Genomic DNA, 288358 nt, shown 5'->3' on the forward strand with positions numbered 1-288358 from the left:
TGCATGGAGAAAGAGGAAAAGCTGTGCTAAAAAAAAAAAAAAAAAAGAAAAAAAAAAAGATTTAGGGAGTCTAGACCTCTGTGAAAATAAGACAATTGCCTTGGTCTTTTGTTAAAATTAAAAAAAAAAAAAAAGCAACACACTGAGTAAATGCTAAGAGGTGAGACCTTCTGCAAAATTAGGAGGGAGAAAAGTCCAGGTTATTTTATTAAATTTTTGATGAACTCCAGGCATACCAACTAATTACAGGACTTGTGACAGCCTTGTCAGTACAGTGCTGTGAAACCTCAAGTTAGCTGACCTATAAGTCAGGTGACAACACAAGTTATTTTAATGAATTTCAAAACAAACTAGCAAGAAACAAATTGCAGCAGAGAAAATCTGCATTAGAATTAATGGTATCTTAGTTCATTTCACTCCTGGCAGCCTGTGCTGCCTGGAGTCCATTTTATCCATTACCTGAACCCTGGCTCACCAATCCTGCACTGCAATGGTCTCAGCTGGGATCCTGCTGCCTCTTGGAAGAATTTTTTAAAGCGTACAACCATGCATGGGTAATGGAAAGGATCAGATCCTTAAAGAATTTTATGGGGAGATGTTGGGTGAAGGGAATGCTTTCAAACAGGAGGGGCTGACCAGCATGTTCAAAAAGGTTTTGAGGTACCACAGCTGGAAGCAAGGAGGCAATCTGGAGAGAGGTGGGTGAGATGATGACAAACAAGAGAAAAGCAGTGGACTAGAACCATTAGGCTAGAATTAACAGAGAAGCAGGTTGAGATCTAAGTAGAAGGAAGTCAGTCTGGTAGAAAGAAAGTCATCCCTGTAAAGCTGCTAGCCAGAGCTGCATGGCAACTCCAGAGCTTAATACAGAGGTCTTAGTACTCCAATGAGCAAATCCATTAGTGTTGTTGGTCTACATCTAAACAAGGATTACAAGATATGTCTGCTTACGTCATATGAACTGATCCCAAAACACCTGTGCTATAAATCTAACTTTATTCAAAGTTTACAACTTTTCATTATTTATTTTACCAAGATTGTAATTATTAAATTTCAAAACAAATTTCAAGCCTAGTATACATTCATGTCATCTAACCTCAAGCTTTAAATTAAGTACCCAAACTCTCTACATAGGATCAGAAGTATGAAATTCATGACTAATTAGCATTTTTATTACTGAATTCATACAAGAAAAGTTTGCCAATCACAAGGTATTCTAACAGGGCTCTATTTATTTCTATATAATTTTCCAGATTTCATATTATGTTTCTCATTTATAAGTAGACACCCCTAAAGTGTAATAAAATGAACGGGACTTTCACAGTGATTCAGTTAGTATAGTAAGAGTTTAGACAGTAAGTAGTCCCAAATTACTTGCTAAAGTATTTAAAATATTTCTGAAATTCCCCTGGCACTCACACTCATCCAGGATGGACATAGCTCTAAGATTTATAAAAAGTGATGCACAACATAAATAAATGCACACACCCTCAGAAAGATATCCTTGGGGAGTGATTCCCAAGACAAATTCCATGTACATGTATATATATATTCTTTTTGGTGAAAGCTTTCCTTGACAGAGTGCTGCTAAGAAAAATGTCTTTCAGAAAAACAGTCTGTGGGTTATACAGTTCTACGGAAAGCCCCTGATAATTTCATCTCCCAGAGTTAACAAAACAAGGCCCTCATAATTGCATGTCGTGCTCCAAGGATCCCAAAGGAGGTGAACTTAAGCCCTCATTACTCCATCCTAGTCAAATGATACAAAATCTCTATTGCCTTCAACCCACCTTTTCACCTAGTTCCTCCAGTTCATAGATAGCTATTTTGCCATGGAAGAACCTTACACTGTATGAACCTTTAATGCTTTGTTTCTCATTTTTTACTGAGAACAAGAAGGGGAAACACTGAAAACCAGTAAATCAGAATAACCCATGTCCTCAGAAAGAGTTCCTTGGTACTATAGCAACAGCAGGGAAAAAGACTCAAGCAGAAGAGAAGGGAGTATATACAGGACGTTCTTCAGGAGAAAATGGATTGGAGGTAAAGGAAACAGTCCATTGAGGAACAGAAAGATGTCCTCAGCTTGTCTTTGTCAGTGAAAAAATAAACTCCCCAGCAGTGATCTGTGGCTCTTGGATCGCATCTCACCATTTACTTACTGCATAATGAGGCTGGGAACGGACAGAAATACTCCTGGTACTGGTTCTACAGACTGTTGGGTGTATCAGACTCTCAAAGCAGCAGTGTTGTAGTGTCCAACCACAGTTTCCCCAGCGTGCTCCATCACACAGCAGCCCCATTCTAAAAGAGTTCATCAGATTCTGCAGTTCTGGGTACGATACATGGGTGGACATTTTCTTCCTCTAACTGAAGTTTTGTCGTTTAACCACATTCTGTTTAGTGTATAAATGTGCTGGGTTTTTACTGTTTTTTAATAAAAGCATTGATAGTGCAGCATCACTGTATGTTTTTTAATTTCTATACTGAGGATTAGAGGTTGGCCTTAGAAGGTTACAGTCAGTGACCTCGCAGGGCTTCTGTGGTGCATTGTTGTCCAAAGATCATCTGTCTTTTCAGACACAGAACTCAGATGTTGTGATACATGGCCTGTGTTTGATGTCAGCAAGAACATTGGTCTCAGTAATGACAAACAGCTCAGTCTGCATCTATCCTTCCATCCATCTGAGCAGCTTTCACATTAAGTAAATGAGCAGTTTTGTTTCATAGTTCTTCCCAGGATTACTTGAAGAGGTTTGCTTTACTGTGTTCAAAACTAATTAAACAAACACTCAGCTTTGTTCCTTGTTGCAAGTCCCAATTCAAGATATGCTTCAATGTACTCCAATAAGTATAGTTTTGTCTTTCTTAATTTGACTGATGTCATGTATCTGTATTTTAAAATGGGAGCTCATTATGTGATGCAACTAGAAGATACAAAGAAAAAAATATATTTTTTTTAATCTATGTGATGTACTGAAAAGAATGTCAGGAAGGAAAATTGTAACAAAGGACACAGATTTTATGTCTGCTTTTTTTGCTTCACATCCTAATCTAATTACGTATTCCTTCAAATGACAGTTCCCTTGTGATACTCAGTTAAGAAAAGTAATAACCAGTGCAATGATTAAAACCAACATCGTAGAACTACTCCATCATATCCAAGATCCAAATCCATCATAGAACTGTCTGATCAGATTTGGTGGTGCCTAGCCCCAGGGCATTAAATACCTTCCCCGGCTGATATAATTCTGTATACTTGCAGAATTTAAGCATCTGCATTAAAAAAAAAAAAAAAAAAAAAAAAAAAGTTTTTATTTGAAAAAAAATATTTCAACACAAATTAAAATTAAACCCAGCACAGTGCTTTTCTTCAAATGGCATCACTCCACAGCTATTTGTGCCAAGCCACTTGCAGGCAGCTGCAACTCCCTGCTCCATGGCTGCATGTTCCAGTCCCCTCCCTGTGAACTGGTGCTGACGCTTGGATGGCTGCTCAATGAGCCAGTTCAGGGACCTGATTCAGCTGAAAATGAACACCCTCCATAGCCCCCCCCCCCTCCAAAAGTGATTAATTTTCAGCCAGATGAAGTCTCTACACTAACACACCATATTGCCTTCCCCAGTTCTGCTGCTGACATTGGAAACAGAGGCATATTTATAATAAGCATGGTAATAAAGTTGGAAGACTTTAAGACAAAACAAAATAGAAAGTGGCAAAAAGAGAATGCTGTCTCAAGGCAGAACGCTGTCTCATGGTCTCAATGCAGTCTCATGGTAGAACTTTCCTTGCTGTGTAGGTAAGTGAAAGGAGTCTAAAGCTTTCCGTTGTTTACACCCTCCTCCCTCAAATAGTTTTCAAACTCATTGTTTATTCTCTGAGGAAGAAAAATTTAGCATTTACATTGCCAAATCCAGGCATATATGCCTGAAAACATTACTGAATTCACGTATCCTTTCAAATGAAAGCAAAGAGACTCCTATCTCCGATCTAAATCTGATTGTAACACAACTTAACAAAGGATCTGCAAGTATTTTGAATGTCATGCCAACATGCCTAAATTCTTGTAATTCTTAGTGTTCTTTTTAATTCTAATCTGAGAATTAGACTGATAACATACTGTATAGATAACATTTTAAATTTATTCATTATATTCTGATAATTTTGTCATATAAGTAATTACATTAATGAAGTTTGTATCATCCTTTGAAGTTATTTTAGAAAGTACCATGTTATCAGCATGTAATAAACCTCATGAATCTATCCTTCCTCTTTTACTATCATGTCTGGTGACTACTATTAAAAGTTGTTTGTTTTTTTTTAATACTCCTTTGCTCAGTTAATTTATTTATTTTTTTACTTTTTACAATATAATTACACGGTCTAATTGGGTGATTAGTTTGTATGCCACTTATAGATACAGGGTGAATAACTGGAACTATTGCAAGTTGCATAACAAAAAATGAGCTAAAGGAACAATAACGTTTTAAAGGATCACACAGAGCAGAGTGGTGAAACCCAGAGTTAAGAGTTAAGCACAGTTGGCAGAGTGAGATGATGTTGGCAGAGAGATGGCACAACCCATCTAGAAAACAGGTTTTATACCATGCCTTGCACTCTTCTCAATTTTGAGCAGGAAAAAAAAATCTTTCTGCTAGAGGATTTTTTGCATGCAGCCATTTTATTGTCAATTTTGTAATAACATCAGATTTGGTAGCTTTGTCCAACCATCATATGCTATATTTGTTGAGAGGACTAACTCAGCACCAAGATGGCCTTGAATACCCTACTTTCACAGTTTCATGGCCCCCTTTTTGAGCCTTATATGCTCTTAATATGATGAGGATGCCCGTATGTATGGATGAGAAGCTATAGGGGACAATTTTTTAACATACTTGCACAACACCAAGCATGTTACTGTCTGATGAAGTTGGTGTTTCTGATACTCCTAGAATGTGGGTCTTTGATAAAGACAACAGTGGCCATGTCTGACAAGTTCCCATGTGTTGATAGATTTGATTTTATAAACATGTTTTGTTTTTTCTTTTTTAATATGATTTTCCTCACAGATGGGAATGGCAGTTACAAACCAATTCTAATAAAAAGGAAAATTGGAAATGACCTTAGCATAATTTGCGTGTATGGATGGCATCTCCTCCCCTAGAGGCCTAGTCCACCTGATCCCACTGCCTCAAAAGAAATTCACTATATCAGCCTGCCTCGAGTTCTGGTCTCTTGTGGATTTACAGTACAGGTCTGAGCACTGTATGAAGTGTGTGTTTCAGCAGAAGCAGAAACTGATCAGAGCATGCACCTAGTCATGACATTTGCAGCCCAGAATAGATGTTTAATGTCTTTAAAAATATCTCCCTGAATGTTTTTATTCCGTGTTATTCACACTCCACCTACCAAATGTATAACAGCACACCAAGAAGTAAGAAATTATTCCTGATAAGGAACTTCTGAAAGTTCTTCTAATGCTGTTAATGAATAAAGAGGAAAAAGTACAAAGTGAAACCGAAATCTCCAAAAATAGTGAGATATTTTATTTTGGCTAAAACATCTGCTAAAACTCTTTGTTCCCATCCTGGGAGAGCTCCTCACATTTATTTTCTCTTCTGGCACTGGTCTCCACCGGTTCATCTCCTACGAGCTCAGGGATTTCCAGCATTGCCTGCAGCTGGCCTCACCACTGAGCTTCCTGCTCCCACGCGCTGTGCTTTTTAAGCGTCCCCAGAAGCAGGACCTCAAATGTCAAACCAACAGAGCACGTGGGAGCAGCACTGACTCCCAGTAATTTAAAAGCGATGTCAGCCTCTTTACGTGCTTTAGAAAAATGTAGTAGCAGCAGAGTTTACTGGATGTTAAACCCAACCACTCTTTGCTTCGGGTAGCTCTAAACTAGATTTCTGTACAGTGCTCTGCCTCTTTTCTCCCCATCTGTACATCAAATCACTTGATGAAATCAAACATATCCATACAATTTACATTGTCTAGATAGAGTACTATGAATCTCAAGACCATAAGTGATACAGAGGGGCAGGAAAAAAGAAGTAAGCTGCATGCTTTGTTATATAAAGTGCTGAAATATGCATGAGTAAATGTGGCTTAATTTTAAAAGAGGGCTCACATCACTGAGACATTCAGTTATGAAACATCATGCAAAAAGTTGACATGGAAGACCACAGCTTGTAGAAATTAATGGCATATGTATAAAGAGATGAAATTCTTGAACATACATGGCAGAAAATTCAAGTTTAGCACAACTGAAAGGATTACTTATGTCTTAAAATGTAAAAGCTGTAAAGATATCACGGTGCACCGTGGCAGGGTGGATTGTTGAAGACCTGAAGCAGACTTTGAGAATAAATGGAAGCGATCCTTGCAGCAGCAGGAAGGACTTCCAGGCTCTTAATGTTAGATAAACAAGCAAATAAATAGATGCAGCAACGGCCAAACAGGGAATGGAAAAGATGATGCAGGAAAAAAAGTAGAAGCTCCAGCAGATTATGAAGTGGTTTACGTTTTGCTTCCTGCTCCCAGGCACTGACTTCTGCTCCCTGACTTTGAAGACTTCTCACCAGTTAGTGTTATCCTAACATGCGTCGGCTAAGATTAACTCTGGATGTCTGCACACTGCAAGGGATCATCTCCAACTCTTAACACAAATAGCTTCAGACACGACAAGTAGGACGTAGCCTTGAAAATAAAAGAAATTCTCTCGTATCAGACCAATGGTACCTTTAGCCAGTATTCTCCTACATGTTAAGGAGACTGACTGCTGTGCTGACATCTGGATCTTTGCAAAAACTCCAGAAGACAATCACCCATGAGGTAAAGTCCGGTGACACAATTAAGACTGTGAAGTCTAAAATCAGTTAGCCCTCCTAATCCACAGCACCTGATCTCTGCTGCTGGGTATGGAAGAATGGGAATATTTCTTCAGCTCCACCAGGAGCACGCTCTGCTCTTGGTACCATGTCTGTGTGGAGGCATGAATGAGCCTTCTCTCCACCAGCTTGCCCCAAAATGCAGCCATGACAATATGATGCCATGCAAATGCTCACCTGCTTCTTGCTTGTAACTCCAAGGAAAGTAGCATAGCTGTACCAGCAACCGGCATGCACAAAATGAGCTGAAGCAGAGAGAAAGAAGTCTTTGTTATGCTGGCTCTCGCTGTGAGCTGGTCAAATAAAGCATCAAAGCACTTCACTAGTCTGTTGCAACAGTGTCAGTCCTGCCACAAAACTTTTTGTTTTGTTTTGTTTGTTTGCTTGCTTGTTTGTTTAATTCATTTCTTGCAAATAAAAATAATAAGGAAAGAGTCACAAATAGAATTGCTGTTTAAGAGACCACAGACTACAGACCATTCCCCTCATACTGTCCCTGATTCACACTTTTATTAACAGTCATAGGGTCTATCTACCTTTTAGCATTCCCATCACTAAAGAAGACTAGCTGTCCATGAGTTTGCATTTTTGAACCTGCTGATACTGTCTGTCTCCACCGCCCCATGACAGCTTGCTCCAGAAGTACTTGGTCTGTGTTAAATTGATCTCCTGCTTGTTTCACCATGGGTGTCCTGGTTCTGGTGATGTGAAATTGCAGTTCTGAGCTCACCTTATCCACAGCCTTGATTACTCTAAACCTCAATCACATCACTCTCTTCTGTTTTTTTCCCTCTGGTCTGAAGAGGTCCAGCTTTTTGGTCTCTCCTCATAAAGCAGAAAATTCCATGTAACAAAATGACACCCCATTGCCCCCTTCGTGATGCTCAGTAATCCAGTAGCTGCTATATGATTTCATAGCAATTTGAAATTCAGCAATTAGTGATATTTTTTTTTTTAGCTGCTATATGATTTCAGAGAATTGTCAGTAACGACTCATCTTTCTCTGGAGCTGCAGGTGCCAATTGCAATTTTGGCATGGTGTAGGCTTAGTCTTTTTCCTCAGTTGCATTACTTCACTTTTTTCTGCACTAAAGTCCATATGCCCACATACTCACTTTTGTGAGGTCTTTCCATGAACCGCTTCACCAATAGTCCAGCGTTATTGTCAGCAAACTTGGAGATCTGACTGCACACCCCCTTCTCTAGTTCACCAGGATGCTGAGTCCTAGCATCTATCCCTGTGGCTCACTCTTCTCCATTCTTAAAAATTATTTCCATCTTCGTTTTGACATACTTTTGGTTCGTGAAAGAACCTTTCCTCCAATTCTGAGTCAAGTTCATTTCTTCAGTAACCTCTGGTTAAAAGTTTTTTGTAACTCCAGCTGTGTCGTAGTCACTAGATTGATGTTATCTGTGCACTCACTGACACCCTCCTAGAACTCCAGCAGGTGAGAGAGGCAGGATTTCTCATTGTAAATGACATGCTAAATCTTTTCCATGCTGATCTAATCTATCCAGCACTTCACTGCTCTGAATTTACTCTGTAGATTAGTGGAACTTCAAGAACAAGCAGGAAGAAGACTGTAGCACTAAAGAAAACTTTGGTACATTTGAAATATAATATGTAAAATTGTCACCTTGCAGATTCCCACACCTTGAAAAGGTGTAAGCCCTGTTTTGCCAGGGCTGAGGACTTAAGAGGTCATTGGGTTATAAGAAATTAAGTGCCATATGGATAAAAGAGAAAAGTAAGGAAAAGAAGTAATGGGAGCCTTGAGCAACCTGGTCTAGTGAAACGCGTCCCTGCCCATGGCAGGAGGGTTGGAACTGGATGACCCTGAAGGGTCCTTTCCAACCCAAACCATTCCATGATTCGATGTAAGCTTGATGGCCTTTTTTCTTGAGGTCAAGTGTTGTGTGTGTGTGTGCTATACCTGAACTGCTGCTTGGGAAATTAGTAACTAGGGCTGGTCTGAGAACACCAAGTGCCTGACTCCATTTCAAGCCAGGTGACAGCCAGGGTGTAGGAAAGGTTGCCCTTGAGATGCAGGTCAGAGATACAGTTAGCTCAGGAACTGTGACAGAAACAGTGCTAAGAAAATCCACCTAAACCTGGGATAATTAAACATTTCCTAATCATTTTAGTTGTGTTTCCAGTTGACAGCTCCTTGCATAGACTGGGCTGAAGGTCAAAATTTAAAAAAAAAAAAAAAAAAAGGAAAAATATGTCTCTGGACAGGCTGCAAATAACTTTATCTTCATCCTGCATCTTACTTTATCATGTTAATACACACAGAGATTCAAGCTTACATGGTTCTCAAAGTGACTTTGCTTACTCCTACTCATTTGTCTGCCAAGCAAGCATTTGACTCAAAGTGACAGCTCAAAAACTCTGCCCTCTATTACTTTTTCATGTTGAGAAACAATTGCTTTGTCAGCAAGAGAAAAGCCACTCCAACATTTGATTTACAGTATATACCAATGGTCAAGCTACCCGGTCAGAAGACTGATAAACTTGTTAAACTGCTGAAACCCATTGGCGGTTTTCTCTAGGTCTAGACTTAGTTTCTGCCCCTCTTGCTTTGTGGAAGCTCACATAATACACCACTAAAGAGTTTCTTTGTAAACTGTTAAGATAGGTCAGGAAAGTTTGGCATTTTCAGCCACTCTTTCTATACACAGTAAGCCTGGTTGTTGATACAGCAAATAGATGTGAAAGTGCTTGATAAGGCAACTCAATAGAGCTGTGTATTTTGATACATAAGACCACCACTCTACCATTTTCCCACTTAGTGCTGTGATTTCCATTTTGCCCCCCCTTCACAGCCTTTCCCTTTCATGGAGAGTTTGGTCCATCCGCTGCTTGCATATTGCCCAGCCTTCACCACAACACTTTAACCTAAAGAAGTATGAAGAAACAGAGAGGAACAAAGACTTTTGTTCTCATTCTGGCATTTAATACCTGTTGTAAGGAACTCAGCATCAGAAGATAAAGCAGTAACTTTTTTTTTCTTTAATTACTAAAATGTGTTGGTGAGGACAAATGCACTTGAACTCGCACAAGCAGTGATACATGGCAAGAAGACCTAGACATGAAGATACCATGAAGCCGAAAAAAATGAAAGTGCTGGGTTTGGGAGCCAGCACACATTTCTAAGTGTTCAGTCATATGATCCTCTCATGCTGCATCCAAACCATTAATGATGCCACAAGAAAGACTGAATGCATTTCCCCAGCCAGAGCATAAACCACATGAAGACATTAAATAAATAAAGGTTCTATAGGTTTGGGATTTTGCTTGAAGGTATCACAAGCACAACCCTTCCTTTCAAGTTTTGGACAAAGCAGTATTTGGGGAGTGGTCTCAGCCGGTTCCGTGAAGTGTTACAATGCCAGCACAAATCTGGCTTCAGGAATATTCTGGAGCGAACCATACTTCAGTCCGGGAAATACTTTGACAAGTATTCCCTCCTCTCTCTCCTTCAAGTGGCTGTTATAGAACGAGGCCAACTCAACACATAAATCAGTCAATTGGCAACAAGTCTGGCACTGCTGTCTTTTGGAGAGATGAGAGCACGTATGTGCCTTCAACAGCCTCCACCCACACAGCCTCTGAGTCACGATTTGCAGCACAGGGCAGTCAGGGCTGCTTGCAGCCCCAAACCCAGAGCTGACCAAGCTCAGAGACAGGCAGGAAGAGTGTGCAACCACTGCCAACATCACTGTCTCCCAGCCACTGACTTCCTCACTCTCCCCAGTCATCTCCTCCTAAAGCTTCTTTTTTCCTTTATTATTTTCCTGTTTGGTTCCTGGCAGAAAGAAGAGGGGAAGAAAAGCATGCTAGCTAATTCCTGCACTCCTTCCAGGACAAACTGAAAATCTTGAGCACTGCATGTTCAGCAGCCCTTTTGTAGGCACCCTATAACCATAGGACGTGTCAACTCCTTGGATACTTACTTGGTATATTACTTGGTATAATAAGAAATAGCAATTTGGCACACATTATTTGAAAGGATAGGCAGCAATAACTATGTATGGAAGTCCAACACAATGAAGATACCATAATAAATAAATATCAGACAATTGACCATTTTTCAAAATGAGTTTCATATGCCTGTTTCATAATCAAATAAATAAATAGGCCATGGTGCAGAAAATAATTGGACTCATCATCAAGCCCAAGGTTTCAGAAGTGGCAAAAACTATCCTCCTGCACTAAAAAAAAAAAAAAAAAAAAAAGCTAAAATAGCAGACTTCAATCTACCAAAATTCTCTTTACATAAATAAATTACATCCATCAACATTAAATTTAACCCAAACTATTTGAGTTTTCAGGATGGGAAGTTCCATTCTGTTGAAAGATAAACACGTATTTAGACTTCTCAGTTTCTTAGTTGCTCTTCTTTTCAGACAGTAACACCTTCACTACTAAAACTAATGAGCAATAACCACTGAAAAAGTCTACAGAGGACAGAGAGAATAGAGCTTGAAGGAAAGGGAGGGAAGCCTGACAAAACCAGGTGATTAGCAGAGGTATTACAGCTTAGGCCATGCTGTTTCCTTATGTAGCTTCACTCTGTTTATACGTTGCATCCCTTTTAATTCTTTTGTTGAAGTATGAAGAAGGGGGAGCTCATTACTGAAAATGATAAATGCCTTTGTTCACCCACCTGGGAATCAAAGATATGTTGTTACTTCTTTTTACTGTATTTTTCCCAATTTCCTGTGGCTGCACTACAATACACAGACTAGCAACCTTGCTACTGATAAGCCAAATCCACTATTTCTGGAAAAGTAAGAAACGTTGATATACAAGAAAGCCCAGAGAAGGCTGCAATTAATATACTGAAATGAGGATATGTTCCATCCAATTAACTCCTCCAGTGAACACGCAAATATAGGTTAAATAATCTGAAGTCTGGGAATTGTTTGGGGATTTCTGCATCTTCTGAGCTGTAAGGCTGCTGCCCACAACGGTCTCACTAAATTGAACTTGAGTTGGTCTTGAACTGCATAAGCAAGATCATACATTGCTGGATGTCCAGCTTGACTTGTATGAATTATAGCCTACGCTGTGAAGTTAGAATATAACAACAGACAGGTTAAAATAAATTTGACCAATTTTTACTTTTTGATTCCCACAACCACCAGGTTCACATATTTGTAATTACATTCACTCAACCTTCTCTTTAAATGTAAAAGGCAACTATTCTCCACCCATTCCATATCCCCGAAGTATTTTGAGTCTTTTCTTAAGAAAGGTTTGCCCTCCTCCCCCTTTTGTTAGAACACATGACAGCCCGCCCTTCATATACTGTAGCAGGTGCTGAAGAAAAATGTGTTTCTATTAAGTCAGGAATGTCACTACTTGGATCAGGAGACAGCAGGCAGACCTTCATCATTTTTGCAGAAGTTCTCTCCAGGGAATACCATCAGCACGTTTTATTTCCACACTATCAACTCACTCTTATCACAGACCATCATTCTCCCAAGACAGCCCTTTGAGTAATACCTCAGACTCGAGAACAGCTGAGTTGAGAAAACATGAAATTAAAAAGTGCTAAATATGAGTTAAGAAAAAAAAGAAAAAAGAAAGAAAACTGCACCATTGTTTCATCAATGCTAATTCTACTACAGATCCAGGAACTGGAAGCCATATTTTTACATAAATTCCTGAGGAACTGTATATTCAGAGAGAAAAATACAGTGAAAAAAAAGTAAACACCGTACCGAAATCAGCAATAGAAGATAGTTACCAAAGCTGAAGTACAGGCAGGTTCTCTGACACTGGAAGAAATGGTAATTCACCTCTGTGCCCACAAACAAGATTTAATTCCCACCACACCTACATGCCATCACATTCTCATTCTTTTGTCAGAAAACAGTGAAAGCAAAACCACATTCTTTCCCTTCTCTAATTCATACTTCATCACTTCTTTTAAACCAAGTTAACATTGTAAAGACAAAATTAAACAGAACCAAATTAAGGATATTAAAGGATTTATTTTAAGAACATTGATAAAAATAACATGAATATATTTTATACTGTACAATACCGGATAATACACAGAGAGGTTATCTAAACCATACAAGATCCTTGCTTCTTGTATTACATTGGTAAGCTAGTAAAAACACCCAATGAAACACCTCTAGGAAGAGAGAAAGGAAATAAGTCGTATTATGGAAAAGATTAAAAGGTTAAAAAACAAATACTTTCTTACTATACAGGACTGGCTGAGATGCATTTAGCATTCTTCACAGTATGGCCTGCATGGCGCCATGCTTTGTAGTTGTGGCTAACATGAGTTGCTAACACACTACTTCTTTGGCCTTTGCTGAGCCATGCTTGTATAACATCAAGGTTCTCCCTCTTCTGCCCCCATCAGCAAATAGGCTGGGGCTGTGCAAGAAGCTGGGAGAAGACACAGCTGGGACAGCTGACCCAACCTGACCAAAGGGATTTGCCATGCCACACAACACTATACTCAGCAATAAAAAGGGAAGAGGGTGTTTTGGTGGGAGCTAGTCAGTGCACAGAAACCAGCTGGGCAGAGGTTTGCTTCAGGGAGGTAGTGATCACATCATTTGGTTTTGGCTTTTTTTTTTTCCTTCTCCTTTCCCTTCCTTCTCCCCTTTCCTTCACTTACTAAACCATCTTAGTCTTGACATACCATTTTTCTCACCTTTCCTGTTACATTCTCTCCCTCATTCACTTTAAACAAGCAAGTGGCTGGGTGGTGTTAGCTGCTGGCTGGGGTCAACCCACCATGCTTACTCTATTACAAACTGCAGAATCCTGGCAACATTTGGTTTTTATTTTTTTAAACACTAAAGTTATAAAAGAACATGTTCACAGGGTTCAAGTTAGGTGTATATTCATCTAGTCAGTCATCAGTTTCGGTACATTTTACCAAATGTAAATCTTGCCCATTTTACTGTGTAATTTCTTTTTCAAAATTATATAGCCAAAGTATACATTAGCACTTCTGTTACTGCATTTAAATACTCAAACACATATGAGCTCCCCTCACTCAACCCTTACACATTAGTCTTTCCTCTTTTTCCGGGGGGGGGGGGGGGGGGGGGGGGGGAAATAGAACACTTCTCATTCTATAACAACACTTAAGAATGTGCCCGTTGTAATTCCTCCTCAGTACAAACATGAGCTATTTCTGCTGTGTGAAGCTATGCTTCCTTGTTGCCTTTTATTTTTATAAAACATACAGTAAGGAAAAAAAAATCTTTATTTAGGAACACAGGAACAACTGTTTAAGTGGCAGTTAAGACTGAATTCAAATACATGATCATGACTGTAAACCATCTAAATAAGGTAACAAAAGACAGAGGAAGAAAGGTAACGTTTCACACAAATGTCAATATAGGCAGCAAACATTTCAACAAACAAAAGCATTTATAAAAAATCATCCTATATGGGTAAAAGAAATAAGTATTTCATGCAGTCCTCATCCACGCCTAGTTTTAAAACTGGGAGTGGGGGAGGTAAAAGGAGAACAATCTTTGGAAAAATAGATCTCACAGGGCAAATGATAACAAACAAAAAAATCTTCCTGTATTCTGGAGCTATACACTTAATGGAATGTGCTCAGCTTTATTCGTTCTCAAATCTGCTGTATGGATTATCAGAGTCCTGAAGAAGACCTGCAAAACAAGAATAAGATTAATGCATTTATCATTTTCTTACCAGTACTGCTTATAAGGCTCGAGTTACTGAGCCCACTGAAATAGGTACTCTATATAATAAAACTAGAAGACAATTCTTGTCTTGCAATAGATGATCTATCATCACCCAGACACTCAAATGAAATAATAAATTGAAACTGTTCTTAAACACTCTTATTTCTCAGTCTATTATCATGAATAGGTATTTCATGGTTTCTCCCTCCAAAATCATTTCTATGATAAGTTCTTAAGGAGAAAACATTTCTCATTTGTGAGGTATACTCCACAGAACAAGTTTGTGAGATACAAGTTTACAAAATCTTAGCAGGGATGGCTCAGAAAGAGCAGATTCAGACTGGCCAGTTTATAAATTAAAGCTATTTTAAGATCACCATCCTTTTAAATGTAAGGCACTGCTATTTTGACTTAGTACTGCTTTGAATACGCACAACCATTTGTCACTTTCAGCCATTTGCTGCATTTCCAGGACAGGACAACAATCTCTAAGAACAAATGAAGATGACCTCTGCATTCACCAAAAGCTCCAGGGATAGAACAAGTGCATCACTTCAAGCAGATTGCAGTGTATTTCCATCACAAAGATTCTTGATGTTTTAACCAGAATATCGTCGCAGAAAGCATTGCAAAGGCATCCAATTCTACTGAGTGACCAGATACGCACACCATCTTCTTTAAGCATTAGTTGAGCAATCACTGTTCCATACAGCAACTATTTCAAAGAGACTTTAAAACCACACACCAGATTTAGGCTAGGCAGAAGCGTGTACTGAAAATAAAGGAGCCCCATAAGAATCCAGAAGCTGACCTTTTGTTGTGAAAGAACAGCACAACTGCCAGTACCTTTTTGCCAGCCTTTTTATACTGATGACTGGCAAGCCTGGACTCTTCTCTAGCTCACTGATTTAGGACAGAGAAAGAATACAGCAAAGCCAAACAGCCCCAACTCTTAAGCATTCGGTTTCACAATAGCAGAAAAGACTACATTTGTCTCTACCAAATCTTTTAGAAACTCCCCTCAGATCTTCACACAGCATACTTCTTTTTCCACAGGCACCTGCATACAGGTGTTCAAAATTCACTGCTCTATCTGAAATTCAGAAACACCAAATGCAGACTGTAGTCTTGTCTACCTTGTTGCAGCTATGGTATTTCTTTCAAACTACCAGCAAGTTTTAAGATACCAAGGAAGAAGCATGGCTGATTATTGTATCAGCAACTGCAGACTACCTGATAGGGAACAGCAAATATTCAGGAATACACACAAAAATTCCTATAATTATTCAAGTTGTAAAGATTTCAAGCAGACAATTTGTAAGAAGTTAAAATCAAAACCAGCCCTCATGCCTAATGGCTGTTACTTGCCAAAGAATAAGTCAGTCACATTTATAAAGCTTCACCCACGTTAAAAGAAATACAATCTATTTACCTGATAGAGTACTTTGCATCAGAGGTACTAGCCTTTTTCTTTTTTTAATTGTTTAAAGAGAAGTCATCTTTTAAGTATTTGTGCAATAAGAATATGGCTAGATGACAGCATTGATGGGAACTCTCTACACTACTGAGATGAAGATTTTTGCATCTTTAAACCTGTAGGAAGCAGTTCCAGTCAGAACTCCAGGCACCAAATCTCAAAACAATCTTCCACAAAGCTGTAAGAGGGGGTGCCAGATCTCCTGACAAAATTAACTTTGGAATAAAAGGATAAAGGGGGTTCTCTCTAAATAAAAATTAAGTCTTGGTAAAAAAAAAAAAAATAATAAAAATAATAATCACTAAGATAATCAAGAAGGTGCCCCCACTGGTTGAGTTGCCTCAACCAGTAAATGTCTGTGACCTGTTAAAGCTACAAAACGTACACTAAAAAAGTCACCTTCTACCTGAAAAGGACACACACACACACACCTGTAACTCTCCTGATTTTAGATTGCATACGTCTCTATATACTCTAGCAAGTGTTTACTATGTCTCTCTTATAATTCATTCAAAATATGTACTTGACACTTCATACATCTGAAGGTAATGCAGTAAAACCCTCAGCATTGCTCTCTCACAACTTAAACTGCTGAGATTCAATGGAATTGGTGCCAATTTCAAATTATTCAGAGGAAGGTATGAAAATTCTATGGTGAAATCTTCATAATTCTGAAATCTTCAGAATGAAATATCATTCTGAAGAGGGCAAGTAGTCTTAATTGCCCTGCCTCTAACACATAACCAAAAAACATTTCAGACAGCTAGACCCAGTAGTTCAAGTGAATGTGCCATTTTTACACACTATTCTCAACAATATTTGCTTTAATTTTAATGAACTAACAGGTTTGATAGTGAGCAGATATTTTCCACCAATAAGGCATTAACATGCTTTAGGTTAACTTGAAGTTCTCTGATCTGTTTTACTGCACAATATTGGAACCAAACTGCTCAGGCATTAAGAATTGTGGGTGAATTCTGTGTGAGCATCATTGGTCGTGACTTCACACATTCTTTTCCCAGGAAAGAAGGTACTCCACGAAAAATGACAAGCCCTCCTCCTGAATGAAGATAGCCACAGAGGTTACATCAGATAACCTTTGCACTCAGTCTTGCTCTCAAATCTGCATCCAAGGTTTAAATTTCTTTTATCTTCAGCATTTTAAATAGATCATTAGATTATATTAAACGAGAAGGAGACAGCAGCTCATCACTTGCACCAATATTCTTACTGAAGAAGTTGTCTCAGGCTCTAGTAAGTGGACAAAAGCAATCTAGAGAGACAGATGAAAAAAGCAGCATGACAAAAAGCTACTGTCAGCTGCCACAGCTGCTCTTAGCCATGACACTTAAAGAGGGGCTGCAAGCCTATGCTAATTGGATTGCATGTCTGGTGCAACTAAAGCTCGCAGACTGCCTTGAACCAGACACGAAGGCTGTCTCTCCTAACTGTTTCCCATTTGACATGGGAGCAACTACCCAACTTGTAATTTACATGTACAGGTTCAAAGACATTAGCCGTTTGTAGGTTGAAGCGTCCTGTTTGCAATAAAGTCCATTTTAGGTTACTGTAAACTTAAAGATCAATATGCAGGACAATTACAAGAGCTTAAGAGCATCTTCTATTTAACTTCATTACAAGATTACTATTTGACCTACTTACTGGTATTAAACAGCACTGGAAATTTTGAAAGGCATGATAGTAAAGTACCATTCCTTAGCTTCTATGAAATAATGAGGCTTTCTAATATATATGAAATGACAAGGCAATTGTAGGAATCTAATGCCTCTTTCTAGCGTATTCATTTATGTACCATGCCAGCTATGCAGCTTCTCAGTCATCAAGACCTGAGTGACCCTCATCACATATCAGTACTGCCTAAAAATAGAGTTAACGAAATTTTTACAAGAGACTGTATATACTGCAAAAATTGAACTAGTTTGTGATATGCTGCGGATCTTCATCCCTTATTACATTTCTCCTCTTTATTTTTAACCCCCCAATTAACAGGTTTATTCTTAACATACAAACTAAACATCATTAAGTGCAGCAATACATGATCTCCCTGCTTAGGAGACCTAAAGAAGGTCAACATGAATAAGTATGCATCCTGACCAGAAGGAACATCTACTGAAACTCCTGAATATAAAAATCAGCATCATGCATAAAATAAAGGAGGTAGGATTATGTATCACTAAAGTAGCTATTAAAACCTTTGAAGAATTGAAGCAAGTGGTTTGGAAGCCCCAAAACCATGAGAGGCAATCATTTTGTAAAAATGGAGATACAGAAGCCTTCCACTAATACCAGGCAAAATCCTGAAATAAAGAATAAAGCAGCTTCTTACTAATGCTATACTGAACATACAATAGCAGCAAATGCAGCAGCAATTAAATTGTAGTTCCTTTGTATGCTATACAAGCTGCAAAGTACTCTGAATTCTCCTTTAAAATTTTCTAACAGTCAACATATAATTTGTGTAATCATATTGCATTCATATATGTGAGCAAATGAAAAATACTATCAAATTTTGCAACAAAGAAACAATTCAAAGTGTGTATTCCTGGTTGCTAAAGCTCTCTATGGCTTCCAGTGCTCCCAAAGGACTGTGGCTAGAGTGACACCTGCAATGCATTATAAATGTGTAATTACCATTTAAATGGGGTAAGGAAAGCTGGTGGATGAAATGGGAAAAGGCATTCCCTTAAAGCCAACCAAATACTGAAATTTCAGGCATGATCATCTTAATCTACAGAGTCAGGTTAACAAAGTCATTGTCATTCTGCCACTCATCCATGCCTGCTTAACTGAGAATCCTCTCTACCCTGCCTAAGAGTGCAAAATAATCTAGGGTCTCCATAATTATTTGCAGCAATTTTTATTAGATTATGTTTAATATGCTAACATACACATACACTATGCAGCAAAAAATTCAGACAAGATTAAAGGTTATAGCAGGACTTACCGCATTGTCCCACTAATTTATTTTGAGAGCCATTTGGCTGCATGTTATCAGACTATAAACTGTACAGATTAGCAATATTTAGGAATTCCATAATTTACATTTTGCCTCAGCTATACAGATCCTTTCAGTACATGCCAAATATTTATGTAAGAAGTTTTCTTCTATAGGGCAAACAATGAATTATGGGAATTCAGGCCTCAAACCTATTTGACAATATAAATTGATCTCTGACTATGCAGTGTCTATAACTAGCAAACAAGGCAACAAATAAACCTCTGAGATTTGCTATTGAAATTTATGTCTGATAGTGAAATTATGATCTTTCGTGGGTAAACTGCATTGCAAAGTGTAACTACTCAAAGGGAAGAATATGCCTGACTCCTTATGAGAAGGTGCTGCTCCTCCCACCAACACAATGAATGCAGGAACTTGTTCATAATTAAGTCACTGATGGACTAACATGCTTCAAGTGGGGGCAAAATGACACACTCGTTCAGCTGTGTACAGTATAGCTAGATTCTGAATTTGCTGCATCTATTCCAGAGGCACAGAATCACACTTAACAGTTGTCAGAAAACTCAAGTGCTCCAACAAGATCCAACCAAGCAGTCCTGATCTTAAGCACCGAAGAGAAGCGTGCCTTCATGAAGATGTAGGGCCATCCAGAGACAAGTGAATGAGTTTCATGAGCAGAATGCAGCCTTCTGAAATGTCACTTAACCCTTGCGCAGTGCTTTGATATACTGTTATAGCGAAGTCAGAACCTAGTGAGCTTGCTCCTCTTAGCTGCACTGCACTAAAGATACACAAAGTTACTTATCTATACAGCAACACATGGTTATTTTGGAGACATAGCCACTATCTTGAACATGCAGGTTCTTCACCAGATCTATCCCAATGCTTCAAATTTGTCAAGATTGACTCTATGGTCTCTTCTAAGGAGAAACAAGCACAAGAAGTGTGTTATTTTGTTTGTCACTTTATTTAATCTGGACTACTCTTGTCAACTGCTTAATTCAAAGAAACTTATTGAAACTGAATTGTGGCGGGGGAAAAGGGTCAACTATCCTATAAAACACCACAGGACTTTAACAAAAACTCTTCTTTCTACAACATTCCTCCTCTTGCAGCTCAAGCATAACACTACATTTTTCCTCCATTCCAGTAAAGAAGTGTATTTTTTGCAAATACTCCCCAGGCAGAGACTTCCCTGCAGAGACTGTCTGTGTTACTTTTGCATCAGCCAAAGGATACACTGCAGATTCATGAAGGCACTGCCAGACACTGCCAATCAGTTTAAGAGGAGGATGAAAATTATCAGTTTTGAGCGACTCTTCAGACCCCTCGAATCACCTTCTCTGACATTATTGTAATTTGCATAATAAGTGCAGCATAGTTTTAGCATATCTGTCTCTGAATACACAGTGCTATTAACCCTATGAACAAGTCAAATTGAAAACCGAAGGGACTGACAAGCCTAGATAATAAAAGCCTCCTATACAACACATCTGGTCTGACAGTCTCGTGATAGGCGTCTCCTACTGGACCACAGCTTCACTTAAAAACAAACAAAACCCAACAATCAGGCTGAATCCTCCATCTTTTTTTTTTTTTTTAATACAACTGATTTTAAAAGTTTGTTATCTGCTAGTCAGTCTGTCCTTCTTCAATAACCATGGGTCTGCTAGCCAATTTCAACCAGATTGTTTTCTCGAGTTCAAGAATAAAAATCCATGCTCTTACTTAGGAAGAGACAGAAAGAACAATTTATTATAATTCATACATTTAAATGCCCACCCCAAGCAAACAACTCATCCAGCACAGTCTCTTGCCAAGCAGGAGAGGCAGCAGAGGAAGAGACAGAGCATAACAGCAATGAGGTCAGGTGTTCAGGTGACAGAAAACACACATCAGTAGGAAACTGGGTTTGATTAGTTCTGCTGCTCATAAAGCAGCTTGATTCTTCGATGAATTTTTAAAATAATTAGGAAAAGGGGAAAAAGGAATAGATTTAGATACTGAATATCGAAACAAGATTACCACATACCATACTTCTTCCGTATTTCATCATGCTTCTGTTTTCTTTCATGTTTCCTGCAACAAATAAAAGCATTAGAACATTCAGACTGTTTTAAGCTGTGAGCAAAAATAATTATAGCTGAAAGACATTGTAACATTTTTAGTATACAATTACAAACTTCAAAAAAAATCACATTTATCCGTTATGTATTTTGTCTTTAATATTCTCTGTAACTTCTTACTAATCAATAGTATCACTAAATAAAATATATTTCCAAGCATAATGAAATGCATCATTTTTCCTATATAGAAGTAATGTGCCCATATGTATGCACATTAAAAACACACATGCATAAAAGGCAAGTAGCAATACTGGAGAATTCTCTGATGCTTTCCAGCTGGGAGTATAATTGTTAATATAGCTGTGAAAACAGTGTGCTTCAGAATCACTATTCAATATAATAGTTTTATGAAGATAAAAGCTACTGTATTAACTGCTTTGTTTAAGTAGTACAGCAAGTATAAGTGAAAACTATAAGTTTCTAAAATCCAGAATGGTAACCACGTAGGGAATGAATTAAAATATAGTGCTATTTAAAAAAGGATGCCTCCAGTTATTTCTTCTTTCAATACTGCGTTGCCAAATTTCGACCATTCTCATAAGTTAAGTGTCTGAGAAGTTGATTTCTTCTTCCCCTCTCTTTTGAAAAGGCAAAGGAATGAAGGAATTTTAAATGGGAAAGATTCATTTCTTGGATAAATTATCTTCATTTTAAGGGATCATATATTTTATTTAAAAAAAAAAAAACAAGCTCCTACATAACTGTTTCACTAGGATGATCCAGGTTCTTTTTATTTTGCAGAAAGGACAAGATTTGACAAAAGAATGTTGCTCTAACATAAAAAAAAAAAAAAATCAGCTGTTTGTTGTCCCTATAAAAAAATCCCAATTAGACAAGTTGCGACTTTCCCCGATTCTAATTTACACATATTCAGCAAAAAGCTGTTAGGCACTGACAGCTTAATTCACCAAAGATCCCATCTGCCCTATGCATATTCCACCTTCAAACAATTCCTACTGCTAATCAGATTCTGTGCGTCCTCAGAAGCAATTATCCTGTTTCCTGTGGATCTGAAGGGTTGAACTGGCCTTTCCCTGCAACTGCACTTCTGGAAGGCTTGCAGATAAAGCGCGATGAGAAAACCAAACAGAGGAGATTGACCCAAAACCTTCTGCTGCTGTTTCCCTGAGATACCTATCCTACTCCCTTCTATCCCACTCTGCTGTTTGGGCTCAGGCACCATGGCGCACAGAACAACCTGGCCAAACTGAATGAGGAAGAAAAGCAAGGGTGCTGAGAGGACAGAGTTTGAAGAGAACGGGAAGAAGAGAAGTTGGGTTTACCTGCTGATGGTAAGCTTCCTACTTAGGTAGGATTCCTACTTTCTGTGCTGCATTAAGACACAACCATGAGGCACAGGATCTCAGGAAGAGAACAGAAGAAATCTGCATAAAGCAGCCTTCTCTTATATAAAGCTGATCTTTATTTCTGTATGGTTTTCATGTGACATTACGTGACCTCAAACCAAGTTTTTTTTTCTGTTACTAATGTATTTGACCTTTTTGCATGCTTTAACTCCAATAATGGAGACTCACTGCTGCAGTTTCAATTGAAATCTCAGTGCTTCAGCAATCCACCTGAACCCCCAAACACAGAAAGCAGTAAGTATTTGCAGAAGAAGTGGGGTTGAAATCAGTCTGTGTAAGCCTTAAATCTCAAAATACTTTAGGATACCACCCTAAGACTATTAAAAAAATAAAAAAAGATCTAAAAGCCTTAAATTATTACATTGTTTAAGTCTGAAGGGTAAAACCATTAATATTTGGGGAACATTCAAACTTTGCCAGGCAGCCACTACCGTGTAATAGGATCCATGACTAAATCCACGCACACTAAGCCTTAGGTACACATCAACTGAGCAGAGCCAGACAATTCTGAAGAGTGACTGAATAAGTCACCCGAAGGAGCCTTACTGTTAACATCTTACACTGCGATCAACCAGTGTCATCATACAGTGTCCCCAACTTGGTTCTGTTTCTTAATACTACTGCTATTATTCCTTCTTCGGCATGCAAAATTCTTGGCTTTTACAATTTGCTCTCAGTGTCATAAGCAAAGAATGTATTTTTCCTGATAATAACAATTCATAGTTTTCCATAACTGGTTATTTGTAAATTAATTGCAATCCTTTATTTCCCCCCAAACACTGTTCTCCCTTACCACAACCCTACCAAATAATACTCAGCAGTTTCTCATTCAAGATATCGCTGCTGTTCTTTGGTTATCAGCTAGCAAATCATGATTTACAAGTTATACAAATCTAACAAGCATACCACATATTTGCAGCTGTAAAAGAAGAAAAAGATATACTACTTGATGCCATTTTAAATGATTTTTCTTGTAGATAAAAAGTCAAATAAAAGATTAAAGTTATGCAATAAGATAGCAATTTCTCTTCTATACTCATAGCTAAAAACTGAATCCAGATTTCCTTTGCCTCTTGCTCCTCATTAAGTACAAATTCTACATTACAGCAGTGATTTTCAATCTTCTTAAAGTATTTTTGTATAATTCCCATAAACAATGTCAAGGGGCTGAGAACATCAAGTGGGTTTTAAAGATTATCAGAACAACTACATTTTTAATTATTTCAAATAGCCTCTTAGAAAATTATCTAGATGTCTACGCAGCTGGCAGGAGGTAGGTTGGCCAAGAGCCACAAAGATGAAGGATAAAGTGGCAGAAAACAGTCTATTAGACACTGGTTGTCAAGCGTCCTTACTGACCACCAATGTGTAGTAGCAGCTATTTTAAGATATTTGCTTGTGTTTCTCTTCAACAATGTAATAATATATTTACAGATTCTACAGACTAACACATTCCTGGACAGTACATGACCACATTCCTTCAAGTTTTAAGTTCACAGAATCACTTTGGTTAAGTTTCAAAGGGACCTCTGGAGGTCATCTGTTCCATCCCGCTGCTCAAGCACCGCCACCTAGAGCAGGCCACCCAGGACTGTGTTCAGACAGCTTCTGAAACCTCTAAGGATGAAGACTGCCACAGCCTCTCTGTGCAACCTGTGCCAGTGCTCCGTCAAGTCTTCCAACAATACCAGACATCAGAAATACACTGAGAGAAAGAGGAGTTCCAGAGGGCAAACTGCTGGCAAAGAGCAGGTCCTTAGCAGCTAGAGAGGATAGACCACATAACACAATACAGCATTTCCTCTGTAGTTTAATGGTGAAAAAAGGCTTGCGAGACTATGCCCTGCAACCTGCTACAAGCGATTCCTCTCAGAAGGACATACAGGAAGAGAGCAGTGGGTAGGCTGAGGTGTTTGAGCCTGCGCCTTGTTTCCCCATGACCCTCCTAATCCATCCCTGGGCACATCGTAAGCATAAGTTCAGACCATGGGAAATACCCAGGGCTGCAGTTATGTTTCCTCCTGCAATTGGAGCAGTTTGTCTGCTTCAGACAGTCCTGACGCAAGCTAGGGAAGACAGCTACTGCTGCAAAGCTGCGGCAGTCGCTCTGGCAGGGCAGCCTGCTCCCAGAGATGCTTGTTCCTTAATTCAAGAATGGATTCAGCCTCAGCTCTGTGTTGCACATAGCCCAGCATGTGCACAGCAAACCCTACCCTCCAGAAGCATGGCATTTCCTACGGATTAACCGTATTAAGAATTTGAAGTTGATGTACACATCACAGTGGAAAGGTTATGGTACACAATTATCCCCTGTGCCCCTGGTCATGAGCCACTGCTTTAAAATGAATGCAGGTTAAGTGCTGATTTCGCTGAACATTACATGTTATTTAGGATGGACATTTCAGCACAAGGCACGTGGTTTTGACGTACAATGAAACGTTGATATTGCTCACAGAATTCCTTTTCTTTAGATTAAAGCTATTTTTTTTTCATTTGTTGTTCTTTATTTCACCCTCACCAATCCAGTTTTCAAAAAATCTAAGCTAGTCAGAATGACTCCTATCTAGGAAGGGTAAATAAATGCGGCTACACATCAGCTACATACTGCTGACATTGAAAATTATGCCTAGTTGAGGTATTTTGTAAAGGTCATCTCCTGACATTAGACAGAGTGACAAACATTGAACGAGGGACACAGCTTGTCAAGGTTCTTGAGGAAAAGCTAGTATCCATATTGGTACACCTGAAGAAACGTAGCCAATTAGTCTTGGCAATCTGTGTTGGGATAACAATGTTTAAAGAACATCTCATACCAACTCTGGAAGTATTCATAGTGTCAGAAAAGTTATCTTAGAGGATATTTTGCTATGACTTTTTAAAACCTTGCACGTAATAGTTAACGAAGCACAATAACCACCACACAACTACATGAGATTATCCCTGAAGATATTAAAACTAACAAAATCATAATGCAAGCACAGGTGTACAAAGCAAAGCGTAGGACTTGTATTGAAAAAAAAAATCTAAAGAACACCTACAAAGAATCAGTGCAAAAAAATGCAATTTTTTATTTTCAGTGAGCTTGAGAGACAGAGCAATCATACAACACACTACATTCTAAAATATCAATTGCTTGACTGTTCAAACAAATGCATAACTTGCCTTTTTATGTTAGTGTATTCAGGACATTTTGCTATCATGACTTGTTCCATCAAGCCAGGACATTCTTGCAGAGAAATTACATTAGATGCTGCATTCTAAGCATACAATATCACTTGCCTTTCTCTCTTCTCTCCCTTCATCTTTGAAATCAGTTAGTGAACTGCGAGCAGGCATTAAGCAATCCTATAGGATGGCTTGTTTTACTATAATCATTTACGTCTTCCCTACAAGACCCATTTGATTCTCTCTTTAAAAAAATTGAATAGAATTTAAGGTTTTAGATAAAAGTGCTGCAACAGCAGCATATCATGCCCAGCTGTTAGCTGCATAAGACACAACACTGAATTTTTCAGATGACTTGTCCAGAACACAGAATGATTCATTTCATAATACTCTGTACCCCTGCTAGGCTCTGGGAATTCCATATTTTTCCTCCTGGTGCCTTTGTGCACATCTTACCCAAAACCAATAGAATTCAAGACCGAGATCCAAGCAAAATCCTCTTTCTTTTCCTACCATCTTGTATTTTGTTGTATGACAGCACTATTATCAGATGTACAGGTGGAAGCTGCTCAACCACAGGATGTAGCACATTGCTAATAGACAAAGGCCGTCATAAATGTCTGCAGCAAGGCGGCCCTGGACACCTGTACTCTCACTGTCTCACATATATAAAGAGTGATATGAGCTAACAAGAAAACAAGAATAGAAGGCTACCTGTGAATTAACGCTTCCTGGAACGTTTCACTTGGTGAATGCCTTTTTTTGAGGGCAGGAAACTATCAATGACTAATAGGAAGGACTAGTGCTAAGAGAACTGTATGTGGCAGCATTTCAGGAGAACTACAACCACAGATTGACACATCTGTTTCAAAATGAGGCAAAAGAGGACACAACAGAAGGAAAGAAGGATATGAATATATGGAAAAAGGGCTTTTTCCATATATTTATGGAAAAGCATGTGACTAGCATCAAATGGGAGCCAGTCCCATGTTACAATAAATTGTTAAGCTAGTCATCGCTGCTAGATCAGCTGTGAGGGCTGGTCCCATGGACATACTCCCTGTTACAGCAGTGTCTCAGATGAGCTCGAGAATTCAGAATTTACTAGAGTAATCACACTGCTGTTGCAACATGCTCCACACTAAGGTGTCAAAGAAAGGAGTATTTCTGCATGAGAAACTTAATGCCTCCATGCAAAAATTCCCTGAGTGGAGTCACCTGGAAGCACACCTTTGCCCCTTGCAGTCCCTACTCATATTAAAAATGAATCTGAGTTCAGAAGAAAACAGCAACAGCAGCAAAGGAGACCACCTGCTATACCGCCACCAAGTATTTAGCAAACATAACCAGGAAGCAGCAACTTAGGATCAATTTCCTTTCCAAGTCTGTAAGGACTTAGACCCACACCTGACAGCTCCAAGCCTAGCATTAGTCCAGTTAGGACTCTCCTCTTAACTTGCTGAAGCTAATCCACTGTCAATCTCCAAAATAAAGACTTCAAAAGGAATTATGATTCAAAATGTACATACATGTAGGCTTGGTAGGTACCATGTATCACGATCTTACCTATAAGAACTGTTTCTCTAAAAAACAATGTAAAAACCATGAACAGTCACTTGAGAACTAAAGTAATAAAATCCTCCACCTGGAGAGATGCCGTTCTCACTGAGCAGCGCTGTACCAGGGCTGACTCTCTATAGTACCACTAGTCTTGTGGTTATTTCTACACTATGCTACAGCTTTAACAGAAATGGCAACATAGGACTAAGTCTAAAATGAGACCTGAGGCAAAGCTTTCCATTTCCTGAGCAAAATTCACGATATCTAACTCAGAGGCACCTGTTAAGCCATGGAAATGCAGTCTCCTAACCAGGTTTGCAAATCTCACACTGAGCCCAGTTCTGTAAAAACCCACTGTCGTGCCAAACTTCACAATAGCTATTGGACTTTTTGCTTAGTGCTCTGTGTATTCCTTAGAAGGGCAGAATACTCCTATATTACTAAGAAGGGGCTATATATCAAGCTGCCAAAACTTACCTCTGAAGAGACTGTAGTCTTCGCTCCTCTCTCTTTCTAGCTAACTGCTCCTCTTCATCATCTCGTCTACTAGAAGAATAACAAGAGAAGGAAAACGTAAGAGGAGATAAAAACAATTTTAGTGCTAGACAGTGTTGACACTTATTTTTGAAAAGTGTTTAGTCTGATCTGAGACTTCTTCACAGCGATGTATAATTTCATTACTGTATAATTGAAAAAAAAGTACAATTACCCTTTCACAATTTTATTACACCCAAACATTTTACCCACTGTACCATTTCCAATGTGCCATTCCGACTCCACAGGACAATTTAAAGCCTCTGAAGGACACGTCGCAGACTTCTCCTGCTTGCCATTTTCCCCACGTGTCACACCCCATTTAGAGTAAGCCTACTACACACACAGTTAAGTTCATTGTTGCACCTTCAAAGAAGATTGATGGTTCATAAGACTTCAGTGCCAGAACTATTTATCTTTCCCAACAACCATCACTATCCAATCTCAAGTTGGCCCCAGGAAAGCGGTCTGCATGAACTGTCTTGGCAGCTGCCTGCCTTGTTATGGAGTAAGCAAGAATTTACCTGAGTGCAACTGCTGCACGACTCTGGGAAATGCTGAATCTACATGGTAGAGCTGAGCTGTGCAGGTGCAGATATGCTCTACTGAATGCATGCTCTTAAGCAACATAGCACAGTAAGAGCTGCAACATACAGCCTTTGCCTGCCTTAAGGAAAGGTTTGTGACTTGCTTTTGAGAAAGCTCAGCTTCACTTATTCATCAGAGGTGCCACATGAGAGTTGCAGAACTCTAAAACACATGCCAAACAATACTTGTCTGCTATTTGTTTCTGACAGAATTAAATGTCAATTCCTCAGGATTTGTGAATGGACACCTGCCATGATTCTCCAGAAATTGTTAATTTTTCAGAACTAAATACACTCTCTGAAGATGTCTGATTTAAATATTTACACTATTAACACACCTGCTAATACACAGCTCTAGTACCACACATCTGCAACAACCAGCACACAAGTTAAGCAAGAGTGACATCCAGTGGTTAATTACAGCACATGTAATGTTTTAACAGATACAAAATTCACAGATTAGAACTGTAAACCGAACTCAATTTTTCCATCTGCTCAATCATGTATTTGAACATGTTAGCTGTTTAAATGCAAGCCAGAATGCACATAATGTTTCATGTACAAATGTTCTAGTCCCTTCATTTTTGTTTCCACTTGAAGAGTTAAAAACTCTGGGGGACAAGCAGGTATTAGCAGCGAGAAACAGATGCACCTTTACTAGAAAGGCATCCTTTTGTTTGACTAATTAATTCCCCATTTTTGCATGTCCTGGAAGACCAGCAGCTTTCATTCTTGGGCATCCTTCTGCAAAACTACTTCATTGGAGATGCTGGTTCTTTTAACTATGCAATTGTCTCACTTCATCTTAGTGTTGCAAAATACAAAACCAACAAATCAGCGAAACAGTGGTATAGGATTCAAAAGATGTATTCCTTTTCCATAACAAAAAAACGCATAAAATTACACTTGATTCTAGATACTGCAATGGAATTGAGTTTTTCCTCAAAGTCAGAAAGTCTGGAATTAACAACCACGTTTTTTTAATATCCTGAAGTCATCAAGAAGAGAGTCTGTTTATTATAGTTCTGCAATTAATTATATCTCAAGTACACGGAACCAGACTCAAAGTCCAAATGAAGGATAAAAAACAATGAACTGAAACAATGCATCAATAGTCCTAGGATATCTGTGGTAGGTGAACCAGGTGAGCCAACTACATCATTAATGTGGGCATTAATGCTTCTAAATATTCCTTGTTCAAGAAAAATGAATGAGTTTGTCATCTGAACGCTAATAAATTCTCACAGCTTGTAAATTCTCCGAAGGAACACTAATGCTTCTGCCAAACAAGGTTATACCTGAGAGATGAGAATATAGATCAAAAACAGCAAAGCAGATCTAATACTACCCTTTTACAAATTTTCCTTTTTCTAATTTTTAAAAATATAAAGTTGTTGGTGTTTTGTTTTGATTTTGTTCTGTTCTCCCAGACCTAAGGAATCAGAAAGCAAAAGAATTCCTGCTGGGAATGAGTGGGTTGAGAGCCAGTAATATCTCAGGTTTCAGCGTAATAATACATTCTGGGTCTTCCTGAAATAATCTGGACCCCACTTTGACAAGACCTTTAAAGCTTTTAAGTGTCAGAAGATTAAGCTTGACACCTCCGGAGCCCTGACATAAACCAACTCTCAACTACCCCTCTATATTTAGAATTAGATGTTACAGCAGTGATTGACGACTTAGCTAGTAACACTGAGGTCTGACACAAATCTCTTTTTGTGCAGGAATTAAGCTCTGTTTGTTGGCATGTCAGCCACTGGAACCAATACAGCTCTTCTGAGAGGAAGTTGGCAGATCTTACGAAAAATCTAAAACAGTCTTCGGGGCTTATCAGCACAGGGCTAAAGAGACACCAATTTTTGCACTAGGATGGATTTGCACTAAGATGAACCAATCTACCAGGAAAACAGGTACATGCATCTTCCTCACGGAAAAGAGAAGGGAATGACATTTTTTTTTTTCATTTTTTTGACATTTTTTTTCTCTTTTTCCTTGAAAGCCACAGTGTACCATTTTTCAGTGGCTTGAAAAAAGCCTCTGCATGACTGCATAAATTCTAAAAAAAAAAAAAAAAAGAATCCAACAAGAAAAATGAATTATAAGTACTTGAAATAGTGCCAAAATCATTTCAGACCAAGAAATAAGGTCCGCATTTTGTTCACATGAGAAGTGCTGAAGCATGAAGGGTACAGAGCTAGCTGAAACTACCCTGCCCAAAAACCTAGAACTTCACCAATGCAGAGGAGAACATTGTGCTGCAGCAATAAACACGGCTTTTCAGGTGTTGTTATGAAATAAGCACTGATAACTTCAGATGGCAGCACTGAGCCTGTGTTTAAGCTGCTCATCAACTGTTTCACGCCCACTTTGAGGGACATCAGCCAATCAAAGAAGTACACCAGTAGAAAAGTTTTACAAGTCCTCCCAGATCTAAAAGACATTTAATTTTTGCAGTATTACTTTACTTGAAAATAAGTCAGTCCTCCTTAGTATCTTAGAGCAAATAATTATCATTTTACATTTAGAATATTTCATTGACCAGGCAAACACACTTAGATACTGACAGCATGCTGACAGACCCTGGAGCGAACTTTGAAGCATGACCACCAAACACTAGGATGTTGCTCTGTTACATGTTCCGCACCTTTTTGCTGTACCATGAGCTTGCCTTAAAAGAAGTCATCCATTCTGTTATCACAAGAAGCAAGTATTTATTTGGCCATACAAATATTTCATGTCTGGTCTTAATAAGGAAACATAAAATATAGAATTGTAAAGTAATAGCTTATTTAAAAAACATGTCTGTAATTCTGCCCCTAACATACATCACTTCACCATCCTTCCAGCATCATTTTCAGAATCACTCATGTCACTAAACACCTCCTTTTTGTTGTCTTTTTCAAACACGAAGTTATCAAAACTAATTGCCAAATTAAAAGACTTTTAGTATGTTGGAAAGTAAAATTGTAGGTTGGTAGGTAGGGGAAACCAGCACCCAAAGTTAGTAAAGGAAACAAATAAATACACATTTACCTCTTGGAACGCTTTCTGCAGTAACAGCAGTAACAGCAACAGATGGCTATGGACACCAGAATGAGTCCAGCTATCACAGCTATGGCAATGATCAAAGCTTCAAAGTTTACTGAAAGATATGAATATATTCAACTTGTTAGACTCCAGCATTAACATTACCTTTCCAAAAGGAGTGAAGGAATTACACTCCTTCCCAAACCCCTCCCCTTTTTTTCTTAGCTTTATGTACAAAAAACCCAAGCCACAACTCTGTGTAATCACCCCAATTAAAACTCAGCATATCATATTAGAATTTAGGTACTATGCATGACCTGCAATGAGAAAACATTAAAACAAGTTGTTCTCTACATACAAAGAATTATTAAACATTCATTCTGTAACACTTTATATTACATAAATCTTCTGGTGCAGTTCCACAGTTTTGTCCCCCAGTTGCTACCTCAGCCTCTGTACAGGGTGAACAAAAAGTCATGTAGGTGCAGCATTAGTGTGTATACACTATGGGCAGCAAGGAGAGAAAGAGCAAAATCAAATGATATGACAGTATCAGTCAGGGGATTTCAAGGAGTCCAACAAAAAAACAAAAAACAAAAAGCAACACTCCACACTACCTAAGTCATCTCCTACATCCAAAGAGCAATTAACACATGGACAGGAGTTATTATTTTAACAGCATACATGTACGCTCTAACAACTATATCTGGTCTAAATTGAGACAGGACTGCATTCATAAAAGTCAGAAATCTGTAGTTCTGGAGAACACATCCAGAGAAGCAAACAAACACAGAAAACATAAGCAAAGCAATGGACACAGCTCTGGGGAGCTATTTAAAGGGCGTAAAATGAAGGAGAGCTAAGGGAGCTTCTAGCAACAGAGATTAAAAACAGAAATACCTCCACCCCACACTCTCTTGCTATTTCAAAGCATGATGGGGTGGCAGCAAAGCTTCACTTTTCCCCTCTGAATTCTGCCAAAATTCAGCAGCCTTGCGCTGCTATAAAAAGCAGCTGCACATGCTACTTCTAGCTTTTACTGCTTTGGGGTACTAGTGATGAGCAACTCAAACTCAGCAAATGACTTTCAGAAGGTCTGCCCTCTCTGACCACATGCATCAGCCAGAGCTGCTTCTGCTAAGTCTGTTACTTCTCCACTGACCTCACCAACTTGTGTCTAACTGACACGTATCTTTCACAGATCTTGTGAAAGATTAGATCCCAGCCTTGAAGATAGTACGATGGACAACCTACCAGTTTTCTAGTAGTTTCTTTTAACAGTCAAATCACGCTGAAGCACAGCATATGACTTGGAGAGTACTCCCCAGTTTGATCCTGCAGTCATTGAATTTGGTTCTGTATCTTCCTCCTGCATTCTAAAAACACCTTTAAGACCTACCTTTTCTCAGTAGTAATACATTAACCAAGTCTCCTCTCAAAATTCTTTTTTTTTTTTTTTTGTAGGGAGACTGATTACACCCTATAAGAAACTGTGAATCATTGTTCCAGCTTTTAAATCATCATTTGTCATCTTCACATGAACCCTCTCTTTCTCAACATCCTTTAAAAATACTGACAGAAGAACCACGCAAAGTTTTCAAGTATGATCATAACAGTGCCACACACAAATAAAAGATGAACTCCTATTCCTATTCATGAGCAGCAATCCGTAGTGTTAGCAACCTTTTTACTGCACTACATCAACAACTTCACTGTTTATTCCCCTAAACCACGATGGCTCATTCCACAAGCAAGAGACATTCAGATTTAGATACCCTGAATCCCGCTATAGCTTTATGAGCCCACAACTACTTTACGAGCCCTGCCAATAAGACCATCCTCGATAATAAAACTCAAGTCATTTTTATGTGATATATGACAACACGTAGCCAAATCAAGCAGCATGCAATTCTATTAACAATAAAGAATTATTGTATGTATACTCTAAACACTAAAACAGCTTTAAAATTTTATCTCATTTTCTTGTGTACTGCTTACATATAACGTACACAGTTTAAGATAGAAGCCTCAACACATTGAGGGCCCCAAACAATATGAATTTTGATTAAAGAAAAAAATGTCCTGCTAGTGTTTTACAAAGATCTTTCAAAATATTTCAATATAAAGAAATTAATCATGGGATGTAAGCATACAGAAAAGGTTGGATGCTCTAACTGTAAATTCCTTTACTTTACATATACAAAATTAAATGCAATCTTTATTTGTTTCATAATCCTTGCCTAGAATCAGTTACAATACTTTCCCAGTAGTTTGTTCTCTTCATTTACATTATGGATTCCTCAGAACAGGACACAATGTAATCATTATTTGTCTGGGGTGACAAACATGAACATGATAGAGTATATTTATAGTGTCCCAAACCTAATGAACAGCTTAAAGCAGATTAAAGCATCAAAGCAACTATAAAGATGCATAACCTCCAACTTACAACTTCAATTTTGTTCCACAGAAAAATGTTGTAAACATTTCATAGAATCACAGAATGCTTTGGGTTGGAAGGGACCTTAAGGATCATTGAGTTCCATCCTTCCCCCCACCATGGGCAGGGACACCCCTCACCAGAGCAGGTTGCTCAAAGCCTCATCCAACCTGGCCTGGAACCCAGGGGTGGGGTATCCACAGCTTCTCTGGGCAAATTTTTGCTTGTGCACTGTAATTTACTGGCTATGGTTTATAATACAGTTTAATATATAGTTCCTGAACCTACACATTTTCATATGAAAACATTCCACCACATGACTTCTCTCATTTTGTTACTCCTCTAAGTTATAAGCAACTAAATTTGTTCAGTGTTCTAAATATGGTTTCATCTCCATTAAGAAAATTAAGTATACTATTTATATTTTTAATTGCCTTTTAATTGAAGCTCTCTACTTTAGTTCTACATGGAAACAAAATATTTTCAAAAGATGAATGGAGTTGGAATGATTCTCTAAGAATGGCTGAACTTTAAGCCATGTCTGGACAAACAATACAAATTGGTTGCCAAATAACTAAAATAACTGAACCAAATTTTGATTGCTGGTACAATTTTACTTTCACCAAACCTATAATTGTGTACTGTCTTTGGGGCTACAGAGGCACAGAATTACTATTTGAATTCATGGTCAAAGGATAAGAAGCCTCTGCCCCTGCAGATACTTGAAAACAAACCGACTCAGTCTCCCATTGGTCTAACTCCTTCCATCTTCAACACAGGTCCTTACATAATTAAAAATATGGGACAACAACAAATTCTCTTTGACCCTAGTTGGTCCCTAAAAAAGGGCCACAGGATGCAACTGGGTTATTAGGGACAGGATTAGGTATATTAAATAGCATTGATGCTGAGGTCTTAATGAGTAGAGTAACTGCTACTACAGATGACCTAAGGAAATTGGAACAACCAATAAAATCATCCTTATTGGCTTTAGGAGCAAATCAATGGCTTCTATCAGATATTTTACCCCATTGGGAACAAATTGAGGAAAATGATCATCAATTAATTGTAAATGCCCTTGGAAAAGCCCAAGGCAATACCTCCCTTGCCTTGAGCTGTATCCAAGCGCAGTTATGGATACAATCTGTAGCAGCAGCTATTATTAGAGAGGGAGAAGGAGGAACTTTGCCCACTGAAATTCGAAAATTGATTTGGGATAATGCTTCAGAATTTGAAAAAGAATTTCAAGCTTGGTGGCAATTAGTCAACTTTACCCATTAAAATGATAAAATTGTTGCCTTTATACTTACTATAAGTAATGCCACCGTATACAATGTATATCCAATCATTGCATTAGGACTCAATCATAACGGAACTATACTTTATCCTAAAGAGCATAAAGTATGGGCCCATCAGAAGGGAGGAAAGTGGCAAACAATTGATGTAAATGCATGCATTGTGCGTGAACAAAAAGGTTTCATCTGTGAAAGTAACACGCTGGAATCTCAAGACATTTGTCTTGACACTGAGCAAAATATTTGCCACTTTGAGATACATCCTAATGAAACCCTTAAAACTGTACTTGTATATATTGGGAAAGGTTGTGTTTGTATGAGAACTCATTGTGATTCTGTAGTCGTAGATAATACAGAGGTAGATACCAATAATCACTCTAATGTTTGTGTTTGCAATTTTACCAAAATTCTAGGATGTGATTTTAATTACTCAGTTCCTGTCACTTCTTATCAACTTATTGCATCTAATTATATTCTGCTTCATGAACTGCTGCCTACTCCTATTGGAATGAACCTCACCTTGGTGAAGAAATTGCTGGTACATGAGGACCTGAAGCAGCTGATGACTCAAGTCCGAGAAAATGGACAAAAGACTCTGATTACTGTCCATCATGATGCACAAGAAATACATCGAGTGATGGAAAGAGTGAAGAGAGATGAGAGACACCGTTGGTGGGACAATTTGTTTGGATGGTTGCCAGCTGCCAAGGGAATCTTCAACAAGATGCTTCACCCTGTTATTGTTCTGCTAATACTCACTGTGTTATGTTTTATACTGACAATTAGTTTGTATGTTAAACTCTGGTTTATGATGAAACGTTTAGCATCCCTACACAATGTACATACACTCGGTAAACCTCAATCCGAGAATGTATGTGATGTCCCTGACATATTCCAACTGTCGTGAAGCTTGAGTAACTATAGTCACGGGGTGGATTATGTGGTGTAAATGCCTGAAGTAACTAGGAAAATAAAACTAACATTCACACTTTTAAGGAAAAGGTACAGCATTGAAGAGGCTTTCAGGGTAGGGCATAACTGCATTCCCTAGGCTCCCAACCTTAGATGCTATCGCGCTGGGGAAACTTGGTGTGCTAGCTCTAAGGAACACCATGGAGCGTGGAGTGGAGTGGAGACACCACGGCTAGGCTCTGTAATCAGGTGGGACCTCGATCGTTCTTGTGCACAAAGCTGCACTTTTTGCCACCCTAAGCCAAAGACCTGTCATGTTTTGACAAATGCTGTACCCTAGTGTTCTTTTTGCTCATTATAATATCATTATAATACCAAAACACACCTCCATCCCAAAAGCTACCCGCCTCCAAGGTGCGACCGCCCCTCACTGAGCATGCGCTCTGAATTTCTTGGAGCCTATTACTTTAAACGGAGACGGGAAAACTTTACACCAATCATAACTAAGATATGCTTGACTAGAGCCACTCAAGCTCCACCTAAAAGATAGAAAATAATATAAATTGGCCCAAGAGAGAGGGGATGTTAGGGAAGATACCATCGTCAGGGGAGATACCATCCCAAGGACATACAACATCCTTAGGACCTCCTGACTCCTGGGATCAGTCGACGGGCTGAGCCTCTCTTCCCCCCCATTGGGACGCCTTTGGGTGAGATCTGAATATTTGCTTATAAATCTCTATAGAGTCTTTGATCCTTTTAACGCGTTTATTTCTAGGCTGCGCACCTAGAACCCCTAGAACCCCTAGAACCCCTAGAACCCCTAGAACCCCTAGAACCCCTAGAACCCCTAGAACCCGCACCTAGAACCCCTAGAACCCGCACCTAGAACCCGCACCTAGAACCCGCACCTAGAACCCGCACCTAGAACCCGCACCTAGAACCCGCACCTAGAACCCGCACCTAGAACCCGCACCTAGAACCCGCACCTAGAACCCGCACCTAGAACCCGCACCTAGAACCCGCACCTAGAACCCGCACCTAGAACCCGCACCTAGAACCCGCACCTAGAACCCGCACCTAGAACCCGCACCTAGAACCCGCACCTAGAACCCGCACCTAGAACCCGCACCTAGAACCCGCACCTAGAACCCCTGTAACACCTGTGTATTTCATGCATACTAGCTTGCTTTTGCAGATAGTCACTATCACCGGCAATCCAAAAGAACCTGATTATCTGTTGCTGTAATAAACCATACTTGATTGCATTGTGATAGCTCTCCTTAATGCAACTAGGGTCAGGGTGGTTATCCGTGATAGTTCAGTGTTCTGAATCTAACCAGACCCCCCAGACGGTTAATGCATTGTTGGTGAATGTCTGAACGGACCCCCAGGTGGTTATTACGTTTTTGGTGAATGTCCGAACGGACCCCCAGTTTTGGTGAATGTCCGACTGGTTCAATACTCTGAATCCAACCGGGCCCGTAACGGTTAATCAGCTACACCCCTTTAACGCGACAGAAGCAAAAAGTAATTTGAAGCTATTAAGTGCACAATAAAGTTGTCAGTATCCAGTAGTCTGCTTTCCTGTCTCAGCTATTTCATTGCTTATTGTTTATGAAAAACAAAGCAATTAAGATAATTTGTATTATATTTCTTCCATACCTTTTTTTTTCTTCACTGCCGGTTAACAATCTTTCAACATGCCTTATTCCACATAAAATTGCAACTGGAAGCCAGTCGTTTGTTTTTCAGCTTTGAGAACTGCAATATTCAACACTATTACTGCAATAGTTGCAGCAACACTGAGCCAATGCCTGGCTCTTCATTTTATTCACAGAAAGGAAAAAAACAAGCCCAGCACTCTCATGGGAAATTAAGTTTCCTACTATATCTGAAGAGGATATTCTCAATAAGACTATATACACTGACCAGAACATGCTGCTGCATAGGATTTGTAAAAAATAATTAAGGACGTGCAAGTTTGTCTGTAAATTTTATTGGTTGGTTTATTTATTTACACTCTTTTTCTGCTGAGAATGTCCTTCAATACAACGTTTTCAGTCTGTGTTTGAGCTACATTGAATCTAGAAACATAATCCATATCCAAGCCAGAAATCCCTTCTCTAACAAAAGTAAAGTGATAAGAGCACCCTTTCTGTCTGTAAAGAAGTGCGATCACTGCTTTGCAAAAGGACACAGCACAAATGTCTTCCTCTACTGGCTAGGATGGAGTTAACTCCCTTCCTAGCAGCCCATATGGCTTTTGGATCTGTGGCTACAGCAGCACTGGTGTTTTGGCTACCGATGCACAGCGCTTGCTCAACATCAAGGCTGCTCTTTTTCTGACTTTGCTCCCACTGCAGTGAATAGGTTGGTGGTGGGCAAAACACTGAGAGCAGGGCACTGCTGGAACATCTGACCTGAAGTGGCCAAAGGGATATTCCATACTGTGCAACGCCACAGTCAGCAATAAAAAAAAATGAGGTAGAGAAAGAAGAGGTCAGCAGCAGGTGGATAGGCAGGAGGTGTTCTGTTTTCCATGGTGACTACTTTTCAGAGACTGGCCGGGCATCAGTCTGCCTGTGGGAGGTGGTGAGCAATTTCCTTTGCTCATCTCCCTGCTAGCCCCCCACCCCAAATCATAACTACTGCTTTCCCCCTGCCCTCCAACCAAGTTATCAGTAAGTGGTAGTTGCATTTTAGACTAAACATACTCAAATCTCTCTCTCTACAGCAAAAGTAAAATTAGTACCTACTCCAGCAAACTCCCCATCGAGCATTTGAGAGTGAGCATAATGAAGATGATGGAAGAATGCTTCTTACAGGATAATCAATACAGGTGTTGTTGGTGTAACACCAAAGGCACTGTGGGAAAAAAAAAAAAAGAAAAATTATTGATCTTCAGAAAACAGTTTACAATCTAGTGCTCCTCTCCACAGAAAATATTTTTAAGTATGTACAATATCATATAGATGCATTGATAGCACTTAGTAACATGAAACCTACAAAAGTTTGGTACAATTCCAAAGCAAGCCCAATTTGAATTTTGTACCTTTAGGTAATAAATATTAATAAATATATACACTAACCTGAAAATATCTGTGGACAATCCAAGGTACTCAGTGCACAACCCAAATGGCTTTAGGGTTTAGAATTACTGAAGTTAAAAAAAATTACAATACCCCAAACCCAACCATTCAAAATTTTAAAGCCAGCAGTATCTCTGAGGAATACAAAACACACTTAGAATCTTACTTCAGCCCTATATTTGGCTACCAACAGAAAGAAAGCCATAAAGAACTTCTACAATTCTACAGAAAGTTTTGCAGCAAGATAAAAAAATACAACCCATTAAGAAGTTCTAGATAAGAGTAAAAGGAATCCTTGACAGAATGGGGTTTTGTAGGATTCATTACAGACAAAGCTCATGCAGGAACTGTGCTTTATCTAACCAGGCTATCAAGAACATCTCTCACACATCCTCAGTTGCATAAAAACAGTTATCTTGCTCTCAAGAGTTACAAAATGTTAAATACAGAAGAACCCCTTTATAGTGGATTCTGTTCTCTTGAAATGAGTGAGGAAAGGAGCAAAACCACTGTATTCACATGCTGTAGCTGGTAGACTGAGTCACAGACATTGGTAAAATGCATCTAACAATGTTAGCTCAGAACATGCTTATTTTTGTTGGCCTGGCTATTTAATAACAAGAACTAGCAGCTCAAAAATAACAAGACTAATAGACTGGAAGTCACTGTTAAACTTGGTTTGAATGCAGTGGTCACCCTGTGTCCAGTAGGAGGCTGTACCAGATGACCTCACGATATGCACTGTCAGTAACACCCTGCATAAAAGGTTAGTTGTATCCCTGTAATGGAGACTTCTACAGGCAACTCTATTAGAAAGGTCCGTAGCCCTACGGGTAATAGCTGGTGCTGCTACTAACCAGCGCAGAGGTTGAAGTAAGAAACTATTTCAGCTGACTTATTCCTGACACTAAAAATCGATCTAATTATCAAAATTGACTTTATAAAAGCCTAAACACCAAAGGGCAAAACATTTCCTTAACTTTGATTCCTCTCTACACAACCCACAAAGGCAGGCTAAAAATATCTTATATAAAAGCAAATCAAATGAAGCAGAGTATCACACAAAGCGAAAAAAATCTCAAGACATTAAGCAATAGCTATTTGCACATTAAGTAGTATCTCAGGACTCTAAAGCTCTAACCAAAACCTTTATTCCTTACAAAACAGTACCTTAAAGATAAAATCAAATACAACAGCATCTCCATAAAAATACCAAGCACTCAGAACTTCTTGATGAAAAACACGAGAAAGTTGGTATCAATCAACTCTAAGGACCAATTCAATTATAATTAAAAAAAATCTCATCTTTTGAATCACAACTCTATTTAACTGAACTAAATGGTAACATTTTATGGTTTGCTTGGAATTATTTTTATCTATTCACCAAAAGTTTAATTTTCATTTTTATCTGCTGCTACTGTCTACGTTATCATCAGTTGGTAATTTCATCTACTGAGGCAGTTAAGGTAATTTCAGCAATCCTTTGTTTTCATATTGCTTACACAAATGCTAATGGCTTTATTTATAGCCTTTTTTTCTTTAAATGTATGCACGAATTGTCTGAATCAAGTCTAAAGTTACCTCCTCAAGGTTAACACTGATGCTACTGCAGCAGTTGCCCTGAATCATCCGTCATTCAGCCATCAGAACAAGCCTGGACTCTGTCACTGGTTTGACAGATTCTGAGAATCTGTAACTCTGCTAGCGTCTTCAGTGCACACCTGAAGGATTTATTCTGCTCACAAGGTGAGCACACAGTTCTCAGGTTAATAAAAGTGGTGCTCAGAACGCCAGTCACAGCACCTAGAGGCATCAGCTGCAGCACCTATTTGGAGTGACAGGCACACCAGTGGTAGTGATGAACATTTAATCTTTAATAACACATATTTCATGTTTCTTACTTTGTGTTTTTGAGGATTAAGAGTTCTTTACGGTATGCCAGGCTTATGATGACAAATAGACGTCTAGCAGCACATAGTCAATGACTACATCACTACAACGCAATTTGTATTTTTCCTTAAATCCTGCGGTAACTTACACATAACTTCAAGACTCCTGAAGCATTTCATTTTCAGTGACATCTGAAGTTAGAATTTGAAACACTCTCACTATAAACATAGGAGTTTCCTTCTGCACTGCAGTGACAGACACGTTTGGATACTTATCACAACCCTTGTTGTGTAGCTATAAAGGTTTTGAGCAAAGGGCATGGCATAAGATTCCATTGATTTAAATGTCTAGGTTACCACAATCTCTTTGGAAATCTAAACACGTTGCTACAAAAGCAGTCATCTAGCACAACAGTCTGAAGCACTCACAGTCTCACGCAGTCAGAGAGGCCAGTGTCTGAACAGCTACAAAGCACTGACCAGTCTGCCTCAACTGAACACAGTGCTAGTGCTCGGGGCATCTCTAGAAAACTGCATTTCTAGCTTGCTTACTTGAATTTGTCAGCTCTCATATTCTGGATACAAGAAATGCAAGGCATTTCATCCACATAGGATTCAGTTCATCCAGCCCTCATAGAGGATGGAAATTTAACCAATGCTGCTTGAAAAATGAGGGTAAGAATCCAAACCAGTAGCAGCAACTTGCTCTGCTGCTCTGTGCAAGTACCAAGCACTCATGGAAAGGGGAAGCCTGAGTACTGCTTGGTCACTCCTCTCCAGAGAAATACCCTGAGCAACCAAATCACGGGCCACCCTGTAACCCTGGGAGACTGAAAGCACAGTGGCTCCAAGGGGAAGAAGGACATCAAGCAGACAATTTTTACCAACTGAAGGCAGACAAGAGCCAACTGATCCGGATTTCCTGTTATTAAGGGTAGTTCAACTAGCTTCATCATTTTAAGAGAACTAAAAAAAAGAAACAACCAGCCAAATAAAACCCAACAACTCAATATAATATTAAGTGAAAATAAATCACCACATTCTTATCGGTCAAAAAACAAGATATTTAAAATCTTACCGAAACATTTTTTAGACATTCTTCACAGGACCTATGGGACAAATCGGAACAGGCTGGAGAAAGAAAAAAAAGAAAAACAAAACAGAAAGTATATTTATTTTCATTCAGTAATGTCAAACATTTAACAAAATATTTAGGGTTCCTCTCCCCCCACTACTAGGTATGTGCAATAATTTTGATTAAATAATGAAAGCTCAATATTTTCATTCCAGAAGAACGGTAGCAAACAGAGATAGAAAGCAGTTCAGGTTTGACCTCTGAAATAGGAAACAATTTATGCTTTTGAAATTGAAGGTACAGGTAAGCCATCTTACTCAGAGATGATTGTTACTTTAAGGACAACATGGGAGACACAACCCAAGAGCCTCCCAATATCTCTGCTAAAGTTCTCAGACTTACAGTTCAACATCACCAGTGATTTAGGTTACATTTTCAGTAACTGAACCACCAAATGAAGTAATGTAACATCCCTTAGGTCCTTATCAAAAAGCTTTTCACCTTGTTTATCTTCAACTGCCTTCTTATGGACATATATCACAGTCTATAAGAGCATATAACCAGAAGTCTGGGGCTCAAATTATAAAGAATAAAATCAGACTTTGATTTACATACTCCGTTACAAAATGTTATATTACCATGAGTAAGCAGGAAAAAAAGTGTATAATTGTGCTTTATGTATTTCTCCAGGTCCCTTAGCTTACAAGGCACACAAGTCAGTTCAAGAGCAGAACATCGGGAAAAAAAAAAAAAAAACACCTCTCAAACTGATAACACACTCAGGCCCTCCAATGCACCTTGAAAAAGCAATATGGGTACCAGCATATTAAACAAAAGCAACCTGGAAGCATTTGGACTCAAACATAGAAAGCTGACAGACTCCCTCATATTTCAAGGGACTACTGTGATCTCTTTATCAGGGAAAAAAAAAAGCATAAGCCACAGCACAACTACCACCAATTACTCACATTGTATTTTAGCCAACATTTGTTGAACAACCATTCCTTCTATTTTAGCATAACGTCAACATTAAGTATCTAAGATGAATTTTCCCTTTAATTTTTACATACCCACCTTGGTTTACCAAAAAGTGTCATAATTATGTCAATAAGCTACATCAGTTTCGCTAAAGCAGCTCCATTAATGTAATACACCTTGCAGAGTCAGCCACAGCTGCACGAGGATTATATTCTCACAAGGAGAAAGGAAAAAGCTAGTACTGTTCCTACATCTTTAGGAAATTACCAGAATCCTGTCCACATGTACAGGAATTGTAGTATGTTAATTATAACTAATTATGTTTTCAGTAACTGGAGCACCCATTGTAAAATGATGACCTGTGTGAGCTCACCTTCTAGGAGGTGTCCTCAAGGACCAGCGTAACACAGCTCCAGCACAATGCTGGTCTTTCACAAAATACAGGTAAAACCTAACAGCACAGACAATAAAGCCTGTTTATAAAACAGCCCCTTTCCAATAGACATGGAGGTAGCACATACAGATTTTTTTTTTTATTGTGTTTTTTATTTATTTAAGGAAGACAGGGCTTTAAACCATCCACTGTACAGTAAGGACTGCCACATTACCTTAGGATCGGTGACCCTTGGGGGAGGGAGCTCCCTACTACGCCTCTAAAACCAGCACAACCACTCAGTCAGAAACTCTTCCACACCTACACCAAGGCTGTTCTTAGGCAGTTTGTGTTAATTTGCTCCCTACCCACAGTCTCAGCTTAAACCCTTCTTATCTCCCATGGGCAAACTTCCAGGAAGTTTGAAAAAAGAAGTTTTTCACTTAATCTCATTGCTCATTTTATCTCTTAAAAGTCCCTTAAATCCTTCTGTACAATATGGATTCATAATTCCATATAATACAATCCTTTTCCATACCAGCAACAAACTTTGTGTCGTGAGCAACCTCCCAACCTCACACAGAAATAAAAACACACGAGAAGTTCAATCCTAGGGCACCCCTAAGCAGACTGACTGCCAAGGCAACCCGATTTTTGGCTCAAACCAAACTCCTCAGCTTGGCTGATGTTCCACACAGCTATTAGAAAGAAACTGATTAGCTTACAGTTGCCAGCAGATCCCTTCCTCTCCAATAGCTGAGAGAGGCTGACTGCTCCCTTTCTCTTCTGCCTCAAGTCAGCTGTCCCAAAACCTGGAGATTTCTTATCACACGTAAGCCCTACCCTCAAAGAACAGAGCCCCCGCAAGCTGGGCTCTGAGTACAGGTCAAGGTCCATCTGCAATACCCTAATTTAATGCAAGTACTGTACCTTTCTGGTCACATCTATTAAAGGCAAACAAACTGAAGATCCCCCCACACGCACCCCGAGCAGCAGGGCAGCGCCGAGCACCCCCCGACCCCCTCGGGGCGGGCTGCCCGACCCGAGGCGGCGGAGGGCAGCAGCCTGGGGGGCTCCTGCTTGGGCTGGGAGCCCCCGGATGGAGAAAAGAGGAAAAACCCCGAGCCCCGCGGCTCCCCCATGCCTTGCGGCCGTCCTTACCCTGCACCGGCGGGGTGACGGTGGTGAAGGCGGCGGCCGCCATCCCGACGCAGCCCCACACCAGCGCCAAGGCCGGCAGCCAGCAGCGCCCCGCCGCCATGGCGCGGCCCCGCGCCCACCGGGAGCCGCCGGCGATGGCGGGGAAGGGGCGGCCCTGAGGGCGGCGCTGAGGCGGCCGGGCCGAGCCGGAGAAGGAAGGGGAGAGGCCGGGGGAAGGGTGTTGCCTTCCGTGAGGCGTGGTGCCTTCCTCCGGGGGGCTCCTTGTCTTCCTCCCGGCAGCTCCCCGATCGTGCTGCCAGGGATGAGTCGCGCACCTGACGCCTCTGTGGGCTGCGGCTTGAAAGGCTCACAGCATTCGTTGACGCGTATTTCTGATACGCCAGGCTTTGGGTTTAATTAATTAATTAAGTTGTTTTTTCCGGAAGGACCCGTTGCTCCTGCCTCCTGCTGTCACGTTGCTGCGAGGAGCCAACGAGAGCAGGCGTTGCCCTGACTCAGGGCTGGTCGGAGAAGGGAATAAAGATGTTGAGGGAAATATGAAAATTTGCTGTGGCCTTCTCATTTTAACCAATTAACGAGTTGATAGTTTTCACTGGTGACTCCTGCGGTCTTACAGATGCTTATAGTGCTCAGTAAAGTGTCTTAGGGTCCAGAAAATACCCAGATGGGGCTGTGAGATAGGAGATGGGGATGAAGGAGATGGAGCCCAAATTCTCTGAGGCAGCTGGGTCCTAAGGGTGCACCTGAGATTTAAGGCACCCGAATGGCAGTAAGACACTGGTAAGGTGCTTATCGGGTCCTTAATGGCCTAGAGTAAGAAGAACGTTCTTCACAGTGTTTTGTGTATCTAACTTTAGACGTCTGGTTCACATTACTGCAGAGATTATTGTCCCTAAAATCCCCCACAGGAAGAGATGAGGAGCTCCAGAAACCCATTCAGGTTCAGGGAAATAGGGTAACTGCTAGTACCTCAGGTGAGTTAGGGAACAAACCCGAGTCTTGTTCCTTGGTTCTAACCTGGGCTGTTGGCCTTCGAAGCTGACGAGGTGGTATATTGCACCAGGATGGCTTTATGAGAGATCTGTCAGTTTCAGATTGGAAGGTGTCCTTACCTTGAGTGAAATTCCAACCAATGCATTAAAAAAATATTTACATTTCATCTAGCCTATGTCATCTTTGGATTTTTGCCAGCAGCATTAGTGTTTCTGCTTCTCTGTCTGTAAGGAGTGTTCAAAAGCCAAAGTGGGCTGAGGCACTATATGCAAATCAAGATGCTTTTACCTGAGCTTAATGTATGACAATACTGATTCATGAGTTCTTCAGCCTTCTTGAGCTGGCTGAAGACAAAGTCTTGCCATGTTTTAAGGTCCACAAATCTTTATGCTCTGAAATGCTTTTTTTTTTTTCTTCATGTTTCCATACTCTTAAATCACTTGGAGCATGATGTTGGAATAGTAGAGGCACTCGGATGAGTGACAAGCATTACCAAAGGCATGAACCTGCTCACGTATATAGGAATAATTCGATAGACTACAGCTAAGAAGGCGTATGACAGAGGTGTGGAAAGTCATGACTATCTTTTCTAATGCAAGACATAAAGGGCAGTGAACAAAACTATCAAGTAGAAAATGGAAAACAGAAGTACTCAGAAGGAAATAAGATGCTTCAAGTATAGCTAGGCTGTGAAACAGTCTTTGGATGTTAAGGACGCTAAAATTTAGATTAGTCCAAAAATGTTGGATTTTTTTTTTTTTTTCTCCCCATGAATATGTCTGTTTGAAAGTATTAAACACCAAGATATCACCTCTGGTTCAGAAAGTAACTGAACCACACTGCCAGAAGCTGCATGTGATTTCCAAGGCAGATGCATCATATGCTTGCCTTGTTCTGACGTTATTCCTTAGGCATTTGTTGTTGACTGCCTTTTCAGGCTAGATACTGAGCTAAAGTGCCCTTTAAATGACTTTATATAGCTGTTCTCATTATTTTTCTTTTTTCTCAAAAACCTTTTTTATAATCCATATGTTTTTGATTAAATGTACTGAATTACGTTTGAGGCAGCATGGAAGTTCTCTAGCCATTTTTTCGTATCTTAGTTTCAGATAGTTTTAAGTATGCAGTGAAGAATGACTTCTCATAAAACAGCTCAAATACCAAGCCAAAGCTTGTAATTTTTCCTTGAATTGCTTCTAGCATGGTAATTGTAAAGTGTCTTTCAGCTGGAGCAAAGAGCTATGGGAGAAGGGGAAATAAAAGAATTTGCTGAGGGCTCTTTAGAAGAATGGCTATATCCATCTTCTCTGATCTAGCTTTGCTATTCCTTTGGGGGACAAAAACTTTAACATATTTTATGAACAGCTCTGGTAATTCTCTCACAATAGATACACCTACAATAATGAACCAGATTTTTTCGTTATTAGGTACCCACTTGCTTGGCAGATGTAAATTCCCAGGAAATGGAGCGTAGAAGACAGGAAAATGTGATATACCAGGAGCCTGGGTTTGGAATAAGCAGTATGTATTAAGACTACAAACAAACAGTTTCAAAATGTAAACAAAATTCGGTGTTTCTTTTTTCTTCCTATCATAATGCCATTTCAAATGGTAACTAGAACTTTTCTGCCAGCTCCATAAACTCTGCATGGGATTTTGAACAGCGTTTGTCCATGTGCATTTTCAGCAGCAGCTCAGGCCAAGGCACTTTTTCCTCACCTCTGTTCCAGTTCCTCCCATGTGAGAGATCAGCTGAAGGAGCCATTTACTCGGTAGCTGAACAAAGGACTGACTTGGCTGTTTTTCAGCTGGTTTGCTTTTTCATCATTACCACTGGTAACAACCTCATAGGTGAAATACATGTAGCAGTTATAAAGCCTGTGTGTTTGGTTGATACCCTTAATGACAGTATTGCTTCATCACCAAGTTTATCCAGCTTGTCTGATTACAATGTGCATAAATAATTCAGCTGATAGATCATGTAAGTGATTAGAATGCCTCTCTTTTTTTTTTTCTTTTTTTTTTTCTTTCTGTTTTCTTTGCTATATTGGGCTTATGGGTATATGCTTTGGTAAAAGGTACCAGTAACACACCATTTAATAGCATTGTATTAGTTTGTGCTGACTGGAGCAAAAACGTTTCTAGGTTCCAGTTTGACATACACTTAGATCAGTGTTGTTCCCTCAAAAAGTACTCTGTGCTCCCTCTCTCTGCATGCTTGTTTTTGCATATGAACAAATACATTTCTGCTGTCCCATAGTGAGCTGATGCTATTGAAAATCTGTTTTTCAGCTATATTAGTGGTACCCTATCTGGGTCACTGAGCAGGTGACCAAATGCTTGTGTTGGCACATCAGAGGAGGAATTGAGGGGATATAACTAATACCCTGGGGAGGAAGAAGGACCTCTTTTGTTTTAAGTTGCAGGAGCAGCTTAATTGCATGTTGGCGTCATATTAAGGGTTCATTGAAGTCATGCAAGAAGGTACATGTGAAGCCTAGAATTTTGTTAAAGTGGGGTACTAACTATGATTAAATACCTACAGGGAGCAGACCTGCTGCATGTATGCCTTTATATAGTCATCCTTCAGAGGGTATTCAGATTCTAATAAAATTAGCTTTTACAACTCTCTTCTTCAAATATGAAGTATTAATAATACCATTTTATAGAGGCTCCCGCCACAAGTTGAGGCTATTTCTTAAGGTCAAATAAAAGAACATTAGATCTTCCAGATGAAAATCTTTCTTCTGCCTTAACCAAATAACCACCATTTTATAAACAATCTTAATTGAGACAGAACTCATAGAGATCCTAATGATTAGAAGTAACATCATAAACAGATGAGCTCCAATCCTGAAAATGAACATTTGAGATGTTTTCAGGGATTAGAACAATGCAGTATAGAGAGGAATTGGTGTGTGTGTGTGTGTATTTTAGGTTTTGCAATTTTGTTGTAAATATGATGGTCCAAATTCATCTTTCAGGCAAACCCTGTGATTGAAACAGAGATTAAATCAACTGTTAACAGTCTAAATAAATTCAGACACGATCAGCTGCACACTACTGTGACAATTAAAATAAGTCAGCCTTCTCAGTTGATGGGGGGCCCTTCTCATGCAAGTTAGATTAGCACTTACAGTGCAAAGACAGAGCCTAGGGGTATGTGTAGGATCAGTTCAACATCTTTGCTGAGGGAGGTGGTAAGAAGCGTCTGATTTTTCTTTGTGTGTCATTGTCATACTTATGTGATCACACACTTAATATCTAGGGAGTAAATCATACTTTTTAAAGAGTATCTACATAATTACTCCAGTATCTTGTGGCTCTAACTGAGAGATAGAAATGTTAGTCTCATCAAAAAAGGCATATCGTGATTTTTTCCCCCTCTGATTCCCACAGCTCATATTACATATAAGGCTTTTCTGGCAGGGGAATATTTGTGAATATCACTGCTAAACTTGGCAGAATGGTTAATGGTACTGAATTGCAATATAATTGAATTATAGTCTACTGTTAGATTTATGGTAATACCTCTACCCAAAATGACAAGCCAAGTGTTTCAAAGATTGTATTTCAGTAAAATCTGGCAACGCATAGACAGCTGTTAACATTTAGTCCTCTCAGATATTTCAAACAAGGGAGAGCATTGAACTTTCTGTTATAACTTTTACTGAACAGAACAGTTCTAGCAGGGCAGACGAGTTTATTTCGAAAAACATGGACAAGAAGCTAATTGGTAAGTGCAACTTTTCTGGATAGAAAAAATGATTTTTTTTTTGACTGAGCAGTGTTGCACCAAACAATGGACGGTATTTTAAAAAAAAAAAAAAAAAGTTTGGGACCTTGGCACAGGGTATTATTCAGATCTCCCAAAAATGTTGTTGCAGTCTTGGTAGAAAAAGGAGCCTTCATTGTAGGAGTCCTTCCTTGCACAAGTGTTTTCAGCTGGATCAGGTAAGATCAGCTGGATCAGACTCCCCTAACTGCTTCTCTGCTCAGTTCTCACAACCCTGGTTGTGCTGGGTGATCCTGTGTGACTATTTCAGTAGTGCATTGTTGAGAGGAATGGGTTAAAAACAGGAGGTTGGTGAGGAGGATGGCATCAGAACAGAAGGCTGGTGAGGAGGACTGTAAATACGCTCAGGTGATCTTGCAGCTGGGAGTGCATAAAGTCTGGGGAGCAGCAATGTAGAAAAACATATAAATTATGCCTGCTGCTGTTTGTGCTCTGGGTTTGGTGAGTGGCACATCTGTGCAGAGATAACATGGGTGTTTGGTGAACTCAGAGGCACACTATGAGAAGCGCTTGAGCTCCTGGCCTTGGTACAGAGGAGATCAAAGAAAGGTACAGCACCCCTGTCAATGAAAACTGTGCTGAGCAGCATTCAGTCAGCTGTGAAATAAGATCAGCAACTCATGATTTCTTGTGGCTTGCCTTCTGTGTTGTGGTTTAACGAGGCACCAGCTTTCCCTGGGAACATGGCTACAGAGCCACACGGATCACGGTGCTCTGCTTTCTGCTGCTTAAAATTGCTGTTGCTCTCTAGAGAAACCTATTTCCTAGATTGTGTTTTCCCCCAGAATAAACAGAATTCTCTATTATTTTATATGTTATATAAGTATTTGTGGACCTAATTATATGTTTTGCATTGATCATTGGTTTTGCCTTATTAAATTTCCTTAACCATAGCTGGAACAAGAGAGACATTGTAGAACTGCAGTCAGCTGGGGGTAGGGTAAACAGGAGCATCACAAGATAGGGCAGCCCAACGAAAGCAGGGCTTTCCTGTTGCATTTCAGCAATGACTCAATTTAAGCTATTGGCTTAGCAAACTGACAGAAAATACCCTTTGGCTGCCATTTCCCAGGCCTTACCTAACTTCTGAAGGATTTATTTTGTTAAAACTGATAAAGATCAGCTAACAATTTAGTGCCAAAGTATGGGAGAAGTACTTACCCCCACGGCTGCTCTTATTTAGTCCATTTTCTACACCGTGAGGGATCCAGATTTTCCCTTGACATTTCACAATCTATAAAGTAGGACTTAACAAGCTTTAAGTTGGTTACTGGATCTTATTCTCAATACAGCACATTTACCGGCTTGTCAGCACTTCAGCTTTGCTTTCCCCCTGCAGCACACTTGGATTTGGTTCAGAATGCTGTACCTATCTCACACAGCTCTGTCCTGATTACTTTTGATATAAAGTAGTTATACAATTTTCTCCTGGAATCAACTGGAGTAACTCGAGAATTGAATGCCAAAACATCTTGCTGTAGCTTCGACCTGTCTTCCTCTGTCCATCCCCTTAATTCAGGAGACTTAAGAAGCAGTTGTATTTCTACCTAATTATTTGCCAGAAGTTGAATGCAATACTAGTTCCACACCACTGAAGAAATCCTTTCTGTTCTTTCATTTGCAGTATAAAATTCTCATATTGAAAAGCAGGAATTGTAGCACACGAGCACACACCACAGTATTACTTAACCTGGAGTCTTAACTGGAGCAATTACTTGGATCTTGCTCCTTTGGAGGAGTTGAGATACAGAGTTGTGTTGATTACTTTGTTACTAAAATTCACAATACAGAGTCACCTGTATTATCCAAAGCAGCGAGCTACTGTTTCAAAAATAATAGCATTACAAGTGTTCCAGTGGACAGGCTCCCTGCTCAAATCTCCAGGCATAGGTAGGTGATGTGTGGTGGTTGGACACACATTTTAAGAAGACACCACTGCCCCTTGAAGCCATAAAGGAAAGTTTAAGAGCTCATAAAATCAAACTAATAGCTTTTGTCCACTAGGAACTTGTGTTTATTCTTGTTAGGAAAAAGATGTGGCAGCTGAGCCCTGGAATAAACCCAAGAAAATGTTTTAAATTGCTACAGTAGAGGATTATCTGTAACAAAATGAAATGCAAACCACTGTAAAAATAGCTCTGAAAAAAAAAAAAATTCCAGGGCCAGTCCAAGCAACACAATCAATCCTGGTTTGCTAATTTACAGTAGTATTCTAGCAAATCTAGATGTGTGCTATGTCATATATGACAGATCATGCAGAAGCACTACAGACCCTTCTGCCTTTTCTGGTGCCCTGCAGAAATACAAATGTGTCACCTAAGACACCGTCTTGCGAGAGGTGGCTCCTGGAGGGCTGCTGTGGAAACCCGGCCCCAGAGAACTGGCTTGTCCATTTAGGAAAGCAGGGAAAAGGGCCTGGAATTCCTTCAGCAATAAGTCTGCCCATGAAAAGGCATAGAAAGGGTGTTAGAAGAAAAGGAGAGTCTTCTAGGGACAGAAACTGTGAAAAGCAACCTTTCTTATGAGAAAACAGTAATTTAGTTAGCTGACTTGAGAATCAAGCTCAGAAGGCTGCACGGTTTTTATACTTCGGTATAAATACACAAGCAGCTCAGAGGCATTTTTCATCAAATTTATCATTTTCATGTTATCTAAAAGACCTTTCTGAATTCTTTTTTCTGTGGTTTAAACAAAAAAAATAAAATAGAAATATCTCTGCAATGTGTTTGAATCTTGCCGTAAGTAGGGAAATCCAACCCAAGCAAATTCTGTTCTACCCAGCGTTCAAAATCTCTGACAGGAGCTTTAAGGAGATTAGTGCTGGGAGCCTGAGAGAATTACAGCTCTCAGATGGCTCCTCAAGTGAGGCAGAGAGGCATCAGCCGCCACGATGAGTGGTTCTCAGGGTTCTCATAACTCCTTGGCTAATTAAGATGCAGCCACATGGCATTTGAAAGCGTACATGCAAACTAAGTGGAACTGACGCACTGCAATGAATTAGGAATTCCACAGAAGAACTGCTGAAAGCCCACCAGCACCTCGGGATTCACCAAGCAGCAATGCCAGCAGCCTTGTGCTGTGGTTGCCCACGCACTGCCCAACTCACCCTCCTGATGTCTCTCAAGGGAAATACCTCACCTTGCTTCTTCTTCTTCTTCTCTACCTTGCCCTTCTACTCACGTACTTCTGCTGCCTCTGTTGCCAGTACAGCTCTTGTGACCAGGAGGGAAACCAGATTAGCTGTTTGAGAAGCTGAAAACTAAGTAGGCAGACGGGAAAATAAATTACAAAAGGAGAAAAATGATGGGATTTCATCTTCTGTTTGAAGACTATATTTACATCTGCTTAAAGTGCTTAAAGCCCATCAAGAAACTGCATTGCTGAAACCTTTTGAAGAGTAGGTCAAAAAGCACCTGCAGTAAGTTAAGACATATCTGGGGCCCATTTTAGGAAATGCTTTATTAATTTTTGATGTAACTGCTAATGTTCATGTAAACTCCAATGTGAATTTGTAAATGATCTTGCCTATCGGTTTAGTTATTTGTTTATCAATACATGGTGGATTTGGGAAGAAACCTAGTGTAGTGTCAATGGTTACAGACCCTCTGCTGGTGGAAATAGTGTGCTCTAATACCAAGTAGTCTGTCCAGTAGACAGATGGGAGAGAGCCAGGCTTTGGTGCTAAAGCACCTCCCTTAGCAGCTGCAGCTACACAGCAGCTCCTGGCACAGCACCTTGCAAGGAAGCAGCATGCACCACTTGGGTCAGGATCTGTGGCTGCTGAGGTCACGTACTGCTTGGGTACTACGCATACCTTGTGCTTCCAAAGTGTGGTTGTGTTTGGGAAGTCTGGTACTGAGCAAAGCTTATTCACTCTGGTAGTCTAGGCACCTGAAAAATTACCCATTATAAAGGCTTTGAGTGTTTTCAAGGAATGCTGAGCTTCAATTACGTATTTTTCGCGTTGTTAGAGCCCAAACTAGGAGAACAACCCTGCCCTTGAAGTCCAACTCTCTAATCTCACTCCTCAAAACAGCTTTAACCACTAATACGGTCCAGCACATTGCAATTTCTATTGCTCTGTGCTCAACCTTTACGTCTCCTTCAAGCTGATACACCCAAAAGACAAAGTCCCCATCCCTAACAGCCTAATACCTGTATGAGCAAATTGAGCCAAACACAGATAAAAAGCAGTTTTGAAATCAGAAACTATACACTCATGTGCAGCAGTGGAACAAAAACATGACCAAAAAAAGCACATGCTGCTTCTAAGGTGTGTTGCCTGCTCTATAGATAGAAGGGATAAGTAACATTACATAGCTGCTAAACCACACGTGCCAACTCCGCTCCTGTGAAATAAAACACAGGAAAATCTGCCCCAAGAGATTTGTTTTCAATGAACGCAGGCTAGCTTTTTAGGAATTTTAATCCCCAAAATGGGGCACTCCCATGTTTTGGCAGAAGTGGAGTTCTCCACATCACAGCCTTTCTGCCGACACCCAGCCAGCCTCTAGGTTCATACCAGCTCTCAGAAGACAGGAGGACTGTCTGAACATGACAGCACAGGAGGAAAAAAAAACAACAACCGAGAAGCAGAAAATATCAAATCATTTTTCCACCCCCTCAAGTAAGGTGTAGCACTGGCAACAACTGCTTTATGCTGTGCATATTCATGCACAAAGCAAATCTTACCAGTCTAGGGGAAAATTAACTCAATGCAGAAGACATTTGACCTGGGTTAGCAAGCTGCACTGGGCAAGCGACGGCTGAGCGAACAGCAGAACTGACACAGGGAAAAAGAGGCGGTGCTGGCTGGAAGGTGACGGTGAGGACTGGGCTCTTTTCCATGGCACACTGTTACCTTGGCTCTGCGCTGGGGCTGAACCAGATCCTGGCCCCCAGCCTGCATCCTGGCCACAAGCAGAGAAAAAGAATCTTCTAGAGTAAAGGAAATCACTCTCTTCCTCTAAGGAAAAATGGAATTCAGAAACTTTTTAGGACTAGCCTACAATAAAAATAAAAAGGAAATAATAAGTAACAGTCAAGCTTTCAGAGATTTTTTTTTTTTTTAAGCAGCAGGACTATAAAGTTAGTGAGTCAAAAATACAGTATACATCATGTGTTTTACGCCTATTAAGGTACCTGTAACAGTCTGACAAGTCTGGTGATCAATGCCAAAACAGGTTAAGTCTTTCATATTCTAACAGTTACTGTTTTCCACAAAAATAATTGAAATAAACTGCATCTGTATGAGAATGTTTTATTAAAAATACATATCTTCTGTTTCACATAAAAAGAACCCACACTGTAATTAAACACAACTTAAGAAGTTGGAAAGGAATTATTGGAAAAAAAAAATACAGGTTCCCATAATCTCACAGCACCCACTGTTTGCCTGCATGAGCTACAAATTAAAATCTTTCTGTTTAAGACCCACAGTGTCTGTCTTGCACCCAGCAGAGTACCCAGGCAGGAGTAGCCGGGCAGAAGCAGGGGTGCTGCTCCACAGCAGCTGCTCCCTGGCATGGATACACGCAGGACACGTGTGGTTTTCTCCCCAGATCCGGGGCCTGTTGCCACAGGTTGGCCACCCCTTCTGTAAACAATGAGAAATTCAGCACAGCACTTCCAGGTAATTCCACTTTGGGTCCAGAGGCAACTCACAGTAAGTAACAGCACTGTTGAAAGAGATTCAGCTGTGCTTTTCTGATACAACACGGAGCCACAGTCTTTCTGATGACGATTACCTTAACTACAGCACACACGGGTATCTGCCAGATTTCGGATCCCCGCTTTTCATAGCTCAGGTCCATCTCAGACTTTTGAAAAGACACAATTTTCAAAGCAACAAGTTATTGGCATAGGCAGCAGCAACTACTAATTGAAAGTTTAAAGCATAAAAATCAAAGTGGGAATGCAAAAGAGTTGTGACAGACATCTGCTATTTAAATCATACAGAACAAAACCCTGGCTGCAGCTACTCTCTGAAGAAAGCACCAGTTTGCCAGGCTGCCTTTCTTGCCCTGAAGATATTGAAAATTCGGATCCTTTTAAAGTCACTGAGAGACGTATTCATCATCCCTCCCAAATGGTCAAAATGAGTTGTAAATTTAGGCTCTAAGAGTGTACCAGACACCGACTACAAACGAATGTTTGCTAGCCAACTCATAACTTAAGCAAGGCACAAAGAAGGCAAGACACTGGGGGGGTGGGGAAGCAAGGCAACGTGAAGTCACAAACCAGCGGTCCCTGTGCTTTGACCTTACAAAGCATCTACTGGCACGGGCAGCTGAAGCAGCAACAGTATCTGCGGTTGGACAGACAGTAACAGTAAAGCAAAGTTCAATTCTATAGAAAAAAAGTGGATACAAGTCATGATCTGATTGAAAAAGATCCTTCTCATCTAACATCACACCTTGAAAATTTAAGGTTTAAATTCATGCAACTTCAGGGGCATGTCTTCTTTGTCGCCCATTCCTTTATCTTTAGGCATCGATGCCCTAGTAGCAATTTCATCAAGCACTCCACGTCCCCTCCTGGAAGGGCTTGTCACTCTACTGACCATGCTGGGAACTTGGAACAGAGATCAGCTTGCTTACTTAGTCCACTCCAGCTTGAGGCCTGCCAGCTAGGATAAAGTGTTTGTTAATGTAGTGTTTGTTATTGCACACATTGTAACGGGGCAACATCTGCCCAGTAGAGCATTTGCTCATTTCTAATGCAAAATGAAATGAACTGATTATCAAGACCTTGGACGAGTTTGCAGAACTGGAGTTAAAGGACTCTTAATTTGCTTTCAGCAAAACAAATCTGTTCTGGGATTAATGAAATACAAATATCCACTCAGCTCCAGAACGGCACCAATTAAAATAACTTTCTGTACTGGAATGACATCTTAAATCCAAAATCTCAGTCTGCCAAAATCTGAGCAAATTAAGCATTTGCCTTAATTATAATAGCATTCAATTCACTATCATCAAATACCCAAGCAATTTTAAAGCCCATAGTGAAAAGCTTTGACCCCTAGGATTGACCTGCTCTGCCTGAGGAGAGAAAAATGATTTAGACATCCCAGGCTGGGAATCTATAACCCTTCCTCATACTTACAGAGCTGCAAGGTGAAAGTTTTAATCAGTAATTAAATAAGCTATAGCATGGAAGTCTAGCAACTGCAGACTATAAAACTTCTGTAAACATCAATGGTGAAAAATATGCAAGGTCATTGTTATTTCTATATACATTAAAAAAAATAAAGTTAAAAATCTCTCCACAGGGTCATAATCCCCTTTCTAGAGAGACACTGTTTTGTAACACTGTCCACAATCCTTCATAGCCTTTAGAGTTCTTCATGGTTTTCCTAATCCATTCTGTAGTGACTGATATTTCTCTCCAGAACTGAATAATACTTTAGCATTAAAGCATTATTAATTCTAAGCTTGTTCGACTTGCAAATCCATCGTTCAGATCTGAAGGATAGCCTTCAAATAAAACATTCAATCTCTTCAACAGACTTTTTAAAAAATACAAGTGGTCTTTGTTTTAATGTCAAAATAGATCCAGTGAATTCACTAACTTATTAAAAAAAAAAAAGACTAAAAAAGAAAACTCACAAAACCGTTTCTAGCCTCCAGTGATTCATAAAATGTTATTACAGTACAGAAGAACATTATTAGCTAAATTGCCTATTTCTTCCAAGAGCTACTTTGAAAGTAAAAGGTATTTTGACACTAATTCTACTGCGGAGGTTCACAAGCACTTGCCTTTTTGTATGCACATTAGAAAACAAAAAGCAGTGCTATAGAACTGAATTAGGCTGCCAAATTCACTTGTGAGGCTTCATATCTTAAAATACACGTGTCCAGATGAAAACTCACTAACTTATTTGTTAATCACCTTTGTTCCCCCTAAATGACAATACACTTTTGACTATACTAGGTTATTTTTTGATCTGTAACAATAAGCTCAGTGAAACCCCTACCACCAGTTTCACCCTCTGCATTTGGATAACACATGGCTGCATGGTTCCACCTATGCAGCTCTGCTACCAGGGTCAAACTCTAAAAGTTGTTCATCAAAGAGGTACAAGCCTGCTTTGATCTCAAGAAACGGAAGGCTGAACAAATATGCAAGACAACTTGCATGAACGGATACCACTGTTAGTGTACTGTGCCAGCATTAGCAGCAATTTTGTCTGTAGTGAGCTCAGAGGAAAAAGCAAACAAAATAAATCCAAAACCAAACTGCAAACGTTGTTCAGGAAGGAACCCTTGAGAACAGCAGACTTGCTGAACTCAGGTCTCCACTGCTTTGCACCTCAGGGTGCAGAGCAATGATTACGCTCAGTACAAGGCAGTAGAGAACCAAGCCTGCAATTTTCACGGTTCAAGTGAGCACAAGAGCTTGACTTCCAGGACTTCATCTCTTTAGGATGTATGTGTCACAACAGGAATGTCGATTTCTATGGCAGAGAGGCGAGAGCGTGCAGAGTAGGGCTGAGAGGCGTAGCTGTGCATGCTGGGGGCATGCGAATAGAGGGGCTGCCAGAAAGGAGACGGTAGGCTCTTACACGCACAATACCACAGAAATAACAAAACAGAAGTGAAAAACAGGCCGCCGGCACTGGCAATGGCAATAAATACAGAGATGTCAAAGCTAAAGACAGGCTCGTATTTTCTGTTCAGATAATTGTTATAAAAAATGACCCAGACTGACGGAGTGAGACAAATTGCACATGCTAGCAGGAACAAGAGGCCGGCCACGAGATGGCAGCCCGCGCTGTTTACGAGGCATTTTGCCAGCTTGACATTTGGCACACTGGACACAAAGGCTGTGTTACACATGCCAATCAAGCAGAGAAACAGAGCTGAGACAGCAGTAAACATACTAAGCGGGAGGGCAAACTGAAGAACGCGCAAATCCAGCTGATCGACGGCCGTGTACCACTGCGGGTCATATATCACGCAGTCTCTGCTCCCATCAATGCGAGCGCACTTAATCCAGAGTCCGGTGTAAACGGTGACATTCCTCTCGTTCTTGTTGAAGGTGTACAGTCTCATTTGCCTCCAGTTTGGAAGCAGAACCGCCGCCAGCAGTCCGGCCACTGAGGCTGTTCCGCTGAGGAAGGCCAGCACTGTTGCTGCATGAACGTCCCGGCAGCCCATGTCTGCCCGCTGATGCTTCCTGCCATTAAAAAGGAGAATTCAATTAAAAATAAATCAGCAGGTGCAAGTCTATGGAGGAAGGAGTGATTACTGTTCACTTGACTTGTGCCGGCTAAATCAACTTGCGTCACTGCATGGGCTTTTAACAGAGCTCCCTGGGAGAAGCTCAGCCACCGAGTTTGCATGATTTAAGTTCACCTCTCCCTTTCTTTAGCCTAGATGTGACATTGTAGTGTGTGTGTTCAGCCCTGCCACGCTGCCATGGCAGTAAAAGGGGAATTGTTTAAAACAGCATTGTTAGAGAGACTGGACAGGAACGCATTCATGGGCAGTAATACATCATCCAGATGGGCCAAATTCAGAGTTGCAAACTTGTGGAGAAGGCACTGTTGAATAATTTATTGATTTTTTTTTTTTATCCAAGCAATTAACACCTCTTCCCCACTACTTCTGCTTTTCAAAAATTAGATGTCCAAGCACATAATTCCAGAAAGCTGATGGCTTTTCAGCTTTCACATTTTCCTCTTCAGAGGAAGTCTTGAAGAGTACTGCTTCCTTTTCAATACAAACACTTTGTACCTAGCACAACCCCTTGTCTGACCACGAGGGACAACCTGCAGAGATTATGGGAAACAGTTCCAATAACAGGTATTAAAAAATATATATATCCAAAAAATACTTAAGTAATCCCATCCCTGGATACCTGAGATATTTTATGAAGGCCTAATACATAATAGATGCTGGGCACCTACTCCAGAGTGTACTTGAAGTAAGACATTAAAAATTATAGAACTTAAAAAATCGGATGATTCTTTATGCTGCCCACTGAGAGTCGTTAGGTCATGAACTCCTACTGAAATTTCTTCTGAATCGTTACACTGCATTGTGCTTATTTGTCTCAAGTCATAAAACAGTTCTTTAGGTACCAGAAGTTCTACCTAATACACATACAAATAAATATCTGAATCTTAAAAAGGTTAAAGATGTGATTGCAACCAAAGAGGAAATTGGATCTGATCCCCTCTACTTTTGTGTACCTGGAAACATCAAATGCCCACGGACCTTACCAGATAAGGTATTTCCCTGTACACTTGCAGCAGACTACCAGCATTGTCAAGCTATACAGCTAGGCAGCATTTCATTGCTTTATAGAACAATAAATCTCAATTTGTTTCACAAGAAAGCATTAGGCATTTATTTACTTTTTATCCTATCTAACCCTGAAGAATTTCATGTAATGGCTGCAATGGTATCTTGGTAACGTTTAACTGTTGATCATACTCTTTTGAAAAAGCACTGCTGAAAGAAAATAACGACAACCACATTTATGCTAAAAAAGCACCTAATTCATCAAAAAGATGCCATTATATGTTTGCTAAGCACAACTAAGCCTGGACAAACTACTGCTCTCATTGCCATAACCTTTCCAGATAGCAGGTCATTAATAGAACATCCCTGGGTAGGGGGACTCACGATTTATTTCCATCATAACTGATTAAAGCTTAACCATCATGGTCAGAGCAACCACCTTACCAAAGATATGGAACTGTAAGAAGTGAGCCTGGGGGTACAATCTAGTACAGCACCTAATTTTGATCTTTGTGGGCTTGCCACTTCTGCTCTTCCATAAAGAGTTTGCCTTTACCCGGATAAAACTTCCACACAGGCAGCGCATGCTCTGGGAGGGAGCCCTACCAAAAGCAGCTGGAATAAGCATAAAACTGAAAATGTTCAGAAACCGCTGTTTCTGCAATTCATTTGCAATAGTAGATGATGAAAATCTGGGCAGGATTAATTCAGGGTGGGCAGTACAGAACCAGCGTACTCACCCGTGATGTGTTCAAGAGAAACCTTAGCAGCTTTTAGAAGTAGGAAAAGAGGTGTTGCTGGATCTAGGAAACAAAACAAGGAGAAAGTCAATGCCACAGTTGTTTCATGCACTACCAGCATTTGCTTACATTGCAATTGAGAGACATGGAACTTCAGGTACGCTTGCATTAGGCCAACTCCTTCACCTTCCTAGAATTTACTCTTTTGTTATTAATCAAAAAAAAAAAAAAAAAAAAAAACAAACAAGCTACTTTTTGTTCCTCCCTGATGACTTTTCCCCAGAGCACGTTCCTTCTGTCTACCTATCTCAGTCATTATGCAACAGATAAGAAGAGTAGAAGAAAACTACCTTTCCATGGGTATTCTAGGATATTCAGAGATATTCACATCCTGAATTTTACACTTCTAGAAAAAAAAAAAAAAAGGAAAAAAAATCCATGTAAAGTAATACAAAATTATTATATCAGATGTTAGGTTCCAGGCTGTGCTTTCACAGCGGTGAGGAAGAAGCTGAATGACTTTTCGTGTCTGAGAACAAAACAGACGCTGAATTGTTTATATCCTTGTGGTTCTCTATTCCTTCCTGGCTTCTACACAAAGGTTTGAAGGAAAAGGGAGAAAGGCAGGAAGCACTGGTGACGGTTTTTCAGTGGCTGGCCAATACTTCCAGAGGAAAAAGGATTGTCTTATGGATTATCTTTACACCTACATCTGGGAACCACACCACAGTGCCCCAAGACCAGCTCTGCAGGTCCTAATAGGAGGATCACTCCTACACCAGACAGGGTGTCAGACCTATAAGCACTTCTTTATGCAACTTCAAGAGCTACAGCCTAAACGTCAGCTTGCCGTACCACCATGCTCAAAGACTTAGTTTATTTTAAATCTCCTATATCAAAACTTGAAATGTAACATTCATATACACAGTGTCCTAGGCTGCAGCATAAAAGAAACTCTTCTGTCAAACCAGCTGGGCATGAGAGGCTTTACTGCCTTTATTCACACAAACCCACGCTTTTCACTAAATGAGAAAGTGAACTTTTGAGCCCAGAGTCCTGCAATATGAATGCGAGACACTAACGTGAAGGCACAACCAGCTCAAGCACCCCACTGGATTTCCACTGCCAGGTTAAAGAGCCAGGGCTGTTGTGACTGAATGCTGCCATTCGGCAGTCACCTACCTACACAGGGCAGCAGAGGTCAGTGTCACCACGTTCACTTCCACTGAAACAGAAGCAGCAGCTCTTCTTTTTTTTTTTTTGAGTCCTGAACTAAAAAAAAATAAAAATAAAAACATCAAGTTTTCTGTGCATTTAGCAGCAACCTAAAAAAAAAAAAAAGTACAGATCTCCTTCTGGAGGTTCACACCCCTAAAAATATCAGCTAGTGCTCACTAACAACCATAATTAAGTAGAAAATTAGTACTGGCGAACATATGTGTCAGAACTGCACTGTGCCCAGCCTAGGAGTCCCCTCCCATTAACTGATGAAAACCTGAGGTCACCAGCTGTTGTAACACATGTACAGGGAGCAGGTACGGAATATTCTGCAACACCCAGTTCAGGAAGGCCTCCACTTCTGTGGATGTGGAGTTCATTTTTTATTCTGCCATGGTTTAGGCCACCTGATTTTTTTCTTTATTGCTGGTAGCATGGAACAACTAGGAACCTCAGTCTTGCCTTTGAGTCCAGACTGAAGCTCCTTACACAGAAAGCACCTTACAGCTGTAATACTTGAGGCTCTTGTATCTGATGCAGAAAAGCAACCAGTCCTAATACCATTTCAGGAATACATTTTCCCACAGCATTACATTTTACCTTAGCCTAAAGACCCATGTTGCTGAAACAAGAGCTGCGGGCTGGAACTGGTCAAAACCTGGCAAATTAATTCAGTACCCATGAGCTAATGAAATGAAACAAAAGGAAGAAAGAGGAAAAGGAGGAAAGTTACATGGATTGATAGAGGCATCCTGCGCTGAGTAAAGCAGGATGGAAGCAGTAAAGTGAGTCACAGAACCATTAGGGTTGGAAAAGCCCTCCCATGTCCCCAAGCACCACGTCCAACCTCTCCCTGAACACCCCCAGGGACGGTGACTCCACCACCTCCCTGGGCAACCCGTCCCAACACCTGACTGCTCTCTCTGAGCAGAAATGTCTCCTCATTTCCCACCTGAACCTCCCTTGGCTCAACTCGACGCCCGCTCCCGCACACGGGGCTCCAACACCGCCGCCGCCATCACCGCCACCGCCGCTCCCTTCCCCTCCGCCCATCGGGAGGCGGCGCCCCGCGGCATTGTGGGATTGTAGTCCAGCGCCGCCGCGCTGCCGGCCCCCGCCACCCCGCGGGGACTACAACTCCCAGCACCCCCCGCGCCACCCCCCTCGCCTCACCTCAGGCCCCGCCGCTGTCCCCGGTTCAGGGGAAGGCTGTAAATAATCCTAAAACGGGGAAATAATCCTAAACCTACACTAACGATAAAATAAACGGGTTATGCGTAATTATAGCTTTCTTCCCAGTGACTGCTTTAAAAAAAACGTACAGAGACAGGGTTCGATTAGTAGGCATACACTGAGGGATCAAGTTGGGAACCCTTCGATTGCCTTAATTTGCTTTGCAATCAGAATAGCTTTGAAGTGGAAAACACCCTTTTCAACACCCGACTTCCGATTTTTTTTTTTTTATGTGAAATGTAAACATGCTGTTTGTAACACAAAAACTGGAACATCAACTATTCCCCAAACCATACAGCTGTGTTGAAAAGCTGTCATGTGCATCCTCAGAGCTGAGCATCCATCCACATCTCCACAGAAGGCACAACTGCCAAAGTAGGTTTGGAAATTAGGAATCAGGATTTACACAGTCAAGAGGATTACAGTAGGCAGTAGCATGTGTGCAGAAAAAAAAAAAACAACACACACACACCCAGACACAAGCCTTGCTTTATCATGCTCCTAGAAGTCACTTCCTTACAAACATTTATTTGTTTTCCTTTAGAACTTTACAAATAACAACAAAACCCCACCATCTGATACCCCTCCAAGCAGCAGAACTCATTCACCTGTGAAGCACTGGACCCTGCAAAATTTCTCCAGCAGTACCCCATCTCCTGGGTACTTCTGACATTCACAGCAAAAGACGCAAGTGCTTCAAGTCGCTCCTTCACTATCTCTGACGGCTCTAAGTTCTTCTTTCCATCTCATTTGGCAAACAATATTTCAGGGTTCATCAGATGTTAAGCAATGCTTTGAGATGCACATACTTTGTTCTCTACTTTGTTGAGTCAGTAGCCAACACAATTCTGAAAAACTGTTCTTTTCCTGCATTCCGCTTTACCCAAGCGCTACGAGGAATTAAGGCAATGGAGGAGAGCAGAGAAGTGGGCAGTGATGGTAGAAGGAACAAAATAAAAATGTCTGCGTAGCAATGGGCTCATGTGCATACAAAAATATATTAAAATGCGTTGGGTCTAGCCAGGAATGCTAGCCTCTGTGCTTTTGTTCTGAAGTCTGTAAAAGTAATAGTTTATTTTTCCGATATTCTGCGTTCTCCTGCTCTGCTTCCTCATCTAATGATTTTCTTACACATGCTTTTAGTTCCTCGATTCCTTCTCCAGTATACGTAGATATAGGGACTATATCTCTGAATTTGAGTGTATTCTCAGGAATCACTTCTTCCTGTTGTAAGTGTAAGGAATCTGAAACATCATATTGAAAGAGTCAGTAAAACCCATAAAGCACATCACTGCAAAGCCCACAAAAGCCCACTTAATTTAGAAAACTAACTTTCATCAATTACAATAGAAAAGCATAACTAGAATTATTACAGAAGTATTGGTTCTTAACTCATCTTTAAAGAATAGCTGAAGTCTTAGAAGATATGCACTAACTTAGCACTTGTATCCTACCATGCTTAAGCTCTGACAAGCTGAGTTTATGTCCTTACTTTAAAATGAGTACAAAGAAATTCCACACTGTAGAATATGCGAAGTGAATCTTTTTAAGGTTTCCTGGGTCCAGGAAATATGAAGAAATTCACCCCAATGTAACAGCAAAATTGAAACAAACCTACATAGGACTGCCCAGCATCTTCATGTGCGTTGGCCAAAGTCTTTAAGCCATAAATCGTATATACCTCGGTGTCTATAATGGCACTTTCAAAGGATGTTATTGTTATTCAGAATAGCTAAACTGGAAGTTTACCCTCCCATACAATAGATGGGCAAGGTATTCCAGGATTGCTCTGTTTTATTAAAAATACCTCCCCAACAGTGAGGCCAGAGCACTCAAAATGCACACAAAGAATACATTCAGATTCTAACAACAGCTTGCCAATGCAAAGTTACCCAAATTACATCTTTTTAGTGTTTTTGTCAAAGTTAATTGCTGAAATATAATTTACCTTGAGGATTCTGTAGTTGTTTCATAAGCTCATTCAAGTTATCTTTTGCACAAGGCAAATCCATTTTATTAATGGCAAGAAGTGCAGGCTTTGTCAGAAGTTCCTCTTTGTACTGCTCCAGTTCCTTAGAAGATGAGTAAATACACCTTAGTAAGTATTTGTAGTTTAAAAAGTGTTTCTTCAATGTTACAACTACTCTCTCATTTGTTTGTCTAAAGAGTCTCTGCGCCTAGAGCTCTGAGATTTATTCAGGAGCTCAAGGTTGATGTATCAAAGCAGTCTGACAGAAGGAAAACAGTTCATATCTAGTTTAGTTCAGTAACGAAATTCTTTGGAGAGCTTTTTAATTCTTAAGCATTTTAGTGGACAACGGCTTATACCAGAAAAACCACAAGCATCACTCAGCTAAAAATAAACTCAGCAACAAGCTGAACATCAGCAGATTTATCACCTAAAGCTGTAGAGCTACAGAGAAAAGCTGCTAAACTTGAAATTAGGTAAACTGTATTATTTTAATCAGAAGTAAGGATAACAGATGGAAACACTGAATTCCTGCAAAACTGGGGCCTGTTTCACTTCTATTAGGCTATGTAGCAAGGGCACTGAGGCAGAGATTTAACTGTACCCACGTATAGTTAATTTTCCCATTTCTACTTCCTAAAAGGCTACTAAACTGGAGAACTGAAAAAGTTGCATCCTTTCACCTTCACTTGACCGTGAGAAATATCCCAGTTGCTGCACAGATAAATGAAGGAACTGTTATGCTCAAAAGTAAAGCAGTTTCATCTGCATGATTAAAACAAAGATTTTATAATTCCAAAGAATGTTAAACTTGTTAATTGGCCCCTGTACTGTAAATCCAGAAAACACATTAAGATTTGGAACTTCTTGATCAAAACTGAACCTCTTTCTTGGCTCAACACGCAACTACAATTGACAGATAATTAGGAAGATGAGAAGGTACCTTTGTTAGAAGCAATATGGTTTCAAAGGCTGTTCTGAAACGAGTCTTAGTAGACAGTTGAAACCCAGAAATATCCACCTGAAAAAAAATATATAAAAAAAAGAGCTTTTTGTTTTTGAAATTATGTTATATCTTCCATCAACCATTTCGCAGGGCAATGCCCATGGACATGTCCTCATTCCTGGCTAAATAGTAGGGGGCAACTATATACCAAAGTACCAAAGGAAAACCATAGACACTGAAAGCCCAGAGTGTTTGGTTCTGACAGGGTGCTTCTCAAAGCTCTGCCTTTCAAACCTCTATTTAAGGAGATCTTGGGAGGGAAGGGGCTAAAAAAAAAGTTACCCACCAACATTAATTATGCTTGGAACACTTCCCTGCTCTAAATTAATTGGCAACTTTTAGTCATAAATTCTGTTTAAGGATTTATCATCAGACATTTGTCTGAACTTTCCATTCTAAAAACAGTATTGCAGCTATATTTATTAAAAAACATGTAAATTACAAACAATTTCCTAAATTCCAACTATACTGCAATTAAGATGCATTTACTGCACTGCCTTTAATTTCAATTAGCTGTAGACTTTATTCAACTTACTACTAAGAGAAGATGTTTGGTTCTTTCTACATGTTTGAGAAATTTGTGCCCCATCCCTTTGTTTACATGTGCACCTTCGATCAGTCCAGGGAGATCAGCTACCAGTATCTGGGAAAACAAAAGTTTCAAACAGAAGATTTCCAATAAGCAAAAACAGTAATTTTAAACTTTTAATGTCTACTACGATTTTATATAAAGAAAAGAATCCAGACACAGGAAATGTGAGGAGAATCTATTTTGAGAGGCCCCCGTTACAACAACTATGTACTCCTTGGAACAGCATGGAGAATCAGTTGTCTGGCAGCATGCATGGGCTGTTCCAATACATTTAGAACAGATTTAAACAAAATGCTACTATTACAAAGGCAGCGTGCTCCTCATGTTCCCCGATCTATTTATTTGTAGCTGTCTGAAAACCAGAAAATAGAGGGTAATAACTCCTCTGCAAAGATCTTGCAAAATTTACCTAATACTTGAGACCAAGAAGTCTGATACTCCCATGTTCTAGAGTCTATCTAGTTTGTATAGCATTCAAACTATCAGTGAAAAAGAAAATGAAGTTTGTTCCTTGTGGCTACAGAGAATCATTATTCCAAATGCAATCCCACTAAACATTGTCCCTATGGACATGAGAAGCTCCAAGAATTTCTCCTCTGCTCTTCAGCTGCAATGACATTTTGATTAGCCTACCAGCTGCCAAGCAGAGCCCAGCTAGAGCTACCAAACTGGACAGGGATCCTGTCACTTTCTCTGCTGGTTTGAAGGAGTGTGTGCAGTTGTAAAGAAGAGAGAAGAAAGACTGAAAAAGAGCATAATACTAAAAATCCCACATCTACTCAGTAACTCATAGAAAGCTAAGACAGAGTGAAGCAAAAGGCAAAAGCAGGGGCTTCAAATCTCTGATACTCATTTAGACAGCAACTGGATTCAATTAAGCAGGGCCCAAAGCCAGCAAGCCAGCATGCTAAGACTTCCAGCATGCAACATACTGTTGAAGGGGGCTTTCTGCTATGAGTGAGTTTCACTCCCCCTTCTCTGTCGCGTTTTAACCATTTTCCTAAATATTTCAGTCCTTGCTTCAGAATTTTTGATCTACAGGGACATGAGAGAGAGCTGGGTGAACTGCATACTCGGGAGAGAATAACTACAGAGCTGGAACAGAAAGATCTGCTTTCTGGTGTGATGCATTCTGGTGCTGTACTGGCATCACCACTCTTTTCCTGACTTGTCTTTCAAAGAATATTTTTATAGAGCTCAAAGAACTTCAGATTCTCTTAAACAGCATTTGGTTCAGATATTCTGGTAAAATATGTGAAAGCATCTGCCAACTTCCATGATCTTGTGTTAGGACCTGAACTCCAGCCTCATACTCAGATCCTCCACTTTTGTGTCATTGTATAACAAGGTCTTTTTGCAAGTAAAAAGATAGTGACTCAGATGGCAACACATAACTAGCATTCATTTTCTTATTTACAATATACTAAAATAACTGCACTGCTATATATTTCTTTAAAAACTTCAGTGTTCTGCACGGAGAAAAAGAAAGATACAGTGAACCACCCTCTTGTGAATGACAGGACAGTCACCTCAATTATTGCTCATAATTGCTCACCTCTTGTTTTCAGCAGTTGCAATACTGAGAGCTGAATTATTTCCTCTTACTCACAGCTGCTCACTGTGATCGCAATCAGCAGCTCCCTTGATTTTAGAAGAGGGGTATGTTGTCCAGACAGTTCTTATATAGCACCCAGCACTGTTGTGTAAAAACTATGAAATGCAGAATCACCCAAGAAGTAAAGGTCATTGAAAATGACATCAAACGGGCTGCAGAAAAGCAACCCAGGAGTGCAAGCAGTTATCCTCCTGGAATGTAACAGCAGGAAGAGCAGGAGTTCCCGACTCTTGGCAGGTAGTTTTTCAGACTAAGAACAATCCTGTTATTTGCAGCACCATTTTTGAGGATAGGTTACCTTTAATTAGCAGCTAAAACGAATATACAGGAAGTTTCTCTTAGATGCATGCATCTCTACAGAGAACTGTCCAGTTCAAAGGGACGAACACACATTTCTGAGAAAGCTATACTTTGTATATTCCACAGACTGATACGTTTGTCTTAACTTGTACAGATCACCTGAAATCCTGAATGTTTTTAAGAGCCTGGCAAATTAAATTTACTTCCTTTAACACACAATTTTGTTAAAGGGTGATAAATAAAGGCTTTGACTATCAGCTACTGAATCCCCTAAGATTATTCCTTCCGAAAAGGAAAAGCGTTTTCTGGCTTTTCATAACTGAGGGGTATGCTTTCCTGGTTAACTCATGTGAAACCCTTTTATTCATTTGCCTTTTATCTTTGAAGCGGAGAGCACAGCACTGCCTGTGTCATACACTTAATAACACATCAAAGTTTCAAGCTTGAAGAATCAAAATGTTTGCTTTAGCCTTACATGAACCAGGGGTCCAACTCTGTAGGACAACACTAGTAGGACTCCCATTTAGCTTTTTTTTCCCCCCCAGGGAATGCTGTATAAAGGATTCTAGGCACCCCAGAATTATTTGACAACATTAACTGAGGAGGCTGGATGGAACTGAGTTCACAATACATAAGGTGGTTTGTTGCTCCAGAAGACTGGAGCTCCAGCACACTACAAAAGGAACTAGACCCAGGTACCTCACCCCTCAGGTACTGCGCTATTCTTGCTGTTCAGACAATCACTCTAACTTTATTTTTTTTTCTTTAAATAATAATAATAAAAAAGTCAGAGCAGCCAAGCCAGAATAGTAAGTTATAGCAACTATATTCCTTTTCATTCACTACTATGGATCTGTAGCTGCTAGACGAATTTGCCCCTATTTAAAATTCATTCTGAGAATTTATTCCAGAGCTCTCAGTATAGCCAACTTCCACAACATGTGCCTCCTCTAAATACGAATAACAAGTTAGTCTCTGAAACAATTATTTTTAACCAAGATTATAAAGCAGGATTAGAAACAGAAAAGAGATGGGAAAATGAGAAGCCATTTATTAAAGTGACACAAAATCAGTTCAACTTCACATAAGACAGCTTTATTACTGTCATATTATAAAAGATATTCTTTCACTACTGGATAAAATAGTGTTTTCTCCACAGATTCCATTAAATTCATGTAATTGTACTATATGTATGCATTATATATACACCCATACAAAAAAAACACACTCAAGTTATGTTTCCATTTCTTTTGGGATGATTTTAAGCAACATAACCATTATATACCACTAAAAACCAATGAGAATGGGCTTTCATACCAACCTGTTTATAATCTGCATACATGATCTTTCCTAGTTGAGGCTGTATTGTTGTAACTATGACAAGGGAAGAAAAAGAAGAGGGGGAAGAAAACAAAACAGTTGTTAACATTTTCAAAACCTGTTAATGTTAGAAAATATTTAAATGTTGCAGAATTTTCTCACTTCATATTTACATAAAACAAGTATTCAGTAGCAGAAAAATAATGCAAATGGAATGTTAAGAATTACTGAAAAGTAATAAAGAAAAAATGAGAGAATAAAATTATGCTACTCTATAAACCAAAAGGCTTGCCAAATCTTGATATCGCATGCAGTACTGATTCCCTCATCCCAAAAAGGGAGTAGAAGAGACAGAAATCCTTGGACTCAAAAGGATTATCCAGAATATGGAACAGCTTCCAAATAAGGAAAGGCAAAGCAAGCTAGGACTCTTCAACCTGAAGAAAAACATTAAAAGGCTGTACAGAATCAGGAGTGGCAAGAGAAGGTCAGTAGGAGTTATCAGTACTTGGGATTCTTGTACTCTTCTAGTATAAACATTAGGGGCCATCACTAGAAAACGTGGCATCAAACTCAAAACACACACAATGATGGGGGTGGTCTTCAAAACACCACAGTTAATCCTAGGGAACCCCTTACCACAAGATACACAGCTACTCAAAACAGTTTGTTATGGGCATGCACTGGGTCGGAGTTAACTTCCCTGTCCCACACAGTGCTGTGCTCTGCACTGGTGGCTAGAACAGCCCTGATATCACACCAGTGTTTTATCTATTGCTGAGCATCAGGACTGTATCCAACCTCCCCTAAACCCAGTAGGCTGCGGGAAGGCAGGAGGTGAGGAGGCAACATCACCAGGGCAGCTAACCTAAACCAACTAAAGGGTTTGTGACAACCATATGGTCTCACATCAGCAATAGAAGCTTGCAAAGATGAAAAAGAAGAGGAGGCTCTCGTTATAAAACCATCTGTCCTCCTGAACAACTGCTACATCTAATGATGCATCCCAAAGACATGGCTGAACACTGCTTGCTGATGGGAAGTGAAGAATAATTGTTTCTCTCTGTCTCTGCACTGACTTAGCTTTTTTTTCTTTCTTTCTTCCCCTCCCCCCCCCCTTATTTAAATTATCCTTATCTCACCCTGTAAGCCTCCCCCCCATCATATTTTCTCCTTTTCACTCTTCCTTTGAGAAGGGGGAAATGAGAGAATGGTATGGCAAAGAAGATTACTAAACACACAGAAATCGTGGATGGCTCAGGAACTTCCCAAATCTCAAATGTAAGCCCACATAAGGGAAGTATCCAGTGTGTTTTCTACATTCTTGTACTCCTCCCCAGTCATCTGCTTTTGGTTCCACTCAGAAGGCTGATGAATGTCTCCTTCAACATTGTGTGGTTATCAGTTCTTTATAATTTCTACCTATAATATTTCTATTGCCCTAGGTATCAGAAACCTCAAGATTATTTTAGGACAGGCAGTCTATCCCTATGCTCACTGTCAGAAAAAAAAGAAAATACAGGTTCTGTAGTTGTGCTATTTTTAATGGTAGCTACTACAGAGCTTACTCAAGACTGATGTTAAAACAGAAATAATGGAGACAGGCAAATTAATGGAGATCACAAAGATCAGTTCTGTTTTGTTGCATTTTATCACTAGGTGCAGAATTGATGATGATGATGCACAGACTTATGTTTTCATCAGTAAATCTGGGACTAAAATTTAGAAGAAAGGGAAGGAGGGCAAACATCTGCAGCCTCCACCTGTGAAACCACTGTAGGTATTTGAAAGCATTATTCTTCCCTCTGGCAGCTTGCTTTGCAAGTTATTATCTGCTTAATTAAATAATTTTGACTAGCCTCCAAGTTCTCTCAATAAGCTCACGTTGATGGCTATCTGGCTAGTGACCTCGTCATGCACGAAATCCCCAGTGGGATTACTGGGCCTTACTGTAGATTTCAACATGTATCTATTAACACATAGCATCTGAAGAGACTGCAGGTGAGGACAACACCTTTTCACAGGTAAAACTCTGGGCAAATAACCTTGGTAAAATACAGGCAGCTGCAGCACAGACCAAATTAGGCTGCTTTTTAATTAAAGAATGCTCAGATGGCTAATCCTTATTTACTGAAAGAAAACTAATAAAAACAGCATTTTTAGTGGACAGATTCAAAACCAAAATCTTACTGTTCCAAGAACAGGTGGCAGCTACTTCCAAAGCACACAAGATGCTTATGCAAAGGAACACAACAGCGCATATTCAGCAGAGTGAGGATACTGCACACCGTGTAGAGTCCCAGAAGAAATAAAATGTGCTGATACTAAAATAAATGCTAAACAGACCCTATACCAGCAGTTTCAATCACTGTGAGGGTGAACACAGGAAAAAAAAAAAGAGAGGTTGTAAGAAGAAATGGCAAATTCCCTCTACTTCTTCTGATAATAATCTGTGTAACATAATTAGTATGCAACAAGGTTATCCCCTATTATTTATTATATACATGTAAATCAAGCCAGAGAAAAGAATTCTTGCTCTCATTAAATATTACAGCACTAAAATACAAGTGTGAACTTACACGCATAATTTGCGATCTCAGGTTTGGCATGAGAAATCTTGCTTAGTAGGGATGATTTTCCTGCATTTGGAAACCTAGAAGGAAAGCCAGGATTTATACAGTGAATAAACATATATGTGATTCCTGTATATTTTATTACCAAATATACTGTATTACCTTAGACTCAATGATATATATGTGTGTGTGTGTGTGTGTGCAGACTCATTTACACACTTTCCTTTTTAAAACAGATAATTACTTTTTTTTTTTTTAAATCAAATCCAAATTATTTTTATACATTCAACAATGCTTCCAAGGGCTGCAGGCCGGAGAGAGATGCATTTGGGTATGTTTTTAAGGCAACAAACTTGTATGAGCTATCCTGGAATCATGACACTGGCTCAGAGAAGCGAAGGCTCAGTGGGGTATCCTATCAATGTGTACAAATACCTGAACGGGGGATACAAAGAAGACAGGACCAGGCTCTTTTCAGTGATGACCAATGACAGAATGAGAGGCAGTGGGCACAAAGTGAAGCACAGAAGGTTCTGTCTGAACACCAGGAAGCACTTCGTCACTGTGAGGGTGACCAAGCACTGGTACAGGTTGCCCAGCGAGGCTGTGGGGTCTCCCTCCTTGGGGAACACCAAAAGCTACCTGGATGTGGTCCTGGGAATGGCCTGCTCTAGGTGGCCATGCTTATTATAAAGATTAATATGAGCTGTAAAAGACTTAAAAGTCTTGAACCCTGTCAAACATTAAGCTAATGTTGTAGTCAAGATATACACTATAGTCTTATAGCCATCTGTTCCATACAGGAGACCACACAAGACTTGTATCCCACTCAAATTCAAGGTTACTCATCATAACATTTCAATGCAACAGGGATCAAAGACAACTGTCCATGGGCAATTGGTTATTGGTCACAAAGGCATGTGTCACTCAGAATATATCATACAAAAAAACCATATACTCTTCACTTGAATACACACCATCATAACCTGTTAACAAGGACAACTAATAAGAATGTGAGCTAATGAAAAACAAGACTAATATTACATTAAGGAGCTTTCTTCAAAAACAAAGACATAATTAATCTTGTTATAACAGTGATATTATTGAGGGGAGTTTTAATTCTCTCTGAAGACAGCCCTAAAGACAACCTGAAGGTTACCGGTCACCTCCTCAAGCAAGTGTTTTGTTTCCACTGAGGCACAATATCTTCTTTGAAGTTTAAATTGCAGCCTACACTACCCATCATAACCTGTACCCGAACTTGATAGCCCTTTCCCAAGTCTACTTTTTTTTTTTGACCTGAGCTAATAGCAAACCACTTGCATATCTACTGAAGTAAAAATAACAAACTCAGAGATCAAAGTACAATCACAAACTATCAGAGGTTGATTCATACTCAAAACAAGAAAACAATATTCTCCTCAAATTAACTGATGATTCTTTTTATGCTTTTTGAAGGGAAACCACCAGCTAAAGTACAAGCCAAAGTGTAGGATTAAAGAAACACCAGTGTCACAGAAGTCTTTTCTTGTTTCAGAGTTTGTGAGAAATAAAAAAATAAATCTGTATCATGTACTCATTGAAGACCACTGGAAAAAAAAATCTAACTATAGGTAAATTCTGTTATTAACAGAGCTTTAATTTTTTTATAGCAAGCAAGAAAAGAAAAATCAAGTTTCCATTCTATAAGGAAAAATATCAATTAAGATTATTATATATCATATTATATATCAAGATTATTTCAACCTAAAATCACTTTTTTCTCACTTTACACTTTTTTTTTTCTTTAATGAATAGGGAACATGGGGGAAAATATTAGCAGAAGGTAGACAGACCAACATTTCCCCAACTGTTTGTTAAAAGCTTTCTCCAAATAAATATGTTTATCTGTGTTGTTAATAAGCAGAGACAGTGAAAGGCAGGAATGCAAAAGAAATGCAAATCCTATTGCTCTAGCTCCCAAGTTCCTTCCCACATTCCATGGTGTTTATCTGGGAGAGCAGGCTATGCAGCCTTTAAAATTCTCTAAGACTACTACTGAAAGGATCCACTTGTGCCAGTACCAAAATGTGAAAGGTGCAGTATGGAAGCTGTGCTCAGCTTTGTTTTGCACCTCCTACTTACTTCATAAATAAATGCTAATAATGTCTTGATAATCACAGCAATTGCTAAATTCATGTATGTTAAACCAATGGCCACGATTCATGAAGCCCTTCACCCACAAAAGCATAATCCACATTTCTAAATTTTAGAAATAATTTTAAATGGCTTTAAGCTCTTATTTTTACCAACTGGAAGTAATTTAAGTGACAAACTTACAATAACACTCAAACTCTTCTCTCTAGAATCTCTTTGAAATCACTTTTCAGATTTAGTAGTCAATTTTCTAAGGTCAGTTCTCAAACTACGATACAGAACTGCAGTACTTACCCAACCAAGCCAACATCAGCTATAAGTTTCAAATCAAGATGAAGAATTCGCTTCTGACCTTTGGAAGGCAAGAAGTTTGTGGCCAAAGAGCCTCCAAGACCTCCACGAGCTGCTAGAAATCTCTCTCCTGCTGCATTAACTTCTCCTGAAAATAAATTCACTATTGAAAACACATAACCCCCTGCAAGAGGTCAGATGTGATCTCCCACTTAAACCCAGTTTATTTTCAATGAAGAACAAATTTTCTGTATGCTTTCAGAGTGCTATTTCAAGAATGTTGTACTGAGAAAGATGAGGTAGTTATTAATAGATACTATTTTTAAAATTGTTTTAGGTAGTCTGAAATACAGATTTAGGAAGAATCTGTATTTTTTTAAGCCACATTCAGGCAAGTCAGGAGAACATTTAATTGAGCTTAAGGACACATGACTTATGTAAAAGGTCATTAGTGGTCCCATGGAAGATCACAATGGCTTCCAAAGTGAAAGACTTGTTGCAAGACCAATTTCCTTTCTGCTGCATAGAGCTATACAAACTAACTACTGCTAATTTCTGGCAGGGGTCTTTGCTTGTCCAACAACTTTTGCAGTGCAATGTTTGTTGAGTTCTGTTTGTTTATTAAAAGGAAAACAAAATATTTTGGGAGGTGTGCAATCTTAAAACATCAGTACATTTAGGAATCTGATGGATGCTGTCAATAAACATGACAGCACCTATTAGGATATGTTAAAGCAAAAGTCCTTACCAATCTGCTTCCCATCGTCATCGAGAATTGAAATCCCTGGTGGCACGTGAACTTCACAATCTTTCCCTTTTTCACCTTTCAGTGCTCTAACACTGGGAGAAATTAAACCAGGCAGAGTAAGCTAAGCTGGGATTTTGCTCTCCAGGAAAAATGATTATAATAACTTTGACCAAATATCTTCTGACCTGCTGTTGGCTCCTGTTCCAGCTACAATTCGCTTCTGGGGATACCGGTTCTTAACGCTCTTTAAGGTTGTTCTTTCTTGGGCAACAAAATAAACATCACCGCCTCTCCCTCCTTCCCCGCCGAGACGAGGGTAGCCCATGCCACCAGTTCCTCCTCTGACGTAGAGCCGCAAATCGTCAATGAAGGTGCCATACTGAGAGGAAAACACATTTCACATCAGCAATACGCTTCGTTTATCTTTCGTTTTAGCCATGAGGCACAGTGGGGCTGAAACACCTGAGGCAGAACTTTTCACTGAAAGCTTTGGCAATAAAATACTGCACAGAAAACTGCCAGGCAACCCTTCCAGATAGTTTGTAGGAAGGGAAAGGTTTTAATATTTCATCCCCGGCAACGATACCGGGCTGAGGGACGGGAACAGGGCGCGGAGGGCGCCAAACAGGGACGGCCGCCGGGGGCCAGGGGAGGGCAGCCGGTGTCCGTCCGTCCCACCCGTGTCCGTCTGTCCGTACATCCCACCCCGCTCCCTGCCTAATATCTGCCCGCACTGACCCTCCGCAGCGCCGCCCCGCTGCCCCGCACCATGCTCCGCGCCGGCCGAGCCCCGCACAGGGCGGGCGGCTCAGCGGCCCCGCATGGCGCGGCGAACCCGGCTGCCGCCTGCCGCCATCAGCGCGGAGGCGGGGCCCGGCCCGGCCCGCATGCGCGGCCCTCAGCGCCCTCAGGGCCGGCGGGGAGCCGAGAAACCTGCTGCTGGTTCTGGCTTTTAAAGCCTCCTGATCGGCGCTGCTAACCTGCAAGAAACTCCGAGAAATCAAGATCTGGCTTTTCACTGTGATTAGTTTCCAAGAAATACGTTACCGTGGTCGTGACTACATGCTTTCACGAGTCTTTTTTTTTTTCAGAGATACGTAGTTTTCAGATTGCATGAGCGTCTTTTCAGTGTGTATATGTTTTGTTTTGTTTTTTAAATAAAATTTAATGAACTTTAATAAATTTTCATGAAAAAGTGAATACTCTCGTTCCTTCTTACAGCCTTTCCACTAGGCCACACGTTCTCAATATCAGTCGTAAGCTACCTGAGGGCAGTCAGTACCATTTCCAATAATTTAATACTTAATCTAAGTTCAACACCTTATTTTACCTATTACACAATAAAAATAACAATAATTTACAAAAGAGTGCTGCGTACATGCTAAATAGCCCTACAGAACATTTAATCAAAACTCAGGATTCTCCTCAACAAGGGGTGTTGTCCAGTGCCATTTTAAGAGCTTGTCTTAGTTGCTTCCTGGCCTAGGGCAAGATTTGGAAAGGATTTACAAAATCTATGCAAAATAGTAGCTATATCTCTTTATCCTCCTGTGTATTATTGTTTGGACTCTAAGTCTATTCCAGTTTTGCTTTATTTTGTACAAAATAAGAGTTATCTATATTTAAAAAAGACTACCTATGTATAGTTCCATATAGTCCTTAATTAACTTGGGTAAAGGAATCTCCAAATTGCTAAAATTTTAGAAATACATTAGAAAACAGTTTGGTTTTGAATGAAATTAGCAAAGAATGAATAAAAAATCTGAACTCCTAATCATGTACTTTTCAGCTGGCCCACACCTCTCTATGGCAAAAACAAAAAAAGTACAAAACTGTTTTGCAACTGGGTCATGCAGAAAAGAGTGCAGAAGAAGCGTGGTGGGTTGGACCTGATGGCTTTTGATGATCTAAGTGAATGAAGACAACATCAGAAATTCTGAAACAGTTACTACTTAAAATCTAGTAGCAAGTTTTTTCAACAGATATATTAAGAATGTTACAAGATCTCCAGAAAATAGCAAATGTGGGCCTGGCCTCCTACTGGAGGTATTTATTTGAGAGATCCTAGTTGGGAGGCTTGTTGCCTTAGATTGCCTCTATAAATTGGTGAGAGAGGCATCTGCGGAGACAAGTCACATCATGATTGTCTCCCTCTAGATCCCCATCTCTCTGTGTGTTAAATCTTTGAATTCAGGTGAGCTGAACCTGGGCTGTCACTGCTTATCTTTGAAAAGAAGACAAATGATCTGCCCAACCACAGACCTGTAAATCTGGTCTCAATCACATGCAAAACTTTAGGGAAGTTCAGATTTGCCAGAGAGATTCGCTTTCAGAAAAAAAAAAAAAAAAAAAAAACAAGCAACAACAACACCAAAAAACTTCCATAAAGCATTTGATATAGTATCACCTGGGGATAACAAGTATACAGAGGTTTGGAGAGATATAGTGAAGAGAGATAGCCACAAGTAAGGTGGCTATCTAAGGCTAAAAGGAAGATGTCAGTCTTTAAGGGTTGGTTTTAGGATATTTGTTAGTTTTTCTAGGAGTCCTGATAAGATTAGTAAGAACATACTGTTGAAATCTGGTGATGATATATGCTTAGGAATCATCAAAAGTCCAGAAAATACCTCAGGAGATGTATTTTCATTTAAAGTAGGGAGATATCAGTGTCATTGTTTAAGACTTGGGTGAACTGTCATTTGGGGTATTGTGAAGGTTTCTAATTGCTCTATAGCTGAGCCAAGGTTGAATTGAAGCAGAGAGATTAGGTGGGTCACCAGAGAGACTGAGAGCATTTCATATGAACAGATTTGGCTCAGCCTGTTTACTTCAATAAAACAAACCCAGAGAGGAGGTAGGAGTGCTCTCAATAAATACATCAGGAAAGTAAACATGAAGGATGAAAACCATTTAATTTGCAGGGCAATGTTGATACAAGAACAAACAGATATGAACTATTCATCGATAAATTTAGTCAGGAAATTAGAATAATGTTTCTAGTCATTATGGCAATCAAATTCTGAAACAGCTTTTTCATGGAATTAGTGGGAACAAAAATATACCTGTTTTTGATACGGCACTTGGTAAATCTATGAGGTGGTTGTACAACAGGGCTCTCTGTAGTGTCAGGAAATATGATTCAGGAGAACCTTTCTGTTCCATGTTACCATGCAAAGGCATCATAAAAAGAGCAGAACATTTTGTCCACATCTAAGGTTCTGAATATGGAAATGAGCTCAGTTTGTAGCTCGCTGACTTATTAGAGCCCTATATTCAATGTGCTGAGCTTCCCTAACACCCAGCAGGAGATCAAACCCAACAATAGGTTAATCTATAGACAAGTCCAGGGATACTAGCAGGGCTCCTAATTAATGTTAATTCAACTGCATGTAATCAATTAACAGCTCAACCTCAGAAAAGAGAAATAAGGAAAAAGTGGTCTCCTATGTGTGTTGTGAATTGAAGGTATTAAATCCACTGACATTGACTCTAGATTTATTACAACACTGAGCAAACCCATACCAACAAGCTCCTAGCAGCAGGAAGTTAGGTAACATTTCCTTTGAAATGTGCCACTGTGCATTTTCTGGAACCTTTTGTACCACTAAGTACATGAGCACACATACAAGATGCTAGCAATTACTGAAACTATGCTGCAATCATTAAAAAACCTAAAGTTTTAGGATGTTTAGGTGGTTTATTTTCTCAGTACTTCACTTCAAAAAATGTGTTTGTTCACCTGAAGAGACACCCTGTTTTGCCAAGGCAGCGCTGACTCTGTCATCTTTTTCCTTTGATTTGCGTTGGCTGTTTAATCACACGGTGGCCGTGCTGTACTTGAACTGAAGTATCAGGGCCGTGAGCACTGTCACTCCTGATCAGGGAACATCACTTTGTTATTCCTTTCCTTCAGACACTGCTAATCAGCAATGCGGAGGGTGACTCAATTCTTTATCTTCAGTGAGGCCTGTTTACGTAAGAGTGTGCAGGTGTGTAGTCACAGAGGCTAGCCTTTTAAAACTCTCCAAACTGATTTATACACAGTCAATACATATTCTGAGTTCCATGCTAAACAAGGCTTTGTCTTCTGTTCTTTCTGTTCTTGCTGTGTACTTCAAATACTTGTATGTCATACCTTAAAAATCACAAAGGTACATCAAATCACAGTTGTACCACTCTGTTCCTTTCCCTTCATGATAAAAATCACTAGATAGTGAATTGTCTCATCAACATTAACAAGAAGAAACCATCAATTCTCTTTCCACAAGCATTTTAAAGCTTCTAGAATCAGTTTTTGAAATGTGGACTTTATGTGCATTTTTTTTCTCAGTCTAGAGAAGAACTAACACCAATGGAAATATTTGTAAAAATAACTGAAAACACTGTAGCAGCATAGCCTTATTTTCAAGTAGAGTTGAAGTAGGTAAAAAAAAATGCAGGTCAATTTTCTTTCTTTGCCTTTATGAACATGCATACAATGCTTCCTTACAATGCTGCAAAGCTGACATAGGGATGGCACGAAATAGCTATACCAGCATATCCAAAGTCCAGATGCTAAAAAAAAAATAAAATAAAAAAATCTTGTAGTGCTTTTACAGTTGTATTTAATTATTTTTTTTAAAGGAAGAGTTTTGACCACTGTCAAGAATAGACTCTTCATTACAATAACGTGCCACTAGATGGAGATACCTCAACTGCAATAGTAAGAGTGAGATGAAGTACAAGTGTTCAAAACTTGTGCTACAGAAAACTGTCGATGCTGGAAGAATTTTGAAGGAAACGTTTTGCTTTGCATAAGTTTGGTTATCAATTAAAAAGCTCAAAATTATGGAAAGAGTTACCCCTGCCTTCTCACAAAACTTACTGTGCGAAACGCTTTCCACTTGGTGTTCACTGCATCTTCCTGAACCCCTGCAGAATGCAGAATACAACACTGTTTTTCTCAAAAATCTCACTTATATTTAGTCACCAACTGGAAAAATCTGCTTTTGTAAGCACGTGGACAGAGTCTTCCATTTTAAAGACTTTCCCTGAAATCCAAGCCTTTATGTAGCTTTTAAGCATGTCAGATATATGAAGAAAGTCACAAATTGACTTTGACCTTACCTATTCTGAAATAGGAACTGTAGTAACAATGCTTACCTAGTAAATGGGATCAATGTTTTTCACCATCGTGCTTCTTTAGTTGCATCCTACAAACTTCATGGAATATCCTTCCAAATTTATCAGTTGCCAATAATTTTGATCTCTGTCAGTTTAAATCCAACAGTTCATCCTTGTGCCTGGTTGTGCTCTCCCTTACTTGGTAATCATTCAGTGTTTGACTCTCAACTAACCCAAAGGGGTTATCACTTTCATGAAATATGAAAGTCAGCATTCAGAACCATTTTCAGTTGTAGAGGTGAATTTTTAGGTATTAAGAACTTCTGCATAAATAGATTCTTAAGAGAATATTATTGATGGGACTTGAAAAAGTGAAGTCCACTTCTTATTTGAAACAATTTTCCTAAGAAAAATATGTTCCTTCACATTTTAATTACTCCAGTTGTCTTCTGTAGACATACTAAGACCAAAAATTGGTGAATTCACTAACTAGATTAGGAAAAGTAAGAGAAGAGTGATAAAAATAACTGTATGATGAAGAGAAGGGATTGTAGACTGTCATCAATAGCAGTTCGAGCAGAAGGGAATCACGGTGTTTATGCCACTGCTTGCACACCTACGTCTTTGAAGTGGGAATTAAATGACATGAAGGAATTGTTGCAGTGGCTGAGAAGCTATGCACCTACCTGCTTCTTTACAGGCCTTTTAAATGTGACTGCCTTAAAGTCTTTACTCTCTCTTTCAGATTTTGGTTCGTTCACTGCAAGAAGGATCATACTGGTAGATTTGATATTGCATAAAGCAAATGCAAAGAGGAAAAACTTTTCTTAATTTGAAAACTGAATATCAGAAGCTATTTTGAGTTTCCTTAAAGTTAGGTTCCTTGCACAACCAGCATGGTACTTTAGTCTCCTTGGTTATTAATGCTGCTTTAGAGTTTGGAGGATCAATTACATCTAAGAGAGCTTTAACTACTTCTGATGGTGCAAGGAGATCTGGTGTAAGCTAACTGCACTGCAGTCTTACAGATGTTTTCTTCTATACTGCTGTGTAGGTATCATCCTGGAAAAAGATATTGAAACACAGTTTACATTGCTAAGCTAGAAAGGCTTCCCAAAGAGAGAGAGTTATTCTGAACATTGCCATTTGCTGGTCCCCAGCACAAGAAGGATGTGGAGCTGTTAGAGTGGGTCCAGAGGAGGGCCACAAAGTTGATCAGAGGGCTGGAGCACCTCTCCTGAGGAGAGGTGGGGCTGTTCAGTCTGAAGAAGAGAAGGCTCAGGAGTGAGCTCATTGCAGTTTTTCAATTCTTATGGAGGGCTTATAAAAATGAATGGTAGCGCTGACATTTTTCACAGCTGATTTTGTTGCTTTTCCCCAGCCATAGGAATTTATGACAGGAAGAGAGGCAGCTACATGCTGAGTTATAATCTGACACCTAACCACTGCTGGCTGGAAAAAACATGGAACTGCAGTGTGTTTGTGACAATGCTTGGAGTGTAATGATGTTGGCTGCTGATGGTTTTGCTCTGACAAATTCCAATAAACTCAGGTGCCTTTGAAGGTGAAAGGCTGGTGACTTTCCTTGAAAGAGAATACGTCCTTGGAGAGATTAGAAAGCATGCATGTGGTGTATGAGGTGTTCTCCGACAAATATATACCTTTATACCTATACCTTTTAGAATAGGACCCAAATCATTTTGCTTGGTGATCTGAGAGGGGATGTGCTGAAAAGTTTGTCAGAAAAATCTGTGTATAGAAATCTAAGTATCAATTATGTAAGACAAGGTAGCTGTACTAATTCTCCTCCTTGTGGATTTCAATTTTGGGCAACCTGTCCTGAATCAGGTCTGTCTCTGTGTTAGATACCAAGAACCGGGGCCAGGAAACCAGCTACCTGAATGTGGCATTGCCCGAGCTATCCAAGAAGGAGTACCAGGACCAAGGGAGAAACAGAACTGCTAATTTATGGAAAAGCATTTGCCCTTGGGAGCAGACTTTGCACTAAGATCATCTTCCTTCAGAGGCTTTCAAGGGCCTTTATAGATTGTAATGCTTTGGGCTCCCTGATACCCCTGTCAATTAATTTTTATTTTTTTTAAATTATTTTTATATTTTTTTTACCTCATTTTGCTAGCAGGATATGGAAATTATTTTATATTGTGTACTGGGTCTGGCTGGGATAACTCACAACATATAAACATGTGGAAAATCCACAGCAGCTGGATCAAGAATCTGTTTCTCTCTCTTTTTTTTTTTTTTCTTTTCAGTCTTATGCCTCAACATCTGCTCCGACATCCTGGCTGGCACACGTGGGACACAAACTGCAGTGCATGGTGCTGGTGCTGGCTGTGGTGGCCCAGATGGGCTGCTGCCAAGTACAATAAAACAGCTTCAAAAAGCCCTCTGGGGATGCTGGCAGCCAAGGTAAGGGTCTCTGGTGGGTGAACAGGATTGCAGACGGGATTGATAAAATGAGGAGAGTGTTTGTATTATTGGTCTGGGGAAAGATGTGCTGTCTGTTGTGTCTGTGTCCCCAGCAGTCCCGTGCCCTGGCCACACTCCCTCACACGCACGCATGCCCTCTCTCCAGGTGAGACCTCCGAGCTGGGGGCTTGGCTGGCACTCGGTGACTGCTGCAGAAAGAGGTGGGGCTGTCACAGCCCGAGCTGCTGCTGCCTTCCTGCTGACCTGAGTTCACGCTGCTGCTGCTGCTGCTCTGCCAGCATCGCTGTCGTCCCCGCCGTCAGCGCTTGCAGCCCATTCGGGAAGTGCTTTTTCTCCAAGTGGCTGATCACCGCTGTTTCAGGGCTAGCGTTCCTCATCTCATCACAAAAGCACTGTAAGTATGACTTCCACTACAGCTCTTTAGTTATTGCCTTTGTGAAACTCTTCTGTTTTGCACTGAATGGTAGGAGTAATTCATGGGAAGTCTGTGAGGCTTGCTGTGGTCTCTGCTCCTGCTTGAGGTGTTCAGATGTACCCTTATCATTTTAGTTGTTAGCTAGAATAAAGCATCAAGTCAGCTCAATATTTTGGTGGCACTCTGGCTGCTATTGTCTTACTTTGTAGCTAAATTACTAGTGTGCTTCCTCTGACTGCTGATACCTCATGAAGTGGAAGTGAGAAGAGAGCCATTTCCACCTCTACTTGCTTACAGCAGCCAGCTGTCTAACAACCCATGGAAGAACAAACTTGAGAAACTTTATTGCATGTTCATAAGCTCTCAGGATAACTGTACTGCCTGCTGATGTGTAACTAGCATGTGGAGTTTTAGAAAGGAGTTAGGCTGGTCAGTATCTGTCCACCCCATTCCCTCAAGTTCTGGAGGTGAACTAGCTGTCATGGCCAAGAGACTACATGACTTTAGGGACCTCAGGTGGCTGCAGTGGCCTAACCATGTGCTCAAACTAAAAATCACCCCAGCACCCTGAGGCTGTGGCAAAAATGGGTATGACTGAACTCCATGGTGCCATCTGAACTCTATATTCTCTATATTCTCTATATTCTTCTTGACAGTTCACATACACATGTACATGTATGTTGTGTTATCTGTGGATTATCCACTCTAATTGCATCATTAGGAGTTGCAGAGAGGATGCCAGGGTGTTATAACTTTGGAAAAACTAACTTTTCTTACTGCCAGTGCCCAAATGAATACTGAGTGGAGGAGTGCTGTTGGAATTCTGACCAATAAAAAATAAAATTTGTACAGCTGACTAAAACATTGCCTTGTACCTGCACAAAAACATCACATAACTTTGTAGTTTGTGTCTTACATCCTGAGTTGTCAAGAGGATTGCAAATTGTGAGAATGAGCATGGTATTAACACAGGATTGATTTGGGCCACCTAAATAAGGAGTACTATCTCAATCTTGGCTGTCACTTTTTTCTTCATATTTTTTCCTGCATGTTCACCTTTTTCTAGCTTTTTTTTTTTTTGCCTTTTTTTTTTTTTCTTTTTTCCCTTTTTGTTTCCTATCCCACAACACTTTTATTTTGATAGGAAGGACTGAGAAAAAAATATCAGATGTTTTAGTGATGTTCTGTTTAAACCTGCTCCTAGCTTATGGAATTACATCACAGGAAAACAGCAGTATTCCCAGAGGGAGTGCATGTATAATAATGACTACATATTCTGGAGCATTTGAAGTTCTCATTATGCCTCCTGTGTTATTACTCTTTACATCTCTGATTCTCTGGATAGTTTCAGCATTTTGCATATATGCTACAAATAATTGTGCCAGAACTTTGCTTAATTTTCTAACACAAGCCAGAAGGGAATTTGCCTGTTTCCAGTCTTGCAACAGTTACTGAGTGAGTTCAGCATATTGTCTGTGCTCACCCCATCCAGTATAATGATCTGGTTTACTCTCCCTTCATAATCGCCTTTCTGATTTGGGCTGTTCCATGAAAGACTGTCTATTTATAACTCTAAAATTAGAAATAACAGTCTGGTGTCTCTTCCATGGTTTGAAAAGAAATGTTGTCCTGTAAGAATTAAGTATGATGCAGAACCACAAAGCATAAATATGGTGTATCCTTGGTGTATCCTTCTAAATTATGTGAGAATGAATTACATGACGGCAGAATTGCTGTGATTTTATACTTTTTCTTTCAGGTATCTTCTTGGAGTATGGAATTTTTATGGAAAAGAAGGTGGTATCTTCAGCTCAGCTGTGTATTGATATTGAAATTGGTTTGTGCCAATCTGGACTTTCAGAAGGAAACTCCATCAAGCCTGGGTCAGATTGACCATCAGTGCTGGGAGGTGTCATCCCATGGGCTGGTGGAAATGAAGAAACTCAAGGTAGCAGACACAGTCATTGCTCTCTGGGACTTCATGATGTTCCTGAAGGAATCCCCCAAGCCCAAGCACAATGAACTTTTCAATGATTTAGCCCAGAACTTCTGGGATATGTACGTAGACTGTGTGCTCTCAAGATCTCATGGAATGGGCAGAAGACAGCTAATATCTCCCAAATATTCTTCTACATACTCACATAGAACTTTAGAAGGTAACCACAGGATAGGATGTTAGTCTTTTATGTACTAATATTAAACCGAATCATTGTTCTGTCTCTGATTATTTAGGCAGTTCAACAACGTCTTCTCCATTTTTGTCTCCGCTTTTCAAATGTATTTGAGTCTTTCAACAGTAGCTACTATCACAATAAAAAGTTAAAAGTTAAAATGAATTAAAAGTAGTTAGGGTGCTAAATTTCTGTGTTTAACAAAGTTCAAATAATGGCAAGTAGGCACATGGAAATGTGTGTAAATGGATGCTGCATGCTCTGTTTATCACTGTGTGTGTATAAATGGCATTACAATACTGGAAGTTTCCTAGTATTTGGACTTCGGTCTCAACTTTGGGGAATTGTCCCTCTGTGAGAAGGGAAATGCAAACCTCTGACCACTTGATCCCTGTTCTTCCCATTGAAACTGTTGACGTGTAATGTGAGTTCATGGGCACTATGAATCACCAAAGTGATAGATTCTGGTCATCCTGGTCCCAGATGAGTCCAAACTGAGATCATATAGGTGATTGGCCTAATGTCTTATTAACCAGCCCTAGATCTATTGGTTTTCTTCCTCCTCTTCAATAGATTTTTTTTTTTCCTGATTACCCAGTCAAATGTTTTAGGTTTGTAGACTGAACATGGACATCATTTAATCCTAGCATTCCTAGATGTATTGCATGGAAAATAACAGCCTTTCTTTTATAATCTTACAGGGTCTGCTTTCACCAACCCATTTTAGCCCAAAAGGGGAGAAAATGAAGATACCTCAGCAAGGCAACATCAAAATGAAGGAGCACAAAAGCACAGCGTATATTGTAGATGCTTAGACAAATCTGTTAGTGTGGTTCAACTTTTTTTCTGTATAAAGTGTTTAATCATTGTTAAACTCATATCAGTTCCCACAAGATCCCCTTTGCTTCCTTTCTTCCAGCCTACAAAGTTGCATTTTTCCCACCACATGAGAATACTTTTGTTTTGAGTCAACACCTTTGTTCTCTCAGGTAAGCTCATAAGTCTGAAGCAGTGTGGTATTTTTGTAGAGGCATATCTTTTCCAATATCTCCCTTTTTTAATAGTTAATTTTGATGGAAACGCACTATATTTTTATACATTAAGCAATGGAGAAAGTGTCAATATGCATGTTTTATGAACTGTCTTGCATATACGGTCCTCTTTTACTAATTGCAAAAAAAGTGTGACATCAAGCTAAAGGGAAGGTTTATGCTTATGGTATGTCCTGTGCAGTCTAAACTTTGTATTTTATCACTGCTTAGTCTAGTCTATGGATTAATTAAAATATTTTTCTATGCAGCAAGGTCTGTAGAATAGTTATTTTCTCGCTTATTAACATGTTCTTTGCAAATGCTATTACATTACATTAAGAAGAGCACTTGGCACAAGACTGCTCTTAATTTACATGTTCATACAGGTAAGGGGATAGAAGCCATCCCTGTCATGGCAGGGAACATCACAGCTGAGAAGAGACCCGAGAATGAAATGGTTTGAAAGAGTGAGAGACTGGCTTGAGTACAGCTCACAATGTAAGACACCATCCATCATGGCAAAGATGTAACCGCCTAGTTAATCCACTTTTCCTGAGCACAGAGTGGCCTGAGAACAAATGGGAGGACTCAGAGATGCTGACTGTTCCCTACTCTTTGAACAATGCAGCTTGTTCATTTTCTGTTGTGTTCTAGCCTTTTAGGAGTTCCCAACTAGGTTTCAGTATTACAGGGAACAGGACTTGCATGGTAACAGCACAGAAACATTCTAAGTAACAAGAAATGCATCACACATTATGCTTGATTCCTATATAGTGTGTAAAACATCCAAAAATTCTCATAGGTTTGTAAATGTTCATCTAGGTAAATACAATATTGAACTGAATCTTGTAAAATTTCTCTCACCCTTCCAGAAGGAGTACAAAGTAGTGAGAAATTTCTCTTAATATCAGTGTAAGTCCTGATGCCAACAATATCTAAAGTACACACCTGTCCACTTACAGTCTGCTTCTTGTCCTGGTGTGCTGGGTGATGGCTTCCTGCTGGCACGTGTGCTCTTTGCACTTCACACAAGAGGGGAACAAAAGAAGGATTTTACCAAGGGTAGTAGAGTGTCAGCAAGGATGGGTTCCACTCTTCCCAATGTAAGATCATCTCCTGTTTCATACTGTCTTTTACATATGTGGAAACCTTCATCACATCTTCTCACCTGACTCAAATCTTTGTTTTTCACTTTTTTTTCTTATAGATCTATTTTTAGATCTACTGTCCTCTGGGTACTTTCCCACTGCCTCACATCTCTTTAGGATATCCCTATGACTGTGTCAGCTATGCAGGGCTGTTAAAGCACTGAACACAGTCATCCTGTGGGTGAACAGAAATACAGCAAGATAAGAAGCAAAGAAATAATTTGCAGGTAGATATACTTGCATTGTCTACAGCCACCAAAAATCATCTGCTTCTCCTGGGCTCTATACAAGAGAAACTAAGAAAGGGATGATCTTTTCCTTCATCAGCAGTCAGCACTCCCTTTCTTTCCATCTCTCAGCTGCAGTAGGAACAGCAAGCCCAACTTTTTTAGGTTCTTCCCCAACAGCCAGACCATAGCACATGACTGGCTGCTAAAATCAAACATTATCTATGCTGCTGCAAAGCCTTGTGTTAGCTTTCAGTTCTGAGATATAAGTGTAAGCATTTAGGGAAATTCTGTCCTCTTCCTTCTCCAGTTTCTCCAATTAACAAGTGTTTGAAGCTATTTGCCTGCAACATCAGAGAGCCTGTAATGAAAGCACAATGCACTTGTGGGAGAAATGCTGCACACTTTGTGCCTAATTTAAAGTTTTTGCATAAGCATAAATGTAAACGGATTTCCAGTTAAAAGCTCTTTCACATCCATACCTTGGCTATATTGTACTGCTGTAGCTTTTACTCAGAAAAGGGAAGGACTTAATGAATCCTGTATGGTGAAGGGTTTGTTTTGTTTTGGAAAAAATGGGCCAGTCCCTAGCTGCCAGTAGAGTAGTAAAGAGTCATCCACGCATTCACATATATGTAAGGAAATAATAATAATAAAAAATAAATGCCACAGAAACTGTGTTGTCCCACTCAAGTATTTATTGTTTGCTTTTATTTTTTAACAGAAAACAGAGCATACTTTTTGTGGCTCCAGTGTGTAAAATATTTTCATATCCTCTAAAATAATAATAAAGCAGCATAACTGGTTGTGGCAGAGAAATATAAATAACTAAGCTAAACTTCACTTGACACATGGACCTATAGCTAGATAATTTCTATATGTCTTAACTTATCTTTCTTGCAGCCAGAGAAAACAAAGTGGCTTGTTTAACACAACAAAACTTTTTTTTTTTGGAAAAAAAAGTCACAATGAAACTAATTACATTTAAAAATTATCAATTAGCAAGGGGCCAACATAAAAATTAAATTAAATTAACATAATTCAATTTAATTTTTCTAGTGGTAAGTAGTAGATGACTGTTACTTCACAATGTAATGTTTAACAGATCTGCCCATGAGAAAACTCTTCAAATCTTTGGAAACTAAGCATGTAGAGATATTTTCAAAGTTTGAGTACCATTTCATATTGCTACTTTGCCATATGTCATTATTTTTATAGAATTTAAGTAGGCAATTTTAAAACAAAAATCCTCTTACTTCAGTTTTAAAGCTACCACCTCTATGTCTTGTTACAGGAACAAATTTTTAAGAAATCCTTATACACATACACAGCCAATACATCTTTCAGGAGATAAAAAAAAAAAAAAAAAAAAAAGGGAGTTGGAAGCTAAGTTTTACATAGTTAGCTCAAATTTATTTCTACTTTATAAGTGTGCATTTAACAAAGTGAAAGATCGTGCTTTTCTCAAAAGACTGCTCACAGACAAAAATAACAGACTACTTGCCAACGTGTGTATGTTACAAAAGCTCTTGCAGTGTCACAGGAGTTTATGACATAATGCTGTGAAACTCAATCTAAAATGAAGTAACAGCCTCAGAAAATCTTGTTCTAATATAATATATCAAACTCTGGCTTTGCCCAAGTTGGGAAAGGAAACAATAGTTTAAGAATTGGGTCATCTACAAAAAAGTCTGCTGTATGAGGAGTGCTGGTGTTCTACAGATGCTAGGGTGAACAGACAGAGTTCCTACTGGAGGTAACCCATGGAAAAATAAGAACTGTACATGTATGATCAGCTGTGAGAAGTCTGTGAAGAGCTTGTCTGCCAAACAGATTCAGAGAAACTGTTGGCACAGACTTGTGTCTTTTTGAGCCATAAGCTGAAGTCCTGATGCTAAAGGTGGCAGTTCAAGGAGCAAAATGGACTTGAACAAACACCATGAGGGTACCTTGTCCGGGACAATGAAGAGCTGAGTGTATTTATGTGAAAGTTCATCACCCTGCTCAAATTGATACTTAAACTACAATGTGTGGAGTGTGTCAACAGAAGATGGAAATCCAAACACTAGACCTACTGATAGTGCATCATGGTAACCTGACACTAGCACACAAAACTGCTAGATTCAGTATGCCTTTGTACTATATGGAGTTTTTTTTTTTCTAGTAAATCACCCACATGTTTATATTAGTTACAAAAAATACAAAATATAATTTCATTATCGAGATGTTCTGTGCAATTCATGAAAACATTACAGATATATTTTATCTTGTATCTACAATATACATGCAGTTAACTAAAATATTAAAAGCACTGCTCAGAACATTATTTATTCTACAGGTCCCAAATCTTTCTTGATGGAGTCCAATGTTTTAACTCTTTTGATCTTTTTTAAGGCTCCTTCACAAACAGATGGCTTTCCAAGAGCAAGGTCTGTACCAGACAGTGGTCCTCCAATTAATTGAGAAGGTGTACTTTCTACAGTTACTAAGCGACCAGATCCGATCTGAAAAACAAAATAGATGCATTGTTTGACATCCATGTTAGTATTTAAAAAGAGATAAGACTTAAACCACGAACTGGTCTTTTGAAAATATTATTCAGTTGGTGGAGATGCATGCTAAGGTTTCCTAGGTCCACTCAAACTATCCTTTATACTAAATTCACAAATTGTTCCCATCAATACAAAGGAAAAGACAAAGTGTTTTTTTGTACCTTTCTGTACTCTGTTTTTCTGCTTTCATGTCTGACTTCTGAATAGAGGAAAAGAAAATTGAGCCTTTATTACAATAGAAGTTTGTTGTGCAGTGTTATTTGGATTTATACATAATATCAGCCACAGTTTTTGTCCTCAGATTTTTGCTATACGCTAATACTTAAAAAAAAAAAAAAAAAAAAAAAAAAAAAGGCAAAGAAAGAAAGAAAAAGAAAAAAAAAGAGAACAGAATCTGTTTCTCTCTGAATGCAATTGCCTGTAACTACTGCTACATGAAAACTCCAAGACTGAAAGAGATATATTTTCCAGTTTTGTTACTACTCTTTATACTGAATGGGTTCAGGTCTTTGAATAAAAATTCTTGAGTGACAGCTCTATCTTCTAACCATGACCTACTGAAACAAACAATGCCACTCTCTGAGTGCATGGGGCTCACGTTTGATTACTTAACCTTGACCGGTTTTCAACAACCATCTTAGCTTCATTTTCATCTCCCACTATTTAAGATGTTTGTCAGAGAGAAGGAAAGAAGATTGTTCCATAAAAAAAAAAAAAAAAAGAAAAAAAAAGCTAGCAATATCTGGCATTTGCAATACTTCTAAGCAATGCAGTCAAGGAATTTTATCTTATGTTGCTGGTGCATTCATTTTCCTAAAACTCTCCTCAGTCAAAATGGACTAACCTCTTCCTTGTTTTTATCTACAGTTGTTGAAATATTGAATTATACTATAGAATTTTTAGATATTTTCTGGTAAATCCTCTTCTGCCAAAGAAGTGAATAATCCTGTCCTGAGGCTCAAGTCTTTAAAATAAAATCTAACAGTTTATTACTCTCTGCTAAAAATTTTGAGTATTCATGTTTATATCTAGAATTTTCAGATATTTTCAGCAAAATATTGCTGGTTAACAGTCGTTTAGTTATATGTATGTAACTAGAATTTTTTTCCAGACCACTTCATCTTGCATTCACACATGTGCCCCTCTGTGTCTTTTGAAAGTGTAGGGAAGGATGAAATCCTAGTTCTGTACTCAAAGACCATCCCCTTGCTTACTGGTAAGCTTATCCTGGCTTCATCACATCAAGCACGAACTGCCTCTTTGCTTTTACAGGATGCAGCCATCTTACCCGTCCTTACTTATCCATGCAATAAAGCCCAGGATAATAGTCTCTTTCCTTTGTTTGAAAACAGCAGCTCATGTTTTTTCTTCCTTGCTTCTCCTTACAAGTGTGACTCCCTGTAAGCAATCAAGAAGCAACCTCTCTCCCTTAGCTGTGCTACTTACACAGCCAGCTTACTCAGCTAGCTCAAACGCAGTTCCTGACTAGAACGGAGATTCTGCCATGTCTTACCCCAGCTTGTCAGAACTCGACATCCAGATATGCGGATATACCTTTGTAAGATCTTAACAATGGCTTGTGTCATCTCACATTTCAGTTAACTGATAGGAATGCAAAAAAAAATCTTTTCTGAAGATATAACAGGCAGGTGAATTATCTGCAGAGTCTGAGAGACCTTTACTGACATACTAGGGATTGCACGAATTTACCTAACAAAAAAGGAAGGAGATTTTGACCTCGAAGTTTTCATAGAAGGCTGTCCCATAAGAAGTCCACATCAAGTAACATAGGGACCATCTTGCTCACAGTTTTTCTGAGACATTTTCAGATCTGAATCTCATTCTGACCTGTCTGAAGATGTGTCAGAGGGGGAGGTGGTAGTTTGCAGGACATGCTTGGAGCTTGTCAACATAAATGTTACTGAAGAAAAAATAAGCAGCAGCACAAATACAAACAGAATAGACCCCAAGCCACTTGCACATTAATGAAAATAAAACAGTGTTATTAACTATTGTTAAGTTACTGTTATTAACTTACTGTTGTGCTGAGGCCTTTAATATCAGTAGAATGAACTGCTCCATTCTGAGTCTTCAGTTTAGATCTGGAAGCCTCTATTGACTTTTCCTGTAGCCTTTTTGCTTTCTAAAGGTTGTTAGAAAAAAGGTAAAACTGTTTTAATTGGAATGAATAGTATCATTTGCAACTGTTAGAAAATATACAAATGAGAAAATAAATGAAGTAACAATTCTATTGTCCCTTAATTAGAAGTACTCTCTGGTTTGTGACTCTATTGTTGTACTGGGGACCTGAAAGCAGAATGAAGGGATGTGGTTTCACAAGTGCCAGAAAGGAGTCATCACATCCTAAAACTTGTTGGCTATATTCTTTCTAATGCAGCCCAATATGCTGTTAGCCTTCATTACCACAAGAGCACACTGTTGCCTCGTGTTCAGTTTGTCATCTCCCAGGATCCCCATAGTCAGTATGTATTTACACAGCTAGCCAGTCCCCAGGCTGAACCCCAGGATCCATGAAAGCCTTAGTATGTTCCAGATGAAAGATGTCACATTTTCTTTTCCTGAATGCCCTGAGGTTTTGATCAGCCCACCCCTAGGACTTGTCAAAGTCTTTCTGAATGGAGACCCTACCTCCCAGCATATGGATTCTTTCCTCCAGCTCGGTGTCATGTATGGACATGATGAGGATACACACTTATCCAATATCCGAGTCATTATTGAAAAATTCATAGCTTCACTGCCCTATATATACATATTTACCTAATCACAAATGCATAAGCCACGTTGAACCCCAGTTTGTGACCATAATCAGAAAAGCAAAAGTATCACAGTTTGCATAGCTTTGCCCATAAGGCTTGTGGTTCTTTCTTCTATATTTGTGTGAACATAAAATTTACTATAGCTTCTACTTGAATAACCTAATAATTCACTAAGAAATGTGTTTGGAATTTCCCAGTTATTCTAACTACATTGTGAATGAAAATTTTGCTCCTCCACTCATTTTTTTATTATTTTATTTTATTTATTTATTTACCTTCAATGCCTCATAGTTTGATGTCCGAGTCAAGAAATTTTCCCAAGATTTGTTTACCATTTCTTTCTGCTTATGGACAGCTTGGATCTGTGATAAAAATGAGATTAACAAAATGCAAAATGGAATTGGTACTGGTGACAAAATTGGTACTGGTGACAAAAGTACATGCACAATAATGCAAGACAATCCCTCCAAAACACTAGCATGAGCTTTTAGAAAACTAGACTGACTATCTTTACTTCTCAGAAGGTAGGAGAGGATGAGACAGCCAAAATCTCTAGTGCTTGCCTTATAATCAAAGCTGGACAATGTTTATACCTGCTTCCTTTTAGCATGCTGGGAAGCACATAGCCCTGCTTTCCGAAGTAATGAGGCTTTGTGAATATTCAGGCAAGGGAGTTTATAACAGAGGCTTACACTTCAGTTTAAGAAGTGGATATATTTACAATAGGTACTTCAAATTGTTACCTGCTACAGATTACACAGGCGCAACTCCTATAGTAACATAATTATCATTTCTTACTATACCATTGCTGATGCATCACTGATGACACTACTTCATTTTTTCATGTTACTTTCTAAATAGCAACAAAATTATACAAACTAAGAGAACTGAGGTTAACCAAAATTAATTTTAAAACATCTTAAACAATGTACCCATTTTGGATTTTGAACGTTATACAATAAGAAAATCTTTATGTAAATTGACAAAAACTTTCAATTGACTTCACTTGCACAAACATACCTTTGTATACGTTTTTTCCTCCTCTCGGATTTCTTGGCGATGTTGACTTTCAAGCACTTCAGTCTGGAGAGCAGCAACCGATCTTCCAACATTTTCTGACACCTCTGAAATAACTTTCAAGGCTTCCTCATCTGAAGCAACAGGCCTGAATTCTTCTTTTATCTCTGTACACACTTCACTCCAGACTTCTCCAACCTGTATATGAAACACAAATACACACACACTGATATTTATGTCTTCTTTCAGTTCCATTCACTCAAAATGTAACAAGTAATATTTTTTCTCTTTATTGTTGTTTCACTTCCCAGAATTGTTATGCAAATTAGACTTCAGTAATGCTATGCCAAATTCATTCATGACAATCTACCCTAAACTCTTCCCACACCCAAGTTTCTCTCCACAAAAGAGTAACAGGAATGCTGCTAACTACAGAAACTGAAGAAATACAAATGCAAGACACCACATTACAAGAGTGAAGTGTTGTGTCTTACTGTCTTTTCACTCAAATTGTGAGCATTATCAGAACAAACTATAACATGAGACACAAAAGGAACCTGGAATTACCAACTAAAGGTTGACTCTTACTAGATCCTGAACACTTCAAGCTTTCACAGACTGCATTCCTAAGCCAAAAACTGGCATAAACTAAAACATCTTTTGAGCAGGATGTTCACTACAAAACTTTGTATTCTGTTCTTGTTTCCTATAGGCACAACACTGTAACAATTCAAGCTTTGACAACATGGATGGATCCTGAGTGTGGGTACAAGGATGGAAAAGCACAGAAAAAAGAAAAAAAAACAACACCACCTTTTATCAGAATGTGTATTTAATGTCATCTTTAATAGCAAAAAAAAACCAAAACCAATCCATACATAATCTGGCTGTGATGCATAAAGAGGCAGTCCTGCTCTCCAGCCCTTCCTCACTTCCTTACACTTATCCTGGCCCATTCCCATTTCTGGAGTTGGCAGTTAAAACTATTTTTTCTTGAGTTATTTTTAACTGGCATTGGTTTCTGGTCTGGTTTACAAGTCTGGGGAGTGCTGGAATGATGCAGGTGGGATAGTTTCCTTTGATGCTAAATACTGGCTTACACTTTCTATGAAAGTGATAGTTACTGAAGGGTTATTTCTTTGTTGTATCCTGTAAGTAAATTTGCCATTCTTGCAAACACAGATAGAGTAGCAATATTTTCTTCCACAATACTTACTTTAAAGTCAACATACCGTCGTATGATAGCAAGCGTGACAAAATCCTTAGCAGATAAGCCAGGCAAATCTTCAAAACCTAAAGGAGTATCAATCATCTTGGTGTTAACAGCATGATCAATCTATCTTAGAATATCAGTCTAAAAGAAGACACCATCTTATTTATCACATGAGCATATGCAAAATCTGCATCATATGTACATCGGTCACTCTTCCAATCATGAGCAGGCTTTAAGCAATTAAAAAAAAAATCTCCATAATAAATTCACTCTACACTAACTCTTCACTTTTAAATGGCTTCAGTGATCTTCCAGTTGTTTGTAAAGCCAGGATAGTACGGCATTTGCTATGGTTTTGTGGTGAGGGTTTGATCTTCCATTAAAGCAGACAGTTGAGTCTACAGGTCACAGTTGCTAAAGAAACATTTTTTCACGGAGTTTGCTTTAGCTGTGAAGTAGCCAACAGAAGAATTGTATTACAAGATCTCCAATACTTTGTTTCTAAACTGGATAATGAACGTAATCTCCATCTCACAGATTTAAGCCTTGAGCATAATGCCTTGAGCATAATGAGTTCCTCTTTAAAAAATATTTTTACAATACATGTAAAAGAATAAGGAAGAGAAGTATGGTTGCTAGGACTATGCCTCATTTTTTTTGCATGCTGAATATTAATTATACTCTTTTAAAAAATATATTTCTATATAGTCTATCAAACCTATTTCTAAATTTCATCATACCATCTGTGTGGTAACAGGGAATGCAGCACCTATTTATATAATTACATCATGTATAATTACATCATGTATAATTACATCATGTTTTGAAGTTAAGAAATGCCATAAATGAAGACCAATTAACACTGGATTTCTGATCACAGCATTACAGGCTGTTATGAAGTATAAAAACACCAAGAGGAAGGTGGTGGGAAAAGGCCATAAAAATCTTCCCATTTTTATTATTCACTTCCATGTTGTTTTCCTACTTTAGAGGACACATTACAATGTATATAAATAACAAGAAGTATGTATGAATATAGAAGAAAGCTGGAACAAAATCTCATGCCTTTTAGCTTTAATAGAGAATTCAGCCATGATCCAGGATTAACATAAATAATGCTAATAAAAATACTAAAAATCTAGGTTAAAATGGAGAAACAATGGGATATAGTTTATTAGAGAAGCTGAAGATGTTTTCAGATTCATTGGTTCTCTAGAATAGCCAGGGAACTGGCTAAAGAACTCTCAGAACTATTACCAATTTTGTAATATATTATATATTATCTACCCATGGAGGACAGGCTTGAAAACAACAAACATTATACCTATTTTTAAAAAGAGAAAAGGGGAAGCCAGAGAATAGTAGGCAAATTCAGTTCCTGAAAAATGACTGTAGCAAATATTTAAAAAGATAATATTTATGTAGCTAAATGGTACCAGTGAAAACATTACTATACAACATGAAGTAGTAAAAACAAACCATGTCATTCAGCCTAGTTCTTCTCTACAGCCAAGTGAGAAGTCTAATGGATGTGGAAAAGCATATCTTAACTTCAGTTTAGGTTTTTAGGCAAGGGCGTAATGAGTATTCACATTCTGTGTGCAAACAACATACAATAAGGAAGGACCACAGCATATCATAAGCAAAGATTAGAATGCAAATTAATCTTGCCAATTTGAAAAATTACTTGAAAACATAGAATGTAGTTCATTAAGGACAAACATAAATTTCTAAATGTACGAAGTCATCTGTACAAATCCAGGATGGTAGATGACTGGAGGCTGTGCAAGATCACAAATCAAATGAACAAATGCCATTGTGACAAGAGCAATTGTTTTATTAATGTCTCAATGGTAATTTACAAAACAAGTACAGTAATACAGTTCTATTTGGCTGTGAGGCTTCTGCTGAAGTACTGTGTTCAGTTCTGGGACACAACAGATCAAGAAGAATGTGAACCAATTGAAAAAATTCAAGAAAAAAACAATGAGAATAATCAGAGACTATTCTAGGAAGCGAGCGCTCTGAGTAAAGGCTGCAGAAAGCACTATTTCTAAATCTAGGGAAATGAAAAGAAACATAACATGTTAAAATATGTGAAGTCTATGCATTGGAAAACAAATTACAGAAAGTTTCAACGTTTTAGATTTGATTCTAGGAAAACTCTTCCCAATGGGCATTGGTGAAGTCTTGAAATCCCCACCAATAGAGGCTTTTAAGACCAGGATGAGCAAGCATCTATTAATAACAGAGCACTGATGATGTACCTCAAAGTTCCTTTCATCTTTATTTGTGTTTGTTTTAGATAGAGACTTGACTGACTGCCAATGAATACATTCAGTTTAATGACAAATATGACACTGACAAGGCAATTCATTTGTCTTACCTAGCTTGCACAATAATAAATAAAGTTTTGCCCGTATGTTTTCTGAAATTTCCACAATGGCAAAGGTGGGAGAGTTGGCAGGCATGGGGATGACCTCTTGCTGTTTCTGGAAGCTGCCAACAATGGGTCTCTTCACATCTAATAATTTCAAAACACAAAACAAAAGCAGAAGAGCAAAGAGGCAGCATGTTCCCAAAGCTATTAAACTTACAGGAAATGCTATCTTTGTAATGAAGCTGTACCTTCGGCATGCAGCTATTGACATGTTCTTTTCTGTGATGCCTCCTTCAAAAGAGAGCAGTTCCATCTTACTTTATGGACACTATGGAAACCATTTCAATAGTTTGGCCAGGAGTTTGAACGTAATTTGGGCTAGGAAATATTACTTATAATGACTAAAGACCTGTGATATCATAGCACCTTCCTTGTTCATTCTTACAATATATAACAAAACAATGTCATTTGTGAAACAAATTAAATAGCTTAGTTGTCCAGCATTAGAAAAGCAGTTCAGGTTACTAGTAATGGTTTCGTTTCCCCAGCTAATAGAGAAAATGCCATCTAGTGGCCAGACTCCAACAAAATACATAGAAAGTATTTTGGCTTTGGTGAGAACTGCAGCATAAACCTATAAACATTGTAATTTTCTTTCATTAGGATTCTGGTTGCAAAAATAAATATATTTGATTTACTTTATTCAGTGGAACTGCTCATAGTTTTATATGTATCATAAAACTTACCAGCAATCCTTCCGTACCGATCACGTTTGACTCCCAGGTCCAGCTCCTCCTGTCTCCATAACTGTATTAGAAGGTTAGCTGCTGTTTGATCTTTCTCCCCTCGCCAGGTACTGATGTGAAAGGTGGTTCTGGGATTGTCGCAAAATTCAACTAGGAGTCCAAGAATTATATTGCACAGGTTTTTTTGCTTTAACTTGGTGAAGAGAAAAGGAAAAACATTTTAACCTGTTCACAGCACGGTATTAGTCTACCTTCCAATAAAAAAAATACAGAGAAATCCTATATGTGATCAAGTAATTAGAAGCTTTTCATTACAGATGTTTCCCAAAAAAAAAAAAAAAAAAAAAAAAAAAAAAAGATATATACATTTAAAATCTTTCAAGTTTCTGGAATCTTGCCATACAAAGTTCCATAAATTAAAGAACATGAGTGGAATGTGTGTAGGATCATGTAAGAACCATGTATCTGTGTGTAGAACTACTTAATAAGCGCCTCCAGGCTCATAGGAAGGAGAATTAAAGCTTCAGGACAATGTACTGCTAACAATATTTATTTTTATAAGAAACAGATTTAGAAGGCAGTGGCACAGAGCATCTGTTCTATTCTGTGGTCAGATCTTTCAGCAGCAAATGAGAGTAGGAAAGGGTCTGTAGCTTTGAATTGCAAGGGCATTGGAGGCTGGCAAGAATGAGGAGTGAATGAAACCAGCAATGCATATGCTCATCTTGTGAAATTCTTGAGGTGAAATGCTTGGGCCATACGTATACCTAAATCCCACAGAAATAGCTATACATAACCTGCATGTAAAAAGTGACTTTAAATATCAAAACTTTTAAAACCTTAAAGCGTATACTAACCCTACTCTTACTAACTACGATATGAAGAACCGAGGTGCTTTTCTAAACAGACATGTCAGTCTCCTTGTAAAAAAGAGTAAATTTAAGACTTTCTGCCAACTGCTTATTTTCAAAAAAGATACATGGAAGATCTCTCCAATCATTTCCGTGAGATATGGCATGTGGATTACGTTCCTTTCTCATACACTGTACTTCTTGTTAGTATTGTAATAGTCTTTGTACATACCATTAAAAATTCAATTTTCCAAGTTGTTTTAGTACTCTTATTTTGTTGCAACAATAAAAATACCTACCGCCAGCAAATCCAGAAGAATAAAAATGCCCTGTTGTTCAAGAAAATAATCTTCTCCAATGTAACAGCCAACGACACAGGACCTTAAATAGAAACAATTTCAACGTGTGGAAACACTTTTATGTTTTGAACATTCTTAAAACATCTCATTTATTTTACTGAATTGCATAAAAATATTTAGTATGCAATAAACTTCATGCCTTCAGGGAGCAGAAAAATGATTTTCATATGCCTGCACTTGTGCATTTACAAATTCCATTTTCATTTGCACTGTATAACTAAGTATAACCTACTTGGCCACACTTTCTCTTCTTGTAGTGGCACACCTTCTTTGTAGCAGCCCAAGAAACTTGGCAGGTTAAGTAAAACATGGATTAGAATACCAATCTGAACTAAAACTCATCCATAAAAGATGCTGACATTTAGCTAGATCACATTGCTGGTCTGGCTCATTGCAGGGCTGTGTGAATATTTCTGCCAGCAGAATCAAGGGGGTGGGACAAGTAAGAATTTCTTTTCGCAAAAGTTTGCTTCTCCCACCTTAAAATGATCACAAAACTAGCACTAATGATGCTATTGCTTCCTTATTTCCTCATTTCATGATCATCAATGCAGAAACAAGAGGGTTTACCTGCATCACTAAGCCCAGTCTTTTCTCCCAGACAACAATTATTTAGTTTTCTATATATTTATCAACCTGCCTTAAAACAAAATAATTTTTGTTTATCCTATTTGAGTACTAAACTATAATTTCTCTGATAGAAATCTTTTAAAAAAATTCTAGACCAAAGTTGCCAGTTTAGGAACACATTTTATGACTGCACATTTTTAAGCTAATATTGGTCTATTCTCATCTTGCTTTTGCTCCTCTGAAAGTATTTACAGACTCTAAAAATATACCTCTCTTTTAGGAAACTGCATTGAGGTGTCAGGAGGTCACATCCTGCACAGTGAGTTCTACTGCTGTGTAGGGAATTAGGTTGTCATACTAAGCTCCTGTATAGGGAATGTATGCAAAATATTCCATTTATTCTGTATTATTTTTTAATTAGTCAAACTATGATTTTTACAGTTTCTAAATATAAGGCCTATATGTGCAGAGAAAGGCTGTAGTACCGTAGGCCTAAAATATGTAAGCTACCATTTTTAAGAGTAACTGCTGCTAAAATAGTTCACTAACCACAAGCAGTCGAGTGCATTGAAAAGGAGACGATTGTGGCCTAATCCACTATATAACTTCTTTGGATCCATCTGAATGAATGGGATAAGTATATCCACTCCTTCATAGCTGAAGAGCTCCTGGTGAAAATTATTATTATTATTGTTAAAAATATTATATTAAAACAACATTTTCCTTAAACTATATGTATTAAATAGCTACATATAAGAAAATCTAATTTAAAATCTAAATTTAAATTATTTATATTGTAATAAATTTGGCCCACTTGTCAGAGCAGGATATATTCCTTATGATACAGATAACAGAAAGAAATTTTTAGTTCTTCCTCACTGATAACCCTATTCTTCAACATGTTTTAATATTTTCATTTTAAAATTTACATAAAATAGCAATTAAATAGGTGAGGTATTCGCTAATGGATTTCTGAGTGATTTTGCATATTAACTGTCACTATCACAGAAACCAGTTAACAGCCCTGACTTGCTAGCAAGGCATTACAAGTGCCATCTGTGTTTGAATTAAATAAATAAATAAATAAAAACGCAGTACCATTTGAATGAAAATGTACCATGTTTTGATATTTTCTGCACAGTATGAGGTAGAAGGATACAAACCTTTCTGTGGGCATCATTTTCACAGAGAGCAGACAAAATAAATAATGTATCAGCTTGGATTTCCAGTAGAATGGCATCATCTCTTTCTTTAGATTTGTTTGCTGCATACTTTAGGATATCTGTAAATGAATACATTTTATATGTGTGAATGTTCTATTATGCAAGCCAGAATTCTATTATAGATGCTGATCTAAAAAAAGAAATAAAAAATCAAATTTATACCAGGAGACTCTAACAGAAATCTACTTATGCTATTAAGTTTTATCTCCTATGTTTTATAATACCTTATAGAAGGTTCAGCACTCTGATGCTATAGTTTTTGCACTTTACTCTTTATGACAGTTAATGACAGCAGCCTTTTTCCTAGTACTTTCAGCCCCTTGTTCCTGTCTCTGTGATGCTCCTTGTATTGTGCCAGTGCAATAGATTCAGGTAACTGATTTGAACTAAGCAACTCTTAGGAAAACAAAAAGAGCTTCTTGATCTGCTCTACTGTGTAACCTTGTAAATGCTGGTACTGTCAGTGGAAACACAGAGACATAAAATGCCACCACTGCTGAAAAAATTAGTCCTGGAACCACTCCATAAAGGAGGACATTCAGATACAGATCTCCCTCAAAGTAAGAAAAGTTGCCTGTATCTGTTATGCAAGGTACATTGTTAATTTTGCTCTCACTAATATTTGTAAGTTTTCACAAGAGTTCAACTTTCAGCTGAGGATATAAAATCTATTATTTTTAGGCTTTCTATTAGAACATACTCCAAATTCCAAAAGATCTTAACTATTTGTTCCTTTCAGTATAGTTCAGAGTATAGAAAAACGTATTATTGTAAGATAAGAACTTAAAACAGTATCAGAACCTAAAAATTATATATAGCAGTAGGCATGTGTTTCTGCAATTGTCTAAATTGCAGGAACAATCGTTTTGGAGTTTTATTCTGATTTTAATCTTTATAATGTTTTATATACATATATATATATAAATTTATGTGTATATATAAATGCACTGGCTTTGATTTTCTGTTTTTCTAAACAATAGTTGGGTAAAGTGACATCATAACAGACTTAAGTAGAACAAGACTCATGACTGGATTTCCTTGGGGCTACCACAATGAAACTATGATGTAACAAATGCAGTATAATAAAGGAAGAGATTAGGGGCAGCTTTCACTCAATTAAAAATCATATTACTTTTTTCACCAAAGGAGTAACACACTAAAAATACAGTGTAAGAAAAAACACAAATGTTCTTAGTGTCAACAGAAATACATAATTTTAAGTACAGCAATAGAAACCATGCTTTACCTAGTAGCTGGCTAATTGCTCCCTGGTCACACAAATTAAGGTTCACAGCATCATCATAAAGGGACACAACAGATCTCAGCACTCTCAGACTGTAGCGCATTTGTGCAAGTTTGTTGCCACGACCACCTGTTCCATGGAAACTATTACCTTGACCAAAGAAAGGATCTGTGGAGCAATAACAACAAGAATTTTCTTTGGCAGACAGTGTATGTTCATAACAATAATGTGCTCAGGGAAAAAAGTACTGGCTTGCCAGTGCAAGTTAGCTAAAACAAGCAAACAAAGATCTTCACGTTAGAAAGGCTTCTTCTTTAAAATAATCTAGTAAGAAGCCATTCTGTGTAAAGCCATACAATATTCATTAAGAAAGGTCTGATTTTGATTAATGTTAAAAATTATTACATTAATTTTTATTTTTTTTTCCTGACTTTACTAGGTCAATGAGCAGTCTCCAAAACTTAAAATATCTTTTCCAGCATTATAAATAATATCAATCTTCTTATCTCCATCACACACAAATTAAAATTTCTCTATGGCAAAAGATCGCCTACCTGCTGATGAAAATTACCCATCCCCAGAAAACCAACCCATGAAGACTGAGTGCAGTTAGTTATCTATTTGTTTAGCTCACACTTGCAGCTGATGGCTACAAGGAAGTTTTAGTTCAGAAGCTGTCTGACTGTGTGCAGCTCTGAGTTTGAGTTAACGCATACTGCCCTGCGGCAGGAATTACTGTTTGGATTTGGTGTGACAATAAGCATACCTGATTAGCTTAATGCACATGCTGTACAGATGTGTGACTGCCTGCACAACTGCAGGAATAGCAATATACTGGTACACAGAAAATATACCAGCTTACACTTCAACAGAAGAAAAATATTACAGTAATTTTTCTAAAGGTTAGTTTCCTAAGTGGTGTATGTAAAAAGGAATCATTTGAACTTCACAAGTTTTACATTTGTCCTTCCTGCCAAAGAAACTAAGTCCAAGTGAGCTGTGTTTTGAGGTTACTGCGTATGAAAGCCATAAGCATCTACTGACCTTGACCCATACACCATTCTAGAAACACAAGGAGAAGGGTATTCGCTTGGCAGGACAAATATTTATCAACTAAAAAGGGAGCCACTGAAGCCAGAATAGCAATTGCATGAAGCTGTAATTCTTCATATTGGGAAGCAGACCAGTCATGAAATCCAGGCTTTTGATGTGGTTTTACATAATAAAGCAAAGCTGGCATCACATCATTTTCACTGAGAAGCTGCAGATTCAAAAGACAAAGAGATACAGCTTAAAGGCTTCACGTGTGAGTAAGGAAAATCTAAAGCAATGAGTCTACTTTATCTGTCCTACACTATGAAATTATTTTTTATTGGGAAAAGATGTCAGGAATGGTACAGGTACAGACAAGCTCTGTTTATATTCTGTAGCATTCACAAAGTCTGTGGTTTGTAAAACTTTGTTACTTTCTACACCTGTATTTCAGTAATGCTTTACAGTCACTCATCAGCTAGCTTTCTTAGCATGGTTTAGGTCTGTAACTTTTCAAAAGCAGAAAGTGTACGTTGCTTTCAAACAGCAAAACTCGGTTTGGTACATGTAGTATCTGGTTCTGAATTCTTGATTTAGAGAAGAACTAATTTAAAATCTTCTGGACTGTTAGATAGACAGCTAAATAGTGAATCTTTTGACTTTTTTTTCTTTTTTTGGCTTACTGTATCTTCCACTGTGTTAGAACTCACCTGTACAGCACGCGGGTCTTTAGATAAGATTCCTATAATATTAAACAACAACTTTTTCATCTCAAAGTCTTCATAACAGAAAGTAAGTTTAAGACCTTTTAACAAGGGATTGGGAATTTTAACTGCGAAGGAAACAGTACATATGTTACAACAAAATCTCCACTAAAAGTATTATAATTCATAGAAGTAAATTCACTAGAAGTATTATAATTTCATAATAATTATGCATTATTACCTCTTACCTTCAGTATATGTTGCAAGTACTATTAACAGTGTTGCAAATCCGCTTTCCTAATAGGAATTCAAAATAAATACATTAATTAAAATAAATTATAGTGAAATTAAAACTGATAATTTGATTTTAGTTTTACTTTTTCTTCAGAACAGAGTACAATGTATCCTATGGCAGACTAAACAGAATTTTATCAAAGAGGAGATCAACGATTTGGACACTGTACAATACTAAATACAGTGCTAGGGGTACAATTAATTAAATCCATGTCTCATTCAGTACAAGTCTGAACTTGTATGGGGAAGTCCCAAACACATGCATTCACTATTGTAACCTACCACACAAGAAAACAGCATTCTCAGTACTGTAAGAGTCTTTTTTTTTTTTTAAATGCCTTTGTGCACGTGCAAGTTTGTACATCAGTGTGACCAGTGCATACAATCTCATGCCTTCAGTTACGCACACTATTATATTCAACTTCAGTGCATTACACGTAAGCATATGAAAACAGCACGTATGAGCAACTTGCATTACAAATATTATATACTAAAATGCTGCTAAGATGCATTTCAGCAAATAAAATCCTGTAATTCACAGCTCCTAGACAGCTAGGAAGACAGTTACGTCTAATAAAATTATGAATAGGACCAAGGACAGAGCTTGTCTACACTTGTCTACATTAGAGGCAAAAGAGCTTTATTTCTGAGGTGATTATAAGCCATACAAACATGGTTAACAGGATGCTGCTCTTCTTGAGCAACAAAATACATTAGCTTGGACTCTGCACTCTGGTAGAGCCACCACAGAGCTTTCCACCAGCTCCCAGCATGAGGAGAGCTCACAGAACACAGCACAGACATCCATGCAGAATTAAGCTGTTCTTATTTTGCAGCAGCTTCTTAAATGCATCCTGGACAAGCTGGGCTTGAATACATTCAACCTAGCTCTGGAAGTTTTTGCTTACATTGAAACAATTTTTCATCGTTGTAGTACAAGGAATTAAAATACTGTGCACTGGTTATTTTTCTTGTAGGAAAAACCACTCTGTTTCTGCAGCCAGACAAACAATTTGAATGTTTAGATATCAGATATGTTGCTGCAACAGTATAACAGACATTTCATAATGGTTAGTGATAAAATGGAAAAAATGAATGAAGAATCTGTAATCTTAATTACAGACTATTAAATCTATTTGGTAATACAGCCAGTTGGGAAACTTCTACTGAAGCTTATATATGAGTTCCCTGAAAGTAATCCATTCCTGAACTACCAATAGATCTACATAAACAGGAATTTGATTACTTAATTATTCAATACATATGTCACAACTTCATTTAAAGTTCTAAACCTCAACTGTAAAACAAGACAGTAAAAGAATACTAACAGTTATAAAAAGTCAACTTTTACATGTATGCAGATTCCTCATGAAAATTCTGGAATGCAAACACTCTACAACAAAAGAATGAGTCATCTGCTTTTTAGGCAAGTCATGATAATGCATTACAGACTACTTTAGGTGACCTAGTCTTAGATGGAATTCGTGTGCCTCATTAAGTGGATCTAATTCATTCTCTTCTCAGCATCTTAGAGTTTCTGAGCTTATTTTTGAAGGACCCTTCAAAAGGTAAAGGTAAAGGTACTTCAGATGAATTTGTGCTATTTGAATACAGCTTGTACTCTTACATCTTCAAACAACAAATTAGATTTAGTGCAAAACTCACAGAATGGCATATCTGAGAATCTGTACAGGAACGCAAGAGCTAATGTTGCTTTTGCACATGAACAGTGTAAGCTTAATTTCCTAGGTACCAAATAAGGTTGGTTGATGCTAGTGCTCCAGGCTAATGACATGGATTTGAAATCTCTCTGAGGTAGAATTGTAGAAAGTGGTTTCCTGCTCAGCAGACCTAAGGTTCCATTTGTGCTTAGCTCTTTCTTAACAAGGAAAAATATTAAACACATAATATCAAAGGAAAACTTACTAGTCTTAACTATGAATACTTACAATCATAGGTGCTGCAGGATTTTCAGCCACTAATGTGGCAATCACCAGGAGGTCATTCCTTAGCTGACGATCATAATGGCGGAAACCATGTAAGAGCAAGTCTACAAATACTTCCTTCAATGCACTTAAAAGAAAGTGAAAGGTATTTTAGTCTCTTCATATTCTTATTTTAGACGGCTCGAGTTCTATGGATCCTCATTCAGCATCTTACTTTTCACAGCCTTAGGGTTTAACAGCAAAAAAAATATTATGACATGGATTCTTATGTGTACTACTTGAAATTCAACTTAAGGATACATGCAAGGTGCATGTATTACCAGCCACATCTTCTAGTGTATGTGTTATAATGAATAAATTGAAAGTAAATTAATATTTTCTCAAACAAGGAACTGGCTGCTGTTGAATGATTATTGAGAAGAGGTGGCCTAGTACCAAGTAGTGGAAACACTCGCTAAGGGAGAACCCACTACCAACCCCAGCAGATGATCAAGAACTAAGCCTTGTATTTCATAACACACACTTTCCTACTAATTTTATACTATATGCATTTCAATGGTGCAGTAATATTGACCCACTGGGCCTAACACATGAGCTTGAAAATGGTGCCATTAGTTTTTCATCAAGCAAAAGTTCGGCCTATATCTCTTGCACATATGCACCACACCACAGGTCTCTTGACCTCCCTCTTGCCCTGTAACAGAAACAACTGGTGGTAGATCACAGTGGTTTATGGAATAAAGTCAGGTTTGACAATGAAATACTTTCAGAGTTTACTGGATGGGCTTTCAGAAGGACTCTGACCACAGAGTTTGTAAGCTACCCAGCAGGCACTTCTCCTATCATATATAATTTCCTGGCATTTCATAGGCAACAGTGTTATCTAACTTAGTGAAACAGAAACAGATGCTTAAGGGGTCTAAATCATGTGCTGCTTGGCTATAATGACTGATTCTGCAGTACTTTAATTTTGGAGAAGCAGATGTGCAACACTGAAAACTTAATGAGGACTTAATGGCAGACCTTCACTCCCCTTTTGTATTTTCTCTCAATTTATTTAAAACAAAATACAACACAACAGAAATGCTTTGGTTGTCTCCAGAAACAAAATGCTAATTCATAAGATGCTTCAATGTACTTACTGTACACATTCCAAGCTACTGAGCTGATTAACGACTTCTTCTTTTGAGGTGTTTTCTAACAGGTTCCATAGGATTTCTGATGAGCGGAACACCAGCTGTCCTGAGGGATCAACATCATTTAGATACAAGCAGAGTCTGCTGGCTGCTTGGGCCTTCAACATGTGTCTGCAATTTACTCCTGAAATCATGAAAATCTGAATAATTAATTCTATGTAGGTTACTAATTGTTTTAGGTATGTTCAGAGAACAAATGATTTAAGATCAGAGGTAGTGAGATTGTTGAAAGAACTGTTTGTACTAACCAGAGCTGGAGAGATGCTGGAGAACTTTGAGTACCCACAACTTCTCAGTAAGTTCATTTTCAACTATTGCTAGAGATAAAACAAAAGTTTCTGCTAATCCTCCTAATTCAGCCATCTCAGTCTTATAGTTTGCGCTTGTTGGCTGGTAACCTGCACATAGAATAGCTTTAGTTATAATGCAGTAAATTCTGAATTTTACTCATAAATTTGTTATCAAAAAAGATTAAGATGGAAGTATCGTATTTCCTTAGATATAAAACCAATGGAAAAAAAAAATCTAATAAACAGGAGCTACTTTTCTTATATAGGAGTATTAATAGTGCCTAAACCGTATCCAATAGACTTACCCCACTGGAAGACTAAAATGCTATATAAACACATAGACTGCTTTCTAGAATTAGCAAAGTGAAAGTGAAGTAGGCATACTTCACTAGGTGAAATTCCTTATTCAGGTCTTGCAATGTGCAGGACATAGTTATTTCCCATAGCCTATTCACTAGAGAATTAATGCTTTCTATTATGATGTTACTTAAAATACATGAATCCAACCTTTGATTTAAAAGCCTGAATTTCTGATGCATCCCTGTTTTGACATTTTGTCCATGCAAATGCAAATCCATATTTCATTACTAAATTATGGAGGAAGGCAAAGCATCAAGAAAATAAATTTATATATGCTAACTTCTGAATGTAAAGTTTATCTTAAATAGCTTATATAAATAGCAGATGATAAGAAATGTAGAACTGATAAATGCAAATAATGCACGTGATGAAAGGCAGTTTTAATTAAGCATAAACTCTCATGGGTTCTAAATTGGTATAATTTTACAGGTAATAAAACTTTATGGACTGCTCTAGGAAATCATCATCTCAGTTTCTGGGGGATGGTAAAAAGATCAAAGGAAATATTAAGAATTGTTAAAAAGTACAGCAAATAAAACAGAATAGCACTGAGACAGTGCCTGGCATGCCATCTAGTAGACAGCAATTCCAGCCTCCCACATCTCAAAAGACAGAGCAGACCTTTAAAAAAAAAAAAACAAACACTACAGGTAGCAAGTTTTTGCTACAAGTATTATTAGAAGCTTTGAAAAGCTTACACACTAACAAGTTCAAACTGATCTGGCTTTTAGACCTGGAAAAGAGGTGATTAAGAGAGGATAGGAGAGACATAAAATGAAAAACGGCACAAAGAAGATCAGTAAAGAATATTTTTGCCTGTTGCTTACAAGATGACTAGCAGATAATATCATTCAAAATCAACAGATTTAAAACAAATAGAAAGATAGTATTTTCCAGTTGCTAAATTGTGAAAACAACTTTTTCACAACTGTATGAATAGTGGAGATGTAAATAGATATGAAAACAGTTAGAAAATCTCACAGAAGAGGTGAGATCAAGGTGTGTTAAGAATAAAACCCACCAAGGTTAAGAATAAAAGAAATCCTAATTCAGGAATCCTCTAAAACAGAGTCTTTGAAAATGGGATAATATACTGTGAGAAAATATCATGGTGTGTTTGCTTGTGTTCTTCTTATATTCTTATCACCTGCTCTGTCATATCCCACGTTTATTTACCTTCACATGGTCATTCTTATGTTCCTATTCTATACTCATGTTTTCCAGCAAAACAACAACTTTATATGATTTATTAGAATTCTTCTGTGGTTACTATTTTTAAACACCTTACATGACTCCTTTATTCCAAGCAATCCTGGGTCCCATGGTGAGCTCTTGTAATGGTGAAACTGCCTGTAATAACTCAGACCCTGTGAATGACTGTGAAATCAGCCCTCAGAGGTGCAAAATACCAAGGAAAGTAATAACTATTTGAGTTGTAGGCTTCCCAGATGCTTGAGGTTAAGAAGGTGATTTGGATTTGGCTGCATCAGACCCAAACGCTCAGCATCTTGCAGGACCAAACTTTGGCATGATTTCAAATATACTCAGAGATGAAGAATTTCATTAAAAAAATAAAAATAGATCAGACTGAGATATATACACATATATTTAATTATTATTTTTGAGATAGCACATCCTGTTTTCTAAATCTGCAGAATAACATCTCTCAGTGTTTAATATTCAATTACATTGTTGGAATGATTTACAACTAAATGCACACGTAAGTGCTCATAGAACTTGGAGTCCCTCTTGTAAGGGAAAACCAAGTCTATATGTTTTTGTATTTCTAGAATCTTGAGAGGACTGTTGTAGCAGAAGCTTCTTTAGGACTCCCAAAATAAATAAAAACTAGCAAACTAGCAAGAGGGCACAGGAGCTAATGCCACACTGTAGGAACACAGCAAGGGAGCATATTAAAGTCCAGCATGCTACCTCAGCTGCGCTCTGAATCCACACTGTGCCAAAGCTCAACTGTAGCTTGGCTGTCTATAAGCCTAGTATTGTCTTGCAGCATGTGATTTTGTGCCCCTCTAAGAGGAATAAATACTAGTGGATTCTGATGAGAGTTTGTACACCTTTCCATAGTATCACAGGATCGTGCTTGAGCTCATCTGCCCACATCATCAGTTTCTTTCTCCAAAGATATGTCCCATAATTTATTCAGAGCCTATGCTCAAATGTTTCCATATAACATGAATATGATCAAATTTAGATGGGTGCAGATCACCTCAAAAGCAACACGAGTTAAACCAGAGCTGTTGCTCTCCAGGCTACACACACATGATTGAAAATTATATTTCCTTTCTTTTAACTCTGATTCTAATTACTCTTTCTTCCTCCATTATCCATGTTTCAGAGAACCTGTGTCTGCTTCACGTTTTCTGGATACTATTTAATCCTAGTCCCATAAGTACAATTAATTCATCGCAGCTTGACAAATAATTTCAGATTTTGAGTGCTTATGTGTATAAAAATATATGAATTGTACACCTACCAATGTATTTAATATTTGAGATACAGTAACTATAGTTATACAGAAAAAAGCATCCAATTTAAAAAGCCATTTTGAACTAGCCAGGATTATTAAACAGATTTCTTCTGACACTCATAAATATTGTGCTTTACCTGAGAGTAGTTTTCTCGGTAGCTCCGCCTTGTAAAAGCTAATTATACACTTACAGATTTGTATTCTAACTTGAGAGCTTGGCACCCTCATCAAATAACCTATCAGAAACAGGAAAAAAAATTACAAAGTTTACAATTGTTTTAGAAATTCATTCTAACACTTGTATTACAGTACTTAGTGTCTCCTTTGGTCATACCCCCTTACAAATCTTTCTACATCATGAGAAGATTGATTATAAAACACTCAAGGGACAAGGACTCTAACAATCAATAGGACAAAGTGGTCTCGGAGGAGTAGCAAACAGTTTATCAAAAAGTGACCTCCTCTGCTTTATGTCTACAGATTCTTATAGGAGACTGGATGTTATTCCAGAAGGTACTCTCAGCACAAAGCTACTACACGAGGCTGCTGTCATCATAACCATGTCAGGCACTCTTCTTCTAGCAGATATGATATGACAAAATGGGAGCACAGAAAGAATTCCTTTTCCACAAGATAAGAAGAGAGCCTTTGAGACCTACCAGGGTCTAGCATGGATAATATAAATGATCTTTCAGACTGTAATGTCTTTTTGGACAGGCTACAGAGAATCTGGAACTAGCAGAAACCGAGAGGCCATTCTGCCGTCTACCTGTGCCTGTGATAATGAAGACTTTTGAGAATTACTTTTTTCTCACCCATTTCACGGATAATATTTTTCCACTTGTGACAAGCTAATTGTGTTATGCCTCTATTTAAATCTTTCCAACAAGTGAGCTAACAGATCACTGGTACTCCATTCTCTATCATTTTTGACCTATAGCACTTGCAGCATTTTCTTTGAAAATTACAAATATCACAATCAAGGTCATAGGATATTTTGGTACTACAACATCCAGTGACACTGAGACACCTTTTGCTCAAAAGCTCTGTTAAAAGGGATTCCTGAGTAACAGAAGACGATGGCTCAAATGCAAGATGCTCCTAGTAAGGCATGGCACTACACTGACTTGCTGTATCTTGCCTTTGTAAGGGATAAATCTCAGGCTTTTAGATGTTGAAGCTTGGAGTCGAGAGTTATAATTTTCTCACTTGTTTCTTCTATTTGGATTCAAAGAAGCATGAAGAAAATATATTCCCCTTATCCCAGTGTTTATAGCAATACACACATTTCTCAGAGTGAAATGAAATCAAACAGGCTACACACAGGTTTAGTTCTTCAGCTGTACTGTTAAAACTATCTCACATAGCTTCTGACACTGGCAAACAGGTAACTCTGCTAGCTAATTTCTGGGTGAGCTGCACAGCAAAATAAGAACAGGTTCTAAATACTAAAAAGTACCAAGTACTGACCAAGTAATTGAAAGAAATTACTTGCACTTACTAGTAAAATAACAAACAATCAAAATTGTGATAAAGATACAGTTAGTTTTATTACATTGTGGCATCTCAGTATACACTCACCAAGCTGTGCAATGGATTTTGAAACTGTCACAGAATAGCTTACTTCATCAGATAATTTCTTTTTTTGAAATGGTAACCTACAAAAAAAAACATTAAAATAATACTTGAAACACTGCAGAAGAATACTCTCTCCAGTAATGCACCAGAAAAGCTCAACAGATTTTCTCTTCTGCCTTTACATATATATACATTTATATATATATATATATATATAAAAGTATTTATTTGCAAATATATCTATCTAGATATATAGATAGATATATTTGCAAATAAATACTTTTCCCAGGGAAAATACATCTTTACAATGTTGATTCTACACTGAAAGTTCAGTTCCATAATCTGGCAGTTACATTTTGGCAAATAGAGAAGTTGTCTGCGAATATGTACTGTAATTCATGTTCTGTACAATAAGAAAAACCCTGAACAAGCAAATGTCATTTCAGTGTGGAGGATGGACTCCTAGAACTGAGGCACTATCATGTTATTCCAGAGTCTCACTGTGATTAGACATGTGCAGAGATGGAAAAAAGGATCAAATCCCTGAACAAGATCTCTAGAAATGGATGAAAATAAAACCAATGAACAGACTCCAAATAGTCCAATTACGCATGCATTTTTAAAAACAGGATATTAAGAAATATCCAATAACATTTGCAAAACATTCAGATATGGCATAAACATGTAGGTACTAAAAATTCTCTAACAGTAAACATTGCCGTGTTATGCTAAGGTCTCTGCTGCTCATAGTGCAGAAACAGCTTTCCGGTTGGTTTACCTCTGTAAACACAGCCAGAGAAAAAGAAAGGAGAGATCAAATAATGGAATAAAAAGGGAAAACAAAAAAAGAAACAGACATTGAAAAAAAAGTGGGAAGAAGACAGCAAACAGCAGTAGTTACGAAAGAGTGGAAAATTCTACTATGTGACTTCTAGTATCTGAAAGGAATTTTTAAATAACAGCCCTTCCCTCTAGTTACAGGCTTCTCTTTGTCATATGAAATAGTAGTGAATGGTAGGAGAATTTCCATAATATAAAAACTAAAGCTAAACCCAAGGGCACAAACTTCCAAAACATATTTATTGCATAAACCAAAATTGCTGAACCACTATGCAAGTACTACTTCTATTGACTTTATATCCCCATTCTCAGTTTTGTCATGTTTCTGCCACACAGAATAAAAACAAATTTCATAAGGTACTTTCTCATTCTCCACTGTGTGGCAGCAAAGGAAAGCAGTACAATTGCTCTAGAAAGTAAAAGATTCAGCTCAGAAATTGTATGTTTATTAAAACCAACTGCTGAAATGAAGCAATGTAAAATCCTATTTGAATACCTGGGTTACAAATTTACTGTCTGGCATAATTTTTCTCTTCCTTGTTCTCACCAATTATAATTAAATACACAAGTAACTGTAGTTACAAAAATCCTGTAAGTGACTTTATTAAGCTCTTCAGAAGAAGAAAACCATGGGCAAGTACGTGTAACACTTGAATTCTAATCTACAAATAATTTAAAGTACAGTATGTCAATGCAAAAAGAAAAAAAAGATGCAGAAAAAAAAAAAAGATGCAAAAAAAAAAAAATCAATACATTTGTAAAGCAATTATAAATCCCAAATCCTCCAACTGTTATGATTCTTTCTTTTCTCCAATATAATATGGCTTGTCATTTCATAAAGTTTACCTTCAGGTGAAGAGTGTCAATATTTTAAACTCACTTAGAGAGCTTGTTTGAAACAGCAAAACACACCACAGCAAGACTTAACAGCTGAATCTCTTGGGGCCAGCAGTCCCTGAACAAGTTACTCTAGGCAATGAGACACCTTGGGGAATCTTGCTTCCAGCACACTGGAGCCAATTATAATACAGTTTTTCATGATGTAATACATGGCTGCACAGATACTCAATTCCTAAATTGGATCCTTCATGCCAACAGAAATTGGACTCAAGGTAACAGTTCATAATAAGGAAGGATGACACAACTGATGCCTTGCAGATAAAGATGCCTTCTATATAGGTGCCATACAGTGAGTTGCCTTAGAAATGTACGAACATGTTAATTAATAGTGTTTGAGATCTCTAAAAGAAGGGCTTAAATACTTACCCACATAGTTTAATAAGTTCACATACAGGCTCGATGAAAGCTTCTTGTTCATTTACTTTTTCTGCACACAGGTTAAGAATGTCAATTATTTGTGCTAAATCCTTAAGGGGCTTTTAATTTAAAGTTAAGGAAATCAGATTGCATTGCTATAAATTAGAAGAAAACCTTGAAAACTGTAGTTATCATTCTCCACAGATACAACCAAGGCCAATGCTGTCAAAGTCAGATGACTAAAACGAAGCGTATGAATCTATACTTAGGCCTTCAGAAGCAAACTTACTTTTAAGGAAGCAGAACTCTTGCAGCTCTTATTTAGCTTTCTCATCAGCTGAACTCACTGGTTGTTCAGCACTGAGTACCAAAAAAATAAGAGATGGAAAGCTTTTATATCACAGTGATAGATTTACCTTTCTAAATTCTATCTGAAACGGCCCTGAGGCATTTAAATCCTAAGTGGCTAAATTGGGGTACTAAAGATTGAAAGTTTGGATCTGAACACATATTATCTAATTTAGAGGCACAAGATTGAAACTAACTGGTCACTGAGACTTCCAAGTTACTACCAATGCACTTACTCAAGGAAACTGTCTTTAAGAGCTTAGCCACAGCTCAACTGAGAAGAAATGTGATAGCTTAAATCACTATGACAATTAATTGAAATGTATGAAATTAATTACTCTTTCCACACGCCTACATTTTCCCTAGTACTTCTCATTACTTCTTTCAATTTTACTGTAAATACAAAAATGTTTCAGGTAAAATACCCTTTGTTTTTCTTTACAACGTCTACTCATTGGAAGTCAATGCTATTTCATCTTCTACTTTTTAAGTAATGAAAATTCTTATGCATGTCTATTCTGAGTTGAAAGTACACTAATTATGTTTTGAACACCTCCAACCACAGTACAGGTGAGATCCCTCTATTTAATTTTGTAGCAAATAAATCTGGAAGCCAAGAATCTCGCTAACCTAGCAACCTCAGCTATGTGTGCATAAGAAGGTCAATAATGAGAACACGTGGACTATCACTGCTCTCCATGTGGAAGCATAGCAGACCTAAAAGTGGTTTGCTGAAAAGTCAAAATATTATCATTCATAACAATAACACACCACAACTTTAGAATTCTACTGTGTCAAAAAGGATACAAGCCCATTTTCAAAACGCTTGACTACCTTCTTGAGAACTTTCAACTGTTTTTCTTCCAAATTGCTCTTAAATACGAAAACAGAAAGCAGATTTTAATTGCAGTTTGCTTTAGAACATGAAATGATTATATTAGTCCCCTTTTAAGTTTTAATGAAAGTAGAAATCAGATTAAAAAGTCACAAGACGCAAATGAAATTCTGAAAGTGCTCTGCAGGAGGATTAGCCCCTTGATCAAGCCACAAGAGTGCAGTACTTAGAAATGTAACTAAAGAGACTTTTAAAAACTCCATCTTTTTTTTCAAATGTGTGAGCTCTTTTTCTACTAAATTCTTTGGGTTTCTGTGAGAACTTGCAAAGAAAATCATACCTATGTTACACATGACATAAATGTGTAAAAATGTAGATCTGAGGTTATTAGAGTGAAGCTCTATGACCACTAGGAAAAAGTCTGCAAAACAACTGACATAAGGATATTGCAGGGTGTGCCAAGGGTATCTGTGTTCATTCCAGCTCTCCCAAGCACCTCCACACTGGGCAAGAGCACTGCAAATTGAGGCAGGCCAGAAAGTTGTTTCAGGAATCTACAAGCCCAGAATCCTGAGGGCATTTCATCAGATATTCTATGCTGTCTAGAGGAGCAATAAACAATATCATGCAGAGTATTTTTCTTCAGTCTGTAAACTTATTCTGAGTGTTCCTTATTCAGAAGGAATAAAAAAAGAAAAAAGACACGAACTAGTTCTCTATTTCTCTGCAGGACAAAATACTAGAAGGCGGTATGTTTAAACAATTCCTAAGAATATAAATTATTAAGTTTCTAGATCAAAAGTGACTAATGGCTTAGTGAATTTAGTCTGCCAAATCTTCTTGTGGAGACAAACACCAGTCTGTGGAAGTCCATGAGATACTGCTCTCCTGTGTGGCTAGGAAGTCGTATTTGTTCTTGAATACTGAACATTGTATAGTTATCCTTCTTTTAAAATCATCTCCCTGGAGAAGTGTTAGCAGTTAACTTGGGCAATTTGATAAATTCCTGTCATACTTTGAATAAGTCTGTATGTATTTCCATTTTTCAGCTCTGGGTTTCAGCACTATAAAACTCCCAGATGAGCAAGATTGCACATCTAGCTTATAAATGCACACACTTTTGTCTTGTCTTGGAAAAGTGCCCATGTGAGGACATACGGGGATATTTAACAAAACAAATAAACAAAAACACCCACAAAACTCAATTCTTAGATGTCATTTCCTATTAAAGAGGGCATCTTTTTAAAAAGCGTTCAAAGACGAGTACAAATACTTCAGCTTCGTGCTTTGGAGCCGCAGCCACCAGTGGCAGCTGGTTTTATTTGGGATAGATACAACTGCAATTGTGTTTGTTTGTTTGTTTGTTTGTTTGTTTTGAGCCCATTACAGCTGGTGAAACAGAAATAACGAGGTCTCACTTACGGAGTCAGAATCTCCGAGTAGCCTGATGGCATGATTCAGATCCGCTGACCGCGTCTCCTAGAAAACAGCCACGTTAGACTCACCTTAAAAAGTGCTTAAACCTTAAAACTTGCGAGTGCCACGCTGATGCAAGAGGGAACGCCCCAAGGCCGGGAAGAGCCCGTCTGCCTGCGGCGCCCAGCCCCGCTCCCAGCCCGGGCCGCCATGAGGGCAGCGCGCCCGGGGGCTCACCTGGCTGCCTCCGCCGTCCGGGGCTCCCTCGCGCCGCTCCCCGCCGCAGCGTGAGGGGCCGAGGGCCGGCGACAGCGCTGGGGAGCGGGCCGGGGAGCGGGACAGCGCCCGTGAGGCGGGGGGCTCGGCCAGGGAGGACATGGAGGACGAGGAGCCCGGCTGCCGCCGCCCGCCCGCGGCACCGGCGCTGTTGCCATGGGAGCGGGGCGGCACCGCCTGCCCGAGCCCAGGCCCGTGGGGGCCCGGCCGGTGGGCGACCCACGCCGGGCTGGGGCTGGGGTTGGAGCACCTCGGGGTTCCGGCAGCCTGCAGCGGGAAGTGGGACCCGCTGTGGGGACAGCCCGGCTGCTGAGTGCCCTGTGGTGCACCCGCCGGTGCTGCCACCCCACCGCTAGTGCAACTCCAGAGTCTGCCCTAGACCGCGAGAAAACCATTTCCCCGTCCATACACAATGCAGAGACTCTTGCTGGGCAGCTGGAGGGAAGCGGCTGGCAGATCCCCGATTTTTGGTCATGACACATTTCACGATGAGACACCTCTGTAGATAACTGTGGCTCTGGGGTAGCCGCACTGTAGAGAAAAGGGGGAAAAGACTCTTTTTCTCTGCACAGACTGGTACAAAACATGGGTGACGCCTGGAAAGTAATAAAAGAAGGGACAGAAGCATAAGTGGACAGAAGCATAAACATAATGTATATTAAACATAATATTTTCAACTTGCTCATAGCTTCCATGGGATATGAAACAGGTGTGTGTGTACCCCATGAAACAGGCATGTGTTAGTGCTCTGAGATGCTCTCTCCCAGATGGGAGCACAGCAGAGCCCACCAACTCCAACCTGTCTGGGATTGTCCCATCCTTCACACTAGGCTGATACACCTGGAGGAGGAGAGCTGTGTGTCCCCAGATAGTAACAGCAAATGGCAATGGCCTCGTACTGGGTGTCCTCACAGGTGTTCTGGTAGATTCCCAGTTCAGCTGCTCTTGGTAGGATTTGAGTATTTTTTTTGAGAATTTCATATTAATTAATATGAATTTTAATTAATTAATTAATATGAGAAGGATGTGGACCTGTTTGAGTGAGTACAGAGGAGGGCCGTGAAGATGATCAGAGGGCTGGAGCACCTCTCCTATGAAGACAGGCCAAGGGCGCTGGGATTGTTCAGCCTGGAGAAGAGAAGGCTCCAGGGAGAGCTTACAGCGGCCTGCCAGTACCTAAATGGGGGCCTACAGGAAAGCTGGGGAGGGACTCTTTGTCAGGGAGTGTGGTGACAGGACAAGGGATTATGGCTTTAAGGTAAAAGACGTTAGATTTAGATTAGATATAATGAAAGAAATTCTTCACTCAGAGGGTGGTGAGGCCCTGGCGCAGGCTGCCCAGAGAAGCTGTGGATGCCCCATCCCTGGGGGTGTTGAAGGCCAGGCTGGATGGGGCTTTGGGCAACCTGGTCTGGTGGGAGGTGTCCCTGCCCATGGCAGGGGGTTGGAACTGGGTGATCTTTTGAGTGACAGAATGGTACCTGAATTTGAAAAATGCTCTGACCACTTTGGTTTTGGCATCCTTAACCTTCTGAGTCGCATTCATAGCAACACAGGTGATACAAAGGCAGGACCTGTAGTACACTATAGTGCATTCACCTAATGTGACAACCAGTCCCGGAGCTACCGGTTGATGCTTTTCATCCATCCATGTACATGTATCTTTATTCCTTTATCCATTTTACTATCTGCCTTCCATGTTCTTTTTAAATACTTGTTTGAGTATATTTTCAGATACAGTGTTTGTAGAGGTTTTTTTATTATTTGAGAATAATCATAATGATAATGCTTAGAGGTTTGCAAGCAGTTAGTGCTGAACAAACTGATTTACATTTTTTTTCTTGCTTCATGCCCAGATACTTGCTGATGTTGTATACATTAAACCAGTTTTCAAGCTCATGAATTTTAAGCTCATAAAATTTACATTTATTGTGGCTCAAGTCATTTTAAGCTGTTGCTTGTGTTTTGATTGACAAATGTCATTCAAAACTTGTATAGAGAATGTATCTGAACATCTAAATTGGGCAACATAGTCTGTAAATTATAAGCTTAGGTCACATCCCATTTGTTGCCTGAGTGTTCCAAAGATCATACTGCAAAGGTTCATTTGCTCACTGTGCACCTCCTTCATAAATGAAGCTTTTAGAAATTTGTGTGGCAGCTACACTGTGCAAGTTTGACTACAGGGATTCTGCTGCCCTTGGCAAACTGGCAAACGTCCATCCTCAAAAAGCTGCAGTCAACTGTGAAAATATTTACTTAAGTTTGCTGCCCCAAACAACTGGTTTATATTGTTTCTCATCACACCTACCTCTTCCACCGGGAACAAATAATATTTAAGACATGAAGGCTGTATTACCTTACCTCTGAGAATATTAATTCACAAATATTAGCTGCTAAGCCCTACAAATGCTAACAAATATATTTTAAAAGTAGACTTGATGTAGAGATTTCTGTTTTAACTGAAGACAGATTCTTTTGTTGTGAAGACACCTTTCGGTAAATTTTAATTCTTGAGGTAAAGTTGAATTACATAAAACTACAGGACTGTGTAGTCAAACATGTAGGGCATAGCCGTGCATTGGAAGATCAAGGTTCCGTATCTAGGTCTGCCATTAATCTCCTGCTGACTTTGCTGAGTGTTCCTCTCCTACTCTTCATTTGCTGTTTTACAAATTAGGTGTGGGTCTGCTGTGTGGGTCTTCTGCCCTAGCCAAACCTTTGCTTGGCTGTACTGAATGTGTACATTTTACAAAGCCATCTATACTGTGTATCAAGTATGACACTAAGCTCCTTATAGCATGGAAATCAGAGTTTAAGAATCAGTCTGCTGACTCCATGACTTCTTTTTCAATCTTATTTCTTGTTTTGGTCAGTAGGATGGGGAAAAAGAAGGGGGCACACAGGAACAGGAAAGTGTGGTACTGTACTTCCTGATCTCCTGTGTTTGATAACCATCGGAGAAAAAAAAAAAAGCTGAAAATCAATTGGCAGCACTCAACCTTAAACCTGTGAAATCAACAGAACTTTCAACAACCGGATTTACCTGCTTATACCATGACAACGCAGTGCTTAGGTCACTGTGTGCTAGGGATTTGACAGGGACTTTCATGCTGATTTTTGTTGTTAAAAGGAAGCACAGTAAGTCACAGCAGACAGAACTTATTTTTTTCTACAGTACCAGTTGGACAAAAGTAAGCTGGGGTTCCCAGTTGCTAATATAGTATCAACACAGTAAAACAAGCACTATGATGCACAGAAACAAGGCAAAGATTTAAAGAATCTAAGAAAAGACAGATTTCAAGGACCAAAAAGTTATTGTTATGACATGCATAGCAAATATATAAAATATTTTTAATTTAAAACATATCTAAATTCCATTGCTTCTAGGGAGTGTCTTTGTCCAGGGATCTTGGAAAGCTATGTAACTTAATACGAAATACATGTAAATGTGAATTCTGCTTCTGCACTCTTCACTGACTTCTGCATCTCAACTGAATTCAGAATGGTTTATGTTGCTGTTTATGTTAAGCAGAGTTTCACCTTGTATGTATCCTTTTCCTCTTTCCTCTTGTGTTGGCATAAGCCTTTTTGGAAAAAAAAAAAAAAGGCATATACTTTCAAAGTGAAGGACTGCAAAGTGCTTCACCCGTTTTTCTCATTTTAGCAGTAAAGCTTTCACAAACAGTAAGGCATAACCAAACAGGAAGAATGTCTCCACCTTACTTGTGCCCAGCAGTCTCCCTTTTGCCACAGATGTTTATTGAATGACTAGTGGATTAATATTTACTGGTAGTAGTACTGCAGTGTCTACTTTGGGTTCTGAAAACACGGAGAGTACATTACAATGAAATAAGGGAAACAGTTCTCCAGTTTATTTCTGTGAATCTGCTCTTCCGATTATTTTTTTTTATGAACTCGCATTGAAGTTCTGCATCTCAGGGAAAATGTTAATCAGAGTACGTGTGTTACAAAGAAAAGCAAAGTGAAGTCTATTATGCATAAGCACAGAAGAAAAAGCCACATATCTGACATTGACTTTTTATTGATTTTTTGTGAAAAACAGAGTCTATGGAAAAATAGGTAAAAGCATTACTAATAATTTATAATAGCCCTGTTCAGAGAGACAGCACAAACAAATTGACAAATGACTACAAACAGAATACCAGGAAAAGACTGCATATGGAAGACAAACTACGTTCACTGCAAGACACTGCCAGCAAGGCATGAAAAACAATATACAATGACAAGTTGTTCAAGTCAGTTCAATGTGTTACTTGTTTTAAAGACTGCAATCTAGTTAATTCACGCAGTATCATATAATGATACAGTATCAGTACTGCAACTTTACTTATTACATTTATAGAAAATACTACAGGATGAACATCCAAGAAATCAAAAATGTGTGCATTAGGAGACGTATATCTGAAAGGAACTATGCATATGTAACTACTACCACTGCATATTGCTACCATTGAAAATATACTTAAAACTCAATCTATCTAATCTTTATGCATTTATATATAACTTTGATTTTATCACATTCAGAGGAAAGCTGTTTCCTAGCTATAGTCGTATGTGAAATTTATATCCACATGGGAACTCATTGCCTTATATTAAACAGTAATTTTTCTTAGTGCAAGTTGGGCAGCATGTATAGCTAATTACATACATAGACACACAATATTTTATAGCCAATTAATGCTAAGTAAAAATGCAAATGTCATGTTGGCACATCATATTATGCACAATGTTAGAACAAAACATTAAATGTGGCACCAATTCACAATAACCATTACCGCAAGCTAGATAAGCAAAGAACTTGCAAAATGGAATTTCAAAATAATTAATCTCTGAATAATTCAAGAACATGAGGACCTAATTAACTTGTACATAGTTGCCACCATTAATAGAATTGTAAAATAAAATTAAAGACAAATACGGAATCTGGAATGGAACTGTATTTCAAACAGCCTTATGAAGAAATACATTCACATCCACAGAAAACAAATAACTTGTTGCTAAATACAAAGAGGTTTCTAATTTCTAGTATGTGTAAAGTTCTGCACTATGTATCAAGCACTATTTTGCTTTTATGTAACAGTAATAGAAGTGAAGGTTGTTTTCACATTAGGCAGGACATCCCCACAACCAGTAAACACTTTATATAATTTTACCAAAAAATATACATAGCAAGCTATTCCTCAAAATACATATTTATTCTCCTAAATAACTAAAAAATCTAAATTCATTTATTTTCATATATTTAGGCAATTGAAACCAAACTTTTAGCCTCAGGTCTCACTCCCATGAGAAGTCCTTATTCAGGTTCTCCTATAGAAACCAATGGGTTTGATCACATGAATAAAGATTCCTTATGTGACTAAACATATACATGGTATGATACAGAATGTGTAATAAATGCATGAGTGTCATTTTATTTTCAGACTTACAGTGTCTTGTTAGAGTGAATTGGTCCTTAAAATAAAGCACACTACATGAGATTAAACAAGTCATCATTCCAGTCAGAAGTAAATACATGGCCTAACTGGAAACCATACATTATTTAATAGCACAAATATTTCACAAAATGTATTCATATATTTTATCTAAAAATATCATATATTTATTAATACTTCAGTATTTCAACTTTTCAAGTAACTTATAAAATTAAACCACATTTTTGACTTTCAATACACGCAGTTTGAGGAATAAACAACACACCACTATTCCCGCCGGACACCTTTGGCAGTTCAAAATTTAACAGTTTAACATTCTTGAGGAAGTTTAATGATGAAATAACTTTGCATAGGAAGAGGGCAAATACATTTCTGTATACACCACGAGTGGCTGCATGATCCGTTACAATGCATGGACTTAGACAGTAATGCTCAAATAGTACAGCATCTTTCTTCTGCAACACTATCGCTGTTGCATCAAACAAGAATTAGGTAATTATAGGCAAGATGAATGTTAATTACTCTACATAAGTTGAATTAATATAAAAATAATAGCAGCATACATAATGATGAAATGTAATCAGCTTGTCAACAGCAATGGTTTCCACCCTAAATTTGTTCATAGGTATGAAATTCTGCTTTCAGTTACACTGTCCAATTCCCGTAGTTTTAATGAGGTTTCACGCACAGGCACCATTCTGGGACAGAACGTAGCATGGAATTTATCTCATTAAAATACTCCAAGACTTTGTGTATTTTAATATTATTCACATGCTGTTTTCTCTAGCATGAAATTAATATCAAGGACTTGAAATAGTTTTACACAAACAATACCACGGGTGTGAAGATTAAATCCTTTCCAGACAGCTCACAAGCAAATATTCCTGCAAACACCTACGTGTGTGACTTAGTATAACCACAAGGATAGTTGTATCACTGGAACTATTTATGCTAATTCTTTAATTAATTTTATTTAAAGAATTGGAGCACAAATGCCTAAGCTTTGTGTAGTTTCTGTCAGAAATAATGGAATAAGAAGCTAGGAAATTCAGTTACAGGAAGCGTTGCAAGCCTTTTGAAAATATACAGCTTTCTGTATTAGAGTGTATTTACGCAGAGGCAAAATTAGCAGTTGCAACCGTCACTTGTGCTTCATTTTATTGGATATCTACTAGCTTAGGCTCCTGTCTATATGCAACAATAACAGATATTTTGTTTAGTATCCAGGCTGATAAAATAGTATTGGGTTTGTGCATCACCATATTTATCACTGAAATAGATGCATATTGGGAAAGGGAAAATAAGGTTACTGCTTTGAAATTATCTGATCATTTTTTTTAAGAAAAGAGGAAGAATGCAAAAAATTTTTTAATTAATTTGATGGGTTTATTGATAGGTTTATTAAACTTTTATTTGATAGGTTTCTTAAACTTATTTTTTTATGTATTTCTTTTTTTCTTCCATCTTTTCCTTCCAGAAAAAAAATGGGAAAGTTTCAAAGTTTATAATTTCTAACTTTTGGAGGAAGTACAATACAATAGTCCAGAGGCAGTATCTGTCCCAAAGAAGCCCTAAATCATTGACTTCCAAGGTGCTGAGGGGTTATGTTTGAGGATAAATCACTGGACAGATGCTCTTTTTGGAAGAATCTGCCACTAGTCTGCTACTGGAGAAAAGTCTCAATGGGCCCTTGTCTAACCACTAGCTTACTTTTCAAAACTAGGTGAAAAAAAAATAATTTTCTCTTTCTGTTCCTGATCCCCTGCAACTCTCATGTTTCTGCTGACCAACATGAAAATCACTACAATCACTAGGAGCCCTACAAGGAAGCAGGAGATAGACTCTTCATCAGGGAGTGCAGTGATTACAAGGAGTAAAATAGTTCGAAATTAAAACAGAGAAAATTTAGATTAGATATTAGGAAAGAAATTCTTCACTCAGAGGGTGGTGAGGCCCTGGCACAGGCTGCCCAGAGAAGCTGTGGGTGCCCCATCCCTAGAGGTGTTCAAAGGCCAGGCTGGATGGGGCTTTGAGCAACCTGGTCTGATGGTAGGTGTCATTGCCCATAGCACACGGGGGTGGAAAGGGGTGATCTTTAAGGTCCCTTCCAACCCAAAATATTCTATGATTCTATGAAATATGATTGAAATATGGTACTATTCTATGAAATATGGTTGAATTCTATTTTTTCCAAAACATGTTTTCAGAAACCTCCATTTTCAAAGAGAAAAAAGATTTACTGACAACATGTTACATACAAAGAACGTTTAAAGACATAAATGCTTTAATTCTGGAAAAAAAATGCATGCAAATATATTCGGTGTGAAAATTTCATTGCAGCGTTGGAATTGTATGTACTTGAAATTGGAAAAAAAAATAAATCTATCTGCTTTTTGATTTGCAACAAACCCAAAATATAACATTGGCTTGACATTTGGGGAATACAAATACTACAATTAAAATAAAATTGTAGTAGATTTTTGAGTTTGAATTGAAATTACGAACAACTAACAAAAACTCTTCAGATTTAGGCTGGTGTAACTGGGAGCAGAATTTGATTCTAGATTTTATTTGTTCTGTGGAGCTGTTGGTTTCATTACAGAGGTACTCAGATTTACAGGACTAATAACATTTAAGGATATATTCAACTTAAGTACTGTGTATTTCTGACAGGCATCATATACTAATGACAATTTCTTGGAAATAGTAAGTGAAGTTTCAGCTAAGAAAGTCAGAGATCCTAAATAGTGCAAAAATAGATATGAAAAATATAATTCCATATATCTAAGGAATATTTGGACCTATTCTCATTCATTAAAATAAATATTTTCCTAAATAAGTAGGGGTAGCCTGAAGGTACATGAGTTGGGTTTGGCTATTTTGTTAAGAATAAAACCAGACAAGCAGTGGTAATAAACAATTTTAAATGTTCTTCTGAATCTCACAGGAAATGGAAACGCCAAGTTTCAAAGGTAAAATCTCATTTTTAGGTCTAAGAATAATTTTGTTTCTTAAAAATTGATGCATATCCCAGAAACATCTGGTGTAAAAGTAAGACTTTCTTATAAAAATAGAAGATTGTATTTGCACAAAAAAGATAGTAAGATTTTAAGACAGATTCTGGGAAATTCATGCGTAACTACTGAAACTCCCGTGTAGAAACACAGAGCATGAGTAATGTGATGCTTCCATGTTGTAGCAACATACTGGAGCTTCAAAGTGAAAACAAACTTTTATTTTTGCAGACCTCTCAGTATTATTTCCAGTATTTCAAAATCATTCTTAAATCAAAAACTAGTTGCTTGCACGTGTACTTGCAAGTTTTTTTTACACAAGAATGTTTTGAATTTTCATTGTATGACACACAGAAATAAAGAATAGAAGAAATAAAGAAGTAAAATTCCATGTGATTCTTTTTTAAAAAAAAAAACACGTTAGTATAATACCATTTGCTTACAAGATGTATAATTAAACCATAACTGAAATTGCTTTTGCATATTCAAATCATGGAAAGTTGTAAAACCACACACAAATAAATATGTGCAATACTTCATTACAAATTAATTTCAGTTGCTTCAAAACCTGATTATTTCCTAAATTACTAACTCTATTAGCCCATATGTTGAACTCCCTAACACAGAAGTGTGGTTTAAATAAAAGAAACACTGCCCAGAAAAATGTGGTATTAATAAATAACACTCTGACACATGCTCTGAGTCAAAGAAATATCTCAAAAGTATGGTTATAATGAAATACTGCCATGATACAACTGTGCAAAGACGCGTTAAAATGTTCTGATTTCATAATTATCTTCCCTCTGTAATTCAAAATAAAGTATTTGTAGTTATCTGAAGGAGCAGTTTCCTAATTACAAATGTCTTATAGTTTTTTTGAGAGCTTGTACTGTATGCCAAGCAAGTCCACAGTGACTTTACTCAGACATTACATAAACTCCTGAAAACACAAGTTTATGACAAAAGAACAACAAACAAAAAAACAAACACCTGCAACAGTAGTAACAAATAATAGTCTACCATCACATCACAGTTATCCTTTCTGGGGAGAGATGTGGAGCAGACCCACTTGCTTCTTCTATAACATGGCTTTTCTCCCATCCTCTTCTAATTCTCCTTAGTTTCCTACTTACACACGGCAAAAGTAAAATGATCTTACCTAGAATTACAATGGAGGGCAGAACAAGGGCAAGAACAAAATTTGGTGGTGTATAAAATCTGTAATACTCTTCTTCAAAAGCTCTCTTCCATCCATAAATCAGTACGTGGAAAGTACTTATGATCAGAGCAACATATCCAAGCGTAGACTTTGAAAAAAAAAAGAGAAAATGGGGAAAAAAGATGAGATAATAGCACTTGGTCCTTCATCAGACACTTCTAACCCATGATTTTAATATTTCTATTAGACATTGTGTTAATGCACTATGCGCTATTTTAAATTAGCACTATGTGGTTTTAAGTTCACTTGTCCAACTAAGAACTGAATCGAGCACTGATTTAAAACACTAGAATCTATAGGCTGCAGTCAAAATTGAATGAAAATAATCTTTGTCCAAATTGTAAGTAATGAAAGTCAATTACAAGACACGTAGATAAATAAGGAATAATCTCAGCGAAATTACCAGAACAACCTCAGTTGGATTTGCAATTTTCCTATTTCTCACCTATGAGGTTAGATGGCAACAAGATTCATGCTTATTATGGAACAGTGCAACTCTGTTGGAAGAGATCCGAGTTTACTGATCCAAAGTTTTATTGCTTCAAGAAGTGCCATTTGCTTCTTCCTCACTATGATCTATATCCACAAGTTTGAACTTTGCATAAACCATCCCTTACCTTTTGCTACCCACTAGTTAATGGGAATATTGGGACTACGGGATTTGGGCAGAATGGCACAAGGCAACCGTGCAGTTCTTAAACGGGTAGTGCTGGATTAAATGGCAAGTAGAAGGTTTGCACAGCACCCTGCAGAGGACCTCTTACCACTTAACCCAAGTCATTCTTCTGGGGGGGTCATTCACAGTTTCTGTGAATCTGCCCTTTTAAATGCCACTGATCTGCAGAGTTGAGTTAATAAATTGACTTTTCCAAACCATGGTAAAAGGACTATTAGGGTCTACAATAGCAAAAGAATTTTTTCTGCATCAAGATTAACCAGTTTCTATGGAAAGGAGAATGTCTGAGCTAATACCATTTGCAAGGATTAACTGGCATAAAAGGAGAAATACTTTAATTAATTTCTGCAGATTGCTACCATGTTTTTTAACTTGCCAATATTTATCCATTATTTTTGCCAATGTGGAGACGTATCAGAGCCACCTAGGTTTTAGATATGCTGCCGCATTTAAGTTTCTTTAAGAAGAACGATTCTGTAAGAAATGAAACAATCCAAGATGATCATTCATGGATACTAAAATGGCAAATGCAGCATCTGAACAGAAATTCTGGTAAGAAATTTAGACTGTGAACAATACTACCAACCCTGATGTCTGATAAATTATTGCAGATTTTTGGTGGTGTGGCTGTCCTGCAGTCATTGCTTTTATATCACTGCCAGCAGGGAAAAAGGCACGAATGAATCATATCCCCCATTTCTTCATCAGGTTTTCTGATGAGAACTGCAACAATTCTTGAAAAAGAATCAGGAGGGAAATGCTGTACAAGCTCTTCCCAGAATTTTCAAAATCATTTTAATGCTTTTTTAAACTCCATCTACAAACTAGTTTTGACACATCTACGTATGTTTTTGTATATAATGGTCAAAATGGAAGCTAGCAAGTACTGATACAAACATTAAGAACTAACAGTACAAGGACGAGAAAAAAATGTGATGCATAGAGACTCTCTTCAGTTCTTTTTTTCCCTGTGTAAAGTTGTTGTATGCTTCTTTGAAGTGTTGGCAGGGCACCTGCTAGTAGTATGTACTAGTCTATTTCAACGACTCACGTAATAATATGGATGTAATAATATGGCTCCAAAGACAGTCCTAAAGGAGTTTGTCAGCTACTGGCAGTGTTTTCTTCCACTAGGCTCTTAATTGCCTCTGTTGTTGCATTTCAGTGCTGTACTTTTGACAGTAACAACATTGCTTAGCGAGAAAGAGGACATTCTCCACACAACTTAGTGTTCTGCAGGGTTTCTGTTCATTTGTTTATTTAGGGCGGATCTGCACTAGAAATTCCCATTAAGAAATGTCATCTTTCCCAGCTTGCAGTTACTGACAATGACTTTTCCAGAAGAACAGGCAAGACTGGCTGCCTTGGCTACTTAAGTAAAAACTTACTGCAAGAGGCTGTGTCAGTACAACACTTGTGTTTGTTATAAGGACGACGCACTTGATTTTGCCTGTATCTGCTCAAAGACTACAGCAGTGCCTGCAACTGCAGCGTTACAGCAATGAGCAGTAATGAAATGAGGAAACTCTGAAGAACTGATTGAAGTGGGCTTGGACAAAAAGACAGCAACTAGCGCAGAAAAAGGCACTGATGGGGAGTGGAACAGTAAAATAAAACTGGTTGGCAGCACTGGATCATAGGACAAATATTGACCAGTGGTAGCCTTGGAAAGCCAAAGCTGCCCATCCGTATAGATGCTAACAGAAAAGATGTTTCAACTGAGCAATAAATGATGACTGCGCTGTGGAAGCTATTAACTCCTAGAAAGCAATCTGTTTAATTCTCAGAAGGTGAAAAGGAGAGCAGCTGTCACTCAGGTTTACAAGGCTACTTCCTTCTGCAGGGGTTTATGACTGGACAACATGGAGGAGGGAATGCAGGGATTAAAGACAACAGATCTCAAATGTAGTTGTGCCTTAGACAGAATACATACTGGAATTCTGTCATCTTTTCCTTACTTCTTAAGATGTAAAAAGAAAGGGATGAACATGGCTACAAGAGCTCAAAGATCAATTACACTGATGTTACCAAAGAGAGACCGGGAGAGGCACAGCATGCTGATGTTATAAGAGCAGAGGACTGCTTGAAAGCAGCAGGAAGGAATACTTTTTGGTGACTAGTAACTTCATACTGGTGCGTGAGTGTGTAGCAATATTAGTTGTAAATGCTGAGAACCCCTTGCCTCTCTGGAGGCACTAGAAAGGCTGCTGAGAAGAAGGGAAGAACATTGGTTGCCTTGCTTCCTAATCTTCCACTGAATTGTGTTTCCTGGAAGCTGAGTAATAGATTAGCATGTTTCCAATGGACTTGCCAGTTCTTTTGTCTTTTTTGTCAGTCGTCTCTATTTTGTTTCTTTTCCTTCCTGATCAAAGTTATTTTTTTAGCCAGTGTACAGGATTCACAGCCAAGGCTACTGATAAATTGGACAAACTGGCATTATTGGGGGGAAAAAACAACACAGAAAACAAAGTGCTAAAGGAGTAGAAAAGATGTAGGAGAAAAATCTGTAAAATATTACCAAGAAGATGTACATATACGGAGACAGAAATGTGCTGTGAAACAGATCTGCTTCAGGGATTTTTACCTTCACAATGGTTGAGTAACTCCTAACAATGCATACATAGAACAGGCATTTTTCAAAGCCTGTGTTTATGCGAGGTATACCTCAAATTCTCCCAAGAAGAGGATATTGCTAAACTTATTAACTGCCTGTAGCAATTCTGACTGGAATCTTACTCATAAACTTGCTAAATATCTACACCTCATACTTTATTCTGGGGGAAAAGTATTCTGTTCTAGTGGGGGAAACAAGGCAGAGCAGCTCTTCCTTGAAGCGTTTGGGCAAGAAAGGTTTTAGTAATAATCGCCCCAGAAAATTTTATAGAGTTGTGCTAGCAAACAAAAGGAACGTCTGCAAAAAAATAAGCTTCCTACTTCCAACCATCCTAAATGGTTGACTTGTGCTCATTTTTACTAAGAAAGGTAAGCTTTCAAAGCCGATCTGTTCTGTCCATTGCCACTTTGAGTGGTTTGCTTTTGGTGTGAACCCTTGGACTGGAAAACAAAAGCAGTGGTTATTTATGCCTATGTTACATAATGTTAATTTAACTGATAAACTCCCTGAAAACTGAAAGACCAGGTGCAGCACTGCTTGCTGACATTTTCCATTTCCATGTATTTTATATGAACACTTCAGGACTGGTTTCAAAAAATGTCCTTTTCTGTTTGCAATATATTGATTTAGCCAAGCTATTCTGTCTGCTCTGATAAAATATGAATTCTCTTTTATTTCACATCTATCTTTTTTCACTATCCAAATATATTTAGAGGAGAAAAAGATGAGTGCTGAAGAGGAGTTAAGAAAACGAATGCATTAGTTTAGTTGCCACAGCTTCTTTCTTCAGTTAGCACCTACACTGGGTCATGCTAAGATACCTGCAGAATTTCATACTAAGTTTCCATCACCTAGGATCTCCTACTGAGCACACTCTTTATCACTGTCTGGTTCTGTGCTTCTTCTGTCTGGATTTTGTGTGTGTTTTCTCTCTGAATCATGAAGAGGTAATCAGGTATTTGTTTTGTCTATCTTAGGTCCTGGTAGGGCAGATACAGTTCCTTCCTTCTGCATCACTGCTCAACCTTCATATCCCCCCCACTTCTTCAAAATTCATACTGTGAAGGAATTCATACTCTGAGCCTGCACTACTTCTCCTCTTGAAGTCTGTTTCCCTTGATCAAGCAGGCTGGAATTTTTGGAGCTGCTGCCACCTGCATTGTGAAATCAGGCTAGGTAAGATGGAGGCATCTCCAAAACAATTTGGAAAATCAGAGACAGACATGATTTCTGGGCAACAACATTCACAACTGATGATTGTCTACAGTATTAGAAACACCGTGGTAGAGGTCTGTTTGAATCACTGTACGTAGGGGCAATGCTATTCAGGAGCTTGTTCTACTGGAACAATGCTAGAAAATAGCCTATGTTGTGTACGTTAATAATTTGCTAAGTCTAAACTCAGCTTTTATATTGTTTTTATTAACTTAACTGATAGGAAAACCAACACACTATTATGTCGCAAAGTGCTTTTCATAATAATAACAATCATTAAAAGGAGTTAGTTACAACTAACAACAAAAAACCTCTTATTTAGAAGGTAACACACCTGAATAAAACTGAACTCCCTCCAGTTTAAGGCACTATTTACTGAAGGGATGGAAGTTACTGCCAGCAAAGAAAGCAATCCGAGACTCATTATTCCAAAGGAGATATACATTTCAATTCGCCACACTTCTTCCTCATTCCAAGAATTTTCAACATTTGCATGAACCTGATGAAGGAGTAGAAAGGAAACACTTTATTCTCCAGAACAGCAGAAGTATCAACAGAAGTCTCTATAAAATGGGGTCAAATATTTCAGAGGTTTTGTCCTGTGTTGGAGGAAAAACAAACAAACAAACCAACCAACAAACTATTTCCTTACTGCTGATATTGGGTTCTGTTAGATTAAAAATATGTTAACCAGGAAAACTTAGACAAGTTGGTAAAGGAAAATGTAACATTATATACTATTAATAACAATTATCTTATAAAAAGAGATAAATCTGAACATTCTACTAAAGTGTAGAAAAGGAATTATGTTCTTCATATGTTGGAAACCTATATCCTGTAACATAAACTGGGTGAATCCACAACTATTTCTAAATGATGTAACAAACTAAAACACTGTGGATTCTAAAGGATGAGAGATTTGTTAGAGATTATTTCAGGATTATGCAAGACCAATTGCTCCTGGGAACATTCAGTCAATCTCTATTGCTCGTAATAGATACAGTTCACAGAATTTCTAACAAATAAAGTATGTGTACCATTGGTCCAAAAAGTTACAAAGTAACAGAATTTTTATCTTATGAATATAAACGTATCTGTGAATATTATTACAGCATCTGCCCTTAGTACTTCTTCACACTTGTAAATGCTCTTATGATATACATACATCTGCCTTGTATTAAAAATACTCAGTGAAGAACTTACCTGAGAAACTCAGAAGTTTCCTGTGGTGTTGCTCTTATCCTGTCTAATCTACATTCTCCTTGTGTATGTTACTGCCAGGGATTTAAGCAGAACACCTCCTTGATTCCTCCTACTACACAAACTTGAATGCAGCCTGACCGAGATGAGAACAATCAGCAGATATTTCTTTTACTGTCCCTTCCTACTAAGCGCTACCTCTGCATATGATAGCCATAAATATTTTCCACTGAAAACAAGGGAACATATTCAGAAAACATTAATTTTTGTGTTCATGGGTCACATGTACAACCAAACCATTTTTGGCTTACTTAGCTAAACATTGCCTTACCTGTTGATACGCCATATTGAGGAACAAATATCGCTCTGATCTCCTCATGGGTAAGCAGAGGCTGTATACCACATGCACTGTGGCAAAGAAAAAACTGAGTAGCCCAAGCTGCTTTCGGCACTGCAGCCAGTTGTCCAGCCAAGGGGGAAACCGCCTATACTTGGTACCGTAGTAAAGCTGATAAGCAGCTGCAATAAGTCCTGACAAATACACTAGGGAGAGCAAAGTGATGGCAACAATTGGCAGAGTCTTGTTCACAATCTCAATGGGGATCTTGTAAAAGTCACTCTGTTGATTTCTGACGTATGGATGGATTACATCTCTGATGAAGGAATAGATGAAGAAAAATGTTGCCAGGCTAATGGCCAACACCACAGGCCCCTTCCACAGTGTGAACAATCGCAGTGGTAAGTTTTCAATTTCCCTCGAAGATGACAATGCCCCCAGATCAATAGGAATAAAACCGAGCTGACGGGCAAGCTCAGTAACTTGATGGCGAGCCTGAACATTGTTACTGCATATATAGACCTGTTGGAAAAGTCAGGTGAATTGCAGTCACAGGAAAAGACTTGAAGGTTAGAAAAAGGCAAACAAAACAAAACAGAAACAGAACAAACAAACAAAAAATAACTCCCCAGCAGCCTCAAGGACAAAACCACAGCACTGCTGCTATAAATTGTACATCACTATCCCAGATTATAGCACCAAGATAAGAAATAGAAATTAAAAATGGAACCGTACACAAATCCAGCCAAGATGAAAATATGCACACTGACTTAGGAACAAAGTAATGAAAACAAAATTGGCATTTTCTTGAAGTTAACAACAAGATGATTGTGGGATGTCAGGGTAATCCACACATTAAAATGTCTCATTCCCCATATTGAAATGTCTATAGGATTGGATTGAACCTCAAACAATGATTAAAATAATTTCAGAAATTTTTCTCTCTCAAATATTCAGGCATCTTAAATGATGACCCCAAAACAGCTGTAGCACAAACAGAATGCAAAACAGAAAACAGTTTAATCCATATATAATAATTTAAGCTTCACTTCATGATCCAGATTTCCACAAAAAATGAATGTCTTATGGAAAAAAAAAGAAATAAAACAAACAGCAGCCAAATAACTCCTCCTAAAGACCATTTTTATTTCCTCCATAGCAAAAGAAAAGCACTACTCGAAAGTACTTTAAAGTCCCTTTAAAATCGACAGTGGGGTAGTTTGCCCACAACTGGTTTCTGATAATCTGCATTACAGCTAACATGATAAGTTTTGACAGAAATCAATTACTTATAGTGGAGTGCTACTCTAAATGGGGATAAAAATAGTACAGCGAGGTTATTTTTTTAAATTATGCTAATTCTGTATTGATTGCATTCCATTATTATCTGCCTGAAGTGCCAGAAAACTCAGCAATCTCCAGGAGTTACGTTACACCAGTCAGCTCTCATGTATGTCTGAGTCCACAAAGCTGTGAAGGACGGGGTTCTTGCATGTCTGTGTAACGCTTTAGGGAAGCCAGAAAAACATAAACCTGCCTTTTCTATATGCAGGATGGATTAGGGGAATATACTGGGAAGGAATTGGAACATGGTGTTCATAAGCAGTCCTGGATCAAACGAATGATCACTTAGAAACATATGTGCCTCCTTCTGTTTCCTCTGATTTATGATCTCGGGATATTCTGAATACTGGGCTGTATTCACTTTGCCGTTACACTCAATGCAAGCATTTTTGAAGAACTGACTCCTGAGCCCTGGGATCAGGATCTCAGATTTCTGTGCATCTTTTTCAAAGCTCACCCCATGCAAACCAATATTTAAACTAAAATATATTGGGAAAGGCTGCCTCCATCCTTGCACCGAGCACAAGAATACAAATTAATGTATTTCCTCCAGAAGACATTAGAACCCCATTCTTTTCTTCTTACTGTAGTCATCTAAAGGTCAGCTGTTCAGTCTAAGCTAGTACCTACATTTCCTCTGCAATCTTTAAAGATATACAGGCATCCCTGAGGACAACTTGAACCATTTATTCTATACATAAACAGGGGATAAACTGAACTCCAAAAGTTTTATTGGCTATTCCAACTCAAATTAAACACCCAACACTTCAGACACACTAAGTCAAGCAACGTGAATCCCATGAGTTCTGTCTGCCTACAGCCAGTTCCTGTCTTTTTTACTTCACAAACAAATCAAATGAATACAAACACAAAATTTACCTGTCTGCTGGCATCCTTTGGTCCTAACTGTAGAGACCAAGCTGAAACAACGTTGAATCCTTTGACAACCAGGGAATCTGGGAAAAGTGATGCCAAATACTCTGCATTGGAATCTGGATATTGGTCTACTCTTGTATTGTTGCTGACATCAACCAGAATTTTACCAATGAGTAGATGCTTGAGGTCCCACAAAGAGGCGTAATGTTCCCTGTGAATGGCTACAAAAATGATGTTTGCTTTGGCTACTGCATCTTCATGGTGAGTGACATCAACCACATGGGGAAAGAACTCTGCAGCAAGTTTAGGGTTTCTGCTTCCTACAACCACGTGGTACCCACATCTGATAAGCCTAATGGTCAATGACTTTGCAAAGTCTCCACTTCCAATGATGCCTATTGTGATCTTACTGGCATCCTTGATGCCATTGGCAACATTTGGTAGAAAAGTTTCATTGAGGTTCTTAGGACTTCCCATCATAGAGATTGATTCCATCCTTCTAAGCCACCAAACCTACAATGCTGTTTTCTGGAAAAAAGAAGAGAAAATAACAGAAGGAAAAAAGCAGTGTCATACATTTTAATGAGCTGTCAAAATCCATGCACACCTCTGGATACAAATTCTGTGGATCCAATTTTCATGTTCTATTTTCTCCTTCATGAAGTATCAAGACAAAATTGATTAGTGCATATGTGTCAGTAATACAAGGAGAAGCACAAGAATTTCAAGCACTTTAATAATACAGAAGTAAATAAGAATGTAGTGAAAAACTGAAAAGGAAATAAAAAAATATAGGAAAGATAGTACCTATATTTTTAAAACCACTTTAATTAAAATCAGCAAATCAATGAGGCATAAAGATGCATGACTGCTGATCCTGGTTAAAAAAAATGCATAATGTAGAAGGGTTTAGAGAATTGACACGTTTGTAGGAAGATGGCAGCAAGGTCAGTGATTAATGAACAAAGATGGAAAGGAGGGAAAGAAGTTAGATTTCTTCAGTATAAAGTGTGATCAGTAAGTAACTCTTGACTAATTCTACATAACACATTAGTTACATGCAGGTACCAAACTGTCCAGTGGTAACCATCTGATTTAGAAGGACTTAGGTATGGAAATCCTGATCTTAGCCATACTGCTCAGGTATCCTGTCTATAAAACTGAGATAGCCGATTTACAGTTTTAAAAAAGGATTGTGATGAGAGCCATGTATTCTGATCACCTGCATTACAGAAAACACGATCAATTCTGACAGAAGTCAATTACTTAGAGTGTAGTGCTATTCAGAAAGGGGATAAAAATAGGGCTGTGAGGTTCATTTACAGTTTTAAGAGGACTGTGATAAGAGCTACACATATAAAACCTGCATACATATAATATTTATTATTACTGTGATTATGTTTTTTTGTCATGATGAATCTCACAATGTTTTTCCAAAAAAAAAGTATCAACTTTTTTCAGGGAATTCAACAAAGGCTATATGAAAGACAAAAGGGTGAAATAATTGCGTCTCCGTGAAAGAATAATTCTGTCAGCACACAGAAACTCCTCTTTATATTTAAAACAGATCTTTGTATGACAGCATGTCTATATTCATAAAGGAAATAAAGACTCACTAATATAAAAGCTAGAGTTTAATCTAGGCAAGTTTTAGTACTTAAATTTCAAATCTTTGAAGACTGCAGTATCTACGTATTCATTCTCCATTCATGGTGGATTTCAAAGGTAAGCACGGAGCAACCTTGGCAGATGCATTCCAACTCTAAGTACTGTTGTGGTATAAATGATATACATGGAACAGTACTTTTATGACTTCAGTCTGAATTAAAAAATAGAACTCTCAGGGAGTGGAAAGTTGCATTTTTCAAGGCTGACAACTGGATTCAGTACTGGATGCCTCTGAGTTACATCACAACACCATTCAGCAGACAATCTCTATTATTTCAGTGTCACATTACAGACTGATTGTTTAGTTTTGAGCATTATATGACCACAAGAAAAATGAATACAACAAAAATACACCCTTAACTTTCCTCTGACATTGATCCAGTAACTTAGAAATAACAATGAAAACAAAATGTTTCTTATTAAGATTCCCCTCCTATTCAAAAACAAAGCTTGTTTCTCCTATGCCCATTTAATACAATAATTAGGTCTAGGGACCTTTCAAAGCCTTTTTATTCCTGGCTGCTACAGTTTTAAGGAGACAATACATGTACATCCTTCTTGTAAGAATAATATATTCTGTATATGTCCAGTTCAACCATACAAACTTGTCAAAAAGTTACTTTCACGGGGAACAATGAAAAGTTTTTCTTGTACTATTCAAGCACAGTACTGACTCACTGACAGATAGTGTGTGACAGATTTCACACAATCAAAAAAAAAAAAAAAAAAAGGATTAAAGACTTTTAAGACTCGAATTCACCACTGCAGTAAGGGAGGCCGTGAGCAATCAAAGTCTTTCAGAAAATTAAAAGAAATACTGCTATAGCTTTGGAGAGAAGAGGTCACTAAACTGCAGTAAAGTTGTAACAAACACAAAAACAAACACAAAAAGACAGACATAAAAAGCAAAAACAAAAACACAAAACAATCCCCAGGAAGGAAGCCTTTGCATGAAACTACAGTTCTGACACAGGTGGTTCCCCACTGTAGAGTAAGAATGAGCTCTGAAAATCAATGAAGCAATAAGGAAAGGCAGGTTAAGAAGGAGTAAAGGGAAAGCACCAGGTTGCTGCTGTCTTGGGAGCTATCAACAGCAAACCACACAGAAAGGAGAATGAAACTCTTTCTGAGCAATCATCTAAGGGCTGATATAACAGTAACCAGTGGGGAACTTTACCCAGTCATTAGATGGGAACACACTACGTGTGTAGAACAATCTCCTACACTCAAGAGTAGCTTTGTGCTCCAGAAGCTTGGAGGAAGCTGTTCGAAAAATGTTCTTCACTGGGTACTTTTCATTTCACTAAAGGGAGGAAATCACTGAAATTGGACTGAGATTCTAAAGATGGAAAATAGTAAGTGAAAGTGACCACAAAATTAGTGTTCTAATAAAAGATTCCAACAATGATGCATTCTGGTAGAGGTAGAGCACACAGTGTTTTATGCATGCACTGAAACAAACATTGACTTCTTTCGTGCCATATGACCCAAAACGTAGCTAACACATGACCAAAATGCCAGCATTTCCCGTACCACGGTGGGTTCACATCCAGGAACATAATGAGAATAGTTGTATTCTGATGAGACAAGAGATGTACATCAAGTAGACATCACAGAAGATGCATGCATTCACCATGTGATTAGAGAGCCTCATTTCAGTTCATGCCATGGGATATGAAAGTACTGCAAAACTGATAGGAATGGAAATGGAACTGCCAAGAGAAAGTGGGCTACTGGTACTGTTTAGCCATACTGCAGCCTACTTCTAGTTTTTGTCCAAAGAATCCTCGAGAGGAGACATCATAGGACATGACAAATTGCTCTCCTGAGCTGAATTTGGTCCACTGTACACAGATTCTCACTGTTCTAAGGAAATTAGAATGTGAGGAATGGAATAAAACTAACAGACTTCATAAAAACAACCTCAGGGAACAGACAAGCATGAGTCTTGGGCAAATAATCTAAGAGATGGAAGAAAGCAGAGAGCTGGCAGTTACTAAAAGGGACTCTGCACAAAAGGGACTCAGTGCACAAAAGCAGTTCAAAGGCAAAAGTGTGTAAAGACTGTCTTAACTGCATCAGGAGTACTTTAATGATCTGAAAAAATCACATAAAAGGTAAAAAAAAAAAAAAAAGTGGGGGTACATGGCTAAGGATCATTATTAAGAGCCAATGCTAGCATGTAGTGATAAAATCAGAGCAGCCATGGTACAGAAATGAGTTACTTCTAGTAAAGGACATAAAGGGTAGCAAGCAAAGCTTCTATGAAGACAATACAAGGAAAAAAAAGGAAGGCAAGGTTCATCACTTAAGAGCAAAAGGAACAAATCATAGGTGATGCAAAACAGGATGGAAGTGTGAAATGCCTTATGCCAGACCCCAGCAGAAAGATTAATTGTGACTAAATATTTAATGAAATTCATCTTGCAGGGAGACAGAAGGTGAGGTCAAAGTGGAAGGAGGTAGGTTAACAGACCAAGATAAGATAAAGATTTTCGAGTCAGCGGGCACTTATGAAATCCCCCCCTTGATGCCTGAAGAGCTGACCCAAGCAATGCCTTTAGAAGTCAGAGAGGACACGAGAGGGAGACCAGCACATACCTCCAAGAGGGGGGAGGAGGAGGACCAAGGGAGGTAAAGGACTTGTTAACCTAACTTGAGTCTTTGGAAAGATTTTACAGCAAATTATTGAGCAATCAGCTTGTAAACAGTCAGGTGGAAAGCTGATAAGTAGCTAACATGGGTTGTTCAGGAGCACACTGCAAGATAAAAAACACCTTGTACAAAACAACTGGCTTTGCAGATACAAAAAAATAAAAGGGATGAGAGAAATCTGACAGCAGGAATTATACAAATTTGACAACTGTCCTTAGATAAACCCAGGAAAACACAGCAGAGCTACATCAGCCAGACGGGGACCCGGCTGTGACAAACTGCCCCGGGCAGCACGATCCCTGGAGGAGGACAGCGAGCAGGCAAAGCCTGGCCGTGGCTCTGTCAGGTGCTGCCGTGAGGAAGGGGCTCGGTGCTGCCCGCGGGGCCCCGCTCCGGCGACAACTTACGGTGTGGCAGCTCCGGAGCGGCGGCGGCTGCTGCTGGTGGTGGCGGACACTGAGGCACTGCCGGAGCCGGGGCGGCGGGTACCCACCTGGGACGAGCTCATAGCAGCGCGGGACGCCCGTCTGTACGGCTGTAAGGACACACCGACAACGCTGCCCGTGAGGGGAGCGGCCGCCCCGACCTCTCCCCTCAGCCCCCTAGACACAAAATGCCCGCCCCGGAGCAGAGCGGCCGGGCCCGGCTCCGCGCCACAGCCAGGCCGGGAGCGAGCGGGGAGCCCCCGCGGGGAAAGAAACGGCGCTCACGGGCGGCCCGAGGGGGCCACAGCCCCGCCGGGAGCCCCCCTCCAGCCCCGCTCACCTCCTCCCGCCCGCCCGCACGGGCAGCGCCGCCGCTCCGGCTCCTCAGCCTCGGCCCCGCAGCGCCGGGCGGGCGGGGAGGCGGCGCCACCCCACCGCTGCTGCCCGCCCCCTGCGGCCGCTCCCGGGCACCGCCGGCCTCAGCCGGGGATGGCGGCGGGATGGGGGGGGGTTGGTGGTGGGTGCCCGAGCTGCCTGTGTGGGGCTGGTGTGGTGGGGTTGGTGTTTATTTGGGTTGGTGGTGGGGTTGGTGGTGGGGTTAGCACCATGGTGAGGGGACCCAACGCCAGCTAAACCACAGGGCCCGAATCCTCTGTGGCCCGGCCGAGGAAATTTCCAGCTGAACACAAACGCGGCTTTATTCCGGAGAAGTGCAGCTCCTGGTTTTAACGTTTTCTGACTCGCCTAACATATTATGTTGCCCGTTAAGCTGTGCTGTGTGTATGGCGACGTGTCACCCTTAACCCTTTACCACGTTTAAAGTAAATAGCTATAATGACCGTCGCTCATGTTTAAGCAGAAAGGTAACGTGTAGAGATGAAATCATGAATGAAACACTGAACTGTCGTCCTGCTAATTTGTTTTTCTAGTGCGTTAGCTGAGGGCTTAATCATAATGAACCATGTAATCCGTTCAAACTGTTGTTTCAATAAATAAATAAATACAAACATGCTGCAGAATTTGAAAAGAGCTAAGAAACTTTTTAATTGTAATTCAGAAGCCACTTCTCCTGCAAATATAAAACACATATATAATGTACATATATGTAATGCGTGATGTATATATATATGTATACATATGTAACGTATATATATGTGTGTATAACATATATATATATATATATATATATATATTTGTAAATAGATGCTCCAAAATTCTATTCTATGATTTTCCAAACTGCATTTTGGCTCCCGGGCTGCGAGGACTGTTCCCATACTCCAGTAATCACTGGAAAGGTGAACCCACTGACAAACTGTTCAGAAATGAACTGGTCCTTTCCACGGTGAGAGCTGGCATTTCAGCCCTTCACTTTCTTGTTCTAATATTCCCCTTTTCTTTGTTATTGATTCAGAAGTTGTCATCCTAGGCTTGTCCTTGTGTAGCCAATAATGACTTCAGGAGTTTAGGCTTAAAATTTTTAGTCCAAACAACAAATGTATCAGAGAAAACAACAACAACAAAATGAAATATTGCTTTCTGCGTTACTTGTGGCTGTTTATATGCTGCTTTATGTGACATAGTCATAAAAATATTTACATTAAAAAAGGTGTATTTAGTCATGAGATGAATTCACGCACCTTGAAATGATCCCTGAATTCTGCTACCTGTTTCTCATGCAACTGTTTGCCTTGTGATTGCTCACTAGGTATGTTTTCCACGTGGTTGTCTTGACCAGCTCGTGTACACAGTGTGCCAGCTCAGACTCTGATCCTTCAAGCCTAACACACCACTGTTCTCAGCAATGTCATTCAATGACATTTCTCACCAACACTCTGTAGTTGTTTCTACGTGTTACTAGAATGAGTGAATTTTATTCAAAATCAGTGTTAGTCATAAAATTGTGAAGTACATTGTTTTGTTTTGTTTGTTAATGTTGATATGCATATCCACTTCCTTTTTCTTGTAATGAGTAATGGTTCTTTACAGAATCATATAGGATGAAAGGGAATGACTTGAAGCTGCATTAGGGGAGTTTCAGATTGAATATTAGGAAAAAGATCTTCTCTGAGAGGAAGGAGTAGGCTTCCCAGAGAAGTGGTCATGCCCCAAACCTGTTGGTATTCAAGAAACGTTTGGATGACACTTGTAGGTGTATGGACAATGCTCTTAGATACATGGTTTAACCCATAGGTTGTCTTGTGTGGAGTCAGGAGTTGGGCTGGATGATCCTCATGGATCTCTTCCAACTCAGAAGATATTATGATTCTATGACAAGGAAAACTAAGAGTGGGCCTAATGTCCTTGGGCCACTGTACCTTTCACTTTTGCATAGTTAATCCACAATTCTTTATTTTAACTTTGTTTTCCTATTTTTTTTTTTTTCTTTCCACTGTGTGCCAGCCTGTCTAGCTTTAGCTTCTGTGCATAGCGGTAAAGGAGGAAACTTTTGAGTTATGTTCATTTACCAGCCTACTAAACAGACACCACTAACCTGATACCTATTACATTATCACAGAATCACAGAATCACAGAATTGTCTAGGTTGGAAGAGAGCTCAAGATCATTGAGTCCAACCTCTGACCTAACACTAACAAGTCCTCCACTAAACCATATCACTAAGTTCAACATCTAAACCATCTAAGTCATCTAAACATAATTCCAATGCCTAAAACTTGCAGTAAGTTAAAAATTAAGTCAGTTTGGATGGCTTCACTTGATCATACGTTTTCTTTGCATGTTTTAAAGGTTTTACAGTTTGAATATCCTTGTTTAAATTGATAGCAAAACAACTCCCATCTCCATTCTGTCGCTGTGTAATTGATCCATTCAAACACGAGAAGCAAAAAAAGTCCCCATTTCGCACTGAGTTTAGCATGAGGGCTAGGTATATACAGGCCTTTTATACGCGTAAAACTCACTGCAAAGATGGAACGTGCATCTTCAGTGAGATTATGAAATTGAGTTGGATAACTTGCTCTCAAATTATATACAAAGCTCTAGAGACCATGTAATTCTTAGGCACCTTGTTGAAGGCCTGTCTTATACAATCAATTTAAAAAAAAAGAGACTATTTTCTTTTAGCAGGTGCTTTACTTTCTTTAGGGAAGTCCAGGGAAGCATTATTATTTCTTCCTTTAAGGGATGGAACATGAATAACAAAGGAGTTTCCAGTTTGCAAATGGAAACAGATATTCTGGTTCTTCCTCTTGGCAAAGGGAAAGCAAAGCCCCAGGGATTTTCCTGTGGAAAATGAGTGAAAACAAACACACAGAAATTTGCTTCCTATTGGGGCAACAAACCCAAATACAATCATTTCTGGCATACTACCCTTAACACAGCTAATTTTGTACCTGAGCAGAAAAATAGAGTATTTCCCAGCCAGGAACATTCAGGCCAACTATTTTTTTTTTTCTTATGGCAGCCTACAATTATTTTAAAAATAAAACTTGTACCTCTTAACCATTCTTTGTAAATACAACACGGATCTTAGAAATTTAGAAAATTGTAGCTTATTATTTTTTTTTTTGTAGAAATATTGTTTTGTTCTTTGCATTTTTCGGATTTCACTTGTGATGTCCCCTTTTCACTAACTCTGCAGGTATCGCTGCTTCTTTCAGACTATATAGGATCTGAACGTCAGTAGTCAAAGGCAAGGACAGAAAGACATAGTGAAATAAATTAAAAAAAACCCAAACATTTAGACATTCTTTTAATGGAGAGGAGAGGAGATGTGGAGATGAGACAAGACGACGGGAGATGGAAGGAGGAGAAAAAGAATTAAAAGAAAAAAAAAAGAAAGAAAAAGAAAAAGACAAAAAAATGGGAGAGAGAAAGATGGAAAGAAAGAAGAAAAAAAGAAAGAAACCCCTTATAAAACACATTTAATAAGCCAAAATTGAGAAAACACATTTAATATGCCAAAATTGAGAATCCTTAGCATGTCATGTGAATCAAGACAGAGTGTCTCCTTCTTCCCAATAGGAAGCACAAGTTAAAGGTGATTCGTTCAAAACAGAGGACAGGTACTCAACACCCTACCACCACCCCAAAACAGAGAAGATTCAGACCTACAGTTTCATTTCTGTGGCAATCTAAGTAACAGAGAGTATTGTTTCTGATATTGTTTTTATGACCTGGCAGATAAATAGTATGCACCAGAAAGAAGCTGAAGGAAGGAAACCTCTCCTAGCTTTCTCTGACTATGGTTTTCCATAGCCATTGTTGAGGCACAGCTAAGGAGTTTCAGGACCTTTGGCTTCTTTGGCTTTAGCTTTGTTCTTTGGCTTTGTATGAGCACAAGGTCTTGTATGACCTTTCCACATCTCCCTATAACTTTTGAAACACCTTTGCTTTGTGGTGCAAGTTATAGAAGATCAAAATCTATCTTCCTGGTTCATGGCTGTTCATCTTAAAAAGCTACTTCAAAGTGGGACAGTAGGTTCTAAAAATGTGATCTTCTGTCTGCAATTAATTGTTGGACCCAAAGTCAGGGGTAAAACAGATTATTTTTAGAATGTAAACAATTAAATCCTGAGCAAAATTTTCTGTAAGTTGGCTAGATAACCAAGAACAGGTGTGTCCTTCTTAATGAAGATATAGATATTGAAAAAATTGAAAAACTCATTTAAAAAAACATTAATTCTTTGCTTGAATACCAAACCAGCTGAGGGAAGCACAAGTTACATTGTGGCTTGACCACTGTCTGACAGCTTAAGACTAGTGTTTGTGTTACAAACAGTTTGGGATTGCAGGTATTTGAGGTCAAATTTCCTTCACAAAGCTGCAGACCACAGGTTTTGCATGGGAGTGGAAGAAAAATTAAAAAGAATTAAGATCACTGCATAGTATGTAGCATAGTAGATGTGAAAAAGTAGAAATATAACATTTAAAAAGTTAAATGTTTATGTTTATTAACATCTTCATTACTTTATTACATTATGTACATTGTCCTAGGCTAGGTGTTCAGTTATTTTATTTTGAATATGTTTTTTCCCTGAATGGAACCATGCTGTCGGTGTAAAATATTCCTTGGCAAATGAAACTCAAACCAAGATAATTCAATTGCAGCTCAGCACTGTGGGGAGAAAAGCTGTATCTTTACAGAACAATGAAACACTAATTCTGTTCCCAGTCCTGTGAAAATTTATGTAGTTAATTCCACAGAAATGAACCGCGGTCAGTGAGTTGCCGCAGAGCCTGAAAATTAAGCAGTTCTTTGCAAGATCAAAGCAACAGCTTTTCAGTCAAGACTTAAGTTCTCATTCCCAACATACTTGTTTTCCAATCATACCAAATTAGAGCAGTGTATCAGTCTGAGAGATTTCCTCTTGAAGTAAAGGAACATAAGACACACTACTTGGTTAGACTGATAGCCGATCTAACCCATGAGTATGTGTACAAGTGTGGCAAAAGAGAATGCTATTTAAGGTGGGAGTGCAAGCCTCACCACTCTATCTTATGCTCTTCCCCCAAATCCTCATTTGTATTAGTGATGCCATAGGGTACATGCCTGGAAAGTCCTTTTATTGTCTTTTTAGGGGCTGGTGTCTCTGAGTTTAAGTCCCTTTTGAACCTGTTGATGCTGTTTGCCTCCACAGCCCCCCGTGGCAGCAGGCTGCAGGGGTTTTCTACCCACTGTACAAAGATGCGTGGTCTTAGGCAGTTGTAAACTAATATCCTACTGGTTTCACTGAATCCTCCCTAGTCCAGGGCTTGGTGAAAAACAGTTCTCTCTTTATCTTATCCACTCTCTTCATTAGTTTGCAAACCTTGATCTTCTGCAATCTCCCATCCCATTTGAAATGCCTCTGCCTTTTTAGTCTCATCCTGTAAAGCAGCTGCTCCACACCTTGATCACCTGAGATGCAAAGGGAAAAGAATCGTATGAAACTTATTATGGGCTGTTTTAAGGGCATTGTGAGAATGTGCAAGACTTCTTATGGGATGCTCCAGAAAAGGAACAAAGGTGGAGTAATGGAGGGATCAAGGTGAATCGGGGAGGAACAAGATTAAGAGAACAGAGGGAAAAGGGTGTTTAGAGGTATTGTTAAGTGTTATGCTACATACCACGTATTCCACTCTCCAGCTTCATGTGGGTAGCCTCTCAAGCCTCTCATCCCCTCTGTTTCATGGATTCACTTCAGGCTCTTCAGATGCTGTGCTATCTGTCTTTGTCTTGTCCCTCATTTTACCCATCTCCTGTACTAGGGTTTTCTATTCTCTACTATATTAATGTTGTAGTGTTCATTGAATTCCCCCATCTACCTATTTTTCCCCTTTAACATCCATTGGGGCTCCTTTACTCTTTCCTTTCATAAGAAAATCTGTTAGCTTGCAATGTCTCTTTTCCTTGGTGTCCTTTTCATTTCATAATGGGATCTCCGGTTGTCCTGTCCCTTCCCATTCCATGTTAACACCTAGCATAGTTCCATAGTCCCAGCTTTCCTCTGCCCCCGAATACCCTTTTCTCTGTCATTAATTATTTGGGAATAAATAATTTAGGATGTTTATATCATGAATGTGCTAACTCCGTTGGAAATTAGGCAGGTACAAGAGGAAGCTATTGCTATTTTAATTATGGGTCCTGTCAAAGAATTGCTAGACCTTTGATCTGTTACAGGGATGCCTGAGGTGCCTTGCAAGGGGCTCCTTTTCTTTCCACTCAGGTTTCTTTTTTTTTTTCTTTCTTTCTTTCTTTTTTTTTTTTTTTTTTTTTTCCATCCCTTGCCCCCCAGATGTAGATTTCCTGTTAGAACACCTAGAATACTTTTGAATGAATGAGATAAGCTGGTCAGAAGTTATCCTGATACATGCACAAACACAAGTGGACAGACAAGAGAGAAATGCTATCCAATATATGAGTGAAAGGACTGGACAAAAAGGCAGAGGACAAATTGGAGAAATATTATGTGGCCATTCTTCAAGTCCAGAAATCAGCTTTTTTACAGATTTTCAAATAATGAAGTATTCAGATGGAAATTCTTTTCCAGTAGAGTACATCCAATGAAACAGTGTATGCATGTATAGAAAAGCTATGTGACTACGATTGTCTGTCCAGTTCAAAAGACCCCACAATTGCCACGCTTCTTTTTTTTAATAGTGAGTCCCACAGATGAAATTTAAGGACCAAATATCTCCATCAGTAGTAGCAGTAGTAATATTCTACCAGCCATAGAGGCACCACAAATCTTTAACCAAGTCAAGAACATAGCGTATTTATCTCACTAATACACTTTCTTGCTACAAAGATGAAAACATGTAAGAAGAAAGAAAGAAACAAAAAAATGACAAAACAATGCTATCTTCTGTTGCATCATCTTTATTGGAAGTAGCTGTAGTCTGCTTTGTAAATTGATAATTTGGTTTGCTGACTGTTTTTATATTTTCATTTGAGAATCTCTGAAAACTTATTATGCACACTTAGTAAATTATCTCCACCACACCCACTTAAATATCATTTTCAATCTATTGCAAATTTCAAGCAATGATGCAAAACTTGACCTGAATTCAATGAGATATTGTTAAGGAGGTTCTCACCAAAATAAATTATTTTACCATCGGCAACAGAAAGTGCTGATAGGATCAAGAAATCCTGGCAATACTGAAAAAAAGTCAGTGACAATGATCAGTGGCTGACAGACAAAGTGATTACAGCAGGCTACATTCTCCAAGGGTGGATTCAGCATGTTTTCAAAAATCGGTCTTTATTTATATCTTTATTCTTTTAAACAATTCTTTTTATGTCATTTTAAGAAAATCAGCTTAAAAGTAGTTAGACTGAATTTCAGAAATGGTTAACACAAAATTTCCTGGAATCAGGGGACAATAGTAAAAACTGTGGATGTAGCAGAAAAGAGAGGAAGACATGAGATCATCATTTCACAGATGAAGCCACACAGTTGACAGCCATGTAGAGGTCAGTCTGTTTGGGGTTTTGGTGATAATTTCTAGAACACATTTTTGCCTACTGATTCATGGAAAACTAAGAACCTGACAAACAGGCGAAGTGATGAAACAGTCTTGCTAGCAGAATGGGATTTAAGCTTTGAATTTTAGGAGCACTTACTACTGTGCAGTTTAAACGACTTTGAACTAAAATCTTCACCCGGGGGGGGGTGGGACACTGGGACAGGCTCCCCAGGGTAGTGGTCATGGCAATAAGCCTGATTAAGTTCAAGAAATGTTTGGACAACATTCTCAGACATATTGTCTGGTTTTTAGATGGTCCTGTGTGGAGGCAGAAGTTCGACTCCATGATCCTTGTGGGTCCCTTCAGATCCAGGATATTCTGTGATTCTGTGATCTCTCTTCCTGTCCTTCATGCTGGCATATGCACACTCCTATCAGGTCAATCAGAGCAGTACATGGCTCTGGATGAATCATTACTTTTTAACTGGATCAAACTCCCTGGACTGATTTTACACACTTTTGTGTACAGCTTTACACACTTTTGTTAGAAGAACTGAGATAATTGAGAAGTATGGCCTTTACAGCTTACAGTAAAGGCTGCTGTCAACAGGAATTGACATTAAACCATAGCCAGCACAGCCTGATTCTGGCTTCCCGGGCATTCATCATTGGTACCACTTCTTGAGAATAGTATTCTGGGATCTCACTATCTCAGGTAGGTCATGAAATTTGTGAAGTCCCTTCAACAGTCTGAGAGTTCTCTCTCCAGTTTCAATTCTGTGTCTCTGACTTAATTAAGGAAGTACATTGTAACCTTTGTAAAGGCATTGCAAAATCCCTTACACTAGAGTGATGGATTCTTACCAAAGAATATGGCTGCATTACTTTCCCCTCCTCTTTGTCTTCACCATTCTTGAGCTTTTCCTGATCTTTAATCAGCATTTTCAGGGATCACAGGTCTCTTTCCAAAGCATTCCACAACCAACTCAGCTTTCTGTTCCTTCTCAAAAATCTCCTCCAAATGCCAGGCTACATGGCCTGTCAGTTAAAAGATCTATCCAAATTTCTTTTCATTACATCTCTCTATGAAAATGTCCATTTTGTTTTTCACATCTATGTCTTCTCTCCTTTGGAAAATCCAGGATTTTCAGCTAGCATGGGGAGAAAATTCCCCCTTGACTAAAGCTGTTTAAATGTTCATGTCAGCAGCTCTTCTAGGTTTTGTCATGCCTTTTTACCCTTATACAGGTCTGGATGGATATTACACAATGGCAGACACAGTATATATACAATTAAGCATTTAATGATACATAATTTTATAAAAATAATCAGTGTTATACAAATAAGTGCCTAAAATTGGCAGACACATTGTTTTTCTATATTATAGTAGTATACAGACATATTAATACACTGAATTTTGAAATAGCTGTATAAACATAAATTAAGAGGTACATATGCATTCATTGTAATTAGTGTTGAACTAAATCATATCTATGACAAAGGGAGAAATAAACTACTGTTAATAGCATATTCTTCTGCAGCTCTTTACACCCCTTACCTGACCCTCCTCCCTCACTATTGCATCTGAATGCCTTAAAAGCTTGAACATGCTGTTGCAATGTCTTGCAGAGGAGTACTACTCCAGTACTACAGATTGAGAAGTGAGTTACTTAAAGGTGAAGTAGTTTACTAAAGACTTACAAAGCAGGGAAGAGACTTGATATGAGGTCTCAAATTCTGGCTCTAAGCATTCAACAGTACATTATAAAGAAAAGGCTGGCTGTTGCACAGAAAACCTTGCTCCTACTTGAGATTTTATTTTACACATGCCGTAGGACTAGCTGTGAATGGCTTATTCCAAGGAGTGTCTTCATTCACCTCTTTTCAGTTTTCAGCTATCAAGGGTTCTGTTCTCTGTGTCACAAACCTTGTTAACCTTGAAGCTGTTTATATTTCCCTGTGGCAAAGGGCTGGCTTCTATGACCAGTTGTAAATGATGAATCCAACTATGTGACCAGAATTTAGCAAAACTGGAGATTGAATTCAATTCTCCAGATTTTCTTAGTAAGGGAGCAGCAGAGCTGATTCTGAAGAACAAAATTTAACATGTTTTGATAAAACCAAATATTAATCTCTTCAATGGATGCACGCTGGGCTTGCTTGGAGTATTTTAAATCTCATCTTTGTCCTAAGTAGTAAATTTGAGCATATGTTTTGAGTAGCTAATGGATAATTTGATTTCTTTATCATAACACTTTTCTTAACCTGTTCTACTGGAAAAAAAATTACTTTATTAAGGTTTTTATGACTCCTGACAACAAAGTGCAGTTAATATTCTGGGTAAGCCTTCGGGAAGTCCTATCTGTTCTGGTTTCAGCTGGGACAGAGTTAAAACCAGGACAATCCCTAACATGACTTCTAATTAATTTTATTTATTTCCTGGACAGAAATATAAATGCTCATGTATTAACAACCACACTTCTTCTGTTATTTTAGATTCTTAAGTTCACTTTCCAGACTGGCTTTCTGTGTTTTAGTGCTTACGTTTGTCATGCATTACTGATTTGACACACAATGTCACTCACGTCTCTTCAGTCTATATTACACAGGCCACCACGTCCCCACTTATTTTCACAGTACTACATCAAGTGCAAAACACAAAGACAATTTTTAAGTTGCAATAATTGGAGTTATAACCAGGAAAATACAAAATGTAGCATCTCTGTAGCTATTTAATTTGTTAATTATGCTCAGTGTACCAAACCCTCAAATGTACAACAGGATTATTAGCTGCAGAATCATTAGCACAGTGTGTTACATATATTTTCATGTAACCATTGTTTTCCTGTTTGCTTAATACCAGAGCCATTACCAGTTACAATTCTCATTTGGGTGATCCCAGCAATAGCCGGCACCATCAGTCCATGTCCTAGTCAGCTCACACAGGGAAACTGGCAGAAATGTTTCTGCTGCTGGGTGAATATATTAACTACTGCATAACATATTTAAAAATAGATGCTAATAAATGAATTATTCATTTAAAAATTTCAGACAGACCTATGTAACACAAAGAAAGTGAAGCTTCATCAGCTTATACTAAAATTTTAGTAAAAGCAAACATATTCAGAAGTGATTTTACATGAAAATCTCACCAAATCAATGCCAAGGTTCAAATGCCTATTTTTAATGTTTTTCTTCTAGTCACACAATTGTACTGGCCCTAGAGTAAACAGTAAAACACATTTACCTGACGTGTGAGCTATCCCACTGGAATAATTTGTGTTAATAAAGATTAGCACATGTCAGCGGCAGCAGGCTTGGGTCAAAAGCATGGAAAATTTCCAGCATCAGAAACAAAAGAATGTGTTCATGGAAAAAAAAAAAGGAAAATGTTTTATGGTTCTAAATAAACAGACACACCTAGTCCTGTATAAAATGTAGATCTGAGTCTAAAATCTCTTATTTTAGACTGTGCCTAAGCCTCAGGAGAGATTTGCCTTGCAAAGTTCCCTGGAATTCTGCTTGCTTGATTGTCTGAATTCAATATGTGGTGGGAATGCAACACACTTTTTGTGTGGCTTCTGTGCTAAGGTCCCCATTCTGCAGAGTGAAATGTAGGATGCAAGGGATAAGGGGGGACAGGATAATAAATATTCAAGTTGTTTTCCCTTCATAACACTGAGATTTAACCAGGGAACAAACATGTCTGTGGGATGCAGAAAGCATTCCTGGATTCTGTGGTGTAATGATTTATTTACTTTCTGTGGTCATCTGGACCGATGATTTATGATTGCTTTTGCCAAAGAAAGAATTACGATTGAGGTGATGAAGTACTGGTGTTTTAAGAGCAATGAGTCAGAAGAAAGAAATGATCAAATATCAGAACACCAAAGAGATTAAAGTGTAAAATGAATGTTTTCAATTTCTGTCTCAGCAAAGGTCCCAGTTGCATCAAGTATCCCATACCTTTGCAGCTGAAATGAAAAGTAAACAAGTAACATCTAAGAAAAATATGGAAACAGAACTCACAAGTGAACATTTTGTGGACTTGAGCATATTTACATACAGCAGACAGGAAATGTCCATATGTGATCTACAGCCTGGAAGTCATGCTGGTTTGATTGGTTTGTGTGTTGTCTTCCCAACCACATCTGATCTTTTTTATCCTCTTCCTGAAACACGGGAGGAGCAGTATGCATTTACAGAGCAGGACTACAATAGGAAGAAAAACTGCTACCATAAATGAAGGAGGTGTGTACCAGATAAATTGGTTAACATCAACCCACTTATTCCAAGCAAACACCAGTGCGTGAACTGTGCATAGCAGCAGAGCTACATATCCCATCTTGCTCTGAAAAGAGAAAGATAACAGTAAGTTATTTATTTTTTAAACCTTGGTAAAAAGATCACTCTTTTAAGGAAAAATGGAAATAAGAAAAGGCCTCAAACAACGCATGTAAGTGAAAGAAAAGAAAACATTAGCTTTGAATTAAAATTAAAAACTTGTAATTCAAGAATCCAGCTCTACCTTTCTATGTCACCAGAAAAGATAAGGCACATTTTTCTCCTATTGATATGATAGTGGACTAACATACAGATCACAGATTCCCCAAACTGTGTCAGTTCTCAATATCTCAGTTTGTAGATGTCACCTGTATCCTAAATTACCATATCTTCTGTGATAAATTATTATGAGTTCAAAAACAGACTTATAAATGGTTTAATCAACTGTTTGCAAAGGGAATTTTTAAGGTCAGTTAAAGTCAGTAACTCTAGTAAATCTAGTACTATGATAAATTTGGCTTAGGATTTGAGATTAAGGAGAAAAGGAAAAGTTATGCAAGAGTTACTACCAATTTTGTTTCCTGTGTACATAAAAATATTGCTTTTATTACAAAAATGGAATTACTCATCAGTGTAAAGTGCCTTTCTAAGTGGTAAATCTACAGGATATGATTAGTATAAAAGCTATTTTTTTATAAAACTAATCCAATATGTTAGCATTACTCTTCTGGATTTCTCCACCATGATAGCTTAATATGGAAAGTAATTATGCACTAGGAGACTCCCTCCTACACCTGTTCATACAGTCTCTGTAGAGCTGACAAACTTATCTTACAACTGATGTACTTCATAGAATGAACAGATTCCCAAATCACTAATTGTCAAGAAATACATGTTTCAGACCTACTTTTCAAATTCATAACAAGTTCTCAAATGACAGGTGCTCAGTAGGTCATTGAATTTTCAGATTTTGGTGTTCAGGGACCCAGCTCAACACTTGCTTAACACAGTGTGATCATACTGATGCCAGCAGAACCACCCCTGATTATTACTGTGCAAGATACTGACACTAAGAGCAAAACAGGTACTAGGTGAACAAACAAGCACATTTGTAGCAGAACTCATGACTGGCTGGATTTGATTATGTGTCTGTTCTAAGACATCCCCTTCTCAGAATGCAGCTTTTTGGAGTGGGCTGTGAGGCTAGTGACACTGCATATGGAAAACCTCTGCATTCCAGAAGGCAGGAGGCTTTTGGACTTGCCAGCCACTTGGTATTGCTCAGGCAGTACAGAATAGCCAAAATGGCTCCAAGGGAGCAACAGGCAATGATCCTTTTGTAATGGAAACCCATGTTTTATGCCAACACTCTCATCTGGTTCAGTACCACCTACTCCCAGTTCAGCAGGACACAAGGCTTTCCCGAAACATAAAAAGCCCAGAAGATAACTGAAATGCTTTCAGAGCCAGAGGTCTTTGACCTCAGAATAGTTTCTGAAGGAACAACTTCTGCTGGTCAACTTGGAGCTATCTTTCTTTCCACTTTATTCCCTGAATATGACAGCCTTTTCTTCTCCCAAAATAACAAATGAAATGAATATTTTTTGCAAAACAGTTAACAAAGGGTGCTGAATAAACTTTTACATTGGTTTCATTAATGACTCTATATTTAGTATTTTTAACTAGGAATGATGTTAGCTGATAACATACAGTCCTAAAAATGAGTAATAACATGCAATGATGTTTATGTGTACCTGAATGTAGTGGAACTCTCTCCAGGTCAACGAATGATTGACAGATGGGATTGAGGTTATTGCCAATAAAGCCAGCAAAGCAAGTCCCAGAATTCCTAGGGACACATAAATCTCCATTCTCCAAACATCGTGTTCAATCCAAGCATTTTCTTTCTTTTGTTTGACCTGCCAGAAGAATCATAGGGTTGGAAGGGACCTTTAAAGACCATCTAGTCCAACCCCCCGGCCATGGGTAGTGATGTCTTTCACTAGATCAGGTTGCTGAAAGCCCCATCCAACCTGGCCTTGAACACTTCCAACGAAGAGGCATCCACGACTTCTATGGACAACTTGTTCTAGTGTTTCACCAACCCCACTGTAAAAAAAAAGTCTTCCTTATATTCAATCAAAATCTACTTCCTTTCAGTTTAAAACCATTGCCCTTGTTCTGTCAGTAGAGGCTCTGGTAAAAAAGTCTTCCTCCATCTTTCTTGTAAGCCCCCTTTATATACGGAAAGGCCACAATGAAGTCTGCCTGGAGCCTTCTCTTCTCCAGGCTGAACAACCCCAACTTTCTCAACCTTTCTGTACAGGAGAAAGGCTCCAGCCCTCTGATTATTTTCTGCTCTAAGAAGTCCACATCATTCTTGTACTGGAGACCCCAAAACTGGATGCAGTACTCCAGGTGGGTCTCAAGGGAGCAGAGAGGGAGAAGTACCTCCCTTGCCCTGCTGGTCATCCTTCTTTTCATGCAGCCCAGGATACAGCTGGCTTTCTGGCACACTTAGCCATTTATGTGAAACAGTTATTTTCACAAAAATAATTAAGAAATAAGATAACTGGAACAGGCTCCCCAGGGAAGTGGTCACTGCACCGAGCCTGACTGAATTTAAGAAGAGATTGGACTGTGCACTTAGTCACATGGTCTGAACTTTTGGGTAGACCTGTGCGGTGTCAAGAGTTGGACTTGATGATCCTTAAGGGTCCCTTCCAACTCAGGATATTCTATGATTCTATGATTCTATAAGAAACATAGTATTTTTGTTTGTTTGAATGTCTCTAAGTGTAACTGCTGTTTAATTGTGATGAAAAAGTCTCTACTAGTATCTGTAGAGCAAAGGTAGGCTTTACTTGAGAAGAATTTACAGATTGCATCAGTGTCTTGGCCCAGAACTGACTAGTTCTGAGACCTATCAGCCTGCCCTCATAGCAGGAGAAACCTTACTCTGACAAATACAAACAGACAAAAAAACAATCCTCCATTCATGGCAAAATACAGTATGTAGGAGATTATAACACAAGGAAATATATTTACAGCATTATTTTAGGGATCCAGTTTAGCAGGCATTCTTAGCCATGTTATCCTGCCAGAATAGCCTTTTTTTTTTTTTTTGTTAATGACTTGGTGCATTCAGCTGCACTGAATACAATGGTTGATATGGATGAAAATAAAAAACTGATGTCAAAGCTTGTGCTGTTTATGACTACATGCAACAGTTCCTTGATGCTGTTAGGGATCATCATAGTGTAATATGCTCCAGTTATGATCATTTCTTCACCTTCACTTAAGAACTGGAATCTCACAGAAATTTCTGGTAAACCACTGAAGTCAGATTACCAGTAAGGCTGATCTTCAAAGTTTTCATCAGGTAGTTTGACTGATGACAGAATTCTTCAGAAGCCAGTAACACCCTACTCTGCTTGCAATAAAACCATATATTAGACTTGAAGGATATGAAAACTGTACCTTTGCACTCTACACCTTATATGGGAATATTCCTTATGCTGGAATACTACCCAAGGTGATACACATGTGCTAGAAACTCTCTAGTCACAGAAGACTTTAGACAGCTTTGCAAACCAATTATTGCTCATGATTTGGAAGCATGACTGAAATAAATTGAATTGTTTTAACAAGTTAGTGTGCACCAGCCAAATTGTGTAGTCATCAGTGTTTGCAAGTTAAGTCTGTGGCATATATAAATTATTGTAATTTAGCTCAGTTCTCCTTCATTGCTGGTAATTCGCTTTACACAGATGATGTCTAGAAAAGGTGTGTGCAGCAGTTTCTGGAGACAGTTAGATTCCACTAATGCAAATAAATCAATCCACAATACACTAAGTGTTCCAAAGACTTAAATGTACCTGTGAAGCAATTATAACTATGGGTATTTTACATAGAGCTAAGAATTCCCAGACGAAGAAAGTGACTTACTAAATACACACTGGCACAGCTGTGTTGACTCTTGACTCCCTATAAAATGCTTTAACAAGTAGGCCCTGCTCTATTGCTTAGCAGTGCTTTGTGAGGAGCTGTTTCAAAATCAAAGGCAATGAAAACAGCTTTCTCCCTAACCAGATTTGTTTGGATGTACAACACAAGGATTCTCTCAACACTGAAATGTTGATATTTGTGAGCCCATCATACCTGCTGGAATGCCCAGTTGAGCAGCTTGTATCTGTATGATCTTCTCATTGGATAGCACAGGCTATAGCAGGCGTGCATTGTAGCGAAGAAGAAACTGAGAAGTCCAAATTGTTTTCTTGACAACATCCATCTATCCAACCACTGGGGAAATCTTTTGTACTTGGTGCCAAAGTACAGCTGGAAACCAGCCGCTATTATTCCTGGTAAATATACCAGTGCTAAAAGTGTAATTGAAACCACTGGTAAAACTTTGTTTATGACAAGGATTGGAATTTTATAGAAAACATTTTCATTTCTTGTAACAAAAGGATATATGACATCTCTTAGAGAAGTGTAAATAAATGTTAATAATGAGATCGCAGATGCTATCTTCACTGGTAAGTGCCACTTGGGGAACAGCTCCTGCTTGCAGTGCTGTTCTGAAGAGTGTTCAAACTCACCAAAATGGTGTGCTTGATGTAAATTAAAAAGTGCAGCTACTTCTGGTGGATTGGTAACTTGCATATCCACATTCTGGAAAAGACAGAAAGGAAATGTAAAATGAGATCAAACCCCAGTAATCACAATATTTGCAATCATGGCTTTTATATTTTGCAGCACTGAAACCATATACAAAAAACAAAAACAAAAACACATGCATACTATTAAAGACTATTTAAATAGTCTTTATATTTGAAATAATCTGCTATTAAAGTAGATTGAAAATACAATATTTCAAACAGCATAGTTAGTAGTTGAGCAAGGCAATTTTACTGTAGATTTCTCATTCTTCATTCATCATCCATGGTGATTTCAAAACAGATTTTCATTCCAGGAAGTTAACTACACCACAAGGGAAGACTACATTTTGCAAAGCATCATTACAGCTTCTTATGGTAGGCACTCCAGATTTCAAGATTTCCAATTTCAGCTAGAGACTTAATAATGTAACCCAAATAATATGCACAACAACAGAATCCAGAGACATGACACTACAGTATTTCATTCAGTCACTGCTATTTTCATGACACTTAACTGGGGGAATAAGGATGTAAATAGAAATATTTGGGATCAAGAATATTAGACCAGCTGTGCATCTGTCAACTCTATCTCAAATTCCAATGCTTTTCTTCCCGTCCTCCCAAAATGTAATAGCATCCTCTTAACTTTTATAAAAACTTGTGAAATAGAGCCACTTCAGTTTAAAAAGCTGAATTTTTACTGCCAAATAGTCATGGTTTGATTCTAGTCTCACAGAAGCTTTTGGCAGAATTATCACAGGCTTAAGAAGAAACTATGCTAGGACAAAATGTTAGTATAATGTTATAAACTGTTTTACATTGTGATAATGTATTAAAAGATTGTCCCAAACTTACAGTTTGGGGACAAGGTACATGATCAACATAAGTACAAAATGAAAATATGTGCACCAACAGCAGGACATTGCAGTTGATGCAGCAGACAGCTGTCCAGGGGTGGGGAGCTAAGAATTTGAAACATTCAGAAATTAACATGCCACCCCTTTAATAATCCAGTGAAATGCAAAGTAAATCTGAACTAATGCAGCAATGGCTCAGCTTTAGAATGGCTAAAGTTGCAGGTGTCCAGATCTCCAGAAAGTGACATTGCACTTTGAGGCTTGAGGAAGACAAGTACTAGTAGAAAGCTGTAAGTTGGCAGTCACAGAACCATATAATCAGCAAGGTTGGAAAATACCTTCAAGATGATCAAATCTGCTAGGATAGAACTGGTTATTTCAGCAATATGATCTGTCTTTATTCTTCAGAATCAAACATTATATTGAAGCTGGTTAAGGGGTCAATTCTTGTAAATACTTGTAAGTAATGCAAGCATAAGCAGGTGTAAGCCTTGTATTTAGCTTCAGTAATACACAGGTGTTTTGCGTGCTTTGCTTTCTTTTAACAGAGAAATAACAAACATACACTGCTATCTTGCCATAAAATCCTAAATGGAGACAAAGGCAGCCTGTTTCCACATGTGTGACTGACTTGCTTGCAGTGCCTCACAGTAAAATTAAAGGGCATGGTCTTTATTGGGATTTTATAGTTAAATAGCTAATACATGCTGATGTGTTAATAAAAATGTATCTGCAATGTACCAGTGAAGGTATAGCCTAAGTAACTTCTGTTCTCTAGTCTGTGAGGAGAAGCAGAGTGTAGTCTTTATGCATTGCAGAATCAGGTATGAGTATAAATTACATAAACTGAAATTCACCTCTGAATTCAGTTTCACCTAAAGATTCCTGTTTGAGACAGTTTGTAAAGCCTAATGCAGTATTCCACAGACTGAGGTCACAACTGAACAGCAAGTTGTGGCTTGAACTTCTGTGCATCAGATGTTGCAGAGGCAAAAACTGATGAAATGGATTTTTTCCCGGGCTTTTTTGTGTGGTGTGCAAAACTTACTAAATGCAATGTGGCAACAATAAAGACTCTACCCAGGATAAGCTTTACATTCCTGTTCAAAAATCACAAATTATTTCTATAGAGTTTTGTTCAGCTGGTAGAATGCAACTAAAAATTAACATCATATAACTGTTACTATGTGTTTTTTTCTTAACAAATCTTGTGTATTTTTTTTTTTTAGCATGGAATGCGATTAAATTGAATGAGTTGCTCCTTATCTTTTTATCTCTCCATGTCAATATTGAGAGAAGACTTCAGAAGCATTGATGATATGCCAGTGTTATGGAAACACAGTGCGTTTGGACAAAATCAAATAAAGTCTGCAATATTCTGTGTGACGTATGAGCTGCTCTTTTACAGAAACATTACCAAGTTGCTAAGGTTTCCTCTGTTTCTCCTCGGCGCGATGCTCTGACCTGCATTCTGATCAATGGTATGACTATCGCCTTCCCTCTTCTCCATTGCAGAAACTCCCTGCAAAACAAACACAGGATGTAAAACAGGTTTTGAAATGCCCTACTGAAACTTTGAGGCCTATTTTCCCTCAAAATGTTTTCTTCCCCCTCCTCCACCCATTTGCCAGAGAAGCTGTGATAATCTAGGGAAAAGAAAGTCTGTCCTCTGAGAACAGAAGAGCTCAGTTTTTCTTTTTTTTTAGTTATTAAAATTAAAGTGGAGACTAAGACAGCAGATAAATCAACAGAACAAAATCACCTATGAAAAGCAATATTTAAGCTAAATGCCCATGTTGCTACTGGAATGAAGGACTTAAATCAGGCTGAAAGTTTTAAAAATAGAACAACAGAGTTTGAAACAGTTTTTGAAAAGGAAAAACAGGTAAAATGTTATGAAGATGGATTTTTGTTAGGTTTACAAAAAGCTTTAATGTGTCTATCCTGTGTCTATCCTAGCAAGAGACTGGACTTACTTATATAAGAAACCCATGCAAATCTGCAGTTCCTAATACTTTTTAGGTTTTACAATTCAGATTTTCAGGCTTGGTCTACCTGACAGTCATCTTGTGGCTTTAGAGGTGTATTCTCCCCTCAAGACTGTCAGGAAACTCCAGTTGGAGATTTGCTCATTCTATTCCAAGGTACACTGTCTATATTTATCAATACAAGAGGAAGCAAAAATGGTTCTTAGCTGTTAAGGACTAGAAGAAATCAGAGGCCAGAAAACAAAGATGAAGAGAAGGGATATTTCTTTCTCAGGATCCTAACCCTGAAGTCTTGAGAGGGCTGTAAAATAACTGCAGGGGGTTACCCTGCAAGGTGGACTTCTGATAGGCACAGTGCCCTGTTACACACTGCTTGAAGCGATGTGCTAGTGCCAAGGCACTGGAAGGTCAGGCTGCCCTGCCGCAGCGTAGTTCTGTGACCACCTGTACGGCTGTGACTAGTTAGCTCCTCCAGGAACCTACCAAGCAGCTGGATTACTAGACATGAAACTACTTTGCTAAATACAGATTCTTTTATATCTGTAAAACTTTTGTGAAATTGTATCAGTTGTACCTATTTTTGTTGTGCTTCAGTGGATGAATCCACACTGTCTTGTGCTATCTAGTACAAACATTTGCTTCAAGCCACCAGCCTACTGAAGCCTAAGTATTCTTTTCCTAAGTATTTCTCTTTTGACTTTTTTCCCCTCCTGCTAACAAGCTCTCCCTTTGGGCATAACCTTTTGGCCAAGTGTTGCAGAGTAGGGTCAATAAGAGCTTCCCTCTGAAGGTCAGGCTATTAACCCTTTCCTATACCATTAGCTGCTTGTATATCCTACTGCTGAAGGCTTTTTTTTTTTTTTTTTTGCTAGGGCTAGACCCAGTGTTTCATGCTATCCTCATAAAACTTCAGCTCTGCCACTCTCAGAATTAGTTACAAATTCTATGTTTTGATATATTGTATTTCTAGCTGCTACAATGACAAAGAATTGTTTACAAACAGACCTTGGTCTAACGTACTTACTTGGAAAAAAAGGAACAAAGTGATTTCCAGACCTATTTTTAAAAGAACTCAGAATATCAAGGGCAATCACACAGTTTTTGAGGCCTACCTTCTGATTTTTAAAGTTTGAAGTGTGCGTGTGGAAATAAAAAAAAAAAAAAAAGGATGTGAAGAAGTCTTAGATTGACTTTTTACTTTTTTTTGGATAACGAGATCAACTTTTTAAAATTGGTAAAACAGATGATGGTTCACATATCTTTGCTCTTATTTTATTTTTTTCTTTACCTACCTCAATTGAGCTTTCATATGTTAACATCACCAGCCTACAGGAGCTTACACAGTGATCCCTGACTCTTCTGAATTGTCCTCTTCTGGCTGCCACACTATCTTGGAGGTCCGAAAGCATATTTTTGATTGAGGAGCTCTGAATGGAAATGCTTAACTCACCTGACGCTTATGCTAATATCAGTCTTAATTTAGAAATGAAGAGTCCAGTAATAGCTTCTAATTAGAGGCTTGGGTTGATGATTTGGCAGTAGTATAGTGATGTGAAAAAAATCATGAGCTGGGATGTCACTTACTGATCCTAAAAGCTGATTTGGGGAAACAATGTTTAATACACTCCTAATGCTTTATGTGGCAGGAAAAAAAATAAATAAATAAAAGAAGTTGTGTGTGAATGAATGCATATGCTCTAATAGTGAAATATGGGTTACAGCCCTGCGACTGCATGCAAGGAAGAGTAGGTGCCAAACCAGATAACTCTGATATCTGAGATAAGAGTTATTTCTTTGATACAGCTGATAACAAAGCACAGTAATAGCCTACATACAAGGCACTTGTAATTCTGTTATACAGTGCCTGGAGAATTATCATAACAGAGTCCTTTACAGCATGCCTCTGTCTGCAATATGTCTGAAGAAAGTCCCGTGAGAGACAGAACCCAGGCACGTCCATCCATCCTCCGCACCCATGCCTCCCTCTCCAGAAGGCAGCAGCACAGCTGGCTGCGAGTGAGGATGGAGGATCTCCAGCTGCGGAAGGCCAAGTTTCCAGCGCTGGGTGTAGCGCAGTTTGGGAGAAGCAAACAGGCTCATTACAGCGCTGAGCCGACAGCGATCCAAACCGGGCAGACCTGACTCTGCCAAAACGTCTTCCGAAGTCAATGGGAGGCTTGCCTGAGTAAGGGTTTTCAGAGCTGGCTCACTGAATAAAGAAAAAATGGCTAAAATAAACAGGCTAAGATCACAACGCTGAGGTGATCGAGCAGGCGCGGGACGGTGGCAGCATCCCCGCTCCTCTGGCACCATCGAAGAACGACTTGGGTGAAAGCGTTTGGGGCAATCGCCTCAATTTTAAGGTGCTGTGGAGGCACCCGAGAGAGCCGAGCTGGCCACCCACCCCTCACCCTGCTGTCCCGGCTCGTCGGGAACCCGCCCGAGCTCTGTGGAGACCCCTGCGGGGACCGGGGCCGGCGAGCCCCGCTCCGTGCCCTCCTCGGCCAAGCCGCGTAGGGTGGGGGGCGAGCCCGGCTCGGGGCCCCGCCAGCAGCGCTGCCAGGGCCGGCCCAGGTGAGCTCGTCCCGTCCCGTCCCGTCCCGTCCCGGGGCGAAGCGGAGCGGAGCGGAGCAGGGCGCCAGACCCCGGCCGCAGCCCGCCCGCCGCCCCGGGGCTCACCCACCTCAGCCCGCCGGCAGCGGCGCCTTCTTGTGCCCGGGCGGCGGCGCGGGGCTTCCCCAGGAGCCCCGGCTCGGCTCGGCTCGGCTCGGCTCGGCTGGGTTAGGACGGGGAGAGCCCTGCGCGGCCGCGCCGGGGCGGGCGGCCTCAGGTCAGCCCCGCAGCGGCCGGCAGGAGCTGAGGGGAGCGGCGGGGGAAGGGGGGGCCCGGCCGCCGGCTCCATCTCCCCTCCCCTCCCCGCCCGGCCCCGCCTTCCGCGCCCATCGCGCTCCCCCCGGCCCGGCGGGCACCTGAGCGCCGCGGCTCGCCTCAGGGTCGGAGCTCGCCTCAGGGCTGCCCGCCTGGCCCGGCCCGGCCCGCGGAGCCCGCTGGGGCCTCGCCTGGACAAAGGGCGCCTTCACCTGCGGGAGGAGGAAGGAGAGAGAGGGAAGGGAGCAAAGGCACCGCTCGCCGCCCCTCACACCCCTGAGCGGGAACCTTCTCCTCACCCCTTCTCCCTGCCCTGCTGCTCCCCCAGCCAGACAAAGGGCTAACGCGAGCAAGCCTCACTTTAAAAAGAAAATAAATACATTTATTCTTCACGTACCACCGTCTCGTACCTTTTTTTTTTTTTCCTGTGCTGACGGCTCTGACAAGGCGGTTTTGTCACAGAGCAGCGTGGGCTCATTGCCTCGCGAAAGCTCCGTGCTCGAGGATATTTCAACACTTGGTGGCTTTCTGACGTCTCAGAAACGTGGCCAGTCTGCCCCAGAAATGTTTTCATTTCTTCTGGCAGAGCTCATCGCCTCTTGCTCAGGATGGCTTCGCAGCAGCGATGCCAAATTCCAACTCCTTGTTTTATCTCGGGAATGTATTTTTGTTTCTCCTGCTCCTGTGTTAAATGGACACAGTCTCCAGCTGCGTGCTGCATCTGGCAGGGAAGAGGAGACAGAAAAATCGCCTCTCCTGTGTTAAAGCAAAACCTTAACTTCTGATTTGTCTTTGTAGTTGCTTTCAGTGGAGTATTTGTTATTTGTGCTTTGTATGATGGTTATTTTCCACGTGCTTTCCATTAGTTACTTCTGTTTTTTTTTTTTTTTTTTGCCACGGACGCTCATTTTCATGTGCTCTCACTTTCTAAAAGTGCCGTTTGATTTTCTTCTCGGCTTTCTCGGCTCTTTTTTTTTTTTTTTTTTTTTTTTTTTTTTTTCACGGCCGGTTTTTGGGTAGTTTTAGCTCCCAGCATAACAGTGAACAGCATCAGCAGGGTGACATCTAGCGGTGGGAGCACGGGGGCGGGCGCGGGCAGCAGCCGGGTGCAGGAGAAACGGGCTGGGGGGCTGAAAGCTTCGTCTTGTTTCCAGTGAACTCAGAAGTGACTCCGGCTTCTCGTGAGAAGTCAGTGGTGTAAGTTTTATGGGGATTACACTTATAAACCAAAAGGTAGCTCAAGAGATATTTTAGCATCTGGATATCCTAAGTGTTTTCATAAAACGCGCAAGAGGTAAGCTCCCAAATAAGCACTCTCAGAAGATGGGACAAAAAGCCAGCCAAAATGAACCATGCCATTAACTAAGTGCCTAGTAAGCTGCTCTGCCCAGGCACTCCCAGTATCTCTGGCCAGGCAACCACTGTAGTCTGCATCCTGAGCTCGGTAAGGTGCCTATCTGTGAGTAAAAATGGAAAGCTCATTTCATGTGGGTGCTGACAAAGTGGAAGTACATTAAATGCCAGGGAAAACTTTGCTTTCATGCCTACTCTAAGGCATTACTTTCAGGTATGCAAAGTACCACCTGTATTAGAGGTGTTACTAGAAAGCAAACTGCACGGCAGACTGTTACATCCAAACGATACCTCTGCGTGCTGACAGCTTTGGGCAGATAGTATGCAAGAGTTGTGTAAGAGTTGTGAGGTTGAAAACCCCACAGGAATTGGGAGTTGATTCAAAATGATGTATTATTTCTTGGCACATGCAGAACACGGGAGATTTTACTGACAGAAAGGCAATTAGACCTGTACAGGTTTGGCTAGCTCTAAACACGTAGAAGGAGCGTCAGTATTCCTTAACTTGCATGAGCTGGGTGAGAAACAGTGACGCTTCGGTGGTTGCTAAAGTGTGAGAGGGTATTTCTGGAGGTGAAAAACACTCTGGTGGCTCTGTACTAGCCACTCTGTGTTTAGTTTTATTTTTCTTCATTATGAACAGGGTCTGTGGATGATGTTGACATGAGCGAATGGCAGATTGCATTTCCTGAAGGAAAAACAATGACTGCATCATTGGCAGGATTGTCTAGCAGTGGTTAATATGGAGAACATTTTATATGTTTATACACCGTTTATACAGGGAGAAATCTGTGGTCAGGGCAAATCCTCTGCATATGCAACTGCTCTTTAGACTAGAAGCTCTCAGAACGACTTGCCAAATGGTTGGAAAAGTGGTGCCGGCTTCCAGTAACACACAGGCCTATGTATAATCATACTAACGCTTAGTCTTGCTCTGAACTTGTTGACTAAGCTAAGTATAACTATTACTGTCAGCACGATGACTCTAGCGTGCCCTTGGGTGACTCAGAAATGATGCTGCATAGGGGGAAATGGCGTAGAAGGGTGAAAACCTTTCCCTGTAATTTAACCAAGTGCAAGTGGTTAAATCGTTGAAACAATGGCTGGGTTTCCAGGATGGCACTGGGGAGGGTTACTAAGGTGGTGAGGGACTGACGGCACATGGTCTTTGAGGAGAGACCCGGGGGAACTAGACGTGTTTAGTCAAGTGAGGGGTGGGGTGAGGGGAGGTGTAGTAAGAGCCCTCAAACACTTAGGAGGAGGAGAGTAAGGGTGATGAATCATAGAATCATAGAATCATAGAATATCCTGAGTTGGAAGGGACCCTTAAGGATCATCAAGTCCAACTCTTGTTGGTACCACCAGGGAGTATAACAACTGTCTGGGACCATACATTGCAGCTTGAATATTGATATTAATATTAATATTAGGAAAAAATTATTCACCATAGGAATAGTGAAAATCCAGAAGGATTGTGGAATTGTGGAAATTTTCAAAATCTTGCTATGCAGAGTGATAGCTGGCTTCACAGAGCCACTGAATCATTACGGCTGGAGGGGACCTCAGCGATCATCTCATCCACTGCCTTCACTCTCCAGCCCAAATCAGTGTTAACCTGAGCATCTCACTCAGGGCTTTGTTGGTTGTTTTTTGAATATCTCCGAAGACTGAGGCTCCACAACCTCTCTGGGCAACTTACTCAAATATTTGACCACTGTCAGAGTAAATAAGCTTTTTCTTATGTTTAAATGGAACTTCCTGTATTTCAGTTTGTGCCCATTGCTTCTAGTCCTTTGCTTGGGCACAACTGAGAAGAGTCTAGCTCTATCATCTTCAGTCCCCTCCCTCCTCAGTACTTATATGTATTGTTAAAAGTGCACTAGAGCCTTCTTTTCTCCTGTCTGAATAGTCCCAGCTCCCTGCTCCTGGAGCATATGCCAGATGCTCCAGTCCCTTAATTGTCTTCATGGCCCAGGGCTGAAGTCAACCCAATACGCCCATGTCTCACTTCTAGTGGGGAGCCCAGAACAGGACTGCAGGTGAATCTCAAAAGTGCTAAGGAAAGAGGAAGGGTTGCCTATCTTGTCCAGCTGGCAGTGTTCTTCCTAGTGCAGCCCAGGGCTTGATCTGATGTTGGCAGGGGTCTTACTTTGAGTGGGACAGGGGACTAGAGACTTCCAGAAGTCCTTTACAACCACCATTCCTAAGTTTTCCCGAAGAGTGTATCCCAGTACTTCATAAGTAGATGCAGCCAAGGTTCAATAGATTCAGTCTATTTTTCTGCTGCTCACTCTGGAAAAAAAAATGATTTTGAAATTAAAGTATTGTGAAAGACACAGGAAGAAACACCCAGTATTTTTATTTATTTATTTATTTATTTATTTTCTGTTTAGATACAGTGAAAAAGGAGTTGCCTATTATGCAGGCTTGGTAAGCAATACACCACTAAAGAGATTTTACAAAACCAATAATTCCTTGGAGAATCACTGGGAAGTGTCCTCTTAGGTGATCAGACAGAAACTGAGATGAAGCAGAAAAGTTACAGTGTGGTTTGGAATTTGGTAATGTGGAGAAAACTCCATTCAAATAATTTGGTTTTTAAAACTTTTTTTTTTTTTTCTTTTTTTTTTTTAACTCTCAGGATTATACCATTTCTGGACTCTTGAGACAATGGATAGAAGTGATGGGGGGTATTTTGCCATTGCCTGGACAATCTGATAACATCACCGAAGCTGTCTTCTCATCTTCACACATCCAGGAAACGCAAATCTCTCTTGCTTTGCTGACAACTGAAATAAGGTCAAAACTAGGTGAGTGAAGAGTCCTAAACAAGTATTGTTACTATCATCTACACCATATAGTTCTGGTTTCCTTCCAGCTAGCACAGGGTCAGGAAAGTTACAAGAGTAGCGGGGAAAACACCAAGGATCCAAGTAGGCAACAAAGAAGTGCCGTCAGTAGTTGCAGACAGATCCTCTGGGTGCGGCTGGAAATGTTGCTTTTCTCAGCCTCACTCTTCTGAGCAAGGCACCACCTTCAGATTCTGCTGAGCAGGAACATAAATCTCCTCTGTTGCTGCCACAAATTGTAGTTGAGCACTGTAAACAGCTCTGATTTCAGTGTACTTTAATGAGCCAGGCTGCCAAGGTGAGGATGCATGTTCTGTTTAGCTCTGTCTGTCACAGGCACTGCCAATAGAAGTGGTGGGTGGCTGGGAGCAGTTAAATTGGGAGTCCAGATTTAAAGCTGCACTTGTAGCATAGTCCAAAGGAGAAGCTAAGATCAATTCTTCAGGGTAGAGACCTGTCTGAAGAAGAGCTAGTATTGGAGAGCAAATTGTTCCTACTGCTTAATTTCTGTTGTCTCCAGGGCGGGTAACTTCTTGTTAAATAAACACAACAAAGATATACATAAATATTACTGTTTCCTCTAATTGGAATCAATTTCTGTGGCTCCGATCACTGGGTAAGTGCTCAGGTCAAAAGGAACAGCATTACTGATATCAATGAGAGACACACATTTGCTTGAGCATGAGTTATTCTAAATTTTACACATCTTTTTTTTTTTTTTTTTTTTTTTTTTTTTTTTTTTACATTTGTGTCTACACATTTTAATATTCCACAAGTCTGCTCTTGTTGTCAAGTACATCTTGATAAGTCCAAGTCTAAGAGTTGCTACGATCTAACAGAGAATGGATGAAGTGAGAAGTTAGGAGTCTGGGAAGACTCATTGGATTGCAAGTAAGTGAATGAGAGATGAGAAGGCAATGATGGGTAGTTATGCTGTCAAGATCTGTTCTCTGAGGAAAAGTGAAGTATGCCATTTTTTGCCCCCTTTGTTTGTTTTTTTTTTTTTTTTTTCAGTTGTAGTATATAACATATGTAAATTCCAGAGCCTAGAGAGTTCTGGAATTACTTGATATAAAATAAAAATAAAGTGATATAAAGCAAAACAACAACAACAACAACAACAAAAAAGGTCTATAGGGTGGTCTGTATAACACAGAGAAATAAAGACTCCATTTAGAAGCAGTGAGAAAAATACTCACGTGAGTGCCTCTTTCCATATATTTTGGCAGTTCCAGAGAACATGTGTTTTGTAAAAGTCTGGAAGAATTTGCCCTAGCCAAAAGAAATTAAGTGGGATTCACACAAAACTTAACTGCATTAATTTTTTTGGCAAGGAGGACATGTGAAATGCCAACAAGAAAGCTCTTGTTCAGAATTCCCAAACCCACCAATCTGTGAAAGAGAAATTAAAAAAATATGCAGTACGAAGAACCATGTGTGAACTTCAACAATTTTGAAATACTTTGAAAAATAATTTTGAAATGCATTCTAATCTAATCTGATTTTAAAAATTCCAGTATGAGAAATGGCAGTATTGAGTCCCAGATAGGATAGAGCTGAGTTGGGAATGGAAGTGGTAAGTACCCTCTCTTCATATTCTGACTGGCAGTTGCACGTGGCAGTGTTCATCTGCACCAGAATGCTTGTTCCTTGTAGGATAAGGCCATCTGAGATCAGGGACATCAGACAACAGATTTGGTTTATTGTCATTTAATAAGTTGCTTTATCCAGGGGAATATGGTAGAAAGAGATCAGATAAGCAGGCAACTGCTATATCCCCTGGTGAATGAATGTGAAGCGAAGGACCAGCTGTTCTTAGTGAGTAACATTGTTAAAGTCAAACAAATGTCTTACTTGGCCTGTATTTATTACACAAATTCTGTTTCAAAGAAGTGGCTCTCAAACTACTTGAAATACTTGAATTCCCTTAGAGTATTTAAGTCATCAATGCCAAGTTACAGAAAGCTAAAGAAAAGAAATACAGTGAAAAAACCTAGAGGCTCAAGATTGTTTGAGAGGGTTGTTCAATCCAGTTCAACATGTGGAATAAACAAAAGCATGTACTACTTATCTTAAATGATGAGAAATCAATAGAACCACATGCACCAAATAATTTTTAACAGTGATACTTTTAGACACTGTTGAAAGTACAAGTAAAGACCACATGACTTTTTCAGTTAAAGTTCAATTAAATGAGTTGAAAAACAACTTTTTCAACACAACTTTTTTTTCTTTTTTCTCCTGTTTCCATTCCCTGTAAAAGAGATTCCATTCTGTTTTTCAAGTATATAAATTACAGACAAGTATGAAAGGCACTTCCACTCCTACTTTGCCAAAGCAACACTGTCAGAATTTCTTTCTGATAATGTATATCATTTCTTGGAAGCAATGCAGGAGAATTTGTTTGGTATTCAAAAATAAAATTAGATTGAATCAGGCATAGTGCCATCCTTTGTGTTTAGACGTATACTCTCAAGTAATGCTTGCCTTTCTCACTGTTAGTTACTTTTAATTATATAACATGCAGAATTGTACTGTTATCCCTTGAAGCAGTTATGATACTCCTCTGATTGTGGTTTGATGATTTCATGATTTCACTGCACACATGCCTCTGGAGTATAGAGCTGACTGCCTTAAAATGCTCAGAAGAATGAAACTTGTGATAATAAAAATAGCAGTAATTTATACATAGTTTATCAAAGCAGTTGTAGAACTTCAAGCATGTAAAATGTAAAGGATAGAGGGGGAGGAGTGGGCCCCATGAGGGAAGGATTACTGAGCAAAGACAGAATACTGGGTATGTAGGTGGGCATCTGACTTGTCTTCAGGAGTTCTTCATCTTCAGGAGTTCTTTTACGTTTATGTTCCTAGTTTGTTCTATAGGAAACCATTTTGTTTAAGCCTGATTATGTAATAGCTATGGTAGATTTTCTGCTGTGTTATATATTAATACCTCTAATTGTTAAAAAGGAATATATATATATATACACATACATATATATATATATTTACAGTATTCGTACAAGAGTCATTTGAAATTAAGATGCTTTGGAATATACCTCATGGAAAACATTTAGTGTGGTTTATTGCCCTCAGCTATGGCTTGCCGATAAATCCTGTGGTTTAGAAATGGCATTTTAATGTCATTATATTTTCTATTGAGGACTTCTGAAGGCATGTGGTGAGACCACGAAATAGTCAAAACACTGGAGGATCTGTCAAAACACTTCCCACAGTTGTGTCCTTTCCCAGGCCTTGTGCTTCAGGAATTTCTCAGAAGGGCCTTTCTGCTTCCCATATCATTTAAAATCCTTACAGTGCATAAGGTATTTTTTGACATTGTACCTTGCAATTAGTCGTCATTTTTTTTTGCCTATTACCACAGTGCCTACGAACCCTGGCATGGTCCAGAGTCTTAGATGCTATGCAAACACAAACCACAAATACTAACACTTTCTCTGCAGTGTACAATGTAGGTTTCCCGTTTGAAAAAATAGGAGAGGAATGATGCAAGCATATATGGAAGAAGCAGAGCTGAAGTCAGTTTTAGGAAGTTAATGAGACAATGATGATTAGGATGTCAGGCTGTGGTGATAACTCTCCATTTTGCTGATAACAGTTCAGCTGCTGGATGTCATTGTAATAACAACAGCTTACTAATATTAAAGACGGATTTGAGGGATGAGAATTAATTTTGTCAGTACTTATAAGGCATTTCTTGGTTGTTGAGATGTCCTTGAGAAGTGAGCAGATGCTAGAAATTCTTCAAGCACTAAGCTAAGAGTACTGAGGTACTTAAAAAAAAGCACTGAAATTTATCAGACAGTTGATATAAATTTGATACAATCTAAATAAATTGGTAATAGAATCTGATAACACATTTGAAATTATTTAAATAATTTAATCAATAATTGTCACTTTAAATAAGAAAAGAATTAATATGAATAAAGCCATAAATGCTCCAAAGCTATCTGCCTTCAGATTTTGGGCATTTTATTTTTATTTTTTTGTGGGGGACTATTACATTAATACAGTCATTATGGTTGACTGCTATGGTTGACTGTTGCTTGCATACAAAGACTGACAACACAATTAGACATATGACTTCAATATGGAAATAATTGTGCTAATTAGAGCTTATTTAGTTGAACATTTTGCCAGAGATGGAATTATTTTCAAAATATAAGTGCTAATATTGACATTTTATGCCAATTATGAGGTCTTAGAGAAAGCATATTTTAAAATCCATACAGCTTTACTACTTATGAAGAAAAAGATCTTTTGTTCAAAACTAGAATTCTAGCTTAAGATTACAACTGTCCAAAAATACTATAAAAGGTCAAAATTAAGATGTTCCCATTGTCCAGAAGCACCAGTTATATGCTGTGGCTAACTGCACACTATAAATAACAGTGAATAGCTGAAGTTAATTGAAATAATAAGAAATTATTAATAAGAAATAATCCAAGGGTTTAGATCCTTGTTCAGACTTTTTGCTGCTTCTTGGGCCACTGGTCATCTCTGGAAGTAGAAACAGGCCCAGAGCAGGGATTGAGGGAAGAAATGGAGCAGCAAACTAGGCAGAACTGGAACAGTGACAGGGAGCTCAGACACAGCAAGAACAGCAAGCTCTAACTTTTCAAAGACTCAAGGGAAAAACTATAAGCTTTCATCCAGGAACCATCCAGTGAGAAGTGAGTTTTGCAAGTGGCATGAAACAGGGTGAGTGGTTGATGTGGCAGATGGTTGTGCTACCACAGCAGGCTGGAGAAATGGGCCAACAGGAGTCTCATGAAGTTCAGCAGAAGGTAGACAAGTGGAGGGCCAACCATCTGGGAAGCAGCTTGGCAGAAAAAGGTCCTGGGGTCCTGGTGGACACCAAAGGAACACTGAGTCACCAAACACCCTGGCAACAAAGAATAGCTACGGTCTTCTGGGCTGAAGTATGCAGAGCTTTGCAGGCCAGTTGAGGGAGGTGACCCCTTTCCTTGGCGCTCCACACCTATGCTGTGTACTGTTCTGGGCTCCCCAGTACAAGAGAAACATTGACATACTTGAATGAGTTCAGCAAAGGGTGACAAAGATGATTAAAGGATAGGAGATGGACTGCTTAGTGTGGAGAAGAGAACATGTGAGGATATATCATCTGGATGTAAAAAACCTGATGGGAGGGAGTAAAGAAAGAGGAGCTAGACCTTTCTCAGTGACAGGGAGAGGCAACAGGCACAAACTGTTGCCAGGAAATTCCAGGCAAACATAAGAAAAATCATTCTGACTTGCTTTTAGTCAGCCCAAAGTGATTGAGAATGTGCATCAATTGTAAAAAGACCGAAATAAAACCCCACAGTGATTTGTGACCCTGATGACTGTGGATGGTTTCAGCAATTGGACTCAAAAGTGCCCTAGCTTGAATACAGAGGTTGAATGAGGTGCACAAGGGTTTGATGAGAACTCTAAATCCATATTGTAGTAAGTGTACTCAGAAATCTACTTTTAGGTAATTTTTTGTTTGTTTATTGCCTTTACTTGAAGTTGAGAGTAGAGGTCTGCTTTCCTGCTGTTTTGTCACTTTCTTTAGCACGCTTGTTTTACTAGGGCTGTTGACCTAAGGTGGCTAACCATTAATGTCCCTGTGAGAACTCAGCCTCTGTCAATTCTACTTGAGATATCAGTGAAATTGGAGGCAGGGAGAGTGCAGTGAAAACAAAGACAGACATTGACACGGACTAAATTGTTGCAGGCTACAAAATGAAAGCTTGGAAATATATCCACAAAGCGATGACAGTCGAGCCAGATGTTTAAACTACTTAGATAGTAGTGAGATTGCTTTTGTCTCTTCTCCTATCTCTTTTCAGAACAGTATCTGAAGATGAAGTATTGCAGAGAAACTTGTTCTGAACATCCTTAAAGAGCAGCAAAGCTAAGGAAACAAGCTTTCTTAAAGTGATTTATTATTACAGTTCCCTGATTGTCAGTATGGATCTGTAGCAGTCCTAGCTTTGGCATAAACCATGATGTGTGATATTTTTTACTCCTAATTGGCATCAGCTGACGATATTGCCCTGACTTCCTTAGTCAACAGTTCATGAAAAGAGAGACTTCAAAGAATGAATCTGTGCTCCTAAATGTTATTAGGTGATCTATAAAGGGCTGAGTGTTATTATTAATCTTTCAGTCTCACTTAAGAAATCACATAGGCTTGCAAGTGCTTCTTCTTATTGCCTAAAACAACTGCCTGGAGCTTTGTGAATCCCATTCTGCAGGGCATATATCTATTTAGATGCTGTGGTGCTTTGTATAACTAAGAAATTTAACTATGCTGGTATGCTTAAGGATGCCTTAACATCTTTGATGACTTTGCCTAAAACACTGCTATAGAAGTATTTAGTGAATGTAATTTAATAAATTAGTCTGGAAAACCATAAACCTCTTATCTTTGTCTGTAAGAAGCCCCTTTTTTGGTTGACTTATGACTAAATGGTTCCCAGTTCTACCAACTGCCACCTGTTGTATAGTTAGAGCTTTAAATGAAACATAAATCCTGACAACCTGTGCTTATCTACACTCCCAAAACACAACTTAAAAGGGAAAGTTAGAACAAAGTACTTTCAAAAGCTGCAATTTAATATTCTTTGTGTTTTATGGCCTAGAGTGTTCCTTAACTTCTTGGATTCACAAAAACTATTTTATGGTGTCAGAAATTGGAAATCTTGATTTTCTTCATTTCTCCTGTCTATCTGATTTAAAAAATAACTCAGTACACGCATTTCTATATTATCCAAAAGTCTCTGGTATAAAAAAGGATTGCTTACATTTCAGTAAAGCTGCTGGCAAAATCATAAAAATAAATAATAGATTTTTTTTTTTTTCCCAACACTGGTTTTATTCATAAGGAGATTTGCCCTACAGTTGGTGGTAAGAAAAGCCACACAAATGGTGCCTTTATATGTTTGTGCAGAGTTAATTTGTATAAAGCATACATAGCTATTCTTAATTCTAGGAAAAATGTCAGGTCAGTCTTTTTTATAATGCCTTTCGAAGGAAGAGAAGTGCAGCAACACATTTCACAGATCAGTAGAGCAAAGTAAAATGGTGATGAAAGAAATTATCTTGGTAATACATTAATTTCAAATACAAGTTTACACAGAGTATCAGGATATTGCAAGAATTTTCATAACTGAGTCAAATACTGTTGTAGTACTAAATATACATACAATTCTAAGGAGGAAAATGGGTAGAAATTATATAAGAGAAAAATAAGTAGTATGTCCTGATACAAGTCTTCCTTCCTGCTCTAAAATGGAGTTATATTATAGAATCAGAAATATGAAATGAAATTCTGAAGCTGTTTGGTATAGAGTAGTACATGCAGTTTAGAATAAATGAGACTGCATTGTTGCAGAGATATAACTTGGCTTCTGTTTAAATTTAACTTAATAATTTGAAAATGATTTGTAGGACTGGCTAATTCTATCTTTGTGGACTTGATTCAGCATCATATCTGCTTGACACTAGTGCTGTGTTATGTTATTTTTGCTGAAATTTTTCCTTATTTAGCATCACAGCAGAACATCACTCTGTAGAGTATCCTTGATGGAAATTCTTCAGACAATTTCAGTCATGTATAAGGTACTGGAATATTCCATGCTGAAAGAGCTCACTGCTGTGTTCCTTTAAATTTTGTATAAAAATATCCTTAGTCTTACTTTCACCCTTGAATAGCAACACTTTATAGTTTAACCCACAAGAGGAATATTAATCTGCATGCTACCAAGCCTTTTTTTTTTTTTTTTTTTTTTTTTCCTGCTAGAAAAGCTTTCAAGATTTGATCGTATGGGCAAATGGCAAAACTCTACAGAGAAATGCAATCTCCCCTTAATGTCATGCTGGCCACCTCTGTTTTCATTCTCAGATCCAGAACGTTTTAGTGGCTGTTGTTGCCCTTGAGTAGCTGAAACTGTGTGAGTATGCTTGTAGGTGTGTTTATGAATGCAGCAACACACAGCACTTCTCCTCTAGTCCGTCTATCTGTCTAAAACTCATAAGGCTATATTGTGATTCAATGAAAAAACAACAGCTTCCTGTGTATTTTCCCCTTTTCCTTTCTTTTCCCATATGTTGCCTTTTCTTCATGTAGACAGCTGTTTCCCTGTGACAACCTTCCCTCTCCCAAAGAGCATACTTTGGAAACCATAAATTACTCTATTTCTAGATAACATCTTTTACTCTTCTATTTTTTATTTTTATTTCCCTATTCTTGGCTATCTTATGTGGTCTGAAGATCATCAATTTATTAGAAGATGGAATTTTTTGTTAAGACAAAAATCAACTGAAGAAACGGTTTTCATTGTTCTAATTCATCTGTTTTGTTTTATCTGAGAGAAACTGAAATTTAGATGTGGGTTCCTTCATTCTGAAAAAAAAAAACACAAACAAATGAAAAACAACAATGCATGAATTCCAACTCTCATAAGATAAAGGAAAGCTCTGGATGAGAAAAACAAAAACAAAAACAAAAAACAACAAATACCCAGTGTTCTGTGTACTTAGTTTTGGTTCCCTGGCAAGTTGTTTTTTCTCCACCCCCAGCATCATTACTAAATTAGCCACAATACCAGTGGTGTGCCCACATTCCAACACAGATCTAAGACCCTGAAGCATGCAGCAGCCAGGTTTTCATTAAGAAAGTGATTTAAGAAGTCAGCTGTCCCTGCCTCGCACAGGCCGACTGTGATGGAACATGTTCCTTTTCTTGAGAGACCTTCTTAAGATTAAGTTTCACAGGAAGCAAGGGGTTGTGTTATCATTTAAGCAATCCATTTTACACTGAAATAGCACATGTTTTCTTTGGGGGTGAGAGCCCTATCAAAACATCATTGAGGTCAAGGGAAGATATTTTTCCACTGACTTCAACAGTCTTTGTATCTGGTCCTTTGTGAGAAGCTCTTACACCAAAATTTCAAAAGTAAAGGTCAACGTCAGACTTGACACTTGCTTTCCTCTGAGGCTGGATGTTATGGACGGATGTAGCTGCGATTACCAAAGGCACACTGCCTGGGTGATGCCCCACTGAGGCACCCGAGCTGGAAGGCTGGAGTTATTTGTCTCCCCATGTAGTCACTACTGAGGGCACCTTCAGAGAATAATACCGAGTGCCTGACTTGCTCCATGGAGAAGCCCTTTTTTCCTTTTTTTTTTCCTCCTCAGCAGGCTATATGGGGAGGCCAGGGGAACTAGCCTTTTACTACTGGTATCTAAGCTAGGCAGAACAATTATGCTGTAGGGTCTCAAGTACTGAGATACTGAGACAAGGAAACTTATCTCTTTATGTTGTTTGTCTGCAGTTTGTGTTAAGCTACAATATATTGCATCTGCTGTGCACTAAGAACAAGCACAGGTAAAATGACCGTAACTCAGCTGTTGTTCGATAACTTGTTGAGCTAGAGTTGTAACAAGACTCTAAGTCTGAGCATTAACACAACTACTACTCCTAACAACAAATTGGAATCAAAATGTTGTGTCAGTTATGGTCTTTACAGAATGAGTAAATCTGCTTTAATTACAGAAGTGGGTGAAGTAATGTCCAGCAAGAATAAAAACACAGTGAAAACATGTATCTCCCTATAAACTAATAGCGTGACATGAAACAGTATTAGACACTTATATGAAAGGCCATCCTGAAGTAATAAACACTGAGAATTAAGCAATGAAGTCTGTGTAATTAAATAGTCCATAATGGAGACAAACTTGCCATGAAGGAGGCAGCAAGGTGAAATAAGCACTAAAGGAAACAATGTTTTCATTGAGGATATTTAATTTAATTTTTTATTTGATTGCTTTCACAATGCCTGTTTACTTCATACATCCACAACAAACCGAGGTCCACCAAGTTATTGTGGGGCTGAAAAGTGCTGATTTATGGCAGATGCCAGTTAATGGCAGGTGGCAGCATGTTCTGCCCATCAGGACTTTTGACAAGTCCCAGAGCAGTTTTTAAAGTCATTGCTAATGCTAAAGAAAGATTTCGGAGTGATATCTGCCATGGTGCTCTCCTTGTTTATACAGAGAAGGCATACTGTGCAAGCACAGAACCTAACACAAAAGTACTTCCAAACTACTTCAGAATATCATTTTATTCAGCAGTGTGCCTGTCCTCTAAGCCAGTACACTGCACACAGTGTGACGTTCCTGAGGGAGCATTCCCAGAGGAGCCACTGGATGGTTGGTGCAAGAGCCAAGGTGGACTGGAGGAGAACATTCTGGAGCAGGGCTCTGATGATTTCCTTCTTGGACACTTTTGACAGCTAGTGGGTGACTCTAAGAAGTGTTGTCATGCTCTGTGTCTCTGCTTATCCCTCTTTACCATAATGATGGCGGTCCCAATGTCTGTGAAAATATTGGAGATCATTAATTGCAAATAGGGTGGTAGGAATTGCTCTGCTTGCTAGCCTCAGGATGTGCTAACCTGTAAGCCTGAGACTTTATTTTTTCTGTATTAAGTATTTTTTTTTCTGTAGCACCAAAATACAAATGCATCTGTTACTTGCATGTATTCTTTCTAAAGACTGACATGCTTTTGTGCCACATGTTCCTTCATCTTACCCAGTCTAGTGGAGATGGATTACCCCCGCCCTGGGTGCTCTGGGCTTATACTGATTTCAATTTGTTCAAGCACTCTGTGGGAACCAGAAAGTAGTGATGCTACTTCCTCTCTGTCTTATTCAATAAATGGAGCGTTAAGCCCTTAATAAATGAGCAGGCACATTCTAGGTCCTGATACCATTTGTGAGACTATGGGATAGGCACTTGTAAAAAAATCTTGTATGGAGGTACAAACTAAAATAATGTTCATCTCTCTTGCATTTTTTTTTTCTTTCCTTCCGTTCTATTAGAATGCAAAATAGCTTCACTTGGAAGCAGATTTCCTGTTATGTCTTCTGGGGATAGAGGATGACTTGGGTGGTGACTGTGAGAAAAGTCTGTTAGGGATTAGTAGTTTCTGATGCTCAGTCCCATGCAACATGTGTTAGAACAGCCTGAAAATGATTTAAAAAATACCAGTCAGAGCTGCTCTCTCAAGAACCATTCATTAGGTGGAAATGCCAAAGTAGGTGGGGACAGCCGTTCCTTCTCTCGGCCTTTCCCCCTCCTAAGACTAGAGGAGGCAAGGAGAGAAGAAGCTGACTGCCAGCTCCATGTCTCTGAGTCTCCTCAATGCTGAAGACTAATACAGATTACTTGAGGAATCAATACATGTAAGAACACTATTCATCTTTGGAACAGTAAATATTTTGGTCATGAATACTTACTTTACTATATGTACACATACACTGAAGTCTTCTTCAGTTGTGTTTTAAGTGCTGTTGCTGTATAAACTTTACATTAATAGAGAGCTAACAATAATTTATTATAAAGTTTCATTTATTTCAGTAATACCTAGCATTCATCATCCTGAAACAGGATGTTGCTGTGCATTAACAGAACAAACATGAATTCTAATAATGATGAAATAGCAGCTAGCTATCAAAAGAAAACAGGTATTTAGTGGGAGGCATTATCTGTGGAGAGAAAACAAACTCTGCTCTGAAGTCAGCATATTGAGAAGACTATAAATCTGTATTCAGCCACAGTACCTTGGGAGGGTTGTGAATCAACAGCAGTGAATGTTCCTATAACTGAATTTAGGATAAAATATATATTTTTTTTTCATTTGACCTTTTTCAAATTTGTTTGTTTTTCTTCTTTTAGGCAGTGAAAGTGTTGATACTGAAAAGTTGTGTTTGTACCTTCTTGCACATTCTTTTACTCTGGATGCACTTTTGGGTTGTTTCTTTTTGTTATTTATGCATTACTTTAAAAATAAATAAAATAAAATAAATAATAATAAAAAAAGAAAAGCAATTGGAAAAAATTTTGACCAAAAGGTGGCAGTGAAGACACATAAAATATACCATCCTATATTTGAATAGTAAACAGTTTAAAAGAAAAATAGCATTCACCTAAGGTTTAAGAGCATTATTGTTAAAAAAGTTACCAGTTAGGCTGCATGTTAATGTAAAAACTCCAACAGGAGTTTGACTTAGTGTAGTAACTTATTGCTTGATAAAAGCCTGCTATTGACTAGTGTGTGAGACAGGAAAAGAATGGCTTTGCCTTGATCTAGTCTCCTGCTGCTCAGAGAATAGATCACAGAGGGTTAGGATGGCTCTTCCTATCTGGGTGGAAACACCCGAGGCACTGCTCATCCATCATTCAGTTCATACTCTACATGTCTAAACAGCCCTTCTCTTGTTCCGCCTGTTCTAGCTCTGTTGGGGAGTCACTGGTGAAACAAAGGGGTAAGACAACATTGGAATTCTACAAACCATTGTGAAATCTTCATCTGCTGAGCTCTGTTCCCTGTGGTCTGCAGGGATGTTTGGTTCACTAATGGGTCCGTGGATACATGAGTTATGGCCTTTCTTCAGCTGTGGCTGCCGAATGGTTATCCAGTTACATAACATAGATGACATTGCACTCTTCTTCCCCAGGAATGGATTTTTGACTTTAAAACTTATGTTCATGTGTTATCCTTATTAGTTATGACTGTAGCTAAATACTCTAGTTGTGCCCTATAAAAAAACATGAATTAAAAATATAGCTTCTCCCTCAGGTTAGGGAGAGCTTAGTTTAATTTTTTGTTCTTAAATTGTTCCTTGTTTGCACAGAGGAATAAAAATTTGAAGTGTGCACACACATATCTTTAAATATCATTGCTGGAGCACTCAGGCTGTGTTTCTGGCACTAGCTCTTTGATAAGGTCAAGTTCCTCTAAAACTTTTTTGATGTCTCTGTATTTTTCTCTGCATTTTCTCCTGAATGTATTGCAGAAACTAGGGATAATATATGCCATGAAAGTTAGCTTAGTTTATCCCAATGTCTGCTTTTCACAGCTTGTGATCCATGGATAACTGTTGATCTATAAGACATCAAAAATTTGTCTTAGAAGAGTTTAGTAAAGAAACAGCTACAGTGACCATGGATACAAACGAGGAAGGAGCAAACAAAGTAGTGGTCAGTAAAAGTAAAAAAAAAAAAAAAAAAAAAAAAATTTTTCAAAAAAAAAGATTTTCCAGATTTAGCCTGATTCTTATATGGTTGGACATGACGTGGTACTGTGAGAACCCTGTACAAGAATCTTCATTTTTTTTACAAAGATGTAAATGGTTGTCCATGGAAGAAGAAGTTGGATATCACTGTTATACTTAACTCCTTTTTTTTTTTTTTTTTTTTTTTGGGGGTGTTAGTCAGTTACAGTAGAGGTGCCAGATTAAAAGATAAATAGTTACCTGGGAGGTGTAAATTGAGGTGGATTGAGGTGGCTGTGGAAGAAGCCCACAGCTGGTTCATAGTCAGCAGAGCTGTGTTCCCACTGGAACAGGAATCCAGGAATCCTGGATTCCAGGAATCCAGATCCAGGAATACCTGGTGGTGGGCCTACCTGTGAGATAGCTGTAGCTCTGTCATGAGACTGGGTCCTATTTTGACTTCTGGCTTCTTTTCTGCCTTGTAGGGCTTGATCTGCTTTGGTAAGCACTGGAAACTGAAGTTGAGTGCTCTGAACTAACAACAACAACAAAAAGGACAAAATGATCTGTGTGGACAAAATTGATAAATATTTTACATTTGAATGGAGAGGGAAGGAATTTCTTGTAGTGGAAAGAATAAGTTAAATGAGGAAAATTCATAAAATCTGTTTTGGGAAACTGAAAACAATTCATGATATTTTTAGTGCTACTTTATGGGCGATTCATATATATAACCTGAAATGACAGAAGGAGTCTGGTGCCCAAACTTTAATAAATGTCTTTGGGAGCTGGGCATCCAGCTACATATTGCCTTAATCTTACTCAAGAAGCACAGCCTTTTTAGTTCCATTTATATCCGTATAAATATTTCAAGCTTAGTAATCTAAAGCATGGTTCTTTAAATCCCATATGAGTATCCTGATTCTCAAAACATTTAGAAACTCCCATTAGCATTAGAGTATACTACACTTTACGCTAAGAGTTTTGTTAGCATTTCAGACACAGCCTTCCTTAGAATATGTCACAACTTGGGCTGAGGACAAAAATTTCCTTACTGCCACACACACGGTATCAGCATCAGTAACGTCAAGAACCAGCACTGTCTGCCTTTATGCTTAGCTGATAAAGTCCATTCAGCCAGCATGCCTGGATTTCTCCTCTGGGAAAACTGCAGTGCTGCGGGTTGACTAGCTGCATGCCTGCATCTAGTCCTGATAAGGAGTTTGGCTGTATTGTAAATTATGCCTAGGACTGGGAGCTTGAAAGCACAGAGAATCTGCAAACTAAATGTAGCTTTTATGACATAGCTGGAGCCCAGATAGGGGATGGTAATGCTATCAGAGTTTCAAAGTGGGGCATGGAGAATCTTTGGGTAATGGTTGATTTGAATAAATCTTTGGATAATATGTTTTATCTCTGTGTATTTCTCCTGTTATGCAAAGGACTAATGCCTTAGCTTGTCCAGTTTTGTACCAAATACATCTCTTTTCAGGTCATTCTCCTTAGCTCATTCTGTTTATTTCCCTCTAATGGTATATAGCAAATGTTTTCTACTTTCCCCTGCAGAGAGAAAAATATTTACTGAAGTCTATCCTATTCTTAAATTAGATATTCATCTAAATCTGTTATCAGTGTTAGCTGTGTTTGTTACATAATAAAACATATCCATCCAGTATACCAAAGCAGGCCTGCCCTGCAGCACTGTCTAATAACTGTGAGAGATGCACATTAAACTCACAGTATGTTCACATTAGTTTCACAATAATTCTTGTACATTATCAGAGGACAAAAATAAAATTAGCCGCCAATAATGTCATAACCAAGAAAACAACATGTGGGGTGTGGGGGGAAGAGGGAATAAAGAAAGTATAGTTTAGAGCCGCCAATTACAAACATTTAATGATAAGAAGGTACTTTTGTACAAAGCTTATCTTAGCTGGATTCCTCCTTGCCAAAAGGAGTTTTTTTTTTTTTTTCTGCTTCCCCCCAAACATTCCAATTTTAATAACATTTAACACTGCTTTAAACCGTTACTGAGCACTTTTGTCCAATTTCTTATGTCCCTTTTTTATATGTTTGGTGTAAGACTTCCTGCTGAGAGCCTAAAGCAGGCTTTACCTTTCTTCCTATTGAAAACTTTTTTGCTTCTTACACTGTGGGAAGTGATGGTAAAGAATAAAGCAAAAAGAACACAACTTGTAAGAGGGAAGCAATGTGTTCTTTTCAAATGCATATGGCTCAAAATATAAACCATGCTCTTGTTAGTTGTTAAGACTAACATAAACCAAGCTCTTTTTAGTTTACAGGTGGTGTCATAGATCCAGATATTTGAAATCACAAGACTGTTGACATCTGCTGTTTTGAGACTGAAAACACTTACACTGAATGCTACTAATTGTTCATTGCACTAAGGAACCTTTTATGCAATTAGGCCACATTTTTTGATGAGGAAATCAATTTTAGATTAAAGGACTGCACTAGGGAAAGGTGTAGTTAAAGGGTTCTACCTAAAAGGAAGTTGGAAAATTATACAAGTACTATCATCCTTTATCACGCAGTAGTTCTGAAGGGCTTTTATTTCTGCAATGAACTTTGGTACCTGGAGAGCAGCTTTTTGCAGAAACCGGTAATTTGCTGTCAGAAGATTAGTTACACTATTTGGTAATTAGCATGATGATTGATACTGTGCTGATGGGAAGACAGTATTTGGAAAACACAGAGTAGGCCCAAGCAGGCAAACCAATTCAGACAAGACAGAAAGGCCACTGGGCTGCTCCACTTTGTACTAACTACAACAAGCTGAACTTGCATTCTTCTATACCTCTTCTGCTGAGTACCAAATCTCCTTCCACTCAGACTGTGTTGCTGTGAGATAGGTTGATGTGAGATGCCTCTGCTTCTGTGTCAGATGAAGGTGTGAGACGGGAAAGTTTTTAGTTTGTAGGCCCTCCATAGCTACCTTCTGTCTGAAGATCTCCAATGATCTTCTTCCCAATGACTATCATTACTGAGTCTGGCTTTGTTTGACTGAGTTAACTGATGAGTTCACACTGATGGAATAAGACTCTCATTTAGGCTGAACTGCTTGAATCCTCCCCTCTAGTCATGGACAGATGGACTGGTGACGCACAGACATAGCAGTGTCGCGCACTTGGAAGACAATCACATCACAAGGTCGAAGATGCTGACTTTTCCAGGAATACATAATGTCTCACTCACATGGAAACTACTTGGTTTTCTTCTGAGCAAAGTTTTTTGGGTCAGAAATGTATGAGGATGTATATACATGTATGAGAAACTTGGGTAGTACATAAGTACAGCCATTTTTGTGCACATGCAAACTTGAGGCTTTTAAGTTTCAGGTTCCCAAGCATGGCAAGCATTAAGTATTGATGGCAGCTTTTTGCTATGCCTAAAGTAAGTAAATAATGAAAACACTCATCTGCTTCTAGGCTAAAAAGAGGCATTATTTTCTTTTGTCTTATTAATGGTGTATTTTGTCAATTCTGTAAATTCACAAAATAAAAATAAAAGTTAAAAAAACTGAAAAGAGAATTTTGTACCTCAGTTAAATATCTTCTTCATCTGGTCTGCCAGACTTTTTATTAGAGATGATTATGATAGTGATTGCAATGAAGAGTTCATATGGTATTGTCTTTATTTTTAACATGTTCTTCATATCCAACCCTTTTCTATGTATTATTTCATACTTCTCAGAGTTCCAAAGGGATCCTAGGGTATTATCATGTGAATCTAGTATCAGTCTATTGGTTTGTTTTCTTGCAGAGATTATTTCTGCAGAATTTTGCTTGAGGAACTACACAGAATATTGAGTCTTACAGTAAGAATTCAGCAAGTTGTTGATATATGCCTGAAATGTAGTAGACTGGTTGTAATGGAAAAAATAAATGCCACCACCTATCCAGATTAGAGTGTGGAAGGCAATGCATCAAATTCCTATGTAATTGCCATCACTGGATCTCCCCTATGCTTCTTCTATCTTCTCAGTTTCCCACATTCCTTTCCTGTAATATTTTCCTCAATCCCTTCTTTGGTGCATGGAAATGTTGGAATGTCTTTTCCTGAAAAGTCTTGCCCATCACTCATAACCATTAGGAACTTTTATCTGCTTGAGTCCTTGAGCTACACTAACTCAAGCTTGCGCTAACATACATAAATTCTATTTTGTTTTTCTACTGTAGTTGTGTGCTGAAGATATTCATTCCAAGGCAATTTATATGACAGTCTCACTCTTCTCTGTGGTCTGCAAACTGTGACAGCAGTTTTAACTCATTCTGTGTGGGCTGACAGGGAGACATTGATCCAGTTTCTTCTCCATGCTCTTCCTTTTTTTCCTCCCTGAAGGTGTGATCCACAGCTTGGGTCTCTGCAGGGAAACATTGAGCCAGATCTTGCATACGTGTATGTTGGCTTCAACCCCATAATGTCATACACTGATAAGGGATGCTTGTGAAGTTGAGGGCTACATCTTACCAGTGTGCTGGATCACTTGTCTCTATGGCATTTTGAACCTGGTCTGTCAGACAAAACCCACGGAAAGGTACAGTGATTCTTAGTTGGGGACATCTTTAGTAAAGCCACAGCAAGCATGCCTTGAAAAGGGAACCTTTTCAAAGCCTGCATGCAAAAGCAGCACAGAAATATCACATCTGATATCTTGCTTGGTTGAACAGACCACCGCTGCTGACTGGTTAAGTCAGGGTGGGGTTAAGAGTAAACTCTAAAGTAGTTTGTGTAATTTAATGTCAAGAAAACCTACACGTTCATCAAGATGATTCTTTATGCTGTCTCAAGCCAAGTGCATTTAATGTAATGCTCTGCTATTTTATTAGTGAAGCAGATAACTGTCAGCAGTTTGCTTACGTGCCTGCAGTTAGCAGTTGTTGTCTTTCTTGATCAGTTAGAACTTCCAGAATGAAAATTCTGCTCATTAGCTTGCTGAATTCTGATTCAAGACTGCAAATATTTTTCTTATTGCATTTTACTTTTCCAGTGGAACGTGCACAGACTCTGATTCCAGGGAAACATATTTCAGACTATGATTTTTTTTTTTTCCTAATTACAGCCTTGATCTTACTACTGCATACCCTAAAAACCTTCATGTAAACTAGGACATATATGGATCGTGAGACCCTGGAACACTTCCCGTGTCTTTATCAGTTTTGCATTCTGACTGCTTCTGGGTTTCATGATAGAATGAAACCTGAATAGTCACTGTTTGTCTCTTGAGTTCTACCCCTCCTTTTACCCTCCAGCTCCTAGTTCTTAGTGCTGTGGTTTCTTCTGAAAGGAAGTAGACATGCATGTAGGAAAACAGTTGAAGGACACTTTGACAGTACTTCAGTTGACATAACTGAGGTACCAGAGGTTTAGTTCATCCCAAGGAATTCACGTGTAAGCTAATACAATGCCAGTAGGTTTTTACTATAGGGAATTGATTCAATAATGGATGACTTTAATAAAAACAAAACAAAACAAAACAACAACAACCCCCACCCCAAAAAACAAAACACGTGATTATTTAATATGGAAAATCGTACTTTCTAGGTTTCTCAATTGACTCTTTAACAGTATATGTTTATTTACATATGCATTAGCTCAAAATCATGAATAAAACAGAAGCTTAATCAGGTTAAATGCAGACATACTGATGAGCCATAATGGATTGTCCCAATGCCAGTAAGTTCACAGTGTGTTGAGTCTGTGCTGAAGTGTAACTTCTGTTAAACAAGTATATTCTGTATATCTCAAAAAGATTCTTTATTAGTAGGACAGTGTTCATATTTCTGGGAGTTTACTCATGGTTTATTGTGCAGAAAAGAGAGTGGAATATGAAAAAAAGAGAAAGAGCTTGCTTCCCTGGAAAGTGCTCTGGATGCAAGCAGAGAAATCTTTTGTTCCTAAGTAGAGAGTGAATCCATGTATGTGTGATTTGTTTGCTGTTTGTATTTTGGGGCTGTGTCATGACTGAGAAACTGATTTGGTAGCTGAGGATGTGAGACATTTCCTACTTTCAACTCCTGCTGATACATAGATAATTATGAAAGATAAAGGAAGATAAGGATTAGCCTATGGAAAAAGATTAACAGACAGGCTCCCAGCAATAAACCCAATAACCAGAGAGAGCGTGGCTCTGTTGGAGAGGACTCTGGAGGAAGGATTGCTCCCTTCTTTGCATACATGGGCCAGAAAGAATGATGATACTTCTCAGGATACAACCGAAGGCAACTTAATGCAGAGAACAGACAATGAAGATGAGTGGATGCATATTCCACAGGATGACAATTATCCTAATATAGGATCCTCAGAGGAACATTTGGGTATGAAATGCCACCTCCAAGAGCTAAATTAAAAACTGGAAGAACAGGGATGCATTTGGAGTCAGTGATGATATTTAGAAAAAGATGTGGAAAACATGATGTAAAGGAGGCTGTACAGAAAATATTTTACCTGTAGACAAATCCAGACTTTTTTTTTTTTTTTTAAATGGGGCAACCTTAAATGAATAGTGAAAATATGAGTATGAACACAAGATACAAGAAGATGTTAATGAAGAAGTTATAATTGCTACTGCTTCTTGTTTAAAGCAGACAAATTTAGGATTCGCAAAAGACTATTCAGTAGGAGGCTTAGGATGTATGAAGCACAAGATATATGTTAGGGTGTATGTAGGGTATGAAGGCAGACACAAAGTCTGAGAACTTTGTTAGAGAACAAGAAATCTGTATTTCTAATGTGTCAGGAATGGTCTCCAGAGAACACCAACAACACACCAGAAATCACAAGCTTGCCAAATTATTGTATAATTTAAATTTTTATGAGGTACAACATAGGAAAGCTAGCAAAGTCAAGAAAGCGTTAAGCATTTGTCTTGTGCCTTCTGTGGAAGGAAGAATATGTTAAAATTGCAATATAAAGGTCGTCTTAAACTGGAAATGGAGAGAGAAAAGAAAGAGTCATGATTCCAGGAAATACTTTGAATATCAAAGGAAAACCCTGAATATTTCATTTGCTTTGAAAGGACACTGATCAAGCTTTGAATGTTTCATTTGCATTAAAAAGGAACAGGAATACACAGCCTAAGAGAAATCATCCAGGATTGGAGGGTATTACCCAGCAGATGGAGTAATTTGATGAATTCTGCACCCTTAGCTTTTGCAACAGGAATTTTTGGTGACTTATTTCTTCATCACCTTAGGAGAAACCATTTTGCCATTAAAATGTAGAGGTACATTTTAAAATTTATTTGCTCTTTGCAACCCAATTTGCAAGTTTATAGTAAATTGTTTGACCTCTACCTTCATAAACTAACTTTTATGCTGTTTTAACCTTAAAAAATACTTCCATTAGGGGGAGTCTGGGTGACACAGAGAATTTGTGACACAGAGAATTTTATAATCTCTTTGAAGTAAAAATAATCTAGGTGAAACAGCTGCCCTGGGACAATCTGCACAGAAAGTCATGTTTTTTAGATACGTGTGTACTTTTCTGGTAGGCTACAAGTGCAGGCTACTAATTACAGAAGATGGTCCAGTGAACAACCCTCCTAAAGGCAGGAGGACATGGAGTTATCTCACCAGTAAATATACAGAATGCAGCGAGTTCCTTCAAGACTTCTTCATGTGGTCTACTTGACATTAAAATCAATTGAATTAGAGTAGAGCCAAGCTACATTAGCTATGTTGCTCATATCCTCAAATAAGACTGTTTGGGGTTTTGTCTTGTCATGATGCCTAAGTCACAGCTCAGTTTGACAGTGACTTTTAACCTTTGTTTTGTAACCCCCCTCCCGCCCTATCACCCTTAAGGAAAAGCCTTTAATTCAGTCTCTTTGCAACCATAACATACGAAATATGTGCAGTCTTTGAATTGTTCATGGATGTCTCCATAAATTCAAAACATTTAGCCTTACTTTGTAGATAGGCACAGATTTTGTGAAACTCCTCTTCTTGAAGCATGGCATTTTTAGAAAAGAAAAGATAAATAAATTAAATGAAGAATGATTTTGGCAAAAATTCAAATGCTGAGTGGGAGCTAATACAAACAATCAACTCATTGTCTAAAGTTAAAAATTGTGCATGCCAGTCCTCCAAAGACAAAGAGAGTTTGGTAAGCAAAACCAGAATTTACTACAGAGTTGGAACAATTAAGAAAGTTGAAGAACCCTTATTACAGAAGTTTGGAAGGTACCTGCGAATGGCACAAATTACTGCTCAATTTACTTGATCTATTGTGACACAAAGGTTCTTGCCAGAGCCTTTGGCTTGTAAACTGTAGAAACCCAAACCTCTTATTACTCTAATTAGACACGTAAATCAGGGCAGATTTATTCAATCTTGGCAAGAGGCAGACAACTCATAAATATAATTGTAATAGTCCTTGAAGGGATGTTTATAGTGTTGCTGCTAGACACTGAAAAAGGATACGATTTTTTTGGGATAATTTTTTCCAAACCTTGAAGGAAAGGGATTCGGTGCCCACTGTAAGAATCAGATTTAATTGGACTATACTAACTCCTCATTAAGGGAAATAATAAATACTTAGATTTCAGAATCATTCTCATTAAAGAGGAACAATCCTTGTTGCTCTTCAATATACCACTAGCAGTGCTAGTAAGGCCAACACAGGGCAATGCAACTGCTGTATTCTATCAATTATATCACACATGCAACAAATGAACAAAAAGTTGTATGCAGAGGATGAAGTAGTTCTAAAACCCATGAGGACTTATTTCCAAATTATGAGAATTCATTGAAAACCATGTACATAATATTTGTGTAAATCTTGCAGAAAATTCTTTGTTTTGGGCTAGAAAAAATACAAATTCTAGGTTTAGCCAATGACAATGAAATATCTGAGGTGTTTATGATAAGAAATGTAAATAGCTAAATAACTGCCATTACTACACCAAGCATTAACTGAGGATTGGGTAATGAAAGGTTGTCTTCTCAGGTTCTTTGAGGAAAGAAGAATGGAAAAGAGTTTTTCTACTGAGTTTGTGAGTACCCAGGGAGATTCCTACCTCTCTACTAATTTCAGAAAATCAGGGATACCCTTAAAAATGGGAACAGTGTTCTTACCCTTATCTGCCTGCCTGACAGTACAGGGGTTCTAAGTTTGTAGTAATATCATGACATATTTACAATAAGCCAGGCCATATAATGCTTGCTTTCTATCACAAGTGCGATGCCTATATGCTTGAGTCTCAATATGTGTGCTGTGGATCTGGACTTTTAATGTTAGAGTACCACTCAGCCTGTCAGGTAAAGGCCAGTTTAGTACACCAGCTTTGGTTTAAGCTTCATCTCATGTGGAGGTTCCAGGTCAAGTTAAAAATTGAAGAGATGGAGAAAATTGAAGATGGAGAAAAGACTGACTGCCACACATGTGGTATATATACACCTCCAGAAATATCTCAGTTAGTAACTGAGGCCTGGATTCCACCTATCTTGAGCTGACAAGAAGTCTAACATGTACTGAAATAAGGTGATATATTTAGATATAACGCATCAGAATAAGGCCCTCAAATATTTATGCCATTGAAATAACCAAATCCTCTCCTTACTGAAAATGATACTATGTATACAGACTGCCAGCTGCATAGTATTAGATTCCACTGAAATACTGAAGTTCACAGATAAAAGTATTATAAACTTATTTACATATAAATTTCAAAGATGTGTTATAAAAAATTATATATGTATAGATATACACACACTGATTATATAATAGACATACATCACTATGCCACTACACATGCATGTGTATACACAGACACACACAGTTAAAAAATGTAATGAGAATTGGGATAACATATTTGATTCACTCAGAAAGAAAAAGAGCAATGTATGAGACTAAAGGAACAATCTTGGACTGTCATATATATCATATTTAGTTTTAATAGAAATAATCATTTAATTAATTGGCCACTTCAGAGGCCTTATGAAATAAAAGCTTAACCAGATGAATAATGTTGGAAGTGTAGAGGAAGAAATATTATGTAGGTTTCTGTTTGTGCCCTATCTTTCAAAGATACTGGTATAATAATACGGCTTGTTGACCTTAATGAATGGTGTCCCTATACAGCTTTGAGCAGGTAGTTATTAAGCTTTTGGTGGCTGTGGGATGTGAAAAAGAGGAATAATGAATTAATAACAATTGCTAAGGAGTCTTAGTCTCTTTGAATCAGTTAAATGGTTAAATTTCATAGTGGGAGACTTAGGAAAACAGCTTGAGTTAAATCCACGTGCCTCTTGTCCTTTTCTTTATTTTCTTTCCCAATTCTTCAGTCTGCAAACTTTAATTTCTTGCTTTTTTTCCCCCCTCCCCCGCCCCCCCCCCCCTTTTTTTTTCTTTTGGTCTGTTTCAGCATGTTTTGTATTGATGATGATTTTGTATTGTGTAGGGAATGATGTGTTTAATATATGGGCATCCAATCACTCAGAGAATATTTTCATATGTTCTCTTGTTTAATACTTTTTATTGCATCAATACAATTTGTTTGCTTTAATGTAAAGAAAATATTAAAACAGAGGAAGGCTGAAAATGTTTAATAAATGATAAATGGAAATGTTGACAAGCTTTTGACACTGAGAAAAATAAATACACGCACATATACATGTATATTTAATAAAAATGTGACTAACGTAGACTATGAACCCACTATTTTTGAAATATATCACAGATACTTTATCCATTAGGATAAAAAATATGTTTTCATAGAATCATCAAATCATTTAGGTTGGAGAAGACCCATAAAATCATCAAACCCAACCATCAGCTTAGCACTACATGTACACCACTGAACCATATCCACACATCTTGTAAATACCTCCAGAAATGGCGACTCTACCACTTCCCTGGGCAGTCTTTCCAATGCCTAACTGCCCTTTCCGTGAAGGAATTCTTCCTAATTTCCAGTCTAAATGTCCCATGGGGAATTTGAGGCCATTTCCTCGCAGCATAAGTAGCTTTGGTTAACACGTAATGGAAGCTGAAGAAATTTTTTGGCCTGCAGGCCCTCAAAGTATTTTGTAAATTAATTAGAAATTGAAATCTTAATTCCAGTATGTTTTCAACTAATATTCCTGGCAGAGCCCAGGAGTGTCTTTTAGGCAGAAACACTAAGAAAGTAGAGGACATGCAGTTGAGTTCTAACTGGGTCTAAGATTTAGAGGAACCTGAAGTAAGTGTCAGAAAATTTTAAGCTTGGTATTATTGAAGCTATTTTTATGCAAATCTTAGTTTCAAATGTAATTTTTTCTTTTCTGGATCTTAAGATGAACCTGTTGTCCTTGTGGAGACAAAGTTCCTTTTTGTAGATTTAGTGATGATTAGATAATATGGATGCAATAGTTTTCCCAGGATTATGTAAAATATGTAAAGGAAGTTCAAAGTCAGTGTCTACTGCTATTTGAATAAATTCCATTTGAACTGACCAGAGAGTCACAACAGCTGTACAAATGACAGACACTCACACAACCAGCTGCAAACTACAAAGAAAGATGAAATTCAAGTAAGGCAAAATGGTTTAGACTATAGTTTTAATGTCTCTGTTTGTGGGTTTCCTGTAAGCAAATAAATCTTGTTTGTTTTGAACAGTTTATTCTTTATTATAGCATTTATCAGCAAGTTAGCATCTACGGCAAAAAGCAGAGAAAAACATCATCTAATCAACAGGAGATTTAACTGTGAGGGAAGAACAGGTCTGAGATCAAACAAGATCCAAGATGCAAGTTACTCCTTCACTGATGGCTACCAAAGGCAGTCTTCTCACATGTGTGTTTTTCCAGCCTAAGAGGTAAAATGGGCAGAGTTAGGCAAACCTGCACAAAGAAGATAGGTGTAAGTCAATGACAATGGACAAGAAAAGGGTTTTCATCTATATTGCACAACTTTATCATGAATTGAAATAATCTATGCATTTCATATCTAGGCAATTCAAAACACTTAAAATCTATTTGACACTGAATCAGCTTTGTGTTTTCTCCTTCCAAATTGTCAGCCAGTTACTTTCAGTCTCTCTCTGCTGTCTTCAGAAAGCTTTAGTTGCCAAGCCATTTCAGGTTACAGTTCTAAGTCTTTTCAGCTTCCTTCCCCACTTCAAAACCAAGAACAGCTCCAACAGCTCTATGTTATAGTTACTGCTACATGCTCTTTCACATGCTCTCAAGTTTCTATGCATACCATCACTCTTTTTTGTTGATGTGTCATTGGTCTGCTAAGCAAAAAGAAAATAATCTTCTCTAGAAATACATTTTTTTTTTTTACCCCTATTATGTAGTCTTTTCTTATACAGTTCACTCATAAAAGGTTCCTAAATTTCAGCCTAGGTAGTGAAATAATTATATGCACTGTTGAGGAAGTTTCCACAGCAACAAGGTCAGTATTTCAGAACTTAGAAATGCCTCAGCTTTTTCCCAAGTCATGGTGGAGAAGCCCTTTATTCCACTTTTCTAAAAATTACACATCCCTTTGGGTCATTTTTTCTTGTCTCCCTCTATCCCTTATAATAGACTCTAGTGAAATCCAGATAAAAATAAGAGCAATGGCCATGAATACTGACTCAAAGAGGTTGTTTCTTTCACAGAAGAAACCTGCTAGGTGTGCACACACCATCCCAGCAGGTATGAAAGGGCTTACTCCAACAGCACAGGAAGGGGCAGTTTTAAAGATATCTGTTCCCTGCGTTGTGGAGGAGAGCAAGGAGCTGGGAAATCTGGGCATTTAAAGCCTGAAAAGCAGATAACATGGCTTTTATGGATATACTTCATCTGTGCCTATCCACAACCACCAACTGCATGTTTTTGCCATCTTTGTATGATGCTGGGAATGGAATGGGAATAAAATCTTGTTTTGAAGGGCAATGAGGGTTTCTGCCATTTATATATGTGGTGCCCTGTGGACTCTTCAGTCTTTCTGCTTCAGGTTATCTTAGTAATATTAGAGAGCTTTAACTTAACAAAATTAGGCCCACAGCATTATACTCTCATGGTTCTGCCTTGCTTTTCTCTGAGGAGTTCATTCAATAATAGTAGGACGGTAACAGAAAATTAATGTAGCGGAAAAACTGACAGACAAAAGCACGGAAACTCTGATACAGAAGTGGACTTCCTCCCACAGCTGAAATCTATTTGTTTGTATGTTTTATTTTTCCGTCTGCAATATAGCTCCACCTGACAGCCTATCTTTGATATGTTCATATATCAAATGTGTTTTCTGTTCTGACAGAAGGCAAGATTTGTGCTTGTACTGTTTCAACACTTGTGAAGTGCAAAGGTACCACTGTAGTAATTGCTGAGCACTAAATCTGGGCTGTCTTCTGTTGCATTTGCCTTCCAGATCTTTAGTTAGTTTCTGTGTTCAATTTTACATGTTTGAAGGTCTCCATACAGATGAGTAATTAAAGAATTCTGTCTGCCACAGCAAGATCATCAGTTTTTGAATAGGATTGGGTGATGGCCATTTAAGTCCTGCAGCCTTTAAAAATCAAGAACAACAACATTCAAGATCTCAGCTCTTAGAAATCTTGCCTCAGCTTCACAGTATTGTCATACACCTTGTAACTTTTTGATAACAAAACTTTCAAATGCCTCTAGTTAAACAAGAATCAAACTTTTAATCTAATCTAATTTTTAATATAAAAAGATATATCAATTAATAAACTTCATGCATATGAAAAGGATTTCAATTTTCATATGAGAGATGGGGACTGACAGATCAGATTGAATCTTGGGCAAAGTTCTAAAATCAAATGATGAGTATACTTCTAACAAGAAGAAGTGATTAGACCAGCATTGGCAAATGGTGAACAGGGAGAAAGGAATGGGGGAAGTACTAAGGGAAGAAAGAGAGAAAAGAAAAAATCTTGTGAAGAAAAACTAGGCAATCGTAAGTAGTTTGCCAAAGGACATCTTAAAAGAGGATCTGAGATTTTAATTATGGCTGCATGAAACTAGGCTGTTCCTAAGAGTTACATCAAAGAAAAGAGAGGTCATAAAGGGAATGTGTCAGTGAAGAATGAAGAATGTGATCAGGCCCCAGGGATATATATAGATTTGAATCTAGCTGGGCAGAGAAGAATGCAAAAGGGTTCCTTTAGATCAGGAAAATTTGGCATTATCATGTACTTAGCAATTTGCAAGAAGCATGGACTATAATTAAAAAGAAAGTTGTAGAGAAGTTGTAGGCCCAATGAAATCATAGAGAATAACAGTATAAGATTATCATATCATATTTTTATCCTTCAGTTGTCAATGTGTGTTAGAAAACATATAATAGGGTTTTTGAAACAATAAGGGTGTTTTACATTGGAATTGGATGAGAAAATTTAAATTGAAATGAAAGAGAATATTCATAAATATGATAAGTTATGGCAGAAGAAATTATGAAACCCAATATATGATAATCTACAGCATGCTAGGATCTTATCACAGTTATATCATAATGAAAATGCTTTCATAGGAAATTGACTTTATTCAAAGTCCAGGAGACATTTAGAGAGAGACAACAGTGAGCGATGTTAAAATAATGAGCAAGGAGATAACTCTATAAGCACATGGATGCTGTGTTCTAAATTAACACATAGTAAAGGTGTTTCCTAATCTAAGATACCAGTAATAATGATTGCTTCCCAGATATGAAAAACACACTACATTTTATTTTTTTCTTCAGACTCTGCGTTATTTCAAATAATCCTTCCTCATTTGTAAAAGAAATAGCTTGATTCTTTTACAGGGATATTGTTTTCTTTTGCTTATGCTGTTTTGGATGTGGTACACAGCAGTACGGATATGTGTGAAAAGCCTTAGGGGGAAAGCTAAACTGTACATGTGAATTTTTAACTAGGCCAGAAAAAGTTTAGGTTCTATGTCACTCATTAAACAATTTAAAGAAATTACATAGCATTAAAATATGTCCTTGCAAGATCTAAACTAGTGTTGTGGATTTTTTTCCCGTCTTCTTAAATGAAATCCACTTATAATTCAAGTGGATTGAGATAAGTATATCTACTGCTAACCTGTTACTGAAATCATGTAGCTAAGTGGACATAATTTCAGTGTCATTCAGGATGTTGACTTCACTTCAGTTTTCAGTTTCAGTTTACTTCCTTTAGTATTCAATAAGCACTCAATAAGTAAAGCCACAGGAAGAGACGTGGGTTGTGACACCCAGTGTTTCCAAGCTCCAAAGTCAGATGTATGGATGCCGGAATGGAATTCAAAAGCCTCTTAAAGTGCTTATGTTGCTTCCATATGAAATGAGGATTTATGATTTATAAATGGATGATATTTTTTATTATTGGATTTATAAAACAGCACATGTGGAGTTGTTGAAGACAGCTGGTAGAAAACACTAGAGAGAGTGCTCCATCTGAGATCATCTCCCTGGTTAGGCATATCTGTGAAATTGTTCTTCAGAAACAGAAACTCCTTCCAGTGCTGACATATCTAAACTGTGCAGGTGGTACAGAAATCTGGATCACTCTTTTCTTTAAAGCACACTGGATGTGTGTTTTACACTTACATATAGACTTCTTCTATAAAATAGGAGCCTGGATCTATTCAGATCATTTCAAGTTATTTTCATAACACATACCCATATCCATAGACTATCATAGCTTCTTGCTATTGGGATAACTTACTTTAAATGAGAAGGATGAAGCAACTAAACTTCAGAAAGAGATGCCATGTATAAGCATTTCCAGCTGTCCACACTGTATCTGAACCAAGTACAAAAATAGCCACCAAAGGATCTAGGATCACAAATATAGTCATAATTGCATATGCCACAGGTGTAAATTAAAGTAGATAAATTAAAGTAGATAAATTTAAGTAAATTAAAAGTAGATAAGTAGATAAAATTAAGTAAATTAAAGTATATAAATTAAGCCTGAAATAAACAACTCTTAAGAAAAAGATAGGGAGCACAATTAATATAACAGATGATAGACAGAGAGAAAGCTTGTTCACAGCACAAGCAAAGAAGAAAACCTTCTGCAATGAAAGTGTTTTATAGGTGTCTTCTAAGGTATGCAAAAAGGTTTGGGTGTAGCCACCTCTTCAGGTTCAAAGGAAGGCTTTGAAGTGCTGCTTGTTAAGTTGAAAGAAAATTGAAAAGCTATCTATCAGGAAATGCTGAGATTCATTAAATATTGGATATGACAGTAAACTGAGTAGAAAATGAGAAGATGAATCAGCATGTTAACAGTTGGTTAAATGAGCTGGTTGCCTGCCCTAGCAAATGGTGACTGGTCATTTAAAATTATTAATCAAAGGAATAACACAGGAAAGCAACTAAAAATTAAAGAAAAGTTATGACAAGAAAGGCAACCTTTTTGTTGGCTGTGTTATGAAGGACACCAGAGTAAAGCACCCTGGAGGATCTAGGGCCCAATGGTATAGCAGGCAAGAGTGGATGTACATTAATCTCCAAAGATTGTGTTCAGTAGATGTTTGTTTTTCATATAGGTACAGCTCAGGACAATGACTGGGAGGTAAATGCCTTTCATAGGGATGCTTATTTTCATAAATATCCTCACTTACACTGTACAATAAGCAGTGACCTCCCTCCATTTTTTTTCCAGACTTTCTTCATAATTTCCATTTCTTTGGTGACTCATTTTTTTCTCATTCATATGTTCACAGTTGCTATTTTCTTCTATTTTATTTCCATTATAGTGCAAATATTTCTAATAAGACATAGGTATTGAAACATAAAAGTTGTACATAATACTTCTCCCAAGGAGACTAGGAGTCAGTTGGATTAAACATGACCGGTGAATATATATATATATATATTTTTTTTTTTTTGCAACATATATTATCATTCTTGTTCCCTTCTATCCAGTTTATAGCCATTTTTCTTCCAGTAAAATGGGGCCAAAGTTTGTCAAGTGTAAAATTTCTGTCACTCAATACTGCCATTTCAGCAGTTGTTTCTACATGGCCAAGTTATATTAAAGATTGATACTGCAGCTTCACTGGATGTGGCATGTGTAGGAGTAAAATAGTACCTTCTATCCCAATTTCTTTCTTGTGCATTGAAAGGAGAAGCTCATACAGAGGCACACACTAATCTTGACAAATCCCTGTGTACCATTTGTGAATCCTGCTGGTAGCATTGGGAGGTAGTTGTGGGAAGACCTCCTTTTTATAGGCATAGGTTTGCTTGAGCAGGTTCTCAGTCAAAGTTTCATTGAAAGAGATAAAATAAGTAAGATTGAGAAGTGTATTTCACAACCTGAAAATAATTTTGCCCAGCTCTTGAAACAAGCCTGTATTTTGTTTAACTTCTAAAGGGAAAAAGGAAACACTATCCACAAGATTACTACAGCCCTTTTAATAATATTATTCCCATAACTGCCCTTTTCACCTAGCTACTTCAAATAAATAATTAAATATTTACATATATATCTCTGAAATACTGCTATTAACAAAGTATATTAATTCAGCAAAATGCTCATTCTACCATAAAAGACTAAGAAATAATATCAGAAATATATGTTAATTTAATTAATTTAATTTAATTAATTTAATTTAATTTAATTAATGCTTTTCACATTTGGGATTAAATAGAATTTAGTAGTGTGTACAACATCTAAAAATATATGCAAAATCAAAATAGTGTATTGTTCTAATTGGACTTCCACGTAGAACACTTATCTGTACTTCAACACTACCTTCGGTGAGAAGCTAAAATCTTTTTCAAACCATTGTAAGGCTGCATTTTTATTCACATGATTCAGCCTATAGACAAAATTAGAGAATGAGCAATCCCTCATGAAAGGCCAGATGATGCCAGTACTTCATAGTTTTCCTTTGGATAGAAACAGATTTGACTATATCAGCCACTGAGATATGAGATCAGGGCAGGTAGGCATTGCTCTAACTTGCTCTGTAGTTTAGATAGGACACATAGGTTGTGTTATCTCACCTTAGTAGGACGAGTCTGTCTAAACCTTTGGAAACAACTACTCATTATAACTCATTATAACAACTTGAAAAAAGTACCTTGCAAGTGCTTGCCTGTCTTCAGTAGGTTTAGTTGTATTACCAGAGATTAACAAGACATTTGTTTTCTGTTCTCTCGGGTCCACTTCCATGAGACTTTTTCTTGTTATTTATTTTCACATGTAAGCTTGAGTTTGCTTTTTCAAGGTTCTTGATTTCTTTGTGTTAGTAAATTTTTATATTCAGTATTGAAGAAAGTAAGAACAAAGGACCTCAGAGATAGCAAGAGGGCACACAGCAGTGCTCCAAAGACCCCAGCAACTGGCCACACTGAAAACTCCTTTAAATTTCCATCTATGGAGCAAGATGCTATTTGATCAACTTTTACTGCCTTTGTACTTAGACTTCTAGGAAAAATTCAACTAGAATCTGAAAAAAAAATATAAAAAAATTTAAGGGTCTACAGAAAAGATATTCCTTGACTTGCCCCTGTTTATGCTGACATTATTAAAACTGTCAGGACAGGTCCTCTCCTCAGGCTAATCCTTTCTCAAAAGCTGTATGTACCACATCACCTGTATAACATAATTCTTTCAATGTATTTAACCAGGTTCTTCATCAGAATATGCATAATCTTCAAAACGATGGCTGAAAATTCAACTTGCAATCCTTCTGAAATCTGGGGCATCCTCCTTGTAATTCTCTGCACTGTATGATATCCTGGCAAACTTTTCAATGCTCTAAATTAATGAAGCCAAAATTAATCTGTCTGGATTTTTCACTCTCTAAGATCCCAGTTCTGAGAAAGGATATTGCTCTTCTGTATCTGCTAGGAATTTGAAGCAGGATACCACACCACCCCTTACCATTTCATCAAAGAAGGAGAAAGGGCAATCAATTCATTTTTCCTCTATAGTTTTTCGTGGTTTCACAAAATAGAAATATAATCAATTGCATAGATTTTTCTTTTCGCTCTGCTGTAAGTAGTATGTACAAAAATCAGTATATCATTATCTTTTCAGAAAACAAATAGGAAAGGCTCAGAACTGGTGGATTCTCTGAAAGCATTCTTTCCAAGTGGTGAAGCAAGTAGAAATTCACACAGCCATGCTTATATGTTGTACCTGAGCTAACCTTTTGCTATGCTGTTCGATGTATTTTTATGTGCAAAGCCTTAGAAGTTTTCAGTAAAATATATTGGCATAAAATACATAAAAGCTTAGAATGCTCTAAAAGAACAGTAATCCACAAAATAAAATGAAATGATCATTTTATGGGCTGTGATCCCCAACTCTGAAATGTTTCTATGATCAGAGTATTTTTAAAAATCTATAATCTATTGGTATTCAGATGCTTTCTTTTAAAAAGATCTATTGAAGGATGAAACTTGTTCTTTTAAAAGCAAAATAATTACCAGTTTTTTGTTTCTCAGCCAACATTTGGAACCTTGCAGACACTTGTTCTAGGATTAAAATATCAGCATCATTAAAAAAGAAGCATGTGGCATTTCTGTTAAATTTATTACACTCCCTTTTTTCCTTTGTAACTTTCCAGTTTTTCACAGCTCATCAGATATGAATCATTTATCTCTAAAATAGTTTTAAAAGTTAGCATTATTTTTCTTTCTTTCTTTCTTTCTTTTTTTTTTTTTTTCAATATTTTACTTCAGGAACAAAATGTAGCTTTGGAGTTTTGTGAAACTGAGTCAATGGACTGAACTTTCTAAAATAGTTTCCTATGGCAAAGATAAGTGGGCACAATCATATCTTAAAAAATATAATCAGTTGAAACATAAAACATTTATAAATTCTGCAAACATTGCACCTTGCTGTTCTGCTTTACATCTGAATGATTAGGAAATAATCTTATGCACTGTCTTGTAAGTCTAAGTCAAAACTTTTATTGAAAATTTGAAGTATTCTTTTTTTACCCTGAAGGTTTTATCAGCAAATAGAGTGAAGTGTAAGACTGAATTGACAAATATTTATATAGAGATAGAGCTGAAAATGCCTAGTGATATGCCATCCACCCTGACAGATACTGTTTTTTGCAATGCCATAGTTCTTAAACTGTTAGAACTAACAGGAGATACTCTTGGAGCTAAGTTTGCAGTTGCCTTTGCATTTTGTAACGGAAAGGTCTAACTCAATTACCGCTGCTCAGGAGAAGCTGCAAACAGAACATTGTATCAAATTACAGTTTCCAATGAAATCTGATACATATATATATATATGTTTTTTTTTTTTTTCTTTAGAAAATCACAATTTTCTAACATCATATTTACACTGGAGAAATAACTATGGTAAATAAAATATATCCATCCTCAGTGATTGAAATGCTCTTTGCCCAAAACAACCACTGCCAGTTCATTTCAGAATCTACAGAGGAAAACATTGATTACTGTCCAAGTCCATTCCAGATAGATCATGGCAGTTTGGCTATATCCCTGTTTACAGGTCTAGTGACAGTAAGAATGAATCTGCAGGGCAATACAGTTGGTGCTGAAGACCTGACATCACAGAATCACAGAATTGTCTAGGTTGGAAGAGACCTCAAGATCATCGAGTCCAACCTCTGATCTAACACTAACAAGTCCTCCACTAAACCATATCGCTAAGTTCAACATCTATACGTCTTTTAAAGACCTCCAGGGATGGTGACTCAACCACTTCCCTGGGCAGCCCATTCCAATGCTTAACAACCTTCTCAGTAAAGAAGTTCTTCCTAACATCCAACCTAAAACACCCCTGGTGCAACTTTAGCCCATTCCCCCTCATCCTGTCATCAGGCACATGGGAGAATAGACCAACACCCATCTTGCTACAGCTTCCTTTAATGTACTTCTAAAGAGTGTTAAGGTAGCCCCTGAGCCTCCTTTTCTCCAGGCTGAACAAACCCAGCTCCCTCAGCCACTCCTCATAGGACTTGTTCTCCAGGCCCCTCACCAGCTTCATCACCCTTCTCTGGACTTGCTCGAGCACCTTGATGTCCTTCTTGTAGCGAGGGGCCCAAAACTGAACACAGTACTCAAGGTGCGGCCTCATCAGAGCTGAGTACAGGGGGATGATCACCTCCCTAGACCTGCTGGCCACACTGCTTCTTATGCAAGCCAGGATGGTGTTGGCCTTCTTGGCCACCTGAGCACACTGCTGGCTCATATTCAGCTGACTATCCACCAATACTCCCAGGTCCTTCTCCGCCAGGCAGCTTTCCAACCACTCATCTCCCAGCCTGTAGCTCTGCTTGGGGTTATTGCGCCCCAGGTGCAGGACCCGGCACTTGGCCTTGTTGAACTTCATGCAGTTGACCTCAGCCCATTGGTCCAGCCTATCCAGATCCTCCTGCAGACCCTTCCTACCCTCGAGCAGATTGACACACGCACCTAACTTGGTGTCATCTGTGAACTTACTGAGGGTGCACTCGATCCACACCATCCACAGTTTACAGGTTTTGCTACTGCCTTGCTCGATATTGTGCACTGGACCACTTTAACAGCCCCAAATGCTCCAAAACCTTCGTCAGATGTGACAGCAAGATTGTGGCAAGTGGATTTATTGAGGAGGTGCACTTCGAAAATACTTATATATCCACTCTGACAGATGGTATCTTTGAAATGTTTCCTACTTATGATATGGTCCTCTCTGCATTTCACTAGCAGTGGATCTGCTTCAGGCTCTTTGTGGACTACAGCATGAAAAAAATATACGCAAACAATGTATTTACAATATAACACCTCAGAAACATTCATTACCTCTATGAAATGCTGGAATTCCCCCAGTTTGTTCTCTTAGCACCCTTAGACAAAGAAAAAAATGAGAGCAATATGCTAAGTTTGGTTCCCACAAGTGAGTTTATTAAAGAGATGGAGGTACTTCTTGCCTTGAAATTTATTAATTATAAATTATGTCTTGAAATTTGTCTCTGCATTCTTCAATATGTTGGTAGTATTGTATACTACATGCTGGTTGTATTCTTCCAATGGGTTGAACAGAAATATTTTTGTTTTGGTGAAATAGAAAGATACTTGTAGTGCTTTCAGTTGTTTCAGATGAAAGCAGTGATTTAGACCTTGAGCATCATCAAAGATGATTTCAGCATGTTTTATTTCTTGTCACTAGAAGCATAACTATTTCTGTTATTCAAATGAAAATAAGCACTCAATTAAGGAAATGCTGGGAATTTTTAACCTCCAAATTGGATTTGCCTGGCTTCCTTTTAAACTGTGTTTGTTGGAAGAAGTGTCAGATCAGGCAGGCCAGCAGAATCCATTTGTAATTCATGTTTCCCTACCCTACCAATGTAAATGTAAAATAGTTGATACAAATCTCTTATTTCTTTTACTAGTCTCACATTCATTTTAACTGAGGTGGAAAACTGCATATTTTGAGTGTCAAGTTTCTCCTCAATACAGGAAAAGTTTGGTGGATACATTTATTTTTTTTTTTTTAAGGACAAGGCCCTAAAGGTTGCTGATCTCACAATGCAATGGAAAGCAGACTTTCTAATTTTTAGAATCAAAAAATATTCACTTTCCCAAAAAAAAACTAAGATTAAGTCTTTGATCAAAGATTACTGAAAATTTGGAGATAGTGAATAGTAAGCAAATTCTGAAATGTCACTTAATGGAGAAATAATACTTTTCCAAGGATATTAATGTATTAACATAAAAGCTGTGAATACTGAACTACTGAATTTTCCATTATAAATAGAAGACTGTCTCAAAAACCTTTCATATATATATTTTTTTTCTCTTTATATTTGCAGAAGTCTGAAATTTAACTACCGTGTCTCTACAGATTAACATAATTCTGCTGGGTGCAGGATCATACGAGAGACTTCAACAAAGGATTTATTTTAATTTAGAATATAGATTTACTTTTATGAATTTTCTTTATAAACCACAGGGATTAAGTCTTATGTCAGTGGAAGACATGAACTATTTTATATCAGCTTATCTGAATTTCTGCTTATAAAGGGCAGAATTTATCCTCTTACAGTATGACTATGTAATAAATACATGGGGAAGAAAGATATTTAATTAGTTATAGGTAGAAACAGAATGACTAATAAAAAGAAGTATTTTGTTGTAGAAGAGCTTCATATTTGAAATAAAATGCTGATGGCACTGTTCCAAATACAGTATTGTACTTAAAGGAAAAATAATCTAAATCCCAAACAAATGAAATAATAGCATATGCTATGCTGAATAGTTTCTGATCTCCGTATCTCATTTTGGGCAATTCTTGCAAAATACAGGAAAACATATTTTAAATCACTTGATTTTTGTCTTTCTTTGGATGGGAAAAAGCTGAAAACATAAATGAATCCCTTTCCTAGACCAAAAGCAGTGTTACTTCATGAGGTATCATGAGGCAGCTTTTAGAAAAAGTTATAATGCAGGAGAAGGAAGAGTTTAAAGTCATCATAAATGCAGTGCTAAACTATTGACCGGCTGCTCTTATATGTGTTGTTTTTGTTTTCCAGAGGCAGTTGGTTTAAATCATTTATTACCTGTTTGAAGAAGTTAATGAACAGCATGAAAAGGGGACACTTTTGTTCTTTCCTTTTTTCCTTTTTTTTTTTTTTTTTCCTTCCATAATGATGTTTACTGTCTGGCACAATGATTATTCAATTTTCAGAGATGTTCACCACCTTCTGCTGCTGATTAAATTCCTGTTTGGTTTCCCTGCCAAATCTGCTGGATTAAATTAACAAGCTCTGTTTGCTTTAGTGGGAATGACCCGCACTGACCTTCAGCTTGTACAAAATAATAATCTTTTCAGTGATTTATTGATTCAGTGCTCCTTCTTTTTTTTTTAAAAGAAATGTGCAATAGAAATGTTTGCCCTTACCTTGCTTGAATTTGCAGACATGCACTGCTTATTTTAATATGCTGGAGACTTTGGCCCCTTAAGAAGATTAGTACCTTTCTCTCTCTCTCTCTCTCTCTCTCTCTCTTTTTTTTTTTTTCTAAAGCAAATCCAGTTTTTATTAAATTAAATCATGTGTTTTGTTTTTGCCAACCAGGTAGTGAGGAAATTGTAGAGCAATGATTTTAGAAGCAAATATGAAATGATATAAACTATAGTGAATGTAATAATCTTAAATATTTAATTCTACTTCCATTGTTATTCAAGTTGATTTAATAGCCACTAAGTGGAGAAACTACTCTTGAAGTCCAGAGACATTTAAATGCCAACTCTCCTTTCCTGTTTGCAGGATAGATTTAAGCTGGGTTTTACAGCCCTTGCATTGTATGTGTGGGCTCTGAACAGTACCTCAACCAATGAAATCTAATGGCCACTGTCAAGGCATAGCACTTGAGATCTGCCATGGAAAATGTTGCTCTAGTAGCACAGTTAATTTTAGCTAGTATCTGTGGAATGAAGAAAAAGAAAAGTTGTTGAAAACAAGGAATCTTCCCAAGCTGAAATAGAAACAGCAGGAGATATTTATCTACTGTTTGGGTAGCTTTACCGTTAGATATGGTTGCTTAATACACATTGCCTATTGTAGTGTCTTAAATGGCACTAGCTTTTCAAAAATGAGTAACTGATGTGGATAGGTGTGAAAGACCATCCGCATTCCTCACCTGAGATGTTAAAGATATTTTTTCCAGCTACCTCCATACAAGTTTCATGGTTTATTGTGAACTCAGTGGAGCTCAAGAAGAGTTACACATATTTTTTCAGCTGCCCCAGTACAGGTCATTTTGTCATTCATGAAAATAAAAAGAATGTCTCGTGCTGAAATGTCTTACAACCTCTGCAGACAGCATGATCACAGGCAGTTTGACAGTCAAAAATGTGAAAACCTGGTGAGAGTTTTTTGTGTGTCAATCCAGGTAATTGCTGAACTCTCAAAATGGAACTGAAGAACTATGCATAGACATGCATGTGGGGTAGAAAGATCCCCAGACCTGAGTTCACATTTCCTATGATGCAGAAGACACCATAAACAGTCTGGATAGCTGGGCCCAAAGAGTCGTGGTGAATGGAGTCAAATACAGTTGGAGGCCAGTCACTAGTGGCGTTCCCCAGGGCTCGGTGCTGGGGCTGGTCCTCTTTAATATCTTTATCGATGATCTGGATGAGGGGATCGAGTGCACCCTCAGTAAGTTCGCAGATGACACCAAGTTAGGTGCATGTGTCAATCTGCTCGAGGGTAGGAAGGCTCTGCAGAAGGAAAGCTGCCTGGCGGAGAAGGACCTGGGAGTATTGGTGGACAGTCGGCCGAATATGAGCCAGCAGTGTGCTCAGGTGGCCAAGAAGGCCAACACCATACTGGCTTGCATAAGAAGCAGTGTGGCCAGCAGGTCTAGGGAAGTGAGCATCCCCCCGTACTCAGCTCTGGTGAGGCCGCACCTTGAGTAGTGTGTTCAGTTTTGGGCCCCTCACTACAAGAAGGACATCAAGGTGCTCGAGCAAGTCCAGAGAAGGGCGATGAAGCTGGTGAGGGGCCTGGAGAACAAGTCCTATGAGGAGTGGCTGAGGGAGCTGGGTTTGTTCAGCCTGGAGAAAAGGAGGCTCAGGGGCTACCTTAACGCTCTTTATAAGTACATTAAAGGAAGCTGTAGCAAGATGGGTGTTGGTCTATTCTCCCATGTGCCTGATGACAGGATGAGGGGGAATGGGCTAAAGTTGTGCCAGGGGTGTTTTAGGTTGGATGTTAGGAAGAACTTCTTTACTGAGAAGGTTGTTAAGCATTGGAATGGGCTGCCCAGGGAAGTGGTTGAGTCACCATCCCTGGAGGTCTTTAAAAGACGTTTAGATATAGAGCTTAGGGATATGGTTTAGTGGAGGACTTGTTAGTGTTAGATCAGAGGTTGGACTCGATGATCTTGAGGTCTCTTCCAACCTAGACAATTCTGTGATTCTGTGAATAGGTTATTACTACTGTGGTCACATTTCATTGCAGAGCTGAATGTTTTCTGGATGGTCTAACCATTACATGCATTTGGGAAAATGTACATAATGACAACACCATTAAAACAGCACATTTCCCTTGTGTAATTTGTTGAATACCTTTTGACTTCTGAAAAGTTATTTGCACGTTCCTCAGCAAATTTACAGTTTTGTTATTTTAGTTCATCCTTTTGCCTATTCTTGACTTTAATATAAGCACTCCAGTTGTGCTTTAGCAAGATGTGACATTTCATCCTGTCTTTCATCCTGACTATGCCAGTTTTTGTTGTCTTCTAGCAGACCTTCTGGATTATGGCTTGCACTTTGGGATTTTCAGTACAGAACTGGAATAGTTGTGCCGAAATGAAAAGGTTTCTGTGTGCAATCCTGAATAGGTATATGGCCGTGGAGTCCTTTATTATTTGACTAAGCTGCCCTTGATGGGAAAGGTTCCTTTGACAAACAGTATGTGTGAGAACACATAGATTTCAACACAGCTGGCTATGGCATTAGCTAGTTATCAGCTATGGACAGGTACCTTTGGTGGGTAGCATATACTTTAATGCCACCCATTAATACGTGGAAAAAAATCTGGTTACAGACTGAATGAAGTTAAATTAGATCTGTGGGTACTTCAGCCTCTCCAGAAATAAGAGGCAATGGTAGGAATGGAAATTTTGCTTAAGTGAAAAGGAAAATGAATCTGGGAAAAGTGAATTCCTGGGGAAGCAGTAAATATTCCTTCATTAGTTTCTATTTCCTTTTCACATTTCTGTTCTGTCAGATTTGCTAGGTTGAAGATATTTTTTTTTATAGCAGTGGTTGTCACTTCATTTTTTAAAATACAGTTAATAGTTCTGTCTTCATTTGCAGATCTCAAAGGAAAATGTTTTTTCCCCCTTTAGACAGGTGGGAAAACTTAAAAATAAAAGAGATTCCCTTTATGTGTGGCTTCGGAGTAGATATTTTTTCATTGTTGTCAATAGGAAATTTTTAAAAATCTCCATTGTTGACACCAATGCAATATTAAACCATTTCTAAGCTATTTCAGTAAATTGGGTTCTTTGGTTTATCCTAGTTGAACAGCTTCAGCAAATCCTTTTTATGTGAAACTTAACGGAAAAATGGTTGCAATACATTTCAAGCAGGAGACAAGATGAGCACTTACAGACATCTTCTTAAGTGACCAATTGATTTGTTGGTGACACTGATGAAGGGCAGTGTCCCCTAGTAGAGAGAGATGAGGTAACCACGTAATGCACTGATATCAGTGTTTTTGTGTTATCGTTGTCTGTGCACACTGATAAGAACCAGAATGGCCATCGAAACTACACTTTAGTGCCTGTATTGATTGTTGGTTCTCAGACCAACCCTGTTATGAATCGGCCATTTATCACTTCAGAGGCAACAAGCATCCCCAGACTCAGTGCTGCGACTAGTCTGTAACTAGGGTCTTTTCAGATAAAAAAGCACATAAGATGAAAACAAAACCAAGGGCTACATTTTTTTAGCCTTAAACGTGTGGGAGAATTAGGACAGTATACACAGGTCATGCTATTTACTGTGTGCATGTTGTTTGTTGTGACACACTGGCTGCACTTGAACACGTTCCTCTGCAAAGCCATTTGATTTTCTTGCTGTGATACACCCAGGAGGAAAATAGCTGTCAGTGCACTCTCCAGGACACATTCCTGTGTATTAGAGTAGTGATAAAAGTCACTACTGTGCTAAAATAAAAATTTGGTGAGGCCCAAAGGCTGTATTTTTGGGTCTGATCTTCAAGTCTCATATAAAAAACTGTTATGTCTGTCTCTGTTTTGTAACAGTCCACACTCTGCTTTGCTTGTTTTCTTTAAGTTTTATATAAAATGATTAGATTCATTTTGAGAGCACATAAAATATACAACCATATTTTACTGATGGTAACTTTCACTTTCAAGGGGGCTCACTTTCCCTCAGTTTCAGCTAAACGCGGCTGAAACTGGTTCATTTTATTTGCTTTAAACTAGAAAATAAATGGACAGAGATTTTCTAAATTGATTGTCTCAGCCTCAGTATCTTAAATACGTATTGAGTTTTCTAGTTAAATGCTCTGCTTTCAACAGCGATACTTATAGCTGTTCCTATGGAGCTTGGGCAGAAAGCCTGGGTAAGTGGTGCTTTTGGAAGCCAGTCCTGATCGACTTCTAAATTCATTCTTGACACCTTACTAAGTGGTCTTCTTTTTGGGTGCCATACTCTTGTAAATATTTCTCCTGACCTTAATGGGAACAGCTAGTACTTTGGCACCATCACTTTAAACTCCACTCTTAAAGTAATATGGTATTTCTTTGTATGTTTCCCCATAAGTATTTTCATATTTTGATCTCAGTTATCCAGTTAGTGTTGGTGGTTTACTATCCTTCTGAAATCTCTACAATCAGGAGATTTCACATGATTATTTGCAATTTTGTAACATGATTCGGCATATCTATCCAGCCAAGCACTAATGTTATTCCATATAAAAGCTTCTGAAATCATTGTGGAACCTCTTAAAACGGTAAAAATATTTTTAAATTGTAAAATTGATTTAAGTCTGAAAAGTTATATGGCCATTGTGTCATTAGCCAGTCAAAAAAGTAATTTATCATACATTTATTAAGATATGTCATACTTCATCTAATGTACATACTTTTTTTTTTTTTTTTTTTTTTTAATTTTCAGTGTTAATCTCCTGTATAGTCAATAGGGCAGACTTGATTCCTCCATGTGGAACATCAGATCGTGGGTGAAGGTTTTTGAGGTGTCTCAGTGAAGTGGGATGGACTAGGGCAATGCACCAGTTTGCAAGCTGTATGACTCTTGTGACCTTGGTCTAGAAGGAATCCTGCTGCATTATAAATAAAGGAATAAATAACAGAAAAAGATTGTTAATAACTACTCTTATTTTGAGTGTGTTCTTCCTTATTAATTTTTCATTAAAGACAGAAATCAATTCTTTCCTTATTTTAAAATACAATTGCTCTCTTTAAAAAAATAAGTATCATGACACAATGATGAAATAGGCATCATTTCTCCTGAGAGAAAATCACATTTTCTGTGGGTAGGGGCTGTTCCACATTATGTTAGTGAGTGATGAATTACAGTTTCCTGTATGAAAGATTCATTGACTTCAACTTTGTGTCTCCCTATCAGCAGGCAGAAGATAGGCTGATCTCTGTCAGAAGTGTGTGATATAAGTGACAGGATGCCAAATACATGATCTTGGGAAGAATTTTCTTTTTCCTGCTGTGAATCATGGAAGCCTAAACAGCATTTTTTTCTACAAACTGTAATTGAGAGTAAGGGCATTCAAACTGCTTACAGGTATGCATGCAAAACAGGTAGCTAAACAAGCAGCCAGAACTTCTCAGGCTCCACATGTAGCCAGTGGAAAAGCAATTGCAGCCAAGGGGGGCAGTGGCCCCCCTTGGGTAGTAGGTTTGATGAGTACTTGGTGAGAACCTGCCTCTCCCTAATGACTGTCAAGGGTAGCTCATTTCCAAAATACATCACCTCATCTGAGTGCTCACATTTAGGTAAGAGGTATCATGCAACTGATACCACTTATCTCAAAAGCTGAACAGGAATCAGATGTTTCAGTGAGTGACCATGTAGCTCTTCTTTTCTGACATTTTTTGCTAGGAGGAAATTAATAAACTTCTTTCAAGCACTAGACCTTGCCTTTGGTGGACTGACATCCTTGACTTGGAGTGCCTACTCCAAGAAAGCCTGAAGCTCTGCCCTGCTTGCAACTGGCATTGGTTAGTACACCTTCTACTCCTACCCTCTACACCTACCCTTCTTCTTGGAGGAAGAGTACCTCTTGGAGAAGTTGCTGTGCGTGATGGTCTCTCCATATACTTGTAGTTGTGCTTTCTTTTTTCTCCATAGGCACACAGGTGTCAAGGCATCACCTGGAGAGTATTATTTATTGTATTGAGTGAGTAACAATAAAAAATGGGGTAGTTTTTAAAAATTAATCATCCAAGGACTTAATAAAATCATCTTTAAAGGTCTTCTTGATTTGCCTCCTGGTTTTGAGTCTTTGAAAGTCTCAAGCATTTCTTTGCATCTGGGTGAGCTAGACAGGAATTATTTTTAAATGAAACCCAAGATTCCAACATAATTGCATGACCCCAGGAAAAGATGACTCTAAAGATTCTGCTGTCAATAGGACTTCAGGCTTGCTCCCCTTCCCCTGGTCTCACTGTAACAGGTCCATGTCCTTGTGCTGGGGGCCCCAGAGCTGAATGCACCACTCCTGGTGGGGTGTCACAAGAACAGAGTGGGGGGGAGAATCACCTCCTTCTCCCTTCTGGCCACGCTGCTTTTGATGCATCCCAGGATATGGTTGGCTTTCTGGGCTGCAAGCAAATGCTGCTGGCTCATGTTGAGCTTCTTATCCACCACTGCCCCCAGGTCCTTCTCCTGCTCTCAATCCATTTTCCACCCACCCTGTATTCGTGCTTGGGATTGCCCCATCCCAGGTGCAGAACCTTTCACTTGGCCTTGTTGAACTTCTTGAAGTTTGCACAGGCCTTGCAGGCCTGTTTAGGTCTCTCTGGATGGCATCCCTTCCCTCCTGTGTGTTGACCACTTCACACAGCTTGGTGTCATCAGCAAACTTGCTGAGGGTGCACTCATTTTCACTATCCATGTCACTAACAAGTCACTTTCCTTCCAGAAAGGGCCCAAACCTCCCTAGTTCTTAAACCAGAAACCAACCAAAACATACTAAACTAGTATGCTAAAAGTTGCTAAAGATAGTTGGCTTTTGCAGCTGCCAGTAATTGGGACAAGCCTCTTTTCTAATGTACATGTATTTTTCACAGTTAAGATACAGAAAAAGTTGATGTGGACCTGCAGTGTCTAAAGATGCAATAGAATCTTTAAAAGCATTAATGAATCAGAATCCATCATATGAAGTATTTGCTGTTCGCAGCATTGGTGACAAACTATAATGTTACCTGTACAAACACACTGATTCAAATCTAATTTTCCCTTCTCCTCTCTACAAACTACTCACTTTAAACCAGGACATACATCTGGAATTCCCATTGACTCCTGAAATTCAGCTTTGTTTGAAATGTAGTTTCATTAACAAGACTGCAGAAAGATTTCCTACTTTTTTTTTTTTTTTTAACCACATGATAAATAACACTGGATGATAACCATACAGAATAAATAAAATAGTCTGTATTACAAATAAAATCGTCTGTATTTCACAGGAGAAAGCTGAATACAGTCATGTACTTTTATAATGACTGTGTTATTTCTACCAGTGTTATAGCTCTTGGCTTCCTAATATGTTAACTTTGCTTTGCATCAGTCTCAGAGCATTAAATAACAATAAAACAAAGATGAATAGACTAGCTAAGGATATCCATATGTATTTCTCAGTGATATGGCAATATTAATGTCTGATATAAGAATTTTTTTTGGACTGGAATGTGTAGTTACTAAAAAAAATGCATGCTCAAAATATCTTGAATAGCTGTAGGTTATGAATATTGTTTAGAACACCCCTGAAACTGCTGTAAATAAATCCAATGAACTGACTGATGAGATGTGGGCCAAGGCACATGATTATAGAATTGCACATGTATCTAAAAGCCACCTTTAGCTTTTCCTAACCTACATCTCGATCTGAAAGCAGCTCGACCATTGAGTCACTAATTGTTTACAATTTTTTCTTTGATTCCTGAAGCAAAGCAAAGGCACATTTAAATGGTGCCAGTGACTAGTGCAGATGGCAAGCTAACTGGCACCTCAGATGAGCACAGTCAATGCCAGGCAGCTAAGAGAATGTGAAAAAGTAGCATATAAAGCTAGTATGCATCTAGACACAAATGCACTAATTAAAAAAGAACTTTAGATTATGACCAGCAGCTGCCCAAACAAATGCTTCCCTTAAATCAGATAGAAATAATGCTGACCTGCATCTCTGAGGAGTTAATAACCTGTAAGCAGAATGTCTTTTTTTTTGCTGAAACTCGGCATACATATTTTATACTGTTAACACATTTCATCTTCTAAGCTCCTAAACCCAATTTGATCTGGTATATTGTACACCTAATGGTTTATCTGATAGCCAGAGGAAAAAATAATGTCGTATTTATATCTTGACTAATACAAAACCTCATTTTGACAATGCAACATCACTAACATATTTTAAAGAAAAGGAAAAAAATATAGTATTTGGTGTACATAGTAGTGATCAGATAGAAATGCATTTTTATAGTTCATCTTGCATAGATGATGGTCTTGTGAGAAAAGTGAAGGTAAAATTTATCTTTGGAATTGAAATGAAAGGGGATTATTATTATTATTATTATTATTATTATTAATTATTATTATTATTTTATTCTTTATTCTTAGTGATCAGGATTCACGCTGCCTGGAGCTGCTATTCCCTACCTACCTCTGGTGCTGTCATAGAGAAGGCAATGTGAGTTATACATGGGGTATAATGCTTTGCCAGTGGCCACCAGCTATTCAGTGATCCTTGAGGCCATGGGACAAAACAGACAAAACAGAAGTGTAGTATTTTCTTAACACTTTCTACAGATAAGCTTTGAATTGGATGGATTATAGAAACATAGAAATATAATCTACATAATGTACATTATGTAGATTATAATATACAATTCCAGTTGCTTGTGTAACAGTGGTAATGTCTCCACTCTGATAATCAAGGTAGACTTCAAGATTATTCTAAAGTCCAGCTCCAGCTACTACCATCTCATTGTTAAACTCTCACTACCTGTCTGTCTTGATTAGATTGATCTAACTGTTAGTTGTCTACTGGTTTGCTACTTCCTGCAACATTTCAAGTTCAGTTTATTATAATGGTCTTAAGTGTAGCAGTTCTGTCAGCTGTGATCCCTCAATGCTCTGCTTCTGCTTCACAGTCCTTCCATATCTCTCTTCCTCTTTTTGTCAGGGACTAGCCTAAAAAGTAGTCCATGTGTCAAATTGGACTTGAGCTCTACTTTGGGTATCAATGATGTTGATATTGTTAAGTGAGCTCTGTTGTGCCAGGATGGCTTCTGTAGGGCAGAACAGTAGTAAACTACCCTTAAGCTTGATCCTAAACATTAGCATAGACACATCCTGTACCTCCTTTTGAGAGGCTTCTTTTTGTCTTCCAGCACAACCCAAGACTTCGTGCTTTTTCTGTGGAAGATATGTGACAGATGCGTCTTCTGTATGACTTGCACAGTCACTCCCATGTATGTTGAAAGCTGTGAGAAGTATTAAAGTCAAAAGTTTGGGCCAGCATGAAGGGCAGAGAATCTGAGTTAAAAGTTCATGAGATGTAAATGTAAAACTGCCTTCTTCCTACTAGTGTCTGAACTTTTTTAGCTTGTATTAAATTCAGAGTGATGGAGGGCATTGACCACCTTGGAGAACTGAACCTTGTTTTTGCAACCTTGTGCTGGCTCCATTAAAGGTCTTATGTCTAAGTTTGGACACATGTCTGTATACGATTGCTTGAGCTCTCTAATCAGATAATCCCCATCTTTTGTTTTTGGACTACTTTGCCTAGGGTGAATTGCTATCATAGTGAAGTATCTTCTTGTGAGTGGATAATTACCTAGTATATACTTGACATCCTTGGTTTGTAGACATGTGTTATGTTACAAGATGAACTTTCTCTTAAATATTTCTTAACTTTTAAGTATTTCCCACTTAGAGTAAAATTCTAGGGGCCAGATTCTGAGGTAGAGTAAATCAATGTCTTTCTATTATGCCAATGGAAACGGTGTTGAATTACAGCTGCTGAACATCTCACCCTGGATATTGATTGAATATTGTTTTCTAGTGGGAACAGGGCCTGAATAGCTTCTGCATTTTATTTGCTTTCTTTCTCCTTCTGCATAAAAAAAAAAAAAAAAAGATTCTTTTAATAATAAATCCTATGGCAGTATTTTTTCCCCTGTACATGATAAAATCTAAGAGCATTTATGGAAGTAAACTCATTTGTTTATGCAAAACTGCCTTCTTCATTTTTGTCTCATTTTTCAGGGTGTTCAAATTAAATATTTTATTCATTGGTTGCAGCTATGCCCACCATGCATATTACTTCACTGTGATGGAATGAGATTGATGTGCTGCTTTGTAATCACCTGTCTATACATGCCATCTTTGTAAATACTGGCTCATTTTTTGTTTTCTTTGCCAGGAGGCAAGTGCAGGAAATCAAATAAGCTTGTATAATACTGCTTCAAAATTAAGTTTATTATATAAAATTTGAAAAGTGGTAGCTAAATAATGGGAGATGGTTGGACAAAGTCCAGACTGTTCTTGGAAGGTTTCACAGTATTATCAAATTTTTGTTGTTTTTGCTTTTGATGTTCCCTGTAGCATTTGATGGGTAAACTTTACCAGCATTAAAACATATTCAGTTTAAGAAGAGTCTGTAAGTGTGTTGTGGTGGGAGATTAACACTGTAAATCCCCTCTTTCTGTTTTAATGTAGCCAGATTTTAAAAAATATATATATATTTTTAACCATTCAAAAACTGTTTCTGAATATATCCTATCATATATATATGTATATATAATATCTCACTTTTATGCTGTATGATCATACTCTATCATACTTTCTCCATCTTAAATTCTACTAAAATTATTTGCTTTTTTGATGTTTTTTAGCTCTTTGGAACAAAGACTTTTTCATTTTGTACATTGATTAGCACTGGATTTAGTGCTGAAACATGAATACAGCCAGAATGAAGCTTGCTGCAGTATGCTCTTATTACAATGCAGTCAGGTCATCGTACTTTTAATGTGTTTAATGTATAAAGACCCCTGTCTTTTGAGAAAATGTTAATATTAAAGACTTTTCTGAAAGAACCATGGGTCTTTCTTCCTGACTGTTCAGCAGTATCTTAGGAATAGTGTAAGTCTTATTTCTTACTACGTTCATTAAGACTTCAAATGTGCGTGTGTGTTTGTATTTGTATAGACTTGAAAGAATTTCTGAGATACAGAGAAAGTGTGATTTACTACTGTGTAAAAATGAGATTTACTGTGTAAATCTTCAGGATTCAGGATGTTTCATAGATCTGCTATGGTTTTTCTTGGATATAAATTTAGCTTGTGACTATCACGATTTTTTTATATAAAGATATATCTTGGTGAGGTTAATTTTAGCAAAGTAACATGCAAAAGAATCAGTTTGAAAAGTTCTTTTAGTAGCAATCTGTGTGTGTTTGGAAATGACCACATGCTGAAATAAATGGGTGAATCTGGTCTAAATGTAAGCATCAACGTACCTTGTTCTAAGAGCTCCTAAGAAGAATTTCAAATTTGAATTCACTCATTCCAATGTTCCCAGTCCTGCCTAATTGAATAAGTGAAAAGAGTCCTTGGATATTCTCTCACTTCCCACTTTCCACTCAGCATGTTTAGAGCTGGGGAGGATCAGTGACAAGAGGTAGGGATACTAGAAGATAGTCTTGTTATTCTGCAGTGGGATTATATGTTGCATTTGGCAACAATTAGTGCTATTTTATTTGTGTATATACGTGCTGTTTCCAAAGCTTTGGAGTCTGCTATGAATAAATAGCCATAATGACTTCCCTAATATTGCAAAAGCTGACATGCGAGTCCATTAACACAATGGTTGAATAGTTCTACAATGCCAGAAAGTTCTTTATTTATTTATATATATATATATATATATATATGAATGTCTGTAGAATGCTGGCAAAAAAAAAGTAAAAGGGGGGGGGGGGGGAAGAAAGATACAAAGATAACAATAAGTAACAGAATATATATGCTAAGGATTATAGTGGTTGTTATTCTGCTTCATTATATGGCCATTTGTAACCTGCAAATATCAGCAGAACAGGGACCTTCCCACTTCAAAGCATCATATGACAAAGACATTTAGCTAGTTGGCAAACAGAACATATTTCATGGTTTTGTCAGGTACTATTGAATTCTATACAGACAGTGGTGGGCATATCTTCTATTTGCTCATAATATACTACCTGTAATACACATTTATATCCTGCTAAAATTTGTGAGCAGTCACATTTAGATTTTTCTTTCCTTCTCACTTTTAGTTTTTCCAGCATTTTCTTCAGGCAGCATGGAACCAAAACTTGCTAAAATTAATGCAAATATTCCCACTCAATTCCATGTCTTTTTGTTTAGAAAGTTTGAAGTAGCTGTCTAAGAATGCCAGTCTTTCAAATACTTCTACTACAACTTCTCATCTGTTCTGTTTCAAAATGTAACTACAGCCTAGTCTATGGTGCTCAGATAGTGTGAGGAGGAAACTAGAACCCTCATAAGCATACAAAAAATCACAAGAAAATGTTTTATTTTCTATCATTGAGCTGTTCCACTTCTCCAAATTCTACATTACACTTAGAAGGTCCTGGTATCCTACTTCAAACTTGTTGTGCTTGAACATTGGTGCACGTAGAGAGTTATTAAATTCTTGGTTCTTACAAGAGACAGAGAATTAGATTTCAGATATTTTAAGTAGTTCTCTGCACCGAAACATTTGATTGTCCACAAAGCGAAACTTTTATCAAGTCCTTGATTTTCACTCTGTCAGAAGTGATTTCCATTATTTTGTCTCACAAAAGTCACCTTTCATAATGTTCAGCATCTGCCACCTTCCTTTATATTTGTACTTAGAAATTCTATTTTGTTCTATTGAAAATCAATCTAAAAGAAGCAAATGCCTCTTGTACCGATGAAATATGTACCCATAGCTGGGGCACAATCACCTCAAATATATCTTCAGTCTTTTAAGTGCTAATAAATAAAACATAAACATATTTTTATGCTATGAAACAATCAGAAATGTTACTGTTCATGTGGTCAGTAAGACGCGTAGTATATTTAATACTTAGCACATGTAATTTATATTTCAAATTGAGAAAGAATCCTACCACTTAGTATTTTTCAAGCATATGGATTATCAGAATCAACACCAGCAGACATACAGAGCTATGTTTATTCCTAACCTCTTGTGTTTGATTGTCCATATCCACTTATTTCTTTTTCCTGGTGGTAACCGAAACTATGGATATTCCTAACCTCTTGTGCTTTGCATACACACTTATACACACTTATTTCTTTTCCTGGTGTTAACTGAGGATTGAAATTCTACTCAATGTGAATAAAAATGTCAAAATTTGCCCCACTGCAAGTTTTCACTATTTGTTGAGCCTGGGATTGCATTCCTGGTTTTGGTGTAGCATCCACAGTCAGCAGTTCACATGTAGAGCCATAAAACCATACCCCTGGTTCTTAGTGCAGAAAAGAGATTAATTTTTAAGAGCTTAATTTTGCATGGCAATAATAGTAGATAAGAGGGGTTAGTATGAGCTTTGCTGATACTATGAATAGAGGCCTCAATCAAAGGCCTAGGTAACATCAGTACATAACACTGAACATCATTACTGTCAGGCATCCTGAGTCAGAAAAAAAGGGAGAAGATGCTATGAGCCATAAAAGTTGCATGACAATCAACTCAACGTAAAAATGGTTAAACCAAAACATTTTTGTTCTTGTTCTTTTGTTCTTGTTCTTCATCTTCTTCTCCTCCTCTCCCCATTTTCTTTTCCTCCTCTCCTCTTCTTTTTTTTTTCCACTGTGTTGAAATGAACCATACATCTAGTGGTATTGATCACCATAATGAAGATATAGAGAATGTTAAAAATGGGGAAACATTATGTGATGAACAATAACATGGAGGTTATTAACAAGTTTTACTACTTCAAAACTCATGATTACTTTTGCTTTCCAGATTGTATGTTAAAGTGGAATAGTGGTGATTATTTCATTACATTACAGCATTCAGTACAGAGGACAGTGTCTTTAGGAAAGTTATCTTACCACATGCCTGACATCTTACCTGTAGATGTTGTTGTAAATGTGTGACACTATCAGACACATGAAACAGGAATGTTATCTCACTACATGCCTGACATCTTAGCTGTAGATGGTGTTGTAAATATGTGGCACTATCAGATACATGAAACAGGTAGGCACCTGTTAAATTCTTTCATGGTGAAGATCCTGCTTTAAGTTGAAACTGCAAACCTGGTACTGTGTTTGGCTTTCATTGGTCCATGAACATTCATTGCATGTTAAACGTGTTCTGACTACTTGCTTGTTAACTGGCTGAATAATTCATAATTGCTTTGGTTCTACCTGTTTCTGTGCAAGCTCCAGAGCACAAAGAGAGAAGGGAGATTTTAAAGAACATAATGTGAACTTCAACTTCCGAGGCTCAAATCTGAGCCTGGCTGGGTAATAGTACACTTTCTTGAATGTGAGTGTACAGATGGACTTTTGAATAAGACAATAATAAAATGAAAGAATGCCAGTAATGTAAGTGTAAATGTATATTCAAAGTAAGTTATTTTTTAGGCTTCTATTGCTTATATAAGTAAAAATATTGCTTTTATAATATTTTACAGTGAGAGATACTTTATTAAGTAAGTTGTTTTTTTTTTTTTTCCTTTACTCTTTTAATTTCTCCTTAGTGTGTTTTCACTGATTCACCACAAATAGAGAAAGATAGAAAGAATAGGATTATTCTGGCATGCAGGCTATGGCATCTGCTATTCTATGTGCTTTATGTCATTGACAAATGGTAAAAACTCTGTCTGGTAGTCTGCAGAGAAGCTCTGCAAAGGAATAACCTGCCACAAGCTAGTGAAGTCACTACTGATGACAATATGATTATTATCTAGAGACAATGTGAAATGCATGCAGTGGAAATTTCCCAGAGTGGAGAAAATGTCAGTGGAAATGTTGCATTTATAAATGTTATGATAAATATATGATTTTATTATTTATCTTTTTATCATTTATTGCTAGCAGGGACATATCTGAACATTTCAAAAGCAGAAGGTTGGATAACTTTTTTCTTTTTTTCCACTGTTGATGTAACACATATTCACTAAAATGTATGTAAGCTGAATTAGTTCTTGAGAAAGGAAATCATGCAACAAAAGAAGTCCTTCAGAGCCTTTTAACTCTACAGAACTGAAGCTACTAGTCTAATCTTTTGCTTTGTACTTTAAAGGAGGATACAAAGGAAAAAGTAGTGAACCAACACTAGAAAAACAATCATATATAGTTGTATCACAGGTACTTTCAGTGGTTTACCCTTTGGAAGACTGATGCACCATGCCCCAAAGCTGGAGTGCATGGCCAGTCTATAGGTGGGCCATCATGGCCAACACTCAGCTGTCTTCTGCTGCTGTTGCAGACAGTGAAGCCACTGACTGCACACAATAGAAAGAACATGAGGGAAGGAGATGATAAGTTGGAAAGGGAAGAAGCAATAATAAAAAGATAGAGAAGGAGAAAAAGTCTTGGTTCCTTGGGCAATGTGTTCTTGCAGCCCAAAGACAACTGTATCCTGGGCTGAACCAAAAGAAACATGGCTAGCAGGTTGAGGGAGGTGATTCTTCCTCTCTACTCTGCTCTCTTGAGACCTTGACTTGAGTACTGTATTCAGTTCTGGAGCCCCCAGCATAAGAAGGACTTAATCTGTTACATGGAGTCCAGAGGAGGGCTATGAAGATGACCGGAGAAAGCTGGAGCATCTCTCCTGTGAAGACAGGCTAACAGAGTTGGGGTTGTTCAGCCTACAGAAGAGAAGGCTCCAGGGAGACCTTACAGCAGCATTCCAGTACCTAAAGGGGGCCTACAGGGAAGCTGGTGAGGGACTCTTTGTCAGGGGGTGTAGTGACAAGACAAGGTCTAATGTGTTTAAACTAAAAAAGCGTAGATTCCAAATAGATATTAGGAAGAAATTTTTTGCTATGTGGTTGGTGATGCACAGGAACAGGTTGCCCAGAGAAGCTGTGGATGCCCTATCCTTGGAAATCTTCAAGACCAGGTTGGATGGGGCTTTGAGCAGCCTGGTCTGGTGGGAGGTGTCCCTGCCCATGGATGATCTTTGAGATAAGTTACAATGCAAAATTTTACATGATTCTATGATTCTTGCTCTTATGGTGAGCAGAGATGCAAAGCAGAACATCACCATGAGTCTTAAACAGATACTGCAGGAATGTAATTCCTTTTTGTGACAGCTTCAGGTTTTCACATATACGTTTGTCCTTTCAAACACTTTTGAATAATAACATTTTGTAAATGCACTAAAGCTCTGGTTAAAAGGCCATTATTCTATCCTCATTTTTATTCCTCACCATCTCCTCTCTTTTTTAAATGACTATACAAGCTAGTCAAAAACTCAGAGTTTAGAAAATGATACAGAAATCAGAAAACTCTTGAAAACCACTGAAAGGAGGGGGATATACGTGTCATCAGGAAAAAAAAAAAAAAAAAAAAAGGATAGAAAAATGTATCCAGTGTGTTGTGATTAGATGGGATATTTATATTGTTTATCTGCAGTTTTTGTAAGGTCTCTAAACAAATGAAACCTTACATAACAGATATGTATTTCATGTCTCCAATCACAGAAACTTTAATTTTTTATAGTAATACTAGGATTCTATTTCAAATCTACAGTAAAGACATATCTGAAGAAAAAAAATCAACAAAAAAAAATCTGAACAATGAAAACATTTGGGAAAATGCAGTAAATGTTTATAAATAGAAGAAACAAAGATGTCACAATATTAATGGCTCTATTTTAAGGAAAACATAACAACAACAAAAACAACAGCCAAAAAACCCTCACACAACAAAAAATGTAAATAAATGTTCAAATGGCTGCTATTTGAAATGAATGAACAATGGTGACTGACCTGTGTGAATGCAGAGGCTTATGAAGGGAATAAGGTTGTTCAAACGGTAGGTTATTACTACTATTTCGGGAGTTAGATAATCATTGCATTCAAGTTTAGTTTTGTAATAATTCCTAATATTTTTAAGTAGGGCCCAGAAATACTAAAGGTCTGAGAGTACACGGATTTGACTATATTGTATACTGTAAACAGCAGTTGAAACAGAGCTTATTTTTAGGTCATGTGTTATTCTATTTGGCTGCCTACTTTCCAGATCCTTTTTGATTTGATATTTTTCCCTCCACAACAGAAAGTCAGGGACTTTGCGCATGCAGAGTATTTCAGTGAATATGCCAAATCATATTATTATTAATCAGTATTGATATACTGTTAATTCCATTCACTAGACTTTGCTTTTGCATTAAGGCTGTCATTAACGAGAAATACTCATAAGGTCTAACAAAACTCTTAGGAAGTCCTACACACGAGGGATTAATTGTGCTACATGTTGGAGTACAGGGAAAATTCAGTCTGCTGGGAACTCAGTGCCAGCCTTTACTCTTTTTCACCTAAATGAAAAGATCACAGTTAAAGATACTACAGTGTTACTCTGCCTTTATTCTGGACCGAAATTCTATTGAGGTGAATGTATATCCACTTTCCATGAACTCCAAACCTGGCTTAGGGCCAGCCTCTAACCTGATGGTTAGAGGAGCCTTCTGGAATATTCTAACAGGAGCTCCCCCAGGACATATTTGGTCAGTACTGAAAGCATAGTACTATGGTATAAAGCACAGGATGTCTAGTTGCCTTTTTCTGCTCAAGATTTTTTTTTTTTTTTTTTTATTGTGCTGTTGGTACATGGTGAAAACGTGTACTAGACTCTACCCTCTGGAAATTGATGCATTATTCTGGATCCCTCAGGAGCTTAAAAAGGAGTTATATGTCTTATGGTTCTGTCTCGACAGTTCTGAGCAAACATAAAAACAGAACAGTCTGTACATGTGGAATTTTCACACCAGACAGGGAGCTCCGAATGAGATCAAGGGTTGGTAGCTACTGAACAAGGAATTTCTTTCTCATAAATTTTAGGCACACACTATGCCTTCTGTTTGGTGCATAAGTCTCAAATTTTGGCAGCCTGTTGGTTGACCCAAGAAGCAAATGTTCCTTGAAGGCAACAGGACATCTTTGAAATATTGCTGTCATCACTTATTCCAAACAAATGAAGGAAAACAGTTTCTCTGAGAAAAACTATTACATGCCCAAAGGAAGTAGTCTGTCCATTAAAGTGTTGCAGCTATTCTTAAAATGAAAAATATTTGCTCCAATATCAAACCCCAAACCTGTTATGCTGCATTTAAAATTTTTGTCTTGTCCTTCGTATATATCTCCCCAGAATAATAATTATCATCTTCCCATTCCTAAAAATTTGTGATGTGCTGGAAACTGCTATGGTTCTCACAGTTCTTTACCAAACAAAACTGATCCGGTTTTCTTAATTTTCCTTCATAGATCACATTTTCTATATTTTCTTTTATTTTATTTTACAGTCCACTTGTGAGTGATTTCAGTTAGATGTTAATTCCTTGGTTTGTATAATAGAATTTTAGAATATATTCTCAATATTGGAAAAGACTTACTAAAGTCAAAATATATCACAGTTGTGACTTCTTCCTTATCCAGCTAATCAAAGAAGGATATTAGATTGATTTGACACTATTTGCTGTTGAAAAATCCATGTTTTCTCTTTTTATCATCATCTTATTCTCTTGTGACTTATAAATGGATTTTCTTTCTTCTTCTTTTAATATATTGTCCCAAAAATTTTCAAGGAAGAACAGTCCAGGGACTGGTCTGCACCTTCCCATACAGAGATATTTCCCCTTTTTAAGTGTGACATTGTGATTGCCCTCTTTATATCCTCCGAGAATTCTACTATCCTTCATCAACTCTGTAAGTGCTATGATTCAGAGATTACTACAGTCGCTCTGCTAAATATACTTAATTGAAATTCATCAGACTAAGCGAAATTGAAAATCTCTATCTTTTTGCACTGTCCTTTCCCATATTCAGGAAGACATGCCTATCTCCTTCAAAAATGTAATTTAATTAAGAATTAGATCATAGTTAACATTTATTTGAAGACTGAAAGAAGGTGTTAGGTACCTCTGACTTCCTCGAGTCTCCTTTTTAATACTTCCTTTTACCTGTGTAATATGTAGAGTCTGTAGCTTTTTTTCCTTGTTGTTTCTTATATCCTTTGTAAATTATAACTCAGTTTGGCCTTGCTGAGTTTAACCTATGTATCTGAGTAATTCTTTTATATCTTTAAGAATGTGCCTTTGTTTTCATTTTGTGTGCAGTTCCTTTTTCCATTTTCTGATCACTAAATTGCTTCTAATGCAGTTAAAATGTCTTCTACTTGACTTTTTTTGATGCTTCTATTGTGTATTTGGCATGTTTCCAGTAACGACTTTTTTTTTTTTTATTACCAGTTTATCAATACTAAATTCCTGATCAATAAATTCCTTCTCTTCATGTGTACTTTCTCAATGATGTTATTTTGCTACCCTTTTACTTTCTCCTTTTTTTTTTTTTTTTTTTTTTTTTTGACCAGCAATGCCTCCAAAACCCAAATTATTTTCCATTTTATCCAGAATAAAATTAAGGGTCATTATTGTTCTAGTCATCCACCTTCCAAACAAAAGATTGTCTCCAACACTTACAACAAGCTCCACTGTGCAGCTGTTCCTAAATACAGACATGATAGTCATGACCCCAGTCATCCAGTCACCAGTGATCCACTTCTCTTGAGTTCTCTTTGCATTGTCTCTGAACAACTGTATTCAACAGCCTCTTGTTGAGTTAATAGTGGAGTTATTGCCACAACAATGTCATTTCCTCCTTTTTATCTCAACCAGACACATTACAACTTTTTCAACTTTTTCATTGCAGGTATTTGTTCTGAAGTTCAGAAAGCACTTGTGATAAATAATACCTCTACCATTGCATCTCTCAGGTACTCCTCTTTCAAGGTGGTTTCCTTGTATACTTACTATATTCCACTATGATTTTGTGATATAAGTAATACAAATGAGTTAAACCTTTGAGTTATTCCTATTTATTCCTTAGAACCTAGCTAGGTACCTAGAAGGTATTTCAAATATTCAGTTGGTTGCCATGCTATTTTTTTTTCTGCTTCATATATATATATATGCTTTTTTTTCACCTCACTTTCCATACCAAGGCTCATTTCCTATTACTTCTGTAAGAGCTCCTCTAACTCTTCCCTTTCACTTTCAGGATTTTGGAAGCTAAGTATGTATATTCACTGTGATGCTATATTATTTGTACTGCAGGCTGCATCTCCATTCTCATTCCTGTCTGAGTGCCACAAACAGCCTACACTTCAGATTTTCTGTGATTACTTCAGATGATATTAATGTTGCCCCTGGATTAGTGGCAGAAAAGTAGAAACTATGTCAATGGACTTAGTCTATTTACCAGCCTGAGGTATGACAATAGTCTTCTATAAGCCACGCTTTTTTTTTTTTTTTTTTTTTTAATTTAAAGTCCTAGGAGAAAAATCAATTTTCTCCACCTACTTGCTTTTGAAAAAGCTTTGAGCTGGATCTTTTTCTGATATGAAGGAAAAGAATAACATCAGGAAAAATATTTGCAGTGATCTGGGTGAAGACCACATTTCTGTCTTTAAAAGTAGAGCCACTCTGTGTGGGTAAGCCAGAGTAGTGCTAGTTTGTTGTTAAAGTGAAGTTTGTTCAATGATGGTCTAGACAAATTTTATTTTTAGGAATTCCATCAGCCTGTGTTACAATATCTCTTGGGAAGCATGACAGTGAAATACAGAGCCCTTCATCTTAAGGTCATTGACTCAGACCTGCTCCTAGGTGAAAAAGAAAAAAAGCCCTATGTGATGGCTTTTTGATGATATATGTGAAAAGAGACAATGGACAATGATCAAACAGAGAAGTGCCCACATTGCAAAACTACTGACAGAGTCAGCCCTGGTTGTGTTCTGCTGATGATGCTTCAGCAAAATGTCCAAGGACAAAATAAATATGGAGACTCCACTTACTGCACTTACCACCTTCTGACAACTGCTGAAGGTCAGTGATTATGGACATATGTGTTCATCAGTATCTAGTAGTATCTGGTCTGAGCTCAGTGTCATCATACTGAGCTTCAACCTGTAACGTCTTTACAAAAGAAGCCATGTCAGAAGGACACAGGTAGCAGAGGTCTCACCTGGGTTTTTTATGAGATCTCTGAAGCTCCCCCACCCATTCTGAAGTGAAAAGTAAAGTGGCATGCTGAAAGTGGTTCTGTAATTTGTTCTGGTAGAAACCTAATCCCGATGGGCTGTGCCCCCCCCCCAAAAAAAAAATAATCTTGTAATACAACCTGGTGTGATGAGAAGTAAAGTGGGATCCGGTATCATGGTTGAGGTCTAAGCATCAGAAATATAGAGCAGGACTCCAGGAGGTTCTAGCTTTGAGGGAGGGATCAAGCCTTAGAAGATATTTATGGATCTCCAGTGAATCTCATGAATTTCTGAGTTGTACTCGTGCAGTGTGCTTTGGTTGTCACTGTGGAGCACTCACAGAGTGCATGAACTGGGTTGATTACCTTTGTATGAAATTATATGGGAGATGCATCCCAGGAGTTCACCAGTAGCAAATTGGAAGTCAGTCTGTGAGAGCAGAAAACAGCTAATTTCATGTAGAAAAAAAACATTCAATACGAACTGATCAACTCAGTTAAACTCAACAACTATTTCACTTTATAAAGCCACTTCTGCTGTTCTGCACTGCTTGCTAATATATCTGTAGCTTAACTGGAATAAGGGCTGTAAACATGGCATGTGAGCAGCTATGCTCAAAAACTGTATGCAATATATGCTTAGAAATAATATGGAAAAAAATAACATTTTTGCTTGCATTTGGGTCAGAGGTTTTGATGCCTGTGTCATCTACGTCAAAGGAAAAGAAAGAATCCTAGCAGACTGAACACTTTGCACTTAGCAGTATATTCGTATCTTTAAATACAAGGTATAGCTGGTCCAGTCTTGAACTGATAACAGAGTTCTTGAAGTGACCTTGGAGACTAAGCATGAACAGATATAGTAAAAAATTCTTGTCTCTTCTGAAGTCAGTGGACTGGATTTGACCATCAATGTATCACAGAACATCATAAGCTGTCACACTGAATGCAATCATTTTATTTTGCTATGGAAAGTATTTCTACAAATCAGTGAGATTGAAATGTTAGTGGCATAGTGGCAGTTTGGCAGTTTTTTTTTTTTTGTTTTTGTTTTTTTTTTTAAACTTGGCAAACATGGCTTTTTACATTTCTGCACTAGAGATATTTGCAAATCTGCTTAATTGTAGCAGACCTGTTAATTACTAAAATAATTCAAGGGTAAAATAAAAAACAAAAGACAAGACATAATGAACTTTAGATTTTTTCCTCTTCTGTAATCCTGTGACAGTCGTTTTTTATTCCATGTGAAGAAAATAATGTCAGGAGGATACTAATCATCAATTTGCTACAGCTGAAACCAGCACAGCTGGCAGATGAGTGTTTTAATGTATTTCTAGATTAAGCAAGGCAGTTTAAAGAAAACATCATGCAAAAATTCAATCTGCTATGGGTTTAAAATAAAGTCCTCATCTGTGCCATGGTAGAGTGAATAGCTACCTTATGTTTTATCATATTGCAGTGGATTATCTTTCTAATGAAGCTTGTATCCCCCTAAAGCATTCTTGGGACATTTTGTGTTCACATTGGTCTACAATAAAGCAATGAATGAGTGCAAGAGTGGATTTTCCTTTAGTAGGCTCTATCAGGAATCTTCTCCTAACAAATTAAACCACAAATGAGTGCAATTCATACATGCAAGGCAAACCAAAATGCTGTATATTAATTTAATTGTGCTATTTTATTCTCTTAAATTTGGATTCTTTGTGAATTTAGTAAGGGTTTTGGAAAGAGAAAGAATTAAAATTTTGTTTCTTGTTTATATTTGTTTTAATATCTCTCTCTCTTTCTTTCTTTTTTTTCTTTTTTTTAATTTTTATTTATTTATTTATTTATTTTGGAAATACTCAAATAATATCTCCATATAGTATAACTTTAGCTGAGCCAATCAACTTTAGCTGGACCAATAAAGTTGGAACCTAAGAGACTACAGAACAATATTCAACACTTCTTTAATGGACCTGGTTTTCCATTTTCAATTATTTATTTTATAGTAAAAAAAGTCCTCTATCTTCATGAAGCCCAGAGCTGAGGGAGAACTAGGTCTTAATTACCCCTGAGAATTAGCCAGAATATAGGATCATTAAACAGCTGTAAGAAAATGCTTCCGAACTGTATAACATGTAAAGAACATGCAAACAGGTGCAGAGAGCATCTGTTTTTATTCATTTGTACCTATTGTCAGAGGTTTGGAATGGATGAGACATTTATTCACACCCTGTTTCACAGAGGAGCACTTGGAGTATAAGCCTGGAGTCTGGAGCAGGAGCATTTTAGACAACTTTACACTTCTCTTAGTTAATAAGGAGTCAGTAATGGCTCCACACTCTTCCATGAATTGGCCTGCTTTTTGGTTTACTCAGAGGCAAGTATGACTGTTTATATGAGTTTATCCCATAGAGTAATAGATCACACAAGCAGATAGTTGATTTTCTCTCTTCTGTGTTCAGCAAGGGTTTCTATCTCTTAAATGCAGTTCATCATGTCTCATTTTATTGTACTAAATAGTTTCTGAAGTACTTCAAATAAGCTAAATATAACAGACATCACCATAGCCCTGGCTAACCTTTTTACAGGCTTGCATTACTCTGGGGAGGAAGGGAAGGGCAGAGGGCATTCACCTTTCCCTTGACAGCAATAAATTTCTGTAGCCTAAACAGCTGGCTAGTTTCTGTGCTCTCTCCCACCAGCTGATGTATTTAAACCCTGTTTCCTATATTTTTTTTCCTCCCTCATTCCTTGGCAAGAAGGTAGCATACTCTTTCTCTCCCTTGTTGGTGGCTGCTTCCCCCTCTCCTATCACATCCTTTCAGAACCTTTTCATGGTCTCATGGTTACCTGTGGCCCTGCTAAATCATTTATGTTGAGCTTTCCTCTTGCAGCAGCCTCAGTGCAGAATCCTGTTCTTTGGTGAGGGCAGTCTGGCGTTCCCTCTCCTCACCCCGAAAGGTATGTTATTGATCTTTTCAAGGGCTTACTCAAGCCTCATCCTACAAACTATATACTAAAATCTCCTCCTGATAATCTTTAATCTTCTCCTACATTTAAATATGTAGTTTTCAACCAATGACATCTAGTTGTCAAGACTGGATATGGCTCATGATATGGGTTTGGATGGATGCTTTTTGGGGACAAAATGTTAATTAAAATTGAATGTAATTCATATCCCATTAAATCCCAGTGGAAAATCCCCAGCTAAATTAGGTCACCCTGATCAGCCACTGTCTCTTTTTATCTCATTTTGTGTCTTCTCCTGCAAAAGATAATTGTTTAAAGGCAAAGAACCTAATAGTCATTGAAGTGTTGCAATCAGAATAACTAAAACTATACATGGTTAGATACTTCAGAGTAATCAGATACCCTTTTTTATCTTAGCTTTTCAACTTTTGTGCACTTCTTTCATGACATAAGCTGGGTGCTCCAAAGTTCCATAATTGTTGAAGGCACGAAGGTGTATATACAAGAAGAGATTCGGCCATTCATCAAATCTGCAGATTGCACACATCTTCAAATTTAGAATAGTAAAATTCAGAGTTATACAGCATGTAGTGAAGTAAGTGCAAGGTCAGTGAATGCCAAATAATATATACTGAAGGGAAAAAGGACAACAGCTTATTGGCTGGCAGCAAGGAGTCAAAGACAGTCTGGATCTATTAGCCCAAGTACACTGACCCCTTTCTTTTAGTGGACAGATTGACTTATTGATGAATTAATTAGCTGTGTTTTCTTTGGCACAGCTCTAGAGGAGTACTTCTGCAATGACAGTTGGACACCTTAAACTCCCTATTATTGTACCTGACCACAGTTCTTGTGAAGGTAGATGCATAACTTTGTAGACAGCCTAATGAGGATCAGTGCTCCAGTGATAAAAACAAACAAGATACAAAGGCGAATAAGGAAGAATATAGAAATTAATATATGCTATTGCCCACACATGAACTACTGCACAAAGACTTGCCATACTACCTTAGGAATAATATTAAATTAAAAAAGCAATCAGAAAAAGGTTATAGTGCGATTAGGTGTTTGAAAATCTCTGTAATGACAATGCTGGAAAGATGGGGAGTGTCTATTTTAGGAAGACCAGTGCAAAGGCCAAGGAAAGAAAACTATACAAATAACAGTTTAGAGATGTTAGATAAAGAAATTTTGCTCTCACTACCTCATAAAAAAGAGCAAAAATATTTTTTCTAAAATACGGCAAGTTCAAAACTTGGAATAGAACTACTTTTTCAGACCTTGTAGAATCACATTCTGGGACTTATAAGGTGTTTCCAACAGTTTTACAATAATAAGGAGCCTTACCTTATGGCTTTTCCTCGTGTACGCCATTTTTCTGCCTTCAGAATGGTACTTGGATTGATTTTTGTTAAATGAAAAAGCACACATTTGCAGAGGGTGAGGGGAGGGAATGGTTGGGGCTATGCTGTATATGGTGGTTAATAAAGTTTCAGTGCATTTCAATAACTGGGAGAAGTACGATGAGGGTTTTGCTCTGAAGCTCTGGCAGCTAGTCTCCAAAATGGGGAGCCGAAGCTGCAAACCCCTTAGGAGATGGGGATAGGTAGGGAGATGGATTTATAGCAGAAGATGTAAAACAAGAAAGGGAATAGAAGCACAGAAAGCTTATTGGGGTGTGAAGGGTAGGAAAGCTCAAAGGAAGGGAAATGAGAAGCATGTTTGGACTGAATGCGCAGGTAACCTTGGTTTCAAGGAGAATGGAGGAAGAGTGTTGAATGGAACAGAAGACAGAGGAGTCTGTAGGTATTTGGGAAGATTTGCAGAGATCTGAGGTTGGCAGGAGGAGGAGTGGAGCTCTGGGTGTTGGGGCTCGGGCAGGAAGCACTGGAAGCTATTGTGGAAGGAAGCACTGGAAGCTGTTGTGGGTAGCTACTATCCCTGCAGGTCTGCTTTTTCTCCTCTTTGTCAGCAGAGACAAACTAGTGCACAGGCTGTTCCCTCCTGGGACTGCTATCACCTTCCTATCTCTAAGAACTTGTTCTTCCTTTCAGAATTAAAAGAAAAAAAACAACAACCAACTAATTTAACAGATACAGGCATGTTGAATCCCCAGAATTATGAGGGTAAATGCTAAAAGAAAGCATTAGAAGAAAGAGAGAACCTCAAGGGATAGGTTTTATGATGTTGTTTAACAATTCGGTGTTAAAAAGCCTCTTCGCTATTGAGTTTATCTTCTCTTCTGTGCCAGTCGCTGTCTGCAGTTAAGGTAATGGTCTGTGTGACAGGTTTGGGTCAGTACAGACATTCTTAACAACATCTCAGTGCTAATTGAAAGCAAAAAGTGTGTTAGGTTCACCTGAAGAAAGGCTGTTAAATATGCTTAAATATGTTAAATACTCCCATTTGGGATTGAATAAAGTCAGTTTACCTATATTTTATTTTGGCTGCAACAACTGTTCCCAACAAGATATGACTGAGTTTCCTTTGCTCATATCTCTGAGTAAGATTAGCCAAACTTTTCTCAGTGATACTGCAGAGCTGAAGAAGGAAGAGGAGCTGCTTAGGGGCCTTATTTTTGGAGGTATTGAACAGTCGTGAATCATGTTGACTTCACCTGTAGCTGTGGTACTGTCTGTTCCTGGTAGTAGTAGCAAGGCCATGACTGCAGTGGCGTTTTCCATTCAAGTGAAGACACACTCCTCAAGGATATTAATTTCAAGTTGGAACATTTCCTAAAAGTTTAATCAATATTTATGGAAATACACTTTTATGAGTTATAAGGTCTATTTTTTTACATTGATTATTTCTTTCCAAAAAAGCAATTAAGTGATGCATAAAAGGAAGAGAAGTAACAATTAAAATTCAAAAGTTTTAAAGAATTTTTTGAATTATAAAGATCATTCACATTGTAAATGAAACCCAACTGACTTAGAAATCCTTTATTATATCTTTAATGAACTTTTAATGAACTTTTACTTTGTGTCTTGCTTTCCTTATGTAGGAATGGGAATGCTCTGGATCTCAAAGTACTACTTGTATAAAGTTTGGTCTATCCTGGAAATAGTTAATTTCTATTACAATCTACTGAGAATTCAGTATTTGCTGAAGATTTCTTAAAGTGAAGAAAAACAGAGCATTTAAGATAAACACATCAGTAGTCTGTGAGTGGGATTGCTAGATAAGGTCTGAGGTAAATAAAAAAGCAGCATCTTTTTTTTTTTTGAATAGAAAACTATTTTTGAGGTATTTAAATTCACTATTAAGAATTTTTGTTTTCAATGAAAAACTAACCTGTGAAAATGTTGATACTTTGAAGAAAACAAAATATAGTCAACAATATTTTTTGGACAAAGCCAACCATTTACACCCATGTCAAAATATATCTTGTGTCTGCACGGCCAGAATTCAAAGGCCACATGCAGCCCTTTTCCCTTCTAGCAGTGAATGTAATGATCAGTAGCTTTCAAATTAGTCTACAGATACTAAGGAATTTGCTGAGCCTGTCCTGGTTGTCAGCAGAAAAAAAAAGCTCTGTTAATTAACAAGTTAGCCAGGGATAGGACTAGTGGTGGAAGAAGCCATTTATGAGAAAGGCAATTATGCAAAGTGCACTGTGAGACGGAGTCTCTCAAATCAGCTAAGCCTCTGGGAAATTAAATGGTGATGGCATTTCATGAAGTGCCACTGTTTTGGCTGTTCTTTTCATGTTTATAGCACCTGGGAGGCCTTCTCCTGGACCCTGGATCTCTGTGGTGCTAGGTGCTGTACGAGCCCAGAAGGGAGATGGCCTCGCTCCCAGGGAGCTTGTTGTATGATAAAACAGCCTGACACAGCAGGGGGCACTGGGTCAGGTTCAGCTCCAAGTGCAGTTTGCAACTGCAGATTTCTGGCCTAAAGGAACAGAGAAACAGTCTTGGGATTGTTTAAACCTGACATACCCTCAGAATAAGAAAACAGATGATAGTCAAGAGAATAGAAGGAAGTGAAGAGACTATTCTGGTCACCTTGACAGACAGTTATCTCAGCCCACAGACAGCCAAAATTCAGATTTTATTGTTTATGTTGTGAGTATCAGTTTTAAATAGATTAAGCTGAATTACTAAATAGTAATAGCAAAACATCAGAATGCAGACTTTTTCCTAATGGTTTTCCTATGTACAGTCTTGGTGGTGTTTATTTCTCTAGCATATATTGTGTTTAGATTTAGTGACTAGTAAATCAGGAAGTGTAAGTTCTTATAAAATACAAGAAATAAATGAAAGTAATGTGTTATTTCACTGATTCATAGTTTGGTTGCTCTCATTTTTTCTTTAGCAGATTATAAAACAAATGTAATGTGAATGAAGGTAGGTACAAGAATAAGCATTAGTGAGGAGTAGAAAGCACCTTAGAGGAGATGAGTCTTAAAGCTCATATATCTTTGCTATCAGCAGCAATGCATAATCAACAGCTAGGAGCAGTCAGGAGTACAAATATTCTTGCTGTTTAGGTAAACAATTTTAAAAATACATATTGGCAATCTTCATGCTCAGCTAAAGATTAGTTGCTCATGTATTTAGTTTAACAGCAACCTTCACACTAACATCATCTTCTCCTATGCTAAATGCAGTGCTCTGAATGTCACAGATATGCAGTGCAGAATTCTGTAAAAATATAGAGCAGATTGAAATTTAATACAGCTCTGCATGGAATGATATCTTATTAAAAGGAGGATATTTATTTAACATCCTGCCAAGCAAACTAATAGGTTTATTCTTTTCTGCATGCATACAGCTTCTTTTGCCATTAGAGTTATGCATGAAGATAAAGCCTAAAACTGTATCGTTTCAGTCAATGGAAATTTCTTTATTGACTTAAGAGAGCATGTTATGTTCTCTAGCAGTACAGCAAAATAGTCTTGTAATTTTTTCTAGGAAAGCTACTTGCAGTCAATTTTGCTGTCGGGCCTGCTACATCTTTAATAAATACAGATTCAGATTTTTCAGAAAAAAAATAATCTGTATTTTTCAGTTCATAAGTTAAAAAGCAGTACCTTTGTTAGCATTTTGAGATACAGAAAAGTGTGGATTCTTGCCTTTTAACTGTGCTTGTTTGCTTTATAACACATTTCTCTGCCCTATTATCTGATGATAGACTGACTAAGCTGCTGACCAGTCATATCAATTGAAGTGAATGGTAAGTCTCCCTTTAGCTTCCATGGCTCTAGAAAGAGAAAAGAAGCAACAGTTGGAGAACTCAAGAGGGGCAGAATTTTAAACGGTATAATTTTATAGATTATAAATTTATTTCTCCTGTTGTGTAATTCAAATGCCTAAAACACTTAAAAAAGACACCTAGAGTTGTTTTCTTTAGAGGCTTGCCTCTGCAGCCTGTAGCTGATTAGTACACTGCTGCCTGATCTTTCTGCAAAGGCAGTAGGTTGTTTTTAGTTCTTCAAAAATGTTTTTGATTGACTATGAATAATGAGTAGCAGATAATGATGATTTTCCAGACAGATGACAATCTAGTTATTCTGATAATGACAATGGTTGGAAATTAGTTTTGAATTTTTTTTTTTTTTTACAGATTCAAGCAATCTCCAGCCACAAATTGCAGTATAAGTGCAAAGAATGTGCATGTTTCCTTATTCCCTAGATTGTCTCTTTATTAAAATTTTTAGTATCTTGAAATATTACATTCTATATAGTGCTGATTACGAACACATTTCTTTTTTTGCTTAAAGCAATTTTCTCCAGCTTATCCAAAAGCAGTCAAAGGGCACAGTTCTTCACTTCATAGGTCACCTTATATCACAAATTCTTCACAATTCCAATATATTTTAAGATTAAATTTAAAAATAACTCCTGGAAACAAACAAACAAACAAACAAAAAACCCACAAAAGTTAGAATATCTCATAAATATTATAATATTTTTCAAGATCTGCAAGAAAATTTTAGCATGGAACAGATATGTGGAGGAATCGTTAAGTGAGGCAGGACATGTGAATGTTGAGCAGTTGGGAGACAATGGGCTGGTGAAACACCGTACTCAACTCACATGAGCCTTGGCACGTATGCAGCTGGCTGAGGGCCAATCAGGCTCAAGGACATGATGCCCTTGGGCCATCGGGAAAGTCCCTAAGGTGGGACAGGTAGCCAAAAGAAGGAGGACCAGACGAAAAAGCCCGGGAAGTGTTAACCAATCCTGAGCTTAGTTTCTGCAATATGTATGAGTTGATTATGTTCAAACTAGATAAAAGGCGACTGAGCTATCCATTAAAGTGGAAGTTCACTGTTCACTCATATTGATGTGCTGGGTCTTCCTTCCGTCGGCAACACAGATACATGGCAATACTCAGATTAGCACCAAGATTCAAGTCCAAGAATGCAAAACATGCTAATAAATCCATTTGTTTCCTCATTCTCTCTTGTAAAGAGCTTCAGGGGTGGCTACACATATTTGACCATATTTCTTTTAATGACCCAAAGCTATTTTAAAAGTAGTTGTTTGTTCTTCCTTTCAATCTAAAAATAGTCACTGGATCAGCAACAATTAGAGGAAAGATGTGAGAACAGTGGGGAGAAAAAGATCAAATCCAGAAAAAAAGCATCATTAAGAAGGATGGTAAGTGGTACGTGAACTGGATTAATGAAAATGTTCAAAATTAGTAATCACGTAGCATTGAGATCTCAGACTTTTTAGTGGCCAAGACATATATATATATATGAGTCCAGTTAATAATTAAATTTATTCTTACTGGCAGTTCATTAAACACACCAGATGGCCAGTGAGTTCTGGTGAGAGAACAGTAGTTTTCAAACCAGTGTTGAGTTTGTTTTCTTGTTTTCTAGTTTTTAATGAGTGAGTAGGTGCATGTGTACCATAAGGGATAACCTTTTACCACAGTCTTCTTCCATTGTTTAAAAACATCTATCTCAATATGGTGAGCAGATAGGCACACGTGTGTTTGAGTGTTGGGCATTGCACTTAAGAATGGAGCATTTTAAGACTCTTCACTTAATCCCACCTGGACTTCAATCACGCAGCCACATTTGTGTGAATCAAGATTGTGTCTTGGCTAAGCAATATTGTATGTTTGAAATGGCCACATACGAATTCTAGCCAAGTGAAGTGGTTTTGATACTGTTTTATTGGGTTTACATGGCAAGGTTTTGGTAGTGGGAGGCTGGAGGGCTGGCCTCTGTGAGAAGACTCCAGAAGCTGCCCTATGCCAGATAAGGGCCAGTTTCAGCAGGCTCCGAAGGGACAGCTGCTGGCCAGAGCTGAGCCATGAGTGATGTTTCTTGGGCCTCTGGGAGAGCAGATTAAAGCAACGGATAAAAAACAAACCAAAAAAAACAAACAAAAAACCACAACCATACAACAACAAAAAACAACAGCAGCAACAACAACAACAACAACAAAAAAACCACACACACATGGTGATAGCAGCTGGTAGAGTGTGGAATGAGAAGCAACCCTGCAGCCTCCAAGGTCAGTGCAGCAGGAGGGTGGGAGACATGCAGCATAAGTTCCCCTGTGGCCTGTGGAGAGGCCCCTGGTGGAGCAGGTTGTCGCCCTGCAGCCCATGGGTCCCACATGGAGTAGATCTCTACACTGCAGCCCGTGGAGTAGTCCCCGGTGGAGCAGGTAGATGTGGCCTGGAGGAGGCTGCAGCCCATGGAGAGCCCCTGCAGGAGAAGGCCCCGGGCAGGAGCTGCAGCCCGTGGAGAGGAGCCCATGCAGGAGCAGGGGGTCTGGGGGGAGCTGCTGCCCACCTGTGGGGGACCTGTGCTGGAGCAGTTTGCTCCTGGAGGATGGACCCCATGGTACGGAGTTGTGTGGGAGCAGTTCTTGAAGAGCTGCTGCCTGTGGGCAGCCCTTGCAGGCTCAGTTTGGGAAGGACGGCATCCATGGGAGGGACCCCACATGGAGCAGGGGCAGAGAGTGACCCTGAAAGAGCTGCAGAGATGAAGCATTAGGGACTGACCGCAGCCCCCATTCCCTGTTCCCCTGTGCTGCTCAGGGGGAGGACGTAGAAGAGGTTGGATGGGGAGGGGGGAAGGTGGTTTTAGTTTTATTTTTTATTTTTTTATTTTTGCTTTTCGGTGCTCTAGCTTGTTAGGTTAACAACTGAATGAGAGATATTGAATTTCTATTTTGAATTAAATTACCGTAAGTTGAGAAGTTCAAAGTGCTTTAGCCAAAGCATTATTCCAAGCTCAACCATTCCATGATTCTGCAATTCTATACTGAATAATATATATATTTTTCCCCAAAGCAAGCTAACAATATTCATTTCAAAATATAGAGCTGTATAATTCCCTGAAAAGTAAGATTGATTGTTATTTTGAAATGGTTAATAGCTTGTTTATTACCCAAAAGAGTAAAAGATGAGCAATTGTGATTTTATATTCATTGCAGATTAGAAAATCAAGTTTTCAGATTAGGTAGTGTGGTCTCAGTATCAGGCATTTTATAATCTAGCTACAAAATGCCTACTGATCATGACAATGTGTCAGCAAGTGTTGATTTACAGTTGACATTAATATAAATGCATAGCCGGGTGGCCTGTAAAAGCTAAATGCCTTAAAATATAAATTAAACATGGTCACAAAGTGATGAGACAGCTAGATATGAAAAATGGATAGAATAAGGTCTGCTGATGAAAAACAAAAAGCTGACTGCAAAGAGCTGGAAAGAATTTCACAGTGCTGAATGAACAGGTGATGAATTGATGAAATTCGGTGCTGATAGAACCAAGATGTATATGAGGGACAACCAATCCTTATTTTACAGGCATAGTAATGATCTCTGAATGAGCTATCACTACTTAGGTAAAGAGATTTTTGGAAATCTAATACGAAAACTTCAGCGTAGTGTTTGATTGCAGATGAAGCAAACAGTTTCAGACATTGTTAGAAAAAGAACTGAAGGAAAGAAAAAGTAAACATGGTTATGTTAGTGTCTAAATCTGTATTCCAAACTGTGAACCCAGTGTGGTAGTAATTTCCCTAATATCAGAATTGTATGGTAGAAGCAGAAAAGGTACTGAGGAGGCAAGAAAAGCTGATCAGTGGTATGAAATACACTTCATCTGAGGAAATGACTGACTAGACCTCCCCCGACTAGGGCTGATGGGGAATGATGCTTAGAGCAGAGAAGAGAAATAAGCTATGAGGATTCATGGTCCCTCTTTCTCGTGAAAGAATTAGGAGTTATTGAATGGAATGATCAGGTCTCAGTTTCAAAGCAGACAGAAGACAGTAACTATTCATGCCAGACTCAGTCAACTGAGGGGTGGTTGGCCATACCTTAAAAATAGATGTTAGAAGCTTTCACATCTCTAAGAAGCAAATGAACAAACTCATGGTTAAGTCAGTCCAGGACTATTATTAAGAAGAAAATATCACTTCTGTCTCAGGAAGTCTACAGATCACTGTGAATTTTACAGAGGAATCATTTCGATATCCTCTCCTGTGCCTTCAGAAAGGACACTTTCTTAGGGAGTCAGGCATGGTTCCACAGAATTTTTCTGTGGGTAATTCTTGCCCATGTTGAACTATTCCCTTTTTATGGCCAAGTAAGAAAGATTATTAATAATGTTGATCTGTTCCCCTTTGTTCTTTGATGGTAGGCAAGTACATTTGTTTTAGTAGTGGAAGAATGGTATCTTTTGCTTGATCTGTATTGAAATACAACTGTGATGTTAATTTCAGACAGGCTGTGCAAAGATGAGATCTGCAAAACAGCAAGGGTGGAACTGAGCCTAGGTATTCTGGCAGTCCTTCTCAGATATTTCTTGTAAAAAATGCTTTGTAGTTCCTAAAACTGGGTTGGAAACCAAAATTCAACTAGCTTTTTTTCTCTCTGTTTGCTGGGACTAAATGCTGGGACTACCCTTTTAGTCTGATGTTTATAGCAACCAATGGCACACCCTGAGTAATTTCATAACCATTTGGAGTTTCCTTGGGTTACAGAGTAGAATCTGACTGATTTCATAATTTCATCTTTGGTGTTCTGCAGCCAATTTAAGGCAACTGAATTTCTGTGATTCTAAAGGATCACAAACCACTTCCAAACTGGAAACAGAATGTAATCACTTATTGTATGTGCTCATTCATTGGAAAATCTGCAGAATCCCCATGCCCTTCAATTAATCAATAACATTGATTTTATTCTAGGAAATGGTCCTGGTTATGATCACTTGCTAAAATGTGGTAGAAGAAAAAAATGTAACAGGAGAAGTCTTTCTCTGTGTGGTTATCGTTGAAACAGGCTGCTGACAAAAAACACAGGAAAGGAATATCATTAAGTCTTAGATTGAGTTAGACCAACAGTAAAAAATTCAAAGCATCAAAATTAAATAAGCTGAGTCAAATAAATCATACTTGTCTTTCAGTTATATGTAATTAAGGTAAAGATTTTTTATGAGCTGAAAATCCACAGGAAAGATGTTTCTGTGAAGTAGCTCAAGAGTTAAGCAAAATAAATTCATTAACATCTGTATTTGTTGTCTAAAACTTAAAAAAGAAATACTGTATCATATCTGAATATTTGTTTTAGAAATGTTGAGTATTCACTTAAGAAAATTAAGTATTTTTCTGATGTTCTGGAGATATTAGAGGAGTTTTATAATTGAATGAATAAATAAATTATTAATGATAATGTGGACATTACAGAGTTTAAATAATGCCAGCTATCAGCTGTACATTTTCTGCATTACTTTTCCAGGTGCTATTTATTTATTTATTTTTAATGTAAATAAAATGCATATTTTCCAAGTTTGATTAGTTCAATATGGTCTCTTCAGCAAATACCCACATCCTTTTGGGTAAAAAAGAAAAAAGGACTGGAATAATGCTCAAAGTTATCTTGCTGGTTATGAACAAGCTGCTTGTCATAAAATCATATGTGTGGAGATGATTTCTGGAAGTCATCTAGACCTGTTTCTGACAGGAGATTGTAGTAATTCCAACACTTGGCTAGATCAGTAGTGTCTTAGCTGAATCTTGAAAACCTCCAACACTTCTGTGAGAAGAGATTTGTCTCTAAGAGATGTGTCCTACTCCTGCAACACCATCCTTACAGTATTCCCAACCTGCAGTTTGTTACCATTGCCTCTTGACATGTTTTCTGGCACTATGAAGAAGAATTTGTCTCCCTCATCTTTGTAACTTTGGGCTATTGCAGTTGATACAGCAGTTGTAGGCTATTAGATTGATATTAGCTTATCTTCTTTATCAGACTGAAGCTGAGCTCTTTCAGCTCCTTGCATGCAGAGGATCTTTGAGTTTCCTGACTGATTTGACAACTCCCCCTGGATCTTTTCCTATTTCTCCATATCTCTCTTGGAAGGAGAGATCCACAGCTGAGCACATTATTCTAGCTGTGATCTCACCAGCTCCAAGAAGTGCCAGATATAATGTCTCTTGATTTGGTGGCCATGTTTTTCTTAATGTAGCTGAGGATGCTGTTTTATTTTGTGAAGAGCATTGCATGTACACTAGACCATTTAGCAGGGCTGTTACTTCTTCTCATATTGGTGCATGGCATCTTTCCTCCCAAAATGCAGAACTTTGCACCTCCTTGGCTAAAATTAAATGCATCTGCCTCACATATGCTAGAGTTGACTGTGTCCTGTTGATTGACTCACTGTGTCTGTTCAAGATTTTTTCACTTAATGCTCAGTGTGTAGCTTTCTCATGTACGGTCAAGAGGAGTAGCAGAAAACACCTGGTTTAAAAGGGATGAAAAGGATTGGAGGTATGGTATCATCCGGATAGGTCCCTGCACCACAGTGCAGTTACATAAAACCTGTAAAGATCAGATTAGTCACAGCCTGAAATTCCAGTGTCTGGAACTGTTGCATAGCCTATATCTTTGCAAACCTATATATATGGAAAATATAAAATAATTTCTAGCCCTGGTGTGCCAAAGCAATTTTGTGCCCTCCTTCCCTCAATTATGAGTCCATCCCACTTCAAACCTCAAGTGGTACTGAGTTTCTGACCTCACTGAGAACTTATCTTCCCAGACCTCAGACCTGGGCTGTGTTTTTGTCTTCTTGGAAGAACGTCTGGATGTCCTTTTCAGGGCACGATAGATGAGGTAGACAGATATGTAAATTCCACAATGAAGAGGATAAGGTTAAAATATCAACCTTGTTGATATAACATGTATACCACTGGACCCAACTGTTTTTCAAAATTAGTATATGTTTCTGGTATTGTGAATATTTAAGTTACATCAAGGCAAAAGCCCTGCCTTGAGGAATTTATGTACTTAAAATCACAAACCAAAATGAAGATAAATTCTTAGAACTTTTTTTCCCTATCATTTGTTGAGTTTATGCAACTGGACAGTATCGCAAAGTATTTAAATTAAAAAAAAAAAAATTACATGCTTATAACTAACAATTAGTATTTGTGAAGCTGTGAAGGTGTTTTTAGCATGGTTTCAAGTTACTGAGAAAATGCCTCATTGTTTGAGACTTTTGCAGGATCTTTAATATGAAGATCTGCTTTAAATGAAAATACTGAATACTTAGTCTATAGGTCACGTGTTACTTGGTTTTCTGCAGTTATACCCTGAGAAATCATTTGACCTGTGCAGAAATGCTTTAGTCAGGATATGCCCCTACTATAAAACATCCCAGACCTTAAATCCGATGCTGGCTGAGAGACTGCTATAAAAACTATTTCAAATTGTTTTCAGATTGGAATGTTATCTGAGAACATTCACATGCTAAGATGCAAGATAAGCTCTGCTGTTTGCTTGTCTTTCACAGTTGTTGAGGAATAAGCTGTATTGATTGCTGGTTCACTCTTTTACTAGTAATCTGACAATCTTGTTATAAACCTTCAGTATTTGTAATGCTTTTCCAAGTGATGGCTGTTTTGACTTCTTTTTCTGGTGTGCCTTTTCAAAAGGTTTTAAGAATATATCTGGAAGAGCTGAGCAGTTTCTCATGCCCATCCAGATCCCATTTTTCTTACATGCATAATCTTGTTCCTTCCCATGAGGCTTTACCTCCTTTATCTTTGGCTGAGGCTGCAGATGTAGCTTTCCATTCCTTTTTGCCCTTCCATTCTGTAAGAACCCCACATCCAGCCTTTGGATCATGACATTACAACCTGTTGGCTTTATACAATAACTGAGCATGAAAAACTTGAGCAGGGAAAAGATACTCACTCTAACCTTATAATACAATTGTTAAAGAGACACCAAATGAAATTAGTAAGTAGGTACGGAAAACCAGAATGAAGGCCTTTTTAAAAGAAGTGTATCCTTAATGTTTTTTCCTAAGAAAAAGGTAAAAAGGTAAGAAAAGCTCAAGCAAGTTAAGAGACCAATTCACTCAAAACATAATTTATCAGATGCTATTAAATACAAAGATGCCTGCTGTGATTCCCTCAGTCACAGAGCACTGGCATCTGTGGGGTCACAAGGGCAATGTCTCTATGGCCTGGTCCTATATTCTTAATGGACACTGTGAGAGACAGGACAGGTTCTTATTCTCCAGACCTGTCTTGTTTCTGTTCTTACAGGACAGGTCACTGATGCTGTCTCCAGAAAAAAAGAAAAAAAAAAAGAAAAAAAAGAAAAATCAGGTAAGACTTGGATGGGTTGTAGAATTAAGGATGCAACATTAATATTCTAAATTCTGTATTTTGGTATTTTTTTCTTTAAAATTACAAAACACAGGGAACAATGAGGCAGTTCTTAGTACTGCTTGCTTCTTCAGAGGCTGATAGCACAGAAAGTATAAGAGGATCAGAGAATGACATTAATAGGAATCACAGTAATTACTCTTTTTAAAACTGTCACAGAGACCTTGGGCATGAGAGGAATTAAAAATAAAAAAAAAAGAAATATCAAGCTATCTATGAATTAATATTAAACTGGAGAAATGTGAAGAGTCTCATTACCATTCCTAATCACCACATTATTTCTTCTACATTTGCAGATGGAGCCTAGCAAGGGCTGCAGAGTCCAGCTGTTCTACAGCTGTGAATCTCCCAGAATTCATCTCCCATGGTAATAGCCTAATCCCCAGAATTGAGTAATGCCACTCCTACATGACTGTTGGCTGGAACATGTGCCTGACCATGTGAAGATTAGTCTGAATTGCAATAGAATATATAACTAATAGAACTGACAAAAATATTAAAATACACTGAAATAATTTAGATAATTTTAGATGCACTATAAGCCTTTAGGAAGTACTATATATCTATTTCTACTATACTGTCTGCAGCTACCTCTAGCCCTAGAACTTATGATAGTTCTGTGAGACTGAAGACAATAATCCAATGTGTTACTATATATGAACTTGTGATATAGATGACTTTGATTTGTTATAAATTGTTAGGATTTCATCTGATTGACGTTGGCTCTTTGAGAGACAGTTAAATTATGGACTTACCAGGTAAAAGTATGGACTTTGCATAACCACAACAACAAAAAAAAAAAAACAGAACATTGCTAATTAAGAAGTTTATAGGAGTGAGAAGGACAGAGAAAGTTACTTTGGTAATGTCTTCTTTAGGGCAGGTGATTTGGTTTGTGCAGGAAAGGAATGATTGTTGCCCCCAGTTGTGAGATGCTCTAATTCCCAGTGACAAAGGAATGTACTTTCAAAAGTTTTGAACTTGAAAACGGAGTTCAAAATCTATTAAGGAAATACACACATAAAGACAACCAATCCCAAGCAAACCATGCTTCATTTAATATTAAGTTATAAACAGTTCTTTAGAGCACATAATACACATTTATTATTATATTTTGTGGTATCACAGTTCTTTATGTTTTTCCGTGTTTATGAACTTTCCTAAATAGTCAAATACAGAAGCACACTGTTTTGTTTCTTGTCTTTCATCTGTGCTTTAGTCAATGACTGTTTCTTTCCAGATTCATGATGGTCACAGATGTTCTTTTACTTATCTATCCATGTGTTAAAATATTAGTATATGGGTAGTTTTGGATCTCTTTTTTTTCCCAGAACAATTACTGAAATTATTTATATACCTTAATGATTAAACATTGTGCTATTTTTTTGTGTTTTTGCAGTGTCTGATTTCTACAGGAACCCAGTTTTGAAGTTGATGGGATAGAGCTTAATTAAGAGCTTCTAATACTCATTGTGAATATATGGGGCTGAACAGGCAGTCTTCCACAACTTTTAATTTTTTATGTGTGAAATTCCTATTAACAATGAAGCATCTGTTCTCTTAAAGGGAACCATTTTTCACACATGTTGGCATTGGGAGCTCTTACGATCATTTTAAAGTGCAGGTGTAAGTGTTCTGTCTGGTTCAGGTGCCTTAATGACACTTTGCAAATCTGCTGTTTTTCTTTATGTAAATTATTTAATCTACACAGATCTGTTGGTTTAGTTGTGGAATAATCAGCATCTCTAAAACTAAGCAAGCACCCCCGAGTTTGGCACAAAACACCAGTCATATATTCCACTTATTCCCTGCTACAGTTACAAATGGTAAATGGCAGGCCTTTTAAGAAATTCCCCTGTGGTGCAGCTAGCAGGAGATTTCTCGATTGTATAATAATCAGATCTGACCAGATGGTGATGAGGCTGGATACTAAATGCTTTTTGAGCTCTCCTGCTAGGTTTTCTCATTTGAAAGTGGAGAGATCTCGCTTTAAGGCCTACATGATTTCAAAGACACCTTGCTATGAGGCATACAGAAATGCTTATTCTGTCATATGCAACAGCATTTCACATTTTCAAGCAACGTAAAGAAGTATCATGACTTATTTAGAAAGTCAGTGTGTTTCTCACAGAAAGTACCAGCCTGATAGCTCTGAAGAAGAAAACTTAGTCAGGGAACACACGAGAGGTTGGATAAAGGAGTAGATATTGAGGTATTTTATTTACTTATCTTCATCTTTGTCCAGCTGCAAAGTGCCACAACTTGGAATTAAAATACTATAGGTGAAGAAAGGAGGCTTTCTGTGGGGTTCAGCTTGCAAATGGAGGGCCTACACTGAGGTGTTCTGTGGAGGTATCTACATGTGAAGCAAGTGTCTTTGCTCCTGCTGTACTCACTACAGATGAAATCAGTACATTCAATGGAGTCCCCAGGGCTCTTAATCTCATGAGCTATGTGGTCAGGCATCTCTGCTGACTGTATCAACTAAATCTCCATCAGCTGGGATGGGAGCTTAAATACCTGGCACACACTGCAAATAGCTTTTTCTGGAAACCTAAATGCAGGTTCAATCACTGAACTGCCTCTCACCCATCATTCTTGTTCAGTCCTCACAGGCAAAAGCTAGGAACCCATCTGACCTCATAAAAAGTGTCTTGCAAACCAGGGCTGGCTCTGAACTGAGAGTCAAAATTCATCAGCTCTGTTGCTGGAGATGGCTCCTTCTGTCTACCATACACACATTCTTTTGGATTAGGCTCCACAGAATTCTTCTTATTTTCATTTTTCTCTCTCTTTTTTTTAAAATTTTTATTTTTATTTATTTATTTTTATTTCAGTATCAGAAGTTAAGCAGAGTTAAGCAGCTGGTTGAAATGCTGCTTTTTACAGAAAGCCTTAGAGTATCTCATTCTACTGAATGAGTTGCATTCAGCAGTAAGAGTCCTCTTGAGTATTTTTCTATCCATCTATAGAACACAAGGCTTTTGAAATCAATAAAAAAATCTATTTACCTTAATTTATCACTAGCTTACCTTTCCTAGAACACAAAGTTTACCTCTGAAGCATTTAAAAATTGTTAGGCAACTTGTTTTCATTAAAGCAATCCAATCCGTACAGAAGAAGCAAAGGTAAAGGAAAACAATAAAACAATCAGATGGTGTGGAACTGTATTTTACTTTGGTAGAGCTGGGTAGAGTGGGATTGCACATTGAACCCTAGAATAATTCAAGTTGGAAAAGACCTCTAAGATCATTTAGTCCAACCTTTAGCCTAGTACTGATGAGTCCACCACTAAACCATGCTACCAAGTTCTAAATCTACATGATACAATAAGTAGCAAATCTGTATGTAGGACATGTATGAATAAGAGCAATCACTCAATCTCTGAATAAGAGAAAATGTGAGTTTTGGCTGCTATTGTACTTCATGCATCATGCATGTGATGTACTTCATTACAAAAATTTCCTACAATGGATTATTTTCATTTATTTATTTAATTATTTATTTTATCTTCAGTGTCTCATACTTAAGGCCAGAATTATTAAGAACTGGAGTGTGATATGTGTGACCTATGTGTACTCACATCTCTGAAAACAGGACTCTTGAGAACAGGAAGTCTCTCCTCAGGAAGATGAGTTATTGTGGTCACCCAGAATATGACGTTTTTCCCACAGACTTTATGTGTGTTACCCTATTAACTTTTTTTTTTTTAAATAACCATGCCAGTTTCACATCTGTCTTTGCTACTGCAGGTTATTTTGTAATGTGACACTGGATAGGATGCTATTCTTAAAGGATGTATCTTATATTAGCAGCAACTAATATCCCAAAGGAGATTTTGCTTCTCCATTTAGTAGCTGAAACTTGATGCTAGAGTTTTACTCATTTTTAAGAGCAAAGAAGCTCATATCCTATGTTTGCATATCTTGAATAATGTTCCTTTTCAGTAAAATATTAAAGTTTCACGTAGAAGTTCTTTCTCGCCTTCTCTCTAGTAATGGTAAGCTACAGCCCAAAGTCCCATGAACCAGCTTCATACTAGCTCTGTCTTCTGGTGAGGCCATTGCTGTGATGTGCTGTCTCCAGACACCCTGTCAGCTGTCACTGCATGTCTCCTATAGGACGTTTCTTCTCTCCTTTCTTACATTTTATCCACTATTTTTGACTTATCTGTTAAGACATTCCCACATCTCCATACATTCCTTCAATGTGTGTCAGCTGAACATTTTATCTTAAACTGTGAACAAATCCCCTCCAATTCCCAGAGCTCCTTAAAAAAAAAACAACACACACGCACACAAAAAACCAACACCCCACAGTTTCCCAGACTATACCAAAGGTTAACGATTGAATAGAGGAATAATCTAATTTTGAAGATTCTTGTTACTTAAATTGCTTTCATGCAAAAGCTCTAGTACATGTTGCTCAGGGTCTATTTACACTATCTGTAGTAGGAGATGCTGCTAGAAGAGGCTAGGTATTGATCTAGCATTAACTTTTTGTAAAAATTGGCTTTTCGCAGTAGTGAGATCTGAAGAAACAAAAAAGGTAGTGTTCAGAAAAAGCTAAAAAATATCTTGAAGGTGCAAAGCTTCATCGAAGATTGCAGCTGTCCTATACAATAACTGCATTTCCTACAGGAAATTCTGACCCAACACCCTGTTAAATGGATTACTGGATTTTCAAAGGTGGTAGAAGACTTTCTTTGGATGTGTAAGTAATTTTCCTCACTGTGATACTAACGAGACCACAGACCCTTTTGTTTTGTACTTGTTTTTTTTTTTTGTTTGTTTTGTTTTGAGAGGATTGGCAAAGGACAGAAGCAGTGGCTGCCGGACAGCATAGCTGGGTTCTTGGCTCTGGCAGGTGCATCATTAATTTCCCAATCAGCACGTTTTGTCTGACAGCTGCCACCTTTCCCCAGAGACAGGGAAGAAGGGCTGGCTGGGTAATGAGTGCTGCCAAAGCTCCTGGCATCCCTCTGGAGAAGGGCATGTTGTGTGTGTGTGTGTGTGTGCACGCCCCTGGGTGCATCAGCCTGGAGCCTTGGTTTGTGCATGGATGTGATCTCCTGGCTGCTGGCAGCATAGCAGCTGTGTAGGGAGCAAAACATGCAGGCAGCTCCCAAATGAAGGAAGCAACAGCCTCGCAAGCTACCCCAGGGTTATTTGTACCTGTAGTATGCTATGAGCAACTCAGGGAATGGGGCAGAGCTTAGGTGCAGTGGAGACCTGTACTAGTTTTCCTTTTCTTCATGTAGGCATGTGATTGATGTTGCATTATCAGAGTAAAACATTTGCCTGTTTCAGAGCCCTGCTAATGATTTTGGCTGAGACAGTTTCACAAAGTTGAATGTATTTAATAAAGCGACAGATGTAACAGGAATTGCTGTTGATAAATACACTTACTCCAATAGTGCAAGTATATGATAATAGTGCTAGCAAAATGCTTTCCTGGGTATTCCTCACCAAAATGTGAAGGCACAGAGCTTCCCAAGAAGGTGTCCCTGTCTTGGTGGAGGAGAAGGAGCACAGCCCATCAACTGCCTCTTCTAGGTTTACAACTTCTTCTTTCTCCTCCTCACTCTTCTTTTTTCCTCATTCTAACTTTTTTTTTTCCTTACACTAACTTTAACTTTTTTTTTTTTTTTTAAACACTTACTCCTAGCACTCTTTTATATCCTAACCTTACCTGTTCCCCCTTGTGGCGAAATTTAGCATGATTTGGGTGAAGAGTCGAGTACTATAGTTATATATGCTTAACAAGTACTTCATTAAGCTCATTATCATATTCAGGGTTGTTAACTTTAATATTTATTATACACATAATGAAGTAAAAGTTTTCAGTTGGGCATCATGGCCTTCAAGATTCTGTCCTGCCACCAAAACAGGGCCATCCCACCAACACAAGACTCCCTCCTTCAGTAACCTCTCAGACCAAGCTTGTGGGCCAGCACCCACAAAGTTTGTGTAAGAGAGAAACAAGAGCAAGCTGCTCAAGTCCCCTTTGCCCAAGGCTGGTGATTGTCAGTGACAGTAACAAATGTGACTGTTCTCCACAACCGAATACTGTTACTGGAAGGGAAGGAAAGCAACGCCATCCCTGTAACCTCCTTGTGCAGGAAATACAGATCTCATACTTCACAGTATATGGTGTGCTCTGTCACCAGGTAAAGGCTTCATTTCCCCTTGTGGGTTAAAATCACAACAACAGGACATGCACAGCCAGTTTTCTCCTGTGTCCTTGTCTTGTTGTGATTCTTGAAGTTCTGTAATTTATTTATTTATTTTTAAATTAGAGGGGCTTTTCTCATGTCATGATTTTAGCCTATTATTTGCAATAGCTGTGGCAGTTAGGCTCTGGCCTTTGTTAAGAGCAGAACCTTCAATATCCACTCAACTTATTCATCACAGACATTTCAGCTCAAAATAATTCCTTCTCCTTCAGATTTGTCATTCCCATGTGTTGCTTACATTCAGAAGTAACCCTGCTGCACACACACAATTCCCTAATGCCAAAACTCTATTCTAGCAAGGCTTTTTTATTTTATTTTATCTTATTTTTTTACTGTTGAGTACCTGGAAATAAGGTCTCTGACCCTTCAGTCTTTTTTTGGCACAGTATTGTTCCAAAAGCTTCATAGCTGTCCTTTTTTCTTTTTTTTTTTTTTTCTTTTTTTTTTTTTATTATTATCTTATGTATGTGCTTTTATATTTGTTGTACCACTTGATACATCTTCTAAAATAATATGAATTGATTAGAAGACTTGCTCACTTACCAGCCACTGAAAAATTATATCTTCAGGTCAGAAAATTACACAAGACTAAGCTCTTCAATGTGATATTCAGACAACTTCCTAAATACTTTAATATTTTTTCTGTATACATACTTGGTATGAAAGACTGGTGGCTATATCTTTAATTTAAAGCAAAACCAACTCCAAGTATTCCTGGAAACAAGAGAATTTCCATAATGAGAAATGCTCTGTCTCACAGAGAGAACTGATGCTTAAACCAGAGCTGTGCACAGTCTTGAGACTGTTCCTGATGGAAATAAGTGATTGTCCTAATGTACCTAGCATCTCATTCTTCAATACAAAAAGAGCACTTAGAAACATGAAGCACTTTTTGGAGGGTTTGCATGAATACACTTAGTTAAGCTGCTGAGGTAGGAAGAGATCCTTGAGTTTTTGTCAGCTAAGAAACAGAAAGACATGCTAATATGTTGCAGGTAAGTGAGAATGCAGTGGTAGTTTTCAATGCTGCATGTAGTTTTGCTAAGAACTAAAATGAACAAAGCTAAAGGGATTAACCAGAGCATTTAGCAGCTAGGAGTGGAAGTTTCTAGTCCAACCTAAGGTAGCATGGTGAACCAGGTAGGGTACGGCAGCTTACTTTTTCTACTCAGAAGTTTGAAAACCATTTTTGTGGGGAAAGGAAAGCAGCTGACTTCAGCAATTATCTCTCCAACAAACTAAAATTGTTAAATTTTTGGTGTGAGTTAATGTGTATTTTTCTATGCAAAGTTGATAAATGTCCTGCTTATCTACAGTGTTTCTTTTTTCTTTTCATTTTAATATGATATGGTTTGTTAAGTCAACTAATTAATGTTTGTGAGTGGAGAAAATTAGTTTCTTGAGCATCAAAAAGTTGAGATGAGTTTTCCCAGGATCATGAATGGGGTTTTAAATCAGTGCTTCATAAATGAGTCTTTCACATTTGAATCTGTTTCTGCCATTCAGTTCCTGGCAAAGGCTACAGGTACACTAATTCATTTTTGTTTGAGTTTAGATTTTGGGATAAAATCAGCTATAGGCAAACAAGTGATTATCTTATGTAAGGCTATATAAAGAATTTCTTTGCAGAAGCACAAGAATTCTACATCTAAAACAGTGTAAAGAAATTAAAGACAATCCTGTTTTACCCTCAGAAATTTGTCAGGACTCTATCAAAGTAGTTCTTTACAATGCATCTTAGAGTCATTGGATGCAGCTCAGTGGCCCAAGTGAAGGGACTTTTTCACAGATGATCAGATGCTTGGAAAGGCACTTATAGTCTCAGCCCTACAAGTAAAATCCCAGAGATTTGCAAAACCTTTACATAAGATTCTTTTAGCTTGGTGTGAGGAGCTCCACAAAGCCAACAGGTGCACTGGAGGGGTCTCAAGTGCTGGGGAGCTTAGTTCTAGGTAAGAAACAATGCTTGGCAGCTGCTTACTTAAACTCATTGTGTAGATGAAAAACAATATTTTGGGCTATAGCAAAGATTAGAAAATGCAATATCATATGTCACTGACAACTGAAGAATGCAGCGTAGAGGGAGAGGAGAGAGATGTAGGCGGGGTGGGAGAAAATATGAGGGACCAGTAACTCTGTTCTATATTTATTGATAGAAGTGCATGGCCAAGCAGCCTTCCCTGAAGGATCTCTCTGGAAAACATTCCCTTTCAAAGGTGGGGTTGCTGTGGAAGTAAAGGTGAGGCTGTGAGGGTAAACGTGAAGTTGACATGCTGCTTTGAGCACCAATATGTCTTGTGAAGGGAACTGCTGAAGTTCACTTCATAGAGTCTGGGATCTCAACCACTGATGTTGCTTCAGAAACAGAAGAATAAGAGTGTAAAGTTCTCCTCTAGAGAAAATGAGGCTGGGAATCTTGGCTACCTGTAAGCCTTTGCAGAGTTTTATAACCTGACATGACGGTAAGCAATCTGTCAGTGGAAACCCACCCAACTTCTTAAGCTTTTGGCAGAATTCTATAAAACTCAGCCCATTGCCAGTAAGTGTTTTGATTTCAACTAATTTGCATACTCTGATGGAGATATGTTGTGACAATAACTTTTTCCCAAGAGCTGTTAATGTGGCTTTGGTTTCTGAATGGATTTAAGATGGGGCCTGATAAACAGTTCATCACAGTAATCTTATATGTGCTTCTTGGGAATGTTCCAGAACACAGCACTCAAGCAATCTTATTTTAGCAAAGTTCACTAAAACAGTAACAGATCATTAAACAGAGCAATTTCAGTTAACTGGTCATTGAGAAAACTTCCTGAGATTAGAATATAGCAGCACCAATGGCATACTTACTGTTGTTCTTAATGCAGGAAACAGTATTTAGCACAGTTTAGATAAAGATCTGATTTTAATCCCTCTTTTTTTATGTATGGATATCATTTGGAACTAGCTTGGACGTTGTATATTTTTCTTAGGGAAACTTTTTATTTGAGTAAAAGTCTGGCTTTAATCGGTGAAGGATCAGAGAACAGATAAATATCAATTGCGTCTCTTCTCATTCCTCTTTGGAAAGAGGAAAAGACTTTTCTCTGGCATCTATTAAATGGTGGAAAAAGTAAAAAGCCCAGCAGTAAAATTGGAGAAGTGAGCTGATTTTCACTCAGCAAATGGAAACTTGCAAGTTATGTTAGTTTGCTTTTGTGCCTTGTTCTGTTGTTAGAGTGTTTCTCTAATTCTTTAACATCTATGTTAAAGAGAAATATATGTTCTAGAAGAGTCTCATTCTGAGATGCAAAAACCTTACACAACAGACAGTTCATGTGGCCAAAATCTGATGTAAATGAGATAAGACATAATGTCAGGGTACCTGCCCAAACAATTGCCAGCTTGAGTTGGACTTTTATAATTGGGTCCCTAATGTTGCTAGCTGCTTAACTCCTGTTTCTGGTTCTTTCTGAAATCTGTGCACACTCAATTACAGTTAAAATATCTTGTTTCTGTCAAAGATAGTGAACCTTAGCTTTCATATTTTTTATTTTCTTAAGACAGTGGTCTTGCATTGATGCTGACGGCTGGAAATGGGAAGGAATATTTTTCCTTTAGTTATTTCTGAAAGGTAGAAATCTGAGGGGTTGAGGGAACAATGGGGGAAGGCAATGGGAAGTAGAAATTCAGGTTTCAGAAGTTTCATGGTATGTGTCTGTCATAGCATACATGTTGACCCTCCCAAAAAAGCAGAAACTATTCTGAGTCAGAGGTTTCTTTTTTTTGGTATCCAGTCTCAATTAAAAAAAAAAAGAAAAAAAAAAGAAAAAAAAAAAGAAGGTAGATAATGCTTATATTGAATAATTTTGTTTGGAGATATCTAAATAAAAAGTATTTGCTGTGGTAGACAGAGGGGCCTCTATTGTCCTGTAGACCGTAAGTTAACAATGACCAGTTGCAAAAATCTTTTTTTTTTTTTTTGATGTTGCACATAAATATTTCATAGAATAATAATTGGCAAGTGATATTAATATTATTCGAGAATAATATATATATATATTTTGCAGCATAATAATGATATGAAAACTTTTATTTCATAGAAATTATGCTAAAGTGACAAAAAATCACACATTCAAAGCAAAATACAGATGTTGCAGCTGCTCACAAAGAGTCAGGCTGCCCTCAATTTGTTACGTACTTACTGGGAGGTTTATCTGTCTCTGCTCAAATCCAGGTCTTGCTAATGTCAGTGCTCTCTGGACTTTCAGAGTACATGACAACAGAGCTAAAACACAAGGTTTAGCTCAGAACTGTGAGGTCAAAAAACATCCTACTGTAAATAGTAAAGTATTACATCTTTGCCACTGCTTGAATACAGTTTATGTTTTATTAGAGAGTACATTTTCCTTGAATTCAGAAATGAAAAAGTGTATGGTTAATGCCTGAAATAATATTTGGAAGGTCTGAAACTCTTAGGTGGAAATTAGCTTAATATCATTGCAAACTGGTGTTTTTGCATTGTATGTGGTTTAACATAAATGTCCCATAGGAAAAAAAAAAAAAAAAAAAAAAAAAGAATAAATAAAAATAAGCTTTGTTTTTGAATTAAAATTGTAGATACATTTTTAAATGTTTTATGGTATGCCTATGTCTTTTTGCCTTGGTGTGGAAGGCAGAAGTGTCAGCTAAAGCAGAGATAGAACGTATATTAAAGACACTAGGTATTCACAATATGGTAAAATCTCAGCTGACTGCAGACTGATATAACAAAATTGTGTGTTTAAAAGAATTTGTATAATTAAAATTGTTCTTCTCAGGTCTTAAGAACATCTGTGTGAACTGGAATAGTGATGTTTCTGAACTGAACTGAACTGTACCTGCAGGAACAGGGGTGTGGCAGCTGGCTGAAGATTTTGAATTCTCTCTCAAAAAGTCTATGGGGATCAAAAGTTAAGATGCAGAACTGAGAGACTGCTTCAAAAGATTTGACCCATGCAGGTGCGCAGAAACAGCATAAAACAGCTGTCTGTGCTTGCTTGGAATACTGTAACACCCAGGGCTTTTTCAGATCTGCATCTTGGGCATTACATACATGTAGCTGTGATCTTGGGGAAAGACAGATCATGACATTAAAAGGACACCTGAAGATCAGTGTGTTTACACTAAGGTGCTTATTGCTATAATACCCTAACAGCATCTAAAGGCCTCAGGTAATTTTGATGTGCTGGTCTGTTTTTATATTGTTTCATTTATCTGCAGTACCCTATAATAAGAACATATAATAATACAATTATGTAGTAATACACGTACATGATGGCCTGTATTTTAAATAAGTTTTCACGCCTGTGCCTGAAAACAAGTTCAGGAGCATGTAAATATAGTTCTCTGTTGATTTAGATCAGTGAACTTCTATGGGTTCAGCGTGCCATTGTAAGGGGAAATTTTGACTATTCCAATGTCAAAAAGGTATTTAAAATTATTTAGTAAACTCTGTGAAGCTACACTTCATGCATTTAAACAAACTAATCTCTTTGCACCTGTAAGAAAAAGCAATATGAATTTAGAGACACATCAGTCATTGCAGTTTGTTATGAATAATGCATTTGTTTGTTTCAGCATGTTATCTGATAATATATGGTAAAGCATGTTTACCTCATCAGCATAAACATTGCAGCTTTTATGTAATGTATTATGCATGGAACTTAGTTGGATTTTGTTTGTTTGTTTGATTTTAATTTTGTTTCAGAGTGCACTTTTTTTAATGTGTGAGTATAGCCTGTACCTTTCCCTTTTCTCCAAGTTTCCTTTTCACCAATGGATGTTCTTCCCTTGCTCAAATATTTCAGCAAAATTTTGCAAAATGAGAGAAGCCTGAATGATAATTAACCCCTTGAAGATTTTTGAAAACAGGTAGACAAGTAGGGGAGTCTTTAAACGTGGCTCAGCTGAAGGGATAAGTTATTGTATGAGCACTCAAGTTATGGGATACCAGGAAATCCCATGTGAAAGACCTGATGAAGGACATACTACAGGAATATGAGCAACCTTAGGTATCAAGAACATTAAGCAGAACTGTTTGGATCACATTACCACTGGTCATCTTCCAGCCCTTCCAAAATAAACCATTCTGTGATTCTCTGAACTGTATCTGTAATCCATGGTGTATCTATACAATGCTGGTGTCACTTTCTAACATGAAACCAAGATGTGGCTAATGAGTATGACTTAGTTTTCAATGCAAAACTTAGAGTTCACTTGACCTCCAGAACAGATAAAGCCTAAAACTATGTGATATCTAAATCCAGAGGAAAACAGCTTTTTACAGCAGTAGCACTTGTGGAAACACATACTTTCCTTTTTCTTTTTTCTTTCATTGGGTTCAAAATATAGAATAATACTGAATCTGGAATGGAAAACTCATCTAGGTGAGCACAGCCATCTACCGAGATCTTGTTATGCCAATCACTGAAATGAAAATAAAATTTTGTTATACTAGCTATTTTTATTTTTCACCTGTACTCCTGCAGTAGATCAAAATATTCTTGCTGAAGAGGAAAAAGGATCACATTTATACTACTATTTTGCTGCTATAATAAAATAGTATTGTATCAAGAGGGGATGAGGAGAGAAAGTGTTAATGAAATATACAGTCACACTTTTCAGGTTTCTCTCTAGGCCTGATCCTCAGTCCTGAACCATGCTAGTTTATAGCAGGTGAGAGGTAAGCTGTTTGCGCTGTGTCAGTTACTTCTCTGAGTAATTTTCATCATGAGAGTGATTTATAAGATGGACTTAAAAAGTCCAAGCTGGCAGATGGACTTCTTGTAAAATATGTTATTACAACACCAACAAAAAACAATGCCTTGTGCTTGTCAAATATGCTATTTTTGGTGTATGGTGGGCATTTTTTTGTGTTGACAATATGCCTGCAGTACAAAGAAATATTTACTAAAACCATAGAAAGAGATAAATCAAAGCATAGTCTTGATTTGTCATATTAAATAAAAACAGTTAACCTAATTAGCTTTTCTATTAAGTGATACTCTTAGTAATTGGTTAAACAAAGCATCAAAAATGAAATGTTTGTGCCTGAAATATAAAAAATTATCAAATTCCAGTATTGTAAATCACACCGTGCTACAACAAATAACTTGTTCTCACAAATAAGTGCATGTTTTCTCAAAAATAAGTATATTACAGTATTCAATTACCTTTAAGGATTCTGATGCATTTTTTTTTTCTTCAGTTGCATCAGGAAGAAAACAGCTCCACCACATCAACAGGGAGTTTATTCCATAGAAAAATGGGTAGTATGTTAAAGCAGACAAATAGTAGTTCAATTCAGTTTGACAACTGAAATATTTAAATTTATGTAAACCTAAAAGAAATATGTTTGTTTTTCTCCCTCTGACTAAAACAGGGTAGAAAAAAATATCAGGACCCTTCCTGTGGTAAAAATATGATATATTTTTCAAAAGAAATTACATCTTTCATGTTCTTGACCAGCTGAACTTTTCAGTTTACAGCTATACTTTTAGGATGGTGTGGTATATTGGCTTCTTGTTATGAAGTGGTGCAATATATTGTTTTCTGGTGACTATTCCACAGAGGGGAAAAAATTACTGCGTTAGATAGCTGAGTTCTCTTGAAGCAAAGTAGTAGAGGTCAGTGTTTCTGCCACAGAAACACTAGGCTTCAGCTCACGAATGTTGAGTGGGTGAATTTTTTCACTATCAAGTCTGTCTGCAATACAAGTGATGCAATATGCCTCAAATTACTCAAATTTTCAGAAAGTCATTCATACTCCTAAGCTAATTTCTACCAGTTCCCACAGCATATAGTTAAAATAAGACCCATGCCCAGGAATTATTTTTAACATCTGCAGAATAATGATTTAAAGTAGATTTTTCACATACTGAGCTTCCCTGTAGTCTCCCTGATATGAAATTTCCAAAATCCATTTTTTTTTCACTCTATTCAAATTAATTACTCTACAAAAGTTAATGGAGCTGAAACTATGTTGTGTGCCTTGAGAAGTCCAAGGATAGACAACCACCACTCGTGGCCCATTATCCTTCCCATTTTGTCCCACCTGGATCCTAGTGAATGGACATTATGGCCTGCTCCACTGACACAATAAAACAAATACTCTGTGGAATTTTTAAAAATGAAGGAGGTTTGGGCTGTGTATTGGCTTTCCATGGCAAGGTTTTGGTAGCAGAGATGCTCAGCGGTGGCATCTATGAGAAGACTCCAGAAGCTGCCCCATGCCAGATAAGGGCCAGTTTCATCTGTCTCCTAAGGGACCTGCCGCTGGCCAAAGCTGAGCCAATAAGCAATGTTTTTTGCATCTCTGGGAGAGCAGATCTAAGAAAGGGAAAAAACAAACAAAGAAACAAATAAAAAACTGCTGCACAACATCTGCTGTGAGAGAGGAGTGAGAACCAGTCTTGCAGACCCCAAGGCCAGTGCAGAAGGAGGGCAGGAGGTGCTCCAGGCACACAGCGTAAGTTCTCCTGCGGCCTGTGGAGAGGCCCCTGGTGGAGCAGGCTGTCCCCCCGCAGCCCATGGGTCCCACATGGAGTAGATCTCCATGCTGCAGCGATGGAGGAGCCCCCGGTGGAGCAGGTGGATATGGCCGGGAGGAGGCTGCGGCCCATGGAAAGCCCCCGCAGGAGCGGGGGCTCTGGGGGGAGCTGCTGCCCATGGGGAATCCGAGCTGGAGCAGTTTGCTCCTGATGGATGGACCCTGTGGTACGGAGCCATGTGGGAGCAGGGGCAGAGAGTGACTGTGAAGGAACGGCAGAGACAAAGCATCAGGGACTGACCACAGCCCCCATTCCCTGTTCCCCTGTGCTGCTCGGAGTGACGGCATAGAACAGGGTGGATGGGGGGTGTTGGGTGGGGTGTGGGAGGTGGTGGCTCTCCCCAGAGCACTTAGCATTTTAAAAAATATTTTATGTTTCAAAAACTGGATTATTATTTTCAGTGGCAATTGCAAATATTCAGCACTTTCACAAGCCAGAAGTAGAGTCTAAAAATGAGCTTTAAAATCTAAGGAAGACAGTGGTCAATCAAACATTTTTATAAGAAATTATTTACTTGGCATCTGTAGTAAGCATATGGGTAGAACTGAGTTGCCAAGGACACCCTTTTTACTCCCTTAACCTTTTTTTTTTTTTTTTTCCTTTCATTCAGTATGTCTTCCATTTCCTGCAATACATGACAAGTATCCTAGAAACAAAAGCCTATTACACAACATGAATTTATCTTGTTGCCCATGGGGAATCCTTTGGAAAAATAGTATAGAATCATATAGTGTAGCTACTGGGGAAAATAAGAGAGTCTTGCCTTGACTCTGGAACTTCTTAATAGGCAGTTTTTATTAGATTTCCTTGGCTATACTTCCTGGAGTCTTTGTGAAGTTGAACTCTCATATTCTCTGTCAAAATGCATGGCAGAGGAAGAGATGTGTTGATATGGTGGAACTGGTAAAAGAATTAACTGCTAAAGGTTACCTTCCTAGTCTCATTAAGACAGTGCAAACATTGATTTTTAGGGAGAGTTGGGTAAAATATGAAAATTTGAATCAATTTTTTACGTGAGAAGTAAAATGCATGTCCTTGATTCAAAGCACAATTTTCCCTTCACTGTCTTTCAAGTGCCTTCTCCACAGCAGGAAGGCTTTAGCAATTCTCAGTACAATGACTAGAAAATGTTACTAACATGGAGAAGTGTGTTTTGTTCTGTGAATACGCTGAGCCATTTTAAACTGAAATAAAAATAATAGAAGGTCTGAGGGTCCCTGAAATGAATGATTGCCATTAGTGAAATTGCAGGTAACCAAAATGTGGATCTCATCCACTGTCAATCAACTTTAAACAGAAGCATCATTATCAGTGAAATCTGTTATATGAATGAGAAGAGTTTTAAAGCAGTTGATGTAAACCATTTCAAAGGAAGTCTTCACCCTTCTCAGACTTCACCCTTTTTACAACAGATGTAGCAATCCCAGATGTTTAGAATGAAAGTTTCACCTACAGGCTTTCTGATATTTTCTCCTGTGTTAGAAGGGAAAAATCCAAGTCAACAGTGTAAGAACAGTTTGGGCTAGAACTGATAAGAGATAAACTGAAACTTAAGTCCTGCAAATATGTGAGCACATTTACCTTCAAACTCACATGTAGTTCCATTTGTTCCTCTGAGCAAAGTGAAACAGTTGTAGTCATTTCTGGAATTAAGGCCTAAATGTGCAAAATGCATTCTTTTTCTATGCTGCCAAGTTCCAGTTACATATGAACTCATGAGTCTTGATTATGTTGTGACAGAGCCAGGAGAGGGAGAGGCTGAAGTATTTCTGGAGATGGAAGAATACTGAAGCCCAACAATATTATATTATTTCCTTTTATTAGACAGTCAGGTGTATGCATGGGAGGGAAGCGGAGAGAGAGAAAATTTGGCAAACAATTATTTCACCCCCAAAGTCTATTCCACTCATTAAACTCTGCAATATGTTTTTGGTGTATCGAAGAATTTACTATTACCACAAAGAGTATTCAGCAAATTACTGAACAGTGTTCATAAAGCTGTAGCAATAGTGTGAATTGGATTGCGAGACTTTATTTATGTAGTGGTCATTTGTTTGCAAATTGTATGAATGAGCCCCCTCAACAAAAAAAAAAGGAAGACTAAAGACACCAACAATCTTGAGTTTTGGTAAATGCGTTGCAATGTGGAGCTCATTTTCAGTTAATTTAAGATTAATCTGTATCTTCCTGAATTGTTTTTTGCTTTATAATGACAACTTTATGAGGAACTCCTTCCTAGCTGGATTCTTTCTGTGCTCTGCGCCTTGCTCCTTGCTTAAGCTGATGTTGTACTGTGCTGTAGAGATTTGTAATCAATTCTTAGGTAAGCATATTGAAGAAAGAATATGGCAACAGTTAAGAGAATAGCATCTATTAATAACCAAGAACAGGCATTGTCAGCTTTAAAAAACACTGAGGATTACAATGCTGGTATAAACACCATGAGAGAATTGTACTCCTATAATGCTGCACTGATTTGGAGATGCTGAAATATCTTGAAATTTTCATTTAGTCTTGATTTTTACAATGCAATTGCCATTTTTAAAATCAGATTTATTCAGCTTATTAGTTTCAGTTTGCACAGAAACAAAGAAATAAGCTACACAGATAAATAAATACAACATCTAAATACAGAAAACTCAGAAAAACAGAAAAAAATATACTCCTGTTATTGCCATATTTTCTTGACTCTAAAATATATGCTAGAAAAAGACACAAACTAAGCAGCAAAGTTTTGGAAGACCTGAGCAGTCTTGATGCACAATGGTATAGTCAAAACCTTGAATGGTTCACTCTCCTGGGCAAAATGCTTATTGACTTCCCACATGTGGCTCCAGATAGCCATTAACTTATAGCCTTGAAAATTTAGGTAACCCAGAGAAAGCTGTATCTAATAAAGCTGAGGGGGTGGAACTGTATGTATACATATGTACTTACATATGTATGCATTTATACATTCCTATGTATGTTAGTAGGTACACAAAGCTGGGAAATGGCTTTTTTTTTTTTAATTAATGGGAGAGGTATTCTATTTAATTAATGGGAGAGGTATTCTGAAGGGTATTTCAGGCATCTTACAGCACCAGGAAAAAAAAAATATTGAAAATGTATTGGAAACAAAAACTGCAATGAGAAGAGAATAATTCTCTTCCTGATATCTCCTACTCCAGAAGATAGAAAGAATTTTTGTTTTATCTGTTTCTTTGTCTCTAGATTCATTTTTTTCCTTTCTTTTTATTTTTTAATGGAACTTGTCTGCCAGGACCTACCTGAAGGATTGTGTTTCAGAATGTTTTCCATCCTGTCACTGAATTCCTGTCTTTCAGGAAAGTTTCCCATCAATTTTATTTTGTGCTTATGGTAGCAGCTAATCTACTCGTTAAGAATTTCGTCTTGAAGGGTGACTTGTTTTCTCTCTGTGTAATTTGATTTAGAAGATGGAATTGAAATGTCTACATGTTCCACTGTACCTCTGAATCAGCCTGGTCTTTGACACAATAAGTAGCAATAATCTGGATCTTCTCATAGAAATTAATTAAAAAAACTACTGGGAATTTTTATAAATGCTGTTAATTTAGCTCATGATTATAACAGAATTTTGATCCTTTTAAGCACTTAGGCTGCTGATGTTCGACCCCTGTAATTTTCTCCCACTGCTAAATACAGGAGTTAAAGAACCATTCCCATTCAGCTGGATGTAGGGAGGCTTCCAGAGTCCCAAAACTTTTGGTGGTTGAGCAGAAGAAAACTAAGAAAATTCTACATCAGGCAGATTTTTTTCTGGAAGGATCAACAAGATGTCTGGTAGCAGACACTACCAACCACAGAGGGTATGAGCCAGACAGACAGATGTGACCAGGAACCTGGTTAGTAGGCATTTGTCTCTGGAACAGACAGGGCATTCTATGGTAGACATCTGCACAGATGGTTTAAGAGCAATGACAAATTAGGTTGTGTCAACAAGAATGTCACTCAGTGCTCATCTCTAAAATGTCAACGTAAAAATGTTTCCTAGTTTTCAAGACACCTGTAACATTCTTCACTCCTACTTAAATGCAGGACTTCCATCTACAGGTACATATATTCAGCAGTCTGATTTTCTGTGAATGGGTAGCTTCTCTGTAGGTACCTCAGTACTGTAAGTCAACTGATTTCTCCAGTCTCAGTGTTCTTTCATTCAGTCCAGAAAAGGAAATACTTTTTGTACATGCTTCTTCTCTTAAAGAGTGATAGAGAGGCAGGGCTTAATGGGACTCTTTCCTGATGGTCCCAAGCATCCTGTCCTTTCTGGGATCTACAGCTGGCTACTGGGCACTTCATCTAGCAGCCAGAATTATCTCCACAAGGGTTTCACAGCTGTGATAGAGGCATATGGGATATCCACACCCACCTGGAGCAACAGCTGGAGACTAGCTGCAATTAACCGAAGCCTCTCGAAGTATATATGTATGGGCAACTGAAGCTCTGTAAGCCTCATATATTTGCCAGAATTAGACACTCCTTTGGGATCTTTCTTATCTGGAATTTGTTAGCTGATAGTACACATTTCTTACCAGTTTTGGGGATGTTTCAGGGTTGGATGTTGCAGTGTGACATGACATCCTTTGGTTGTACAGCACTGAATACATGTGATTTTCTTGATTAGAATAGAGCAGTTCTGTGATTGCTGTCATTATTGTACCTTTGAGCTGCGTTATATCTTCCTGCCCTGTTATGATGGGCTGAATGGGTTGAATAACATTTTTTTTTATATATATAAATCGTGACCAGCACTGATTTCAAATTTAGAATTGTTAAATGCAATATGAAGTTAACTCCACCCCTCCTCCCCCCCCCCCCTTTTTTTTTTTACAATATGTTTTTTACATAATGAATAACAGTCCATCTGTAATGGCTTAGATTTGCATATTTGCATGACCATTGCAGCCAGTCATTTCCCACTGTCTGGTCTGGCTATGCGGTCTCTTATCAAGAAACTGTCTTCCCTTTTTCCTGGATAATTTTGTATTTATCAGAATATTCAGATTTTCTGGATAATTTTTGCCTAGCAGTCTGTAATATGCTACAGTTGACTACTGGGATGGATTATAGTTTTTCAGGCTCTTGTGTTTACTCTCATTTTCAGTCAGTATCACTTGCCTTCTGTAATCTTTCGAGTACTACATCCACCTTCTCTCCAGCATTTTTAAGTGACATATGGTAGGTGTTGTGTTGGCCCTCTTACTGAGATTGCATGATATGCCATGAAGAACAAATGTTCTAGGAGTTGCTGTTGAGTATATTTACAACAAAAATAATCAGGGTAAGTGTGAATATTACTTATGCAGGTGGTAGCGCTTTTGTCATGGACTTAGGAGAAGTACTTAAAGCTGAGCAGTACTTTTCTGAGAAGGAAGAAGTTTGTTGGAGATATTCTGTGTCTGAGGAGTTTCTCAAGTATGTTCCTGCCTTCACTTTGCTGTGATTAACTGGTCTTTTGTCAAGGAAATACTAACCAGCATTTTCATCAAGGAATTCCCCACTAACTAGTACTCAAAGCAATGTAATCATCATGTTCATGTAGAACAAATAAATACAGAAGAGAGATGTTCTCATTAGATTTTACTAGCTCTGTGTGATATCACCAGATTTCAGTATCTCAGCTGACAGCGATGATTTAGAGTGCAAATAAACTATTAGCATAATTAGATTAGACATACCATACTGCAATTAGAATTGCCTCTGTCAGACCGTTCTTCATTAACAGAACTTGTTCAGAACATACTGTCTGCTTCTTGATTCTCCTAGACTAATTAGTTACGTGTATGGATGCTTAGATTGCTTAATTATTTTCATTGTTCACCATTAACATTTTCCTGAACCAGGACCTACCATCACTCAGACATAAGCTGTGGAATTGACCTGGGCCCAAGAGAGATGATGGCCAGACATCCACCAGGCCAGAATGACACTCAGAGTAGAGAAGAGCTTGAAATGGAGCAAACATAAATGGAAGGAGTTAACAGGTTTACTGTGAGAGGCAGAAGATATCAACTAAACTGCTGCTTGGAGGCAGATCTTGAGAACTGAGCAACGTATCTGAGATAAAAGAGGAAAGTTGATGGGGTTGGAGGGAAGGAAAATATGAGGGACAGGACAGGGATCTTTTTAGGAATTATTGTTATCAACAGATTGTCATGCTCTTGTAGTAATCTTCTGAGGTGACAGTTCAAAGATCTCCACAGGCACTGACTTTCTAAGCCTTCAAATTAAAACTGGTCATGTCATACAAAAACAACAACAACAAAAAAAGATTTTTTTCCATGGCTGGAAAAAATTAAGTAAATTTGAAATCTGTTTAGGAAAAGAACCTCAAACAAATGCATCTTTGGAGATGTCAGTTGAAATGTTTGTTAACCTTCCTTTTAGAAAAAGGCAATTTTGGAATAAAAAATGCCATTCCAAAATAAAAATAAAAGTTGACATTAAATGAAATGTCAAAACAGAATGAGTCAACATTTCTAAAATATCTCATTTTCTCAACAGTCCTCAACTAAAGCTATTTTCCAAATGTAAAATGAAGGCAATTTCCAGCTCCTTCTACCCCAATTGACGTCATGCTACATTTATTATATGATCCCACTATTTGCCAGCAATTTTGACCACTACTGTTTTTGCTTTTCCATGAGGGAGAAGGTTTACAAAACCACTTCTCCCAGTGCTGAGATAGTTCCACCTCTAGGAAAAACTGCTTCCTAGTACATGCCAATAGAAAAAGAAACTCAGCACACCATCAAACACAGCACCCTCCATCAACAATGCTGCTGTCTAGATAAGATGAGCACATTGGAAAGGGATTAGATCGTGGGATTGCCAGAAGGTACAGTTACAGTTAGTCTTACCGAAATAAAACAGTATTATTCTACTTAGCTGTGGTGAAAGTACTAGCATTACCTTTCATCTCAGTAACTAAGTGTTCTGACCAGAAAACAAAAACAAAAGAGTTGCTAGTTCATTATGGAATTAGAATAAAAAGAACACAGCCTGGCAGTCTACTTCTAGTAACACCTGTGTGCTTCTTGGATATTCCCAAACAAAAAGTTAAGTTACTTGTAACTTGTGATAAATGTCTTTAAAGGTGGAATCATTAGTTCCTTCAGTTTGGCCAATCCTTATTCAGTTGTATCAGGCTTTTGCTCATAAAAAAAAACACACTTGTATGAAATCCTCATAAGATGGTCTTCTGGTAAAAGTTCTTAACTTCATGATAACTGGCAGATAAATCAGGGGGCCTGTACAGATTATTTTGCCAGTCAGAAACTCAGTGGCTTAAGAATCTCTTGGATTCAATGTGGCATTTGGAGAAATTTGGTTTCCTTTGACTACTTCTGACATCTGCATTGATATAAAGGAAATAATAATGATTGATATAAAGAAAATAATAATGATTTTCAGTGAGTTTAAAAATTGAAGTATTTTCCCTGCAGTATACCGAATAAAGCGATAGTCCATTCCATTGTATATTCCATGTAATATATCTCTCAGTTCTGTATAATAGACTTCTGTAATAGATTTCTGTAAGATTTCCGTGTTCCTCTAATATAATAGGATGGATTCATATAGTACTTAAAAGTGGTGCAAAGAGGGAGACATAAAAATTCAACAACCAGTTTTATTCAATATGTGATTCCGCAAGGACTTTGGGCATAGATATATTCTTTTAACATAACATCATAATTACACTTAATGCTAAATCAGAAATGACAGTTATTGCTCATATCACTTTTCTGTTCCTCTGTCAATCCTCTAGCTGCAGGAGGTGCTCTTACTTTCTGACCCTGGAGTTTCAGCCCTAGTTAGGAGTGCTTGTGCTGTTTGTTCAGACTCCTTGTACAGACAAGTTACATGAAGCTTTTGCAGTTGTCTGCTTTAAATAATTTAATGGTTTGCTGGTTTTACTGCAACATTTTGAGTGCAAACTGGGAGGTAAAGTGTTAAGCTCATTTCCTGTAGTGTTTTTCTCTGCACGTTTTCCACACTGTCTTCATTTTATTGGACTTGAATATTGGATGTGCCACACCTGACTATGCTATAAAAGCTACACAATCCAGATGATAAGCAGATATTTTTCATGAGACTTTTAAATGAGATCAGTAAATCAATTTCAAAGTGAGTTTTACAAAGCTGAGATTTGTTTGCAGCAGTCACCTCAAACAATAAAGCATCTCTTTTATATAGCACATTTAATCTTATATATAATTTACAGGTGTACCTGTTAAATCATCAGAATTCTGTCAAGAAAGCAACAGAATTAGTGTATGATTACAGAGAAATACACTGTATAGAAATGTTCTTTCTTCATATTAATTTTTAAATAGTAATTCTAACTTGCTACTTCTGCCCTAATCCAGTAGTTAGTTGGATTGATGAAATTATTTGGAAAAACTTATCTTCTGTAAGGAACAAAATACTTGGATATGGGTACGATTCTGTATTTATACTGCAAGCATCTGAACTGTTCTTCATAAAGATGTTGTCTACTTCCAGCTTTTTGATAACTTCCTTCTAGACAGGTTTGTTTGTTTGTTTCCTGGATAGAGTCTTTCGAGAACCTTTCTCATTTTGTGACAAATATTTTTAAAATTTCTTCTTGTTCTTTGACCATGGCTGTTAAATTCCTCTGATAACTTCCTGATTACTCAAAAAACAACCAACCAATCAAAAAACAAACTAGCACAAGAACCCTGGATTCCTCAGTATGTAATGAATAAGTACTTCTTTTTGCATCTTTTTTTTTTTTTCTATTTCTTTTATTTTCTTTTCCTTTTTTTTTTTTTCTGTTTTAATTAGTCTTGCCAACTACTTTTCTGTCCTGAAAATTACTCAAAATGCCTTCCTGAAATCAAACTTAACAACATTATGCTCTACAGATATAAGCTTTACAAAGTCAACTTTAAGAGCTCATGCTCACTAGCAGTATCTTCCAAATGCTCTATTTTTAGCATTATAACTAAGAACACATAAGGATGATACTGAGAACCCACCCTATGAAATATAGGATGCATATACAGAACCAATGTAATTTTTCTGGATGGAGACTCAGCTATTTCTCTAATTAAGTTATTGACTTTCAGTGGAGGGTCTCTGTGCAGATTTCATGCAACAAGCAGGGGAGGTGGCAGGAAGCAGTCCTCCAAAATATTTGGTTCTTAGCCTGTTTCAGGGCTAAGGATTTACAGTAGAGGCCTCCTGAAGTTCATCCTCTTCCCTGTGGAAATAGCTGACTGTTGTTATCTATTCACTAGCAAATTGTTTTTTGCTGATTTTATATCTCATTGGGTTTCAATGAATATAGGTTTCAAATGCAAGAGGAAGAAAACCCCTTCTTTTGAAATAGAGTACAGCAAGCACGGTAACTTTACAAATCTTCACCTGTTACAGCATACCCATCTTCTTATAGAAATAACCTTCATCAGCAGATAGTTGAAAAGAGCTAGGTAGGTTCAACAGTATGTGGGAAGTGTCTCGTATGCTCTTTTCATCCTGAGGTTCACATTTCAGATACTGCTGCCTTTAGAATCACAGTCCCACACCCTGGGACTTTTCAGTGATTGCAAATTGGGTTACTTAGGTTTCTGGTAGCAAGACCAAGGAATTCAAGATAAAACTTCAGATACAAAGAAATAGTTCTAGACATAGGCTAACACTTTCTGATGAATGTACCTGAAGATTAATATTGAAGACATCTCCCTTATTTTGGGGACTAATGGAACTGCAAAATGGTAAATTAGCCTAGCATCAATGTGGATAGTGAAGGATCGGAAATGGACACATGCTCAATCTTAGCTTAAAATCAGAATGCTATGCCACTTTGATTGGTGTTGGAAGTCAAACTAGTTCTTAGTGGTGCCATAGGAAAATCTTTCAATAATGCTTTATATATATTTCCCACTCAACAAGTCTTCCTGAATAAAACACTGTTGTTTATTCCTCAGGCCTCTGAGGAATTTAGGACTATTTGACTCTGCCAAATCATCTTGTGTAAGGCAGCTTGTTCACAATGTGTTAAGTTAACTTTCCACTGGAGTAAGAGACAGAATTACAGTGAAGCCAGCATACAGACTTTATTTCCAACAAAACTGAAAGTGATATATCATGTTTTTCATTTGTATTTATCTTGTTTGCTCTTTGGAACCTTCAGAAACCATGCAGATGTGGCTAAGCAATGGAATAGAACACTGTGAGAAGTCAAGGGGGTTCTTGGTATCCCTTCTGTCCATCCTGATCATCATCATTAAGCATTCATAGACTTGTCAGCGGTCCTTACTCATTTGCTAGCTAGATCACTGTGAAGAAAAAAGTTTTTTTTTTTTTTTTTTCCTTTTTCTTTTCTCATTTTCTGAACCCATATGTGAACAGTACAATGTCTAATAATCAGTGTGTCAGGCTGGACCATGGACAGACATTACAGTGTTTGGAAGCAAAGCTGGTGCTGCTCTAGAACAATTATTAAATAAAGAGTTAAATGTTGAGACTCTGATAGAGCAATTTTCTAATTAGTAGGATTGCTGATGTTCTGTTTAATCGCTTCAGCATTCAGGGGATCAAAATGTACCTGATGTACCAAGGTATAGTGCAGTGAGTGCACTCATTACCATTGTGCTTTGATATACAGATCAAAGACTTCATGCATCTAGAGATGTAAGCTTCCATTGAAGTCCATACTAAACATCTGCTTGATCATGTGCAACTGATTGTTTTATGCATTTCATGTCTTTGAGGAGTGCATTTAAAGACCAGGCTTACTCAGTGTTTATTGGTATGATGATATGAATAATTGCTATAGTATTGAAGTCAGCAACATTAGGACTGTTTATCAGCCTCAAAGAAAAAGCTGTATTATGGGAACAGAGAATATACATGATTTTACACTTCATCCATGTACACATTAAAATACAACCTACATAGAAATATTGCATATATTTCTCCCTTAAAAGTTGAATCAAGTGGTTTCCCGTATGTATTTACCATATATTTCCCAATGTACTTATCCTATTTCTGTGGAAAGATGCCCTAGGCATCTTCCAAATTAAAGAAAAGTTAATGAGCATAAAATGCGTGAATAGTTTGTACAACAGCGTATAACAGTTCCAGTAGCAGTAATTGGGCTAAGTTCAATTACAGGTCTTTTAGAAAATAAAGATAACATTTTATTTAAGACTTTGGCTAGAAACTTACCAAGCCCATGCTTTAAGAAAGAATCAGAGTTAGGTATTCTACTTATTCCCCAGGCTTTTTTTTTTTTTTTTTTTTGTTGTTGTTGTTGTTGTTGCCATGTACCCTGAGGGAATCTCCCAGTAAGATGAAACAGATTTTTTTTTTCTAACTAGTTCAACAAAACAGATCTAAAATAGTGTTGAAAAGCATGCCTTGCTATCAGTTATTTTAAATGTTCTGTGCTAGAAACTTTGTGTGTATGTGTATGAGTGAAGTTACAATTGCTCCTAAATCGGTGAATTAATCTCAGCAGCCAAAAGACCAGTCAGGGGAAGGTTTCTCGTCAATGCCATTAAGCAACTTCTCCCTCTCCTTCCTAAACCATACCCCTCCTTCAGCATATTAAAACTCCATTTATTCCTGTCTAGCATCCCCATATTCACAGGCTTGAGCAGAATTTTCTCTTTGTGTTAGTCTTGAAACCCCATCATCATGTTTTTCTCATGGCCTGACTTTCTCCTTTCTTTCTTCCTCCAGCATCCTCTCCTCCCCTATTGCTCTCCTCACATCTTCTTTCTCATCCTTCCTTCTGTATGCCACCAGGTACTTTGAAAGACTCCTTATCACCTCACAGTAAACAGTACATCAATGCTATCTTCTACAGCAATTCAAATGATTCCAAGTTCTGTTCTTCTTCTCTGGAGGCCTCCAATCACTGGCCAAAGTGACATATATCAATCTTCCATCTCTTATTTTCTTCTATCTCCTAATTTTTATTTAAAAATTCAGCTGAAGCTCAGCAAAAAATTACAAACTTTATTGTGCATGTATACAGAATAAGGTTCTTGAGCAGATTTTCTGGCATAAAACAAATAGAAGTCTAGAAGTTTTCCCCTCACTTCCAAGTTTTTCCTTTTATTTAAAATGACCTCCTGAAACTGAAGTGTAAAAGCAATGCACTTCAATACCCTAAACTATTATTCTCTAGAGCATTATTCTGTGGGACAGCAGGCCAGTAATCACATATTCTTTCTTCAGAATGAAAGGTTTTTCCTATTCCTTAAGAAATACTCTGAGATGAACCAAAGGTTAAAGAAATAGGTACAGAAAGCTGGGGCCAAGCCTGAAGTATTGGATGAAGGTAATTATACTTTTAGAAGTGAAGAGTATTATTGCCTTTAACATTGTTAGCCATATCCATAAGAGATTGCATGGTTTCTTCAATGCCAGGATTTAGACTTCTGTAGAATAATTAATTTTCACTCACAGACAGTAGCTTTCTATTTAGCATATTTTCCCCATCCATATTACAGTCATTTTACTGCCAGTAAGTACGGTTTCCTGTATTTATACAATGCAATATCAAGAGACAAATTCATGTCAATCATACATTTCTCAAAGCAGTAAAAAATGGATTATTTACTAAAAGTACATGCACTTAGGCAATTAATTGGCTGTGAATATTCTGTATAAATAACGTTTAGAGTGGCTGTGCACTGACCTTTAAAAAGCCAACTTTAGTCTCAGCTTCATATCCCTCAAGACTGGACTAATTGATATAGAACTAAACCTGAATAAACTTCAACATAAATAGACATAGAAGTGAGCTAGTGCTGTGGTCAAAACCAGACTGAAATTTCAGTGTGTTGAAAAGAGAGTTAAGATAAAGCAGTTTAAAACTGATGCTTGAAGTGAAAAGAGTGAAGTAAAACAATAAAGTCTGGTTGTAGGTAGCACATTCAGTTTAGCTAGGGTCAGTTACATTTGAAAATTATGGCTCTCATGAGCAGTCCCAAATGATTTGGGAATTTATTTCCATTTCTAGTGGACAGCTATCTGCTGGCTTTCCCAGAGAAGACCAAGGATTGAGTGAACTCTAGAGACTGAACTAACAATCCCTTTGGTCAGAATTAAGATAAATTTTAGTTTTCCCATTTAAAAGTGAGAATATTTTTTTCCGAGTCATAGTGAATGGTCTGATACTACTGTGGCTTGCATGTCCAAGAAACTCAGCTTTCCTTACAAAACATAAGTTGTAGCTTGAAATATTTCTCTGGAAACATAACGGATTCAGTGAGTCATCAATAAATACAGGACAGGCTTTGGGATCCAGAATCTTGTTGTAGTTCTAAGATCAACTGCTCACATTATTTACTATGCCATCCTGAAGTGAGTGTAACTGTTCACTTAATTGTTAGCATGGAGTAGCTGTCATTCAGGTACTGTCCTTGCTTTCTACCAGATGTCACATTTTCCTGGGAATGGTCAGGGGAAATTCCATTTGGAGTTAAAAGCATGCTGTTTATCAGTACAATCATTCGGGTTCTGGGGACACTCACTGGTGCTGCTTCATTTACTTATATGGGTACAGCTCATCTCTGTCTATAAGAACCATCATGCTACTGCTACCGCCTGCAGGTGGATTTTTGGGCAGAGCAGCCTCAGGCTCCCTTTATAGGTTCAACCAGGTCAGAGGCTTGAGGTAAGCTGCTGTGCAGACTGGGGCTGGCCAAGTTGGGGACTGTTTGCAGAGTAGATCTTCCAAGTCAATTGTCTCGGCTCCCTTTGCAGCCAGTGGAGTCTTAGGGCATGAGCCACCCAAAGCCCAAATACATGAACTGTGCCTTACAGGGCTTATTTCTCACCATTGGCTATAAAGGGAGAGTTGGTGACTTAGCAGTGCTTAAAGGGGGGCACTGTGATTGCCAGTCCAAGTCCCATGATTAACAAGGATGCCTGCAGTGTACCCAGCAGCTGAGATCCAGGAGGGCTTTCAGTTCACAGAAAGCGTGGGAAGATTTTCTTTTCATGAGGATGTTAGACTTAAACTGTCTTTTGAGAAAAATGAAATTTTATGTGAACAAGAACATCATCTTTTTGCCCAGAACTATATGTATTTTATTATTATTATTATTATTATTTAATAGATAATGACTAATCATAGCACAAAACTCTGGAGGTTAAGCCCTGTTGATTTTTCATCAAATAGTCTTTGAAACAGCTGGTACTCCAGAAATACAAATGATGCAGTGATTTTAATTAGGCTCTGCTCCTCTGTCTTTGTATCTCCTGCCCTAATGTACTAATGTTTACACTTTTAACACAGTTTCATGCCCAGCATTGACCTCCTACAAAGGATTTTAGACTCCTTTTTGAAACAGTGCAGAATTTAACAGGTGTATTTAACAGGCATTTATATTGCAGGTGAATTTAGGCAAATTACAAAGATCAGCACTGATTTGTTTGAAGCACCAAGCAAGTTGTAGCAGGCATTTAGAGGCCAGGAATGCCACTGTATTCACTATTCTGATTCATAACTGCAGAGTTCAGAAGCTAATCTGAGTCTCTTCTGCCAAAAATTATCAGTATCATATTGACACCAAGTCCTTTCAAGGTTCATTACTAGTTCTCAAGGACTCTCAGTGATGGTTGCTGCTAATCCCTTCTCTTGAATTTATTGAAGAAGTCAGAGAAATGGATTCTGGTCTGTACTTGGGCTCATGGAGCCAGGCCCAGCCAATACATCTTCAAAAAATTTCTTGTTATAGAGTAGGAGGGGGCAAGTGAGGCTTGTACAGGGTCAGTCAAAAAAGGGTTCAAAAATGAATACTTGAAGTTATTTTTGGATCAGTTAAAAATAGACTTTGAGTATTTTTAAGGGCTTTGATGTTATGATCAGTTCAGTAATTGATTTTATATCTCAGAGTAATGCAGTGTTTTAAGTTAGGAATTTCAGCAACACCCATTTTAATAAGAGTAGTCTTTAACATACACACATACAAACACAGACAGAACCAAACTATTTACTTCTTTTGTGTATTAAAGAAGATTTAAATAATGAATAATGTAAATGACATCTCATGGAACAAACTAAAATATTTTATTCTAACATAAATGCTTTCTTCCAAATAGTTATTAGTGGCAAAGTTGGAATAATTTCTAAGTAAGATCCAATTTTAATTTTAATTTTTATTTTCTGATTTTGAGTATTGTATATTTATTTTTGTATATTGTATTTGTATGTTGTATATCTATATTTTTAATCTACTGACCACATAAACATATCCATTGACATTACATACAATAATACAGGAATAAGCGATCCTTCAGTGACAGTGATAGATGTAAAAATTAGAACTGTTACTTGAAAATTCTTTCTCACATACCATGTATATTTGTATGTATACCAAATGTATACCATGTATGAAAACAGCTGTGGAACTGGTACAGGCTGCTCTTACAGACCAGAATTTAAAGAGATTCCCAATGAGAGTTAATATTTACTATTATAATAGCAGTATTTGCAGTTATACAACCAGTGCTAGAAAAGGAACTATAAAACTGTTTTTATCTCATGCCTGAGTTAAAGTTTATTGTGACTAAAGAGTAATAGGCAAAGGACAGATAGTCTTACTCTTGTCTCCCATGAGATTATTGCATTTTCACTTTGAGATAGTACATTTGGAGATAGGACATCAAAGATGAATTGTGCCACTGTACACATTCATGTTTGCCTTCATATTGAATATTGAGTGCACTCTGGTCCTGTCATCTCAGAAAGGATGCATTACAACTGGTGCTGGTTCAGAGAAGGGCATAAGCACAATCAAATGTGTGGGCTGTCTCCTACATGAGAAATGATTGAACAAGCTAGAGTTCCTTGATCTGGAAAAGAGATGATTTAGGAAAGTGTAATAGAAGACTGAAAAATTATGGGCAGAGAAGGATTAACTCATCCAATACAAAACATAGGAACAAAAGCTATCAGGTGGGTTCAAACCAAGCAAAAGGAGGTGATTCTCCAGACAAAAGACAGCTTCATGCAAATACTGGCAAAGGACATTGTGAACACAAGAAAATTGTGTGAATTCAGTGGATGACATGAAAAGTATGTAAATAAGAGATCCATTGTGTTTTACCAAACAGAAGTCAAGCTCAGAAAATACCCAGAACAAAAGTAGCTTGCATCTATGAGAATATTAGGAAAGAAATATAGTGTTTTCCTTGGTTTTATTCTTCCCTAGCTATCTCCTTTAGCTAGATAGATTCTTGCTCTGAACCAGTAGAGGAATTCTTATTTTCTAACTTTCAGTTTGATCCCACAGGGCAGTTGATCACAGAATCACAGAATCACAGAACTGTAGGGGTTGGAAGGGACCTCGAAAGATCATCAGGTCCAACCCGGTATCCTTGATACCCTTTTCTATATGAATCTATGGGTTCAAAGTGACAAATGGTGTGGGCATTGATTTTTACTCAAAAAAAAAAAAAAAAGAAAAAAAGAAAAAAAAAGTCATAAGCAGACTAAAAGTCCCAACTATTTTCCAATCTGCCACATGGCTGATGGGCATTGCAGGCACTGTTTGCATTCAATCTGCATTTTATACAGAAAAATCTTTTATGCTATTAGACAGTGAAATACTTTTATACTCAAAAGTCAATCCAAGAGCTATGCCACCATCTGAAGGTAAGCAAATCCTTTCTGAAGTCTGACATTGTGTACTTTATGTAACTCCATAAACTGCTGGAGATAATATTCTTGGACCACTCTTGCACCAATGAAGCAATACTGGCATCAAAATATAGCAGTATGTCTCTAGCTGATTAAAGTAGCATAACTCAAATAAGGCTGATTTTCTTGGGCTGGCACAGAATTATCAGGTCTTCTATCCATGGTCCATAAACAGTGTAAAATAAAGAAACATATAATGGACCATGCAAAATAAAGAGAGAAACGGGAAGGCTATAAGTGGTACAGGCAATTAACTTCCAAATATCTGTAGATAATAAACTGCTGGAACTTTTTTAATACAATTCCAGTGCATGTCTTTGAATCCTTAGAAAGCATCTGAACAGACAGCTTAAGTGTCACTAATATAATTAGGGTTTTAATAGTTATTAATTCAGCTATTTTAACTTCCAAGTAGCACGATGCAGCTTTACTTACCAATTTTATTCTTAAAACGTTTCAAGAGGTTGCTTGTGCTAGCATATTTGAGTTTTACGTGTGCCTCAGCATTTCTGCAGGTTAATAATGTCCTGAAGGCTACAGGATTTCCTTTTGGTTTCAAAATTACATATGCATTATTGCAAATGAGTTCTGCCACAAAGGAATTCATAATGAAAACATCAGAGGGAATTAAAGTGCTTCTTATAATACTTCAGCTTGCTCCATTAATCTGAGGGCAGAATGAATTGAGTCATTACGTTCCCAGATGGTATTAGGGACCAAATGGGTAGCCCTGTCCCAGCTTGATATTTTTTTTTCACTGTAAGTATATTTTACTGGGGAAGCAGGTCAGGTCCGGGAGCAGAAAATCCATCGTGGGTAATTGAAGTCCCTGAGTAATGTTTTAACTCAAGTTTTAATCTTTATGCACAGAGACAGCAGGTCATTGTTAACTAGCAAGAGAAGCAGAAAGATTAAGAATGTACACAGTGCATTACTTTAAGAGGAGAGTGAAGAAACATAAGTATCCTTTACTGTAGGATCATTTGGCTTTAAAGAGCTGTCTTCTTGTATCTATATGCATGAGTTCATTGAAAATTCATTGGCATCTGAAAGGTATCTGAAAAACATCAGGTAGAATAATATTTATAATAACAGTGTTATGTTAATTGTGATTATCAAGGTTATGAACACAGCAGCATCTTTAATTAAGCCAGCTGGTCCACATGAAAAAAAAAAAGAAAGAAAAAAAGAAAATTTCAAATCCGAAATAGGATAAATATATTTGAAGCTAGAATTTATTAAAGTGCTTAAAAGATGTATTTCTGCCACAGTTCTGTACGTGTCAACATGCGTCATTGTGAGATTTAAGTGTGTATTTATTTGCTTAATGAAGAAACATTTAGCTGTCCTAGGTGTTTCTCAAGAATATATTCTGCAAGAAAAGGCTCTCAATTAACTGATTCAAATAATATATTTGGTTTAAGTAGACCGTTGTCATACTTGAAACACCTGTTACGTTTTCTTGATGACAGGGATGTGTTTACACTGAATACTGTGAGTAGATGCAATTCTTCTCTTGTCCTCCAGGTAGATGTGAATTCACTTTATCTCTGCTACAAGATGAGAAATTTGTGTCCCTAAGTTAGATGACACTGAATGCACATTATCTCAGTCTAGAGCCCAGAGAACTTGCATATAACCACACAAAACCATGAATATGTAGCCAGATTATTTCCTTGCATGTGAAAATGAGGCTGACATTTCTAAGAAGTCCTGGAATCTGGCTAGTGGGTTGTGCATCGCATGGGAAAAGTAAGTCCCTGTGCTATATATGCATATATATAAAAATATATGTTGTGTTCAACAACAGGGTTCTGCCTGTAGAGCTAGAATTTTGTGGTCTTTCAAAATGTGAACCTGTAGAGAATGGGTGAGGTTGTAGCTTTTTTTCCTGCCCTTAAACATCTAGCTTATTTCTGTGCAAAACACTTTCCCCCAAAATAACATAGGTAGAACTACAGTTAGTTAAAGCAGTCAAGCATTTTTTTCATACATAACCTTTTTTTTTTTTTTTTTTTTTTTTTTTTTTCTGGAAGTACCCCTTTTGCTAGTCAGCGTGGTTATTGGGACTGGCTTGTTGTTGGGTCTTCCCTAGAAACAGACAGAAAGCTTTCTGCTCTGTAATTTCTGATGTTGGAGAATCCAAAGCCACACAGAACATGCTGGTTGCCTTCTCAGTCATGCCAAGGGTTGCAGGTCCCAAATCCAGAAGGTTCAGTTCCTACAGAAATCCACTTTTTAGGGGTATTTTAGCTCTCTTGCTTTCATCGTGGGTTTCCAATCTGAAGAATCGGTCCATTTCATTCTGAAATGAAATCTTGTCCATGCAGAAACCTTTATTTTTTTCTTAATATGCAGTATTCTTAAATTAAAATTTAATTACATTGAAGTTATTTTTCAATTTTTAATCATTAAAAATCACTTTTAAATCATTTTTTAAAGACTTATAATTTCCTGAAAACCTGAAATGGTAATACCTGGTCTGTTTCTGGATTCTAGTTACTGAAGTAACTATTTATATTTATATGTATCTATATTTATATTGACTGAAATAGTGAATGTAACATCCTCAAAACAGCTAAGTCAACTCCTCACTCACGGCAATAAATTAAAAATACGATATTTAAAAGAAGAAACAAAACCAGCTACTTCTTTTGATAATGTTCAAATTGAAAGACTTTCGATTTCTTACTGTAACTATGAGATAAGACAGCGTGTCATTTTCCTTCTCACTTAATGCTGAGATTCTCTTCAAATCACAGGTTCCAGGGATTTGGACTTTTAGGAAATCAATAGATATCACATGACAAATTGCCAACCAAAATCGCAGAGCTGATTTTAAAGGTATTGTCCTTATGGGGGCAATACTTTTTTCAATATTACTTTTCAATAGAAAGAACTTTGGGAAAACGGAGTGTAACTTCACAGGAAGCTTTGTAATTTCTATTAAGAAAGCAGAAAAAAAGACACTTTGGAAGTTTTCTCTACAATGAAAAGCTAGAAACACAGTTTCAGTCTATTAAAAAAAAAAATAGTTTATGTAGTCTATTTATTTATTTATGTATTTATTTTTGCATGATAAAGCATGCTTTTTTGGAATCTAATGATTTCAAAGTGAAAAATTCTCTAGTGTAAAGATGTGGAGTACATACCTCCTTCTCAGTTTATATTTCTTTTTAATTGGAAAAGTTGGCATGTAGCCACGGAATTCCAGTGATATTGCTGCATTATCTTGACAGAAAAAAATAATTCCATACAAAAACCTTGTTATTTTTTAAAATAAAATTTCAAGAAAGAAATTATAAGACCTCCCCCCCGTCCCCCCTTATTTTTTTCCTTTTCTTTTAGTCATTGAGTTGCAAGGAGTCTTTCTGTGTAAAACTTCCTCTCTGTTACACAGTTAGGGTCACATTCCTCTGTGCTCTCCTTTAGATACAGGCATATGGAGATGGATGGAGGAGAAAATTAGTCATGAAACAGATCATGAAGAGCCCAGCACATGCACTGCCTTGGCACTGCTAATTTCCTTTTCAGCTGGGCAGGATCCTGGGCAGTGAGAGAATCAAAAAGATGTAGCTTTGTTTTCCCAGTCTGTGTGTCCCATGGGCTGTGGGACAAACTGCTTTCCCAAAAGGTGGGATTGTAGCAGGGTGTGAGTTCTGTGAAACTGCTAATGGAGAGGAGCACTTTGGCTCTCCTCAGAGATGACACATCTCCAAGAGGGTGCTTTTATGGGTGAGATGTAAGTATCAAGGCTGAGATCCTGTAATTCATAGTTCTTCTTGAGAAAGGAACATCCTGAGAGTCTTCTGTGGTGGTAATTTAAGAATCAGAAATTTTTGGACGTCTTTATTTGGGATAATCATTAGTTTGACTGACTAGTTTAGGCTAACATATAACTCAGAACACAAATATCATCCAGACAACCTTAAGAGTAAACCAAGAAGAGCTTAGAACCTTCCCCTTTTGTATCTGTTTCTGTTTTGCACGTTACCTTCAGTATTAGTGCAATTTATTTCTGAGTTATATAGAATGCTGATGAGAATGAATGTAGTATTCTGGGTAAAGTGCGTTTGAATATCAAGCTACCCTATAACATTTTTAGCAAAGTAATGTAATAAATGAAAAGAGAAAGACCTGAAGGAAATTACATTTGTGTTTGAAACAAAGCAGTGGCATCTCAGAGCTAGTTATGAATGGAATGGGGCTTGGATTGGAGACCAAAATCACAGTCACTAGAACTTCCTTATCAGTTTCTGTTTTGGGTCTTCTCAAGATAAAATACAGATAATTGTCTTAATGTCGTTCCCTTTTTTCTTTTCCAGATTCCACATCAACAACTTGCTCTTTTTCCTAATCTGTTTCCCTTCTGTTTCTTCTGTTTCTTTTTTCTTGTTCTTTTTTTTTTTTTCCTGATGCTTTTGTTTTCATCTTCTCATTTCTCTTTCTCTGCCTTTCCCTTTCTTCTTCCTTTATTTTTCTTTGCACACATCTCTCCCTTGCCTGACATCCGTTCTTTTATATGTTCCCTCTTATTGACTGCTAAAATCCCCAATTCCATCTCTGCAACTGCTACTTGGGTTCTCTTTCTTGCAGCCACTGGTGGTAGTTCTGCATTCTTTGCTGCACTTGACTCCAGTCAAGGCAAACAGAAAATCAGGCTTTGAAAGTCCCATAGCAGTAACTGGTCTTATCCCAGGGGCTGTGTTTGGATTGTTTGCTATAAAGTCAATGTTGGACAGTGATACAAGCAATTCAAGCCCCCCCTGCTAGCCAGGCCCTGACTTCCTCCTAGGCAAGACAGTGACATGGGAGACAGCTCAGACTTGCAATATTCTTCTAGCTCAAGAATCATTTTCTCACTTTTACAGACAGTGCAGGGAGACAGGAGGGACAGAATGAATGCAGCCCTAGGACTTGAAGGGAGCAGCCAGCTGTGGTTCTGAATTTCTCTGGGGCTTTCTCACAAAGCTGTGAGATCTTCCCAAACACTTCATTAGGTGTGTATGGGAGGGAAATGAGGAAAGAAGCCTTTTAGTATAGGAGTTGACTATGTTTGTTGTTTGCACATGTTGATTTAAGCCAGTGCACAGAGAGTTCATTTTAGGATTTCAGGATTTAGATGGAATTCTTTTTCTTCCATCCATATAGGGAAGATATTTAATTGCCTTATGAAATATCAGGAAAGCTTTCTGAAAGTCCAATGCCCTACATTGTCAGGCACTTTCAGCTGCCTTTGATATCACACAGAATTGAGCTTTACTGGCAGTGCTCAGGAACATGCAGACAGGCAGAATGGGAACAAGTCACGTGCTCTTTCACAGCTTGCTTTCAGTTGGTGATGGCTCTTGGTTCTTCCCCTCTCCAACTCCTATGCCTCTAACAAGCCTGTGCCATTTCATTTGCTCTTTCAACTGGAAATGCCTCATTAAGATTTTTTTTTTTCTTTCCCATAAATCTCACATAATTTTCAATCATACACAAAAACTCAGTTTGGGTTTCTTGCTTTTTTAACCTGCTATCTCCTCATGTAAGTTGTGCACAAACTTTGGAGATGCAGTCACAAATCTGTGATCAGGCACCTGGATGGCTGTCAAGAACAGAACTGGTTGTGTCTGCCAACTTCAGCTTTGCCAGCTGTACTGCTGAATATCCACAAAACCCAGCCCAAGCCAAACAAAGCCAACATCCCCCAAGCATCCACTTTTTCAAGTCTTCCAGTGATTAGAAGAGGAAAGAATCAAGGCTTCTGTTTAAATTCTCAGAGGAAAATAAAACTGTTCCAGGCCATATTTGGAGTGGAAAGCTTCTGCACAAAACAGTCTCAGATCTGTTGGGAGGTCTAAAAGTGTTGCTGTGATCTAGAAGTGGAGATGAGGAGATGAGAAGAGGTAATGAGAAAGCAGCCAGGCAGCCAGTTGCAATAAAACAGAATACAGAGACTTAATCTTACTATAATTCTGTGGTAGTGAGATTTTCAGAGTTTTTTTTTTTTTTTTTTTTTTTTTTTCCAAATTGTAAACAAACTGATAGTTATCCTGAAACAACCCTTGGAAAAAAAAAAATGAATCTTGGTTATTTTCCCTTTAGGCTGTGCCATTGTTGCTAAGCTGTCCATTGGCTCCAGAACATGTAACATCTCAGTCATCAGCAATCTGGCAGGTATTTTGTCCCTTACGTTGATCCAAGAACTATATGCCAGGCTGTTTGCACCATCTGTCATACCAGAGTCAGCAGGGGGGACAAAAGGTGGACAGCTGGTACGATCAGCCTGCAATACCATTTTAAGGGAGAAATACCAGAACCTGTGTCAAAAGGCATTGAAAACAAAGTGCCTCAGTGGTGAAAGCAAATACATTTCAGATGTGGTAGCTCATCTTTTCTATCATTGTCTTTATGGTTATTAGAAATGCACTTCTAAGAATGAAAAAGGTCATGGTGTGCCTAAACTGAACATAATCAGTCATCATTATGCATACTTTCACTTTTCCAAGGAAAGCAAAGTTGTCTAAAATGACTGGTGATAAAAAGCCAATCTGTAATGAATCCCTCAGCTGCAGAGAACTGGAATAAAACTGCAGTAGAGAGAATTTCTGGATTGATTTTTGCCATAAAAATGTAGTTACCAGCAAAGCATTCATCAAATGCTGGCTGGGACCTGACCTCAATTCCTCGGCTCCTCCTTACAGGTTTGTCTTTGGTAAAAAGCCAATTTCACAGTCTTATGAATATGTTGGCAAGAGTGTAATGCATAACCCAATGGCAGGATGCTTGGAGAGATATTTTGTGTATCCAAAGGCAAGTCAACCAATATTCAACTCCACAGTACATCACCCAGATCATCAGGCAGTGTTTCAACCAGTCACGTCTACAAATCAACCAAGATGTTAGGAAATGTGTGGAATGATATACTAAAGATTTTGGTAAGGGGTGCACTGCAGAAAATGTGCTCCAGGAGTTACTGCACCATTTTGAAATTTACAGCCAGTCTATACCTTCTGGATTAAAAGTGGTGCCAACATAACATATGCAGCTGAGGATTGTGCTTATACTCCCTTACTTGTTTTACAAAGTGTTGCAATTTGGTTTTGACAGACTTGAATGATAACTGCAGCACTGGAAATAGAATCATGGCTCGTCAGAAGATAGTGATTTCACATATTTCACTGAAGCCATTGTAATACAGGGTAAAGACCAGCAAGAAAACTTGTTGAAGATCATCTGAAGCAAAGCAGACTGCTTTGGAGGTTTAAGATGAAGGCTTTGCTATTATTGCACACAGGAAAACTGAAAGCCAAGGGTTTTTGCTCTGTGGACAAAGTTGAAACTTCCAGTTTTATTCTACTTTAGAACAAAAATGAAGTTGACTTAAATATACTTTTATATAGTCATTTGACTAAAAACCTGATTTTTATGGAGATTTTTCCATTCTATAGTCTTTATGCATAATTACATAATTCACCATCATTAGAAGAATGATATGAATACAATATGAAAAATTGTAATGACAATCTGTAAGACTAGCATTAAGGCATTCTGTTAAAAATATGACTTTCTTTTGAGAAAAATCAATACATTCTGAAGAAAGACGTGATTTTGATCAAAATAGTATTTTCTGATAAAGGAAAAACTACTAAAATAGTTTTGACCAGCTGTAAGAATAATCATAAAATTTCCAAAGTCATATGGGAGACAGGTATTTTATATTATATAACTGACATTTGAAGTGACAAAGAGCTGTTCCATGTGGTCTGAAACACAAGCTTCTAAAATCTTCACTAAATAGTGATGACAAAGTAAGTGAGGATACCATAATGAAAGGTAATCTGAATTTTCATAGCCAAAGTAGGGAAAAACGCAAATTTTTATTGCTTTGTATGGCTAGATTCAACAGACTTTCATTTGTCTAAGTTAAAGATCAATGAACAAAAGTCATCCAAAAATATTCTCATTTTGATCAGCCTTCTGTCCATGTTACAAAATGACAAGCTCTCTTCAGAAAAGTTCTGATATCATACAGACATATTATGTACATTTAAATAATTGTTAAGAAGGTAGACACTGAGATCCTGAAAAGTGGATGCTGTGTATACTATGAAGTATCCTTTTTCTTCACGTATTTAATTATGAAACAAGATATGCTAAACAGTGCATGGTGGAGTATAATCTTTCTGTAAAAGAAACATAGGAAAGAATGAAAATTACCATGATCATCTTCTGTTGCAAGTCATACAACTTCAGCATCCCCATTCTAGAAGTTCTTTTTTAGACAAGTCCTCATTGCTTTCACCTTTACTTGTGTCTACAGACCTAGGAGAAGCTCTAGTTCAGATAATCACACCAGAGGCCAGTGCAGACATATCTTATAAACAAACAAACAAACAAGCACAAACACATTGATATTGTACATAATTTCATTAATTCTGGATTTAATTCTGAGGGTTGTATGCAAATATTAGTCTTGACATTCTCTTTCAATTTAGACCTTGGAAGAAATAGTTATGTTATTCAGAAATTTAGATGTGAAGCAGAAAAGGAACATTCAAGAACATTTTCCACTGTTTGCAACAAGATCTACCAGCGTACCTATGAACTTGGAAAGACATGGGGTCTAAAGTCAAGCTTATCTTCTTTTCTGCCTATCTTTCCACTCACCAGAGGAACAATTCTTTCTATTCAATTGCTGCTGTTTTTGAGGGACAAGTTGTCCCTCAACACAATTTGAGAGTTGTCTGTGCATTGTAAGGAATAAGGATTTGTCTCCTACATTATCCTGAATAAGTAATAAGGTAATAAGTTTTCAGTGAAGTGAAGTTCATTTCGTGTTGCTGAAGAAATTTGAAGTAGCTTTCTCCTGGGACGATCTTTGGAAAGCTGTATTTCCAGTTTTGCTTTTTCGTTCACCTTTGGGCATTGTTGCACTAAGACTGACATGGAATCATAGAATCACAGACTGGTTTGGGTTGGAAGGGATATTAAAGATCACCCAGTGTGACCCCCCCCCTGCCATGGGCAGGGACACTTCCCACCAGACCAGGTTGCTCAAAGCCCCATCCAGCCTGGTCTTGAACACTTCCAGGGATGGGGCATCCACAGCTTCTCTGGGCAGCCTGTGCCAGTGCCTCACCACCCTGTCCTGGTTTCAGTTAGCACAGAATTAATTTTCTTCCTAGTAGCTGGTGGAATGCTGTGTTTTGGCTTAGGATGAGAAGAGTGCTGATAACACCCCGATGCTTTAATTGTTGCAGAGCAGTGCTTATACTAAGCCAAGGACATCTCAGCCTTTTGCTCCGTCCTGCCAACGAGCAGGCTGGGGGTGCAGTAAGAGCTGGGAGGGGACAGACCCAGGACAGGTGACCCAAACTAGCCAAAGGGGTATTCCATACCATCTGACGTCATGCTAAACAATATATAGGGGTGGCTAGCTGGGGGGAGGGGGCCGGACTGCTCGGGGTGAGGCTGGGCATCGGTCAGCGAGTGGTGAGCAATTGCATTGTGCATCACTTGTTTGTACATATTATTATTATTTCCCTATTATCACCATTGTATTATTATTGTTATTATTGTTATTATTATTTTGTTATTATTATTTTCCTGTCTTATTAAACTGTCTTTATCTCAACTCACGGGCTTCACTTTCCATTTCTCTCCCCCGTCCCAGAGAGGGAGGGGGGAGGGTGAGCGAACGGCTGCGTGGTGTTTAACTGCCGGCCGGGTTAAACCACGACACACCCTCTGAGTGAAGAATTTCTTCCTTAAATCTAACCTTGTATAGTTTAAAGCCGTAACCCCTGGTCCAATTACTACACTCCCTGACACTCCCTGGAGAGTCCCTCCCCTGCTTTCCTGTAGGCCCCCTCTAGGTACTGGAAGGCTGCTATAAGTTCTCCCTGGAGCCTTCTCTTCTCCAAGCTGAACAACCCCAATGCCCTCAACCTGTGCTCACAGAAGAGGTGCTCCAGCACCACGATCATCTTTGTGGTCCTCCTCTGGACTCATTCTAATACTTCCATGCCCTTCTTGTGCTGGGGGCCCCAGAGCTGAACAGAGAACTCCAGATGGGGTCAAAAGTATCACAAATGGGGATGCTGTGCCAAAGAATACATAAATCCTAGTTCAAATTTTGTGGGTTAGATTATGATTAAAATATTGTTACCAAGTGGAGATCCACTTCTCGCAAGTGCACTTTGCCTAATAATCGTATCCCATACTATATCAATAATCAGATGAATACATCATCTGAAGTAATACCTGTTTTCTTCCATCTGTCTCAGAACAGATGAACATTTTTTATCATTGTTAATATGAAAATTACTTATGTCATCTTTGATATTGAAATGAAACTCAATTACGTTGCCCTTGATAACCAAATGAACAGTCTAATATAAAGATTACATGTATTTCACTCTTTTAAAATTTCCAGAAGTGATCTACTATTTTATATGATAGATGAGTTATTAAAATAAGTCAAGTGGAGAACTGAGAAAACTTTTGGTTAAATTAAATAGAGGGTTTCATTAGTAATTTATTTAATATAGGAAGAAAATCATAACTTAGAAATGCAAGGGAATGGTGGTAGACTTAAACTCTTCACAAATTATCATTCTTGCTCAATAAGAAAACTGGTCAAGGGCATAGGCTGTAGTTTCAGGGGAGCCTACATCAGGATGCTAAAAGCAGAAATTAGTATAACCTTGAAAGCTATGTATGTTAGGTTGAAAAGAAGTAGAAGCATTAAATAATGTCCTAAAAAATATGGTAGAAGAATGTTTGCTGGTGCATTTGGTCAGTGCCGAAAGGGATGTGAGTAGCACAGTCTGTAAGACCAGGTTCTGCTCTGAGATGTTACCACTATTGAAGGTGCAACAGGCTAGGCAGTCAAGCTCTTTTCACCTCTTTATGGTACTGTATGAGAAGAGCACTCCATAAGTGGGAGATCTTACAGAGTATGGAAACCTATTTATTCAAATTTGTGCAAGCCTCCTTGTGCAAAAACCTGAGTTCAGCAAGACCCAAAGGGGTTTTCTTCATTTGAGAAAGAATCCTAGTAAAGAAAAAGAGGCCTAGAGTTTTCATAGGATACAGCAATGGTCAAGTAGAAGAGGCCTAGAACATCTTTAAGAAATTGCTTGATAAGAAGAACACAACAGTGTTTTTCTTCATGTGTTCATTTGCCTTTTCGTAGAACATAGAGATACTATTTATTTTGTTAAAAGAAAGAAAATGTCAAACTCAGCCTTTCAGCAGGTGAGCTCACCAGTGTATAGAGGAGGTCAGTGAGCTGAACTTTGTCAGGGATATTAATATTTTAGAATGCTTTGAATCAGCATAATTTAGCTCATCAGTTAGGTCGTGTCACACTCCTGTGGCTTTTAAGCCCTGAAACATTACTGGCACTTAACTAGCCCTGCTCTTGCTGAAGACAGGAGAACCATGAAGGTAATTTCAGCTCAAAGCAAGCTCAGATCCCTGGATGCTTTAAAATGAAAACAGAATAAATTTTTAATGCTTTTTGCTGAACAAAGATGAAATGCAAGCAGATAATTGAGATGTGATATTAATAAATAAAAATAATTGAATTAGCTTCTGAGCCACCAAGAAAAATTAGTGTTAGCTTTCTTTAGATGGTCTTGCTATGGAGATTTTCTGTATTGGGATCCTGGACTATGAGAAGGGTTCTCAAGAGTTTTTGATAACAAGAAATATTAACTGGCAGGAAAATGTTTACAAGGAGCAAAGGACTCCACAAGGAGTGTATTAGCTTTTTTTTTTTTTTTTTTTTTTTTGATACCAATGCAACAACAGAACAGCTAGTGCCACTTCCAGTAACTAGTTACGGTATTTCAAATTATCTCAGGACAAAGTTAGAAGAAGGACAAGCACAGCTTTTAAATAAATGCTCACTTAAATTCAGCATCTGTCCTGTTGACTTGCAGTTAGTAAGGTTCCTTATTGTGCTTATGTGTTGATTTCCCAGTCTTATTTGACATGTGTCCCTCCTTCAAGGTTTCTTGAGGAGTTCCATCAGTGCTTTTGGGTACCCCCTTCTGAGAGGTATGGAGGCAATATCTGCTTCTTTGCTAGAACTGGCAAATGTCCGGCTGTGGTGGGTCAATAGAGGGTGGAAGGCCAGTGAACCCATGTCTCTATCTTTCTGCAGCATCTTGCAGTAGCCCCATGGATGGCTCTGGGATGTGCTGCAAAGCAGCTTCTCACCGCTCCTTTTCCAAGATAAACCTGTTGATTCTTTTCTGTCTATCCAAATCTGGAAAATGCTGATGCACTTGCCCAAAAGCATAAGTAGGCATTATCTTTAGCAGCACATACACACAGCCTTATCTGTCAAGGCACCTCAGTTCAGACCTGCTTTAACCCTGCTGTTTCAGACTTCCTTCACTGCACCCTCTCAGCAGCGCAAAGCTTGCTGAAAATTTGGGGATTTAGAAAAGCAGACTAGATTTATTTTCCCCTGTGCCTTATGCAATGGCCTAAGGATATGTTCTCAGTGGTGATATGATAGCACCCACTGAGTCACCTTTCCGCATGTCTTATACCTGTCTATTAATCTCAACATAATTTCTCCTTCAAAACTTCCTATTTTACAGCCATAAATGTGCCTGTACACTGTAGGTGCATGGAATGCCATCAGTTATTGTAGTAGTAGAAAAGCACTGAAGACATTGCTCAGATTTCTTCAGTACTAAATTTGCACATATTGCCTCATCTCTTTATTTAAAAATCATAACTTCTCTTGCATGAAAGTTGATATTCATGGGCCATTAGCTTTGTTTGTCACTTAGGGTAATTAGCAAACTTGGTTACTCATTATTCCATCACTTGTTCAAATGGCTTGAACAAATAGAGGGTTTTCTTTTTCTCAATTGTTTGTGTTAAAGCACCTAGCAGTGTTTAGCTGAAGTAAAAGAATAATTTGAATGTGAATGTAAATCCTCAAATTTCATACCCACATTGTTAGGCACTCGCTTTCAGAATTCCACCATACACAGTGTGCTACATGTTGAAGAGGCAGGCTTGGTAAGTTACCTTTCCCTTAAAAATTCTGTGCCAGTGTTGTTTTGGGCAAAACATTTGCCATTTTTACATATATATAAGAATTGAGTTCTCCTGAGTAAGCTTATATGGCTTATATACTCAGTGATTATGACTGAATTCATAGTAATTGTCTCTTGCTATTCTCTTATTAGGACTGAAAAGGAGAAGGAAAGCTTGCTTATATGCTATGCATTTTTTTCTGTGCTCAGAATGTCCAACTATTACAATGGACAACCTGACACAGAAGAGTACGTTCTCAGTGAAGAAGTAGTTAACATCAAATCCTAAAGTAATGCAGTTTGTTTCAGAAAAACTCAGTAAACATTTATATTGTGCCAGTTCTAAAGTCAGGAATCATTTTTAATATCTGACAATGGCTAAATTAGACAGTTTTCCATTACTGCCTAGAAAAGTAAAAGTGTAATTGCTACTTGAGTCTGGTGAAATGGATTCTGCATTGTGATATTTAACACATACAGAATGAGCAAGCTAAAATCAATAAAAAGTAGACTGAAACTTTTTGCTTTCCCTCCCTTTACTTGTTGTTCCTAGGAGCACTGGGTAATTGATGCAAGTATTTATTGTAGAGGTGTGGATACCACAGTCTTCTTGTGTAATATTTCTCTGTAAAATTTGTGAATTTCAGCCAGAACTCAAAACAAATATATTTAATCAAGTCAGACTTGTTTCCTATACCTAGTAAGTAAGGAGGGGTTGTACATTTTCAGAAGTAGAATCTGAATGTCCCTTTAAGGAACTGTGCCAGTATGCCAATACAGAATATAATTCTGGAATACCAGGGATGCTTCAGCCTCCCCCCAAAGGGCACATCATTGTCTTGTGGGATAAAACAACAGAAGTTTCGGGGTAACAGCTAAGTAATTTGTCTTGTGCAGTGTTGGCAAGGGTTTCCTCTTCCCCTAAGGTCCCAGACTTGTCAGGTGTAGACAAGGCAGTAGATAAGAGAGAATTTTCCAATAGGTTTCCTCCGACCCACAGGCCATTGGCTAGACACCTCTGTGTAATTCAGTCACTGGGTGTTAGTACACAAATATAGGAGATTCAAGATTAGTCTTGAAACTTCTCTTACTCTATTGGCAATCTATTAATAGATGTATTTGAGCCTGAAAACAATTGTTACAGGCATGAACTCATTCAGATGCTCTTTGTAAGTACATGGTCACTAGTTTTGTTTTTAACAGCTTCTGAAAAGATGTGGTGAAAGAAAAGGAAAGTAAGATCCTTGTAAAACTTTCCTTCTCAAATCAACATCCTGGATATTATAGAATCATAGAATCACAGGATATCTTGAATTGGAAGGGACCCACAGAGACCATCAAGTCCAACTCCTGGGCCCCCAAAGGACCACCCAAAAAATCAGACCATGTGTCTGAGAGCATTGTCCAAACATTTCTTGAACTTTGACAGGCTCAGAGCCATGCCTTTTGCCTGGGGAACCTGTTCCAGTGCCCAATCACCCTCTCAGTGAAGAAACTTTTCCTGATACCCAGACAGACCCTCCCCTGTCCCAGCTCCATGCCATTCCCTCAGACTCTGCCACTGGTCACCAGAGAGCAGAGCTCAGTGCCTGCCCCTCTGCTCCCCTTGTAAAGAAGCTGCGGGCCTATACGTGTCCTTGATACTCTTTGCTCAGAGCATAGAATAGCTATAGTGACATTGTGTATATATATATAGTAGAACTGTAAGAACAATCTGAAGGCAATAATTTATTTTACATATTGATTTTCTCTCTCATATTTGCCTTTGTCTGCCTTGTCCATTTAGACAGAAAGGTCTTTGGTTACATCCCAACCCCTGTAAAGTCAATAGTTAGGTACTGATATACTTCATTAAAACCTGGATCTTATCCTGGGGGTTTTCACTTAACAGCTTTATGGAACTCTGATATTTACAAAGCAAAATGGACCAATTATTTAAACAAGGATACATGGAGTGAACAAATAGCTGTGAGAACTGAAGGCAAGAAGTTTGG

At 38.2% G+C, this 288358-nt stretch overlaps 6 protein-coding genes across 21 annotated transcripts; 1 reads left to right on the plus strand and 5 right to left on the minus strand.

Annotated features, from left to right (window-relative positions):
- Nucleotides 1-12874: 12874 nt before the first annotated feature.
- Nucleotides 12875-44928, minus strand: LOC101797646 (pituitary tumor-transforming gene 1 protein-interacting protein). 2 transcript variants are annotated; one of them, XM_027450758.3, is made up of 7 exons: nucleotides 44625-44928; nucleotides 42116-42168; nucleotides 38816-38924; nucleotides 31416-31524; nucleotides 27739-27807; nucleotides 21076-21122; nucleotides 12875-14550 (listed from the first exon to the last, which is right to left on the minus strand). In XM_027450758.3, exons 1-7 carry the CDS (start codon nucleotides 44722-44724, stop codon nucleotides 14501-14503), a joined length of 537 nt encoding a protein of 178 aa, XP_027306559.3. In that variant the 5' UTR covers nucleotides 44725-44928; the 3' UTR covers nucleotides 12875-14500. The 2 variants fall into 2 exon arrangements, with proteins under 2 accessions (XP_027306559.3, XP_071889754.1); XM_072033653.1 differs by having other exon boundaries at nucleotides 27739-27804; nucleotides 44625-44838.
- A 9729-nt stretch (nucleotides 44929-54657) lies between these two features.
- CLDN12 (claudin 12) lies at nucleotides 54658-62704 on the minus strand. Its single transcript, XM_027450757.3, has 4 exons — nucleotides 62574-62704; nucleotides 61586-61675; nucleotides 60404-60466; nucleotides 54658-58593 (listed from the first exon to the last, which is right to left on the minus strand). Exon 4 carries the CDS (start codon nucleotides 58572-58574, stop codon nucleotides 57837-57839), a length of 738 nt encoding a protein of 245 aa, XP_027306558.1. The 5' UTR covers nucleotides 58575-58593; nucleotides 60404-60466; nucleotides 61586-61675; nucleotides 62574-62704; the 3' UTR covers nucleotides 54658-57836.
- Nucleotides 62705-63325: 621 nt separating this feature from the next.
- On the minus strand, nucleotides 63326-76302 carry GTPBP10 (GTP binding protein 10). Its single transcript, XM_027450754.3, has 10 exons — nucleotides 76143-76302; nucleotides 75590-75783; nucleotides 75405-75496; nucleotides 74660-74804; nucleotides 72236-72309; nucleotides 69658-69710; nucleotides 66365-66472; nucleotides 65767-65844; nucleotides 64803-64926; nucleotides 63326-64098 (listed from the first exon to the last, which is right to left on the minus strand). Exons 1-10 carry the CDS (start codon nucleotides 76173-76175, stop codon nucleotides 63884-63886), a joined length of 1116 nt encoding a protein of 371 aa, XP_027306555.3. The 5' UTR covers nucleotides 76176-76302; the 3' UTR covers nucleotides 63326-63883.
- Nucleotides 76303-82795: 6493 nt separating this feature from the next.
- Nucleotides 82796-86840, plus strand: FAM237B (family with sequence similarity 237 member B). 2 transcript variants are annotated; one of them, XM_072033662.1, is made up of 4 exons: nucleotides 82796-82934; nucleotides 83101-83349; nucleotides 85130-85526; nucleotides 86243-86840. In XM_072033662.1, exons 3-4 carry the CDS (start codon nucleotides 85145-85147, stop codon nucleotides 86266-86268), a joined length of 408 nt encoding a protein of 135 aa, XP_071889763.1. In that variant the 5' UTR covers nucleotides 82796-82934; nucleotides 83101-83349; nucleotides 85130-85144; the 3' UTR covers nucleotides 86269-86840. The 2 variants fall into 2 exon arrangements, with proteins under 2 accessions (XP_071889763.1, XP_071889764.1); XM_072033663.1 differs by lacking the exon at nucleotides 82796-82934 and having other exon boundaries at nucleotides 83029-83349.
- A 1787-nt stretch (nucleotides 86841-88627) lies between these two features.
- On the minus strand, nucleotides 88628-140904 carry LOC101797298 (metalloreductase STEAP2). Of its 11 annotated transcripts, none has more exons than XM_072033656.1 (29): nucleotides 140781-140904; nucleotides 140423-140550; nucleotides 135696-136220; nucleotides 133467-133994; nucleotides 132270-132434; nucleotides 127371-127518; nucleotides 118148-118269; nucleotides 117469-117525; nucleotides 116019-116084; nucleotides 114873-114982; nucleotides 112770-112846; nucleotides 111326-111424; nucleotides 108299-108448; nucleotides 107997-108174; nucleotides 106858-106981; nucleotides 104863-104911; nucleotides 104621-104652; nucleotides 103923-104139; nucleotides 102882-103046; nucleotides 101576-101694; nucleotides 100962-101080; nucleotides 99783-99864; nucleotides 98633-98825; nucleotides 97893-98030; nucleotides 95510-95586; nucleotides 94297-94491; nucleotides 93552-93638; nucleotides 92538-92642; nucleotides 88628-90451 (listed from the first exon to the last, which is right to left on the minus strand). In XM_072033656.1, the coding sequence occupies exons 3-29, from the start codon at nucleotides 136185-136187 to the stop codon at nucleotides 90275-90277; spliced, it is 4071 nt and encodes a 1356-aa protein (XP_071889757.1). In that variant the 5' UTR covers nucleotides 136188-136220; nucleotides 140423-140550; nucleotides 140781-140904; the 3' UTR covers nucleotides 88628-90274. The 11 variants fall into 11 exon arrangements, 9 of the variants coding, with proteins under 9 accessions (XP_071889757.1, XP_071889755.1, XP_071889756.1 ...); XM_072033654.1 differs by having other exon boundaries at nucleotides 104621-104742; XM_072033655.1 differs by having other exon boundaries at nucleotides 104621-104742; nucleotides 140509-140550; nucleotides 140781-140885.
- Nucleotides 140905-149635: 8731 nt separating this feature from the next.
- Nucleotides 149636-163692, minus strand: STEAP1 (STEAP family member 1). 4 transcript variants are annotated; one of them, XM_038175205.2, is made up of 6 exons: nucleotides 162822-163083; nucleotides 159568-159672; nucleotides 157234-157306; nucleotides 156794-157011; nucleotides 154387-154551; nucleotides 149636-152699 (listed from the first exon to the last, which is right to left on the minus strand). In XM_038175205.2, exons 1-6 carry the CDS (start codon nucleotides 163038-163040, stop codon nucleotides 152442-152444), a joined length of 1038 nt encoding a protein of 345 aa, XP_038031133.1. In that variant the 5' UTR covers nucleotides 163041-163083; the 3' UTR covers nucleotides 149636-152441. The 4 variants fall into 4 exon arrangements, with proteins under 4 accessions (XP_038031133.1, XP_038031134.1, XP_027306550.2 ...); XM_038175206.2 differs by lacking the exon at nucleotides 162822-163083 and adding an exon at nucleotides 163417-163692 and having other exon boundaries at nucleotides 156794-157306; XM_027450749.3 differs by lacking the exon at nucleotides 162822-163083 and adding an exon at nucleotides 163108-163320 and having other exon boundaries at nucleotides 156794-157306.
- Nucleotides 163693-288358: the final 124666 nt, after the last annotated feature.

This window comes from Anas platyrhynchos, chromosome 2, assembly GCF_047663525.1.
Source record: "Anas platyrhynchos isolate ZD024472 breed Pekin duck chromosome 2, IASCAAS_PekinDuck_T2T, whole genome shotgun sequence".
NCBI classification, from domain to species: Eukaryota; Metazoa; Chordata; class Aves; order Anseriformes; family Anatidae; genus Anas; species Anas platyrhynchos.

Excerpts from the sequence above, each read along its gene's own strand:
- CLDN12 (XM_027450757.3), bottom strand. The coding sequence starts at position 58,574 with ATGGGCTGCCGGGACGTTCATGCAGCAACAGTGCTGGCCTTCCTCAGC.
- STEAP1 (XM_027450747.3), bottom strand. The coding sequence starts at position 163,040 with ATGGAGCCGGCGGCCGGGCCCCCCCTTCCCCCGCCGCTCCCCTCAGCT. Across the intron at positions 157,307-159,567 it reads GAGGAAACCTTAGCAACTTG|AATGTGGATATGCAAGTTAC; the intron begins GTAATGTTTCTG and ends TGTCTTTTCCAG. Across the intron at positions 152,700-154,386 it reads GAGAGTTCCACTACATTCAG|AGCAAGATGGGATATGTAGC; the intron begins GTACACATAAAC and ends TTCTCTTTTCAG.
- LOC101797298 (XM_072033654.1), bottom strand. The coding sequence starts at position 136,187 with ATGGAATCAATCTCTATGATGGGAAGTCCTAAGAACCTCAATGAAACT. Across the intron at positions 111,425-112,769 it reads AAAATCCATTGCACAGCTTG|GTTATTTGATGAGGGTGCCA; the intron begins GTGAGTGTATAC and ends TGTTTCTGATAG. Across the intron at positions 104,743-104,862 it reads ACTTGCAACATATACTGAAG|TTAAAATTCCCAATCCCTTG; the intron begins GTAAGAGGTAAT and ends TTTCCTTCGCAG.
- FAM237B (XM_072033662.1), top strand. The coding sequence starts at position 85,145 with ATGGAATTTTTATGGAAAAGAAGGTGGTATCTTCAGCTCAGCTGTGTA. Across the intron at positions 85,527-86,242 it reads CTCACATAGAACTTTAGAAG|GGTCTGCTTTCACCAACCCA; the intron begins GTAACCACAGGA and ends ATAATCTTACAG.
- LOC101797646 (XM_027450758.3), bottom strand. The coding sequence starts at position 44,724 with ATGGCGGCGGGGCGCTGCTGGCTGCCGGCCTTGGCGCTGGTGTGGGGC. Across the intron at positions 38,925-42,115 it reads AATGTCTAAAAAATGTTTCG|TGCCTTTGGTGTTACACCAA; the intron begins GTAAGATTTTAA and ends TTTTTCCCACAG. Across the intron at positions 31,525-38,815 it reads TCGATGGGGAGTTTGCTGGA|TAAACTTTGAAGCTTTGATC; the intron begins GTAGGTACTAAT and ends CATATCTTTCAG.
- GTPBP10 (XM_027450754.3), bottom strand. The coding sequence starts at position 76,175 with ATGGTGCGGGGCAGCGGGGCGGCGCTGCGGAGG. Across the intron at positions 66,473-69,657 it reads TGTATGCAGATTATAAACAG|ATACTGGTAGCTGATCTCCC; the intron begins GTTGGTATGAAA and ends TTGTTTTCCCAG. Across the intron at positions 64,927-65,766 it reads CCATATTGCTTCTAACAAAG|GAACTGGAGCAGTACAAAGA; the intron begins GTACCTTCTCAT and ends TCATCTTCTAAG.